This window comes from Nelusetta ayraudi, unplaced genomic scaffold, assembly GCF_046127955.1.
Source record: "Nelusetta ayraudi isolate G7.1 ecotype Tasmania unplaced genomic scaffold, CSIRO-AGI_Nayr_v1 ptg000060l, whole genome shotgun sequence".
Lineage (NCBI taxonomy): Eukaryota > Metazoa > Chordata > Actinopteri > Tetraodontiformes > Monacanthidae > Nelusetta > Nelusetta ayraudi.
In genome coordinates, this window is record NW_027466110.1 from 7,480,262 (window position 1) to 7,768,619 (window position 288,358).

General features: G+C 46.2%; 1 protein-coding gene across 1 annotated transcript; it reads right to left on the reverse strand.

Moving 5' to 3' along the window:
- Nucleotides 1-20,801: 20,801 nt before the first annotated feature.
- lrp1bb (low density lipoprotein receptor-related protein 1Bb) lies at nucleotides 20,802-183,683 on the reverse strand. The gene is made up of 92 exons (XM_076040321.1): nucleotides 183,617-183,683; nucleotides 182,589-182,714; nucleotides 171,731-171,868; nucleotides 156,358-156,477; nucleotides 155,619-155,747; nucleotides 152,743-153,000; nucleotides 151,630-151,792; nucleotides 142,002-142,224; nucleotides 140,884-141,076; nucleotides 140,600-140,743; nucleotides 138,631-138,867; nucleotides 138,350-138,530; nucleotides 134,953-135,172; nucleotides 134,185-134,374; nucleotides 131,913-132,035; nucleotides 131,372-131,515; nucleotides 130,578-130,703; nucleotides 129,913-130,026; nucleotides 126,156-126,236; nucleotides 125,898-126,068; nucleotides 124,475-124,657; nucleotides 121,426-121,626; nucleotides 118,854-119,099; nucleotides 116,169-116,366; nucleotides 115,341-115,545; nucleotides 111,041-111,205; nucleotides 110,437-110,681; nucleotides 105,931-106,062; nucleotides 105,122-105,349; nucleotides 104,783-104,957; nucleotides 104,385-104,479; nucleotides 100,377-100,526; nucleotides 95,269-95,409; nucleotides 94,961-95,086; nucleotides 94,400-94,531; nucleotides 91,032-91,166; nucleotides 90,213-90,342; nucleotides 89,937-90,063; nucleotides 89,617-89,768; nucleotides 88,724-88,848; nucleotides 87,972-88,343; nucleotides 84,970-85,159; nucleotides 82,828-83,032; nucleotides 80,631-80,823; nucleotides 79,836-79,961; nucleotides 79,015-79,143; nucleotides 78,328-78,447; nucleotides 76,339-76,452; nucleotides 75,987-76,136; nucleotides 75,734-75,856; nucleotides 73,055-73,174; nucleotides 72,059-72,187; nucleotides 71,592-71,714; nucleotides 69,667-69,807; nucleotides 69,220-69,407; nucleotides 67,115-67,298; nucleotides 66,940-67,025; nucleotides 63,239-63,361; nucleotides 58,996-59,177; nucleotides 58,653-58,852; nucleotides 57,268-57,456; nucleotides 57,022-57,170; nucleotides 56,296-56,389; nucleotides 55,775-55,891; nucleotides 53,781-53,900; nucleotides 52,414-52,533; nucleotides 49,424-49,540; nucleotides 47,768-47,874; nucleotides 46,657-46,789; nucleotides 45,066-45,172; nucleotides 44,782-44,914; nucleotides 44,560-44,682; nucleotides 44,183-44,305; nucleotides 41,980-42,120; nucleotides 41,596-41,730; nucleotides 40,500-40,619; nucleotides 40,138-40,379; nucleotides 39,209-39,432; nucleotides 38,501-38,607; nucleotides 37,046-37,162; nucleotides 36,649-36,822; nucleotides 34,664-34,789; nucleotides 34,249-34,413; nucleotides 31,877-32,038; nucleotides 31,068-31,242; nucleotides 30,375-30,479; nucleotides 27,972-28,085; nucleotides 25,629-25,705; nucleotides 24,298-24,388; nucleotides 23,817-23,967; nucleotides 23,048-23,122; nucleotides 20,802-21,280 (listed from the first exon to the last, which is right to left on the reverse strand). The coding sequence occupies exons 1-92, from the start codon at nucleotides 183,681-183,683 to the stop codon at nucleotides 21,140-21,142; spliced, it is 13,911 nt and encodes a 4,636-aa protein (XP_075896436.1). The 3' UTR covers nucleotides 20,802-21,139.
- Between the last annotated feature and the right edge of the window lie 104,675 nt (nucleotides 183,684-288,358).

Sequence of the window (288,358 nt, forward strand, 5' to 3'; positions counted from 1 at the left end):
GGTCTCGTGAGCCACTCAGCAGGTGGCACGCGCAAGCTTCACTTGAGGCATCAACACTCTACTTGTAAACACAGCGACCACGGCCAAGGCTAGAGGCTAGGATGGGACAGCAGCAGGCTCAGATGAAGTGAGAAATAGAGGATAAATTGCACCCGAGGTACAAAAAGTGAGGACAATACGACAGCGGAGGCTGCTACGGCAGGCTAAAGGAGTAGTTCACCTCAATGATGCCAATTTGTTACCGTCTGGTGATATCAGAAGAACTTACTGATGGGAGGATTTCCACACATAGGGCACCTATGGTAGCCATGTGTGCCTGCGCTATCAAAGACAACTCTTTGAAAAGCTTCAAAAGTGGTAAACAAAATTGTTGGCGGTTGTTTGTCTCTCTTCTGAACTGGTGACTCGTCCAGGGTGAACTCCGCCTTCAGCACCAAGATAGCTGCGATAGGCTCCAGCAACCCCTGAGACCAAGAGTGCAGGATAAGCTGTGGAGGGATGGATGGATGACTATGTGTTAAATAGAAACCTAATGGCCTGGTACAAGCCACTCTAGGGGCAGGCAGCGGGGCAAGCCAGAAAATGTTGCACTGAAGGAACTGTAGCACCTGCGTCATGAAGAGCAGCCATTGCTGGTGTTGACCCCTCCAAAGACCAGGACAGGCTCCTGAGACAACATGATGTGGGACAGAAAGTACTCTAAGCTCCACTGTGATACCTCCAACACTCTGGGTTGGAGGTACCCAACCTCTGATTTGTGGTGTTTGCATATGGGCTCAAAAAAAATGAGAATGCGGAGACTATGGATTCATGCGCTAGTGCTGACAGATGACACTGGCATTCTTTGAACATTCAGAGAAAGGCTGGTGAAGAATTTCAAATAGAGAAAAAGACAGAGATGAAGAATCCCCAACACTTGATGAAGATAAAAAGTTGATGTTGGGGGTTATTTTAACATGTTGAATGATGACGGTGAAGCCAGTTTTCTACACTGGATGGATGGAAATTCCCAAACCTCATATAACCGACATGTTACTAAGACAATGCACTCTCAGAAAATGAAGATTTTTTTTTTCAACTGAATTAATTAATTAATTCTACTTTGAATTGACCAAATTGCATCATTTTGCGTTGGGCTGAGGTCCAAGAGGTGAACCATCAACCTTTTAGGCTGGTTCTGTTTTACACCAACCATGACTGACTGAATCATCCTACTAACCATAACTGACAACTGCATTTCAACTAAGCTGTAATGCCACTGGATTTCCTGGATTTTCCTTTAACACAGAGTAAATTGTAAGCTTCTTTGGTCAAAACCATAAGACGAAAGACAAGTTGTCAAACAAAACACGGTGAATGAAATCACAACATATATCTGCAAGTCATGTTCTTCACAGCCCATGTGCTGAAACGGGAGGGCTTGTGAAATCTGCCCTGTGTGATACTATATGAATGTGACACAGTGTTGTGTGAAAATACATCGCTGGTGGCAGCAGCACAAATGCAAAGCTAATGATGTGTGGTTTACAGCTTGTTATGATGTGACCACATGGAGTAAATAAAACAAAACAAAAAACACCTGTTCAAGCAAAATAAAAAGGAACATTTTCCTTGGTATTTGCCATATTAAATGTATTATTCGATGCGAGAATCTCTTCAGCAAATATCACTGCATCTTATTCCAGGGAGTAAAATCAAATAACCTAACCTGATCTACAGTGTGAGGAGTGTGATTCAAAGGTTGCATTTGCAGAATCTGACTGGAAGCTCATTCAGAGACAAGGATGTCATTTGATACATTCTATATTGTCTGCTGACCTTATTCGACTTTATACCAATTTGACTGTAATTTACATACCGCCAAAATAAGCAGATCTCCTGCAGTATAATGAACTGCTCTGCCATCGCTGAGAGCGTAAACATATTTCCTCGCTGAGCACCGAAGCAAAATGCATTTGCTGGGTTTCTATCGCAGATCGTTATTAATTACCTATCGAGACCCAAAACATCTTGCAATTACCGATCGATTTTTTTCTCCCCTACTCTTCCAATGACTTTCTAAACATTCCTGCCTGTGAGCGTCACAGAGGCAGCACCACAAATGACTCTGAATTTAGATTTTATAGTATTTGTTCACAGATTGATCTGAGCGAAGAGCGTTCACAAATCCTCACGGCGACCAAAATCCTGCAGCCTTTCTGCCTACAGGGCAGAAAAATGTCACTTTCCGCGTGACACAGGCTTCACAACACACATCACAAAGGATTCGCATTTGAATTTTTCAAGGGGTGACAGGGTCATTTGCATATATTTAATGAGCATTCCACCAGGAAGCAAAAAAGAAGAAAAAATGGACACCTGCTGAAGCAGGCTGACATTGTTCAAAAGCCTTTTTCCCACCTTATTATGACAACATTGGCCCCTGCTTGCAGACAAAGCACTGTTACATAGATAATCAGGAGGTCTGACATCTTCGGCACTCCAGGGATGTTTTCTTTGGCGCAAAAAGGTGCACAGGAGATGGAATTTCATCCCCGGCTAAGTGGGTGACATAAATAGTTAGAAAAAGGTGCAACAAGGGTTTGTTTTTCTAGACGGGCTTGACAACTGCTGGTTACCAAGGCCAGTGTTTAATTGCCAGCACCTCAATCTGCGGTATTTTTGATTAAAGCAGTTGGACTGTCGGCACCCTAATGGGCAGCCTAATTACCGGTGCAGTCGGATTTCCTATTTCAAGCCCTGCTCTGCAGTTTTCCCGCGAGCGTTTGGTAGGACTGTGAAAGGGAGAAAAAGCAACACGTGCCGCACAGGTACACCAGGGACCGTGTAAATGAATTGGGATTGAGTGAATGGAAATGAAATAAAAGTGCTCCTCTTGTCGGGGATAGCTCTATGAATTCCAATGATGGGAACGTGGCCTCAGTGGTATCGACAGAAAGGATTTACATCCTCCCTGTCGCTCGGTCCTCTAATGTGGATCTATTGCGGGTGCCACACATGGCAGCGCACATCTTTTGTCTTCATGCAGGTGGATATGAGGGGAAAGTCTACGCAGGCACTTTGGAGATGACATTTGCAGAAATTGCGGTAACACTCTGTCATGGTCATTTCCATTTTCGGTAGCCTCCTCTGATTTGCACGGCTACCGTCAGCAGCATACTGCTCTCCCCCTCCCTCCTGAGTCATTTGTTAAATGGTGATGAAACAATGCTGACACATAAGCCGTCCTTTGTCAGGCTACAGCTAAATTAATTAACTAGCAATGCACGCCTCAGTGCCAGGAGGTTGTTGATTGTATCGTTCTAAGCCGCCATCCTGTGTAAATTGACTGAGATTGAGATCTAACAAGGCTTTGACCTGGATCCCTGTCTGAAAACTTGACGTGTGAAACATTGATGAGGGGATTTAGTTTAAGAGGACGGTGGTGGAGGACATTATCTTCAGCCCAGCCATCCAATCCATTCACGTAAAGGAATGAATGCACCAATGAAGAGCTCCTTGCGTAAAAGGAAAAAGTTCACGCAAAGGGTGTTCTGGTGCGGTTTTCTGATCCACAAGAATGTTCTGCATCCACTCATGCCAACACAATGGAATTCATGTGCTCTTAATGAAAAAACACCAACATAATCCCAGTATTATATCCACATGTATCAGTCAAAACAATCACTCAAGCTAATTTGCCAGATTTTCTTCACGTAACCATGGCAGCTGGTTGGGAGGCTGGAGTGGAGATATGCAGCTATATTATTGTGCTTTCACACCTCGTCCCCAAACCCGATTAATCCCACTAATTCAGTCAATTAATGCACAGTAATGACATTCGTCCTTTTGTCCCTAGTTGCCTTCCATCCTTTGAACAAACCGTTCTGGATTTGTTCCATATCAAAGGCTTTTTAAAACTGAGCAACACTATTCAGACAATGTCTTTTGACCTGGTTATTCATTCAATAAAAAGACAACCACATTAATGAGCCGGGGCAAATCCTACAATACCCTCAGCAGAGAGCGGTGACATTTGTGGTCACACCAAAGTGCTTTTGTGAATGCATTGCCATCTCCATGACCCGACTATCGCTGCGAGGCACTGTGACTGTCGAGTGAGTGGGGCCCCGTGAGAGCCAGGGGGAAGGTTAGAGTCTGTTCACTCTCATTTCACTTGCTCCTGGATGGAATAACAAACACGGAAGCTTTCACACGCCAGCGCAATAGTCACATGAGAGATGGTGTTTAAAACATACTGTGTTTTGACATTCATTTGTTTTGTCTGATGTTGAGAAATATTGAGTTACACACCTTTAGACTCTACTGCACACAACTTTCCCAATAGCCACAGTGCTGTTCACAACTGGACATTGTCCACAACCAGTAGTTTATCTTGTTTTGTTTTTTTTCTGTATATTCATAGGCAATACCCAAAACTGGCACAGCATTTGGGTTGCCAAGATTCCAACGCTCAGTGGGTTCTGCGCCACATGTTGGACACATCCAAACTTGGCATGAATAAAGTAACGCGTGTGTGAATTTATTTTCAATATTCCTTTTGTAAAGACCGGGCAAGGTCCTTGGACTAAGGCTGTTCAGGTATGGCAGCATAATGCAGCGATACCAACAGTTTGAGAGCCAAAAAGGGCAAATTCAAAATGGTTTTGTTTTAGGATTTGCACTGAAGATGAGAGTCTCAAAAAGAAACTCAGTAATGTTAGTCTTGTCAATTGTTAGCACTATTATTCTCTTGCCTGTTATTATTCAAAGGCTTTTCCACCCTTATTGAATTTCTCTGCATCAAATTATTGTGGTCATTAATTGATTGGTCCTTCAATGACTTCCAAAAGAGGGACTTCAAACAAAAACACCTCAAATTAATTGGCTTTGTTTAAACTTCACCACGCCATCTCTACATGTTAACCTTTCTAAAGGCTCGAGTCCACCCCTTTGCTCAGTGGTAATTGTTCACACCAGGGAAAAATTAGCTTATCAGGCCAGTAACTCAAGGCACTGCTGATTACCATGCTTCAAGGAAAACTAGGCAATTATGTAAAGCCCCGCCTTACTCCAACTGTAAACTACAGGGCAAAAATCCTTTGGGGCTTTATGAATGTGTTGTCTGCAATGATTTCATTAATTTGTATCAAAATCTAAGAGGATAATTTTGATTTTGTTAGGTTTTTTTTTGCACGGACATTACATCCGACAGATGTGAACTTGAAGGCAAGAGTGCAAATCTCTTGCTTAGTTCAGAAGCTTTGATCCAATCAACATGATAATCTCCTTGTAATCACTTCACTTTGCAAAGCTTTTTCAAACCTACTGCTTGGCTAAAACAACTAAGCCCATTAATAATATTATATAAACAAAGAAGACAACAACTATATATTTTTTGGCATCTGTATATCCTATGTGAACCACTGTTAAGAATTTTGTTTCTCTCAAATCAAGCATTCAATTCATGACACATACGTTCAGAGACTAAACTGGTGATACATTAGGTAGGTGTCTGCCGCAGTGCTGACCCCAGGCTGAAAGATTTAAAAAAAACAAAAAAAACTCTGGCTGGAATCATTTGAACCTGCTGCCCTCTGAGAGTCCATCCCAAGGCAGCCGTTACGCTATTTTCAAGTGTTCCAGAGGCGCGTTGAAGTAAATGAAAGATTAAGTGACAGATTATTAACCGACTAATATCCCCTTGTTTCTACCATTAATGGTGGAAAACTAACACTGCCATTTAACTCACAGCCACAATGATGACAAATATCAAAGTGATGGGGTTCCAGGTCTATTGCCATTTTTATTAATATTCAGGTTTACAAAGAATGGCGACTGGAACGGCAGAGGTCAGGGGTTAGAATGAATAGTTTTGGCAATGACAGAAGGGCAACATTAACCCAAATCTCCACTGGTCCCAACCAAGGTCTGCAGAATCTCTTCACATCTTCACATCTACATCTACAACTGTATTACAGAATTTGATCTTACAGGCACTACAGATCTTACATAAGCAACATAAACCAACTAATTATTAATTTGCAATGCCTGATTTTATGTGAAAAGCAGTAAATGACATGAACAAGAACCCTCAGGAGAGTAAGTGAGAGGCACGGGCTGATGAATTATTCATAGAATGAAATGTTCATTTGCTGGAAGTTTATTGAAGTTTTACTAGGAAATAATGAACTCAATAGATTTAATTGAGACAGATAACATCAGCTCCTCCTACATTCACTTGCTCAGTCTCCCTTTTTCTGTAATTACAAACACAACAATAAGGTTAATCTGCAAAGTGACAAAGACACTATCAACGCCACAAGCCGTGCTACAACAGCGCTGATTTATTTTTTATCATAAAAATGACTTTGTCTAGTTCTATTCTTGCGCCCATCACATTGGTCGGGAGGGCAAAAAAGGAAACAAGTCAGAAATTTAATTAAATCAACTTGTTGAAAAGAAATGAGATTAGTTGGTATTGTCATAGAGTTTATCCCACACACACTGGAGCAAAAATGGTCAATCAATTGCAACAGCATCAACACAATTTCACATTGTTGCACGGCTCAAAACGATGCAAGTTAGTAACTGAGGCAAATGCATTGCAAGGAGATACAGCTGTGGCACTGTCTTAATTAAAGGATTTACAATATGCAGAATTCACTTTACCTGTTAACCTGTAAACTATAGTGACATCCTCTCCCAGGAGTTCATCCCAATGAGACAAGGTGGAGGCATTAAAAAGAGGACTAAATGAATGTTGGTTTGGAGATGTATAGTTTTAGTTTGTTTTACAATCAATCATTCAAGGCTGCAACACTAAACTAAAATAAAAAAATAAAAACATGGCGATTGGTCGAATATAAAATCTTTCTAGTAGATCAGACCATACAACATACAGGTCTCTGCCAATAGTATCCCTGCAAAACAGGCATTTTTGAGTTTCCATTTCTTTTAGCTGGCAACACGTTGCCGCCTCTCAACTACATCTCTGGCTTCAGGTTACTTATGATGTGCACTCTTTCATTGTGTTCCAGTTCTGAAGAACAACTCGGTGTATTTTACCTATAGCAAGTTCAAAGCCAACATTTCCAAACATGTTGCTGCAGTATAAAAGCCTTCAGATAACCTGCCCAGTCCGACAGATGAAGACATTTAGCAAATCATCCCGTGTGTGAGAAGCTGGGAGGGAGACAGGCTGAGACAACATGAGAGCAGAGGGCCTTACTGTGTAGAAGTTCTGAGGAAATGATGCGGGTTTTGAAGCTAATCAGCGTGGCTCACTGAGACGCAATTCTTTAATGCTGCAGGTAAGGGGATCACAGTTTGATGTCGGCTGAACAGGTGCGGACTTGATATTTTGCTGCTCAGATCTGACGACTGAACAAACAAATAAGACTGGCATTTAGGCAAGCCACAGAAGCCAAACTGAGCTGTTAATCCAGCAAATCAGCTGATGCTTACCCAGCCCACATTGCCTGATGCCTGACTCGGTTGTTTCCCCGAGACTATCATTTGCCTTTTAAGAAAGTTGGGAGACAAGCGCAGCAGGGCTAACTACTTCTGTTTTAAATCAAACTAGATGTCCAAACACCTTAGGCTGACTTCATTGAACATGGGGGGAGTGTGGCTTTTTAATGATGCAGTTATTTCTTTAAGGAATTAGATATCAGCATGGCTTTCAAACTATTTGAGAGTTAATGCAGTGTTTTTATTTGTTTTTGGTGTAACTCAAGACCTTACATTTCCTACAGATTTCCCCTCTATCACTCAGCATAACTAAAACATTTTTCCCTAATGGACATCAGTTTTCTTATCATTCATTGACAGTTGTTGATTCATGGCAGCAAAAGCAGAGAGGACATATTGACTTTCAGTCAAAGTTTGTTTCACTGTAGATTCTTGAACTTCCTCTGGTCCATACTCTGAAAGACTTCTGACTGGGTCAATAACACAACCTCAAACAGACTGCTGTTGTTCCAAGTGACACAGTGCCGTATGAAGGCTAATGACAGAGCAGAATTTCTACTTTAAAACCTCTGTCCTCCCTCAACAAGCTATGTGGTGTATTTTTGATCACCTGTGGAGCTGTATATCAGGTGGCAGTGCCAAAAATACCCTGCTGTGAAACTGATGCTGGATACCTGCAGCAATTCCAGATTAATTTCTGTCTCCACAGGTACTATACCCTGAGGCTGATATGGAAATGAGATTACACTTGTCTGTTTCCATTTGATGTTTAGAGTGTGATCTGAATCACAAGCCCATCTTCATAACCGAGCCACTACTGGGGCAGACTCACCCAAGACAGGAAGTGCAATGCTCCTTCCACTTACAACGAGCATAAATTATTCATGCAACGTATAATCTGTGCAATTAATTCTCTTGTCACTGTAATAGTTGGAGTTCACATTAAACCACTGGAAAATCGCCAAATAAGCATGTAAAAGACAATTTCCCAGTCTCAGAGATTTTCTAAATGTGTTTCTATATGTTATGTCATGAACTTCCAGAAAGAAACAAGTAGTATATTTGTCTGCTTTCTTAACTTAGAGGAAGATGAATAATTAACTGGATATCAAAAGGAGAAATGGGGAGTTAAATGCCTGTGCTTCTTTCCACTTCCAGTGACCGATGTATTTGTTGTTCTTGCATTCCTAGTTCATATATAGTCATACATTTAATGTGTATACAAAACAAATAAACAAGTAACTATTTTGGACAGTAAACAAGGGATTAGGAAAACAACACCCACAGAGGGTTCTGTGACATCATTCCAGCTAACATGACACTGAAAAATATTAACATAGAAAATGGATATGTTACACATGCTGTCATGAAAAACAGTGTCAATCCACAATGGCTTAGAGAGAATGACTCTCTCAAAGCAACTACCGACGTCAGTTCATCCGGCTGTGGTCTTACTGTCGGCAAACAGAAGCTATATTAAAGTCAAGAGCAAAACCAACAGCTGCAGTCGATTTAGTCTATTTCATGTTGAATGAAAAGGGCTGCTTGCCCACCCGCTCAACCCTCGGCCTCACTGACAAACAACAAAGTAAATCTCTAATGTGCTAATGTCTCATTCACATCCAAAATGAAAAGCAGTGTGTGAGACGCAGCCGCAGAACCCAATGTCGAGCAACTGCGGATCTTTTGTCATTTTCTCTGTGTGTGTGTGTGTGTGTGTGTGTGTGTGTGTGTGTGTGTGTGTGTGTGTGTGTGTTAGGCTAGCAAGCAATTGAATATTCCATCTAATGAAGAGGCAGACAAATAGAGAACAACATATTGAGAAATGTTAATGTGTGTGGGAGTTGGGGGGTATACTTGTATCTATTTGAAATTTGTTGGCCAAGTCTGTTTCGTATTTAAAACAAAGAAATGTGTTTATAGAAACAGGAAGTGAAAACAGCACAAAGTTAAAAAAAAAAAAAAAAAAAAAAAATACAGCAACGCAGCGCTGTCATCTTTTCTTTTGTAGCTTTCAGCTAAACTTATCTTAACCTAAAGCGAGGTAGTGGGGGATCTCGTGTGTAATAGATATATCATATATGGAAATAACACGACAAAGAATTGTCTTGGAGTGGTAAATCGACGAACTTTCACAACAGGTGTTTCTGCGGCAGTCGCCTCATTGCTATTACGACAACACGGCTACTAAAAATGCGGCACAAGTGGAGAGCCCAGCAGTTGAGGAAAGCGGTTGTACCCACCGGTGTGGACGGGACGGTGTGTGGGTCTGGAAAAGCCTCTGTCGACTCTCTCGGACTTCCGGACTGTAACTTCCGCACGGGAGGAGAACTCTGGTCCCGTTCAACACCGTACTTCTCCACCTTTTCTTCCACTCCGCAGCCTCAAGCGCCACTTCCAAGTGTGCATCTGGCGCAAAGCAACTTTTTTTTTTTTTTTTTTTTTTTAGTCTTTCCTAACTTTATTAACTAGTTCGTCATTCACAAACAGCTCCGTTTTAAATTAATTTCTTTGGCTTTGGGCAGTGGAAGAGAAATAGGTCCAGACTCTCTCTCTCTCTCTCTCTCTCTCTTTCTTCTAATCTTGATTTTAATACTGTTTTGGAATCCATGGCACGAAATCCATATCTAGCTGTGGGGTTTATATCACGACTCCGTCTTCCTATCGACTGCAGCCGATGGTGCGCACACATGCACAGTGAAACAGGCTGCCGAGCAGGGATGGACTGTATGTCTATACGTGGATGGCTGCTGGTGGTGGTGCAGCGGTACATGTGCCGGATTGGCGGAGTTCAGGGTCACGGGGAGAAGGAAGCGGCTGATCAAACGTTGCCGGTCACCTCAACCGCACCTTATTGCCGTCGACTTCCGGCCGGGTTCTCTCATCAGGGGAACGACGCAGAGAGCCTCAGGACGCCCGCGGTAACGAACGACCGCCCTCGCAGCTTCTCGTGCTCGTTAAAACAACGGAAGAAAACTGTTTGCAGTTTAATCCAGGGCTTTAAGATTGATTGTACTGTACTACTGTGCTGTGTGTCAGCAAGGAGCTGGATTTTACATCACAGAGAGGGTGTGAATGTGTGCAGAGGAGATACACATATTACCGTCTGCACAAAAAACATGTCTCTGCAACGATATCTGCACATAATGTCTGTATTAATGCTATCTACCAAATACATCTGGGTTGGTTTCGCCCAATAAGGAAACTCACATATCTCACTCCCGGAGTCCCGGAGTCCCGGGGTGCAAGACCTGTCACCGAAAGTGTGAATTCACACACCTTCAAGCCAGCAGGGGCTCAGGATCTATACCGCAGACCCAAGCTTCAGGGTGGACACCTGAAATAAGAGCTTAAAAATCAGAATCAGACTTCAAGGTTATATATGGTTTTAATCAATGTAAAATAAATAAATAAATAAATAAAATAAAATAAAATCCCTGTTCCATTACCTTAAATTGTGTTTGTCTGTGATGTAGTGCCGGTGGCTGAAATGAAGTTGCGTCACAGGCATGTCTATCTAGGTTTTAGAAGTCCTGTAAGAAATAAAGTACTTTTAAAATGGATTCAATTTTGACTTGCCACCAGAATTTATTACCATATTATGCTCATATTCTTCTTCTACCCCCTACCTGTCTCACTGCATGCTAAAATTAGCAGTGAGGGTCTGTAAGCATGTTTGTTTGTTGGTGACGAATTGCAGATGAAATAACCTGGACGCTGCAAGAATCAGTTTCCGTCTCCAATGTGTGTCGGTGCAGAGGTTCAGTGTTCACAACGTTTGATAAAACGCTGCAGGTGTTCACAAGCGCAAGGTGGGGGATAAACAAAACAAAGGGGAGTCGATGTACCGCAGTCACACCGCAGTTTTCTATCATCTGCTGTGTCTCTAGCTTTTATATTCACCCATGTCAAATAGTCCCAACATTCTGAGAGCTGTACATTTTACAGGGGAACTTTGGCAACCGCATTCAATGTTTTGTTTAGTTTTTAACTTTTTACAAAAGAAAATCCCAGGCCTCAGTAACTCAGACTCAAAACAATGATCCCGGTATAAATAGCAGACATATAAATGGATACGTTTGAGCACCACATAAAGATTGTAGATTACACTTTTTCTGTGTTTGAGAGACAGATTGAGTGATCGATGTCCTTTTTTGATCCCAAATTTTAAAATTTCACTCATAATTTTTTTTTTTAGAAAAAAACTTTCTAAAAAGTGTCTTTGAGATAGTCCAGGATGAAAAAAAGATCTGAAAATGAGATCTTTGGAAAAATTATTTGCAAGGCATGACTCCTGCTATAATCCTGCATACGTTTATACACACTCGCTTGCTTATTTGTCCCTCAGAGCTGTGGTAAAATGCCAGACATTCATTTAAAAAAAGTCCTCACTTCATCTTTTCCTTGAAGGCAATTGAGGCAAATAAATTAATGAAATTCTGTAAAGGATAAAGTTGTGTCTGACAACGTTATTTGAAAAACAAATATATGTGTGTATATATATATATAGACATATATATGTTTTTTTTTTTAATTTGCTGAAGTTTTAAATTATTAAAACTTCAGCAAATTAAAAAAAAAAACATATGTATGTCTATATATATATATATATATATGCGAGTGAAGTTTATAAAAATCCCTTAAATTGATTCTCACATACTGTATTCTTACAAACGGGGGATAATCTAAACATGTGTTTACATAGGCAGATGGACACGCAGCCCGACATGCAGATGCATAATGAGCTCCTTGGTGCATCCATGGCTGTTTGGAACGCTGTCAAGTTTCAAACTGAACCGCTTCACTGCCTTGCAGATGGTGTTGTGGGTTGGGTTTCTTGTATGTTCGTTTTATGAATATTTTTTCTCATGTGTAAAACAAGTTCTGTTCTTTTAGTTGCACATCATCCAGCACATAACAGAACAACAAGCACGCTATAGTGGTTAAAGTTTGGACTCAGTATTAACAAAAGCATGGTAAATGTCTTTCATAACTTGCTGCATTCGGGAATGTATTAACAACTTCCTTCAATTAAGTAATAAGATGACTTTCATCATTGCCCCAAGCCGTATCATTTTATAATCATACCTACCAGCTCTTGTCAGAACATTTCTAAACTAAGGTCAGCTGTGACCATGTAGGAGCAAAAACATAGATGGTCCAAAGTTCTGCTGGTGACTTTCAAGTCTCTTCAGAATTTGTTTGCATCCTGAGACAGTCGGGTCTTGAAGTCCCCCAAAGTCATCTTGTAACCTCTGCTTTAATTAAATCTTTGGGCCTTGATTGCAACATTACCACCCTCATATTGACTGCCTCATCTTTGTTAATTTCATATTGTCATTTTGTCCTGAATCAGTATCACCAGTTTAAACAGCCACTTTTTGACTGTTTGTCACCCTGTGTCTTTCTTTGTTTTGTGTCAGCTGCTGCGTAATCTTGTGTAAAGACGCTCCACGGGCATCAAAACAACCAACAAGTCCAAAACATCAGAGAAAAAAACCAGCCCACAGCTCCAGAATCAGACCATACAGTGAGTCCTATGATTGGAGAAGTCGCAGGCAGGAGTCCCAATCATCTGGTGTCTTGCAGGGACACAAAATTACACCGAACGTCCTCCGACAGTCTCTCCTCATTGTCCTCACAGCGGAGAAGGTCAAGAGACTTCCACCCCTGTTATGCTGCAGGGCTCCAATAACGTTGAGCCGCCGTCCACAAAAAGAGGCCAACACATCATTTCCTACACGCTAGTAAGTTGGCAGCATCTCGCACAGACAGAAGTGATGCGAATTTAATCTTACGCCGTAATGATTCCCGCAGCCAAACACGGGTTGAACTTGCCAATTGAGCTGCTGGAACCAATCGGCTGCTAGGTGGAGCCGGGCTGAGTTTTCCCTGCGGGCAGCCGTGCACAGCTTCCGATGGGATCACGGCAAAGGCAGACGGCGAGCCAGCGATTTAGCGCCGAGGGGGACGGAACCACATTTTGAGCAACAAACGCAGTGTTCACATCTCCCGTTATGTGCTGGATATGAATATGTTTGCAGAGGAAGGGGGGACTTTTTACGTTGAGTCAGCCGCTTTTACATCCATCATGCGTAATGGCCCATGGAGCCGGTCGGCCCAGTCTGCTAATAGGTCAGACGTGTCCGATCTGTGTACAATCACCGCAGCCATGCATGTCCAGCCGTGGCACAACAAATCAGGATGGAGTGACCCCTCTGTTCCACCTCGCCTCTTTCATTTCCTGTGCAGCCGTCGACCGCGCCGGCGAGATCGTCGAGCCGAGTGCCTCCGCTGCGTCCTTCCCAACCAGCCTCCCACTCCAATTCACCGCGTGATAGAGGCAATTTGCAAGGATGAAGAAATTATGAATAAATAATATGTGGAGAGGAGGAGGATTGCCTATTTTCATCACGGCTAATGGCCTCGGTTAGCGTTCTAATGGGGTGAAAGGGGGAGGGAAAAAAGGAAACCAGGAACTTTTCACGACTCTTCTGCCCTGAACTAATTACAAACAGCGTCGAAGATGATAACATCTGCTGTTGCTATGGCCATGTCAGTGTTTTCATTTATTGATCTGACTAAGCTTGATTGCTCCTTACTTGTAGGCTCGTTACAGCCGAGCAGAAATCCCCACAGTTGCCACTTGACAAGGCTGAGGTCATGGATCGGCCTCGATCAATAACATACAGTTCTGTAGCCTGAAGCAATACGCACCTAGAATCTTCTGCAAAAACAGAAGATATAAATATTATACAAATATTTTTTACATTTCATATGTTTTTTAATCTTATATTCAGGGCACTTTGTCCATTTCCCCTTTTTCAGAAAACCATTTTGTAAGTCAGTGATATGCCGCACAATCCCTGAAGAAAATGAAACACAACATTTTATTCAACATTTTATTCTATTCTGTTCACCTTTGATGAAAGGATGAGTCGTTTAACGAGGCGAGCACTGCCAGCTGAGGAATTTATGTTCTTACGAGCCAATGAAAGGAGAGCGAACGGAATATCCTTGAAAGAAAAGTATCATTTTAGCACACTCACCCCACCCCTCCCAGGAAAAAGATAAGAAAATTATACTGGATGGTCCTTTGGCAAGATACTGAACTTTAAATTGCTTCCTTGTTTCCTCTCCAGCCGAGCAGGTGGCACCTCAGAGCTGCTGCCAGCAATGTATGTCCGTCTGGGTATATTAGTCAATGAATACGACAAGTGGTCCTCAGCAGTCTGGGGGACGACTTGAAATAAATGCCGGCATGTTTACCCACTCCTGTGGACAAACTCCGTTTTGATGTATGACTACAGTATTTTCAACACATGTTCTTTCAGAAGTTTTTTCCCAGTTTTAAACTGCCTGAGGTGAATGTCCTGGGAGTTTGAAGACGGCGGCGTCACGTTGTGACAAACTGTTCATCTGTTTGTTGATTTTCCAGGGATCACACGGCTGCAGGGCCACAGTCTAATTCCGTCGCCGAAAGGAGAAGCGCAATTTTTTTTCGTAATAACTTTTATAACTAAGGATCAATATGTATATAACCTGTTTCGTCCAAACAGCATATCATAAAGTCCTTTTGTTTCACAGGTCTTGTCCCAGTGCAGGAAAATGCAGCGGAAGACAACAAAGCAGGTCTGCTTTTATGCAAATATTATACTTTCCTGGTGCTCTGACATTTGCGATTTAAACCCAGTTATTGAAGTGAATATCTCATGAATGTAAATGAAGCTGGTGAGTAAGAGACACTTCTTACCTCACTCAGTGTTTTTTTTTCTCACGGGACAATCATCTAGTGCTGTTTGTTTACTGCTGCTTTGTCTTTTATTCCCATTAGCTGCCTTTAATTTAGTATTATGCTCTTTCTTTTGTAGAAAAGTATCAAATCTCCACTATCGCTGTCAAAGGGATTTGAGGTTGTGATCAAAATATGCAATTTGCGATAAATTTTAAAAATACAGACAAAAACAAAACCGAACCGCACTGAGCCAAAGAAACAGGGGAAACAGAGGAAACAGAGGCGTCGCAGACACACAAAAGGCAGGTGAAGAAAAGAAAAGAGTGGACCCTCCTCCCACAGATTTATTGACCAGTTTGACCAAAGGTGCAGCTCTCACCACCAGGATTACAATTCAGCCCACTTCCTCCCTCTAATCCAGTCATTAGTCGGGATGTGTGAGGACAAGGTGAATCCTCCTCTCCGAGACATTTTCTCCGCGCTGAAACACAACGAGTTTTAGATTCAAAAACTGAAGTCATCAACTCCTGGGTAGCTTTTACAGAGTAGCTAAGTGAAACTAAATGATTCAAATGTGTTGTTTTTTTTGGGGGGGCTCCGTAAATGGAAAAGGTTATTAAGTATTTTTTGGGGGAAATGAAATTCTGATTAACAACATTGAACTTTCTGCCACTTTACTTAGGATCTTATTTTTTAATGTGCTAGAACGAAATGTTCCGGAGACATCTAGCGTGTCCTTGAAAAACATTCCATTGTTTGCGCATTCTTTCTCTTAAAACACTCGTTGCTACTGAAGCTCACAGGCTGGGGCTCTAAGTCCAGAGAGATGCTAAGGACATCTCACATTATTCACTGACGCATTAAGTCTCCCACAGAATTGATTTTCTCTAAATGGATGCCAGTGAAAACCTTTAGGGCTGCTGATGTATCACGCCGCAATTTGATCAGTTCATCCATCTGCGTGTTTGCTAGAAAAAGTGCATCGCACGACTGGGACAATTAAATCACAGAGAAGTTGTGAAGAAACTAGAGAAGAGGCCCCTCGTGTGGTTTCCAGCTGACAACATGAGGGAGTCGTGGTAGCAAGTCTGCCTTTTAATCCAGGCCTTACAAATGGTCAACGTGAGTTATTTTAATTGAATTCAGGAAAGACTGATCTCAAAATCTCTTTGATGTATCGCCAATTAATTTCACAATTATTCTTTACAACACGAGTGAATTATTACTATACACCTCATGCTGGTTGAGGGCCACGGAAGCTTTGGTCAAATCAAAGGCACCCATGAAAGAACAGAAGGTGGTGCAAAAAATTTTGGACCCTACGACTAAAGATGGGTTTGGGCTCGCCTCCCATACATAGCGTATTAACAGTATCACCTGGAGCAGTTCCAGGTTCCAGGTCCAGTTCCAGGTGCAGGGTCTAATCTGCAAGCACGTTGTCCTGCGTTTTTGGATAGATGAGGAAAAGAGCCTCCAGAATGGCACAGAGTCTTTGCCTTGGACCGGCCAGAACAAACTGCATAGATTGAAAAAATTCTGAAATGCAAATAGATGTAAATAAGCTGCAGTGGCCCGTGGAGGAGACAAAACGTCTTCTTGTCCTGTGGTCCTTGGCGGAGACACAGAAGCAGCTCGAGGGAGTCGCACGCATGTTGAGGAGCGTATTGTATTCACTCGAGGAAAAAAATAAATAGAAACCAACGGCCTCTTTGTGAATCAACAATAAAAGGGGGCAAAAAGCAACAACATCAGCCTGGATTCCTGTTTTCGTCTGAGTAGTGAGAGTAAATCTGCACCAACAGCACAAATATGTGGTTAACTCACCTGGTGGCTGCGTGCCAAGTCCAAGGCTGGAGTCGGAGGAACCCGGTGGGAATTCACAGCTCCGGCCTCTCCAGCAGGGTAATTCCTGAGGGGGCAGTAGCTTTGGCGTTAGCAAAAGGTGAGCAAAGCCCTCAAAGAAAAAGCTGAGTGAAGGGGATGGAAGAGGAGAGCCTCTGGCGACGGCTAAAGAAGATGTGACAAGAGCTGCGGGGGTGTCGGCTGATTAAAGAGGCCGACGACAGTAGAGGACCGAGACATGGGGGGGGTCTCCTCTATCAGTGGGACATGTCGAACATTTCCATTTTGTGGGGAGAAATAAGTTCATCCTGAAGGTCACTCTCTTTCTCTCTCTCTCTCGCTCTCTTTCTCTCTCTCTCTCTCTCTCCTTCGTTGCTCCTCCTTGTCCAAATTCAAAGGGTTTGACTTGACTTGATTTGAAAGAGTTTTTCACTCAATTCTTTCAATGAAGGCAACTGTGTAGTTTGAACTTTGACATTCCATCGTCATCCTCCTTGCTGAACAATAGAGTTCTTTATTTATACAATATATGCATGTTTATTGAGTCACACTCAGTCTGACTACGTTGCATCAAAACCTTGACTTTTATATTCATCTCTACAGCATGAAAACGTTCAAGTCTTACAAAGTTGTTAGTGCTTACACGTCAAGTGAGGTGAGCCTTCACTTGACGTGTAAGCATAGGTTGGAATTATTTCCATCTGGCTACTGACAATTTGTATTTATCATCTTTGGTCGTGAATTAAGATTTTTTGTTCAAACTTTTGATCATTATCTTTTCAGTTTTCTGATAAATAATAACAAATTCCACACCAGTCGTTCAGCGTCCGAGAGTGAAAAATCTCAAATCTCCGATAAAGTGCCTGAGTTCATTATTCCCATCATCCCTTTCTTCTTATCTTCGTTATACTTACAGTCTGGCTCCCTCCTACCGCACGCAGCCAGATAAGCAGCTTTCCTCCGCGCAGGTTGCGTCTGGAGTATGCAGGAGCGCTTGTTTATAATGTGAATACAACTCCTGCTGTTATTGATTCTGCTCAAGAGATGAGCCCTCTGGGATTTTTTTCCCTGATGTTTATGCAGGAGAATGGTGATGCTTGCTAAGTGGAGGAGAGACAATAAATCAATACACAAGGTGAGGGGAGAGCGGTGCAAAACATCTTCAGCTAAGGACTGGGTTTCAAATTTTGTTTTTTGTTTTTGTGTGTGTGTGTGTGTGTGTGTGTGTGTCTGTGTGTGTCCCTTTAAATGTGAACTAGGGGCAGAGTGATCAGCCCAGAACTCTTTGGCTCATTTATCTCTGCAGTGCGTCTTGAGTCCTGTCGCTGTTGCACTCAAAGTGTAAAGAGTTAAAAACACTTCACTGCACCAAACGTCCTTAATTTCAGCACAGAGAAACACCTCCTACCAACTAATAACAGCATTTTAGTAAAGTTAAAGGTCATCGGATTGAACAGCTGGACACATATACATACTTTAAAATGCAATGAACAGTGGAATAACTGAAAACTGAACTGAAATGTTGATTTTTCAAAATATTTAATTTGCGTCTCCAGTTTTGAGTCTGGCAGAGGGAAAGAGTTCCAGGCTCCAGGAGAGGCACTTGAACGCAGCTCCAGGCCAGAGCGGTTATTTTGGCTGATTCAATTACAACATTGGCATTCTGAAACAGACTGGACGGCCATCCAGCCCTCACCAGACCAGCAGCATGGAGATGTGTTATGTTAATAGTCTGGTTTTCTGTTTTTATTCGGCTCTTTGGCTGCAGTGCACTTCAATTCCTAGATATTTTCCCCTTTTTTCCTCAGTGAGACTGTGAACTGTTACACGGATTAGAGAGTGTCAGCAGAGCCTCCATGGAGACGGGAGGCGACTAATGACAGGATTTCAAATGTGGCACAATTATTTCTTAATGTTGAGGCACCAGAATAGAAACAAAACATGGAAAGCGTGTCTAGCTGGTCAACCGTCGTCCTGGGTTTTGGTTTTGTCATGAAGGTCAAACGTAAACAACCTTACAAACAATTTTGTACATTTCTGCAATATCATACCATATGATAAAACATGTGTATTCCGTTTTCTTTAAGTGGGTGACAAACAACATGAGGAGGTTAAAAAAAAAATCCAAGTCCATTTATGAATCCTAAACAGTGGGAAAGAGTGTGTGTGTGTGTGTGTGTGTGTGTGCGACGGTGGCGGCAGGCAGATTAAGCTGACGGCGGAGACAAGAGGGACGGAGGGCACGAGCGCGGCCACATCCTGCGGTTGCCATGGTGAGGGAGGGAGGAAGGAGGCGAGTGAAAGGAGAGTGAATTATCATTCAGCGGGCTGCACTGACAGTGTCCCCATCACCGGCTAATCAATGCTGCTGGCCCTCCTGCACACATAAGGAGGGAAACGACACCCCCGTTAGTCGTCTTTCTGCGAGCGGCAGGTGAGAGACCCCCCTGACGTCGGCGCTGCCTTCAGAAGTCAGCGCCGCTGAATATGGAGGCGCTCGTTTGAGGAAAGGACAAAAATAAATGGAGAAGAAGGCCACACGTTGTGCCTTCTTCTTTTTTTTTTTTTTTTTTTTAAGTTAACTGGAATTGAGTATTGAATTTTAATGTGCTATTTCAACCCCTTTATATTTTTGCAGAATTGCTGCAAAGCAACAATGAATGCTTCACTTTCTTTTTGCACGTCCATCTGGGACCCTGGAATCCAGTGAACCTTCTGAAAATACACCATCTATATCCTCCCACTAATGGAGCCAGTTCATTACAGCTCCAGGCTTCTGATTGGTCCGAGGGCAAAACCTAGACCCCACCCCGCTGCCCCGCCCTCTCAGTGTCACTTGGCCCTTCCCCTCCTGTCGTGCAGGTTTGAGTTTAGTCACAGGATGATGAGAATATTCCTGCAGTAATGAGAGCGCAGCAGGGGTGAGAGTGATGGACCAGACAGAGCTCAGAAGAAGGGACACGTCATGGAAATAAGCCCCCTTTATTCAATACCGATTTACAGTTTATATAAAAATTACTTACATTTAATACATTTCTTCAAAATACAAGCAGCCAAACGACATACAAATCAAATACAAAATTATAAAATTTCTTATATTTATCATCTTCCTTTTTCCAAAGTAACAGATGTCTCTTATAACCTCTTAATAACCTCTTTTTTTTTGTAGCTGTGGTAAATCTCTTCCGCGTGTATATCTTTAATCCATCTGTTGACCTATGAGAGCTAGAAAAATATGGTATTCAGTATCTTGTCTCTTCAGTGTACAGTACAGAAACTGGGAATCTGAACAGAGGACATTCAAGGTGGGCTTCGATGCCATTTCACCAAAAGGACAGCGTGTGTGTGTGATCAGCGCACTGAGCTCGGGTCCCACAGAGATTGCGGGGGGGGGGGGGGGTTGAAGTCGCCACACCTGCCCAATCACACTGAGCATTTGAAGACGACTGCTGTCGTGCGTGCGGCCTTCGCTGGAAATACGGTCTTGCAGATCTGTCAGGTACCGTGGCAGAAAAAGCCGTAGGAAAGGAAATCAGGGTCTCCACTGACATAGAATGAAAACAACGTCAAGGAACCAAAAAAAAAAAAATACAACAAAACAAGCCTTAGAAACGACCCACTCAAGTCTTTCTCTAGCGTACTCTAGATTTGTTTTCCGAAAAATTGAGCCGACCCGCCAACGTCACCGTCTCAAAACGACGGCCGTCCGTCTGTGTTCCGCTAAGACTAGGAGAGCGTGGGCTACAAATTCAAGCGTCTGCGTCTTTTACGATTTCTTTTTCTCTTAAACTGTGCACACGTGTGGCTTGTGGTGTTAATAACATTTTTGCAAGTCAGCAGCTTTACTTTACGCGTGGTACGGTGTACAGTGTAGCGTACTGTGCAACTCAGGTCCGACAAACATCAGAAAGAGAGGGAGGGGCAAAATGAACTTCAAATTAAAAAAAACAAAAAACAAACAAACAATTTTTCGGCACACCAACAGGGGGAGGCGGGACGTTATGCTGATGCTAAAACAGTAAAACCTAAAGTAGAAAACGTCTAGTTTCCTCCGTCGTATTATACATTGTACAATGCGGTAAAAAAAGGAGTACAAAGTGTAAAGTTAGGCTATGCGGCGGTTTCGTGAATTGTCCCCTCGAGTTTCTTTGGGAGTAGCTCTCTCCGCTCGTCGATACTGATGACTGGCTTCCGGCAGTTCTGCCCGTCGATGTAGATCTTTGCATACACTGGGTTGGAGTAGTTCATTGGCTGCGGAGTCGGAGGACAGCAAACAGAAGAGGAGGGAGCGTTAGGAACTTATTACTATGCGTTTTCAGCGATAAAACCATTTTTTATTTTTCCGAGACGCGTTGCTTAACTTTGGAAATCAAAGCCTTCAAGTTTCAGGCGTACGAGCCAAGTTTGTTTTTAGTTTTTTGTTTTTAATAGACGTGTCGTACATGTTTGGCTCGGTTTGTGCCGCTGCATTTATTTTCTTGGCATGGACGGCTGTGTTTCGAGTGGCATTAATGCTCTCAAGTCTGCTGCCAATTTCAGATCGGCGATAAAGACCAAGTGCCAACTTCCTGCTTTGGAAAACCGAGACGCAAAAGGGAGATTTTACGCATTAGGAGGAGGCGGAAAAAAACCCCAAATACTTTGATATAAAGTGAGGACGTTTTCACACCTGCTTTGTTCCAGAATCAATCAATTCCGTAATTGTGCTCCCAAATTGATTTGCACGTGGGTGGGATTTGTGTCGACAGTGCACGAGCGCAAAAGCCAAAGGTCCAAAGGGGCCAAAGGTCACGACCTTACTGTTCCGTCTCATGCCTGCAGGCCGGGGTGACGTTGCCATGAGCTGAGACTCAACTCGGCGCTGGGAAGACGTGAAATGTCTCGTTGACATTTGGCCAGTTTTCACCACAGTTTGTGCACGACGCACACAAAAACGAAAAAACGGTGACGCTGACAAAATCCGAAAGATACAGATGAGGGCGCCGAGCGCCCCGTCGAACACAGGAGGTACGAGACCTTTTGTCTCTCTCTCTTTTTTTTGGACAGACAATCCTTCGGCGCCTGTTGCCAGGCAGCACATATGAGATCTGTTTTGCTCTGGTTGTGTTTTGCCGCAAACAAACTACTGCAGAGTTCGAACTCAGACAACCTTTTCGCTGCCAATCTCGACCCGGTCGCCGCGTTCCGCATCACGGCAGCGCGACTGCTGTGTCCCGAACGTCCAGACAAACTGACCCGCAGGGGAACGCCCCCCTTCCTTCAGAACAACGCCTCCAATCGATTCAGGTCTAAAAGGATCCTGAGCTGCTGATTGCTGGAAGAACAGCGAGAACTGCAGAGACTTTGTGGTTTTGTGTGTGTATTGTTTAGCTAAAAACTTCGGCAAGGTCTTTAACTGCAATTAACTGCACCTGAAATAGAGGAAGGATGGAAGTGAACTTCAGAAAGTGTCAAAGGAGTTGTAACTTTGCGATGAACTCGCGGTTAAATGTCGGGCCGGGTTGATCTGCAGGGATCTCGTTAGAAAACCAGGGCCAATGAAAATTGACGAATGCAGCTCCACCATAACTATCAAGGTCGGTCGAGTATAACTTAACAAAGTAGTACGGAGACGAGTCCAGTCGCATGCATTTCACACCAGATGATTGTTAAATAACATGCAAGACAAAACTTCATGCAGACAAGCGTCGCTCTCACACGACACACAAAAGCAAAAAGAGTTTTCTGGCTTCACATGTGTAAAACTGTCTTCACTAGCCCTGCATATTGTAAAGTATTATGAACAGGTTGATTCAAGGCAAGCAGAGGCAGCGGCTTGGGTTCTGGTGCTTCAAACTTCTGGTCGACTGCCCACGTTGCCTTGAATCAGACTGACCTGGATGACATGACCACAGTGAACCAACTGAAACTTTACACAATGATTGAAAAAACAAAAAAACAAACAAAACTGAACAAAAAACTGATCGAAACGCACTAATGAGAGTTTTGGAAACACAAAGTGAAGTGAGCAAAGTTCACCTGTCCAGGAATGACCTCCTTGGGCACAGAGTTCATGCCCAAGGTGCGAGGGTCACTGGATTGTACACACCAGCCCTGCAAGATAACCAACAACCACCTCCGGTCACACAAGCAACACGGCAACAAAACAGTTGCATGCAAATAACGACAACGCGATTGTCCTTCTGCCAAACACTGCGTGTGCAGTGAACAGAGGTCAGATTTGTGAGGCCGATCAGAACGGCCGTCACGTGTTTCCATTTTGCGTCGCGGCGGCGGCAGCGGCAGCGGCGGCGGACCAAAGGAGGCGGCGCAGCTCGCGGCGGCTCTTCATCTCTGCCGCTTCGCAAACGGCCGCTGGAAATGTCAACAGTGCATCAGCACTGGGCGTCGTCGCAAATGTAAACTTCAAAGTGCAGTAAATGAGGTAAACAGAGCCTCGGGGAAAACATTATTTTTTGTGGATTTAAAAATGCAACTTTAACGAGCGGCTCAGCTGATATTTGGTCGTAAAGACGGAAAGAAAAAGATTGAGAGGCTTCTGTTGGTGACACCAACATCCGTCACCATTAAGCTGCAGATTTGAACACAATTAATAAATAACTGCATCAGTTTCGAGTGCAGTAGAGATTTCAGAGGTTTTTGCTTTTGGAGAACGAAGGAAAAAACGATCAATACTAACTGGCATGAATAAGTGTTTCATGTTTGCAAACACATTTCACCTCTACACAACCTACCAACCGCTACACACAAACACACAACCACTCCTATCTGCTGCAGCAGCTCCAACCTTGTGAGGGTCCAGTGTGAAGTTGGGCCGCAGCAGGCTGCCTGCGTCGGCGTGGTTGTCGTGGTCCACCTCATACATGTTGTATGACGGGTTGCCAATCTCCACGTTTATCCCTCCGTTCGTCATGGGCTGCCGCTGGACGCGTTTCCCCCTGAGGTGGGCGGAGGAAAAAAAGAAAGAAAAGAAAATCACATAATTTTTCCGCTTTCCTGGCAGCCTCGCGAAAAACAAATGGCACAACGCTCAGGACGCATGAGACTTACACAACGTCGCCGTTTGTAACTGAAATTCTGAATTCTAATCACAGACTCAGCCTGGAACCCGAGTTCTTCCACCATCAAAAGCTCCAGAGTGTAACATCCATTGTCTGCCTCAGCACAAAGTCTCTCTCTCTCTCTCTCTCTCTCTCTCTCTCTCTCACTCTCTCTCTCTCACTCTCTCACTCTCTCTGCACTCGCGACTTTATCATTTATTTACTTACCGTTGCCTCCGTCTGCAGATGTAAACACCCACAACAACCGTCACAATCAAGATTACCAGCAGGACCAGAGGCACGATGATAGCGATGCTCCCTGGGAGACAGACAGAGGACAGATGGTGTGGAGAGATGAGGAACGATTGAAAGGAGGAGGAGAGTTCAGATGGAGGCACGCGGCATGTGGCTGCGCCTCGCACAGCGGCTTCAGAGGAGGCGGCTAAAATAAAGATACATACATACATACATATATATATATACATATATATATATATATATATTTTTTACTTTCCATTCTATCCCCTCGGGCTCAGCTGCCTGCACACTAGCCTCTATTTGCAGGACAGCTGCGGTGTGAGGTCGCGCGGTGAAGGTAAACACTATGAAGCCCGGCAGCCATTTAAAACGCATGCACATTTTTTTTCCGCGTTACAATTCATTCATTTACTTTAGCTTAGTTTTCTTAGCAATGATATGCGCCTCCTGTCCTGTCAGTGAACCTCCCAGAATGGAGGAACGTCCCTCGTTTGCTCCTTTCTCTCACTCTGTTGGTCAGAAAGTGTGTGCTGAGACGCTCAGCACTGGGAACCGGCCCTTTACGATGTCATAAAGGGCTCTATTACACTGTTGGTTCTGGATTCTTTGCTCACCTTGTTGTTTTATCCCCCTACAAACATGTGGAAGGTCAAATAAGGCATCATTTGTAATCGGGAAGCTAAAAAACAAGCCTTTTTTGTAGAAGGCTATAAAACAGAGGGTTAAATCTGCCGCGTTTGGGGGAATTGATTGTGTGCAGCTGCTCCTGAATGATAAAGAAGAGAAAGTGGAGGCCACCTCCAGACTGTCTGAGTCTGACTGCACTGATCAACATCAGAGTGGCATCATGGCGCAACTGCAGTAATACAATGTGGAATGCCCACTAACTGGGCTTCCATGGAAATTATTACATAATGCTATTCCTATTATTGACCAAAATATGAAAAATATATCAACACATATGAAACATTTAGTGGAAAAAAAAACTCTGGCGTGAGTAATGACCAATGCACATTGATTCCTGACTAATGAACCTCTAATGAACGTCACCGCGGCTCTTCTTCAGTCATTTCACAAATTTTTCCCCCCTGTTTTTTTTCTCTGTGCCAATCAGGATCAAGTCCAATCCATGCGACTGTAGCAGGTGCAAATGTGTTGTAAAAAAAATTGCAGGTTTAATTGGACCCAGCTGCCTGATTCATTAATCTATCTATTTTTTAAAAGCAGGAGCTCAAAGAAATATAATGTATGCTTTCGTTAATTATCCAGGAAATGTGAGTCCCGTCATTGGCAGTACTCACCTCCACTTGTATTGTCTGATCTGCTGCTTTTAGGGGCGGGGCGTTCACACTGTGTTCCCGCCCAATTGGCAGAACATCTGAAAAGTGAGAGATTAGAATCACCATGAAGAGATTTTCATTATTTCTCATTGAAAAAACATCAAACTTCGGGTGCAAAATGAAGTACAGATATGAGTGACTGTGGCTCAGCACTTTGATAGAACACAACATTAAACACCACCTGAACAGAGAGCACTATGCACACGTCACATTGTGTGTGTGTGTGTGTGTGTGTGTGTGTGTGTGTCAATATGCATGTTAAATATTCAGCGTGAGGAAGAAGGAGATAATAAAAACAGAGGATGGGAGAGGGACAACAAGCCGTCATCTCACTTGTGTTCCGATGGGATCCGATGGGTGTGGTGATGTATGACCCTTGTTAGGAGGAGGTGAGATCTAATTCCACACGACTGACGCAAATGGGTCTGTGTAAAGCATGACTGATCTGGGCGGGAGGGGCGGGTGCCGCCGGATGATGACAGACTGAAATTACCCTGAAATTACATGCATCTAAGAATCCAAACGTCGGGGGGGGAGGGGGAGGGATCGGAAAAATAAGAATGCAGCCCCCCACCCACCCTGCCTCCGGATGTAGTGAGGAGTGAATCACGCCCTTGCAGGAGGAAATGTCACGGTGACACCAATCTTTAATGGAAAATGGAGCCGAAGAGGAGTCTGGTCTCCTCTGGGAGGTGCAGACCGCGTAAAAAAGGCAAATTCTGTCGGGGAATGAGGGAAATCTCTTAACCTCTGTTGGGCGGTGGGCACCAAAGCAACAGCAATTACTGATGCAAGCCCTCCGCCGGGGAGGAGGGGACTGGGGGGCTCTGCGCATTACAAGATGCCTCGCGGATAATTATGCATTCGACTTGCCGTCATGCACGGGGGTTGCAGATGCACACACGGACGGCCACAGCACAGCGACGCTGCGGAGCTTTGAGTTTCCACCCCCCTGGGTTCCTGCGCGCTGGGTGACCGCTGCATGGGATGGCTGGATGGTTGGGTGGGTGGTTGGTTGGGTGGGTGGGTTTCAGTGAGGGGCAGCGGCGCTACTGAGCCCTGCAGCAACCCCGTCGTGTAATAAGTGCCGCCTCAGCTAATACCTGCTCGGAATAATTGTGAAATAATTAAAGCAATTCAAAATAATAGAGCTTCCTGCTGCTTGTCGTCTCACGAAAGCCAATCATGGAAATACCTGACACTTGTTTGGGTTTTTTTTTAAATTTATTTTATGTTTTTTTTTTCTCTTTGCTGTCAGCCTTTGTAAACAAAAGCTGCAGTTGGGATATTTTATGCGAGTGGTTAATTTGAGCCTGTAGAGCAACGATCAGTCAATCACTGCTGGCCCTGTCAGTGACTCAACTTCTATGTGGCATGAAGGCAACTTTTGATGCAAGTCTATTTCTTGATCAGTCAGTAACTCGTTGACACTCGATAATGAGCGCTGCGAAATAATAAAATAGAGCAAAGGTAAAATATCAACATTTGAATGATTAAAGTTTAATTAGTTTGCAACATGTTGCATCTTATGTGAAGTTTGTCTTTTGACATTTAATATTTATTAATTAGACTTAATGTATTTATATTGACTGAGAAACAAACATGATTGGAATATGGTATTTTTACAATGTCATATACATCCACTACCAGTCAAAGGTTTGGACACATACTTCTGATTTGATGTTTTTTCTTTCATTTTCATGACTTTTAAAAATTGCTGACTAAATAAAAAAAGAGAGACATAACTCAAACAAGTTTTATATTTTACAGTTGACGATCGACAATAGCCACCCTTCATATAAAATATATATAACACAAGATATTGAGCCATTGAATATTTTTTCTTTTGCAACATTAATCCACATATCTTGCTCATATATCTGATGTATTCAGTGTGTATGTAGTCAAGATCAAGAAGAAACAGGTGCGTCCAAACGTTTGACTGGCAGTGTACATATTTCCCTGCCATACTTATTAGATTTTTGTTTATCCTATTCACCAAGATAAACAGAGAGGCGGCTTTTATTCATGCTCTGTTCAAAATAATGACTCTCCTAACATTCTTTCCTTTTCCTGTCGCCGTCTCAAAAGTCACAACCTCACCGGCACTTATTACAAAAAACCAACGTTGCCACAAAGCAGGCGCCGGGACGAGCAGCCCAGCAGTGTCTGTCGGACTGAGGCTGAGATGGAGCCGGATGGATCTGGGGTGGTGGGGGGTGCAGACAGGGAGGAGGGGGGGGGGGGGGGGTGGTGGTGGGTGAGTGGGCTCTGAGAGCAGCTGGAGAGGTGAGGAGGACCTACTTGCAGCGTGGTTTGTTAAGAGCTGTTAATGTGCACATCCCCTCATTCTGACAGAAGTAATCGCAGGGGTTGGCCAGCTCATCACAACGTTGGTTCTTGAACCCTGACGTGCAGCTGCAAAACATTGTGTTGGGAGTGACAAGAGGGCCCAGAGAATGTACACCGTTCAACCGCTGGCTGCTAAACCACCACCGGAAACACCGACACACTGACCCCACTGTTCACTGTGGACTCGGTCCAGGTGGAGGAACTCAACTCTGCTGTTTAGTCAAATAAATAAATAAATAAATGAACAAATAAAATGTACACATCAATTTTATTTCTCCATAAAATACAAGGACATAATCTGCAGGTGTAATATGTTAATACAGTTTTCTGAAAATATTCTGGACAAAAGAAAAGAAAAAAAGTAGGGCTGCCCTTGACAGTTGAGAAAAAAAATACTTCACTTGTTGCAGGAAGTAGAAAAAGAAAGAGGAAAATGAGAGAGAAGGAGAAGAAAAAAAAACTCCCCCCATCCTATTTAGGGCCGTTTTCTTTAAGGTCACACAACAACAGTCTGCGAGCTGCATTTCTTATGTCCTTCCACTTCTAGCAGTGGCGTTTTGCACTTCTCGGCCCCCGAGGCAGGGGGAGGGAGAGAGGGAGAGGGAGAGGGAGAGAGAGAGAGAGACAGAGAGAGTCAGACGGGTAAGTGGGCGATGTACGCAGATTTAACAGCCACGGCGGCTGTTACACCGACGCAGTGGAGGAGCCGAGCTGTGAAGCTGGCGAGGAGCCAGCGGTCGCTCGGGTCACGTGATCTAATCTGACCTTCAGAGGGTTTCTGAGTGCAGAGGTCAGAATGACGTCTCCTCACACAAAGGCTCTGTCGCGGTCCAGCGCTTCAAGAGCTCAGTGTGCCGCCTGCACTTGAATGCCAGTCTCTCTTGGACGAATGAATTCCAATACGGCCATCTTTATCTCCTTTTACAACGCCCCTACTGGTCAAAGACTGGAACTTCCAACCAGGAGGAGGCTGATTGAATTAGAGGGGTGACGTTCCAAACAAACCGAAGCAAGTTTAAGTTGCCACTGATAAACTTCAGCGCATCAAGTGTGACCGGAAGGGCCCAGAATCCTCTTAAGACGCATCCCTCGGCCACGAGCGGATGCTTCAACTGCAGAATATCACCAGCGGAGGAATTAGCGAGAGCTTAATGCTGTTAAAACCCCCAATTTTATTCTGAAACTTCCTCCTTCGAATCAGGTAACGTGTTTAATTACGACATGGCCGGGGATTAAAAAGTGTTGATGCAGATCAGAGAGCATTGTTGGCTTTGCAGGTCTCCACCACAGAACCTTTTGTACCCGCTGCTCCTTTTTCTGAGTCTGATGCAGGACAATTAAAACCCGACGGCCCCGCGGTGAAAAGGTTTCCCCGCCGTGGGGACGACAGGATGCAATGTGCACTGACTGGGAGGATTTGGGTCAAACATTATGATTTCTTTGCCCAGACATATCTATCATCCCACATAATCTCTGCTCTTTGCAGCAAATAATAAACTGCATTATCGGGATGTGTTAACCTCATCAAATGAGATAGGATCATTTGCATAGAAATTGATTCTATCCTGGAGGAATTTGTGAGCGATGACCACAATTTTCGGTGGAGCCAATGGTGGACAATGGGCAGTTAAAAAAACCCAAAAAAAAAAACAGACACACACATACACACACTCAAATTTGGCCTTTGAAATGGATTTCCAATTTCCTCCTTGGAGATAAGACGGAGCTGCATGTGATTATAGCCGAGGTGGTGCTCATTCATTCATTCATTCATTCATTCATTCATTCATTCATTCATTCATTCATCTAACGCTCTCGCACACAAAGATCCACCTCGCAAACGCCACTCACATTTTTTTGTCTGTTTCAAGTTTTCCGCCGTCAAATCTCCTGGCATGTTTTACTCCTGGTACATATTCATTTTTTTTCCCCTGAAGGTGGGAGTGCAGGAGGGGGGCTCAAACTTCTGAAAAAGCCACTTGTGAGAAATGTCAGCGAGGCCTGACACAGCGCGAGTCGCTCACAAGGACGAGCTTTGAAGGAGGGGCTGGGAAGACGTCTCTTATCTGCCTGAACTCCTTAAGCCACGGGCGGGGGAGGAGGGGGAGACAGGAGGAGGGAGGAGGAGAGAGGTGTCACCGGGCATGAGGAGGGGAACCCCCCTGCTGTGCCGCGGCATCGGCGCAACAACATCAAACCCTCCGTTGGACGCAAAGCTCTTCCTCCTTCGTTGGCAGACACACACGCATGCACACGCACGCACACACACACACACACACACACACACACACGCACACACGCACACACACGCACACGCACCTCCCACTTCCCTTGGCCCATTAAGCGGCGACTTACTGGCAGAAAGGCAGACTGGTGTCGGGGTCCAGGTGACAGGTGCCGCCGTTGTAGCAGTATCCGTCACACAGCTGGCAGCTCGGCGCGATCCGGCCGTTGGTGCAGCTGGAGGGTGAAGAGAAATAATGGCGGGTGAGCTGAACCAGCGGAAATCTTTACTTTTACAAGAAGAAGAAGAAGAAAAGACAAGGGGAGGTGGTGGTGGGGGGCAGCTTTCAGCAGATTGGTGAGGTCGTTCATGCAGAGGCGGCGACTCCACCAGGCTTCTAATCCTCAACTGTGAGGATTAGAGAGCCATCATTTAGGGTTCAGTGTTATGGGTCCTCCAAGCCACTAGAGGGCAGCCATGAGAAATTTAAAATGAAAGTTGAGGGTTACTACAAGTGTTGATTAAGTTGACAAAGACTCTGAGGGAGGGAAACAAACAGCTTTTGCACTCTAATTGACATTTTGTAATAAGTTATGTTAATGCAAAATTAAATAAAGTTGATTGTGATTTTTTTTTATTTGAGTTTACGCCTTAACAATACGTCCATCAGCCAGTGGGAGCTCAACAAAGCACTTTGTCACAGCAGCAGCAGCCTTCAGCGCAGCCTGAGCTGAACTAGCCAGAGATATTTTTACATTTAATTACATGACTTCATGCGTTAAAAAAAAAGAAAGAAAAGAGAGGAGAACATTGCGAGGACTCACTTGCAGACCACGTCTCCCGTCTCCTCGTTAATAAGGCAGGGCGCTCCGTGACAGCGGAGACACTTGTCCACCTCGCACTTGTTTCCCTCGAACCGGGCCGGGCACACGCACTCCACGCTGCCGCTGCTGGACAGCGTGCACGCCCTGGAGTTCACGCAGTAGTGGTGGCAGATGTCTGTTTAGAGAAATAAAGAGACGCAGAGGGAGAAAGAGATGAGTGCGCTGGAAATGTAGCTTAAGCTGCTCTGATTGGAATTGTATGAGGCTTTAATGGAACTTAATTATCCCCATCAAATGACGTCTTAGCCACAGATGAGGAACGCGCTGAACCCCCCCCACCCCCACAACACCCCCGGCAGCGTGCAAGAGTAAAAGAAAATACTAATGATGATGATGATGACGATGATGATGATGCACACACAGTCATTTTCCCTCCTGACAAACAATAATGACCGAAGAATGCCAGACGGAAACGTATTATCGCGTCGGCCCAGAAACGCCCACAGGTTGTTTGATTGTGTTAGCCGCCTTGTGTTTATCAGCAAAACAGAGAGCGTGGGAGACGGAGGGGAGGAAAATACCAGAGGGGGTCGTTTTGTCTCTTGCTCGCTGAGAGCCAACTCTGAAATTTATTTTTTCTTTCTTTTTTTTTTTTAAATGTTTCACGCGGCCTAACTGAGTCTGGATCAGCGCTGATTGTTTCTGCCGAGGAGTCGGGGAGGCCAATATCAATCACACTGAGGCCACAGCCATTGCTTCTTGTTTTTGTTGTTGTTGTTGTTGTTGTTTTTTCCTCTGCTGCGACTCACGGTGGAGACAGCGCTCCCCGGTGTACTCGGCCATGCAGCGGCACACCGGCTGGTTCCCCTGAGTCACGTCGCACGTGCCGCCGTTCATGCAGTAGTTGTCGCAGATCCTGCGTTCGCAGAAGGGCCCAGAGAAACCGACCGGGCAGCGGCAGGTGGGTTTACCTGGGCAGAGGAAGAAAGCAGAAAAAGACAAGGTCATTGGCAATTGACGTAAAAGTGAAAAAAGTGTTTCCATGACCTACCTTAATATGGATACATCTTAAAAAAAAAACAAACAAAAAAAAAACACCTCATGAGAGGTGTCAAAACCTTCTGGCCATCTTTGAGAGGGTTTTCCAAGTTTAGGTGTTTGCATGGCCAGTTTTTTATTGCGATATTTAGGTTTTGCACAATTCTAGGGGTGATGGAAAGGCAGCTCGTGTGACACTTACCTTCTCTTTGCCACTACATGCAAACTGCTCATAAAGTAGATTAAAGAACATCTCTGACTGCTTTCTACATGAGTCGCCCTCGCAGGGTTTCTTGTCATGTGGCTTCCTGCCAGAGGGGACTGGGGGGTGCGGTGGGGGCAGAGGGGTGAGGGAAGGGGAGGGGCTTTTCTTCCCTCTGTCAGGGAACATGTATCATGAAAAGTCACAAAGCCCAACCTGGCAGACTGCGCGGCGCCTTGGCTGAGCGAGCCGCGTGAAGGGCTAACACCCAGGAGAGCCGGATTTATGTCCCGCGGCACGTCGCCCTAACGTTTCGGAATGGCGAGCCGCCACCACGGAACCTCGGCTGCCAGGGCCGAGGCCGGGAGAGTCACTTTTTTCAAACGGCGGGAGTCAACTGCCAGAGAAGATTTCTGTCAGGCGGCGGTGGAGGAGTGAACGGCTGCTGGTTTTGAAGTTACTTAATTCCCTGACTATTAAACGGTTCTGGAGGGTCCGGAGGGAGAGAGCAGGGCGGGTCAGCGGGCAGCCTGTGGACTGCAGGGGGGAGTCGGAGGAGCTGGAGGGAAGCCAAACAGAAAGGCCATGGGAATCGAACCCCCAACCTCCTTGCAGTCAGGCCACGTTGATGACTGCTGCGCCACCAGAGTGACTGCATCTATTTATACAAGTTTGACTTCAACACTCTGAGGAGACGTTTGATGTGATTACGGTCTCCCTGTATAAGAACCCCAATGTACCTGTTTTAACCTGTTTTTAACTTGTACAAATGGCAATAAATCTCTAATCGAATCGAATCAAATCTCATCGAATCCAAAACAAATTCAAATCAAGCTTTTTTTTCACCCCGGATGCTCATTTTGCCAAAGTGCACGCGCGTTTGCACGTACAGACGCGGGCTGAAGAAGGATGCGTGCGCGGCCAGGCAGCCAGAGGATTCAGCTGGAGGCTCACATTCATCACAGCCACTCTGACACAACGTGCTGCTCCGGGCCGACTTTTCTCTCTTGCATCTTGTGAGGTGAGATGAGATGCACTGCGAGTACAGACGAGGAGAAAAAAAAAAAAAAAAGCACGACCCACAGCGTGTGCCACAGGCGAGGGATGAGTGTGTCCCATTTAGTTACTGCAGCATTGGTGAGTCACTGACTTGCTGCTTCCCTGCCAGCTCTGAGCTCAGGGCACCAACGCAAAGATATGATTGTATTCCGACGCTGTGTCCTTAACACACTAGTCCCGTACAACAACAAGGCCTCAACGTATTCCTGTGCAGAACACAAGAGCTTATGGGCAGTTTACCAAAGGTGGCGGCAGAGGAAGCGCAGCAGGCGGTTTCTGTTGTTTTCTTTTATACTGTTTTTCTTTCTTTGTGAAGAGATGAGAAAACTGCTGCTGCCAAGTGACGCCGGCTGCACTGAGCGTTTGAACTCCCAGGCTCAAGATATTTAAAATTTAGTGCAGCAAAATTTCGATAAAATGTATGTAGTGAGTAATTTTTTCTGCACAAACAAACAAACAAAATGTTGCGCTGAGATATAAATTCCTGAAATCTGCTCTGAGAAAATGTCCATGAAAATTCCAAAAGAATTTCTTCACCGTTCAAAACCAACATATCAGACTATTCATAAAAATATACAATGTATAAAAAAACAACCCTACATAATAGCGGAAAAAAAAAAAAAAAAAAAAAAAGGTTTTGGGACACATAAAAGCAAAAATAAACATATAAAATAGCTTAAAAGCAAAAAAAGAGAGACTCTAATTTGGTTTAATTGCAGTGGGAGCAGCCAGGAGGAGTGGGCTGGCGGGAGGCAGCAGGGAGGCTCTTTGGAATTGAGACAAGAGTCTGTCTGTGGCACTTTTCCCAGCAGGTCTGCTCCTTCTGGGCCAGCGGGAAAACACACTTTATTTACACGTACGGTGCTTATTTTGAGGACTCACCCAGGGGCGAGCCCATGCAGGTGCCTCCGTTTAAGCAGTAGTCGGTGCAGTGGTTGACCTCGCAGCGTTCCCCGGAAAAGTCCGGCCAGCAGTAGCACCTCCAGTCCCCTTTCTCGTTGGACAAGCAGCGGCCGCCGTTCTCGCAGGGAGGACGACACAGTTCACCTTGGCAAAAAAAAAAAGAAAAAATACAACACAAAATAAACTAACAACACTTTCAACGCCGACTGAGACAATCTTTCTGCGGTCGCCGACGTGTAAATGAGGAAAACAGTGTTTCCATGACACTCTTGCGATATCCGTCTAAATGGATCCGTCTTTTTTATTGTGATATTGAGGTTTTAAGAAATTCCAGGGCTCAGGGAAATGCAGCAGTACATATACAATACACACACACATCTTGACTCTGGCCTACCTGAGATGACGGAGTCAGCGCAGGTGCCGTTGACCAGCACTTTCCCCTCTGGACAGGTGCACCTGGCGCCGGTGGGGTTGAGCAGACACATGAAGTCGCAGGTCATCCTGAGACACGGGTTGGGTGCTGCGGAGAGAGCGAGAGCCACTGTCAGGCGGCCTCGGCTGAGAGAGGAACAACAACGACAACGACAACGACAACAACAACAACAACAATAACGACAAAGTTATGTTCTGAAGTGGTTTGGCTCCCTCAGAGAAAATCTGTTTATTTTCTCACTTTTCTTTTTACTCCTTTTGTTGTGAGGTCACGTTAAAGAGGAACAGAGTGAAGGCAAATTAACAATTAATCACAACTACACAATTCTTATTTTGAATTTCCCTCCCGTCTTATTCAAACTGGAGAGGTTTATAAGCCGGAGTGCTTGGACTGAATGGCGAAGGGTCAGACTCACTCTTGTTTACCCGGTAAATAAAAGCCCTTGAGCCTCAAACACAATATCAAGCAATCAGCTTTTATGCAGCAGGCAAAGACATCTCAAAACGCTTTACACAATCACAGAGAAAACCAAGTGACTTCTATCATCTATCTACCCATCTATCTGTCCATCTGTCCATCTATCTATCTAATAAAAACCTCAATTCATCAAGGGAGTTTCTCTGAAGTATAACCGCAGATCACGTTAATACACATGCAGCCACTCCTCACTTGCAGGAGCCCTTCCATAACATAGATAGAGTTTTTGTTGTTATTTTTCAGCTGTTTTCAACGACGCTGAGTTGCTCCGAGCAGAGCGGTGAAGGTGACGCCTGCCGTCTGACCTGCCGCTGATGGAACAATGTGCTTCTCTCAGGTCTCGTCCGAGGCTGTCAGAGAGCAAAGTGACTTTATTTCCTTTTAATTACACACCCCGGACACCAGGGGGGTTTAATTGAAAAGCTGACCTAGGTGCGACTTTGTAGAAGAGGTCTGGATGTTGATAAACGCTCAGTCTGCACCTCCGATTGGCCTCGTTTAACACCAAAGATCCTGCTGGACCTCGTTTTTATCACAAAATTGCTACACAAACTAATGTGAGATTACTGTGTGGTTTAGCCGGTCGAGCCGCCGCTGGAAGTTATTACACTCAGTGTTGAAATAAAAGAACTTCTTCTGGGTCCAACTTTGACCATTTGAAAATAAGACTATGGTTGCTGTGACTAATGAGGCTCAGGAGAATGACACAGCTGCTCTTTAAGTGCCAACCACCCCCCCCCCCACAAAAAAAAAAAACAAAACAGCTGAGCAAGACTGAGGCGTCTGATGCTCTCTAGCCATTACGAGCTGAGACGTAATAAATGGCCGCTAGTGGCTCGGCTGCACGAGGACGCTCTCGCATCGATCCACCGTCTGAGTCTGGCTGAGATTCCTGCGTGCGCAACTTTTTATTTTTCTTATCAGGTGACGCGATAAAAATCTTCAGACACACGCTTGAATGGCAAATGCGTCTTTGCGAACATGTTATCACCTGAAACGAAGAAAGGAAAAAAAAAAAAAAAGAAAAAAAAAAAGGTTCAGGGCTCAGACTGGGCTGCCCCGACTTGTTCTTGTTCAGCTCACAGTTTGAGAAGCCACTGAGCTGCAGGAGCTGAAAGTAAACAGGTATCCACACAGTTTCAGTTTTATCCTGCAGGTCGTGCAGCTGCAAGCCCGTCTCAACCTTCAGGGTAGGCGCTGTATTATTGTGGATTTATTATTTCAAGGATTTGACAAGTGTTCGATTCTCTGTTGCTGAAGTGTTTCTGTCCCTGATGTCGCACTTGTTGAACGTGTTGTCGGCGCCCGTGCACCTCATCTACATTCTGAGTCGCCAGACTCTCAGCCTTTCTGACACGCAAGCACTTCACTCCCAGTTTATCCTCTCATCTCTCCCAACTCCCTTTTCAATCATTTGACTGGCTGATATGTTTTACGAGAGCTCACACACCGCCACCGCCGCCGCTTACCGTCCTGCTGTTTGTGGCGATGGGAGATCAGGACGTTGGTGGGCTTCTCCAACCCCAGGCTGAGGAACTCCACCTGCTGTTTGCCGTACTTGTGGATTTTAAAAACCTCGTGTGTGAGTCCAGTTCCGTAGATGTAGTCTTCAAAGATATCGATCCTGTACGGCTGGGAAATTCCTTACGAACAAAACAAAAAAAGCAACAATTAAACTGATGGCCAGTCACGTGAAAGAGACAACTTTGTCTTCAGTTTCAGGCTTTAGAGAGAAAAGACGTTTGTTTCCAGAAGCAGATAGAAGAGGGAGAATTATTTGAATGATACGCATTGGTTTAATTTGCAGGTTTCATTTGAGACTTTAACTCGTAAGAAGAGTGAATGAGTGTCAAAGTGCGTGTTTACCGTGTCGATTACTGATGGTGACCAGCGGGTCCGAGCCATCCAGCCTCATGCTTCCAATGTGCGAGAGCTCAGGATCTGCCCAGTACAGCCGCTGGTTGAAATAATCGATGGCCAGTCCTGCGAGAGGAAGAGGAGGAGAGATCCACTTAGCCGGGAAATTGCACCGCAGTCATGGAAGAATCCAACAGTGAAGCGGGTGAAGATATCTCTGTATGTCGCTGGCCCACAGACCTGCAGAGACACACTAGCTCTTTATTTCCACCCCCCCACCCCCTTGCCTCGTTTTTGTTTGCGTCCCACATTCATTTTGATTACAGTGCCATCCCTTCTGTCCCGGTGAGCCCGCAGCAAAGTGGCGCCGTGCTTACGTTACATTTTTTAAACTGGTAAATCACCTCAACTTTCCCCCCACGAACGTCTGACTGCATAATAATAGAGCACCTGGGCAGGGCGGTTTAAAATGGGCTCGCCTTTTTCTGCGGATGATGAATTCCTCCGGCTGTAACCTCGACAGGGCGCGGCGCCGCTGAATTAAAAGAGGCCACGGCGGCGCCGCACAACTAGATCAGCGCCGAGCGACAGACCAACACATCCACGGGAGCTGCGAGGTTTTCCTTCCTCACTGGTGAAACTCCCTCGTTAGAGCGCCGGCCCTTAAACTTAATCACACCGCGGCTGCACTTTAATATACCGCCCGTGTGCGTCGTGCATACGGGGATATTTATGTACATACATCACATAAAGGTCACGACCCCATGGCAAGCGCACTCATTAAGCAGGTTACAGATTGCACAGGCTTCTCTGCAACCTGCAACAACTGAGGAATGAAACACAAGCACCGCTATAACCACCAGCCTCTGAGCTCTCATTATACAAAGGGATATACTGTATATATCATTTTATTTACACAATTTTTTTTTTACCTTGTGCTTTTAATTTTCAACAGTTAAGACGACAGTTAAGTCTCCTAATAACGGGTGTATTGGAAATGTCTCATTATTTCCTTTCACAGTCCAAACAAACATTGAACAAAAGCACTCAGTTGTGGAAATCATCCCTTTGTGATGTCACGAATGGCACTGTTCCCTTAACAACACCTGCCCCAGGGTCAAAGTCTGCGTCTTTATCTTTGTTTCCTTTTAAATAAGGGGACGAATCAGTTTCATCTGATGGTTAAGAATGTTTTTGCAAGGAGACTTTAAACACAGGGCTAAATATGCTGGTTTCTGGATCTTTGGATTTTATTTTTTATGTCCTTTGCATAATCCCACTTTTCTCTGCATCTTAAAACGTGTTCATCCTCAGAAAATGTAAATTCATAAACCACACAAATTTGGTCAAGACAATTTAATTTAATTTCAAATCCAATAGTATCTGTTTTTAGTATTTTTTTTCCCCCCACACCTCCACCACGTTGAAATAAATCAGAGTCAGTTTGCGAGCAGACATACTGACCAGTGGGCCTCCGGAGGTTCTTCTCCAGGATGACTCTGCGTAAGGAGCCGTCCATGGCCGACTCCTCCAGGTGGGAGTGATCGCCTATCACGCTCCAGTACATCATCCTGCAGCCAAGACCAAAAAACTTTTTTTTTTGTTTCAAGACGTGTTATCTCCACAACGTGATCATTTTGTGCGTTGTGTAGTGAGCATTGTTCATGTGTACAATCGCTCATGCCGTGCAGCCTGTGAAAGCCTTTTTGTCAACGCGGTGCCTATTGATCACAAGTCCACTGAAGCAGATTTCTGTGGCTGAAAAAAGTGTGTCCTTGCAATCATATATAATGCCGCACAATTATTTCTCTTTTTAGAACATTTCGGCTTTTAGCACCTACTTGAAGATAACGAGCATGTTTTGTATAATAACCTTGTGCTGCGAAAAAATAAAGAGTGATGAGATGCAATAATGACCATCGAGTCAGTTTCTTCTGCAAGTTCAAATTTCTCCAGTGACATTGGCAAGATAAAAGCCTGTTGGATTCTTAAAAGCCAACCTGTTGAACTCTGTGGGCAACATTTGGTACCTTTTAAGAGAAAAACAAAAAAACAAACTTTTTCTTCTGTGGCAACAACCTCCATTTCATTCGGCAACTTGGACATTAAGGCCAATACGCTTCTTTTTATGGTCGTGCTTGGATATTTATTTTGCCGTTCTGTGCAGCTCACCCTCTGGCCGGGTTGACGGCGATGGCGTACGGTTCTCCTGCTATGTCGGTGATGAGACGGGTGCAGTTGGGCCCCTTCAGTTGTCCCACGTTGATGGAGTAGCGCAGCTTGGTCCAGTGGGCCGTGTAGTAGCTGAACCAGTGCATCCGCGAGTGGTCCGTCCAGTAGATGTTGCCCGTGACCCAGTCGGCCGAGATGTCCCTGGGACGCCGGAAGTCGGAGCACTGATGTCGGAAACAGGAGAACAAAAATCAGCCGGACCACCGCGTTGTGGATGTTAATATTTTCAACACTGCTCAGTGTTCTGTGCCTAACTGCTTAACATATTGGGTAAATTGTCATTATGGAAGGCAGATGGATGGATGCACTGACGAGTGCATTGATGGACGGATGGATGGACGAGTGGATAGATGGTTAAACGGGTGGAAGGATTGTGGTTAGAGGGATGATGGAAGTATGGTAGAGAATGGATGAATGGATGGATGGATTGATGGATGGACAGACAGATGGATGGATGGATGGATGGATGGATGGACGGACGGATGGATGGAGGGACAGATGGATGGATTGATGGATGGACGGACGGATGGATGGACAGACGGATGGATGGATGGACAGACAGATGGATGGACAGACGGATGGATGGATGGATGGATGGATGGATGGACGGACGGATGGATGGATGGATGGATGGATGGACAGATGGACTGATGGATGGATGGATGGATGGATGGACAGATGGATGGACAGATGGATGGATGGATTGATGGATGGACGGACACATGGATGGATGGATGGACAGATGGACGGATGGATGGATGGATGGATGGATGGATGGATGGACAGATGGACGGATGGATGGATGGATGGACAGATGGACGGATGGATGGATGGATGGATGTAACCCTTGTACACGGCGACATGCTCACAATGTTTTTGCTGTGCGCTTTGGCCTGGCCTTTGTCCAGCGTGTCCTTGTAGAAAATCCCTCCGGGGTTGAACTGCGTGGCCCAGATGAACTTCTGGTGGTGGAGCAGGGTGTCCATGCCGATGATGCGGGCGTTGTCCTCGATGTGGGCGAGCAGCTTGTGGCCGCTGCTCTGGTTGAAGGGATGCACGAAGCTCCGGATCTCCGTGTCGTTGGCCAGGTAGAGCACTCGCTCCTCCGGCCCTTACAAACAACACGGTAGATGACAAGCAAACGTCACACGATGCCTTCAGGGACTTTGGCCATTGTTGCTGGGCTGGACGGCACTGAGGGCGGAGTGAAGGGAAAACTCTGGGCTCCCACCTTTGGCGACGCAGTTCCCGCTGATCTCCTTGTAATTGCGGTCGCAGGTGCACTTAAAAGATCCTTTGGTGTTGGTGCAGTAATGAGGACAGGTGTCAAACTCAAGACATTCATTAATCTCTGGAAAAAGAAAGAATACAAAGTTTTACTGAGACGCAGGTTCTCTGCTGAAATTAAAAGGCTCTGTCGTTGCTGAGTTACTTTGCACTCGATGAGTCGTGAAGAATAAAAGCACATCTTGCAGCGTAACAGTCAAGTTAAGGCCAGGAGTGTGTAAACGAGAGAGTGAGAGTCGCATGGCTGGCAATAAAATGCACTGCGAGCCTCCCTCCGCTTCTCCGTAGTTAAAGTGGTGCGGCTGACTTGACGGCAATTAAGAAAAAAAAAAATAAAACGTGCGATAGGAAAACGACAGGAAGGCAATCGTTTCCGGTTTTGAGGACCTGCTACTCAGAGTGAAAAGCGGCCAAATATCAGAGTCGGGGGAGACACTTCAGACAGGAGGAGGTGACGCCAACTGCAACTTGTAGACAGCAAACGTGTTCATGTTTTCGGGCGTGCACTGAGAGCGTTATGACTAGTTTACTTCACGACTCCAGTGGCATCATTAGCGCTAGCGCCGCAGCCGCGCAGCTAATTATATATTTCATATATGAGCGCAACAGCAGCAGGAGCTGCCGTTCAAATGTCCTGTCAGACGGCTTCTGGTGTAATGAGAAGGGCTGCAGTCTGGAACCACAGAGCTCAGCGCGACGTGTTTTGACGTGGCCTGACACAACTGAGGTAAACACGTTTCTTTTGAGTCCATATGGATGATTTTTTATTTTAAATGTATTTTCGTTGGCCCACATTTGTATTCAACATCTCGGTGTTACTTAATGAGCGTCTCATTATAATTAAACCCTCTGGATTTTCCTTTTCATGTGACACCTGACAGTATTAGCGACTAAAGCCTCATTGATCCGGTGAACAGAAACGGCTAATTACCTCGGCCAGTGACAGAATGTGGAAATGTTATTACTATGGACGGGCAGAACAAGGGAGCAGATGAAAAAAAAAGAAGAAAAAAAAAAAGTAATAATGAGACATAATTCACCTTCACACTGGCCCGTCTTTTGGTTCCTCTTGAATCCAGACTTGCACTGGCAGACGGCGTTGACATTGGTCTGGTTGCAAACGGCGTCCTCGCCGCACGGGTTGCTTTTCTTGCCGCACACATCACCGCTGGAAACTAACAAAAAGGCAGGCAGGAAGGAGAGTGAGGAGACGGTCGCCCAGACACCTGCCGTGATTTTTTTCTTTTTGATGTGCGAAAAAGCCAGGAGGGCGTCGTCTCGTCGTCTCTTTCATTCAGGACAACAACATGCAACGCACCTATTACCATAAATATCAAAACACCAAACGAGGAGAGGCCCCGCCCGTCTCCTTCGAGTCGCTCTTTTGATGTCCCCCTCCCACACACACACTCACACACACTCACAGGCTTTGCAGTCCTGCTCGTCTGAGCCGCCGTCGCCGCAGTCGCTGAAGAGGTCGCACTGCAGCTGCACCGGGACGCAGCGCTGGTTGCTGCAGGTGAACTCCGTCTTCCCGCAGGGCCGAGGTCTCCCAGCCACCACCTCTGCGGGTCAGGGGTCAGGGTTCAGGGGTCAGGGTTAGGCATCGGCTAGAGGGTCAATGACGGTGCTAAAGCAATCTGAATGTATTAACAATCAGGGAAAGTCTATATTAATAATAACACGCTTGAATCTAGCGAGTGGCTAATGCTTGTCCTTTACTTTGTAAATGTGTTATTATTTTCATACCCCTCAACCCTGAGTGCAGGACAGAGCGGATATAGAAGATGGATTGGTAGATTATCTCCATATTCCGGAAGTGGAATAGAAAAATGTTTCACGCTGAACTAAATTGCACTTTCCCTCTATGACCGTCTGCAGAGGACAGGATGCTCAGGTATCACTGAGGGTCGACAGCGCGCTAATTACCTGGGAATAAAAAAGCAACTTGTATATTTCTGCTCAATTTATTTAGCACGCAGACGGGCAGACAGATGGACGGAGGGAAGGACGGTAAACGGAACCGAGGAAGGTCGAGATCAGAAGTGGGTAAGTGGCGGATGCGGCTCGACGTAGGTGGGTTGGTGGGGGGGGGGGGCGGGTGTGGGGGGGGGGGGGTGGATTGAAGGGAAGGGCCGAGGGAAGAACAGTGGGAGGAGGGTGGGGGGGTAATGGAGTGAGCTGGGAGATGGATGGACACAGCGGCGGAATTGGAGGGAAAAGATAAATGCGGGACAAAAGGGATGAGAGAGTGAAAGATGAGGACGAGCGCTGATTTGCTCCGTCCGCTCCAGCAGATTTATTCAGACGCCGCTGCCTTTGGGCTTGTCAGAGAAAATAAAAGGGCCGTTTAGTGGCAAACATTTAACTCACCGCACGATCTTACAATTGGATTAAACCCGGGCGGCAATTTCACTCATTTATTTATTTGTGCCGAACTGAACTGAACACCGACTGAATTTCTGGGGCCATGGGACGCAGTGGAGGATGGAAGTGGAATCAAACGCGATTTAAAGGAACAATACAAAGATTTTCTACCTTTAAACAAGACACTGACACGGCGCACCCTGCTGGTCAGGTACAGCTGTTCATGGTGGCTGACACATTAGCAATCTCAGCTAGATACCACATATCAAATCTGCATATAAATTCTCCAGTGTCTTTTTTATTTATTTATTTTTTAAATAAATAAATAAAAAGACAACTGACTGTATTGTGTTTGGCATTATTTTGCGACGCAACAGGCTTTGATGATGAAGTGATCTGACCGGAGGAGCTGCAGCTCCAGCCCTCGACCGTCACGCGGCCTGAGTCAGTTCCCGTGCTGGCTCGTCATTTCACTAATGGCCGGGATGCTGACCACACACACATTTGAATGAAAGCCCCCTTTATTTATTTAATGAGTGTGGATCATGAGGGAAGGGGGGGGGGGGGGTAATCTATACAGTGCGAAGGAGAAATAACAGGGGACTAAATAACTAATAGGCTCATTAATAAATGGGAGGCATGCAAATGAGAGAAGACAGCAAATGTGATGAATACATTTTCGGAGGGATTATCGCCCTCATTTGTTTGGATTGCGCTGTTTTGGCATTCAGGCTCATTTACGGCATCGTTGCGATGATTATGTCTATATTTGCGTCTACAAGCCGCACCAGAGCAAAAATCCAGAGCTGCAGCAAAGCGCACAGTGGCTCCGGTCCTGTAAATAAATGAGACTCCCCGTCTGCTGCACAACTGCATGAAAAGTGAGAATTCCAGCGCAGCGGCCTTACTTTGTGATGACAGAGCTGCTGTATAATGCACTGACCCTGGAGAGCGCACACATTCTTTTTTAAGCTAGTGGGAAAGAAAGTGCACGTTGCACATTAATTAAGATGCATAAAAACTTTGCAACCCTCTGTTGGTTGGAAAATATTTTCTTTTCTTATCTTTTTTCTTTAAAAAAAAAAAGAAAAAAGAAAAAAAAAGCTCTCAATTCAACATTTGTTTTCTCTGTCTTGCAAGGTGGTGTAACTTCTTAGAGAAACAAAAAAAACCTCCAGAAAGATGCAGAGAACACTGTGAAACTTTATTTTGGCACTTTTTGACGGCTGTATAGGTAATAACGGTGCACGCCGCGCTCACCGCACTCCTCCTCGTCCGACTTGTCACCGCAGTCATCCACTTTATTGCAGACTTGGTCTGAGCGAAGACAAACGTGATCATTTCTGCAGCGGAATGGCCTTGTAGGAGGACAGGGATGTTTTGCTGCACACAAAAAAGGACAACAACAAAAAAAAAGTATATGATGGATATGTCTTTCAGAGAACAAACAAAAACAATAGAAGGAGAAAAAGAACAAAACTTTGTAAGAAATTCTAAGAAAGAAAAAGAACATAAAATATTCCCGCTCAGTGTAAAGTGTGAGTGTGTGCGTGCGTGGGTTATAAAATATCCATCAGCCGCCTTCAGAAGACGAAAAACAAACAAAAAAAAGGCGGTGAGTGACAGCGTCAACCCACCGCACATGTCGGCGTCTTCGTCCGAGTTGTCCCCGCAGTCGTCCTTGCCGTCGCAGACCCACGTGTGCAGCTTGCACAGCGTGTTGTTGCAGATGAACTCGTCGGCTCGGCAGAAGAAGGCGCCTGAAAGGTGACGGCAGAAGAGAAATGAGTTTGCAAAACAAAAAACACTTCAAACTGCACTCTGGTGGTTTTTTGGGGCTTGGACAGGAGGCCCCGGACCTTGGCCGCAGTTCTCCTCGTCGCTGTGGTCCATGCAGTCCAGGACGTCGTCGCAGCGCCAGCGCCGCGGGATGCAGTGCGCTCGGTTCAGACACAGGAACTCGTCCTCCCGGCACTCCTTCACGCAGCCGATCTGTCAGGGATGTCGACAACCACAAGCCCCGCCCCCTCAGAATTTTTGAAGAAGTTTCTTCAAATCCCGCCTGAGCTCTGAGGCCGCAGCTGCGGGTGCAGCAACTGCAGCAACAGCAGCAGCAGCAGCAGCAGCAGCAGCAGCAACTGACCTCGTCGGAGCCATCCAGGCAGTTGTCGTGTCCGTCGCACCTCAGGCTGGCTGACACACACCCTCCGCTGGCACACACATACTCGTTGACGGAACACGTCGGCATGACTGCAGGGGAGGTAAAGAACGAGTGAGTCAACGGTCCTCGGATGGAGGTCGCACAGCAGCGCAGCACTCACTGCAGTTTTTTTGTTCTACAAGCGAGTGAAAATGTCCAGGAAGATAAAACTGAGCAAGTCATCTTATCTTATCGTTCCACAATGAACCCCAATTATTAATAAATTCAACTAAACATTATAAATAAATATATAATTTAATTTATATTGAAGACAGGGGATCACTTGTTGTCCCCATCAACTACTGGAATATTAGTAAGGTTCATTTTCAACACGTCCATGAGTTTCTTCCTCTGAAAACACAGATTCAGTTCTGTGCTGTAACTGGCAGCCAGTGAATGAAGGAAACGTCGCATGAAAAACTGTCAAAGCAGATGAGTTGAAAAATACTCATAAAATAGTTCATTTGTTATAGCTGTAAGCCCTGAGGTCAGTGCGGCGATGACCTTTGACCTCTCAGACAGCCCTATCTCACCTGGCTCACAACAAGGGGCGACCACACGAGCCGAGCTGCATCTTAATCAAGCAACGTCTTCGTCTACCGGATGTTCAGTCATTTGTGCATTTATTTACTTTTCCTCCCTTCACAGAAGTGAGAGAGGGATAATCAAGCTGCAGGTGTGCGCTCCGACCGTCTGAAGGCAGGACGTGCAGGTGTGAGCAGCGCTCGCAGCTGGCTGGGTAGCGGCTGGATTCTCAATGGGTAATTAAACTTAAGCTGACTGTATGTGTGTGTGTATGTGTGTGTGTGTGTGTGTGTGTGTGTGTGTGTGTGTGTTGTGTGCATTTGGGAATGCAGCTGCCAGCCAATGAGAAAGCAGCTCTCGCCCACACCACTGTCTCATAACTGTACCAAAGTTAACTCGAAACAGGTGATTTTATTGGCTGGGACGTTGCTGGCCTGTTGCCGGGCAGAATAGCGGACGGGCTTCTTCTCCTACTGGTAGATGTCAATGTGTTACTGCTGACGCCGAGGCCTGAAGGCTGTCTCACTGGGCGTATCACTGATACCATATCAGTGCCCTTTCTGACATCACCAAGGGCTGTTTGCCAGAGCGGTGCGTATTATGAACACACATTCACTTCTGTGGAGTTGACTGACGGGTTAAAGGCGAAGATAATTACTGTTGGTAAAGTGAATTTTTGCATATTTTACTAGCGCGTGCAGTAAGCGGCGGCAGCCAGGGAGTCACGAGGCTTCATTATCTCGTCTCCGCCGGCTTTTTGTTCCCCTCTCAGTGATGTGCAGAATCAAAAGGGCCCTGCAAACGGCTGCACGCCGCCGCCTATTGACATTTTCTTTTCCCCTCGAGGCTGTTGATCATGAAATCATCCTTCAGTGGACGAGAATCTCAAAAGGCGGCAATCTATTATCCTCCAGTGAGCGGGCAGGACGAGCCAATCGGAGGCATGTCCCATTATGAGGGTTCCAAAAATGAAAAAAACCCAAAAGCTGTGGATTTGTGTTGTGGGCACCTGTCTCCTGGCAGTTCCTCTCATCTTCGCCCATCTTGCAGTCCTCCTGGCCGTCGCACAGCCACTTGAGCGAGATGCACAGGTTGTTGTGGCACTGGAACTGGTCGTCGGCGCAGCGCTCCTCACAGCCTCTCTGCAAACCAGCGCAGCGAGAAAGCAAAAATGAGTGCATAAGACAGAAAAATCTCAGCTAAGGAAAAAAAAAACAAATAAAAAAAACATGAGAAGCCCCTCCGGGATCACGTCTCCGCTGCTTCTGTCTTCACTGTAATCTGTTGGTATCAGGAGTTGATTGCACTGTTTGCTACATAACACAAGGGTTGATGAAAGTTGCACCACTTTGAAGAAACTATTTATATACGGAGGAAAATACTGTATGAAAAGTAAGGAAGTAATATTGAGCTTTCACCCTGCAGTTTAACAGTCTCTTTATTATGAGTGGGCTGCTTTTTTTTTTCTTGACAAATTTTGCAAAAAAAAAAAAGGCATACGGCAGCGGATAACGACACAGCTAATTTACTACATATCAAATTCCATTAGTAATTCAAAGCTTAACATATTAAGAGATTCAAACATATTCTAAACTAAAAATGCTTTTTTTTTTTGCGTAATGGCTTTGAGGGGGATTAGCGCTTCCACGAGAAAATAAGCGTGAATGAATTTCATGCGCTAATGTACATCTACTGTACTCATCACAGGGAGATTTTCTGCCCAGCAGATTTCGACTTTTTAAAATATTTTCATTTTATTTTTGCGATGCACTTTAATTTCTCTTTTCCAACTCAGAGTGCACGTACAATGTGCCCAGCTGATGAACACATACGGAATTACTTTCACCGCTGAAGAACATGCTGTACACACTGTAATTTGGATTCATTTATCACATCCATGTCTGCTGTTTTCACAAGGATGATAATGCACTGATTTGCATGATTTATAACTGAAATCATCAATATGCAAAAATGTCCTCGACTTTGGCTCTGGCTCACATGGAATTAAAACACACGTGTACGCACGCATGCACACACACACACACACACACACACACACACACACACACACACACACACACACACACACACGCACACGCACACACACAACTCATACTAGCCTCATCTGAATTGTCCAGGCAGTCGTAATCTCCGTCACAGCGGAACCGAGAGGAGATGCAGTCTCCGTTGGCGCAGGCAAAGTCCTTGTGGTTGCAGGTGACCGGCTCTGAGGTCGATGAAACACGAAACAAGAAGATTCTGAAGCAGCGTTCAAGACAAACGTACACGCCTGGAATTAGACACACCACACGGAGCGTTTTCCCCATTAGGTTCACGTTGCACCTCGGCCTTGTTGGCTGGAGCACTCCCGCGTTCAGTTCTGCATGTTGACAGAAAACTGTTGTTCTTTGTTCGCAATTATTTTCACAGGAAAATATTGTCGGGTTGTCAGGCTGTCTGTGCTTTACAAGCCTTCACTGGCCTCCCGATGTGTGCCACACAACTAAACCCTGGCAGCAGTTATCAGCTCTTTCTCTTGAAATGACGCTGATTGGTCCCGCAGTGGCTAGAGAGTGTGGGGTGGGGGGTGGGAGGGATTCATATTGAAGCTTTTTTCCCCACAGCGATCTGCCAGAGTTCAGACTCAAAAATCCCATCGCCCCAGCCGCCTTTGCAAACATTAAGCTTTTGGTGAATCGAAAAACACATGCGAATGCCTTGGTGGAGCCGTGGCGTCGGCTAATTGAAAGTCGTCTCGCTGTAAAATAAAATAAATAAATAAAAATGCAAGAAACCGGCGAAGCTGATCAAGATGTAAATACATTCACTGCGGCGTTCCCAATAAGGGGCCGTGTGCAAAGAGAAAAAAATCTTCTCTCTGCCACTTAGTGAGAGTGTGTCCCCGAGGATAATATTAGGGCGCAGCTAAACAGCTCCATTAGATCCAGTGTCTGGGCCCTCCTCTTGTTACCACAGACTGTTAGACTGAGTTGTGCTGCTACGGAGGCTCCCAGCAGGCATTGCAGCAAAATCTGATTTGCAGTGTCACCGCTGTTTGCTGGTTCCCCCCCCCCAAACCCCCTCACACACACACACACACACCCTGCTTAATTCTTCCCTCTTCAACACCCGACTGGCTTTTATTTGCATTTTAAGTGACATTAATGGGGGTGGAGAATAAGAACCTAATAATGCACATAAATGATGCATGCTCAGCAAAATAATAATAAAAAAAAAGCCAGGCAAGGCGTGCACACATTCATATATTCCAACCAGCAAACAATTCGGTGTGCACACGTGTAGATTTCCTTTGAATGAAGAGCAAACAACGCAGACAAAATGCATTTTTAAAGACTCTTATCCTTACCGTAACCACAGGAATATATGAAAATAATCTCACACTGGCATTTTAGAAGTGTGTTAAATAGGCTTCAGGGGCATCTAGTAAAAAAAGAGCATAATAGCTTTCTTTGATGTGAAAAATGCAATTTGTTTTTTTATCATAAAAGAGAAATGAACGCTGGCCTCTTATTGAAAGGCGGCCATGCAGACAGGAAGAGAGCATTCCGTCAAGAGAGTGGAGAGGTTGCGAACACTGAGCCAAGAGGAGTGCATGTGTGTGCCCGTGAGAAACAGAAAATAAAGAGGCGGCAGAGAGGTGGGGAGACACTCAGGTGTCCAATTTCTGCTCTGTCTAAGTCTGCGTGTGCAACATCAGCGGCGGATATGAAGGAAGAAACGGAGCTGACAAGAGGGAGAGACTTCGCCGTACTCACTGCAGTTCTTCTCGTCAGAGTTGTCTCCGCAGTCGTTCTGGCTGTCGCACCTCCAGTGGTCCGGAATGCAGTTGTTATTCTCGCAGCGGAATTCATGAGGTCCGCAGGTCTTTTCATCTTTTTTCATCAGGAGCAAACAAGCAAACAGCAAGATGAAAATGGCTTCAAAGGGCATGAATATTAATAGGGAAGGTAGAGCTATCAGACTTTTCCACGCGTAATCAGCGTTTCCTCGGGGTTTCCCCCGAGCAACTCTGACTCCGAGTTCAAAACGCCGCGCGCACTCTGGAGGCCAACGCACCATCAGATGAAATACCTGGCTGCGCTAGCAATCTTCCTTCCTAAGTTTTGTGGCGAGGTTGAACTTTTCCGTGAAAAAAAAAAACAGCGCCGAGAAAAAAGACAAGAAAATTCTATACTGTGACGAGAACCAAAGTTTAGCGGCAGTTCTCGACTTCTCATCGACGCCGTTTAAAGTTGTAATTAGTCTTAATACTAACTGATTGACAACACTGACAATGATATAATTATCATCATCACTATAGCTATTTTATCATTAATTCAAAACCATTAATAAATACTATGAAAGTGGTTCAAACAACACCTACAGAGGAAAATTAAACACTAATAATTATAATAATAATGAGGAATTTATATTTAGAATTATACAAAGAGTAGGACCACTGTGGAGGCGACTATATTGAGATTTTCCACCTAGGTAAAAAAAAGAAAAAAAAGAAGAAGAGGCAAGACCCAGCGGGACAATGAGTGATCAACATTAACATGACTTGCAAAGTCACATAATTGACTTAACTGACTGCAACAACTTCAGTTGTTGGCTTATTACGATGAGGTCAGTTTAAAAATCTAATAAAATGAAATAAAAAATAAAACAACGATACGATCCATATACACCTGGTAGTAAAGACGGCAAGCAGGAAGTGGAAACTCAACATTTTACCATCAACAACAACAACAGGAAAGAATCTGTAGAAATATGTGGATTATTATAACAACAGAAACGACCTTAAACCGTGCCGGGTCAGTGCGACACGCTGCTGCATCCTGCAACCTCATCTCTCACACACACACACACACACACACACACACACACAGACACAGTGCTGCAGTAAAAAGAAGCGACTTTGTCTAAGATGCCGGGTCAAGACACCCTCCTTAAAATGTCAAGGCTGATAATTACAGTAAGACTGAAGAATTCCAAAGGTTTGTATTTCGGCCGGCAAATGTCAGGCAGACACACAGTAATGAATTCCGCTGAAGACTCCCATTCCACTTCTGATATTTGCTGCTTCTGTCTGAAGAGTGAGTGAGTGGTGCAGGTCGGAAGTTTTTTCTTTCGTGCTGTTTTCTTTTTCTTTTAGTAGAATCTAAAAGGGTGGGTTTCTTAAAGGAGAGCAAACTCGGCTAAGAGCCGCAGCCAGTGTTTACCCTCCCAATGGCTTTTCAAAGGCAGACCGAGAGGCTCCTTCAAGGAAAAGTTTCCCTTTAGCGGCGGCATCGACGAGGGAATAATGGCCGAGGCAGGAGCGCTACTGGTGGCGGCGGCATTGGCGGGGAAGTGGCGGGGGGGTCTGGATCTCTTTCCCACATGACAGCGGGGAGGAGGGAGAGACGGGGAGCCGAGCTGGGCGAGCAAGCGCAGCGGCGGAACAGGCGAGGCAGCAATTCATTAGGAAGCAGCTCAGTCGCTTACACCAGACAAAAGAAGCCACGCAGAAAGAGAGAGGGACAGGGCGCGGTGGCGGGTGGCGGTATATATAGAGATATATATATATTATAAAAGGCAACATTTCCTTGACAAGTCGGAGCTCATTACGCCACGAGCAAGCTAAAGTTCCTGTTCTCTGTGAGATCATTCAAAGTGAAGGTAAAATAGCTGCGAGATAGCGGCGACTAACCCTAACATCGCGCTCAAAAAGAGGAAAAATGACAAAGAAAATTGATGAACATTGTGTGTAATAAGGTTTGATGGGCCGAGTTTCTGGAAAACCTGATCGACTTCTCCTCCTGCTTCTCACCAGGACGTCATTGGGGCTCCTGGAGTGTTTGTGCTGAACTTGAGGGAAGCACAAGTTGGAAAATGTCGACATCGCAGCTGCGATACGGGTGCAAGTTGCTCCGATATTTTGCTTTTTTGCAAGTTGCACACCGAGGTCATTGGAAAACGACCCAGCAGCACCTTCCTTCACCTTGACCTTCACCTCAGATAAATTATCTGCACGGCTGCAGCGGGTGGTGACCGGCAGCGGCGGCACATACTAAGTTGAGTTTGGGAACCGAAAATACAGCAACGCCTCACTAATGGCCTCTGATTGGCAGGTTATAGTAAACACACTACATGGACGAGTCGATGATATACATCATCACTTCACGGCTCCACTCCACTTCACGGCAGGTGGCCAAAAAGGTCTTCTCGGATGAATACGGGTTGCATTTAGATTCCTTTTGAATTTTCTTTCTTTTGCTAAACATTTGTTTTGCATGAAGCTTTATTATCTGCCGGCACCGGCTTGATGAAAGGCTACCACTGCTTCTTTACAAGTTGGTTTCAATCATAATAATCCTTGCCAGTGCTGCTCAAAAGCTTTGGCTCCAGAGGAAAAAAAAAAAAAAAAAATAGAAGGAAGTTTGGGGAAGCAGGCGTAAAATTCATTCCTCCCTGTTTCTTTTATTCTTTCCGGCAGCTGACTAATATCGCCGGGCATAAAAAAAAAGTGATCATAACGCTGAGCTCTTATTGACGGAGGGAACAGCTGTCCTTCACAGCTGCCCCTCCCCCGAGACGTAGGCAGGCAGCCGTTGAGAACGAGGAGGAGGAGGAGGAGGAGGAGGAGGAGGACTGAGTCATAGCGCAGTGAAGTCATGTGTAAAATGAATTCAGATTAAATCAGATTCTTCCCCGCATTCCACTGAGGAATAGGTGGAGGAGACGCGAGTTATGCTTAAGTGGGTTTTTCCCCGCAACTCACCGCAATTAGCCTCGTCTGAGCCGTCGGCACAGTCGGGGTCCTCGTCGCAGACCCACAGCTTGGAGATGCAGTGCATGGAGGCCTTGCACTGGAACTGGTCTGGCGAGCAGGTGCTCTCGGCTGTGATGCACAGATGGACAAAGAAAGTGTGAATGCAGTCGCTGATAATATAACCATATTTTATGTATTTTGCAAAATTTTGTGAGAAATCTGGGGGCCACACGGTGGTGCAGTGCTTCGCGTTGCTGCCTCGCACCAAGAAGGTCTTTCTAGGTTCCATTCCAGACCTGGGACCTTCCTGTGTGGAGTTTGCATGTTCTCCCTGTGACTGCATGGCTTCTCTGCGGGTTCTCCAACTTCCTCCCACACTCCAAAAACAGGCTTGTGAGGTGTTTGTCTCTATGTGGCTCTGTGATGAACTGGCCACTTGTTCAGGGTGTCACGCTGCCTTCACCCTATGACAGCTGGGAGAGGCTCCAGCAGACCCCATGAGCCTGAGCTCAGGAAGAAGCGGGTATGGAATGTGGATGGATGGGCAAAAATGTGCTTTTTTTTTTTTTTTTAAACTTGTGCTTTCTGACAATATGCGTCTTTAGTTGCCTGTCAGAGATCATAGCGGAAATGAGAAATCCTGCAGGGAGGGGAGGCGGTCGCGTCAGCTGCGCGCTGCGAGTGCACAGCTGTACGTTTTGCACAGACAATGCTCGCTGCTCTCAGAAAAAAAAAAAGCTCCACATCTCTTCAAGCTGTGTTTTAATTCCTGTGATGCGGCGCTGGTTACAAAAGCACATTCAAAACGGCATCGCAATCACTGTGAAGTGCGAGGAGGAGGAGAAGGAGTAATTAGCTTCTCTTAAATTTACCCTGCTTTTTTTTATCCTTCCCTTTTTTCCTTTAACTCTCCGTCTCAACTCCTCTCTCGCAATCACACGCAAGACAAATGAGGCGGCGTGAAAGAAGCGGGCTGGGGTTGTGATATTCTGATGGGTTACATCACGGCAGAGGGGGGGAAAGTCTTTGCTCTCATCCTCCGGGTCCGAGTCGATATCTAATCCCTGCTCGCAGAGAGGAAAAAATAAAACGGGCGGTGAAAAACGGTTTGTCTCTCGGAATCTCTGTCGAGCGGCGTGCAGCGCAGAGCGGCCGGGTCGAGCGCAGGGCGAGAGGGGCGACTTCTGGCTCGGCTTCTCAAACTTTTATGGACGAGACGACTCTGATCGCGCCTCTTGCCTTTTAAAGTCGAGACGTTCCCGCCTGGGAAAACACTGAGTTTGTCTCAGAGCTTCGGTCAAGACGGTCCTGAGAGAGAGGGAGAACTGGAGGGTGTGTGAGTGGGGTGGGCGGAATTCTGGGTGGGCGGGGCTTACGGCAGTCGGTCTCGTCCTCTCCGTCTCCGCAGTCGTCCTGGCCGTTGCAGCGCAGGTTGAGCGGGATGCACTTCTGCTTCCTCGTGCACTTGAACTGTCCAGACAGGCAGATGTACGTCTCTGGAAGAAAGAAAGAAACCAGGAAGTTTCGCTTTGTTGTTGTTGTTGTTGTTTTCAGTACAATAATGGCAGCGATTAAAATGGTCCTAACGCTGAAAATAAACTTTTGTTTCTAATGGATCTCCAAGATCTAAATAAGACAAGTGGGAAAAAGAGAGAAAAAATAATAATTAGAATCACGGCTAAATACGGAATGAAAGCGTCAGGCTTCATTGAATGATAATAAGCATTTGGCCGTAACTATAAAAAGGCCCTTGAAAGCCGCCAGCGAGAGCTTGACGGCGCAAACAAACATCCAAGGCCTGCTAGATTAAAAATAATAGCCTCTCGCCATCGAGGCACGTTTTAAGCTCCCCCCACTCTTATCAACAGTCGGCGCCTCAGATGCGGGAGCTTTAAACGGAGGGCCGCCGCGTATTAAAACGCCCGTGTTGTACATTCCCAGCGACGGGGACGAGCTCATCGAGGGAGACTTGAGTGCGAGGCGGCACTAACATCAGATCTGTCGAGGCTCTGAGGAGAGCGCCCCACTTTGCACCCTGGCAGCTAATGTCCCTTTTTAACGCAATTTAACGTCAACAGTTAACCACTTGATGGACAGGAGGGTAAATATGCAGGTTGACGTTAAGCAGCTCGTCCTCCTCCTTCCATGTTGTTTAGGTGAGACTGGCGCCATGTTTGCTGCAAACGCAGCTTTGGGACCCCAGAATCCAATATGCACAGCCGTGTCATTCCCACGATGCATCTGTAACGATGCATCAGGACGCATCGTCCAATCAGCACGAGCCGAGACACATCACCTGACTTGATGTAATGTGACCTCACGCTGGGACTAAAGTTTTTTCTGAAAATTCTCCGAGCCTCACAATTTTTATTAAACAGATTAAAAGTCCATGACGTACAAATATACGTCAATAGGTTTTTGGCTGCAGTACCTCAAGTGGCCACTACAAAAGACACGCCATACTGGAAGTCTGATTATCCAGCTGTGAGTAATGGATCCCTGGCGCAGCCTCGCTCCAAAAACAAGTCAAAAACGCTTCACTGTGCTGAGGTGGGTGGAGCCAACTGGCAGTAAAACCTTCGTACTGCTATTCCTTGTTGGGCCACACGAGCGTAACTTTGTTTCTCGACGCACATACATCACACCGATGCCGTCGCACAACTTAGCGCAAGCGGTTGCGAATCTCAAGAACGCGAAGCGACGGCGGCACACAGTGTGGTGCACACGTCTGTGACATTTCGCACAATGTTTTCATCGACTGGCAGCAGATGTGCTGCTGCTGCAGCGCCGGGTGCATTTGCATGCACAGTTTGGCTTGCATTCTGTTTACCAGATGAGCAGAAATTGGGCAAAAAAACAGCAACAAATCTGCAACATTCAAAAGTCTTTGCTTCATTTAATATTCACATGACAGTATAGGGTGTTTTTTTTCCCAGGATTAATTGTTTATATTTACTTTTCTTTCCCCCCAACGTTGCAAACATGTTTGCCTGATGGACATGTTTTCAGGAGGACAGTTTTTGTTTTTGTTTTTCTCCCAAACACACAAAACCAAAAGATTTATTTTTAATTAAATTCATAAACTTGATTCACAAAGGCATATGGCTCTTCTCTTCTTTTTCCACAGTGTAACATACAACAAGCAATTAATAATTTAAAGCCTTTGAGTAATCTTCAGTCGATCGACTAATTAGTTTACTGACCATTTGTTTGTGTGCCACCGACATACAAAACAAACAAAACAAACGAGGAAACTGGACAAAGCTGGACTGATTATGCAAATCTGTTGGGGAGGGAAAAAAAGACAAACTGACAAATGAAAAATAAAGAGCCGTGGATTATCAACACGGCAACATTTATCTGTCCTCACCACAATTGGCCTCGTCCGAGTTGTCGCCACAGTCGTTTTCTCCGTCGCAGATGAAAGGCGGCAGCGCACAAAGGCCGGTGCCGCACTGAAAGCGTCCAGGCTGACATTTGAATTCGGCTGTTTTGAGAGGGAATCAGCAGCACATCTCAGACTGTGTGATTTGAAAGTTCAAATACAGAGAGTGTGCGCCTGTCTGTGCGGAATGGTGTGCGAATTGAGGTGGAAACATGTTTCATTAGAAGCAAAACAGCAAAACAGCAAAACAGCATAACACACACACACACACACACACACACACACACAGACACACGCACACACACGCACACACACACACACACACACACACACACACACACCCACAGCAGATGGCAAACATCAGAACCAAGATTCCCCACAGCTCCAGTTCAATCAAAACAGCCATGAAAAGCTCAGCTTTCAAAAACATATAATAATGATAAGAAAAAAATGTAGAGGACTTTCTTGAGTGTTTTGAATTTTAAGAGGAGCGACGCTGCACTCACGGCAGTCGGCGGGCTCATCGGATCCATCGCCGCAGTCATCCACGGTGTCGCACTTCCACCAGAAGGGGATACACTCATCGGTGCCGCAGCGGAACTGTTGGGGCAGGAGAATACAAAAAAACCCCAAAAAAACAACTGATGATTTGACTTCAGCATGAGCAATTTCACCTCTCAGACTCTAAAGCCAAGCGAGAGTTTCATTTAATGACGGCCATTTAGCATCACTGATGGTTGATCCTGCATCCCATCCTGGGTCCCCGCCCTCTTAAGAGGCAAGTGGGAACATGGAAAAATGGTCAGTTTATCGCAGGGCTGCAGAGTTTTAAAGATCCAGTGTGTACATTTTTTAAGGAAGCCCCATATTTAAGGTAGCCCAACTGACAGCGCGTTTCATATTTAGGGCACTGTCAGGCAGTAATGTATTTTTGGGAATAATGTATGTTAAGCTTTTACAGATACAAAAATCATAAATCGAGCCACACCGGACCTTTGAAATAACTTGATGTGCATGTACTTTTTCAAAGTACCAGGAGAAAAACTTTAAAATAACAAGACCAGATTGGGAACCAGAACCTACGACCTTGTCGCTGTCATGCGAGAAAGCAAAGAACGGCATCACAGAGAGGAAAAACAGCAGAGAGCAAAGCTGTTAGCCTTCAGGGAAAAAAAAAAAAAACAAGGTCATAGTGAAGTGAGAAGGACTGAGGTTAAGAAGTGAAGGCTGACCTGACTGGAGGTGCAGTTGGAGAGACACGTCTTGTTGTCGGCTGCCAGGTAGAAATTGGTAGGACAGGCACACTTGTGCCCTCCGCCGGGCGACAGCAGACACAGGTGGCTGCAGCCTCCGTTTGCAATCTGACACTGGTGTTTGGAAACTGCACAGAGAGGCCAGAGGGACGCAGCGTCAACCATCGCGGTCCCCCTGCGGAGCTCGACAAGGATCAGGACGGAAGGGGCAGATGGGCGGCGTACCTTCGGGTTGGCGCAGGGAGTGGTAGACCTTGATGGACTTGATGGCCTGCCAGGAGTTGAGCAGCTCCACCCCCTGGGCGCCGGTGGTCTTGTGGGCACGCCGCAGCGACTTGGACTTGCCGTCGGTCCAGTAGACAAAGTCCTCGAACAAAGTCAGGGCCATTACCCCGTGAATGTGATCGTAGGACACTAGGGGGAGGGACAAACGGCCGTGGACAGCTTTTAATGTCATTATCTTTTATTTAATCTAGCGCGCCGGCCCGGCGCCGCTAATTGCTTGGCACGGGCTGCGCAAAGTTTCCTGACAAATTGTCGGAACAAGCGCCGCAACATAAACAGGTCAGACAGCGAGGCGGCCTTGTTCTACCCTGTCGGCTGACTGACGGCGGGAATGGGAGTCTTTCCCCACAGTGAATTTGTCAGCAAGAGCTCAGAGTTCCAACTCCCAGCAACTATTCACCAGGAACAGAACCTCTCTACATTCTCTAGGATTGAATTTTCCAAAGCAACTCAACAGACTCCAGAGTCACTTTATCAATCACATTCGATTACGTTGACACCTTGAGGCGGCTGTGGCTGAGTTGGTATAGCGGGTCATCCAAGGGTCGGCAGTTCAGATCCATGTCGAGGAGACCTTGGGCAAGACTCTGAACCCTAATTCGCTCCAAATGGGTGCTGGCAGCGCCTTGATGGCAGCCCATTGGTGTGGAAGTGCGTGGGTGAATGAGAGGCTTTGTACAGCGCTTTGGGGCGCCATGAAGGCGCTGAAAAGCGCTATATAAGTGCAGTCCATTTACCATTTAGCAGGCAATAATGTGCTATTGTGGCAAAGACAGTTAAGGGCTCCAGGATATGTGACCACGACTCTTTTATAGCGCAGAACAAATGATATGTGTGAAGTCATTTCACCTGCATAATTGGGACACATCATGTCACCGCTGCACCTGGTCTGAAGTAATTACTGATGCATTTAAATAGGATCAAACAGAGGACTGGGTCTGAAAACAATTATTATTAACAGTGTAGTTGACTTGGGAAATTTGCACTTTATCCAGAAATAATACAAGATAATACAAGACATGATTGATAATCAGACTGTAAGGAGCAACATAGGAAAATGTATTCAGTGGAAGGTATCTGTGCTTCCCAAATGGTAAACTTGCGTCATCTGTGACCAACACTGATCGTAAAGCTTTCATGCACAGCTACCCATGAAGCAGTCACACATAAAGCACCCGTCGTGCTAAATAAATCTCGGACGACAAAGAAAAGAAAAAGCAATTTGTCTGAGAGAGTTTTAGATCGAAACCAAAACCTTTCTATTTTCAGCATTCGGTCGTCAGTCAATGCATTCAGGACGACCCCAAACAACACCCCGGACTCACCTTTGCGCCTCTGGGTTCCGTCCATGCTGGCGAGCAGGATGTGGTTGTCGTCGGCCCAGTAGATCCTCTTGTTGGTGTAATCGATGGTGAGAGCGGTGGGGCTATAGATCTCTGTGTCGACGATGACCGTTTGCCCGCGGCCGTCCATGCCGATGCGGCCGATGTGTGGAGGCTCGCAGCAGTCCACCCAGAACACGTAGCTGAGTCGGGAGTCACAGGTTATGAAAATGCCTCCTCCTTCCTTCTTCTCCTTCACTAGGGCTCTTATTTAAGCTTTGAAGGCAATCCTCCAGAAAGAGGAGCTAAAGCGTCACGGTGGATCCTCAGTAATAACGGTGCTTACCCTGCCTGGGGGTCCAGAGCCAGATCCGTGGGACTCTTCAGGCCGGAACTAATCAGGATGGTGGGATAGAGGCCGTTGGCTTTGGACACTTCCAGCGTTTTCCTTTCTGCGTCGCACCAGTAGAGATTTTTTCCAATCCAGTCCACTGCTAAGGCGCTGGGCACGGCTGTTCGGTGGACGATCTGGAGGCGCACAGAGAGGTACGGAGGGTTGAAGTCGACGGTTGACAGCTTGTTGTATTATTAGTCTTTGAATTGCTTCATGGTTCACAATAAAGTTTCTTCGCAAAAAAAAGAGAAGAAGACAACATTCAATCCATCAGCCAGTGAAGAAAGACTTTTTGGAACAGTGAACATTAAACAGCTCAAGACTCAAACTCAGTGTCGACCATTAAAACGATATACTCTAACAATAAAAACTCTTTGCTGTTAGGTCGATTAAGGATTTCAGGAGGATAAGACAGCAAGAAGACAAACCAAACTTCTTCTCCGGGAAGAGATACCAGACAGAATCCCTCTGACTGGGTCTGTTGCCAGGCATTGACAGTCAGGTCATGTGACAGAGTGTCGGAAAGACTGAATCCTGATGCTTCTCTGACATTTCAATTGCAGGAAAAAAAAAACACAGATTTCTGATTGTTCCAAGGTCAAACCGACGACCAAGTCGCTGTTCGTCAAGACTTTATGAACCAGTTTACCAGTTCGCACTTACAGTCTCCGCATTTATTTTTTTGTCCCTCCCGGATTGAGGAGCTGTGTCTAAAGACTAATTAATTAAGGTGCAAACATAGCCTGACCCTTGCATAATTATGCGCGGCACATTTTTCAAATTAGAGACTACAGATGGAGTTCACAAATCATTCCTGCTGCCGTGTGACGGCTGCGCCAGCGGATGGCATTCCCGGAAATATGATTAAATTAACTGGGTACAGACTTGCGGTGACTTTTAATCACATTCAAATTGTGTTTTGATGTGTTGGCTGCTGATTCGATTTGGAGGGGAAAAAAAGTGAGAAAGTTCATATATACATGTATAAATATATGCACATATATATTTTTTGTGGCCAACAACAGAGAGCACGCTCTTTGTTGCACACACCTGCATTTGTGTCCATCTTCTTAATGGGTTTAATTTCTTTCTTTGTTTTTTGCCAAAAGGTTTTTGGCTCCCACAGTCTGAAGACAAGCACATTAGGCTAATTGGCAAGTCTGAGCTGTACGTAGGTGAGAATGTGAGTGAGGATGGTTGTTTGTCTCTGGAGCCTGTGATAAACTGGCCACTTGTCCAAGGTGTAACCCCGCCCACCTTCACCCAAAGACAGCTGGGATAGGATCCAGCACTCGGAAAGCCCGGAGTGGTTTTGGAAAAAGTATGTATGTATGTATGTATGTATGTATGTATGTATGTATGTATGTATAGCCAATCCACAGCTTAGCCCTGACCCTAGTTTACCTCTACCCAACCTCACACTCACATCTTACCCTTAAAATCCAACATTGAATGTTGCAATGAAGTTGTTTCTTTGGTGAAACACTGAGACAGTCCTCACAATGCCATTCTTTTTTTTGCATGGACACAAACACACACACACACACACACACACACACACACACACACACACACACACACACACACACACACACACACACACACACGCACACACGCACACACACACACACACGCATGCTCCCAGAACTGGTTTAGTTTAGTAATCCCAGAAAGTATTTTGCACTTTAAAAGGTCCTATTGATTCTGATGTTTGTTGTTGGTGGAGTGTTTCAATAAAAGCAGATCAGGAATTGTGTACAGGGCAGCTAAATACCAACAAAGCAAAAATATAAAATAAAAATAACACTCCTGATGACTGTTATCCATTTCATTGTGCCAATCACAATAAGAGAGAAAGTTATCAGCGAAGGTCTTTCACTTATCTCTGAAACATCTATTACTTGTCTGGGGACTTCAATATCCCCCCAAGACACGCTCGCAATTTGTGGTTTTTAGTTTGCACAAAGCAGTTGTTCGTAATGAGCGTTCTTGCGCCAGCTGTCAGATAAAGCAAACTCGTTTCAAAAAAATTAAATAATAAATTCCTGGTCACACGCAGTCTTTGTTGAATACGTTGCACTTCTGAGGCTGCTTTTTTCCCCTCCCGCCACCTCAGGAAGAATATACGAGCTTGGCAAAAGATCAGGCTGAAAGGCGATGCACTGATTTCTACCCAGCCGAGCTGCAAATGGACACTGAAATGCTGCTCATTGCACCGAGAACCTTTTCATCCAAACTTTCTGCCTACACGGAGGGCTTCAGTCCGTCGCGTCGCTTTATACGTGGCGCCTCACCGCAGTCGATTGAACAGACGGCTTTGTGCGAAAGCCAGGGTCGACTTCTGAGCAGCGCCGACATCTGAACTTCTCTCATTGAATCCTGGATGAATCCGTGCGCCGCTTGATTAAAGTCGCATCTCAAAGTTGTGTCACCTTGGGCCGGCTCGCACCTTTTTATATATGCAGCTGTTTTGTAAAAAAAGATCTCCGGGCAAGATTCTCCAGAGGTGATGGCAGAGTTCTTCATTGTTCCGTGATGAACACCAGCAAGGGGCCGCTCCTGTCAAAGCTGTTTTGTTGCTGTGGCAACAATCACTCAACAGCCTCACCTTTGGACAGACGTGAAATTCAAACCCAAAAGGCAGAAAAAACTAATAACGCTCTCTTTGAAAACCACTTATTCAAACTGGAATAAACCACACATTCTGTCTCAGAGTGTCAAAGACTTTCATGGCCGACACCCCCGCCCACAAAAAAACAAACAAAAAAACAAACAAAAAGAAAACGAAAAAGCCGCTGATTGCTTTCATTAATTTCATTAGACTTGATTGCTGCTGTGCACTTCGTTAGCTCGGCACTTGCCAGTTTTCCCTTTGCTGTTTTTCAACTGGCTCGTCGACTCCTTCAACAAACACAGCCAGACTGGAGCATTAGCCCATCCTTCACACACTTCGCCGGGCCGTTTCCGAATTGATTTAATGCTCTTAATGCTTCGCCGCGTCTTCTTCATCAGACGCTTTAGTTCCTCATGAGCAGATCGCGGCCTTCGAGGTCATCCAGGCAAGTTCTGAGTGAAGTCCAAAGGTCAGGGGTGCAATGGGGTGTCGGCTGAGTAATATCAATGCACCTTGAGTGACTGACTGATTGATAAATAAAGGTCCAGTGGCCAATACTTTTTTTTAATTACACACATTCATTTATATCTGTGCCTCAACAATTTACTGCTTTTACGTCTCTGCATGCGAGGAGCGTTTGTAATATAATACAAACAAATGTGACATAGACTCATTGATTATAATTCGCCGCAGCGTTTGAGAATATTTTGAGTCTTTCTTGCAGAAACTGCTGCATCTATCTGTGAGTTTCCGTTGCTCTTCAGAAGTCACTGTCAAGTTCTTAATTGGCATGAGTTGAGTGTTTTTGGAGGCCGTATGGAAAATAAAAAACAGTGAGTCCTGATCTTTGTCACGTGGAACATTAATTCTGCACAGGTAGGTCTTGACTACAACATTAGCAGTAGCCTTTTAACATGGTCCTCGCAAGTTGATTTGCAGGTTTGTCTGTCTGTGTGGTGGAAAGCAAATCAACAACCAAAAATATATATATATATATATATATATTTTTTTTTAAGCGGATCAAGTCCAATGAAAGAAGAAAGGTTTACTTTTCAAAATAAGGCAGGAATTGATTCCCTTCCTCCCCAGGCACATCCGTGGCAATATCAGCAGCTGCTCTCTTAATGAACCAACGTGAGATTCTGTGCTGCCGACAGTTTGCCCTCTCGCTAAGCCGTGGTGGCCGCGGCTCAAACAGGGACTGCGCGGGTAATTGAGCTGAATGGGCCTCGTGCCTCCGCACACCAATACTAATGAGCGGGAGAGGACCAGGGGCCCAGCAGGTGCTCCCACCCACCTCCCAGTGTCACCAGTATCTATGGCTCCAATCCCACGACCCCGGCGGTCCTCGGTGATAACACCGCCGACATCCTTTGTATCAAGAGGCTTGTTAAGATCATCTGAGAGCTCTGGGTTTCATTCCCTGCTAAGTAAACAGGCAGTTGACCCCCGACAGAGGGGAAAATCTATTACGTGGGCTGAAAAAAAAGGAATAAAAGGCAGCCATCAGCTGAGTGGCAGAAAATGAGCCCATTTACAGCAGGCGTGGCACGCAGCAGCATTTCCCGGAAGATTCCATACCTTCAGGTCACTGCCATTGAGACGCATTCTGTTGATCTTCCGACCGTTTGGCCTGCTCGAGTCCACCCAGTAGATGAATTCCTTCTTGTAGTCAAAGTCAATGTGGATGATGTTGTTGAGGCCCTGCGAATAAACAGCAAATGCAAAATGATGTCACTTCTCGATAAAAAAAGACAAAAAGAAAATGAGGAAATTCAGTTTCCTGAGAGGGAGAATTTGTGGCATTTTTTTTTTTTCCCGCACGGTGTAATCCTTGAAGTTGTGTCGCTATGCAAAGCTAAGAAATAAGAGGGCTCTCAAATCCCTTGTTAATCCTTTGTTCAGAGCGACACACCTGAAAGTGGGGAGAAAAAGGGTGGGTGGGGGGGATAAAGGAAGGCTTGAACTGAAGCAGAATCATTTTGGAGGAAAATCTTTTTACCGCTAAAAAAAACCTACAACATAAACGCTGATAAAAATAAACAGCTGTGGAGTAACACAACAACAACTCCTTTTCTCCTCTAACAGCGAAGCCCCTGCTTGAAACAGCACAAGCGATGTCACCCAACGAGCCACGAGTCAGGTTTGCATGTTTTGTTTCCACAAACATGAACCAAAGCAGCAGTGACGGCACGCGCTCCAGGATGCCAGCAAAACAAAGGTGACCCGTGCTCAGCCGGGGGGCCCTGAAGGCACCCTGGGCTGACACTGACAGAGCAGCGCTGACCCGTCACGCTACAAGAGATTAAACCAATCCAGCTCAGGTCCCGCTCAATTATCGTAAAACGCCTTGGGGTGAAAAAAACGCCCAGCGGGATGGGAAATACAGAAATGTGGCCGAGTGTCTGCGTGTGATGTGATATTTACTCTTCAAGCTGTATTGATTGAGCCCCCCCCAACCCCTCCACCACCTCCAACCCACAACCCCCCCCACCACAAAGAGTCCCCGTGCCTCTCAGCCGGATGGCGCATTTGAAGAAGAAAGAGTGGCAGGAGCGCTGTCAAGTCAGCGTCCTATCAAAGAGGAAGAGTGAGGAACTCGGCTGCTCTGTCATGCTCACAGGAGCCTGCTGTCAGTCACTTAGAGCTACTCACCACCACCACCACCACCAGTCAGATCATCTGACAGGCCAAATGAGATGACTTCATCAGATCTTCAACACCCACACGGGTGGGCGCCCCACGTGTCCTGGGGGAACGCGCTCTCTCCCACGGCAAACGTAAGCCCCTCCCTCCACCTCTTCTCCCCCACCCCCCTCCCTCCCCCTCGCCTCCCTCCATCAGTGCCTTCACCCTCCAGTGTCTACCGCACTCGTTCCCTCTGCGGACGCAGCAGTGAGTCGTCAATAACCTAAAGAGCGCTCGGCAGTAACTCCTGACAGCAGGTGAGTGTGTGTAAAGGTGATTTACTATTATTTGATAGCGTGTGAAGCGAGCAGTAGGAGCAAGCAAACGCTGAGGAAACGTATCTGCCGACATATTAAAGGATTCACAATTTGCAGAAATCACCGTGCTTCTGTTCTGCAGTACTGGCCAGAAAGACAAACAAAGGAGCGGTTCTAGCAGGAGGATGCAGTGGGTGGATCCATCCAGATATCGCTAATATCAATTGCAACATTGGTAGAGGTATCAGGCCGTTTTTTTTATATATCACTATCTGACACAAAAATTTACTCTTCTTTTATTTTTTTCAGTATAACACACACAGTGCAGGAGGTTAAATCCAAACGCTTTTAGTCAGAGGCTGTAAACAGAGGGCTAAATATGGCGTTTTCTGGACTGCAGGTTTTTATTGCATAATTGATCATGAAAAGCTGCTCCACTAGAGTCCTGGGTGAAAAATAGATGTGTGAAAATGTCTTGAATATGGGGCCTTTGAATGTCACGTTGCCTTTTTTTTTTTTTGTCTGATACCAGATGGAAGACGCCGCACACTTTCATGGGACCTTGCAGAACGACAGCGGAGCATAAAAATCTGTGAACGGTACTTGATTTCATGTGAATGTTCACAGGAAACAAGCTGACGTGCCGAAGGATATAAGGAATAATTGAGGAATATTCATAACCGTTATTGGAGTTACAGACAAAAAGGAACCTTGAACGTGTTTGTGCAGCATCGAGGAGGAAAAAAAAGATCAAACGAGCGACACTGGCACGTTTGACGAGCTCATGTAGCATTGCGTTGCTTTGTTACGCGACTTCCTCAGCTCTCTCCCATGAAAGCAGCCCAGCAGTGACTGTTTGGCGCACTACTACAAAAACCAAGGCGACGCTTCAAAGTCACAAGGAGCGGCGCGCAGGACAGGTCTTTAGCTGCACGCCGCAGTTACACAAGCGGCGGCCGTGAGTCACTCTGCGCTCCTCGTGGGAAGATATCATCTCCCGCGCCGCAGTTTGCATAATATCGTGACTAAAAATCTGAAAATGGTCGGTGAAGCGATCCAGGGTCAGTCGAGTGTCGGCCGCCACTTAGCGAGGCCACGTGCATATTTATCCTCCCTGGGTTCCATTAAAGTGAACGCGCGCCGGTGATTAGAGTGAGTTGTGGCTGATGAGAAGGCAGATAGTGATGCTGGAGTGCATCCAGTCAGGAGGTTAATACGAGCGCCAGGGGCCGGACTGTAGGTCGCGTTACAGTAAATCACACGCCGGCCGCTTGCGATAATCAGCGGCGACGCCCCCTCCCCGCTTTGGAGAGAACTGTGACAACGTCGCTCTGAAGTGGGGGGAAAAAAAAAAATCACTCGGAAAATGGGTTTCAGGTTGAAACAATTTGCGGGGGCAGCTTGAGAATTTCATACATGCCACAGGAGTCCCGGCAGGCAGCAGAGAGGGTGAAGTAAAGGTGGAAAAAAAGCAGAGCAACACGCCAAACCGTCACACAGCAAAATGTGGAGCAATTATCACCGCTGAATGGTTTTAATCTGAGGGAAACCAAACTGTAACGGATGCAGGCTTGATTACTTTTCCATGCTGGATTCCTGCAGAACAGTTTGCAGACGCTATTGATTATTCTAGTCTGTTTCACAAATTAAACACTGATAGCATCTATGATATTATGTCATTTATTACCGTCGAAGCTGCTGAAAGGACGTCTGGATCGTTTCCAACAATCCATCGACGTGTTTACCAGGTGAAAACAATCATGCAGTTTTAACTGGTGTTCAAATACAAGCGTTTGTTTAAGGCTGCACATCTGCAATCTTTATCTCTGACACTGTGTGCAAGACGCGGCTGCCGATTTCAGGGCTCCGCCAAAGACAACAACTGCTACTACTGCATTCCTTTGATAGAAATACAAACATCTCCATCTGGAGATCAGCAGCTCAGCAGACCTTTTTTTTTCTCCCTCTCTGGTTGGAAGCAACAACGTCTCTTCAAGTTTTGTAGCTCTCTCTATTTCAAACTACATCGTGCCATGTCAGTGATTTCTCTGTGAGGACTTCAAGGGGACCCAGACGTCTTCTGGCACTCGACTGCACTGCTCACATATCCTGGGTAAGATGCCAGGCCACATCGGACCGAACCAGACCAAACTAGAGACGTGAGGCTTCTAATGCTAATCAAGGCTGAGACTTTTTGGCAGCAAAGGAAGTTGAAGGTTGTAAAATGAGTGCTCGGCTGAACTCTGGTGGTGCTTTGTTAGAGCGAATGAAGTTGAACAGAGACCATCACCCCTATTAAGAAGTCGCTGCAGCTACAATGTGTCAAACTTTACTCACCTGCTTCAAGATGGTGTAATTGGATCCGTCCACGCTCAGCTTCCGGATCTCGTGGTGGTCGGCCATGATCAGAAAAGGCTCCTCGGCTGAAATAAACGAGCGACATGTGTTGAGTGAGTGTCTGCTGGTTTGGAGCTGCTGGGATGTTCTGGACTCCAGCGGCAGGCGGGCTCACCAGACAGGGCTTTGCAGGTGTTGGGGTTCCGCTCCAGGGCCTCGTAGCCGTCCACGCACAGGCACTTGTAGGAGCCGTAGGTGTTGACGCAGCGCTGGCTGCACGGGAGGATGGTGGAGCACTCGTCCACGTCCACGCACGTCTTCCCGTCGTCCTTCAGGAAGAAGCCTGGCCAGCATTTGCACTGCGGGAGCAGCAGAGGGCGACGTCAGCAGATAATTCAAGTTGAGAGCGCCAGATTAGTGAAATTAAACGTCAAATTTAATTTGCACACGGTTAAATAAAGTGCTGTCACTAACCTGGTATTGGTACCCTTTGTGATATCACAAGAGGCGCACATTCAGAAAATGGAAGCCAAACAAAAGAAGGAAAGGATGGACACTGATGAAGTGAATTCATTCAGCTAAACCAGACCGGCAATGGAAGCCTAAACTACGATTACACTGAAAAATGGACCTGAGTGTACAGTAGCTCAGAATTTGCACACCACCCTCAGCGACCAGGGACACCTGAAGCAAGTCAAAGTGCTTGTATCAGCTGCTGTGGGCCGGCAGTAAATCCCTCCCTTATCCCGCTAATAACCTCGGGAGCCTTTCTGCTGATCTCCCTGTTCGGCCAGCAAATGGACGAGCTTAGGGGGCGTCTGCACTGCAGCGCTCTCTGTCCAAGTCTCCAAACTTTCCCGAGCTGTGAGAAAACTTTTGGAGCGGCCAAAAGTTCCTCTGTGTGAAAGAGGAGCTGAGAGCTGAGTGGAAGCCGGGAGTCGGCAGCAGCAGCAGCGGCAGCAGCAGCGACAGCAGCAGCAGCAGCAGCAGCGCTGGCCTCCTGAACGCTGCCGGACGTGGCCTTGACCCCGATGTGACCCTCGCCAACGGCAGCGTCTGGCAGTCAGAGGGCGCCGCAGCTACCGCGCAGCGCAGCCAGGGGGCGCACCCGGACACTGCTGGCATCTCATTAGGCTTCCACTCGCAGCGTTTTCAAGGTTATTTCAAAAAGTGAGCGAGAACGACGTATGTGCGCTCCCGCCCATCTTTATCTGTTTAATGATGTGCAAAGTAAGGCTGGATTCATTATCCCTCGTTAATCATTCATGCCGCCGCCAACATGGGCCGCCACGCTTTTACGTGCCGCCGACCGCAGGTTAGTAAAGCCTTAAATTAAAATGTTAGCCCGTCCTAATAAAGTGTGCGTGTGATATACAGCCGGGATGAGCGTGAAAAGTGTAAATGTCTGGAAGAAAGACATATTACAGCAGTGATTCAGACCTGACGGTCATTGTGCTCAACTTAGCAAAGCGTAAAGGTCCAATGTTACAACCGTCATTATATTATTTTTAATCCCTGACTCCATTACACCGCCCTCCTGTGATTTACTGTCCGTTACCTCCATAGAGCTCCAGCATATTTAACCCTGTGTTTAAAGCCCTCAATACTTTATTGGTTCTTTTGTATTTTTGGAAAGGGGATGAAAAAAAAAAAAACAATAAAGCAGTTGTGACAGAAGGTGGAGTCCATAATCTGCCTGGGGATATGGTGGTCGCTGACCTTGGAGAGGTGGTGGTGACCTTTGTGACATCACAAAAGGCTGCTTTACAGTACACTACAGCACACATTTCTGTTAAACTAAAGCAAGCAGAAGATGATGGAGGGAGGAGCTCAAATTCTGCAGGACTGCACTGACGAGCTGAAGAAGAATTGATTTTAAAAATGAGTCATGCTGACTATTTATAAGAGAAAGAAATCAATGGAAATCCAAGCCAATGGCTGTATTTCCCCACTTTAGCTTCAAGGGATGACATTCATCTCAGCTCAGCTCTGACATCCTCATCGAAGAGATATGCAGTGTGAGAGCTGACACGGCGGTCGAGTCGAGAAGTTTTTTCCAGAGGTCATCTGCCAAATCTGACGTCTTCTCTGAGCTGTCAGGGTCCATTTTCCCAACAGCTACAATTAAAAGCTAACTTGTGAGTGAAGCATACAGCTGGAGGCAGCCAGTGACTGGATATAAATGCCATCCTTGGCATTTATTGCAGGATCATAGGATTGGCCTGCTGTAAAACCCTGCAGAACGAGGCCTCGAAACACGATCCCGCTGCCGCCGCTCACCTTGTAGCCCACAGGAAGATCCTGGCAGTCCTGCGTGCACCCGCTGACTCGGCGGTTCAGGCACTCGTTGACGTTGCAGTTCCTCTCGTCCGAGCGGTCGCCGCAGTCGTCCCGGCCGTCGCAGAGGCTCCTCTCGGAGATGCAGCGGCCGTTGGAGCACATGAAGAAGGAGCCGTTGCACAGGCTTCCTGGAGGGACGAGAGCGAGCGAGCGAGCCAGTGAGTCTGACACAACTCCCTGCAATCCCAACTACAAAGTCGAGGGGGGACCACTTTTGACCCGACAATGGATGTTGACAGATTAATTCCTTTCCGAGGACGCTCTCCTGGTTTGCGGCTTCCTTTTGTTTCCGCCATGTGTCCCCGACGGTTTTTCTTGCAGGGCGAGCGGCGCCCGGCGCCGACACTGATGAAGAGATTCCAGCTGTGAGCCACACAGCAGTCTTACCTGCAGCCAGACATTTGAGGTTCAGAGGCAGTTCGTCAGAGTGGTCGGGACAGTCGGCAAAGCCATCACATTCCCACTGAGAGCTGAGGAGACAGCGGCCGTCCCTGCAGCGAAATTCCTCTGATCCACAGGAGCGATAGACTGCAAGAGGAGGAGGAGGAGGAGGAGGAGGAGGAGGAGAAGAGAGACAGAGGCTTTTTCATCAACTTGCACTCTGGCTTAGCAGCGGTACACAGCTCCAGTCTGGGGTGTTAACATCGGCGGCGCGGTGGAAAGGCTTACTGCCGCCATTATTCATGTTGCAATAAAGGCCCCCTGACAGTGTTTCAGAAATAATTTCAGATAAGCCAATGGCTCAACGCGGCTGGAGGCATAATGGAATTCACAGCTGAGGCGTCCGACGTTCCAGGGCGGAATTCAGCGGGATTTCGCCATTGGTGATTAAACATAAAAGCTGCATCGCCTTTGGTCAACAACCAAAACCAACCGACGGACAGTTGCGAGAGCTGGAACAATAGCAAATGAATGAAATTAAATAATAGCAATTATGAAATCAAAACGTTCAGATTTTTTTTTCAGAGATTCCTATTAGCAAATGCAACTCTAACAGAAACAGCAAAAACATCTTTAATTGTTTAGCAGAAACCGAATGAGCAGCATGAAACCATTGATGAGCCTTTATGTTTTGCATAGGAGGAGTTCAGTAACCTCCTCCTCTGATCGTATTTTGCACTAATGCATTGTGTGAAAGTTTAATGCGCAATGTTTACAGCCAGCAGTGGGGAGCCATTAGGTCCCACACTGAGACTTTGCATTTTAACCCGACTTCAATGTTACTCGGCTTGGCGAACTTTTCTTTGAGCCCTTCAACTTTTAATTATAGCTCAACTGAGTATCCGTCATGGGTATCCAGCAGCGCAATTACAGAGCGCAATCAAAAAATAAATCGCTCTCCCACATGGAGGAGGTATATATATGTTTCTACGTTCTAAGCTTGACGGCAGTCTCTGACTGGACCGACGGTGACCACCGGGGGACCAGGAAGCTAAATACTGAGACTGGAGTCTCACTACAAGCTTTGAACAGGAAGGTTTGGGCGAGGATAAAAGCTGATGTATGTAGAGGGACGGGACACGGCATTGTCACTGCCAATGAGATGATGTTGCAATTTAAAGGACCTGTACGCACAATTATTAGCCTTCAGGACAAGAGCTAATGCTGTCAATGAATAGCTAAAACAGTATTGTGTACTGTCCCTTTAATGATGCGTTACTGCTTTCAGCCGCGTTAATGCGGTGCATCCTCGGTGACACAAGCTAATTGGCTAATGCCTTTCACACCAAAACACAAATAATACTCTGTCAATCCCTCACAATGTTCAACAAATAGCGACAATACAGCTCTAATAATGATTCTTTAAACCTTTTCATCCATTGCAAAATATCGTTCCCCACCTAATTTGGTGTCGGTTTACAATATTGCATTTAAATAAAAAAAAAGAAAAAAAGAGAGAGAGAGAGAGAAAAAAATCAGTAATAGCCAAAACTGGGAATTGGGCATCAAGACCTGCAGAATAAACCCAGTCTTTGTTTTAGCTCATTACACAATCATGTGAACGCAGTTATCTATATTTTGATCAATGTTTCCCTCCACTAATCCTACTAAATCTTATACAATGACAACAAAGCAAAACATTGTGTGCGGCTACAGAGAACCCAGCTCAGAGAAAAAAGATTAAGATTTACAGTAAAACTATCCGTTTATGAGCATACATCAGAAGGCAAGGACGCCAGACCGTTCATCTCTCTGAGTGGGTTTCATGGTAAAACTGTATGGTCTCCATCAGAGCTCACTGAGGCCAAATTCATTTACCGCCGGTGAAAAAAGAAGAGGGAAAAGAAAGGCATCAAGATGAATCCACTTGCCACATTCCACTGACTCATCAGACCCGTCGCCGCAGTCGTCATCGTGGTCGCAGACGAAGCGCTGAGGGATGCAGCCCTTGTTGTTGCAGCGAAATGAGCTGTCATCGCACGTGTTGTTGGGTGCTAATGCATGAAAGGGAAACAGGACGGAGGCATGAATAATTGATTGGAGCTTTTTTGTTTGTACACCGCAGTCTTTACAAAACACGGGTAAGCTTTAAAACGCTTCCCTTCTATCCGTGTTCTCGGTTTAGCCTGGTATCGTGTCAACGGCAACCCAGATTACAGGGCGCCGAGTCGGAAATTATCAAACCACGCCGTGCCTAGCGTCTTTCTTTGGATTTTTGTGGAGTGTTTAAAACTGTACACGCAAAATAATGTAAAAAACTAAAAAAATAAATAAAAAAGGCCCAATACACTGATTTTGCGATTAAATCTAAAAAAAACTTCAATGCGACGCGTCTCACCACAGCCAGCGGCCGACAGCTCGTCGCTCCCATCGGGGCAGTCCCTCTCGCCGTCACAAAGCCAGCGTTTTGGAACGCAGGCATAAGAGCCGGGGCAGCTGAACAGTCCTGGAGCACAAGTCACCGAGCCTGAAAAAATAAAGACGGAAGCAGACACAAAGAAGATCAGTCAGAAAAAAAACAAAACAAGAACCACTGAGACGAACCGCCGCAAGAAACTACACACACACACACTTGGTTATTGCTGAGGCGCCCCCCCCCCCCCCGACCACCACCACCATCACCATCCTCCAACTCCCGTCACAGGCCTAGCTAACGTCTCATCCACCCCTTATGCACACAATCAAGTAGGCGAGACACACGAGTGGGCTACTGTTCTCTCAGAAGCAATTGTTTACTTGAACTTGGCGTCGTCCTTTATCCCGCAGCTCCTCGGAGGGAGCAGCTGATCAATAGGGAAGCAGGTCACGCCGGGATTCTGAGGTAAATACGGAGGTTCAACGAGGCGTCTGCAGCTGAGGCGCCGCACCTTCGCTCCTGCTGACGAGCCCGCCAGAACCTCTGGGCCGTTCCATTAATATTTCCCCGACACCCCATTAGAATCCAATTATACCGGCAATGTTCACAGCAATTGTTGCGTCTTTATTGTGGCTTGCGCCCCCTGTTATTTATTTATTTTTTTAATCTTTATTTTAGAACTCATTACACACACATCTCATTTTCAATCCCGGTGAAATAGTTTTTTTTTTTTTTTGCGCCTCTCAGGCACTGGTGATGAAAAATCTATTTGCCTCAGTGCCCGTTCAAATCATCAGGAAAAAAAAAAAAAAAAAAAACGCCCGCAGACTCATTTGTTGTCTCATTAAGACTCTTCCGTTTCCCCTCCATTTATTTCCAGGCCCTTCTATCAGGGAGAGGGCGGCAACCGTTGGCGGGCAGACCACCCCCCCCCACCCCCACCCCCACCCAGCCAACCCCTGAAGAGAGGCCACTCACCGCAGATCTGGGCGCTCTCGTCCAGGCCGTCCTCGCAGTCATTCTCGCCGTCGCACAGCCACTGCTTGGCGATGCACTTGTTCTTGGAGCAGGCGAACTGGTTCCACAGGCACGAAGAGTCTGCAAGTGGGTGGAGGACGTTTGGTGGTGAGAAATTTCTACGCCATAAATCAAACAAAGTGAGCGGGGCGAGGAGGGAGGGGGGCAACAAGGAGTGCAGCGCACCCTATAGAGGAGGCCGAGCGTTTTTAATCAAAACCCAACTGGCGCCGTGGCTTCCATTTGCCCCTTGGCTCGCTTGTTTTCCTCTCTACTTCTGTTCTGTTTAGCAGAACCCATGAGTGCAGCTGCCAAGGACTTTATAAATTTATATAATCTTTCTTTGTTGCTGGGTTGTTCCCCCTCTCACCCTCCTCACCCGCCCCTTCCCTCTCATGGTGGAGGACATTTTGATGTATGCTCCCAACTCTCCTCGGCGGGAAAACAAAAGCATCCACGGTAGGAAAAAAAAACAAAACAACACACACACAAAAAAAAAAACCCCGGCTGAAACGTGTCAATATCAAAACCGCCAAAATATGAATAATTAAGACTGTATTTTATTATTCATCCTAAAGCGATTAGGATCATGTGAAGCGAGTCTACGCCACTGCAAATCGGGCATTAAGTGTCGAAAAAAACGGAGCTTATTGGAGAACCGTGTGTGCGTCAGCGAGTGCAGCTGCTCTCGCTGGGGAGCCGCTCAGTCAGTCCGCCGCGTCGTCGTCTCCCCCTCAGAAGTCTGCAGCAGCTTTGATGAGACGCTGAGAGGGGGAGAGGACGCTGAGTGACTCCAGGTCGGACCACCGCGGCAAAGAGGGAATTACGCTTCCCGCCGAGAGATTGTGGGAGTCGGGGGAGGGGCGGGGGCGGTCCCTTCACGCTGCTGCTGCTGCTGCTGCCGCTGCTGCTGCTGCTGCTGCCGCTGCTGCTGCTGCTGCCGCCGCGCGCCGCCGCGCTCTCTCTGTCTCCCCGTCGCTCTCAGGTGTCGCAGCTGCTTTTTTTCCTGCATCTTGAGGAGACTCGGGCGGAATAAACAGCGACTGGCTAAACGCGGAAGCTGTTATTACGTTATTATTCCGACGCCTTGCACACGGCGCTAAATTTGCACTTCAACCGCTTCAGGTGTTTAACAAAAAATAAATAAATAAAACGAACGGCAGGGCCTCGCCGCCGCATGTCGCTGCTATCAAAGAGAAACTTTGCCTGCGTCGCGTTTCCAACGGCGTCTCGTGTACGATACGCGCGCTGCACGGCGACAAATGACTATTTCACCTCATCAAATGTGGAGTTTTGAAATTCCTGAAATGTAATGACGGTTCCCCCCCCCAAAACCATTTTGACTCCGCAGCTGATAATCTGACGGTGGAAGCCTTTTATATGATAATTAAGTAGGCGGCGGGAATATTGTCTGTTTGCATGGTGGCATATTTTTTATATCTGCTTCCATTTGAAGCCGGGGATGTTATCGCCCCGCGCCGCCACAAATGACGCTGGCAGATAAAGGGGGTTTGGTTGCGGATCTGTTCATGTGTTATGCATCTTCCCAGCAACATTCATGGCCAATTTATGGAAATAAATCAGATAACTCGCGGCGCATTAAATATGAAACTGAATCGCAGCGAGCCGCCTTCCTCAATCAGCCTCAGCTCAAGTGTGAACAAAGGTGCCGCTTAATTATACAAGAAGAGCAAACCTGACAAGCAGCCGCTCGGAATCGTCTTAGTCAAATCCTCGGCGGTGCAGCGGCGCCGCAACTGCGTGGTCAGGATTCGTTTTGAGAAATTCTCCTCCTTCTAAAAGAACATCCGCCGATGATGTCATCGTCATAGCTTCTGGACCGTTTCACGGCAGGATGAGTCACCGGTGACTGAGAGTTTTCATCCTCTCCAGCGGCTCCGTGAGTCGACACTTTAGTCAGGATGACGAGGAATTCATATTTTAATGAGGACCAATCATTTTAGCACAGGATGTTGTAGCCACGCTCTGCAACTGCACCAAAACAAACCCGTGCAGGAGCAACAGTCTCCCCAACTCCCACCTTTCTTTCTATTCCCTCTGCGCGTCCACAGCAAGCATTAAAACCTCCACTGAAGAAACGCGATTGAGTTTTGGGGAAAAATGCCAAAGGATATTATAGACGACAGGATTTCCCTCTTGCCGATCTTTCTGGACTTTTCAGGCCCGCATTTTTGCAGCAATAATAAAAATCCAGCAAATATCAGCATCCACGGTTGCAATTAGACATCCTGAACAGCAGCAGCATCCGCTTTCTGAATCTCAAACGTGCCGAGAGTGGGAACCAAAACAAAAAGAACAAATAAATAAATAAATAAATAAATAAACACGTGAGGAGAAACCGCCGCTAGCACGATAAACAATTATCTGCCTCTGTCTCTCTGCATCCTCCTTGTGTACCGAGTGCAATATCTGATGTCGACCTAAATCATCACAGCAAATAGCGCCTTGTTAAAGGAGAATAAATATCCTAGTTCACCAGCAGTGCTGCAAACAAAAATACATCTCATCTCTTCAGCTCGTTATTGAAATATATATTTATATTACAAACAAACAAATAACAAAACAAATCATTTTATCGTGCCACAGCTCCCCCATGCAAGACAAGAATTGCTTGTTTACCGCACTGGAACTCGTCCGCCCCGTCTTCGCAGTCCTTCTGACCGTCGCACAGCCACACGCTGGAGATGCAGTTGCCACTCGGGCAGGCAAAGTGTCCCTCCTCGCACTTCTGGCCGTGGGTAACTAGCAGGGGAAGCAACACAGCCAGCAGCCAGGTGTTCATCAGCGGCCGTCGCAAACCTTTTCCCGAAAATAAGACCGGCCTCGGGTCCAGCAGAGTTTGTGCGATTTGCACATTTGTGCGGCCGCTCACCCTGGCAGTTGGTCTCGTCGGCGTAGTCGCCGCAGTCGTTGGAGCCGTCGCAGATCCACGCCGGGTGGACGCACAGCGAGGTGGAGTTGCAGCTGATGAAATCCTTCTCCTTGACCCCCAGCATGAAGAAGTGAGAGCAGTCGCTGTGGTCTGCGAACAAACAAACAAACAACAACACACAACCACAACTGTCAAAAAATGGAAGTTCAGCCTGGGTGACGAGCAGCAGACTGAGGCGTCTGATTGGTCGCTGGCAGGGCAGGGCAGGGCCGCGAGTGTGTTTACATTTTGATTTAATATTTTTCCCTCCACGGTAACTGGAATGCAAAATCGCCGCTGGGGGAGGACTTACTGCAGCCTTTCTCATCCGAGGCGTCGGCGCAGTCGATGACCTGGTTGCACCAGGCTGAGGCGGCGACGCAGCTCCCATCCTTGCAGGACGACTCCGACGGGCCGCACGTGACATCTGGAGGCGAGGGAGGAATTAGCATTTCAAAAAGATAACGGGGGGGGGGCGGTGTGTGTGTGAGCGGCACTCGGCCGGAGAGAGTCGCAGGTAACGGGCTCACAACAATTGGGTTAAAATTAGCAGCGGGTTGCTGGCTGGGAGACGGAAGGAGAGCTAGAAGGGCCCTTTGACGAGCTGCAGCTGCCGGTGCGCCGAAATAACCGCAGTGCCGCGACCTTCTCAGTCACGTATAACAGCAAATTGGGCCTAATTTGCAAGAGGGGCCAAATTCAGTTGCCACCCACCCTTCTTTTTTTGGTTTTCTCGTCTCTCTGATCGTTTTACATCTTTGCATGACATCGCTGCCGTTAGACTTCTGCTGCTGATTAATTTAAAGTTGTTCATAAGAAAGTTGAGCTAGTCTCCCTGTGAGAAAGAAAAAAAAAAAAAAATCCAAACTGGATATTATTACAACGGTGCAGAGAGAAGCTCTAAACCGAGGTGCAAATTCCACTGGAAGCATTCATGAGGCGAGCCGCCAAACCCCCGCTGCAAGGCTGCTCCCGAAAGGCGGCGAGCAGCTGGAGCCTGCGAGCGATCACAGGAGAACCGCAGGCTCACACGGGAGCTGCTTGTTATGCCACAACAAGCGCGGATGAAGTGATATCCTGACGCAGGAACGGCTTCATTTGAGGCTGTTCGCTTCAGTATAACTCCCCTACGTTCTTATACCTCGGCAACGAGTTACTGCAGCAGCCACCAAAATGGCTGTTTGGTTTTTTTTCCCCCTTCAGGATTTAGTTTACTGTTTTCATGCATTTGTCTTTTGAAGGTCCAGTGTCTAAAGGTTGGCTTGGATTATGAAATTTATATTGGTAAAAGTTTAATTTACAGGCCATAAATACATGAATAAAAGTGTATACAATAAAAGTAGCTTGGTTCTCCTACCCTTAGAACAGTTCTCATATATACAAGAATATACATACAGCAATAAATATCTGTCCATAAGATGTAAATACATTGTTTTTTCTTTGCCTTTATACCCTAAAATTTATTTTTTATTGCCTTATTGCACACTGTGGGATTATTAAAGGCCTTCTATTGCATTCTATTCTATTCTATGTGTCTTGCTGCCACCTTGCATTGCGATTTTTTAAGGACACCCGCCTGACAGGGGCCTAAATACAAAACGTTAACTACTGGGCTTCCTTAAAACATTTTTACACACTGGACTTTGAACATAACTAGTCTCTGGTCCCATGACTGCATGTTTGAAAACAATCCAAAGCCAATGCACTGTGGTGCATTGGGGAAATTTACAGCGGTATGACCTCCCTAGATTGAAGCACAAACTGGGAACAACAGCAATTGAAAATACACTCCAGTGTGCATCTGGTGGCAATTGCAGCGATCGAGCAGAGTGGAAGGTATTTCCTCCGACGTGCACGCCGCGGCACTTTGTGGCCCTTCTGTGGTGCGACTGCTCCCAGTGAAATTTTGGGCTGACTCAATTAGCGCAATGTGGTATATAGGCGGAGTCGACACAGTCCCCGAGTGCAGGAAAGAAATGAACCAAAATCTCACTTGATTACTGCAACATGAAGGTTGAAACCCCCTGACGATCACGGCCACACCGACTCACCGTCAGAAACACATTCTAAGGCCCGGCAGCTTCTTGGAAATTTTTGAACTTCCTTTCTTCATAATGTGGGTGCTCATTAGACGGTGAAGGCTTAGCGCCGCATGTGGTCCGGCGCGCCACATTAACATTGAGCATCGCTGCGGCTGAGTCCCACCCTCAGGGGTGAGGGAGGTGATGGAGGTGATGGAGGTGAGGGAGGTGAGGGGTAGCGGGGGGGGTGGGCGGGGCATCAAACGGCTGCTGTGACTCACTGCTGCAGTAGGCCTCGTCCGAGTTGTCCCCGCAGTCATCGATCCCGTCGCAGAAGCGGCTGTTGGCCACGCAGCGCTGGTTGTAGCAGGGCCGGAAGCCCTTCCGACAGCTCCGGTTGACTGAACACAGCCGGGGGGCGGAGACACGGAGGTACGTGAAATAGGCAATGCAGGGGGTGTCATGAATACGTACGAGGGATGCACTGATACCATGATTTTACAGAACGAGTAGAGGGAGTACGAGTCCTTGCATTTCAGTACCCACCGGTAGCGAGTACTTAATCTGTTATTTGAGCAACATTCCTCAGCATGTTTTTCTAGAACATGGGGTGAATGTCACACGCTTCACTGCAGTACAAACACACATTTAGCAACAAAAATTGTCACATACATATACAACTGGTATCGGCGTTGTGGTATCGGCACACGAGTACAGCGCTCAACTCTGGTATCGGTACCGATACATGATACAGATCACGTTGCCGATACCCAATACCGTTGCTGGTATCGGTGCCAATACCTGGTACTGGTATCGGTACCCATGCATCCATAATAAATACATAAATAAACGGTCAAAGAGCAGACTGTGACTGGTGGGAGTTTCCTCCCTTTCAACCAATCACGACTCGATCGTTTGACCGTTTACTCAGATAAGTCCTTGTGCAGACGCATTGGAGAGTGGCTCACCACAGTACTGCATCTTCTCGTCGGACTTGTCCTTGCAGTGGGCCAGGCCGTCGCAGGTCAGCTGGTAGTTGATGCACTCGCCGTTACCGCACTCGAACTCGGTGTGGATGTTGCAGGAGGAGTTTTCGGCTGCGCCCGGACAGAAAAAGGAACAATGTAGCGCGGCCTCCAACTCTTCCTTATTGAGTTGAACCCATTATTCTGTCACTTCTGGGTCAGTGTTTGCCCTCGTACTTCAGCCAGGGATAAAGTAAATCATAAATGGCTGAGAGATGCAGAGCATATGCTTCTTTTTTTGATCTGCCAAATACTCTGCTGCGAGTCGATTTCAGTCAAATCAGGCAAATTTTGACAAATGACTCTTGAGACCTTTGGCCATCCTTCCTAACGGCTCCCCCGTAAATGAGCTAGAAAGTCTCTTGTCTTCTCAGCTCTTTGTTTTATTTGCTAGTCTGGCAAAACCTCTCCTGTTTGAACAGCCTCCCCCAGAACTTACGGTCTGTCCACATACTTTGCTCGGAGGAGTGATGACATCAAAATGTGTCTTCAAAAGGCAGATTTTTTTTTTTTTTTCTTTTTTTTCCCATTGCACCATTAGGAATCACAGAAACCTCAATCAATCAGCCGCCGGACACAAATGCTAATGCTCTTCGCTTTATGTACATCAAAGGTTTTGTGTGGTTAACCTGTGTGTGCAGGTGGTGGCCGCCGACACATTATGCACAGACACGCAGGCAAGTGTGATCACAATCGATGTCGGTCGGACCGCTAGCGCTTCCCAAAGTCGACGTCCGTCCGCGGACACGCTGACGAGGACTTACACACACATCGGTTGTCGTCCAGCAGCACTCGCTCGCCCCGGCACGTGCAGTTGACCCTCCCGTCCGGCGTGAGCAGGCAGAGGTCGCCGCAGCCTCCGTTCATGCGGCGGCAGGGAGACAGCTCACCTTTTGATGACAGTCAGGCACAAGTCATTAGAGGGTCTGACACCGTTTAGAGTGCAGTTCATTGCAACTCAAGTCACGACATGAGTGGAGAAAAAGGCCAAAGGCCAAAAAGTGGCTGTAAAAAGCTCACAGCAGCATCGAGCACAATCCACGCTGACAGTCAGCACGTGTACGACCGCGCTGTATAGCGTGCCTTTTATGTCGCCTGGAGTGCTATTTGAGAATGATAATTTAAAAAAGTCTGCATGCATCTCTGTGGGAAACATGTGAGGCACCAAACTGAATGAGAGAACTACAGTATGTAACCTGGGAGAGAAAAAGGTCGAGCAAAAGAGGGAAAGAGCTTCATTGCAACCGCAGATGCAGGAGTCTGCAGTTCGCCCGAGACTCTGCTGGACTGAAACTGTCCCTCCAGCTGGGCACCTCGCTCCAGAGAGGGAGAGAAATGAATCATCCCGTAGCCTGCAGCTTCAGGTGAATCAGTTTGGGGCGCGTGTTTATTTTTGAGTCGAGGTATTCACACAGTGTAAAAAAAAATAATGAAAATACCACATTCAAAGAAAGGTCTGGTGCATGCAACGGCTTGAGCGTGAAGGAGACGTGCAGTGGATCCAGCGCAGCTGGCAGAAAGACCGCTTGGGCCGCCTCAAGTTATTAACTTGGACTCACAGTTGTTTGTGTCTCTGGCCACGGCGATGATCCCCATCGGCTGGTGCGGGATGTCGGCCCGCAGCACCTTGGTGTCGCTGCCTGTGTACTTGTTAGCTCGTAGCACGGCCCGACGCGCCCAGTCTGACCAGTAGATGAAATCCGCGTAGATGGCGAGTCCATAAAAGTTCCCGGGTCCAGACTTGATAATGACCTAGAGATTGAAAAACAAAAAAAGAATAAAAGAAAGGTGTTGTTTCTGTTGCTTTTAAATCGTGTTGTTCCATGTCAGGCAGCCAAAACTGGCAACCCAACATTTGCACTTTTTCAGATCTACAAGCATCGACTTGTTTTTGAGGTCTGACTGGAGAAACTGGAGCCTGGATTTCTATTATCTGGGTGCAACTCTTGCCGAGGATAACTGTGGATGTATTAATCAACACATCAGGCTCCGCCGCCCACGTGGCTGCTTAACCCAGATGTTGGGGGAGTAAATGACAGTGTGTCATTGGCAGGAAGGCAGAAATCCATCAGATGCCTCCTTGTGGGACTTCAGATTTCAGGCGTGTGCGTGCGTGTGTGTGTGTGTGTGTGTGTGTGAGGGTTTAGGGGGTTGTGCCAGGGCCTCCAGCGGCTCTGCAGTCTCAGCCATTAGCCAGGACAGGCTTTTAAGCAGCACCACATTAGCCCTGTGCCACGGCAGGACTAATAGGACAGGTGTTGATTAAAGGAGCCCAGTGTGTGGATGCAGCCGCTGGCCATCAGGCGAGTGACAGACAGATAGACAGACAGACAGAGACCGAAAGCAGGGGGGGTTGGAAAAGAGGGAAAGAGCCAATGCCAGATGGGCCGAGGACGGAACATATTGATGGGAAAATTAGATTTGGGAAACATTAGCTCAGCAGTCTGCCACAGTCGTGTTCTGGGTAAATGTGAACATATTTCAGGTGGCTTTAATTTTTTTTTTGTATATATCACTCCAAACAAGTCAACAATGTTAAGAATAATTGACTTTAAATCCAGATTGGTTGTAACAAACACGCAACATCACACGAAAGCCTGGTGAAAACCGAAAACCGACAAATCAGCCGATGATGAACCCATCGCTGTCCACTGTGATTGGGCGGTGAAAGTCTGCCATTAAGGACCTTCTGCCTCCGCCTCCAAGGCACCAACAATTACAGGTGCACTCCCTGCCAATCCATGGCTGTGTTTGCCGTAGAAATAGTGGAATCTTCAGCGATCCGAGGGCCTCATAATCCCTTTTTCCATTCAAATTGTTGATTTGGAGCATAATGACAAAGGGGTGAAGGATTAGGACAAAGATGCGGGCAGACAATCAGAGGACCCGCTATCAACATGCATAATACATGGGGAAGAAGATGAATATGATAAGAAAAACAACAACAAATAAGACTCAAAAGGAGGCTTCGTGCCTCCTGCATTCCTAATTCACTCCTCTCTTCCTCATAAACGCACGAGTTGCTCAAAGATTTTCACATCCCGTGATGGGTGAGCGCTAAGGATGACAATCAGCCACCTCTGTTTAATTTACACATTTTAATTGGAAAGGAGGGAGAGAAGATTTTTTTTTTTGCACCCAGAGCGCTCTCACAGCAAAGCCTTCATTAGCAGGATTAGATGGCAGCGCGGGCTGCCGAAGACCCAAAGGTGAGGACTTTGTGAGCACCGCGACCCAGCTCGGCAAACATACGTGCAGCTAATTGAGATGGGCCGAGGCGGGCTGAGCTGCGGGTGCCGTGCTGAAAGTTCTGTGGCACAAATGTCATTTTTAAAAATACAGGTGTGAGGAGCGAACGTCCTTCATATCCCATCACCATTCACCACTTTATTTTTTTTTATCCTTCTTTAATCGAGTGTTCCGGGGACAAGACAGAATCTTCCATCAATTAGACCATCAGAGCAGGAAATGACACCTGTGATTGACGACGCCATCTGTCATCTCGGAAGGTGAATTTATCAGAAAGAGCATCGGGAGGTATCAGTGAGGATTGCAGTTAAACGGAAGGCCACATAAAAGTTGTTTCCTTTTGAGGATGAAAGGGCAGATCAATGCCGAGGCTCCGTCCCTGAACATGTGTCTCGCTTTTTAGAAGTTCTGTAATTAAAAAGCTTTCTCCACTCAGAGATCGAGCACAGATACAAAGTGGTGAGTCATCCAGAGACTGCGGCGCATGTATAAGGACTGCCTACTCACGTATCTGCCAGAACCGTCATAGTCACATCTCTCAATTTTTCCAAGGCTCCCATCTGAGAAGTAGAGCTTCTCCGCTTTGTGGTCGACCGTCAGCCCATTGGGCGTCAGGATGTCAGAGCCCACGATGATCCTCATGTTCTTCCCAGCCAGAGTGGACCTCATGATGCTGGGCTTCTGCTCATTCCAGTTGGTCCAGAACATCAGGCTGAAACAGAAACGGGTGAGGGGGGGGCATCAGTCTCCAACAGCGAGAGAAGAAAAAACAAAAGAGAGCCAGCCAGAGGCTTTGTGTCAGGATGAAGATGTGATCAGATGCCCACTGCGATACACTCGCTAATGAACAGAAAAGTTCATAAAGCTGTACTTGTGCAGTGGTGTCAGCCATCAGCATCAAGCCACAGCTGCAAACAAGCAGCAGCCGGTCATCGGCTTCCTGGAGTTTCCCGGAAACGGCTCATCAATTAAGTGTAGCTCCGTTACGACTAGATGAATAAATATCAACTAATGACCTCAACAAGAGAACATGAGCTCCCATTTTCTATTTTCGTGCTTGCTTGTCGAAAACTAGATACCAACGACTGTGCAGATGAACTCAGAGAGCCCCCCCCCGCCCATTAATTGAACACAACATTTCATTAGGCCCTGGACTCACTTCATTATGAATTCATGGAAGTTCACTCGCATGAAGAGAAAAAAAAAATTAAGGATTTCAGTTCGAAGTCTCAACCAGGAGCTGCAAATTAGCCGCTCAAGTCTGAATTCTAATTATCACGAGAGTTCGTGGAGTTGTACGGATGCAGCGGCAATTTACAGACCGTGGATACAGTTCGGGGTTATGAAAATAAATCAACATACTGCTCGACTGCTCAGCATGACATTCATTAGACTTACAGACACTTAGCAATTACATTTGTAGTCAGGGAGACAGGGAGAAAAGTTTAGTTGCAAAATACAAACGCAAGTTTTAGATTTTTGGGGGTCATTGTGCAAAGATTCACTTTGAGTGCCAGATCAAAATCACAAACATTCAACATGCATTTAATCATTCACTCCCAACACTCTGTTTTATCTTTAACACTTCAGAGACACTAATGAACTGAGTAAAGATAATGTGTGGAAGAAAAGAGTTGGAGCTGAAAATGTCTTTTCCCTGAGCTTTTCTGGGTAGCGGCTCGTTCATAAAAGCCTGGGAAATAATAATAAAAAAAGATCCAGTGGGAGACAAGTCCATTTGTCTGCATTTTCCTTTTGGAGAGCAGCAGACAATCAGTGGATTTCAGAGATCTACCTGGGGCATTACTTGGCAGAATAGCAACAAAACGGGTAAAGAATGAATAAATGGTAAAAGAGGAAAAGGACAATAATCTCACAAAAACATGACGAAGCATCACTTAGTGGGTCTTTTCTGTGGAGAATTGGAAAGCAGGGACTGCGGTACTTGAAAGAATGTCCCGAAGACCACGGAAAGAGTGATTATGCAATAAATGAACCTCTCAACCTGGAAGGAAGACATGATGACACATTTTACAGGCTGAACTTGGAACGGGATTGGACGAACCTTCTGTCTGACTCAGGGGGGGGCATTTTTTTCCTTGACCGGGGTGGGGGGTGTGCTGATTGGAAACATCCCGGCATATTTTTCGTTGACGTGGGGGGTGGGGGGGCGGGGGGGGGGGAGACGCTATCGCTATCGCGCTACGCTAATTCGGCAAAGTTATGTTCCGACAAAGTTTCGTTTGGGGGGGGGGGGGGGGGGGGGGTTATGACTGGCTTCACGCGAGGGTCAGTGTTAGCAACACGCTGGCCATGATGTACTATCTGAGTTGTGTCTCTGAACGCTTGCTCAAGATACTGAAAGCAGTTAAAAAAAAAAAAAAGTGAAAATACGAGGTGGTTCTGAAAGAGCGCCGCTACTCTTCCATTCACACTTGTCTTATTAGCAGCAGCCCGTGTCAAAAGTTGTTTACTTCCCTTTTCATCTTTTTTCATCTCCCCGACTAACAGGAAGCCGACCGGTCAGGGGGTGAATACCAAATTAACACTGAAGACTGAAAAACACCGTCTCAACACTGGACACCCTCAGAGTTTAAAGCCTGAGCCTTCCCAGTTTCCGTACAGGTGTCTCTGAGTGGACGTACTGACTTTTGACACTCGTCGAGGGCCAACGCGTGAGGATGGTCTTCCTCCGACAGCGTGACCACGGCCTGCCGGTTGAAGGCGCCCGCTCGGCTCTGATCCAGCGTCTGTCGGCTGATGGTGGAGGTGGTGGAGCTGGTCCAGTAAAGGGTGTCCCAGGGCCGGTGGTAGGCCAACCCCTCCACTGATCCCACATCTGAAAAAAAAAAAAAAAAGACAGATAGAGTCCCCAGATCTATTCACCCAACTGTAGCAATGTGAATAGTGTCCAATTAAAAATAAATAAATAAATAGATAAAAAATAATCAGTTTTGCTTCTGCCATCTGGGGCAGCTGAAGAGCAAAAACTGGCTGCTGTAGATTTAAGGGGAATACTGACTGACTCTATAACAGATGGCAGGGTGTGTGTTTTCTTTCTCTTCTTAAACTCGTGCTTGGATTGGGATTTCATTTCACGGTGATTGACAGGTAAGAAACTTTATGCTTCACTAAGCTGGACAGACAGCCATTTGTTGATGCAACGTTTACTCAGAGGCTGCGCATATATATTTTTTTATTTATATTTCTATTTTCAGCACAAGCCAATTTTACATGAAAGTGCCTCCGCTGCCTCCCCCCAGGTCAGCGCACGGAAGTGATTGACAGGCAGGAGGAGGCGGGGCATCCAGAGGGAGACGGTCATCGGAGACGGAGAAATAAAAACAGAGAACATTCTAGAGCCTCCTTCCTGCACTGGACTCGTATATGACCAGCATGGACCAATTTGAGGATGTCTGACCGACGGCCACAGTGCTGTCATGTCTTCAGTTGCTTCATTGTGCGTTCAGCTCGCCAAGGACTGATGGAGGACAAGAGATTGCTTTTCACGGCGGTTTTGGAAAAGTCAAGGGATGAAAAGCAAACAGATGAACACAATGTAGCAGCAGAAAAGCAAAGAAAAGGATAAATCAGACAGCAGTGTGAACACATAGAATATAAATTGTGAAGATTTTTCTTCTAATGCCAATCAAAGCTTCACTAAAGAAAAAATAATTCAATTGAAAAATCCCCAAAATCCCCCAAAATGAGCAAATCTTTGTTTTCTCTGCCTTACACAGCACATTTGGTGGAATTCAATAAACCGCACGCCTCAAAGGCGCCGGACCCAGCTGTCGGATTTCAGGCTTTCTACCAGAGAGAAAATTGAATTTGTTAAGGCTTGAGAAAAATCACCTTCATGAACTAAGTTTTGTCTCTGCGGTAGGTTTTGTTTATATCTGGGCCCCGTTTTCGAGTGCATGTAGCAGACGGGATTTCACTTCATAAACACTCAGATCGAGGCCTCACTCAAGTGCCTTTTCCCACTCGCGCAAACACGGATTAGCATTAGGAACACAGAGCCAATTAAAAACACCTAAATCTAGCATGGTACTGCTGAAACACCTGCACCAAAAAATGTGATAAAAACCTTATTCTCATGAAATCTTATATGAGTATCCTCGGATTATTTAATAACTCATACGCCACACCTCAAACCATTAAAACAGACCTTTATCCTGTTTAAGCAAAACTAATTATCTGTGGATATTGCAGCCAGTATCTACAGATGAAGGCCGTCACACAGACTGGAGGCTGGTGCAGGTCATTGGAGGGCGGAGGAAGAAATGAACACTTCACAAGAGTTTTAAGGAAGGAAATACATCTTATTAAGATCTTTGCCTTTTCCACAACACTGGGATGCAGAGCAGAAACAATGAGGTCGATGGACGGCATCAAAATAAGCCTGGTGGGTGACGCTGTGCTGCGGCATGAAATGTCATCCCAAATACATCAAAATAATTTGCAAATCAGGAAAGCAATCATGTATTTATCAATTCATTATTTAAATAGAAAGAGAGAGGGATGAAAAAACAAAAAAAAACAACCCTGCCAGTTATTTGCGGCGCATCGCTTGCGTCTAGCGGGTGCCAAAGTGTGAAGGACACTTCCCAACGCAGGCAGATGGTTCCTGATGACGCCGCTTCATTTCTCTCCTCGGATAAATAAATAAGCCGAAATCATTCCCTCAGCGGGCGGCGAGAGTCGAGGCGGGTGGGTGCGAGTGGATCAGTAACACTCCGCCGGCCTCCCCGGTGCGGTGAAGGGGCCGTGGGTGAAGGGGAGGGTGGTTGGGGGAGTCGTAAGGGGAAGAGGGAGGGGGGGGGACAAGCTGTGATCCCAGTAGGAACTTCACAGAAGAGGCGGAGGACGCTAGCGGAGCAGAACAGAGGCTGCGGCTCGTTCATCCGACGCTTGCCGCGCTCCTACACACAGGACTGACGGAGGTTTAGTGGGAGGAAACAAACGTGTGTGTGTGTGTGTGTGTGTGTGTGTGTGTGTGTGTGTGTGTGTGTGCGGGTCTCATTGCTCAATGGGCTGACAGTCGCGAGGCGCGGGGAGGATTTCAAAGGCAAGGCGTTATACCCGACTGATTCATTATTAAATGAACCTTTGCGGATGAAGAGGGAGGGAGGAAGCAGGAAATAAACGTGTCAAGATGAATTCTGGGTAAACACGGGCCCGGCGGAAATGTTGAGTCGCTAACAGGGTGACGCTGTATGATTAAAACCCGAGTAGGAAAAAGCAAACAAACAAACAGGAAGACAAACAGAAGAGGAACACAAAACAATATGACCTCATCTACCTCATCTATCAGCAGCAGCGGTGGTGGCTTTAGTCAGTGTTTGCACTGGATGAGCTAAATAATAGTGGTGTGGGAAGCTATAGGAGAGGCACATTGTATTTTGTTTTTCACCTCAGTTCAATCCAAACAAAACACGGCAAGAGGGTAAGTAAAAACTCTGTTTGAGATTTGATGCTACCTATTGAAAAAAACTGGCTCAAGAAAATAAATATTTGACAAACAATTTAAATTGTGTGACAGACAGTTGTTGTTTTTTCTGCAAAAGACCTGCTGAAGTGCACCTTTTTGTATCAACTCAATCAAAAAAAAAAGGAAGTCAAGAGCGTGAAGGAGTGATGCGCCTTACTCTCTGCGACCACGACCCTCCCCGTCCAGTCGTCGTTGATCATCTGGATGTTGCCGTAGTGCACGTCGCTGAAGAAGATGCGGTTGGTGCCGGCCGCCGTCTGGCCGTAGTCGAAGGCCAGCGCCACCACGTTCTTGAAGAGCGCCGGGTTCTCCAGCGGCTGCACGGGCGAGTTGAGGTCGCTCTCGTCCGAGAGGTGGATGCTCTTCAGGATGGTCCTCTCCGAGTAGAGCAGGTAGCCGTCGTAGCGCTCGCAGGCGAAGCCGTCGGCAGCCAGGCGCCCGTGGGCGCAGGAGCAGGTCCGGCGGCCGCTGCCCAGGTGGAAGCACAGCTGCTGGCAGCCGCCGTTGCTCCGGGCACACGGGTTGGTGCCTGCAGAGGGTGGAAGGAAGAAAAAAATCAGACACGTTTTGCAGTTATGGCTGTGCTGCGGCGTTTCCCGGATCGGCGTGGTGATGGTGGATCAAATTGCACGTGACCGTCCACCGTAGATGGAAATCAGCGATGCAGTGAAGTGCGACGGGACAGGATCGACATGCAGGTTGTTCGACCGTGAGGGCAGCAGCAGCAGCAGCTACATCAGCAAGAGCAACTGCAGCAGCAGCAGCAGCAGCAGCAGCAGCAGCAGCAGCAGCAGCATCTACAGCTACAGCTACAGCTACGGCAGCTACAATTACGGCAGCTAAAGTAGCAGCACCAGCAACTACAGCAGCAGCAGCAGCTGCAGCAGCAGCAGCAGCTGAGAATCGTACCTTTCTCTCTGCCTCGGTTGAAGACAGTCACGTCCTTCAGGTTGACGCCGAGGCCGCTCCTCATGGTCATGGTGTCGCCAGCGTCGGCCTTCAGACCGCGGCGGATGGAACCGTTGGAGTGAGCCCTGAGGTAGGAGACGGAGACGACACAAAGGTGCTTTCTACTCATTGTTGTCATTACTGATGTTTTTTTTGTTTTTTTTTCTTGTTGCAACAAAAGCTAAACTGACATTTAGATAAAATTTAAATGAAGTTTGAAATTTTCACCAAAGTGCATTGTTATTGTTTAGCCCACTGGGTGCTGAGCAAGTCTGCCGAATAACTGCACAACCTTTTTTCAGCATTAAAACTTAAAGAAGAGGTGCATCTTCACATCACTCCTTACGAGGGGCCGTCTCAATTCATAAAATCAATATAGGCCTCCTCATTCTGGGCCAATTGATGCACCTTCCTGAAGCCAGTCGGCATTTCTGAATGGAGGCTTTTTTCATCCACAGGCTCTTTTCACTTCCTGCATTCCTTTCAAAGCAGGGGCAAGTTCTCTTTCTCCTCAGCAGCACAAGGTTTCTCCCGACCGAGCCAGTCCTTGAGCACGGAGCTGCCATCCACTCCTTTCCTTTGCTTAACCACGGGCGATGGATTAAAAAATAAGTAGACCTAAGTGTGATCCATATTTCTTTTCCTTTTTTCTCAGAAGAAATCACTTGCCCTTGGTACCGAAACTAAATTATGCCCCGAATGTTTACGGACAAAAGACGGTGACCCTCGGCAGGGGGGAGGAACTGCTTTCCTTAATATTCTCTCATGAGGCCCTGTGAAGGTGAGGGTTATTGTCAGGTTAGCATTTGCGGGGGCCATTTCATGCCGGCGCATTTAGGAGAGTAATAAATTACCTGTCAGACCAGTAGATGTAAGGCCCAAACACTGCCACGGCGAAGAGGTCCACGTTGGCTGCTGACAGCACAATCTCCCGACTCTCACCTGTCTCAAGGTTTATCTTCTCGATCCTATCTGTGCGGGCGTCGCACCAATATAATGTGTTTTCCTGCAAAAAAAAAAAAAAGTAATTTTGAAAATCCATATCGCAAACAGAAAACCCCTCTTAGGCAAAGGAGTCATATAACAGGCCAGGAGGAGGGGAGAGTGAGGCGTGTGTGTGGGAGCGCGGCGGAGAGGTGAGCCGGGCTGTTTGTGCACGAATGTCGCGTTCTACCTCGTAGTCTAAAGAAATTCCATTAGGCCACATGATGCCCGAGTTCACCAAGGTAACCTGGTCTGAACCGTCCAGGCGCGAGCGGCCGATGCAGGGGTTCTGGCCCCATTCAGTCCAGAAGAGATATCTGGGCAGCACAGAAAAACACACCGTTAGTTTTATGTGTTTTTCTTTTCTTTTTTTTTTGTTGCACGCTTCGCCCACAGGAGGCAAAATAAATACAACTGCAACAACAACAAAAAAATCTGAAATGCGGACAAAAGAGCCACGGCCTACCCTTTCTGCGGATGGACGGCGATGGCCCGAGGCTGATCCAGTCCTTCAGATATGACCACTGAGCGGTACGCACCATTCAGACGGGAAATTTCGATGAGATTGAAACCGTGGTCTGTCCAATACAGGTTTCCTGGTGGACGGACGGGGGAAAAAAAGCAATAACTGTATGGGCAAACACAAGTTTTATTGATCCTCATGAGCACCAGACCTATGAAGGTTACGCTCGCACTCATATAGTAAAACTAATCCGCCGCTTCTCTCAGACTAACCCCAGAAAAACGATCCGGTTGATGATGCACAAGTCTTTCTTTCAGGTTCTCACTGGCTTAAAACAACAGAAACAAAACAAAACAACATGCACTCTGTCAGACTAAATTAATCAATTTACAAGAAAGAAAATAATAACAGCATGTTATGGAATTGCCCTGAAACAAGAAAACGCCATAATTCACTTGTTAAGCTTTGCCCCACTGATGCTTTAGCAGGCAACTTCTGGAAATCCGCCCTTTATGACATCAGCTGTTGGTTCCCTGGCTTTTCCCAACACCACAAATAGTGTCACCATGCGTTTGTCTCCCTTTTAATTAGATAGATGTGCTTAACTGATCCAAAATTGGGGAACTATGTTGTTGCAGCACTAACAATTATTAGCAGTGGAGAGAAGCTGAGCGTAACAGAGTCAGGAGACAGCAGACATTGGGTTCTAACACCGTGGAGATGTGTAGAGTCCCGGATGAAAAGCCAAGACCGTGGGCGGGTAGAATCAAAGCAGGAATCAATAACGGACAACGAAAAGCAAGCATTTTTTTTTTTCTTTACCAGCGATCCAGTCAACGGCGATGCCCTCCACCCGGCTGATGCCGGTGGTGATGATGTCCTCCCGCCACGTCTGGTCCCGCTTGGCCCTGGAGATCCGGTTCAGGCCCATGTCAGTCCAGTAGACGGTGTCGTTGGCTGCGGAGACGCATGACCGAGGTTAACGGCACGAGCGCAGATGGACGCGGCCGCCAGACGAGTGACTCAAACAAACAAGCTCGTGAAAGGCACGTTTTTACTGCAACATGGCCCATTTCCCCCAATGTGATTCCGGGGAACCGTAAAAGGCAACGGGTGTTCAAAAAAAAAAAAAGATAAAACCCTGCGCGGTTGCACTCGTGACTCCATGTGGACGTACAGTAACGATGGCGTCAGCCGATTTTTACAGCGCAGTATATTGCTGCATGCAAAACACGGTGTTGGTAAAACAAAAAATGGGAGGGAAAAAAGCAAAAAAAAAAGAAATAAATAAAAATAAAAGAAATGTTATAGACCCTTTCTGATTTTTACAGCCCAATTATGCAAGCACATAAAGTGATGTGTAAGTTATTTACAGCGCAGCCTCGGAGTGCATCTTCAGCGCGGCTGTCAGGAGTTCAGTGGCAGGAAGTTCGGGCAGCGTTATATGTTTATTCGCCCTTATTTGTTCCCGCTGCCTTCACACTCTGTTAACACGCAGTGCAAAATATGACAGGATACAGCTGCGGGGGGCTTTCATCTGTTCTGCTCCGACAGCCCGCCTCCTGTAATGACATGTAAATGATGTGCACCAACTATCAGCTGCTACTCTTGGATGGATTTTGGGAATGCATTATCTTGTTTACCTGCAGCGGGTAATAAAGGGAGGGACAATCTGCTATCTTGTTCCACGCTGTCTGATTTTGGCTCGGACTCTGTTTATTTCCTTTTCTTTTCTCTCTCAAGCCCCCCCCCCCCCCCCGCCCCTTCCTTTCAAAAGCCGCGTGGCCGCACAACCAGATCGCTATCGACCTCTGCAGTTCACTCGCACTCAGAATCAGATTTCAGCCCCTTTTGACAGTTATTGGACAGCAGTGACTCATGAAATTACTTGTCCAATGAGTGAGCCAACATCCTCGACAGAGTGCAGGACTTCTATTTGATTAAATACGTAATTACAGTGGAAATGTACACCCCTCAGGGTTGATTTATAGACACTGCTGCAAATTTACCTCATTAACCGGCATTAATTATTTAAGAGGCCGCCCTCGCGGTTCAGATCGTCCTGGTGCCTGCAACCAGATCCCTCTGTTCGTGTGAAAGATTAGCTGGTCGAGACCACGAGAGGAATTCTGAACTCCCAATCACGTCCTTTCATTCGCGCTTTTGCGTAGGTTTGGAGGAAGCGAGGCTACTCCAGCTGCAGGATAGCTGCAACTTAACGGCACCGAGGTCTAATTACTGATGCGTCTCAGTTGGAGTAAATGATGGATGGCGGAATACTGCTGGTAGGTTGAGTTTGAACTATTGATTTTAATTAATTTGAGGATTTTTCCATTGGGATGGCTGTCAAATCAAGTGCGCTCAACCCCTGCTGGGTAGAGTATAGATATATACTGTGTGTATATAAAGACAGAAGTGTCAATCTTTGAACATACGCTAAATAAAAATAACAAATGACCCTAACAAATGTAAAATTACCCTGAAACTTTGCATTCATTTGCTGTTTGGAAGGTGTGTGAGGCATCGCTGGTGTCAGCATTCTAGCCACCATTATGACGCCAGGCCGACATAATGTCCAACATAATGTTTATGCTCAACCTCAATTTGGGCACATCTGTGTGCCACAACTGGCCAATTAGCAATGGCAGTTATATCATTTTTGGGTAACGATGGCGCCTGAGCGCCTGGGGACATTCGAGGCCTTTAACCCTCTCGCTGTCGATGAAGTGGACGGATCTGGACTGAACTCCGCTGTGATCCTTCTAGTTGCCAAGACATTTACTCCTCGGCAGTAATAGACAAAGACCTGAAGTGAAATGTGGTAGCCGGGGTGGCGCTGGCGGGGAACAGTGGGATCAACGAGTTAATGAGGTTCATCCTGGGAGGAACTTCTCAGCAACTCCTATTTTTTTTTATATCCCCTCGTTACACATCTGCTCCAATTAACTAAGAACTGCTTTATTGTTGATGTTAACTGCACAGTCTATAGTGCTGTAAACATTTTGCTAGAAATCTAGGAACACTCCACGTCTGCTTACATCACTGAGAAACAGAACTCTATAGAAGTGTATCCAAGAAAACCTCATATACATTTTCATATTTTCATATTTTTCCTTTTATTTTTTTCAGGCTATTTATGATCTGCGCGGCTGGTCTATCGTTTTGCTTTGTTGTTGTTGTTTGTTGTTTGTTTTTTTTTCCCGACCCCAAAGAATGACTTCAAATCTATTGTACATCAAAAAGACTTTGCAATTTTGTGTCCATTCACAGCTGTGTGTGTACGCAATTTCCTTTACCACAGCTTTTGTTATCATGCTTGGCTGGCAGCCTATTACATATACGGAACACTACAAGCCTGTACAGTAGATTCACAGCATTTGTTGGTGTAATAAATGGATCATTTTTATCATAAATATTAGGCTGGATGGAAGCAGGGATATAACAAACGGCAGCCCGAGCTGCAAGGCCTTCATATTTTGTGCGGCACGCTGCACTCCCTTCATTTGATATAGTATCTTGGGAATTGCTTTGCATTTTGATGCTTTTTAGAGGACTGTCAGGAAATAGTTTGATGTTATTCCTGCTGAGGTGCCCGTGTAATGTGAACTTATTACTCTTTCATCTACGCCGCGTGCCACAAGCCCAGGGAGCCATTATTCAAAAGGTTAGGGTGTAAAAACAGACCGTTCCCACCGCGCTGTTTTCCCATCGTGTTAGTTTTGCGGAAAATAGGGGGGGGGGGGGGGGGGGGGGGGGGAATAATGTTTGTGATGTATATTGCAGGGCAGTAGAATATATTTATCATCAATGTAAATAAAAAATAGCTTGCAGCTAACTGATATAACAGAAAGATTTTAATACAATTGCCGGTTTATATTTACAACAGCATACATTTAACAAAGATGCATCTAATTTAGAAAGAATAATGCATTTTATATGTAAGCCACTGGGTAATAGCGGTTTTAAAGCATGCAGCTGCACTGCAGCGAAGGCTTTGCCGAGCCCCAGAGACGAAAAGCGCAGCAAACTTTCAAGCGTATCCAAGAATTATAAAGAAAAAAAGAAGAGAGAAAAAAAAAAAAACACTTCAAACTTTGGGGGATCTGCAGCATATCTGCTGTCTCAAGCCCGACATCAGACGATGTCTGTGTGACGGTGAAAACCCGTCACGCCGTTTCTCTGCACCGTACCTGCATGAAAGTCGACCCCCACGGCGAACAGCGTCCCTGTGATGGGCATGAGCGCCTCGCTGTTGTCGTTGGGGTCAAGAGCGACGCCGCGGATTCCCTCGTGGACCGAGTACATCAGGAAGGAGTCCACACCTGCACCGCAATGACAAACCGGCCGTTACGCCTCAGACAAGAAAAAGCATGAGAGACGTATGGAGGTATAAATTCATGGCTGCGCCAAAATGGTTTAAAGGGACAGTTGGCTAAAAACTGAGGATTTCACCCATCGGCTGCTCAATCCCTGCCAGCTATGGTGACATTTTCTAATCCACGTAACCATTCTGGAGTTTCACAGATAGAGCCAGTCCGAAACAAACTGCTACTGATCTACTGGGACTTTTCAGAACAACCAATATGTCCAGTGGGCAGAGGTGAAGTCAGGGGTCAGAGGTCAGAATGGACAGACAGACCGTAGATTGCGCGACCGAAAAAAGAGGCTGGTGTATGCATTTCCTGAAAATAAATACACAAAGATAACAAATGCATGCTGGGTAAAGACCGACATGCAGTTACATTGCGTACCTTCGCAGGACATGCGGTCGCTGCGCAGGTTGTAGCCGACGGTGCAGGAGCAGCTGCGGCTGTTCTCCGAGGTGGGGAAGCAGAGCTGAGAACATCCTCCGTTGTTGACCTGGCACGGGTTCCTCCCTGAGCGGGAAGCAGAAGCAGAGCCAGCAGCAGCAGGCGAGTGATGAGGCGTCCTGTGGGTGCCACTGGGTTGCCAGTGAATCACCAGTGGGTGATTAGCTGGCAACATCTTTTTTTTTTGTTTTACGTGTGCGTGTGAGTGTGCGTGTGTGGGTTGACGGGCACGAGCCCGACGAGCACACCTTTCTGACCCTCCCTGTCGTACACCTTCATGTGAACCACGCCGCTGGTCTTGTTCCTCAGCACCAGCGGGTTGCGTCCGTCTCTCTTGGTGACGGTCCCCAGCTGCGCCGACTCCTCGTCCGCCCACCACAGTTTGCCACCTGCAACCGTCAATGTCATTTGCTCAGAAAACACTTCAAGAAAAAAAGAGGTGCATAAAAAGAAGCATCTTCCACCTCTCGTGGCAGGTTTCCATTTACTTCTTTATTTATCCCCCCCCCCCTCCCCCGCCGCTTCTTAAATCCAAGTGAACTGCGCTGCGATTCCGACGAGCCTCCCTCCAACAACATACAGCACAATCACATTCATTACCCGTTCCGAGAGCAAATGGCATATTCCGGCTCTCCACTCTAATCCAGCGAGGCTGCCACTCTCATTCCGTAAAGCTCCTTAATAATTGAAGCATTCTCTGAGCTACTTTGAGATTAAAGTGTGGCATACCCTGTTTTCTGCTCTGCCCACTTGCTGATGTTAATACAGGCATCCAGAAGCCCTCCAACACTACTTTGATATCGGAGGTAATTTTTTGTTAACCATATTTTTTTTTACACAGACAAAAGCTTTCCAGGCACGTAATGCGTCCCCCTCCCTCTCAGTGACTTTCCCTCTATTCCATTTATTTATTTTGTTTCATCATTTTATTTATTCCAGATACAACAGTCAGTGAGATTCAATTGAACCCATTAGCTTGCATTTAAAAGAACAAGGCAGCATCTTCTATCAGGTTTAGTTGTGGCAAATGTGAGAAGCTGCTGCAGGCTTGTAAACGGTTGCGTCTGGTGAACAGATCAGCACGGCCGCTGCAGTGTTTGCAGTTTTATCAGGGCTGGACAACGTTTGGCCAACTGAAGAAGAGCAAAGAATGTGAGATTCAGTTTTTCTCAAAAGAGATAAAGTCGGGTTTCCGTGTAATGCCTCTAAAAATGTGTGTGCCGTGCCGTGCCGTGCCGTGCCGTGAGGCTCAATGTATTCAGTGAAGTCACAGGACGACGCTACGTGGCAACGAAAAACGCAGAATCTCCAGGTTTTGAACAGTTCTGCCACGGGCAGAAATACTGCAGCGGGTTCCCAGAAATATCAAAACGCCGGTTCAACCCAACATCCTCCCACAGCGCTGCAGTGACGATCGGCTGTCCTCCGACACGACTGTCTGCCCCTCTGCTCAAGTCACTGATGCGCGGTCTGCGCTTTATGTCGAGGACGTGACGGGAACTCTCAATTTTTTAGTCCGACTGAAGTGCAGAGTGGGGCAGAATGGAAAAAGCGAGTCGGGCAGCTTCTCTCACACCATCCGCTGATAGCAATTCATCATTTTAAACTGAAAGTGGAATGGAAATTTTATGTTCAGAAAGAAAATAAAAACAGACCCGCAATCAGACCAGCGGAGGAGGAAACGCTGAGGTAGGAGAGCATTTTCTTATTACTGTCGTGGAAAAAAACAACTTTGAATTTGACTCATCCCCAGTTGTTGTCATTAAAAATTTGCCAGAGAACATACGGCTACATTATGGTTTATTGTTAAAAAGACCAAATAAAGCTGAATTCTTGTAGTTCTTGTACTCCTGCATTCTGAACGTCTTTCAAACATCCAGTTCAGAGCTGGGCAGAGCGGTGCACGTGCAGCATATGGGTCAATGTTGATGGCTACACAAAAAATAAAACATAAAATAAAAAATAACTCCATTTTTCTGATTCTCAGCGCATCACGCACATACAAGCTCTCCAATTTTTTTTTTCCCCACCACTGTTTTGCTAGTGTTATAAAACAAGGAGAAAAAGAACTACTACCACTAGCAACAACAACAACAACAACAACAACAACAACATTTTTCTCTTTCAATAGCTTCAGGCCAGATTCCCTGCAGAGGAAAGCAAAGCTCATTTCCACAAGTCAGAGCAGCTGCCGTGGAGTGAGGACGACATTCTACATGCAGTTTACAGAACACCTGACCCCGGAGGGCGTGCTAGCCTAGATTAGCTTTGCTCCCAGTGTTAATTTGGGCTGCAGGGGCCGCCGACTGGGTGTGATTGCTCGCTTGTGGCACATCATATTCAATTTCCAGAACCCGGCTGCTACTCTGATTCCGGCCTGATGGATCACCCGCACCTTTTTAAATAGGAGCCCTTACATTTCCCTCAAGCCAATCCAATTACTGCAGGGCCCCCCGGAAACCTGAGTGGATCGACCTCGTGTCGCCAAAACGGGGCCTGTCCTTGCATCTCCATAAAGACTTGAGAGCTCGAGAAAAATCCCACCGCCGAGGCATGTAGGAAGCACACGCATGTGAGAAACGCAGGCAATCAGGTATCTGCAGTGTATTTTAATGAAACGCCACAGGCCGTTACAGAGCGGGGACAGATTTATTTTGCAAGTCAACGTCTCTTTTTAAACTCTGGTTTTCACTGGTTGAGTCCTCAGACTCAGACATCAGATGTCACACAGGAAAAAGGTAACGGATTTTTTTTTTTGTTTTTTTGCACGCCAATTAGGTTTCCCAGACTTTTGCCCAGTGACCAATCGCCTCGTGTGGAAAGGAGGTAAGTCACAACCCTACACATCAGCAGTGGACTGAACACCTGCCACTCTCGTCGCAAAGCCAACACACCCAAGGCCAATATGTGTTTTTTTTTTTCTTTCCAGCTCTCCATGCAAGAATTTGGTTTCTGTCAACAAGCTCAAGACTTTTTGCCGTAACGCAAAAAGCTTTTTTTACTTGGCAGTGATAAACATTCCTCTTGGCTGCTGTCTTAAACTGCGTCCCACAGATAAGAGCAGAAGAAAAAGTCTCAACCTCTGAGTAAAGTGCTGATATTTTTTCTTGTTAAACACAACCCCCTAACCCCCCGCCCGCCCCCCCAACCCCCCCCACACACACACACCCCTCCACACACACACACACCAAAGAAGACAAGTCAAAGCAATTGAAGCTGGAGAACCAATTTCTGATTCACGTTTATTCAACTTGACATCTTGACGAACAACTTGGACTCAAAAAGCCCAAAGAAGTTACTTTCTTGTAGGGTTTTTTCCCTCTTGAGAAGCAGGCTGCACGCTCACACGTCCACATATCCAAGTCCACGCTATTCCAAGTCATCACGGCTAAGTAATGGACCGCAGGTAAGCAGAAGAAGTAGTCACGCGCCACAAGACCAGCGGACAAGAAGAGTGGATGGTCAGCAAATGCACCAAATCACATCTTTTGCCATGGAAACAAAGCAGCGACTCTGCAGAGCAGTTTTCTATCTAATGGACATCACGCATTGTCTCCGTGCTCGGCCCGAAGAGTAATAATGTCGGGACGGCACAATGGCATGTGTGCACGTCCCGCTGTCCACCTCCATCTTCAATCTGAGCTCGCCTTATTGCTCTCACAGTATGTGGCCAACGCTTTACAGCCACAGGGAAGATTTCTGGGTTCCCGCGGGGGGGAAATTGCATATCTGATCAAACAACGTCAGAGGAGGTGCCAAGTGCTATGAGGGGAATTCAGAACTGTAACATTAGCATGTTAATATTGATAATCTGAGGCGAAAATCAAACGAGTAGGTCCATTATTTGTCTATCATAAAGTACGACCGAAACAAACTAGTTTGAATGTATATTTATAAAAACCCTCTGAGCATATATTGAACAATTTCTGTTTTCTATTTATAGCAATTCATCATAGTGCCACAACTGTACTGTAAAAAAGAAGAAAATAATGTTCTTCATTCAACCGTAAGTCCGTAAGTAAGAAGACGATGCAGCGGCTCGTTCTACCACTGAAATAATTTTCCCCGGCGTAACAAAATATCATTAATTGTGATTGATGGAGACCCGCAGACGTAATTCCACTGTTTTGCTGTACCTGCTACGGTGCAGGAACACAGCCATTAGTCTATGTCAGCTTGAGTCCTATCTCCCATTTGTGAAACGCAATAATGAAGTCTCTATTATCCACATAAGAGAACTCTTCCATTCCGCTGCAGGAACGGCTTCTTTAAAGAGGAGAAGGGGGATAAAAAAAATGGGGAAAAGAGAAGGTTTGACTTGCTATAAGCTTCGAAAAACCTAACAAAACAGTGGGATATCGTTCTACCTCCGCTGCGTAATTAATGCTGCGTGCACACGCCAGACAGATAGCAAGTTCACGGGAAAATAAAGCCTGCCATGATTAATAACACGCCTCAAGGACACCCTGACGACTGTCTCGTCTTGTTTTCTTGTATTTTTCATTTAAAAAAAAAATGATGATAATAATAATAATAATAATAAGAAAAAAAAAAACGTGATTACGCGTTGGTCCACACAAACATTACCAGCAACTCTGCTCGGTGTGTTTACTCTCGTCTCATTACCACTCCTGGCAAGAGAAAAACACCCTCATGGCTGGCGGGGAAGCATCCTAATTGACAAGATTGCAGCAGCGCAGAAGCAAAGCAAAAAAAAAAATAAAATCTTGTGCATCAGTTCCAACGTGGTGAGGCAAAAAAAAGGAAAGGAAGAGTAAAAAGTTTAATTTGTTTGCTTTTAGAAATGAACATAACCGAAACCATATGTTTGGTTATTTCACCACCGTCATTGAGTGGATGGCCTGTGGCTGGTATTTTCTCCACTTGCTATGATATGTATGATCTATGTATATTTTTTTTAAAAACAGAGGGCAGAGGAAAGAGAAAGCGGCTGCCGCTGGGAACTGGAGGAACAATTCTTAGTCGACTCGGGTCTCAGGCCCTTCCTGAACGAGGCCCCGGCAGTTGATGGATGATGTGACTCATTGGATTCAGCAGCGACACCAAGAATCAACACGTAATGAACATCCTCCTACCTTTTCATTACCAAAAGGCTTGAGAAAAATCAATCATCAATCACCGCCACGCTGCGTTTTAATTATCTAATGCTGCCCCCCCCCCCCCCCCCCCCCCCAACCCTCCACCCTGCCGGTAGCGCAGCGCGGAGTGAAGCACCACTAGCTAAGTAGCTCCATTCCGCTGCAGCCACTTAACTAGTTAAACACGTAATCCCGCCACGCTCCCAGCGGCTAATCCTCGGTGGCAATCTGATGCACTCGCGACAAGCTCCACTCACCCATCACCGCCAGAGCCGTGCCTCGCGCTAACTCCCTCTTTAGAGTCTCCAGCACTTCCAGGCTGCCGCCGTCCAGATTGCACCTGTTGATAGTGCCGTTGGCTGAGCTGATCCAGTAGAGCTTGTTGGCGGCGAAGTCAATGGAGAGGCCTGAGAGGGAGGGGGAGGACATGGGGTTTAAAACCACAAAGTAAAGCAAAGTATCTCCTTCGCAACCAAGCGACCTGCAATCAGGCAGCCATCACTTTGTTATTCTCTAGAAATGCTTCATGATTCGCAGCCGTGAGCACTACAGGGACACTTACTTACTTCCTTTAATGCACTTTACTTGCATGTGGCAGCGTGAGACACTGTTTCTTATGTTTACCGGCGTTTGCTGACAGCCCCCAGCTGACACAAACAACCGGCGGAGGAGAGAAAGAGTGACTGCTTACTGCTAACATTAGGCTTTTTTGAAAATAAATAAATAAATAAAATAAAACAGCCTGTGTTAATAGTGTGGAGTGAAAACAGCGGAGGAGCACGCAGACCCACCGTCTCCCCCATCACACTGGATTGATGTCTGGCAGATTCACAGTTACAATGTGTCATTAATTTTCTGCTTGTCCCCTCGTCCAACCCCATAATCATAAACGAAGCAAGTGAAATATGGGGCGCCCCGCTATCTGCTGCCCGCTGACAGGCTGACGGGCGAAATGGAGAAATACACCGAGGACAATGGAGCCGTTTGTGTGGCAAGGCAGGAATCTGACCTTGAGCTGCCAGACAAGCAGCAGCAGCAGCAGCAGCAGCAGAAACAAGTGACGGTTGCTCACTTAGTTTATAACATTTTTCATCAAATAACCTTGAATCCATGCTTTTCTTTTTTTTATGTTGAAACGTATACGCTGAACCACACAGATCAGAGGAGTAGAAAATCCACTGTGATGTCACAAAGGGTGCTGAGACCTCACTGATATCGTTCACAAGGCGACAAGGCCCCCAAGGCAGGTTTTCTCTAGGCCAGTTATGAAAAGGTACAGAAAATGTGGAAAAATGCAACAACACTCAAACAAAACATCAGTTTTTCCTTTGCTGAAGGCTGTAAACAGAGGGCTAATAAGATTGCAGGATAATTGTTTGTGCGAGACTCCTCCATCAGGGTCATCAAGAAAAAAATAACTACCTCATAAATTGCGCTGCTTGGTAAAATCACTTTAAATGGATGGGGAAAAGGGCAGGCTGCAAACACGGGGCTAAAAATTGTGCTTTCTCGCAGTATTTTGGATAATTAGCAATGGCACTCATTACTCACCCCGAAAGCTTTTGGAAATTTAGCGTCAAATCAGCAAAGACAAATCTTTAATTAATCGCTCCTCTTGCTGTCGCAGCGTCGGCACGGTGCCTGACACCAGACGACAGACAAACACCAGATTCTGATGATTAGTCTTAATGGACGCTGCAGGGAATGTGTGAAGAAGTTGTGGTTGTTTTTCGCAGCGTGGATTTAATTTACATAGTTTTTCACATAGTTTATTTGCACTGAAACACAAGCATGTTTATAAACCGTAATTAATAACAACCAACTCTAATCCAGTTTCCAGCTGTAACCACAGTGTGTATGATTTGGATGATATATGAATTCACTTACTCCCCACTAGGGCGCCAAACTATTTCTAATAAAACAAAGACGAGCGATTTGAACAGAACACATTCAATTAGATTAAATTACATTAGATTAGATTAGATTAAAGTTTTACAGACCCTGCTCTGCACTCTGTTTTCTGCTGCCGCAGTATTTTAACCTAAACATAATGCCTCAAATACTCTCAACAGCAGATGTAACCACTCAAGAATGCTGTTTGCCGAACGATGACTCTGCGTTTTCCCAGAGAAAAGTGAGGGAGACGATGAAGACCAAAGAGGAATTCAGAGAGCTCCATCAGCAGAAGACTCTGGGGAAGAGTAGAAGAAGAAGACGCAGAAGAAGAAGAAGAAAAAAGGATAATCACACGAGCCTGGAGTCATGTCCCTATTTCACCCAGCTTGATACCTGCTGTTCACTCTGCACCACCTCGCCGACTGAGTCTAGACTGCAGACAATGGGGACGTGGCGTCATCACATGGCTGAGCTCAGCACAGAAGCTGAGAGAAGCCAGCAGGACTTACAGGGTGGCTTCACGTGTGGCTGCTGCTGCTGCTGCTGCTACTGCTGCTGCTGCCGCTGCTACTGCTGCTGCTGCTGCTGCTGCTGCTGCTGCTGCTACTGCTGCTGCTCATGTACATGACAGGTCAGAAGTCAGCGGGAGCAGCACCGACTTTTCTAAAGCGCTAATCCGGTGTTTTGGCATCTCTGTTATCAAACACATTGAAGCGAACGTCTCAGTAAGCAGCTTCCATCTGAACAAAGGAGACAAGAGTCGGAACAAAACACTCACAACTTTGAGAATCAAATTACCACAAATAGTTCCATGGCGGTTTCAAGAGTTTAATCTTATGATAAAATAAGAAATAATTGAACTACGTCAAACCACCATTGATCTTTCTAAATGCTCCGTGCACAAACTCTTTGGGTAACAGAGGAGCCTCTGTAACACATACAATGACGTGACCAACACTGTCACCAACACTGTCACCCGCCCTGTCACCCGCCGTGTTCTGTCAAATCTGTGAAGAGGACACAACGGTCGGAGCAGAAGCAGGAGCAGGAGATTAATCTTAGCAAAGCCTGGACTCCATCGTCAGCCGGCGGCAGTGGCGGCAGGAGGAGCTGCTCCTCTTCCTCCTCCTGCCTGCTCCAAGGCGAAGCTGTTAAAATGACGAGGCAGCAGCAGCCGCTAGCTGACGAATCCTTTCGCAAGAAGGGATTACAGCAGGTCCGCTCCGCGCACTCACAGAGACCTCCTCCCGTTAGGGACGACAGCCAGCGACCACCAGCAGCTGGTTCACTCTATAGAGCCGTCACCAGCGTTTTCAGATCTGACAGAAGAGCCGTGCACGAGCTCAAACAACCCAGCATATCTCAGCACAGCAGCCTCTTTAGCCCGCTGTTAACAGCCTCCTGCAAAAACACACTCGTCGTTCGGATGCTATTGTTGTACTTTGCGCATGTTTGCACTGGAACCAGAACAAGGTCATCTTAGTGGGTGGAGCCAATAGAGCATAAATTATCTATCTATCTATCTATCTATCTATCTATCTATCTATCTATCCACCTATCTTTCAGAAACATATGTAGTTGTGTTGTTTGTGTTTTTTTCAGTCTAATTCCTTGCTGCACTTGTCTCTGTCTGAGAAACTTGCAGCTTTCTGCTCAGTTGGACACTTTGACACCATCACCCAGACCCAGAGACTCCGCCCTTCACGCTGCCTCTGGAGATAACATCACTGCCAAGCAGCGATGGGCGTCCTCTGTAATCCCGGCTGACACTGTCCAAACACATAAGATTCCAACAGGTGTGGCCTCCGCTGAATCACTTTTTTTTTTTTTTTTTTTTTTTAGCAAAGTCACTCTGTGCTCCTGTTGTTGTTTTTTTTCCTTAAACCAAATCAAGGCAAAGTAAAATTATTCTAACTTCTCTGGGAAACAGCCGTCAAACTGACTTTGTCAAATTTGTGAGGGGGGTTAGAGTGTCGACACAACGCGGCACAGGTGGCAGCTGCACAGCTGTCGTCGCCGGTAAAATTTGTTTGTTTGAAATGATCATAAATTGACGGCGTAAGCAAACAGTACTGACAAATTCCATCAATTTTCCATCTTGTTTGGCGGCTCTCGGGAGTTTGGGACACGCTCTTACAAACAGTAGCCTGAGAGTCGGGGGTGGAGGGGGGAGGCAGAGCCAATCAAGTGCACTCGGATTATTATTCAGAGTTTGCAAATCAGGTGATTACTCGATCTGCTGGAGTAGACTGCCTGCTGGGAATAACGCTGAGGGTAAAACTGTTGTTTGGTTGAGACACATGAAACTCTTTCACATCACGACGTGAGTGTGTCAGTTAGTTAGTATGCCGAGCCAAAGCTCCACTGACCTACAGGATCCCTCTGATTCTGGTGGAGGACCTTGCTGTTGCTGCCGTCCATGTTGGCCATGTTAATGGTGTTGCCATCTGTCCAATAGATTTTCCTGCAGGGGGAGACGTGTGAGGTGAATCGCTAGTGGCTACGAGCCGCGCAACAGCGGTCAATACGTGTTTTACGCCGTTATTAAAATGAAAACCGAACGCGAGCCGATGGATTTTCTCGCACCTTTGCGAGAGACAGCCAAACACTTTAAGTTTCTAACGTGCATCTTTTCGCTTTGTCTTGACCGCACGGCTTTGGAGAGTGGTTTCACAGTGGCGGAGGTCAATGCAAGGTCCGCTAATACAATGCATCCGGCGGCGAGGCCGGCGCTGATGAAGTGTACAGACGGCTCTAATCTACTTACCCCTTGGCGGGATGCACTACAAGGCACCTTGGCTTATCAATGCCGTGGATGATTGAGGTCTTGAGGGAGCCATCAAAGCGAGCCACATTGATTTGCGACTCGTCGTTCTCCGAGCTGAGCCAGTATAAGTTCCTGGAGAGCCAGTCTAAAGCCAGGCCGCGGCAGTTCACTATGTCTGTGTCAGAGAAGAGCACAGCGCAGAACCACAACCGTCACGGCCAAACAAGATCGGGACGGCGGCGAGGACGGACGACGTCTTGCCGTGCACAAAGGTGTGCAATCGGATTATCAAAGACAGTTTTTTTGGGGCGATTCTGCTGCATTTCTGTTGGGGCCTACCTGCGGAGATGATGGTCTCCAGTTGGGTGCCGTTGATGAAGGCCCGCTTGATGGTCTGCGTCTTGACGTCGGCCCAGTAGATCCTCTCCTCCAGGGCGTCGTAGTCCACCACGGTCACGTCGTCGATGTCGGGAACCGTCAGCGCCGTCATCACGTTCATGTATGGGTTGTCGATGTCCACGCCACGGATCTCCGAGCGCCGCACGTACAGGAGGAAGCGTTTCAGCCCTGGCCAGAGCGAGAAGGTAGAAGTTCAGGTGCAAACTAGCGGTGGACATATCGAATATCCAAATATCAATGAGATCAATACCAATGTTGGTATCGGTATTGATCGAAATTAGTGAAAGGAGATATTTTACATTTGTATCTAGATATTGTAATTATATATATTGATTGTTCTGTTTAAAGTACTACAGGATTTCCAAATAAATTGTTTTACATGTTGTTGTTGTTTTTTTTAACCTGTATCATGAAATGGTTGTCATTCCAAGCAGAAAAAATATTGAAAGGAGGGTAAACAAGCAGAAGACTTTCGGTCTAAAATGATGTGGGGAAGTATTTTCTGTTCCTGGTTTTAACTAATTAATAATCCAAGGAGGGAAAAACAAAACATTCAGATTTAGCAATTTGATGAGACACTCGTATGGGTATCGCATCGGTATTGGCGATACTTGTCCTGTATTTATTTGCTGTCATAGCAGCACACTGCTAGTCATCACCACTGGCACTGCGTCACTTTGTATCGTTTACACACAAGTTTCACCTTAACACTGAGCAGAAGCGAGCGGGAAGAGCTGGCTCCGACTCACCAAAGCAAGACTGTTTGTTGGGCGAGAGCTTCATCAGGTGTGGACAGGTGCAGGACGCGGTGCGGTTGTAATTGATGAGACACAGATGCGAACAGGGACCGCGTCCATCATTCTTTTCGCACGGGTTGGAGGCTGACGGGGAGGGTGGGCGGGGGGGGTTTGGAGGAGAGAACAGAAGGGAACATTCAGAGAAAGCGCAGCCTGAACAAACAAGCAGAGAATGTAACAGGGAACTGGACTGAAAACCTTTGCAGCGTGACATTGGAGACATCGCCGCCACTTTTGTAGTTCTTTGCCATTATGAGAAGTATGTAGTTCCACAAAGAAGGACATAAAAAAACAACACAACGCTGTTATGAAGCATTACAGCGGTGTGGCAGCAACGAAGAAAGGTCACAAAGGGGCTGCTTTTAGCGGTAAGACAATTTCAGCTAAGAAAAAAAAAAAGACAGACTTCAGTCTCTGTCACCACTTGGCAGTTTTAGGTTGTTGCCTTGGGTTTAGATGAAGAGCCACGAGGATGCTGGCAAACTGCTGCCAACAGCTTCAGACTCAAGGCGAGAGACACGGCAGAGGAGAAACTCACAATTTCTCTTAGAATTTCCTCTTCGGAATAAGTTACCACGGTTCACTAATAGAACTACATTTCATGCATGACACATCCATCCTGCCAGCTATTCTGAGCCATTGGTGTCAAGCAGACTCATTGCAAAGTACATTTTACAGAAGGCTTCCGCAGCACATTGCAGGGACCCAGCGCCAAAAGAAAAGAGACGAAGAAAGGAAAGGAAAAACACTTCACCCAGCTGACTCAGTATGCTAATGGAGAGACATTTGAAAAGTGCTGCAGCTGCTTGAAAAATGGTCTTGAAGGATGATAGACAGCGAGAACACAGCCCAGGTATTTGGCTGCTTGAAGCTGTCTGGGCGTATGTGGGACAAATATCCATTAAAACACTAGAAGACTTGTTGTAGTACTGGCTGTCTAAAAATAAAGATCATGTTTTTCAAGTAAAACTTTGTTTTCAGCAGAAGACCTACTTCCAGTATTTTACAAAGGCCTTTGATTTTCTGTATTTTCAACAAAATTTACTACATATTTAATGGTTACTTACTAGTAACCTTTAAATGTGTTTTATATAATTATATCGGCCAGTTGCCAGTGGATAAGAACTTACAAGTGCCTTCCTTGGATCTATTGTTGTCTGCATGTCCACAGCTACTGTATGCTGATGATGCACTGCTGGCCCAAACACCCCCTCCTGCACGGCGCAAAATATGTGTAGTGTGAAGTTTCTTTTACATGATCTCACCTCGTAAGAAAGTAATCTCGCTGCCTTTTATGGCCTTGAAGTTTCCTGCCTGCTCTGATTCTTGGCCAAACTCTCATCGTTTGCACCTTATAGCAGAAGGTGAGACTCAGCCAGCAAGAGGCTAAAAATAAAATGAATGAAATAAAGCTCTGTTGTCCAGCTGTCCAGACGATTGCAGTGCTGTCCGTACCAGTCTACCAAAGACAACATTCATCCATGTTTAAAAATAACAAAAACAGAAAAAACACAGGATGGTCCTGTCTCGACTCCAGTTTTATACCACACACACACACACACACACACACACACACACACACACACACACACACACACACACACACACACACACACACACACACACACACACAGACTTGTTCAGAGTTTATTTTAAAATCCTCCTTGTAGTGTTTAAAGGCTTAAATGGCCCAGTCCTCTTTTTTATATTACAATCTCCCACTCAGGTTTATGGCCCTTCACAAACCTTAAAATCTTCCACAGCTGCTCGTTTAACTGCTCCCAAGGCTGCCACTAAAACCTATGGAGATGCTGCCTTTCAGCCATTACGGCCCAAAGTTATGGCCAAAATATCAGGTTTGCTGACTCAGCCGTCAGTGGAAAAACTCCAAACACATCGTCTCCGCTCAGCCTATAATTAGCGCATAGTCGTTCAACCTTCAATCCCTTTAAATCTTTAAAAGCACTGAGCACTCCAAAGCCGCGTCTTGTACATAAAAAGGTCCCACAGAAATAAAGCTCATTCATCCATTTAATGTATAAAGGACAACGTTAGGAGTTTCTCGTTCAAAACCATGTCTTGCAATAGGACTCGAGCCACTCAAGTGACGAGTACGACTGTTCCGGTGCCGTCACTTCACGTCCTTCCGACAAAAGCAAACCTCCACAGCAGAGACGAGCTGGCATGGTCTTCTCTTCGCATTGTGGAGCCCACTTGAGGACCCTTTTAAAGTTATCCGAAAGCCAGAGGAGCCGTTAATGGCCGCGGGACTGAGGGATTGTATGGTTGTGAGCTAGCGTGTTCCCACAATGCATCGGTGCAAATAACGCAATACATTTTTTTCCTTCAATCTCAGCTTCTGGGTTCTCCTGCTGCTCATTTTAATTTTACACTGCCTCATCTTTCAAGCGGCGCTTAATTTATAACCTCCCCCAGCACAAATCTATGGCCCCTCCCCCCTCAGTGGCGCCCCACGGTGGCACCTGGAGCTCTTGAGACAGTGTGTTAATTTGTGCGAGGTCCATCCTCCTCCACTCACACCTCCCTCCCCCTCTTTCCTCCTCTGGTCCAGCAGCACATCCAGACTGGGTTCTGGCGAGAGCGGATAAATAGCCGGCTTCCTGTTGAGCTTTTATAAACAGGATTAGGCGCGCTTACTTTCTTCTCTGGGAGAGCGGGAGCCTTTGCTCGCACTTATCTATGGCAAACAGTCACCGGGACGGCAAATACGGCGGGGGGGGGACGACCAAATTAACTGGAGGCATTTTGGAGAGGCGGCGGAGTCGCAGGAGTAGATGCAAAGCAGATTAGCGATGTGATGACGCCTGTTTGTGGCGCCGGCTGCAGAAGGATGAATTAAGTATGACTTGGCAACGACAGAGAAAAAAAAAGAGGAAGTGATCCGTCTATCAGGTGGTAACAACAGAGACGGCACAAATGGTCCATAATCCAGGACTTCTGCTCTCCAGTAAATCAAAAATCAATTTGAAAACAAACCATTTGCTGGAAAAACAGCGGCTGAAGCCGAAGTGAAAACATATTTTATGCTATTAATTCCGTCTTGGCGATGCGTCCCGCAAGCCGATGTGCATATCAAACACAGATTGAGGGAGGTACACGGGCACTGTAATCGGCGCCAGATCTGGTGCGCTCTGAATCTTGGCGCTCTCTCTGCTCTCCTCTCTAGAAAATTGATCACCTGTTCCACTTTGACGGATAAAAACTCTGTGATTACTGTCACAGAGCCGCCAGCAATACTAATGAAGCTCGGAGCTTTTTCATGCTATTCCTTGTCACCACGATGCATTATTCACATTACTAATTGATTTAATTATTGAACGTTCCACCATTATTCATTGGCAGATGTTCTCCTTTTTTTTTGGAAACCTTTTTATGAGTTCAGCAAAAAAGAGACAAGAAAAACGTTTAATATCGTGGGGAAAGCCATTAGAATAATTTGGATAAAAAAAAAAAAACATGAAAAAAGTTGTGTCAACTCTCCCCGCCTAATTGTCTGCATGATTACCTTTTCCACTCAGACATGCGCTCATTGATTGAAAGGCAAAATGAACTCAGGATCTAAAAGCAATTATGCTTTTCTTTTCTTCTTCTTATGGCAAACTACTCAAGGAAATGTTTCCCCCCCAAAAAAAATCAAAATATTGTTGTTGTAAAACAGTGTGTGCAAGCGAAAGGAAGAATTTTTCATACCGCTAACCTGCACACAGTCCACTGAGCAAACAAATGTATTTTGATAGGAATGGAATCAATCTCTTCAGTCCAGCAGTGTGCTTACTTACAGATGGAATTATGACTACATTTACTGCTCTTGGCAAGACATGATGTAAGTCAATGAGAAGAGGATGAAGACGACGGAAGACTCGGCCATCTTTGTCGGCTAGCTGCAGTTACGCTGCTTGGGAGAAACATTGGCGCATTATGAGACGCAAAAAAAGAGATGTCTGATATTTCAAACAACCATCTGGAAAGCGGATCACCGCAGTTAAGATTAACCCTGGAAACACATATAAAATAAAGAGGATGAAAGGAGACCGTCACATATTCAATGTCCATCTGCTCATCTGCTGGTGGACCAATGAAAACTGCATGTGACAGTTGGAGACTCACAACAACACTGACTTGTGTAATTCTAGATCCATTTTAATAAAAAAAAAAATTAATAAAATAAAAACTAGCTTGTTGGAACTGTATGGCATGACGATAATGAGTGCTTGTTGGAATCAAATTCTGTCGACAGGTGAATTTAATCAAATATTTAGATGCGCAGCCACAACCGGCGATCAAAGACAGTCCTCTTGTCTTTTGAGCTATCAAAAGTATCCCCATTAAGAAAGACCTCTAAATCATATCTTTCAGCGAACTCAAAGCAATCCCTCCTCTCTCTTCTGTGTCCTCTTATCTCGGACAGAAAGAAAGAAGCCAGATAAGCTGTTTTACCTTGTGGCTGCCTGCTGGGGTGGAAGATCTGCAAGTCAAATGGCTGCGCGCTGGTCTTCTGGATGACCGTCACATTCTGCCCCGTCCACTTGTTGGCTCTCGCCAAAGTGTTGGTCCTCCAGTCGGTCCAGTAGACGCTGCCTCCAAAGAGGGAAACGGCGAAAGGGTGGGAGAGGTACTCGTGGCCCCTGAGGATCTCGATGACCCCGCTGCCGTCGTAGAGTGCCGAGAAAATGGCATCGGAGCTGTTTGAAGAAGACCAGCAGAGAGGGTTGCACATCAAAGATTCAAACTGCTCCTCGGATGCACTGAAAGCCGACTGCAGGCGGGAGCAGGCAGATCAAAGTCTGCCCGCCCATACACTCACAGAACTATTGAATTGTTCAGGACCCACTTAAATCCAAATATGGTCAGCGAACAAAGATCGCTAAATATTTAATGCCCTCAATTATTTAACGCCTGCTAGGGAAAATGGCGATTCTGGCTAGATTCCTAATCAGGCGTCGGCGACTCTTCACATCATAAGACGCCACGCGTGCACGGAGAGCAGAAGGAAGAGGGCTAATAACACCTCTGCACCGCCTGAGAAGCGCTAATGGTATACCGTGCATCTGTCCAAACAATCCTCTTTTCCAAATGATCCAGAGTCAGTCCATTAGGCCAGGCGCCGATTTCCATGTCTTTGAAGACCGTGTGCCGCCCGCCTCCGCTCATTGATGCCGCCTCGATGCGGGGAAAAGTAGCATCCCAGTCGGTCCAGAAGAGGATCCTTGAAGAAGAAATACAAAGACAACAATAATAATGATGACGATGATAATAATTACAAAGATGTTTTTCCCCCCTGTGGCACACAAAGGATGATTTAAAAAAAAACAAAAACAAATATGTAATGGACCTGCAAAGAAAGAGGCTCTCAGACCTCTTAAACGTCAACATGTAGGTTTATGCTTTTCAGTGCTATTACATGACTGGAATCACCAGCGCAGCGCCGCTGATGGCCTGTGTACGGATGCGGGACAGTGGCAGCGACGGCCGTCCGACAGCCTGGAAATGGGGCGGCCATCTGCTCCATTATGACTTTCGTTTCACAGCTCATTGATGCCCGAACATGAAAACCATTGCCGGACGCTGACGTTGACAAGGGTCCAACCTGCCAAACAGCATCTCCGTCCCGTCGCCCATCACGAAGTCGGCCGGACCGACGGGAGAAAAATGGGAGCGGGGGCTTAAATCACAGAGTGACGACGACGAGGCGGCGCTGGGAAGAGGTTTCCTTGTCCAAATCAATAGCCTTATTCACTTGATAAGGCCTTTTCTGATCGATGACCTGGCTTGAACGGATTCAAGTAATTAAATTAGAATTATTGCCCCAGACTGGAAATCCGCCCTCTGGAAGCAAAAGGCACCCATTAATCCTACTCTGTGCAGCCATGGAGTGGTCGTCCACCCCAATGCGTGAGAGCGCTGCAGGACGGAGGCCACGGGCAGATGACTCAGTTCCTGGCTGCTGCATTGATAATCACAATGTCTGGACTTGGCTTTAATCCATATGTACATGGACACTTGTTAAATGCCGTGCCAGTCGTGTTGCATTAGTGACACGCAAAATAGCAGAGGAAACCTCTCTGTCTGGACAGTTTTGGGCTCATTTGCTCCACTAAAGATGTGTGTGTGTGTGTGTGTGTGTGTGTGTGTGTGTGTGTGTGTGTGTATACATGTTTTTCTTTTTTTATCTTTTTTATGCTTTGAGATAATACATATATATCAACATACATACATACATACATACATACAGTACATACATACAGTACGTGTATCTGAAGAGAAATGCTGCATTTCCAAAAAGGAAATAAAAAAGATCTCGTTTGGTGCAAAATCACACTCTTTTTTAATCAAATTCTGGGCAACTCTCTGATGCCAGCATGGAAAGTTAATTACATCTTAAACCAATAAGTGTATAAATGAAGTGAGAACCTGGACCGGGGCATAATTGGAGCAGCTCATATAAATGAAGACAGTCTTGTGATCAGGCACACAGGCTGATCCCCTGCACCTGGGAGACAGCCGGGCCGCAGCTGTTGCCGTGTTCAGTCGTGCCGCCTCGTGATGAAGTGTTTTGTCTACTGTTTTTTTTTTTCCCTCCTCATCATGAAATTAAACACAACTGCCAGCCTTTGCCTGTGCGTCAAGGGCCGGGGGGGGGTGGAGGGCGCGATGGGTGATGCATCACAGTCAGAGATGCTTTTCTTTTAGGACCGGGACGGGAGAGAATGCTCGGCGGGCAGGTGGGCAGGGAGGCTTTTGTAGACGGTGGACGGCGACGGCGGGTGTGTTCTCAAGCAATTGCTGCACTCACAAGCAGAAACAACTCTCAACTGCGGCTCCCAGCGACGAGCGAGGCACTGTTGCAAGGCGACAAGGGCTCGTGAAAAGTCAGGTCAAGAACACATGATTGAGAAACATCTCTGTGAAACGGCGCTGTGCATCACAAACAACAGGCACTTGATGAAAGGCCGGCCAGAAAAAAACAAAACTGAACAAAGACGACGGGAAGCAGCGGCGCTCATCCGGTAATTGCTTATTTAACATTTGTGCGAAACGCACACCGTCACGTCCTTTTCAAGCCTGACTGCAGCATAATCGTGTGCAACTGAAGGTTAATGTGGCTTTCATATTGTGTTGTTTTTAATTGTGCTTTGACATAATTAAAGCACGCGCCCGCCGTTCAGCCACCTGACGAGATGCATCGACGCGGCGGCACGGCTGCTGCCATCCTTCACAAGCTGGAGCAAAGAAAATCAGGCACGATAAATACAATAAGAAAAAATGGGGGATGGTAATAGAATGTGACTGTCGAATGTGGCGCGTTTGGTTGAATGACTGTTGAATGTGGTGCTGGAACCTGAACCTGAGTCTCTGCACTGGTGATGAGGAGCTTTTTTTTTCCTTCCACAGTCAGACGTTGATGCATTTTTCAAACCAGAATATCATCTGGCAACGTCAGCTGCTGCAGAGCAACAAGGTTTGGCTGCTTGATACACAGTCATAATATTCAAAATATCATCAGAAAAAAAGAAAACGAAATGAAAAAAATATATATATCTGTCTTTATCCTCCATCCAGGCCTGCTGTAATTAGAGGAGGAGTGATTCATCTCTCTGATTTAAGGCATTTTGACAAACTGTCCTTGTGGCTTGTGCCAGCACTAATGGCGTCGATTAAAACGTGTACTTATCGATTTGTTTAGCACTTTCCAAAACAAAGTTACAAAGTGCTTAACGGAGCATTCAGGCGATATTAAATATCCAACTTTAATTGCGTAGTAGACATAACGGGGTGAACCCAGGGGATTGAATATGTAGGGAAAGGTCACCGACCGTTACCACTTTCAAGAGCCAGCTGTTCCCTCTGAGAGCGAGCATTAAGGTCGGGGTGGCAAAGAAAAAACGACGCAGGGTTCTAGTTAAGGACGAAGACAACCACACCTGCTGGCTGCATTTCCAGTGTTCCACCTCCAAGAATCTTCTATCAAACAAAATGCTCCACGTACTCAAAATCCAGGTTTTAACAAAGGTTTTTAGTATTGATATACACTCCAATGTGGTACTGAGAGTCACTTTCCATTCTACTACTACAAAGAACGGCACTGTAACCCAACACCTTCCACAGATTTACACACCGGTTGACCCACCGATGACGCCCAAAACCTCTTCCGCTCTTTCCAAACAGCGCCGCAGGTTAAAAAGGGATTTAAAGTTGCAGGCGGAATGTTTTTAGGTGGGCGCTGTGACTGACTGTTGACCTGCACAGGCGGTGGAAAGTGGCTCCAAAGTGAGCGTAGGCTTACGCTTATCTTGGGAGGACAACAGTGAAAAATGCCGGCCAATTATTAAATGTAATGCATTTCCCATGTGGCACGGCGGAAACCTTTGACCGTCCAATAAATCTCATTAACAGATGAAAGGAAGGTAGGGGGAACATTAAAACAACCCTTTAACTGATGGAGGACCTGCTGATCCGCGCACGCAAAACATGTGGTGCCCGTAAACATGAAACGCGCTTTGTGTCGCGAAGATAAAGATGGCCGGTGCAAAAGCTCGGCAAATTTACGACAGCGTGCCCTTTATTTCTATTTATTTATTTTGTTTTTTTTTTTAAATTGAAGATGGTGAAACAGCACCCGGCGTCACATGCTGCGTTACATCAGCCAAAACAAATAAAATGCCCCGGCGTGATTTCGTGTCGAATGACCCAATTTGCAAACATTTAGAAAGCTTATCAAAACACTGTCACGCCGAGACAAAGGAAGCAAATCAATGCGGCGTAATAGACGCCTGCTTGCTGTCGTTTCAGAGGCGGCGATCAATCTACAAACACTCTTCCTGTGTCTCTCAGTGGGATAAACAAGCCTGGTTTAAAAAATATATAAATAAATAAATAAATAAATTTCCCCCCACGGGAAAGGTAGGACAAATAACAAAAAAAAAAGTGTATTTTTAGGCTTTTTTTGTTTGAAGGTCTCGCTTGATATGTTTTAAAGAAAGAGCAAGGAAAAAAAAAAGAGTGACAAGGTAGTAACATGGAAAACTCTAAAGCGGCTGCAGGTTGTCATTCCAGCGTGAGACGCCGTTGTTGACGTCGTCGTCAGCAGCGGTCCCCAACCCCTGGGCCGCAGACCGGTACCGGGCCACTCAGAAAAAATAAATAACTTACATTACTTCTGTTCTATTTGCTATCTGAGTCTGACAGGTGTTTTATTTTGAAAAATGACCAGATTCTCTCTGTTACATCTGTTTATGGCTCAACTCTTGACGCGCGTCAAGGCGCTCGACTCAGTCAGTGTTTTAATTCTATAACAAACTGGGTCTGATGGCGACGTAGAGCCGGTGGCAGCCACGACTTACCCCTGGCCAGGGTCGAGAGCGATGGCCCGCGGATGCTCCATGCCTCCGGCGATCAGCGTCGTGCGCATTTCCCCGTTGAGCTTGGCCACCTCGATCTGGTCCAGGTTGCTGTCAATCCAGTACAGCTTGCCCGTGATCCAGTCCACCGCCAGGCCCTCTGGGGTGGCCAGGCCATGCTGCACCACCACCTCGATCCCCGTCACCCCTGGGGGAAAAAAAAAAAAAATCAATAAAAAACAACAGGTAGAACGAGGAAGCGGTGAAATCGAGGGGCAGTGGTTGGCACGAGGTCTTAGTGGAGCTCTTCTCCTTTTTCCTTTTTGTTTTTTTATTGGAGTGAAAGGATGTCCGCTATTAAAAAAGTATATCCAAGCTGTAGCACATTATTCTGTGATCCTTGGGCTTTTTCGCGAGTCCCACAAATGAGATGAATAGGTACGACTAAAGAGGTTGAGGCTCAACAAAGAGGGAACTCAAGGAAAGAGAACCCAAAAACTGCCGCCCACGGAAAAAAGGAGAGAGGAGAGAGAAGAGCGCTTGTCATTTTATGCAGTGGAGCAGAGCTTCTTCTTTTTTTTTTTTTTTTAACTCAAGGCAACAGGAGATACATTTTCAAGGAGAGAGGATATCGACAGACTGAATCAGAGGCGAGTAAATGTAAAGACAGCAGAGCAGAGCGCCGCCTTATCTCCCGCAGCGTCTCCCACTTCCATTACAGCTGCTCATGTGCAGGCCAGCGCGACACGCTCCTTCTTAAACAACACAGCAGTGCGGCCACCTTCACATGCATCGCAAACATTTGCACGTGCGCGTTGTACAGCCGCGTACCGCCCGACTCTGACAGCCTCCCCCGGTAGATCTTATCCTCCACCACGTCGGTCCAGTACAGGAGGCTGCGGCTGAAGTGGAAGTCCAGGGCGATGGTGTTCCTCAGGCCCGGCACCAGCAGGCTGTAATCTCGCTTGTGGAGGTCTATCCGTCTTATCTCGTGGCGGATGGAGAAAATGATGAAAGCCTCGAAGGGATCTAGGGGACAAGAGAAGAAAAAATGCATTGATTTACAACATTTATAAATCTTATTGGGATGTTTCTGCGAGCGACCCCAAGTCGTTGTTTGGCATCTCGGCTTGTGCTGGATATTCGGGGGGGGGGGAACAATATGAATGTTGAAAAGAAGCTATAGATAAAACAAAAATGGGGGGAAGAAATATGTGCCTATCGACATGTACATATGTAAACACACCGCCGATGCTCGTTTTAAATTTGCCCATCACGGCGAACGCCATTACACAGCTCCTGCTCTGTAAGCATATTGATTGAAGCCGCGCTTCAAAGTCTCAGGATCAGAGGAAACGCCCGCTGTTTGCTGTGTATAATTCAAATACATCTCGCCATGCCATGGGTAGAGCCACAAATGATCTCTTTAGTCGAGCAAGCGCTACACAACATGCATATGTACAGTATGTTGCACTGGTTTCCTCCTGTATCAAGACAAAAAATAGAATTATATCGACAATGATCCATGTTCCTCTTTCAGTACTTGTCAGCACACACGTGTCTGCATTTACGTTTACATCGCACCCACAATCATTTCCAGAATTGTGCAGAGTTCTGCAGAGGATTCTTAAAGGGCACAAGCTGCCACTCAAGCAAAAGCGCTGCTCAAACAACCCGTTTTAAACCCGTTAAGCCATGTGACATGAAAAAACAAGGAATGTGTTGTTTCACTGTGAATCGCTGTCATGTAGAAAGGCAGCTAAAACACATTCATTTAGGCCTTCTACACAGAGAACTGTTGACATGTGAATAATACATTTACAATGACTGAATATCCTTCAGGCGCTTCAGGGTTGGTTTTGTGAGAATTGCAGGGGGAAAAAAAACAAAGCCAAACAATAGACAACCCTTTGGTCCCATATGTTTCTGTCACCAGTCTCTCTCTGCAGATCAACAGCCTTTCAACTCCAACAAGGCACCACCATTTAAGAACTAATTTACATTTCAAGGTACAGTTAAAAACCAAAAAATACAACAACACTTGTTGAACCAGACGGAACAAAATCATATGGCAGAGATTCTCCTTTGTCATGTCCTCCACCAGGTATCTGCCGCACCTCCATCCTCTTCACCCATATTGCAAAACTGATTGGTTGATGGGTTCCTTTTGACTGATTAGCAACATGGAGCCCATAATGGTAATTATGACGGATTGAAAGCACATTTTATTGGATGCTGACAAGATTGATGGCAAAATTTCAAAATGTGAGTGATCAGGCTGCTGCGTGACCTAAAAAACCTCACAAACAGGCACACATCTTCTAAACAAACATCTTGTAATTCTGGTCTTTGCCGCATTGAGGCTGATTTCTAAAAGCGAATTAAAACTCCCTTGTCCTTGCTTTGCTTGCTGTCCCCAAACAAGTTAAAGCGCAAGCAGAAAGTTTTCATTACCGATAGAAGCATGCGTGAACGGGGCGCTGACGTGTGCTGTGGACTTCACAAAAGAATCCAATAACACCTCTTGTCAGGTCCAAATTTATATGTTTGTGTTTGCATGCACAAGTTGATTTATGCGGAAGCTGAAGGGAGAGAACCGCGTATCCTTCCCTGTGTTAATGTAAGATTAGCGCCGGAACTGCCATCAATCTCGGCGGGGGAAAGGAGACGCAGGCAATCAGAGCCAGATCCATAAATCTGAATGTGACAAATCAATGGCATATGCGTGCAACCGCTGCGGTGCAACAAGATACAGAGCGGCCTTGTCAAACACGCCGTCAAAGACCGACTGCGGAATTTATAACGTGACATTACATCGGCAGAGACCTCTGGCTCCGTGTTTGTCCAGGATTAGGCACGAGGAGAAACTTCAGCGTGACGGATCGGAATGGCAAAGCTCTGGTGGTTTGCTAAGAAAAAAAAAAAACGAAAATGAAAAGCGTGCGGCTTCACTCAGCATCAGCGCAGACAGAAGCAGACAGCGCCGATCAGTCACACGCCTCTTCACATCTGAGGCCGGACTTGTCAGCACGCTGGGTCGGCACCTGTCGCTCTTCTTTGGCCAACTTCACCACAACCGCTTCTGGCTTTCATCTCCTTTCTGCTCTCCTCCACTAAATGTTCCTGTTTTTTCTTAAATATTATACAATTTGATGACTCCAGTCATCAAATTGTATAATATTCAATTTATAATATTTATAATATTTAATTCAATTCAATTTATAATATTCAATTTATAAATCCAGTCGTCAACATGAACATTTTTTATCGTTGCATAATTGTCTTCTTTACATGATGCTGACTGGATTCCGGTACTGTGATTAAATTTAATAATTCATTAATACTTATATTGGAATTTATTTTCTGGGCAGTAAAAAATACCGTTGCATGGTAATTTTCCCTCGGTTGGCAGATAAAAATGTTTGATATAACATCAGCCACACACACACACACACACACACACACACACACACACCTGTAAGATCGGCCGAACTGAGAACGTCTGGGCTCCTTTACCTGAGCTGTGACAGGTGTCCCCGTCAGCGTCGAGCGTCCATCCTGGATAACAGGAGCACTTGACGGTGGTCTTGTACTGCTCACACACCTGGCCGCACTTCAGGTGACGGGTGCAGTAGTCCACCACCTGGCAGGTCTTGTTGCTGGAGTCCAGGTGGAGCCCTGGGGGACAGGAGCACACCACGCCTTTCCCGGGCGCCACCGTGCACTGGTGGCTGCAGCCGCCGCGCGCCACGTTGCACAGATCTGTGGGGAGGAAGGGAGGAAAAAAGTCACAATCTTCTCTCAAAAAGGGATAAAAGAGAAAAGAAGAATAACTATAATATCTAAAAGGCATGAAAGGACAAGAACATGTTTTGTTTTTTTTTTATGTTTCCCATGAAAATAATTTTCCGTGGTCTGTTTTCAACCAGCGGAAAAGTGGAAGGTTTTTAAATTTGCAGAACCTCAAGGGCCCAGAGAGGTTTGCTGTTAATCATGACCTCACACACTATTTTGCAAATTGTAGCTGAACCACCTAATCAAGTCTTTATCATCTACATAGAGAGTAGATTGGAGAAAATTGGCGGTCTGACATAATCCTGTATCCACGGTGATCCTGCCTTTCTCAAGGAGGCTCAAGGAGCAGCAAGGCCACCTCCTCATTGGAGGGTAGAGGGGTGGATGGGTGGGGTCTCCTCCATCCTGTCTGGTCGCCATGATCATGCGGAGATCAGAACCTCCTGCGCTAGTCTTCGAGGAGGCAGATGCTCTCTTCGTGATCACGAAACGACGGGCACTCGAAGGTCCCGTAGGGCCCCTCGGAGGCTTCTTCGGTAACACTCGAAAAAAATGAACCCCGTGTTTACACTCCTGACTTTATGAGATTAGATGGCTGAAGGTGATCACAGGAGATCCCTTTTCCTCGTCTCCCGAGGCTGCTGGACAAACACTTCCATCATTCCCATCATCAGGAAGCCCAAGTGTTAGCTCATGTTCCGTCCCTTTGGACTCTGAGACAACATAAAGCGCAGCTTCCTTGTTTGCCTTGGAGCTGATGAATATAGAGGGGGGTGTTACAAAAGGAGTCCGCTGGGAAATATCGGAAAGCATTAGTGAAAGATTTCACTGAAGGGGTCGGTACAAGTGGTGAACAGGAAACATGGGAGAGCCCATAACACTGTAATAGAATCAGCTCTCAGTTCAAGAGTATGCTGCTGTGTTTAATTTGTCACAAAAATCGCTTTTTAGGTTTTTTTTGGTTCTTTTTTCCTGACTGACACCACAGTTCATGCCTTGTTCAAACCGACAGAGAAAATCAGACGCAGTTGGTGCACTGCAGAGTCCAAGATGCCTCACACTTCCCCCTGTGGTCACTATTTTTTGACACTTTCTGTTGGTTCTATCACAAGTTATCCTCCAAAGACGGACAAAATATAGTGTAAAAATAAACATAGTATCACACAAAAGCCTAGTGTGCAGCTGCCCGTGGTGAAAAGCCACTGCAGTCAACCAGTTTCGTCTGTAACGATGGACTTCGATGCTGACAAGATTTCATGGCAGCAAGTATCGAAAAAAAATAATCCATTTAAACGTCTCAAAATCTACTTAGCAGTCTCCCGCACTCGTCGGCTGTCAGATGTAATTGAGAGCGATACGCTGAGCGTAAAGTGATGTTCGGGACAATTTGCCATATACCGCCACTTCTGGAAGCTATTGTTCCAAACCATTTTAGTGCTGTAGAAAACCTTTTTGATTGCGCCACCCACCAGGGGAACGACAGCATGATTACTGGGATATAATAGACGGCTGTATGCATGCAGAGAGGGAAGAAATGGTTAAAAAAAAATGCCGACTTTATGGACTCGATGAATGCCAAAACGGCACATCTACGGTAACTGTTGTCGCTGCACGCTAGCTAACTAACTAACCAATAGTAGAGTTGACAACCGTCCCTTAAAATACTGAATTGTCTCTATTTTTCTGAATGAAAGTTGGTGACATTAACCAATACCATGCTTTAGTTAGTCGTGAAGGTCGAAGTTGTGTATTTGCTTTAGAATTTGCTTTAAGAGCCCACACTTTTATATGTGTTGACTATATGTAAGTTTGCAGATACATGAAGCGTCAGAGGCCAAACTTCATGTGGGAGATTTCAGCACAATACAGACACACACAAGGCTGCCTTCAATTGTCATACATACACAAACCCACCTGAACACAGTATTGTGGCTACAGCGAATATTCAAGACTAAAGTTAGCAGCATTCAAGCCCCAGTTTATGAATACAACTGATGCGTGTTCAAAAACTGGGACTTATACGACATCTTGAATGTTGAGCATGACTTGTTTGTTGAGCTTTGGCATTATTTTCGCTGCGTCACCCCTGATGAATGGGGAGTTTCTCTCTATCCATCGACTGTAAATATTTCCCGGGTCACTCTCCGTCATTACATGCGTCCCCACAAGCACAGCATTGTATTGTAGTTGCCGTCAAAGAACAACGAGTGCGCTGAGCTGAACTGCACCACATTTACAACCCTCGATTCTGTTCTTGCGGACCACACGAGCGGCCCGGTCCCCCTTCCCCTACCGCAGATGGGTCCTTCATCCGAGCGGTCGCCGCAGTCCACCTTGCCGTTGCAGATCTTGTCGGGGGTGAGGCAAACCGAGGTGTCGTTGGCACAGGGGTACTTGGGGGGCTTGCAGGCAGCCGACTGGCAGGACTCTTCGTCTGACTGGTCCTCGCAGTCGATGTCGCCGTCGCACACCCAGCTCTTGGTGATGCACTTGCCTGTTGACGAGACGGTCAGCACGGACAACGTTGCTGAAGGCAACTAGTCAAAGAAAAAGAAAAAAAAAAAAGAAAAAAAGGAATCCCTGCCTCATCCTACTGTAATTTAATATTATGTATATCTAATATGTATGCTTATTTAATATTGAAGACATTTTCCAATGTAGGATCATCAATGATTCAATAGTTTGTTCCTTAATTATATCGTGTGAATAAACAGCTTGGGTGTGTGTGTGTGTGTGTGTGTGTGAGAGAGAGGTGGGGGTGTTATTACCCAAAGGGCTTCGATCAAGAGAAAGGTTTTTTCCATGATAAGAAGGATCAGTCCCGGGGGAAAGTCTACGTGAGGCCTCATGTCCCTGACTTCCTAATAGCTTTTCTATCAATTTTACTGACTGTGTGAAAAAGAAAACCCGACATTTTATACTCTCCAAGAGTACATGGTCACCACATGAGTGCAGATACTTTCCAACAGGCGCAGAGGTGATGCATTTGTATAAGTAAATGCATCAACGCTGCACTCAACCTGCCATCACATCCAGAGAGTTCGCCTGAAATAATGTTCGAAAAACGACGGGAATCGCATAAGTAGAACCTGTTGAGTTTTCTGCTCTTACAAAAGCATTGAGAAAAGGACAAGCTGGGAGGGAAACATGACTTTATTCAGGAAGTGGGAGGCACAGAAGTACCTCAGAGTGGGCTTATTAAACACAGCTGCTGCACTGCTTATTATTTATGTTCTTTCCAAATATAGAGAGGCTGCGGCATCTAAAAGTTTCATCTTTAATTCAAAAAAGGAAAGGGAAAAAAAAAAAGATGCAACATGTTCACAGATGGATTTCCTGTGGTGCTGCTACCCTTTTTATTCATGATGGTGCCCCCGAATGTGTATGGCGGAAAAGTTTTCCTTGAAAAACCACACATTCATCTTTGCTGTCTCTTCCTGATTGGATTTTTTTTTAATAACTAAATTGTTCAAGTTCATATTTCTATATCAGCAGTTACCATGAGTGGATTTTTTTTCGGAATTAATCCCAAACATGACGTGTTTTTTTTTTTTTTTTTTTTTTTACTGTGAATGGCACCAAATATTAAAGTGAATTCAAATGAGTAACACATTTAAAGGTTTTACAATACATCCAGAGGTATGACATCCATTTTCCCCTAGATTGTATTGGCAAGACCTCCTAAAAAAAAATAACATGACTCTTCCATCAGATCTCATCTTTTTGCTCTAATTCAACTTGGCCTTCCAAATGAGGCAAAACAACATCTCAACAACAAGAAAAAAAAAATCAAGGTTGACTATTTTCAAAGCAAAGTTTCTCACTGGTTTCTCTTCTGCAAGTTCTTCTCTTAAACAGTTGCAGCACGTGGGAGGAGAAGACTGCATTTCCTTTGTGTAACTGATGCATTCAATTGACGCCACAGAGTTTCTGATATTTGAATATTGGACCCCAAAGGACGAGGAGGAAACAAAAGCAAAGAATCAATATTTCTACAATTCAAATTGGGCAAAGGTCCAAAAATTGAGTTCAAGTATTGTTTTAATGTGTATGTGTGTGTGTGTGTGTGTGTGTGTGTGTGTGTGAAGTATGTTTTATTTATGCGTGTAAATGAGCCAGCTTGGCGCAGAGGAACAAAGGCATATGACACTGCTGCATTAAAAGGAATAACTGGGCCTGCGCGGTGCAGCAACGCCGCCTCTGTTCCCGGCAGAACCGTCGGGGGAAGAGCGCAGAGTTCACGGAGAGAAACAGACGGCCGAGCGCCTCTGACCCTCGGTGGGTGAACGCGGAGGAGCTCAAGCAGGCCATTCAGACGCTTTGTCCTAATTGGCTGAAACAAGTGCGCAGCAAGTGGAGCGGCGGCGAGGAGGAGGGCCGTTTACACGGCCTCATTTACACCCGATGTACGGAAACAAAATGTGCACAGAGCTTCACGGAGATTCACTGAAACCAATGAGACGCTTTCTTCGTCTCTCAAGAGTCGAGCAAAAAAAGGAACTGCAGTAAAAATGATCCGGCTGCTCAAAGATGCTATTATTATTATTATTATTATTATTATTATTATTATTATTATTATTATTATTATTATTGTTATTACCATTGTTTCATTGGGAACATTAAGCACCATTAAAGTCTGACGCCGTGCACTTCTTCTGGATGAAATCAGATGATGAAAGCTTTTCAATTAAAAGTCAAAACTTGAGGTGGGGCCTCCTGCCAAACTGGAGCTTCATCTCGACAGCCACTAATTTTACATCACGGAAGCTGAACACAAAGAGGAAAATCAACTTGCGTTTCTTGCATCTTACATAATTTCCAAATAACTTTATGTAACTGCTCAGAAAGCCGATTGGTCTCGCTCGCTCTCGCTCTCCATCTCTCGCTGATACGTTACCGTCCTTCATGCTCAAATTAGTTCAGCCGGGCTGCCGCAGCGTAAAGAAAAACTCCAACATCTGTCTCGGGCAAATGATGCAAGATTTACTCGCTGGATTTCAAATGCGAGCTGAAATTTTGGGGCCGTGCGACCCAGAATCTTGTTCTAAAGGGCGCAGAGCAAAGCGGCGGCGTCGGCAGGAGTGGGTTGAGCAATTAGGGGCGTAAAATAAACTAGACAAGAGCGTTTGTGTGGCCATGACGGGGTTTAAAGTGCTATTTCGGTGCTCTTTTTTTTTAATAAGGATCTACCTCCGGCGTGCCTAATGGGCTGTCAGAAAGCATTTACAACACTGGATGATTGCACATGTCAACACACACACACACACACACACACACACACACACACACACACACACACACACGCACTCTGTGGGCATCATGCTGCTGCACTCCCTGCCTACCTGTGTCTTTGCAGGTGAATTTGGCCTTGGGGTCGCACATCCTCTTGGTTCCCTCGCAGTCTTTCTCGTCGCTGGCGTCCTCGCAGTCCTTGTCGCCGTCGCACCGCCAGCGCTCCGGTATGCAGGTCCCGTCCGTGACGCAGTGGAATTCCTCGGCGCTGCATTCAATCACAGATGGCAGCACTGAAACAAGAAAAAGTCACACACACACAAACACAGAGACATATTTACTGTTTGACGGATCAGCAGCGTCGCAGTGGAGACACATGGCTTCCTGGCCAGAGAAAGTATGTCTCACTGTTAGTGGACAGACGCCTTTATCTTTTCAAGAAGAGCACTCTGTGGCTGTAATGTATGATGTTTTATTTCAGTTTTTCCTGCTTGTTGCTGTCTTGTGTGTTGTGTCTCTGCGTCCGGCTCCAGTGGGGGGGGGGCAAACAGAGTCTGAACTGTTGAAAGTTGTTGGTGTTGGTTTGATTCCCAGGCTCCCCAGGGCTCTGTCTGTCTGCTCTCCCCTGTTCTCTGCTAGGTGCAACCGCACCTTGGTCCCCAAGCCTCCAAACCCAGAGTGGCGGAAAAGTGACGTGACAGAATATTAATGTTAAGCGACGGATGTTGCAATTGAGCGTCAAAGAGTTGAAGAATCTGCGTGAAAAGCATGTTTGCAGAATCTCCCCATCGAAATGGTCGCGTGAAAAAAAGAAAGAAATGTGAGCGACACCAGAATCACTGTAACAATTATTCCTCAATTTTTTTTTTTTTTGTCAGCAAAAACAAAGAGCGACAGATGGCGGAGTTGGACTGCGCTAACTTCAAAACACGGCCACATCTTTTGATGACATATAACTTAAGTAAACAAAACAAATCAAAAACGCTCCTGCTCAACGGGCGAGGCGACGCCAAGACGGATGCCGCTCCCCGAGGTAACAGCAGAGTCAGACACGGGGGAGCGGACGAGCGCGGCGCTCCCATCAGGACGCCGTTTGATGAATAGCGCGCACATTCCCGGTGACAGGCAGCGAGCCGGGAGTTTCGGAGGGCTTACACGGGGAGGGGAGGTTCTGCGGTAATTAGATTAAAATGATTTAGCTCCTGATGGTAACATTTCCCCAAACACTGGGATAAGATTAGTCACATGGGGGCGCGAAAAAACAAATTCATTGGGCTCCTGCTGATTAATTGTCTCGATGTGATTACCGCACCGTCGCAGATTTAAACAATGCCTCTGAAATGCCAGCGGTATCGTGCACATCTTAAAGTTTACAGAACGGCACAAATGCTCTCAGAATTTTCCAATAAGGATGATAAATTCAAGTTATTGACTGACTCTGCAGGACTTAAAGGTGCAGTGTGTAAATTTGGATCGATTCAAGATTTTTTAGATCGGCAAAAGCTCAACAGATTCTGTAGGGACGGAACTTACGCGCCGATCCGCCCCTGCAGGTTGTGTTCTCGTCGCTGTAGTCGCCGCAGTCGTTGTCGCCGTCGCAGGCCCAGTGGTCTGGGATGCAGCGGCCGCTGCTGCACTGGAACTGCGAGTTGGAGCAGGAGCGGACGCAGCCCGCCTCGTCGCTGCCGTCTCCGCAGTCGTCGTCTAGGCAGGTGGGAACAAAAAGTAAGATATTAATGTACGGCGTAGATTTTTTTTATTTTTTTTCCCTATTGTTGCTGTTGTACTCACCTGAGTCGCAGCGCCACTGCACGTTGATGCATCTGCCGTTGGAGCAGCTGAACTGCGTGAGAGGTTCACACGTGGGGAAGGCTGGAAGAGGTTTGTTGACAGTTGTCAGTGAAAAAGCCACTGGACCTGTTTTGCATTGCATCTAAACATATGTCTCCAAACCTCATTTTAGTTAACTTTATATCAACGGAAAGGCAAGTTGATATAAAGTAAAGAGTGTGATGAAAATGAATGATGAGAGTCAGATTTTTAATACTGTTCCAAGGTTGCCTCTCTTCAGGGTCAGTGATGAAGTCATATTTTGTAAAACACTATGCAAATTGCTGACACAACCGGATTAATTTGTTAATGCATACTCACCTTTTTATATCTGATGCGTGAAAAATTGCCAAACACCATGTCAACAAGTCATGTCAGCAATTCTGTTTGTGGATAAAATATACCAAAAATGTTTAAAGTACTATGTCAAAAAAAACATTTTACAGTTTGTGAAAGTGCTAAATAATGTTTAGAAGTTGGCAATGAATTGTGGGTGGTTGGGGGTTGGGGGGTTACTATGCTAGGAATATAGAAAATTCCTGTTTCAATAGGTAAGTTGGACCTTGAAAGGTCAAACTGTGAAGGTGAAATCAATTGAATTGCGGTGACTTTTGTGCAAAACTTTATTTTACTGAAACTTTTACGAAGAAACTGGCAAAGCGGTTAAATGCAAATTCTGGGTGGAAACACGGTGTTTCTTTGCAAGATTGAGACTTTCCAGAGATCAGAATGAAAGTTCTTTGCTTGAATCGATCTGTCTGAATGTGCCTGGAAGACCTTTGCCGAGCCGACAGCCGACAAGCATCTTTTCTGTCTCCTGCAAACGTGTCAGGTCTCACCGACACAAATGCCGGCGCAAGGCTGGTTGGAATTTAACGCTCATTAAAAATCAAGCGCAAACATCCATTAATAATGAAAGTTTCCAGCAGACACTCGGCTTGGCAGGGAGGAAAGAAAAAAAAAAAAAAAATAGAACGCCGACATCCATAAGTAATGACGGCTCCGACCGAAACGGAGGGCCCCGCTCGCCAGGAGAGGGTTTGTGACAGCAGCTAAACCACTGACAAACAAAATCCAAATTAGCATCAATCTTTCAGGCGGCCACCACTGAGCTTCAGGTGTTCGAAAAACCCACAGTGGCTCCGCTGAGGAGTAACGCCTGAGGAGGCTCAGACAACAGTATGGGAGAGAGAATATGTTTTTGTGGCACAGCTTGATTATGATTGAACGAAGCCATGCGTGAACTTTAATTACCGCTTACACCCCGGCTGTTTGTGGCGGTGAGGCGAGGCGAAGCAGCTCGGGACGCACAAAGGGTTGGTTGAGGCGCCGCTGCGTTTGGCAAACATCAATCACTCTTAAAAGGCTGATTTGCCTCCGACGGTGATTGAAGGTGAATTTTATTTTATTTTTTGAACCAAAATTTTTATTCAGGTGATTTGTCAAGAATAAACGTCTCTAACAATTCTCATCTTGCATAAAAGAAGGTTAAATTCAATCCCACGGTACTCCGACTACCTCGGGCCATGGTGTTCTATATATTTTTTCTTTCTTTTTTTCCCCCTCATTTATGTTTTCAAAGATTAATCCAGAACATAGAGTGCAACTTTTAGTAAGTGAAGCAGACAGATGGTGCAATGCCGCTGGGGCACAACTTAAGAGCAAAGGGCTATGGAACAAAAGTATGCTGTTTACTCAGCAGCACCTCTCTGTGCCGGTGCCATCGGTCAGGGCGTGTCTAGTTCCTGGCCCAGGGGTCTGGGGGGGGCTGTTAGTCATGCAAAGCCAACATCTCTCTTCTTCTGAATAAAGTGCAACTTGCAAAACTTAAGCAATAAAATCAAAATCAGTTTCACCGCCTCAGCAATTTACAAGTTCTGGCCCGTTAACCTAATTGATATGTTGGATATTAGGGATTATTACGTTCAGCGCCACTTTTATCTTTTTTCCTCTTCTGCTTTTTAGCAATAATGTTGAGACCTCTACAAACTCATTGCGTTGATGTTGATGTCAGCTCTGCCTGACAGGTGGGACATGCAGGCTGGTCTTGAACCTAAAGTTACTCAAGTCGGAGGCGTTTAAGTCCTTCAAGTTGTTGCCAGACCAGCCGTTAAGCGGGTCACTACCGGTCGGCTAAGTCTGGTTTGAATAGGTGTCAAGTTGTCCAGAGGAAGAATTTAGCACTCAGTGTTAAGTGGCCCGTAAATGGTATCTTAATTCATCTCCTCAGCTCAAGGATGGTCACACTGATGGTTGTGTTGATGGAAGCCATTCACTCACTTTACGACCAAAGCCATGGCCACACTTTTAGTGCGACGTTAAAGTTTGCTCATAGGGAGTCAAACACCAACAATGGTGCAACTTGTCAACTGTGTATGCAGGCCGTATCGTTGTACGTGAGTTTGATTTGGCGGTGGAGATGACGGACGGGTCCAGGTGTTGGAAACCTCAGTGGTGACGGTGATGGCGACTCAAACCTTAACTCCGATGGACCATTCAAATGATCACTTTTACAACACTCGCAGTTGGTGGAGTGGCGCTATGCTTGCGGCTCGTCGCTACATGTAGCAGTGTTTCACAAAACTCTGGCCAGAAAGCCTCAGAAATGAAGCAAAAGTTCAGTTCTCTTTATCATTGTCCTTATCATGTAAATGTGCCCTCCAGTTCAGGCCGTAGCAGTTAGACAGTGTGATGGCAGCCATTTTTCACCAGCCGTATTAATTTCCTGCTTCTGGGTCGTCTTCTGTGGGGTTTTTTAAAGCTGTTTTTTGTTTGTTTGTTTGTTTGTTTTCCAGAGCAGGTTGAAGCAATCACTTACTGCTTTTGCCAACATTTAATCTCGCTCGTACCTCCCGCCTTTTTATAAGCAGAGGAAGCTGATTGGAAGGAATTAAATGCGCTTTTTCTAGGCCGATTGAAAACACTTTGCACTGGAGGTCAAGGCAAGACGGATGAGGACGACTTCAAAGTTGAAATTCCGAGCGATCCGGTCGCTCCCCGATTTATGGATGCCTGCCCAGCGGCAGGCCAGGAACTCAGCTGTGAGGGCTTAAGTAATTCAAGCTTAAGAGGGGAGAGGGGTTCGGAACGGCCTTCTCATCCTGCTGCTAAAGGGATCCAATCCAGGATAAGCGAGGAGATAATAGATGGATTTTGGGTGCGTGGCATGCAGATTAAGTGGGAAAGAGTCGTGCGCACTCCGGTGACCTCTAATTATCTGGCGGAGGTGCCGCGCGGCGCTAACTGCGCCGCGTGTGTCTATCCATCATGGAACCTGGGGCTTCCTTCATTAGTGGAAGCGGCAGCGATGTTGACAAGTCTCTGGCACAGTCTGCTGCCATGTAAGTGATAAAGTCACACGGCTGAGGGTTCAAAGAGCCAGAAGGGAAGTCGCTCGAGCCTTCGCCTTGGAGTCACCGGCGCCGACTGGCAGCCTGTCACACGAAGACGTGCACGTCTCCCAGGACAATCAGGGAGATTTTGTTCATGGTCGCAAATAAATGTATGCAACCTCTAATTAGGCATAACATTATCAACTGCAAGGAATCAACAACTGCACAATTTCCCTAAATCCCCTTATTAGTATTCGATCCATTCACTGAGCTGGCCTATTTTACATCATGACCACAAAAAAAAAAAAAAAAGCGAGCATCACAAATTGTGGCAGCCTGCGGCGGCGTTGAATGGATGTGAGGAAAAACGGCCGCCTGTGACTCACTGCATGATATTTCATCAGACGCGTCGCCGCAGTCGTCCTCCCGGTCGCAGGTCCAGGCGCGAGGTACACATCGGCCGTTCTTGCAGGCGAACTGGTCGGCCTGGCAGGGCTGGGCTGAGGAGGTGGAGAGGAGGCACATTATTTAGAAAAACACGCACGCAAAGACAGCTTGGAGAAACATCTCTAATGACCGCCGCATCAGCAGAGCACAGCCGCCGCCGCCGCCGCAAGACTCTCTGCTGCTGCTGCTGCTGCTGCTGCTGCTGCTCGACCCCGCCGTCCACCGGAGGGGGTCACGGCGAGGACACACAGACGGGCCGCACAAGTGTTGTGGGATATTTGCGTCAAACTAACGATGAGGAAACATTTATCAGACTCTTGGCAGGAAAGTTTCTCAGAGGCAGAGCGCAGGGCGCCGCTGGGTTCACTGACACCGGGTTTTTTCACTCTCACCAGCAGAGCGAGGACTCGCTTGGAGAGCTCGGCGTGCCGGCAAGAATCACACAAGTCAGTGAACTTTCATGTATTTAAGATCACTCAGCGGAGATAATATCTTAACTGCACTGCGCGTGTGTTAGTGGAGAAGTTAAACACAAAGAATGCGATGAATGTGAGAAGTAAAGAAATGCAAAGATTTCGCCATCGAATCAGGTGCTTCTCCTTACCGGAGCAGGTGGTGTTGGACTCGTCCTCGTTGTTGCCGCAGTCGTTGGTTCCGTCGCACAGCCAGCGTTTGGGGATGCAGCGGTTGTTGCTGCATTTGAACTGATCAGCAGGGCAGCTGTGATTGTCTATGAAACGTAGCATAAAAACAGAAGTCAATTTCCTAGAATACAGTGCTCTCCGACCTGCAGCACAGGAAGCAACGGCACGAAAACTAAACAGAAGCTCTAACTTGTGCAAATGCAAAACAAAAAATAAATAAATAAACAAATGTCAAGCTTGTACTTTGTAATTACATTCATTGTAATTAAAGGTCTAAATCCTCAGTCTGCTCTTTTATCCGACAGCCCACCGACTCGGGTTGTGATAAACTAACGAGCCGCGACGGGATTCATAAAAACGGGGGACGGACATATTTTACAAGTCTCCCAATTCTCTTTACCGGCTCGCCCTCTGTGCAAGTAAAAGAGTCTCCATAATATTTTTTTATTCTCACATCATCGACGGATATTAACCTGGTGGCGTTTTTTTTTTTTTTTTCATAAAGCATCAGCACAGCGACAATCACTTGTGTTGATGGATTTCTTTTTCTTTTTTTCTCTTCACCTTGAGCCAAACATTTGTCACTGTGACATCCGCTCATCCGCTAACAACGCAGATCTGCTCAGCAAACACAAAAGGTTCCAATGCTTTTTTAGTTTTTCCCTCCCTCTGAATATGAACTTCTGCTCGTATAACATGTCGTATTCAAATGATCTTATTTTGGCGTGACTGGGGCTGATCTGAGCTTCCTCACAGCAGCTGTGGCTCTCCTCGTCACTGCCGTCCAGACAGTCGTCGTCTCCGTCGCACTTCCACAAGGCCCGTATGCAGCGCTGATTGTGACACTGGAACTCATCGCTTTTACACCGCTGCGGCTCCAAGGCGCCGCCGGAGGCTTCTGGCGACGGGGTGGTTTGGAGGGAGGGGTTTAGTGGGAAGGAGGGGGAGGAAAGGCAAAATTAGCAGGAGACTTCCTGTGAAACATTTGTCTGGAAAAAGTTATTGGCACAGCTTTAATGGCGCTAAAGCAGGTTAATAGCGTCTCGTGCCCTCCGTGCAGCGGCTGGGATTTAGCTCGTATTTCTGCAGCGTTGCCGGGGGTGTATCCCCACTTGCATTTATTTGTTTCATGATTGCTATTTTTTTTTGTAGCATAGCAGAAATTTGCATTTGAATAGATAAGGTTCTTATGTGATCTCCGTCCCACAGGAAGGAGGCCGTGGACGGCTGGGTGTACTGGGACGGAATGATCTTCGGCCCCCGGCGCATTCGTCTGATTCATTATTTCCTCCTACCTGCGCAGGTGACATTGTTCTTCTCCAGGAGCTGGTTGTCAGCGCAGCCACACACTCTCCCTCCTGGGATGGCGAGGCAGAGGGTACCGCAGCCCCCATAATTCACGCTGCACGCGTTGTCACCTGGAGAAATAGATGCCAAATATGGTGTCTCGCTCATTTAGAGATAGACCTTCCAAATCCCTGCTTAAGGGATTTCTCTTGTTTGTCCTGTTTGTTTATTTTCCGATATGCCGCGTATAGAGCAGTGGCAGCGGGGGGCGGGGGGGATCAGGGGTCAGTTTAAATCTGGCAAAAAGGAAAAACAAAATCAGCTCAGACATACAAAAACTTGTCTGCTGTCTTGGTGCGACGTGCCTGGCGTGTGCAATGTGACCCCCCCCCCAAAAAAAAAAACAAAAAAAAACAATGTATCAACAAGTGAGTTATTGGCCGAAGCAAAGGTGAGAGACGTTTGACATTTTTATCCTTCCCGCAGGAGTAATTTGTCTTCGCAGGACAAAGAGGACGTTCTCCCAAGGAAAAACGGAAAATGTCAAATTCAAAGTTGAGGCATGAGACACCTTTGTCACTTTCATTTAACACAAAGCCAAAGGCAGCGCCTGAACCAATGAGATAAAGCCTTTTGGTTTTGTAAGAGCCAATCACTGATACACAGCAGACAGGAGAGCCAATTACTCCTTTCACCAGCGGGGACAATGGTGGGATGTCCGGCAAAAAGGAAAAATTGTGTCGCAGCGCACAAAGTTGCCGCATCCCCTGCTTGACACGAAACCTTTACAGTCCGAGTACAGAGGCTTTGGCCCGACCATGGAGTCTTTGTCTCGGGAACAACAACGGCTTCAGTCGATCGTCTAAAATCAAGCGATGCCTTCAATCGTCAATCCCCCCCCACCCCCCCCCCCCAATCAAAATCACAGCAGCCAGCTCCTTTTTTATGCTTAACTGCTTTCATGAAGAATCTCCTCACCAAGGAAGTGGGTGTTGGGATGTGGTGTGCACACAGGTTTGATGAAGAGCAGCTCTAAGTGAGAGTGTAGGTGGAAAGATATGCGCAGTGTTGGGCGAATCAAAAGACATCAAATGAGAGGCAGAAGAGAAGCTTTGTTTCGGTATATCTAAACATCCTCCCCTTTCTTTCCCAACTGCTGTTATTAAGAGCAAACCATTTTTTTTTTGAGTTAAGCTTTTGTGATCATGTCTTTCAACTGAAAAGAAAAAAAATCATTTCTTAAGACAGTTATATTCTTTTCATTTTTGTTTTTAGACAAACTTAGAGTCACACAGTTCTGGAAATCAGTAAGTTGTGATGTCATCAAGGGTAAGTGCAGCACACTGACACCTGTCCCAGGATACTAGCCTCCGAACCCGCCTTGTTTCGGTCCCCAGCCAATCATATAAAATGTACAAAGGTTTTAACGGGAGGCAAAAGCATTGTTTTTTTTTTTGGGGGGGGGTTATGTTTTTTTTTGTTTGCAGGAGGATGGAAACAGAGGGGTACATCTTAATTTTAATTTTATTTGTTTTCATGCGATTTACAAAGTTTTGAGATAAACAGCTGCTGCTTCACTGGAGTTCAGGAAATAAAGACCTGGAAACGGGATGAAGCCACGAGCCATAACTTAGTATTTTCTTTCCATGCTCCTGCACTTTTTAAATGTTCAAACTCACTGCTGCATTTTTCTCCATATGCTATGGTAGCTTTTTTTTTTCGCTGCGGCATCCAGAATGAGCCTCTCCATATGTTGCTTTTGGTGTCGGAGACCTTTTTTGTTTTTTTTGGTTTTTTTACATGCCTCTCCATGGGTAACAAAAACAAAACACCTGCCGCGAGGGCCGATGCAATTCTCAGCTGCCGGCCGTATCCGACTCCTCTCCTCCTATCTGTTCTTTTCAGCTTTCTAACAGCATGAATCCATCATCATTTGTTCCAGAATTGAGCAAAGCGCTGCGAAGCCTGGTCGCCATATTTAACTTGAGAGAGTGCAGCCTCCCCCGAGTGATTTCAAAGTCACTGTCGGTGTTGATCAACTGGCTACGTTTCGAGCAACGGAAATTGACGCGGCTGCAGCGGCACCGAACCCTCTGGTGTACGTTTTATTTTATTTCATTTTAAGCGCTCGCCATTAAATAAGTGGATTCAGGGGCTGAACTGAGACAGGCGCCACATTCAGGTTACCTTTCTAAACGCAAAACAGCCACTTTAGTCATCGTGGCAGTTCCAGGGCGCTCTGGCAAAACAAGCGGAGAGTGAAAAATAAAATCAGCCAACCTTGCTGACTCTGTGCGTCATAGACACGAAGGCCGAACAGCGGCGGCCTCTCGCTCCTCAGCGGGGTGACATCACCGGTGAACAAGTCCAGCTGGAAGACCGACGCGTTCATGTACTCCGTCCAAAATATGAAATTGCGGTAATGAGAGATTCCGAATGGATGGTTCAGCTCCTTCCCGTTGTAGACCACCTGCGACGACATCAGAATTAGAGATGGGCGAAGCAGCAACACAGAACAGCGCCGGGCCTCTCGCACTGAGGGTGCGGGGGGGCCGAGGAGCTGTTTGAACGCAGCGAACAATCAATGTAATCCAATTTCTTTGCACAAATTTATTCGCACAGTGGTGTCAGCTCATAATGATGTTTGCCCAAACCTCTGCAATAATTAAATGCAAATAATTTATTCGCTTAATATGCCAGTCCTGCTACTGACAACAGTGGCTGTCATGTTTCCACTGTTGCTCCGGACACAGAAAAAAAAAAAAGTGTTTATCTAAAATAGAAAAAAAAAGGACTCTGGATAAAATGTGACAAAGCAACAATGCAATGCAATTGCTTAAAAAATGTATATATGAATGAAAATACGGAATAAAAAGAGACTTTGGAGAAACGGGTATTGCAATGTAATAAATTAATATAATTAGTTACAAAAAAAATGTCAGTTTGGCTCTTGTGTCACACTGACCTATGGCACTCTGTTTAATTTGAATGGGCTTATGAACCTTCAAAACAAAAACATTGTGCGTTGTTAAAAGGAATCAGGCGAACCATTCGTCCGCTGCCGTTGAGGTGGATCCTCTCGATGTGGTCGTAGTAGGCGTCGCACCAGTACATGGTGTTGCTGCCGTGGTCCAGCGTCAGCCCGTTGGGCCACAGCATGTTGGAGGTGACGAAGATGCGGCGGTTGGAGCCGTCCATCCAGGCCTTCTCGATGCGACCGATGCTGTCGTTGACCTCGTCCTCCTCCCAGTCCGTCCAGTACATCCAGCTGCCAGGGGGGCAGGCACGTGCACAGCCATTAGAAAGACAATCACTTTCCATTAAAATCCCCCCCATTCCACGTCACTTTCGCAGTATGGACAGTGTGGACAGTAAGCCCAAAAAATATGAGGGTTTGAGATTTGAATGAGATTCGCGGTGTGGCCGTTGTTGCTGCCCCTGCTTTGACGGGAAGGTTGCACAGAGACACACAACCCATGAGAAGCCTTCTAGCCGTCACTTTAGTAAACCGTGTTTCAGCACAATGCTCGCTAGAGCGATCTGGGCTGAACTGTTAAAAATAAATAAAGAAATAACCAAAAACTGGAACAGACATTTCCCACATGTAAACACAAATACTCAAACATCTCCGGCAATTAAAAGCAAATGAAATGCAGCCCTGATAAAAAATTATTCCGCCGCCGCATCCCGTTAAACTGCTGCTTGACTGCACATCAAGGCAGGAAGGAGTAGGTAGGAGCGAAAAATAAAATTAATGAATTAAATAGCACATGTTATGCATGCAGGGACTGCAGTTCTCGGCGGGGCTGTGGTATTTGAAATGGGACCGGGTCAATGATTTGACGTGATCGCTTCTCTGGTAACCATGCCCAGGGGATTTGCTCTGTTTGAGGGTTGCCGGCTGAGTCGTGTGCCTCCCTGTTCCTTATCAATGATAGAGGCCTGGCTAAGAGAAGATGAAACAGCATGGGATAGAGAGGTGAATGAAGACCTCCTCTGTCTTCAAGTCATCTTTACAAGCTGATGAATTATTCAGCGGCTTCTCCGCACTCCGAACTATCACAGAGAGTCACACACACACACACACACACACACAGGCAACATGCACACAGACACACAGATGTGTAGTTTGTTGGAGGCAACACAGCTGCGGCGTAAAAACCTGAAACATCGAGCAGGAGTGACTTTATGCAGGGCAAGAATCCCGTTCACTGACAAACTCATGAAAAATGGTTGACAAAAGTCATTTTTCAGCTTCTCAATAGAGAATTTACTGCAGTTTTGACACACAACATAACATGTAATTCTCGGAACATTGTGTGCAGGTAGGGTAGCTCACTCGAAATTAAAAGTCACCCTCTTGCGACTCACTGTTATATCTCTAGAATATTTTTTTTTCTAATCAAGGGTTAGGGTTACAGAAGGAGAGAATTCCACCGACAGCAAGCCTACGATGTCCAAGGAAATCCAACATGAGGTAAAATAAAGAGGCAGCGAGACATCATTAAAACATCCACTGAGGTTTTTGGATGAACTATCCCTTTAAATGGCTTTAGCAGCACTTTTTGAAGAATATTCACATATACAAAATGAACCAAAGTGACTTAAGAGTTGCAGGTAATGAGGCCTTTTCTGCCGTTAGTGAAAAAAAAAAAAGTTTCAACCGCAATGACAAATGGGGTTTACATTTGGCCACGACTGGCTGTGCTCACCTGTGCACACCCAAACAATTAACTGTACTAATGACCCATAGTGGGGCATCATTTTCTAGCCAGTAGCGCAATGATCACTTGGGATGCGGCGCGCCACTCCGCTGACAATGAAACCAAACGACGACGTGCACGTTTACGGGCATCGGCTATTAAAAGCAGCCATTAAAGTATTTACGTGTGAGGCCACGTCAGTCAGACGAGTGTGGATCATTCTAAAAAAATAGCTTTTCTAATAACCCGAGCCATAAACAGGACGGAAAGTTAATAACTGTCATAGCTCAAGGGTTGCATTTTGCACACTCTTCACCACAGCTGAGGCAGGAATCAAAACTCAGCGCAGTTTTTATTTAACTTTTAGTTCGTTTTTTGTTTTACAATATGCTTTTTTTTTTTTTTTTTTTAAATCACTGTTGCTTCAATCGAAGGACATATGAAGTATGAAGAATGAAACACGGCAAGCTGTTAATGCATTAGAGCAGTTAACGTAAAGATGAAAACGTTATAACTGAGCGTAAATAAGTTTTTACTTTGGTAAAATAGTGAAATAGTTTTGTGTGGCAAAATGTTTTGCAACCCTCTTGAGATTTAAAAAAAAAAAAAAAAAAACACCCTAATCTTTCACTGCTATGGATTAGGTGTGTGTTAATAAGATTAAGGCCTTAAGTGTTAATCCTTAAGATCCTTAGGACACTCAATGAATTTGAGTTGAGCAGCATTGCTTCCAAACACCATCTTGGCTGCCAGGGCTTCCACATTCAAAATGCAATGGAGATGTTATATTATCAAAAAAAATATGCTTGGGGGAAAAAAAAAAACCCAAAAAACAGAACGGCAGCGTTTCGAGTGAGGAGATGAGCCACCGTTGTCATAGCGTTATTTGAGGGAAAAAAAAACAAAAAACAAAAGAGACAACATCACAACCTTGCAGTCATTAAAACAACAGATGTTGCCTGAGTTTTAGCATGCTGCTTCGCTGGGAGGTGGTCGACTCTGCCCCCTGCTTTTACACGCTTCGCTTTCAAAGGCGCATGATGTGTTCATCTGTCAAAGCAGATGTCTGCCGAGACAGATGATCCTCCGGATTTACATTTAAGGCAAAAGTGATGTCATCTAAATAATAACGCGGCGGGATATCGGGTACGCCTTTTTTGTGTGTGTGTGCGCGCGTGTGTTTTATTTTTCAGCAACAGCGGATTTCAGCGTCTCCGGGATGATTTGCTTTGAGCAAACTGGATAAAGCATAATGATAAAAAACACGAGTCGTCCCTCATCAAACATGTTCTTGAGAATTTTCAGAGACGCCGCTGTGCTTTAAAGTGTACTTAAAGCTTAGCGCGTTGCATGGCTGATGTAATCACTGTGCTGACATCAAATGCGCAGTAGAGTTTGACACTGTACTTGGTTTTCTCAGTCTGCGCTGAAAATCTCATAAAAGAAAACTGGGTCTTGTGGGAAAGGATTTTTTTTTGGGGCCCAAATTGTCATCTCATATGATGATTTGGCTTTTTCTGAAAAAAGATTCAACATCACTTACGCCATTATCGGAAAAGTACGGCAAAATACTTAATGCGTTATATAACCGGCAAAGAGCTGAGTGAGAGAAGAAGCAGGAGACCAAGCATCGTATTTTCTCCTCCTGCTCAGCCACTTATTTCGCACTTGTGACCGGCCTGCGCCCCTTTCAACTCCAAATAGCTGCAGGATGTCTCCTTGTGTGTTTCATTCCCACTGACCTGTTAAGTGGGTCGACGACAATGGCCCGAGGGTGCGACATGTTCCCCTCCAGGAGAGTCTTGCGGGTCTGAGAGGCTCTCTCCAGCCTGGCCACGCTGATCGTCTTCCTGTATCCATCATTGGTCCAGTAGAGATTTCTCCCGATCCAATCCACGGAGATTCCTTCCACGTTGTCAAGCTCTGCAACACAACAGCCCAGAGTGATCAAGAGCCATTGTGTGATTATGAGCTATAAAGTATTCCAAAGAATGCTGCCTAGCAGTCGGCGTATCAACCGCACCGTCTTTGAGAATCGTCTCCCGACCGCTTCCGTCTATTTTCTGACGTCCGATGAGGAAACTCGTGGTGTCGGCAAAGTAGACGTGTCCCGATTCGGCGTAGAAGTCGATGGCCCGCGGGTTGACCAGGTCCTCGATTGGCTCCATGTGCTCGTCGCTGGACTTGATGTTCATGTCCAGGCCTCTGATGACTCCGGGACGGCCCTTCCCGTAGAAGAGGAACAGATCGTTTTTGGGCTCTGTGATTTCAAAAGAGACAGACAGACGGAGTTGAAACAAACAAACAAACAAACAAACAAACAGAATTAATTGCTTGCGCTCGCCAAAGCGAAACCCAACATTTAATTCTCTGGCTGTCTGCATTTTCTTTTCTTTTTTTTCCCTGTGAGACAAAGTATTCTTCTCACTTTAATGGAGACAGCCATGGCTGCCAGTGACTGCACCGGCCCACTTCAGCCTCACTCCAGCTTAGAAAGTTGCCTTGCCAAGAGGAAAAGCACATTGCTTGGGCAAACCGACTCTTTCCAACTTACCTTGGAAGAGAGAACACTGTGTCTGATCTAAGCAAAAGAAAAAAAAAAAGGGGAGAGAAATTGGTGTTTGAAAAGAAAAGGCAAACAGCGAGCGGCGAAGGAAACCCAGGCAGCTCCTCTGCGGCGCAGCAGCCGCTCAGGGGGGATGTATGTTCGGAACCCTTTGGGATCCTCCATGTGATGCAAGTGGAAAAAATGAAATTGGGGGCTTCCATTGGGGGAGGCAGAACAAAAAAAAAAAACTGCAGAGCGCCCTTCCTGCTCTCAGCTCCTACCCAGGAGAGCAGGATGCTGTGGGTGAGGACCACACAAGCCTCGCTTCAATTTATCATTTTGTGAGGGAGAGCCCAACTACCCAGGAGACAATTAAGCACTGCGAGAGACCCAGATATCAAACCCCACAGTGACTGCTGCATGAAGAAGCACTACCATTTAGCTCCGAATCTCATTATGCTTAGAGACGGAGCGGAGGAAGCGGGGAGAGAGGGAAGGGGAGCGCGAGTGGGAGAGAGATAGCTGTTGTCATCAGAACATCTATGAGAGGGGAATAAATCAAAGTTGTCATAGCCGGCCTCCCGATGCTTCGTTACCCCGATCGAAAAAGTGGCGCGCCTGTGGATTGTGTCATCAATTTGATCTGCTGCCTTTTTATTGTCAGCCGCACAATGTCCAGCGATTGATCAGCGCGGCCAACAAATGCAGCGAAACTTAAAACCTCATTATGGCAATAATCAATCAGGGCCGGCGGCGGAGTCGATGGCGATCTGCTTTCAAACGGGGGGCGTGGCCGGCGGCCCCCCGTTTGAAAGCGTCACGCAGGCCTCAGTCACTCCCGCAGACGGCGGCGCTCCGGAGTGATTCATGACCTTTCACGGGGCCGCGGCAAACATCCAGAAGACGCTGACGTACAAAAAAAAAAAAAAGAATGTCCTCGTTTGACATAAATCAGGACTTACGGGCAGGAGCTCACCACGAGTGGCGGCAGCCTGGAAAAAAGCAGGCAGCAAGTGTGTAAGACTGAGCAGCACCTAAAGGTAAGATAGCATGTTGCTATCAATGGGTGAACTTCTCATGCATGATTTTTTTTTTTTATCTTTACAACTTTCTTGACTGCAGATAGACACTGAAGACATCAAATATATGAGTAATATATATGTAATTATGCAGCAAAGAAAAACACATTAAATCTAATATATTAATATAAAACATGTTTGAGTTATTTTACACTTTTATTGTTTCCTACATAATTCCATGTGTGTTCATACATAGTTTTGATGCCTTGAGTGAGAAGCTGCAATGCCAGTAGTAGTCATGAGAATGAAGGAAAAGACATTCAATCCATAGCGTGAGTGCAAACTTTGGACTGCTAGTGTCATTTGCACCAATGCACAATGTTACACACAGCGATGCAGCTTATGTACAGTGGACCGGTACTGACTCTTGCAGGACTGTCCGTCAGCGTCCAGGCTGTAGCCGGCGCGGCAGCGGCAGGTCCTGGACTTGTAGCTGCCGCTCAGCAGGCAGATGTGGAAGCATCCTCCAGGCTTCCCGTACGCAGCCGCTTCACACGCATGGCTCCGGACTGTGGCCAAATTAAAAAAAAAAATCGACACTCATCATTAAAAAGCCGGTGAAGCATCTTCTTCCCAGTCGGCTTGTGAGTCACAGGACGGCGAAGCAACTCACACGTTGTGTTAACCAATCTGGAAAAATGTCCTTTACCTCTCGGCTGAGCGAGTTTGTGGTAAACACGGAGTTGCCTTGTACTCCCCAGGCTGGCCAGGATCCTGCTCTCGGCCGAGATGTTGAACCTGTGGATCTGCAGCAGCTCCGCCGAGGAACTCCCTTTGGCAGGGTCGGAGTGGCTGGCATAGAGGAAGTCCTCGAAAACAGCAAGTGCATAAATGTAGGACACCTGGAAAAGGCAAAATCATTATCAAGATCATTATTTAAAAATAAAGAGTGCAAATAAATGACCTTTGTTTTGTTTGTTTGGTTTTTTTTTAATGAATGAATCAATAAATTCCTGTCGTGGCTTGAATGCTGGACGCTGAGTCGCGTGTGTTGGTTTCAGACTGAATCTTGCAGGCAGGACCGGGGCTGGAGTTGGTTGGGGGGAAAGGGGCTCTACGAAAACATTTGGCAGCTCACACAGGGAGCAGGAGCTGTACTCCGTGGGGACACCAGTGGCCCCAAACGCAGCAGCCTCTGAGCTTTTTATAGCAGGCTGACACCCACAGAAAACTCTGTGGCAGCGCGGCTCCGGTCTTTGAACAGGAAGTACATCTTAACGCAGCAGGGCACCCGTTCACAACAAGGGGCTCCCAAAAAAACATGCATCAGAAAAAGGAAAAACAACCCCCCACACACACACACACACACACACAAGCATATAAAGTGCAAACATGTGACCTCAGTTGCTAGGCAGGGTCCTTTAACAGGCTTAAACAGTACTTTGTACTGTGAGGCATTGAAAGTGTACAAAAGCAAGGACAAGAAAAGGCATAAAAAGCAAAAAGAAACGTAAGCCCCGTTTGCAAGACAGTTCCACCTGGCATCAATTCCTTTAATTTTAATAAACCATCCTTGTCCCATTCAAAAGACATTTTATATGGAAATGAAGAGTGAATTATGACAGGAAGCAGGAAACATAGCAACCTGTCTCGCGCTGATAACATACTGGGGGCCCTAAATGAAAAAATTAACAAAGAACTCCGTTCCTGGAACAATTTCATTGTGAGAAGAAGTACTTCTGATGTGCAGCGCAGGAGAGAAGAGAAGAAGAAGAAAAGAAAAAGAGCAAAGGAAAGCCCGTGCTTGCAGAGGAATGTGACACTCACTTGGCTGCCGTGGATAATGTTGTGCCTGTTCCTGCCGCTGTAATCCACCACATCGATGTAATCCAGGTAGGCGTCGGCCCAGTACACCAGCTTCTTGACCACGTCCAGCGCCACGGCGGTGGGCTGCTCGATTTTGTAATCCACCAGCCGCGTCCTGTTGGTGCCGTCCATGTTGCAGCGCTCCACTTTGGCCGCGCTCCCGTAGTCGGTGAAGAACAGCATCCTGTGGGGAGCAGGGTGCAGTGTGTGAGTGCTCGGATCCGTCTTTGTCGCGCTGCCGCACAAAGTCTCTTTCTTCTTAGCCTCCAGTTGTTTTCCTATGACAATTATTACGAGGCACCAGCCAGTGATGTCATCCACCAGAAACCTGCGGCACCTCAGAGACCATTAACTTGTCACGCAAGAAGCTGTAGTTTGGGAGGAAAAAAAACCACAGTTGTCTCGGTGAGTCCATAGCATTTCTCTGTGATTCGATTGTTTCTTCTTCCAAACGCGCAGCCAGCGCCGCCGGCTTAGCTTTCACAGCAGCCACATGGCTGCGCTGCGCAGGATGGCAGTTCTAATTGTCTGGAGGACTTCAGATCACAGAGTTTAGCCCATCTGACCAATCCCAACATGCACTGCTGCTGCAACACTGAGATTCAACGTGACAGATGGTCTTTGTTCTTCCAACACCGTAAAAAAAAAAAAAAAAAGGTGGAGAAACCCGACCTGACGATCAAAGGTGTGTGGACATGCCGCCGTTTGTGTGAGATACAGTTCTGAAGGTACAGAGATGCCGAATTATTGACAGCCAATGTGAAACAAACCCTCTCTGCTAGTAATCACACTTAATATTCCTTCACAAAATATGGGTCAGCTCATTTCTTTTCATCCATAATAAAGGGAACATCTCCCGGCGTGATTACTTAGCACAACAAATTGCATCACATCTGTTGTAAAGAGACAAGCGAGAGGAAATCAGTTTTCAGAATATTGCACATAACAGGGCAAATACTTGACCCTTCTCCTGGTTGCCTTGGTATTTAGATTTCTGATTTCAACGCTGTTGCCCCAACGTTATTTGCTGAAAACATAAAAAAAAAATAAAAAAACTTTAAAAGCATAAATTGAGATTCTCATGGTCACTAATGCACACAACAAAAATACCTTGAAAAACAGAACAGAACAGGTTGTTTGAGAAGCAACGAAAAAACTACCCACCATCACCTAAGAGGTGGAAAGAAAAGGAAAAAAAAACAAAAAAAACCAACCAAAACAAAGCAATTAAATGCTTCGTGAGTGAGTTGCGGGGACGCTGCCGATCTGGTGCTTCAAAGCGCCATATCCTGGAGGCACGCGCAATAAAAGCAGCGTTTCCTATTTCTGTTGTGGCAATTTGGGCGACATTTAAAAGGCACGCCACAGCGGATCTCGGGGTATGGGAGTAGACATAAAATGACAGACAACGTGTGACGCACAGAGGGGACAGACCATTTAAAAGCTCTAAAAAAGCACCGGGAGGGTTCGGATAGCAATTCTGAGAGACGCGGGGAATCGACGGCAATGTGAAGACTGGTGCAGAGAAGACAGGTGTTACAGTTAAACCTCATCCTCTCCAAAACAGAGCAACAACACCAGACAAATAACTAATTTGCCGAAAAGACCTCACGGGCTATCAGTTTTAAGCATCCGAGCCGCTCGGCTCTGCAAAGGCGGGTAATTACTGTGGAAAATAAGAAAAAAAGGAGGGGAAAAAAAGCCTGCCGTGCGGTCTGTCTGGCTGCGGCTCTGCGAGGACGGAGCCCCGGCAGCCTCGGCTGATAACGAGCTGCAGGCGCCGAGCGCCGGGAAGCCGACTTAATCTGCACAAGTCAAGTCGGGGGGTGTCTGGTGGAGAACGCTGTGCCCTTTGAACTCGGGACCACGCTGGGCCTCCAAAACTGTCGGCGTCAGCGAGGAGCCCGGCTCCCCACCGCAGGTTCCACCTCCACCTGGCATACAAATCATTCCTTTCTGGGATTTGGGATGGCGAGGCGCCGAGGAGCTTACTTGTGCATTCCGCAGCTACATCAAGATCCGTGTCGGACTCTGCAAATGAGCACCCCTGATAAAAATGAGGCTCGCCGGTGCGGTGAAAAATTGTTGGTGGTGGTCGGTGCGACGGAACAGCGAGTGCACCGCCAGAACCAACTCGGTTTTTTTGGTTTGGTTTTTTTTTTTTATTAGTCTTGTTTTTCTTCCGAAAAAGAGAGAGAACCGTCCTCATTACCCAGAAGACACCACGCTGCGCAGAACAACTGGACGCTGCCTGATGGTGCATGCAGATTTGGGTTGGTGGAGGAACGGGCACGGACTCTCACCTGCACCTCGCCGCCGCCGCTGCTAAAGAGCAGGTTTAAAATTATGCTGCGAGGGATAAAGCAGGCGGCGCACTCACTGAATCTTGATCCATATTTTATTTTAAGCGCACAGCCGAGCCAGTTTCGATCTGACTTTAACAGGCCCCTCTGTCTGGAACAATGAAACAATGCAGCAGCGGCACCGCGATAACCACCTTCCTTCCGCTCTGCCCTCCTCCGTCACAGCGGGGGGGCCACGGGCGAGGCAGTTTATCCTTGGCGCTGTCACCGAGCGGGGGAATGTTGGCTTTGCTGTAAATGAAAGAGAATGCTCTATACGCAGTCTGCATGTTGAGTGTCACGAGATGGCACGAGATGTCACGAGATGACGTGCGAGTCGCCGACTGTGGCTTGAAAAGAAATTGAATAAAAATGACTCGACTGCAGCAGCTAAATGCCGCTCGGAGGGGGTTTACAAGAATCTGGGGGAGGAAACAGCACTTCAGAGTGGAGTAAGACGATCTGCTGCCCATTCTGAGGAGCCTGGAGCTCATTGAATTTCTATAATCAATAAGTGCGTTTGCGTAAAAACCTTTCTATGCACATTAAGAAGAAATTTGCAGCAGAAGCGTTGGCAAATTTTCAAAAGCCTGCAGTAAATTTGCTCGACATTTCATGGAACAGCACTAATGCATGTAGGGGATTTGAGAGGGACTACATGTTTACTGTAGTCCACTGAAAATGTTTCTTAAAAAACAGATTACTTTGTCTGAGCTTCTATGACGCTTCTCCCCTTTTATTGGATGAGAGAAAGAAGGAAAATAAGATTCTGTTCTGGCCTGCGGGTTGTAGGCCGACGGGGCTGCTAGATAAAGACAAACTGCACCCGAGACAGTAAATCAGTCTGACTTTGTTGACTCATAACTTTCTGCCCTGCCAGTGTCTACACATGCCTGCCAACTACTACATGGGGGCAGCCTTGAAATATTGCGCAGACATGAATGTATCCCCCAGAATAAACTGCAAAAGAAAAAAGAAAAAGGTGACAGTCGCCTGGAGACGAATCTTCCTCCATCACCCAGTCTCCACTAATTATATTACGAGCATTAAAGAAAAATATGTCACAGAACATCATTTGGAGAGCGAGAGCATTTGCCAAAAACAAATTATTGTGTGGCTGCGGCTCTCAGGGGACAGTGTCGACTCAGCGGCACGGCGCTCAGAATCCTGATTCAGTGATCACGACACGCGGCTGAATCACAACATTTACATAATCTACTGTAGGCTTCGCTAATCACGCCGAGAAGTAGCGCGTGCCATCTTCAGAGGCAGAGTGCGCCGCTCTCTCTCCCTCTCGCTCTCTCCCTCTCGCTCTCTCCCTCTCCCCGAGTAGTTAAGTGCACGCTGAACGTCCCTCTCCTGCCACCGCTAAATTTGCAGCGCTGATAAGAATTTTGTTTAATGAGCAGTCGATGGAGTTGATCGAACAGCAAAGTCCATCAAAAAGCTCTCCTGCAGCGGAGCTTAACCGCCTCATCAATACTCTGGAAAGAAAAAGGGGGGAAAGATGAAGTGAATGACCGCACATGCACACACACACACACACACACACACACACACACAGACACACACACACACAGACACACACACACACACAGAGACACACACACACAAATATGGAGTGCTGTGCAACATTTCTATAAATACCGCCGCTCGCACGCACGCAGGCTGTCTGCCGCCGCCAACCCCCAGCCGATTTCATTTGTTTTCACCTCAGTGCTCGGTGGGCTGACAGACCTCTCTCAGGCTCACTCCTGCTAAAAAAGCTGGACCTGCATCTCGGCAATTAGAGGCAAGAGGCATCCGCAGTCAATCCAGCCAGCAGCCTACGAGTCAACCCACCACCACCCCTCCCCCCATGGGCCCACCATCGTCCTCCTCCACACTATTATTCCTCCATCGACACAATGGAAAGAGACCTGACGAGGTGTTTGTGTGTGTGTGTGTGTGTGTGTGAGAGAGAGAGAGAGAGAGAGAGAGAGAGAGAGTTGACCGGTCCTCATTTCGCACAGATGGACAATTTATCCAGAAACACACGCGTCCCAACGGGCTCCATGTCCAAATTACAAAGGCTTTGCTTTTGCAACCCAAAGAATTCCCACAGGTACCGGCTAGATATAGTCGGGCTCACCTCCACGCACAGCATGGGCTCTGGAACCCAGCTCCTCGAGAGGGGCTGGACTCTCCATTTTTCTGGCGTTGCCCGCGGTGAGCGGCGGCGGGCTGGGGTGGGCGTGCTTATTGCCCCACAGCTTAGCCGTCACGTGTTGGAGTTTACCCCGGTGAACGAGAGGGTTGCGTCCCTGCGCCTTCGGGTTGGGGACAGGTCTCTCACTGTCATTTCGGCCTATGGCCCGAATGGCAGTGTTGAGTACCCGGCCTTCTTGGAGTCCTTGGGAGGGGTGCTGGATGGTGCTCCGACTGGGGACTCCGTTGTTCTGCTGGGGGACTTCAACGCACATGTGGGCAGCGACAGTGTGACCTGGAGAGGCGTGATTGGGAGGAACGGCCTCCCCGATCTGAACCCGAACGGTGTTTTGTTGCTGGACTTCTGTGCTAGTCACAGTTTGTCCGTGACGAACACCATGTTCGAACACAGGGGTGTCCACCGGTGCACTTGGCATCAGGATGCCCTGGGGCGGAGGTCGATGATCGACTTTGTGGTCGTGTCGTCTGACCTCCGTCCCTGTGTTTTGGACACTCGGGTGAAGAGAGGGGCTGAGCTGTCAACTGATCACTACCTGGTGGTGAGCAGGATCCGCTGGCGGGGGAGGAGACCGGAAAGACCTGGCAGGCCCAAACGTATTGTGAGGGTCTGCTGGGAACGTCTGGTTGAGCCCTCTGTCAGGACGGTCTTCAACTCCCACCTCCGGGAGAGCTTCTCCCAGATCCCGGGGGAGGTCGGAGACATTGAGTCCGAATGGACCATGTTCTCCACCTCTATTGTTAACGCGGCTGCTCGTAGTTGTGGTCGTAAGGTCTCCGGTGCCTGTCGTGGCGGTAACCCCCGAACCCGGTGGTGGACACCGGAAGTAAGGGATGCCGTCAAGCTGAAGAAGGAGTCCTATCGAGCCATGTTGGCTCGTGGGACCCCGGAAGCAGCTGACACGTACCGGCAGGCCAAGCGTGCTGCAGCTCGGGCGGTAGTGGAGGCAAAAACTCGGGCTTGGGAGGAGTTCGGGGAGGCCATGGAGGAGGACTTTCGGTCGGCCTCGAAGAAGTTCTGGCAAACCGTTCGGCGCCTCAGGAGGGGGAAGCAGTTCGCCACCGACACTGTTTATGGTGCAGGCGGGGAGCTGTTGACTTCGACTGGGGATGTTGTCCGGCGGTGGAAGGAATACTTCGAGGATCTCCTTAATCCTGCCGTCACGTCTTCCGCGGAGGAAGCAGAGGCGGGGGACCCGGGGGAGGACTTGTCCATTACCCGAGCCGAAGTCACCGAGGCAGTCAGGAAACTCCTTGGTGGCAAAGCTCCGGGGGTGGATGAGATCCGCCCCGAGTACCTCAAGGCTCTGGATGTGCAGGGACTGTCGTGGCTGACACGTCTCTGTAACATCGCGTGGTGGTCGGGGACAGTGCCTGTGGACTGGCAGACCGGGGTGGTGGTTCCTCTTTTTAAAAAGGGGGACCGGAGGGTGTGCTCTAATTACAGAGGGATCACACTCCTCAGCCTCCCCGGTAAAGTCTATTCCAGGGTGCTGGAGAGGAGGATACGGCCGATAGTCGAACCTCGGATCCAGGAGGAACAGTGCGGGTTCCGTCCGGGTCGTGGAACACTGGATCAGCTCCATACTCTCCGCCGGGTGCTCGAGGGTTCATGGGAGTTCGCCCAACCGGTCTACATGTGCTTTGTGGATCTGGAGAAGGCGTTCGACCGTGTCCCTCGACGCATCCTGTGGGGGGTGCTCCAGGAGTATGGGGTCCGGGGCCCTCTGTTAAGGGCCGTGCGGTCCCTGTATGATCGGAGCAGGAGTCTGGTTCGCATTGCCGGCAGTAAGTCAGACTTGTTCCCAGTGCGTGTTGGGCTCCGGCAGGGCTGCCCTTTGTCACCGGTTCTGTTCATTGTTTTTATGGACAGAATTTCTAGGCGCAGCCAGGGGCCGGAGGGAGTCTGGTTCGGGAACCACATGATCGCGTCTCTGCTGTTTGCAGATGATGTGGTCATGTTGGCTTCATCGAGCCAGGACCTCCAATGTGCGCTGGGGCGGTTTGCAGCCGAGTGTGAAGCGGCTGGGATGAGAATCAGCACCTCCAAGTCCGAGGCCATGGTTCTCGACCGGAAAAAGGTGGTTTGTCCTCTCCGGGTCGGTGGGGGGATCCTGCCTCAGGTGGAGGAGTTCAAGTATCTCGGGGTCTTGTTCACGAGTGAGGGGAGGATGGAGCGTGAGATCGACAGGCGGATCGGTGCAGCAGCTGCAGTGATGCGGTCGCTGTACCGGTCCGTCGTAGTGAAGAAGGAGCTAAGCCGAAAGGCGAAGCTCTCGATTTACCGGTCGATCTACGTTCCCACCCTCACCTATGGTCACGAGCTTTGGGTAGTGACCGAAAGAACAAGATCGCGAATACAAGCGGCCGAAATGAGTTTCCTCCGCAGGGTGGCCGGGCGTACCCTGAGGGATAGGGTGAGAAGCTCGGCCACCCGGGAGGAGCTCGGAGTAGAGCCGCTGCTCCTCCGCATCGAGAGGGGCCAGCTGAGGTGGCTCGGGCATCTGTTCCGGATGCCTCCTGGACGCCTCCCTGGGCAGGTGTTCCGGGCATGTCCCACCGGGAGGAGGCCTCGGGGAAGACCCAGGACACGCTGGAGGGACTATGTCTCCCGGCTGGCCTGGGAACGCCTTGGGGTCCCACCGGACGAGCTGGAGGAGGTGACTGGGGCCAGGGAGGTCTGGGCATCTCTGCTAAGGCTGCTGCCCCCGCGACCCGACCCACGGATGAAGCGGTAGAAGAAGAAGAAGAATTCCCACAGGCTCCATGTTCTGATGCACAGTTCCTTTCTTTTGTTCCTTTCTTCTGCAAATGCCTTTTGGTACAAAAAGCACTTGCAGATTTAGGTAAATACCCACTCTGTTTGATACAGTTCAGCTCTCAACCTTTTAGGACTCTCAGTCACAATTTGATAGACACAGTAGAAAGTGCATTTTAGATTGCATGACGTCATTTTTTTTTTTTTTTTTGACTGTTTAAGGCAACTATGAGCTTTCAGGTTGAACTTCCAGAACCTTGCAGTTCTGCACTTTCCTGCAGATATTTCACAGTGAAATGAATGGTGTACGTACACTGAAACAATTTGTGTTTGTATGACCAGCGCCATGCAGGAACATTAACAATGCAATGCGAAGGCAACAATGCAATGCGAAGGCAACAATGCAATCCACTCATGAAAAAGATGGAATGGGAGAAAAACAAGTCATACAACCCTCTGTAGATTAGATACATAAAGGTCTCTGATACATCTTCATAAAAAAATAAAAAAAAATCCTATTTTTGAAAACAGGATCTTGTTGAAAAGATACATTCTATTTCACGGCCCCCTTGCAGTTGAGAAACACTGATCTAGAATGTGTCTTGCGATAGCGAGGTCAATAGTTTAGGAACACCACACCGTCTTGCTCTGACTTCATTTCCGACCACAACTCCTTTGCCACTTCCTGGGGTCAATCACTTTCAATCAATTCCTCCACCGCCGGTTGGCCGTGTTGCGGAAAAGGCCACCGGTTCCTGTTGGTACAAAGTGGAGGGGTGTGGGGGGGGGGACTCTAGATATGCGTCGCCACGCCGCAGTGAACCGCGATGCACTCGGCGGTTCGCTAAACTCTCGTCAAAGCCAGTCACCAGCCTTTGCTCTCACTTTGATGAGAAAATGTCGACTTCTCGGTACTAAGAAAAAAAAAAAAAAAAAAAAAAACCCTGTTACTACCGCTGCCGCCACCGATGTTTACAATCTTCCACTCGCCTCCTGCTCGTCCGGGCTACAACCCTCGCTTGAAAATAAATTGTCCTCTATCCCCTCAGACGCTGATGCGATGGGCACACACAAGGCTGCTGAAGTTTTCCCAGATTTCAGATTTTCGACTTAAATCTCAACCGTCTGGCTGCCTCGCTAAAAGCTAACTACTGCTGACCCACCTGAGGAGGTCCAGGCAACCCAGCTCATCGCAGGTTAAATCAGAGACATCAGCGAGCATTATAATGAGGCTAATAAAAAAGCCAAATACCCACTGGGGATTCAAGCAGCTGAGAAGGCTTGATTAGACACAGAACAGAAAGCGAGCTGCTGGAAAAGCAAGACAGCGGTGAAAAAAGGGCCCAGGTGGCATTTAATGAGAAAGCCATTCAAAAAAGGGAACTGAGGAATCTTGAAAGTTTGTTTTTTGCGAAACATGAGGCGTGCGTGGACACTTCAGTTGTGATTGATGACGGGCAGCCATCGCTGCATTTCCTACAAACAGCGGCCCCCCCAAAAAAAAAAGGTGGTCGCTCTTGCAGAAAACAACAACAACGACAACAAAAAAGTGGTGTACATTTGAAAAACGATTGGTGACAAAAGCTGGCGCCTGCTCCTTGTTCTCCCATTCTAATGCCTCTGGCCCCGAGCATGAGTGCAGGGGAGGCTTTGAGCCGCTGACAAATGGTTAACATTTTGGTTGTGCTGATAAAATCTGCTGCTTTTCTTCTCCTGGTGTGTGTGTGTGTGTGTGTGTGTGTGTGTGTGTGTGTGTGTGTGTGCTGTGCTGTGCTGAGGGAGAACTGCTTAAAAATCCCTCACACCATTTCAGTATGTGACTCACAAGCGCGTGCTGTAAATATGTCAGTTTCCACCGTGGGGCTATTTTTGACTCTTCACTTGCTCAGCCGTTTTTTTTTTTGGTAATCCCACATTTAGAATTTTAAGGGGAAAAAATGTAATGAAAATTCCGGAGGGGCATTCTGCACCGAGGGATGTGGGGTGAAATCGGTGAATACAAATGAACGTCTCGACTGTGGAAGCTGTCTGCTGCATCACTATTCACCAAATTACACAGCTCAAAGAGAAAAGAGCTGAAGGACAGGGAATCATTTAAATCCCTTCATTGTAACTCACTCACATTTTACCAGACGAGTCAATTGTTATGCATAGTGATTTTTTTTCCCCCTTCCTGTCTTCTTTCACGTTTTTTTTTTTTTTTTTTTTTTGCTTTAACAAAAGGATGCACGGTGATAAATGAGCTTCCTGATCCGGTGCATTATATGAGGCGCGGTGCACTCACCCCAGGAGCGGATCTACAGCTACTCCCTTAGGGTTCTGCAGGTCCAACTGCACGATGGTGACACACGTCTCCCCTCGCTGGTCGCATGCAAATATCTTGTCGGCAGCCCGGTCCACAAAGTACATGTTGCCCGTCAGCCAGTCGATGGCCATGTTCTCGACGTCTGCGGGGGCAAAAAGGGAGGTTAGGAGGTGAGCGATGACGCAGCAGAAACCTGGAAGATTGAACCGTGTCAGAATGGCAGCACGCTGCAAGACCTGCAACTGGGCTGATCTCTGTTAGATACTCATTGATAGTAGTCATTCTGCATCGACTTGGGCACACAAGAGCAAAATAAATAAATAAATGAATAAATGTCCATTGTAAAAGATTTAGCAGTAATTCATGACCTTTTAACACTGAAGACACATTTTATAAAGAGAGCAAGAGCACAGAAAACATCCCAGCAGCACACATGGACACATGTTCAGCTGGTAATACTTAAAAGCGTCTGAACATTAACATATTGTAACATTATGCTTTACATTTGAATCGTAAATTTGTCACCAATTTAAAAGGTGAACACCGTGTTTGTGTAAAGGGTACTAATGTGTTTTCATGTGTTCGACTAAAACCCTTAGAAATGAATATGTTGAAATAAATAAGTAAATACAGGAAAATAAAAACAACAAAAAAAACTCTATTCCAAAGTTCTGATGAGACAAACCAATAATAATGGAAAAGGAAAGCATCACGGTGATGGTGAGAGCAGTACAGCCTGCAGCTTTACTGGACTGACTGAGAGGTGAGCGGCCCAGAGCGCCGAGGCAGGTGGGATGAAGGGATAGACAGAGTTCGCAGCTGAAAGTGAGAGCACGGAAAGAAAAGAAAAAGAAATCGAAAGAATGGCAAGAATGGCAATCATGTGTGGGTGAGAAAGCCGGGTCACGTGTCGGCCCGTCAGACAAAATTATTCAGACTGGAGGAGGTGGTGGGAGCGCTCTAGATTTCCCTAAAGCAGAGAAAACGCTTCAAATGCATCGTTTTTAAAAATAAGACGGGGAGACGAGATCCTGTTAGAGGGAGGGGGTGGTGAGAGGGTTGGGGGGGGGGGTGTAAACAGCTGAGACGTACGCTGCAAACTCTGCTGCGTTCTTATTTCCCGCTCCCTGGTGAATCCGCGCAGATTCCTGGCCTCGGCGCAGCGGAGCTGCCCGGAGGAGTCGGTGGACGCCACCCAGCACACGCTCTCCTGGCTGTGGCGGTAATCCAGCGTCAGCGTTCCGTTCAGGCCCAGGGACCGCAGGGGCTGCAGGCCCGTTCCATTAAGATGGGCGATGACAATGCGATCCGAGCCACCGGCCAGAAGCATCGGACGGCTGTCACCGGGATCTGGAGGAGAGAGGTGGGGGAGGGGGAGGGGAGTAAGGAAACATATAGATTGTGTGTTGTTGTTGTGATTGTGTTTATTTTATCTCAGTGAAGATCATCGTTCCTGCCAAAGCACCGGGGGGGCAGGAGGCCCCTCGAGACACAGGCGAGGGAGTGAAGGAGAAACACGAGGCGGTGGTTGAAAACGAGAAGGGGCTTCGCCATGAGAAACAGTGCAAACACACAGTGCGCCTCCAAAAACACACAATATATTGATGGATTTTCATTCTGTCCTGATCGATGTGACGCGGGCGGGAGAGAGACACAATCCACACGTGTCAAACTGTAGATTACCTGAGTCAATACAGGCCTCGTCCACGGCGGTAAAACCCAGATCAGCTGCTTTATGAGCTTAATTGACCGCAGCCGCTCTCCGACGGCGGGTTAGCCCCCCCCCCCACCACCACCACCACTTCCAACCACGGCACTTTATTCATCCCAATCTCTCACACAGGTTCAACTTAAGGGTTAGTTCACTAATTTGGGCCATAAATCAGAATGTCTGGTGGTCGCTACCTCCCTCACGCTACTGTACCCACGCAGGGAGACCTTTTTCCATTTATACCCCCAACATCCCCCCTCCTGCCCACACACAGACACACAGACACAGACACACACACACACACACACACACACACACACACACACTGCTAGAAGACAGCCTCTAAGCAGCTCCCTACGTTGGCTTAAACTCTGAAACGCCTTATCTACAAAGTCAGGAGTTTTTTCTGTCAGTCCGTTTGCCCTTCACATATCTGGAGAAGCGTTCATCCAATCTGCAGCCGCACTTTGTGGGTTCCCACTCGCTGAACACTGCCTCGCCTTTAATTCCCAGCTATGCAGGGACTTTCTTTCTTTCTTTTGCACTTCTTTGCAGATCTCCTCCTAATGACTGACAGCTGGGCTCCCCCTCGGCCCGGAGTCAGTCAGGTCTGCGAGTGTTCTCGGCCGCTCTTCCTTCAGTCACGGGCCAGCGTTTGATACCTCAAGGTCCCGTATTGTGCAAAATTCACTACTTGGCCGGTGGGTTTTTTCTAGCAGTGGTGTGAGGCTGTAGCTGGCCAGGAAGTCATTTCTTTGCTCTGCTTCTTCTGCTTTCCAGTTAGAGCATGCAAAAAAAACAACATTTCTAATTTAGGATTCAGCCCTTTGTGATGTCATAAAGAGCAATGACATTGACTTTGAGGTGACTGACAAGTCACGCCTTGCCTGTTTTGGCCTCTCTCACAGATGTGAAACATCAAATGTCCATCCTGGCAGGAAACTGAATATATTTCTTAATGGGAGGCTGTAAACAACAGGGTAAAAATGTTTTTTTTTTTTTTTTTTTCTGGGCATCTGCAGAATGTTTTCGGTATTTAATCATTCCTACACTGCAATTTGGCCTGAAATTTTTATTTTTATTTATTTATTTATTTATTTATTTTCGGGCACAAAATGAGTGCAATATTTCAACAAAATGCCAGATGTCAGTGTTGTGAGTCCACTGGGACGGACGAGTGAGTCACAGAGCAGACGGGGGGGGGGGGCAGCAAAAACAAGAAAACAACGGCTTTTCATTCAATGACGTCAGGCAGCTAATTGCATTTTCAGACAGACAGGACAAGAAAATTTTGTTATTTCCACCGCAGCCTTGGCGTCAAACGGCGAGACATTACATTTGAATTAAACCTTGAAAAAGGAACATTTGCGCTGCTCTGTGTTTAACTTTGCTCCGGCGTTCTCAAGCCTTGATATGTTTTTCATTCCTACCGGCTGGCTCCTCGTCCGCGCGCGGTCTCCGAGAGCTCTTTCCGCAAAATATATTCATGAGATTTTACATCTAATGGTAACCCCGTCGTTATCCCCCGTACCTCTGTCGCTCCCTGCTAAATTAATATTAATGCATGTGAGCGCTGGGTTGAGTTAAGTTTATGGGTAATCATATTCAGTTTATTCCTGGTAGGACAGCAGTCGCCTTGATTAAAAGCCTGCGACGCTCTTATTCTCCACGGCTAGGTGTGTTTGGCCACCAGCCATCGCCAACCCGTACATGTCTTTTTGCGACAACAACTTTACAGCTCAGTGCACAAAACAACAATGTGACACCCAAGGTTAAGCACCGCAAACGCAATACCTCTCCCGTGTTGGTTCGCTTCTAAATGTGCCGTTTTAGTCATTGTGGCAGATGATGTTTTTTTTTTTTTTTTTTTATGTTTTGATTTTTTTAAACGGCAATTATGCATCAGCATTAAGCAGCGGCGCCACGCGGTGCATTTTTCTCCCCGCAAAAAAACGCTCTGGACTGCACCCACTTACAATCTCATGCTCATTAATTGTATCATTATCCCGGCACGACCACGTCGCCCAGTTCCACCGGCATGATAGATGTGGCCACGGTTAAACCACATTAATCCTGACCTACCCTCGCTAGCGCGCGCCCAAAACGACAGTTTGCCAGAGTATCGCAACTACTCAACCCCAAAAAATGAAATAGATAAGAAAAAAAAAACAAAAAAACTCCCAGAGTATGAGAAAAATGAAACGTTGACATTATGCTGATTGGACGGGAGGCACCCTGATTGGAGCGTGCGGCTCACCTTGTCTGGCTCTGCAGGATATCCTGTCAGGCTGCAGGACGAATCCTTCCGTGCAGCTGCACCGGTACGACCCGTAGGTGTTTGTGCAGGTTTGGCTGCATGTGCCATACATGGCGCATTCATCATGATCTGGAGGAGAGAGGAAGAGAGTCATTTGTAACAAATTAGGTGCGCTCATATGTGACCCAAATACATAAAGTACACTTAATGTGGCCTCACTTTGGCTCTTCCTGCATAATTACTTCAATAACCAGAGGTTTTCTTTTTTTTTTTTATTTTTTTTTTTTTAGCAACAATATAACCTGAAAAAAAATAAAAGGTTTTCTCAGGATCAATGCCAAGAAAACTTGACTTTGTAAAGCCCTTTCCTCTGCCATGTTGTTAATTTAGGTTACACACTGGGACCAAATTGGTACTAGCGCTCCGGCGGCACCTTAGACAGCAAAGCGTTGTCTTCCTCCTGGCTGTCGCAAACACAAGCGTTGACAAAATAAAAAAAACGACAGCAAAACAAGTCAGGAATAATTGCATTTTGACTATGCTGCCGAGTGGGTGGGTGTAATGCGCCGTACACGCCTGCAGACAGATGGTTCTCACACGGAGAGCGCCTTCTGCATGTTCGGTTTCTTTTCCTTTTTTTTAAAACTTTTGATGGAAGTCAGGCCGAGGGGCGAAGGGGGAGCCGGGGCCTGCTCTCCGTGACAGTGGGGGCCGCCTCCAGCGGCGCCGAAAGTCTTACCTCTGCAGCTCGTCCCGTCCTCGCCGACCTCAAAGCCGTCAGCGCAAAAGCAGAAGGTGCCGTTCCTTGTCATGACGCAGCCGTAGCGGCAGCGCAGCTCGTGGCAGGCTGACAGCAGCTCTGCGGGGAGGAAGAGGAAACGAGGAGAGATGAAAATTATGTGGAAGATGAGGAAGCAATGCTATGGGAAATTACTTTTTGATTTGAGAAATTCTGCCCCGCTGGAAGCCCTTTTAGTCCTACGTCAGACTGAAACTTCTGTCGTATTGCAGTGGTATTGGCTTTTCTTTTTTAAATATCAGAGTAGTTCATATAAGACAATTGCGTCTAAGACTTAATTTTGCATGAATATGACGACTACCCATGGGCAAGGGTAGAGGGTGCGTTTCCTTGTTGTGTCTATTCTATCAACTTTGGATTTTCCTTTTCATCTTCACTATTAAGAGAAGACGGCGTTCAAACCGCCTGCCTCTCTGATGCTTTACCGCTGAGCCGATAATCACGAGTGCTGCGCAGACGAGAAGACAAAGAAGCTGTCAGCATTGATTCTTCTCAGCCGCTGATACCACGGCAAACTCCCGCTGAACACGACAGTGTAGTGTACTTAATTCCATTGTTTGTTTTGTTGCCAATCAGTCCCGAGATTTTTCTCCCTGCCCTGTTGAAGCACCAGTCAGGCAGACGCAAAGGATTCCAGCCGATGGATGCCGACATGGGTCGTGATCTACAGCGGCCAAATGACACACAAGTTCTGAAGAAGTTGCCAAGCACAAACAGCTCATCCCCGACTTCCCTCTTGGCCCTCTTGTACTTTCCTTAAACTACCTGGTTTTTATAAACCTCACATTCACGTTTTGATGAAATATGTTTTTTAATGGAGTTTCATTTATTTTAGTATATGTTTTCTCCCCCCCCCCCCCCCCCCCCCCCTATTTTTCCGTGCGTCAGACGACCACGTACTTGCATTAATATTTACTTGCAACATTGAACCCTTGTGCAGCAATGATTTTGATAGTTTTGCTGTGTGTGTCGATACCCGTCGAACGTTTTAAAGACGCATCTGTGGCCAGCGTTTCAACCCGAGACAAATTTCAACTTAAAGGAAACAGGAAACGATGGCTAAAAGTGTTCAAGTCACAATTTGGACTGGCGTGTTTGTCAGTACCAAGTGTCAAATATCAGTTTTCACTGTTCTTTCCATTTTCCCAATTGTAATGATTCCACAAATTTGGAGGTGGGGAAAGGACTTTCTTCTTTCTTTGAAACAACTCGTAACGGCTGTGACTGTGGGTTTTCTCTGAGAACTGAGTCATCTCCACCGTTTGACGATGAGCGTGATGGAAACTCCTCGCCGCTGCCGTTTAATAAAAGTCAGCGGATGACACATTGATGAAGTGGTGGCGCCCCCGCTGCAAGTGCCGACCTTGTCATTTCCCGTGCGCTCACTTGTGATAGGTGATGATGTACAGTAGCGTGTCGCTCACGTCGCACAAAAGGAACAAAGACGGACCGACTGTGAGAAGAACAATGTACCGGCAGAGTAAATGACGCAATTTAAAATATAATCCTCCAAACAAAGCTCTAATTGTGCGGAGATTGATACACCGTCGCCGAACGTTAATTAGTGTCAACCGCCATCCCAGAAGATAAAGGCCGCATTGATCCCCGTCACATTTCTGTGCCAGCGCTTCTACCACGTTATGAAATACTGCAGCTGTGGACCAAATCAATTTCTTGACGGCGAGCATTAACGTAATGCCCAAGAATGACATAATAAAAAAACAAGAAGAAGAAGAACACAAAGGCTCAGTGATCGCTCGGCTCTGAGTGGAAACACGGCCCTCACTTTTTGATTTCAGTGAGTTGTGGAAGATCAGGAAAATTCTCGAACTTTCGAACTTTCTCTTCAGCTCGCGGTCACAATAAGTTAAATGGGACATTTGGAGATTTGAGAAAGCACGACATAAATCGAAGTGGGTGTTTGTTCGCAGCGGACTTGCCAGCTGATGATATTCAAAGCATGGAGTGGAGTGTGAAGAACCAGGCAGCGGCTGAGTTTGTTGCTTCTGATTAGGCCGAGGATACGAGACGTTTGTGTCGAACTGCACCTCCAATTGAAAACATTTTCTTTTTTTTAATATCTATTTTTTTATTAGTCAAACATTTGCTTCCTTGTAAATTAAAACGAAGACTAAGCAAGTTGCGGTTGAGCGCAATCAATTTTTTTTGATACTCCAATATGCAGCTGCCTTTTTTCGCTCTCGCTCTTTTTTCTTTTGGCCTTTTATAGCTTCACAGAACAGTGAACTTTAGTCTGTATTTGGTTTTCATATTGCCCTCAGAGGAGTTTCCAGCAGCATGGCTCGACTGAAGACGCTTGAATTTTCTTTCTTTTTTCTTTTATTTTTGGGACGGCGAATGGGCAAACATTGAAGTATTGAAAACGGTAAATGGCCTACAGCTTTTGTTCCTCCGTGACCTGCAGCGAAGTCTGAAGTCTGCCGCCCTGATATTTATGAATTTGCTGTCGCGCCTTTTATTGTCATGCAATAATTTCAGCGGAGCAAGAATGATGGAGCTCAATAAAGCGTCAGGAAACAAACCCCCTCGGAGAGGTAGGTGGCTTGTTGCTTTTTTGTGAGCCGCTGCCGAGGTAAATTACTTCATGGCAGTGAGTGTGACTGTCACACAGCCAGCAGGTTCATCCAGGGAAAAAAAAACAACAAAAAAAACACAGAAGTAGAGCACAAGTGACAAGTGGAATGACTGCATGTGTTTTCCTTTCAATACAATTCACACCGTGAAGAAAAAAATATATTTGTCCATCTGTTTTCTATCGCCGCTTATCCCGCAAGCAGACCTGTGGGGTGCTGGAACTTCTCCCACTGGCCAGAGCCACAACTGAGGGACACACAACCATTGTCTCCTTCACTCACACCTCCTGCCAGTCAGCCTGGAGTGGAGCGGCTGGAATCCACACAGAGAGACCAGATTGAGAATCAAACACGTGAACCTTCTCGACGTGAGGCGCCAGTGCTAACTGCTGCACCGCCGAGCTCTCCCCAGAACTATCAGGAGCCCCAGATCTTGCACCACCGTCTGGTCGGGGTCTGGTTTGAAGTGTGAGTCCACTCTGGAAGCCACAGACGGATGAGGAAGAAATGGAGGAAGCAAAGCGGAACGTAGCTGCTGCATCCAAGCCATCAGGACCTGGATGGAAGGCGAACAGGAGGATCGAGGAACAGCACCGAAGGCTTTCCCAGTTGGAAAAGACAAAACTTTACTCAGAGCATCGGCCTCGGTTCACTTCCTGGTTATCCCTCGAGGGGGAAATTAGATTTACCTCCACCGCAAATCTAATTTAAAGTAAAAAAAAGACATGAAACACCATACACTCGACAACACACTGGAGCAAGAAACAGAATGAGTAAAATGTGTCTGTTGTTTAAACTATAATGACCCTACTTTAAAAGTAGCCACAAAAAAAGTGCCAGCCCTGAATAAAAAAAAGTGCTGTAGGGGTTTTAATTGAAGATGTAGTGCAAATGAAGCACATTCATTTGATCCTATTGCTTTTAGCCTCGGGGGAACATGTATCTCCACCCAAAAAGGAAGAACAAGATCAGCCAAGATACACACACACACGCACGCACACGCACACACAGACACACACCACACTTGCCTCTGCCAAACTGGCCAGTCACAGGAAGCTGCCAGAGAGAGGTGCTAATTGCTAATAATGGCTCATGATGGGGCGGCAACACGCTGCTATTCACGGCTTAAATAGTAGTAAAATAAAAACACATCTGACGTGTCTGCTTCCCACGACTGCACTCAGCCTCAGACATCATTGTTGGAGCCTCCCTGATCTCTGGCCTTTCCATTCAATACACAGAGAAAAAGACTCTTCCTCGCACAGCCAAACCAAATCCTTGAAACTCGAGCTGGATTTTAGTCAGCGCGGCCAGAGCGGAATATCAGGGTTCGAGCGGCAGAGGTTTAAAATGCCAAATTCTTCTGCTCAAGTCTACGCAGCAGCAGCAGCAGTGGGTGGCGGCGGAGGGAGGGAAGGCAGAAGCTTTTAGTCAGGCACCGAAAAGAAACTTTCCACATAGCAACTTGGTTTTTGTTCCCACAAACACGTGCCAACTCAAGCCTGTGTTGCTGCCATGTGACAAAAGACTGACAAAAGGAGAAAGCAAGCAGAGAGAAACCAAGGTCTTCTCACGCATCGGCAACGAGCGATAGGCTGTAATTTAAAGAGCTTTTTTTTCCTTCCACGATGACGCTTGTTGCTGCGTGTCACACAGCCCCCCCCCAGTCAGCGTCAGCTAAGAGCTTCGTTAATAAACCTCGTGATCGCTAAATCACACCGGCAACATTCTCACTTAATGAGCGACAAAATGCTGCGCGGGATCCGGAGACTCGGCTCGGTGAGTGGAATCGCTCGGGTTGGACTGTCAAGCTCCTCCAGTCCCACGTTTGGAAAGTGAGGTTTTTATTCGATATTCTGGCAGCTGCTTTCTGTGCGGCTGCGTGATGGTGACTGCACATAATATTGTCGTTGTAATGCAGAATGTACGGTATGTTGCTTGCCATAGTTTCTTTGCTCCAACTTTACTAAAAGAGAGTTAAAGTGGGGGGGGGAAAGTCAGCTGGGAAGCTTCTTTCTGTACCTTCTGATTAAGCACAGGTCTTTTCCCCCACTGACGTTGAATTTGAGGTAATGAGAAGAAGATATTAGGTCCGAGTGTAAATAACGCCGACTTGATCTCGCAAGGTGCCACTAAGGGTTCAACCTGAATTCTCTTGGTGAACGCTGTTACAACTAATTATAAATATAAAACGGTGGCACGGTCTTGGGGAAAGTATTTCTTAATGAGCCAAATAAAAACGGCTCGCTGCGCCGCGCAGCTGTGTCATTTACATCCAACGTGGCATTTTTAAAATCGGATGTCTGGGATAATTAAAGGCGTGGCGTGAGAACTTTCTCTCGCACTCGAGTCGTAGAAAACGAGAAGCTCGGCGAGCTTCCCTTTTGTATTTACCAGGTGGAGTGTTACAGCTGGATGCATTTTAATTATTTGCGCCTTTCCTTTACATTGTGTACCGACAATGTGACTAATGTAGGCGAGCAGACTATGGATGCTATAATTACGCGGCAAGCACACTAATGGCAGCCCTGAACTGAGTGTACTCTGAATGCTATTCTCTACGGCAGTTGATAAAAAAACATTTTGAACCATGGAAACAGGCTGTTTTCAGGTCAGACTGTGTAAATATATACTGGAGTTAGTTGTGACTGAGCATTTTGACTGGACAAGAGATAATCGACTAGCTGCATTAGCTCCAGCTGCTGATTTTGGATGCTGTGGTAAATCATAGGGTTCATTTTTGACATATAAAAATATATTCACCGGCGCCTTTATTACAGTTATTTATTACACCTAACCCGGGGACCTCATAAACCGGCCAGTGAATCTATATTTGCATGCATATGCACTCTTCTATAATGGTTGGGGAAGTGCTACATTCAGACACGTTATCCTGCGGACCTACTGTTGCCTTTTCTATTTTCTCTAACCGCTCTTGCTCATTCTGACCTCTGACCCCTGACATCAACAAGACTTTTTTCTGTTCACCACACAGCTGCTGCTCAGTAAACCCTGGAGTCGGTTGTGTGTGAAGATCGATTCAGTCCAGTCCATCTGGCAGCATCCTGTCCAACCACGTTCAAAAGTCACTTAAAAATCCACTTTTCTCCCCGTTCTGACGTCTTCGCCACGTGCCAAAACCAAGCCAATTGCCAAGTGATTGTCTGATTATCTACATGTGTCAACAAGTAATTGGACGTTTTCCCTAATAAAGCGGCCGGTGAGAGCATGAATGGGAACTCGAGTGCAGGCTGGAAAACGCAGACAGCTAACAGCTTCGCAATCAATCGCCGTCAATCTTTCCTCGACATTCTGATAAAGATACTGTCCAGGTTGGTGCCGAAATAATTCAACAGTTAACGCTTCCGACAGATTATAAGGAAATATAGCAACTGTCACAATTAATTCTGCATTTCTAAAATATGGAGGGAAAAAAGGTATCACAAAAGGACACATCTGCAAAGCGCTTGGCTCGGAAATGATGGAGGAATCCTCATTCGTGCTCAAGCTGGTGTGTATGTGTGCGTGTGCGTGTGCGTGTGTGTGTACACCCCGTGCGATTGAGTTATTATTACTCATCGCGTGCAACAATAACTAGCGTGCCTTCCCTGTTGTGAAGCCGTATGCAAAGCGACGGCACGCTGGGCGGAAGATATTCAAAGCTAATCCTTATATCTGCTCAAAGGCACCCGATGATCAGCTTTCCCTCTCGGCACAACACAGAGGGCTGCCGGGATTGTATATCCAGCGCTGAGCCCGGCCGCCCCGCGGCTCCCACCTATCTACAGATACCGCCCAGAGTGCGAGTCAATTGTGATGAGCACGTGATCGTTTACATAATATCAAGGAATGATCTTAATGACGAAGAGAAAGTGTGGACGGCTCTCTGTGATCCAAGACAGAAAACTGCCACTGAATAAAACTTTTTGTTGTATGTTTTTTTTTTTTTTTCTGCGCGTAGAAGGGAAGCGTGGCAGCGTTGAGGAAAAAAATACTGGCAAAGAGAGAAAATATAGACAACATTCAGGCTTTTTTTTTTTTTTTTTTGTCACCTTGGCTTCAAACAAATGTGACAACTAAAGTTTGACGAATGCACCGAGACATTCAGAAGTTGTTCATAAACAAAAAAAAAACAGAGCGCGGGCAAACCGACATCCTCTCACAAAAGACTCATAATGGTGATGCGGTTAGTGTTTGTTAGTCAGAATGCAATCACGAGAGCGAGGCCGATCTAATTGGCAGTCTATACCGCAGTATAATGTGCTCTAATCATCTGCATCAACAGAATGATTCTCACAATTGGACATAATTAATTTCATCTGTTTTTCACATCGCGTGTGGTTGGAGTGAGAGAAAAACATTTTCAAAAAAAAAAAAAACAAAAGACGAGAGAGCCACGTCGAGATATGAGATAGTGCTGCGGCGTCACGGGGAATTTAGAAGAAAACAACAAAAAAAAAAGAAGATTTGATTACATTTTGTCAGTGATAAGGGAAATTGCATTGTCTCCGACAGGCCAAGCAGCCTGCTCTGCATCAACACAAATTGTGGGTTCACATATAATTCTGACAAACTGCAACAGCAAAATTGTGGCTTTTATAATTATTTGAACAGTTAACTGTGGCACGACTGAACATTGCTGCAGATGTTTACCAAGTATTAGTGCACTAGCGTGATGAAATAGTCCGTAAATAGAGCTGGACAAACAGAAAGTGGGGGTGAAAGCAAAAGCTTGAAGGCCTGCTTGGGGTCCGGTTGCATCTCCATGCAGGCAGATGGGACTCGGATCAAACACGGGTTCATGATTTTCCTGACACATCAGTACGAAATAGTAGTTGCTGTTGGATTCTATCCTGCAGATAGTTGTCATCAGTCTGGTGTTAATAAGTCGGTACATGTGATGCGTTTGAGAAACAGGAGTCGTGACTGACAGCTGAGCCCCGCTCCTCGTTTCATATTCAAGTCAAATTTATCGAAAGACTTTGGCCCAGGGTGAAATCGGCTGCTACGAAAGGCAGCACTCATATCCAGGATAAATTGTCTTTGTTATTGTACAGGGAGAGAGTGAGAAGTGTGAGCAGTATGAGGCATTAACAGTGCGGACTAAACTGCTCTGCAGAACTGTTCAAGAATCGTGGCCAATGTTCTGTTCAATTTTGAAAACTCCTAAGTCAAAGAAATGATGTCCAGTAAAAAGGTAAAAGAGGTTAATTAAACCCACACTGTCCATTGATTTCTTCATTAATAAGGGCCTGATCTAAAAATGAAGCCTATTAAGTAAGATGGGTCATATGAGCCAGTCAGAATTACTGAATGGCCTCAGTAGATTTGGCATAGATATGTCAAAACTCCAGGCTTTGTGTTTATTTTACGATGCAAAAGCAAGAGTTTCAAATGGCCTTGACGCATTAAATTAAAACAAATGTCTCCATATATTTAAATTCCTTCCATGGCCTTAAACAAACTAAACAGTGAAGGTCTTTCACAAGTGGGCCACTTCATCATGAGCTTCTGAGTCAGTCATGAATAACAAGCACAGAACACCAGTGACTCTCCAAAGCTTGTGTTTGGGACTGATGGCCATTCAATAACACAGGAACTATGACACCAACCAGCTGGTTGTTTTTAGAGGAGCGGCCACTGGATAGGAGCTAATGATAGCTGACGACCAGCAGATCAGAATCCCCTGTCGTGCACACACAGAGAAGCTCCCCCAACAGCGAACAGTGCGATTTCCGCATTTGGCCTAATTATGGCTTCCCTTTCAAGAGGACCATGACCTTTGTCTTGAATAATTAGTCTTTCCTTTAACACTCTGTTTGCAGTCAAGCCCCTCTAATTAATGTGGGACCGGATTAGGATGCAGACCAAACACAGGAGGAACACCTGTGCACACTCGCGGCCCTGCTGAAGCACCTTTAATGAGCGAATTTTGCACCTATAAATCAGATGCTTAACCCATCCTGCACCACTGTGAGGGGGTCCGCTGGGCGGCGGGAGCGACAAGGCTGATTTCCCCGACGACGATGAAATTGGGTCATAAATTTGCCGGGGTTTCTAAAACATTCAAGACTTCCCGGAAAGACTTTGTGCATTGATTGGAGTGACGCTCATCGACAAGGTTGCGGAAAGTTCTCAGAGTGCCTCGGCTTTGATGTGACACAGAAGGTCCAGAAGGTAATCATTTGAATAGGAAATTGAGCTGTACAAGCACGAATACAAGAAGTGATCAAAAAGAAAAAGGCAGCGGGGGAAAGTTGGAGGAGAGAAACGATAATCCCGCAGCTCCAACTAGAGCTCAAATGTGACAGTAAATGTTGTTAATCCCTCAAAGCACAATTCAGACGGGGATTTGGAAACTGGTGCACTGCCAGTCTTCTGACTTGCCCTTAAATATTGGAAGGCACGTTACGGGTGTGGGTGTCGAAATGTTCCGCCGCACAATCAAATTTTAATTCCCACCACTCCTGTCGGAGGGGGGGAAAAAAAATCCGCCCTAATAGGATCCGATGACGCCAGATTGTTTCCTCATATTAGGCCCGAGCAATGACATGGATCACAGTATCCCGCCAGATTGTGGAACAACAAAGTGGGATGCAATGAAATATTGATTGCTGGCGTCTGCTGCTGCTGCTGTATTTCTGGTGCCGTGCGGCAGGACCTGCGATCAATCCCCCCCCCCCCCCGTCGCCACCACGAAACCATGTCGGAACCTTCAGCTTAAAGAAGAGCAAAGTGAAAGACGCTCAGTAATTTGAAAAAATTACAGCCAGTTTTCAGGAAAATGATTTTGGAATTGAGAGCACGAGTGGGGAGTAAGACACAATTTAATTCCACTCTCCGATAGAGTGATGGCAGCGAGGTGGAATAACACACACACACACGCACACGCACACAAACACAAAAAAGCAGAGCACGCCACCGGAGAGAGGAGAGCGATTGCTTTGACGTCGTACTGTAAATGCTCTATCCATTACAGGGGCAGAAATGCAATAAATATGCTAATACCTTACAGTCTGCACGGCAAGTTGGCAGAACATTTTCAACCTGCTGAGGAGCTCTGAAATAAACACTGAGCAGCGCTGCGTCCCGGCCAGTCGTCCCCCCTTGACGAGCGCATCGCTTACCACGCTCCTCCTCGCCGGCGCCGCGGAAAGAGTGTTGTTAAAGTCGTCGCCGCAAAAAGTTAATCATGTGAGATAATTGGATGTTGTTCGGGGAGACGGAGGGCGCGCAGGTGAAGGTGCGTGTTTGCCACTGTTCATTTTCCCCGAGGCTCTGTCACCAGAGGAAAACAAGACCATGGTTTTTTTGAAAGTGGCCGAGTTGACGGAGCTGCCAGACGGCAGCTGGAAGGATTTTTTAATTCTGCAATTTTTTCCCAGTCTGTGTGCTCTTGGGTGTGATCATTTGAATCTGTAAATGGGCGTAATCGGTGCAGAGAGTCCACAGAAGGCTGTGCGTGTTGCTTCTGATGAGAGTGATCAACTGCTGAGGAATCCTGACGCGGCACAAATACACATCTGCAAAACTTGGAATCGGACACAATGTCGGTGTCGAAAGAGAAGAAGGCAGCCCGGCTTTCCTTTTGGTTTGAATTATTCGTACTTGATCTCAATCGCTCTCAAGAGCTGCTGGTACCAGAGGTTGCTCAATCATCTTTCCCCTTAAGGAACATTAATATAATAATTATACAAATCCTGGTGCAGAGAGCTGTCATTTCAATCTTCATATGAATGAGTTAACATAGAGAGGAGGTGGAGGAGGAAGAGGAGGAGGAGGAGGAGGAGGAGGAGGAATTGTGCTGGGACGCTGGGATTCTGGGACATGGTCAGACATACATCAGTGTTTCAAGGAAAACCCACTGAGCTGGAAAGATTAATGGCACAGATTGGGAAAGACAGTCAAACTTAGTTGGACAACATAAAGTTTAAAGTTGTCCAAAGAGCCAGTTTACAGCCTCTGCATTTGAACCACTTCCAAGGTTTGAGCCACTTTGAATCATAAGCAGTAAAGGTTTTCAGGTGTGGAGGATAAAAACTAAGTTGCCTTTAAATACTGACAAGGTATTTCAAGATCCGTGGAGCGTTACATTCCTCCACAACCTGAACGAGAAAAAGAGCTTCAAACAAATGATGTGCCCGAAGGTCTGAGCCATTCTGACAAACTGTTTGTGAACACTTCTCACATTTTGGGCTGCAGTGTTCTCGGCAACTGTTGTTTGACCCACAAAAACAGTTTTATGAAAGTTGAACTGACAATATTGGCAGCAAATATTTTTGAAAATATATAAACTTCTTTTTTTAAAAGGTGAATTGCATGAGCAAAGTAGTGACAGAAAACTCAGTGACTTTAAGCCTGCTGCTTTCAAAAGCTACTTTTGTTTTCCACTTTAATGAAAACACTACAAGAACAATACTGACAAGTTATTTCCATTGAACATCATGACGTATCATCTAAATGAGCTTGCCTATATCGCTGAATCAAAATGAATGGGGCAGGGGTTTCTTCTACCATGATTTCTATGTGAATCAATGACTTCAGACAATCGCTGGCCAGACAAACAGTGGGACTATGTTCGTCTTTAGATCCACAGAGTGAAAAATCAAAAAAAGAAAGAATGTGGTGACAACCGCAGCCCCGTTCAATCCATGCAAACTAAATCTAGACAATGTAGATATTAGATAATTGATGCGGAGCGCTGATCCAGACTCCCCCTGGAGAATACATTCTGAAAGCTTAGCGCCAGAGACAGAAGTGGAGGAATCTCAGAAAGCGGCAAAGCTTCCCACCGGGGTGGCAAAACCTCGGAATCAGAGCCAACGCTGGGATGAAATGGAACAGCGAGCGGCGGCGGCTGCTGCTGCTGCTGCTGCTGCTGCTGCTGCTGCTGCTGCTGCTGCGAGCGGCGAGGAGGCTCTTCAACCGCCGATGACAGACAGAGAGCGAGGGAGCGAGCACATGCATGACAGATTAAACAAAGCTGAAGAAAGACAAAAACACACACACACACACACACACACACACACACACACACACACACACACACACACACACACACACTCGGCTTGGCGAATTTGAACTGAATATTCGGAAAAAAGACGTGACAAACGTCTTCAGAGGAGGCAAAAAGAATGGACGACTGTGTCATCAGCGTCCAAAAATCAACGTTTGTCCGTTGGAGCTGAGCAGCGGCACGGCAGCGCTACCATTCCCTTTGTGACGCGTGATGTTATTTTGTTGTTTTTTTTCTATGATCCTTTTAAAAATCATTTCCATCCTATTCATCCGCAGTCATCCAGTCACTCCTCAGCATCGTCGGTGAAGCTCCAGCTGACTGCAGCAGTGTCAAAGGTCGAGAGGTTAACGGAGGATGAATTATGTTCCTTCGGCGACATTTTCATACGCAAATGGAAGCTGTTTTCTGCATGAGTGAGATTCTCCTTCTTGTCTCCCTCTCTCTCTCTCTCTGCCAACCCCCAGTTCAGCATCTACAAACGACAATGACTGATTGTGCAATAAATGTCACGTAATCACGAGGCCATTACAAAATATGGTTATTAATAATGAATGTAATGGTCGGGGTCGAGCTTAGACCGGGGACAAAAATGTCAGGGTGCTTATTAATGTGTTATCTAAATGTCAGGATACACGTGCGCCTTGTCGTTCTTGTCATTAGCAGACAAATTGTACAGCTGCTCATCTGATTGAGCGGCATGTGAGAAAATTAGACAGAAAGAAACGGCTGCAGTGTTAAGCACCAGGCACCAGGACTAAATCAGATTTCTATGCAGTTTGCATTACATTTGAACTGAGCTGGTACAAAATATCCAGCATATCCACTTTTCTTTTGACAACCCCAAATCAGAGTGCAACAGACAGACTGGGTTTCTTCAGCTGACAGCAAATTCAATACCAGCATATTTATTTTAGACAAGATTACTCTCCCTAGTCATTTCTTTTGTCGTCAACAAAGATCCTTCGAAAGAATAAAAAAAACAAAACCCTGAAAAGAGCTAAAGTAGAAGAATGGTCTTATCAATACGACATTTATTGGTGATAACAGTCTTTCAAAAATAGGGCAAAGGAATGAGAATGAGATTAGAAAGTTGAAAGAAGCAAAAAAAAAAGAAAAAAAAAAAAAGAAAAAAAAACCTTCCAGAAGGTAACTTCGAACTACGAATCTAGTAATTTTTTTTTTTCTCCTTTCCCTTCCATTTGCTCACTCTCATTTCAAGGTCTCTGGAGAAGTCCGACATGTATATTTATAAGAGGTGGGCAGCAGGAGGAGGGGGAGGATTCCAAAAAAAAAAAAAAAAAAAGAAGAAGAAAGTTTGGCAGGAGACCCAGCTGGTTGCCTAAAAAACTTCTCTTTGGTGACCTCAATTTTTCCTGCCCCCCCACCCCCCGAATGAGATTGCTCCGTCCGTGCGGGACTAAGCAAGCACAGCTCGCATCCCAGGGCGAACCTGAGCAGAAGGTTGGCGCCACACACAAACACACACACACACACACACACAGAGGGAGGGGGGGAGAGAGAGATGAATACAAAAAAAGTGCATAAACGACACTAATTTCCCTTTTTCAACCAGGCTAATTTATTCATTGTGAGAGAATGGCTCGTTCCGCTGCTTTGGGCGAGGAAGTCAGCGGTAAGAGGTGGCTGGTTGGCACCGGATCACACGGTCGCATCAGAGAGCGTTTTTTTCCTTAAAGCAATTTAAAACACACATACAGCGTTACCGATGAGGTGACACCTACTGCCAAAAGAGAGAGCTGTGTTAAGTCTTGTGAAAGGCCGCGGCAATATCAAAGTGGAAAGAGGATAAAACAGCGAAAGTTGAAAAGACGAACTCGAACTTCTCGAGAAAGGAATCAGAGGTAAAGCGGTCGATTTAGTGAAATGTACATTAACATATTCACCAGATCTATCTATCTACCTACCTACCTATCTATCTATCTATCTATCTATCTATCTATCTACCTACCTACCTATCTACCTACCTACCTACCTACCTACCCACCCACCTACCTACCTATCTATCTATCTATCTATCTATCTATCTATCTACCTACCTAGCTACCTACCTACCTACCTACCTATCTATCTATCCTGATCCAGAAGCAGGCTGAAGCGCTGGGGCCAATCAGACGCCACCTTTACTTTTTGTCGTAAGCAGCGATATGGGGTTGCAACACAACATTAAGACTTACAGTTGTTGGCCTATGTGATGCACAAATCAGTCACAGAAAAGCAACGCTAACAAACTAACTTCATCTCACACTGGGTGATGGGTGAAATCTTCATTAGCTCGACAGCTGTCAAAGTATCAGCATACGAAGACTCGTGTCTGTTTTGATTTTGAGCAGGTTTTTCTTGCCATTGCACTTTCTCGTGCCATGTTGGCAGAATTCGGAACAACCAATCTGTAGGCCACCAACAAAAAGTTGAATGACACTTTTCGTGTGCAACGTTGCAGATTTTCAAACTGCAGCCGAGGTCATTTTGGAAGAGGTGCTAAAAAAAAAAAAAAATGCAGACAACAGGTCAAGACAGAGTGAAACGCTGTGCAGGAGTTTCCTCCTCCGAGTCAACATCTAAGGGGTCTCATGGCTGTGAGAGAGGTAGCCGCATCTTTTCACCCAGCACTCACACACACTCACGACAGCACAACTTATACTCTACCGCGGGTCAACAATGTTGTGTTTCCGGCCAAACAAGTGGCAGACTGGAGGAGAAAAGGGCTGCAATCATAGTTCATTCGCTCCCTTTCAGGAGAAGCCAAGGTCTCCAACAGTTCGGCCAACATGCGGGTTCTAGAAACCACAACAACGGACAAACTGGGGGAACAACACAACACTTGACATTACCGACGGTTTCTGGACACGACTCTTGACTTTCCAGGACACTTTAATCAGATTAGCGGCGAGCGAAATTCATTAGAAAATCCTCAGCGTGGGATTCTGCTCTGCCGATTTCTGCTTTTTCACCCGCATACGGAGAGCTGAGACATGGCAACAAAAGCAAACAGGGCCAATGAGATCGTAACTACTGGATCAAGGTGAAGGTCAAGTTCTGTCTTTCAGCAATGAGAAGATGAAACATTACTGGACTTGCTAGAGATGAGCTGGTTAGCCAGACCGTCTCTTCTATTCTTACTTGAAAGAATGCGATTGGTGGATAAACCATATTTTCAACGACTAAAAACCTGCTGTGTCCATTGATAAGCAAACATCACAGGATCCTGGATGGTCCAAAACTGTGCGAACTCATCACGCAGACACTGACGTCCATGTAAAAGCTGCTGCTTTGGCTGGAGGGGCTGAGCCGTCACCGTGGCAACCAAGTTAAAATCACAAGAAGCTAAATGGATGATGGCAGTTAAAATAAAACTGGGCTGGTGTGCATTTGTAATGAATCAAAGCAAACAGAGACAATGTAGATAACGCTTAATAATTCCTGACTCTCTATTTACTCGAATAAAAGGCGAGTATAATGAACTTTATGCATATTAGAAGCAAACAAAACGAAAAGCGCTTTCCAAGGGTAAATATTTCACTCTTGAATTTAACAATCTTAATAATCCACATAAGAATGGGAATTATCATAACATAAAGAGTAGGCTATTATTTTATGCATTTCCAACCCAAGGCGACGAGAACGGGTGGTGGTGGTGGTGGTGTGTGTGTGTGTGTGTGTGTGTGTGTGTAACTCCTACCTCGACAGTGAACGCCCTCGTCGTAGCCGTCCTCGCAGTCTCGAGCGCCGTTGCACAGCTTGTTGAAATGAATGCATTTCTTGGTGCCGATGCACTGCATGTGGTTGAGGGGACACCTGATCGCCACCTGCTCTGCACCTGCAAATGAAAAAAAAAAAGGCAGAAATATCAACAAACAGTTTTCTTAATTCCCCTTCACATGAATAAGTAATGCGCCGTGTCACTTGTATATGCAAAGCAAATTCAATGTTGCTTTTTTGCATACTGACTGCAAGAATAAAGGCCATGTGTTATTTTTATTTTTTTTTGTTGCATATTTCATTGTCATTTCCACTGAGGTAAACATATTTCCCTGGTACTTTGTGAGTAAACTGCTGATACTTCAGGACCTTTTATTTTATTTTTATTTTTTTCGCAGGAGCCAGAGCAGCCTGAGCATATGCAAATCCATCGACTTTGCAGCATTGTTCTTTTGCATATAACAGATGTTTGCCGCATGTTTGTTTTTTTTCCTTCCCCTCTTTGCAGCCACGATGGCTCCTGTAAGTCCTGTAACAAGGTGCTCGACTCTCCTCGCCGCTCGGGCAAAACACAGCGACGAGAGAGGAAGCAGCTGCTTAAAGATTCACAAGGCAAACAGGCAAATAGCGGCGGCGGCGGCGGCGGCTAGCAGAGTGCATAAAACACAGCTGACCAGAGCACCGCCACTGTAAATGTGTCACATCTCCGCCCTTAACTACGCTGATATCAATTACCAGCAGTGTGCCACTGCAGCCACTTAATGGGAAGATTTATCACCGCGAGTGGAGGTATCAGTAGCACCCCCCACCCACCACTTCCCCCCAGAGGTCCCCCCGCCTCTGCAACACACACCCCAGCATATCTGAACCCTCTCGGCCCGGCCGCTCACTTATTCACCGGGTCCGTTTCTACTTTGCTAAGTACGAGGCGGCGTAATTAATGTGGGCCGTTACGATGAAGGCTGCCATTCCGCCGCTGATTTACAGGAGTGAAGATGCGAGCCGACCGGTCGGCATCTGCACCGACGCCATAAAGACCTTTTTATTAGTTCCTCTGCCAAAGCATTCCCCAGCGCTTGAAAGCGGAAGGAAGCGGCAGCGGCAGCGGCGGCTAAATAGAGTTTCTATGCTCCTCTTCAGGCCTCGGTGATTCTCTCCGTTGCTATTCGGGTGAGTCAAACACCAGTGACCTCATTCCTCCGAGTTCACCTTCCCATTCATACGGCAGGCATAGAGGGGACTTGGCCGTCTGCTCCGAGCGTTTTCCTCATCATCTTTTAGCCGTTTGGTTTGAATAAACCCAACGATTGGAATAATATGCAATGATATGCAGCGTATGTGTAAGTATATTAAGTATAATATCGTATAATATATAATATAAAATATAATATATAATATAGTAAGTATATTGTGTAACGATATTTGATCTGAATAGCATTCAGAGACATGTTTTAAAGCACAAATTGATTAAAGAAACTCAGAAAACTGTCTCAAACTACTGAAAAAGCACTGCTTTCTGTTGAACTGAACAACTCGACGTTTGCATTCATTACCTGATGCGTCCTGGTGTTTAAAGGCTCAGCTCGCTGGAAAATTCCCAGGCCTTTCCGTGTGGATTTAGGCTCTGGCGACAGTGTCTAACACATGCAACCATTCGGCGGTCTCTGCAGCATCATTAACCAAGGGGGCGGAAAAAAAACAACAACACCTTCTCACAGAATAGAATTTAACCCAGTGTGGCATCTTAGCACATGTACATTTGGCAAATGCACTATTTAACACGCAGCTGTAAAGGTCTCTGACAAGCGCAGCAGCGCTGTCGGCCTCTCCCACTGCTCTCTCGCCACATGGGTCCTAATCTAATGTGATAAGGGGAGGGATGGCGCATGAATATTCAGCGGCTCTGATCTGTCACGCAGGGATACACAGATGGTCTCTCAATGGCTGAGGTGCTTTGGATTCCTCCGTCAATTCCCAGACCACTGTATTATGTCGGATGGCTGTTCAAAAGTCGTACGTACGAGAGACGGGATACGTGACGCGACAGCGGATGCTGGAGATTCTCTCCAAAGCTCCTAATTCCAGGGGACAAAAAAACAAACAAACAAAAAAAGCCATGCAGCATCAGTGCCAACCCTCGCATCTCAACCCTCCTCGGCTGCTCCCTACAGAGTCCATTTCAGCTTGACCACAGTGAGAGTCCAGACAAGGTCTTGACCACATGTGGCTTCGGCAATTCAAAAGGAATGTGAAAATGACAAATGCACCACAAAAGCCTGAACTCATGTCAAGTTAAAGTTTATAATAATATACTGATGATGCAAAATCAAATGAATGTGAGCAATTTTTTTTTTTTACTTTAAGCTTGAAAAGTGTTTATCAGTGATTTCTTTTGGGGGGTGGTATTCACTCAATTTAATTTAAATACACAATTATATATGTGCGTATTCAGCTTTTGTTCTGGGACGCTTAAAATGAGACGCTGCGTCCGTCCTCTTGCACAAACGCAGGCTGCAGCTGCAGCTCCGGCTATAGACGGCTGCTGGCTGGATGAAAAAGATGAGCTGATGGGTCCCTGTAGTGTCAGGGCAACTCCTGACGGGTAAACCTCCAATTATTTTTCGATGAAAACCGCATGGTCCTGGTAATGGCTTGATGAATGAATAATGTTCAGGGATGAAATGTGCAAGCACACTTAAACGCCACTTTAATCATGACGCTGAGCGGAAAGCAGATGTTCCAACCTCGAAGGCTAACGAATTACAACGTCTATGTGCTTATTCGCGCAAACTGGGGAACATTTGTGTTTGGCATCGGTATTTTTATTAATGTTTTTTTGCGAGAGCCTTTTTATTTCATCAAGTGCGTAATACTGCAAGTGCATTCTGAGCATGCCGTAAGCCAGCGGCATAGGCAGAAACTGTGTTTTGGCTGAAATTGGATGGGCCATGTTTCCCGATCAAAAAGAAAAACAGAGGAAGCCAACGCCTGCCACATTTAGCATCACAAAAACAATTTAAACAACACATTTAGTCAGCAGAGCTCAGTAAAGGTGAGAGGCCCGCTAGCTAAGCTAACTGCAGAGCCTCTCCAGCATGGTTACAATTGCTAAAGCAGCAGTAGGACAGCGACTATTTAAGGGTGTTTCAAAAATTTGAAATTAATTTGATGAGCTGGAATATTCTGGTGCTGCAAACTAAGAACAGAAGAGAAAGGGAGCAGAACCCAAGAGGGTTCCACACATTGCCATTGTAATGAATATGCCCTGTTAAGCAAATTAAAAAAAAAAAAAAATCTTAATTTAAAACAGTTTTAAGCAATATTGTTTTCGTGCAAAGGTTGTCAGGGTTACAGCTTCAAAGATTCATGCCGACTTTTAATGTTTTAAACTGATTTATTTTGTCAGAAGAGCATTCTTTTTTTCTTTTTTTTTTTTCCAAAGTCATAACCTTGACTGCAAATTGCTCAAATTCCTTTCGCGGAAGGCAAAGAAAAAAACAAAACAAATTCACAACCCATCTTCATTTTAATTTCCTTTGAACACACCTTGAGACGGTTGTGAACGCGGGGCAAAAAAAAAGAGCTTCCCAGCGCTCGAGAACTAATCACGTGTAGCCGCTGAGCGTCCGCCAACGGCACAGTGTGAACTGAACGAGTCCCTGTTGGGAGAATGTATGCATATGTGAGGAGGCGCGGCCAGTGTTGGACGGGACTCAGCCAAGCCGGTGCTACCGCCACCTTCTGTTCTCGCGTGTTTTAACAGCTTTGCACCCTCTGTCTTTTTCTATGTTAACAAAATACACACTGAGTTGGAATGTCTCTCGACTGACGCAGCCAAACAAGGACGTCCGCCATGTTTGGCTCTGTATTATCACCTCTGTGTTTCTGCGTTGGACTGTGTGTTCACTTGCAGACACGGCATTTAACACAGAACGGACAATATTGATAATCATCCTCCGAGTCTTAGTTTGACTAAAGACTAAACGGAGCAGTCACGTTAAACAGGTGTATAGATCTGCTACAAACCCCTGGGGTTAGTAGCTAACCTAGCTAAATGGAAGAGCATTGGGAGTGCACAAAGAAAAAGTAGTATCAACTTACCCGACCAGGTTATCAGCGTTCTGATATGTATTGTAATATTATTATCATTGAACTCAAAAAGGCAAACACAGGAAGAATTTGACAAGCAACGAAGCCGTTTTCTGCTGCGCTGCTGGAAAGGTGGACGGTGACGGAACATCAAATTAGCAGTGTGGTCGGTACTCCTGCCACATTGTATATTGTCGAGAGGGAAAACGCCTCCAGTGTACAGTGAAATGAAGCCAAGTGTTGGCATTTGTGACATTTAGGCTGTGCGGCGCAATAAAGAATCGATGCGCACGTCAAGAAAGAGGAATACATCGCTTCGGGAAAACGTAAAGCCGCCCGTCCCCAAACACAGGGAAGCCCTCTTCTTTATTAGCATTTGGAGAACAACGACGCAACGAGTCGATGGAGATACTTTTGTGACCAGCCATTATGCAAATGCTCGCAAATAATTGTTCTGGGGCCAGCATCCAATGAATAATGCATACAGCATATTGTTAGAAAGACTCAAATAAGAATTAAGTCATTAGACAACGAAGTGCACTGCAGTGATGCAAAAAAAAAAAAAAAAAGCAGAGGGAAATATTTCACATCGTCAACAGGATGCAAAACGCACGTAGCAGATTTGGTGGTCGTCTTTTCCAAAGACACAAGACCTCTTTTCTATGACTAAAGAAGTGAATGCTGCCCCACCATCACAAGCCACAACTGTCATTCAGGCTCTTTGGAAATAAAATTCTGCTCTGCCAAGAACCGAAGCAAATAATCAAAATAAATGAACACAAAAATAATGAAATTCTAAGCGTAGCCGTTTTTTTTTATTTGCGTGCACTCACGAGAAACTTTTCAGGTCGACAGAAAGATCTCAGCCTTTATTCACAGCTACCTCAAACGCTTAACTATTAGAATGAAACCTAATAATAATAAGAATAATTTGGAAAAAGCAACATCAACATTTACTCCTCCTACTGAGTGTCTTGTTCCAATAGCACTCAGGCACAGACGGAGCAGATTCTCATCTGGCTGCAATCTGTAACATGTTAAATTGAGCCGTCACATTCAAACGTATTCTAAAAATGCTCCCCCATTGAATCCTAAAAGGCTGCGTGATAAAAAAAAAAAAAAAAAAAAAAAAAAGGGGGAAAAACAAACTTGACCTTTTTCACTTTATGTGTATCTCCCTCTATGTAGTGAGTGTAATTACTTTCCGGGCCCAAATTGGACCGCTGCACTACAGCGTAAAATCAATTGATTTCATAGCAGTGCAAGAGTCTCTCTTTACCTTATTTAATGTGATTTGCCAGAAGGCACAAGGTTGATGCATTATAGGAGAAGAATGCGCACAGTGAGTGGGTGAACGTGTTGTTCCTCTGGCAGCAGCCCAGATCCCTTCGAGTGGCCGTCGACCATGTTTGCAGAGTGTCTGGCTGCACGAGGCTCCATGAGCTCCTCCCTATCGCCCTCTGCTATGCTTGCTTTTGGTCCTAGTTGCTAAATAAACAGAGGTCAATGTCACTGAGCTAATCAGTAGTCAAGCCTGGCCTGGCTGCTTGAGCGCCGGACCAGCAAAGGCCACTGAAGGCAACTTTTCACAGATTTTAGCGCTGCGCTGCGCCCTCCGCTGCAGGCGTGAGATAATTGGAGGCTTACGATTTTTAAAATGTCACGCTGGGTTCGTAAACCGCCAGCGTGCCGCCGTTCTACAGGTAACTCCCGGACAAAATTCACCGAAAACAGCGTTTAGCGCCGCCAACGGCCGAAAGAGGAGGAGCTGCCGGAGCAAAGACGGAGCTGCTCGCTGCGCGTCACCACTGACATGACTGAGAGATGAGCAATCTGCCAGATTGTCACCAGGGCAACTAAGTTTACTCCCCCGCTGACGCTTTGGCCTGAGACAAGGAAATGTCTTCAACTGCAGAGACAAGGAGGATGATGGGGGGGTGGGGGCGTGGGGGCAGGACGGGCCTGAGCGCGGCAAATTATATGTAAAGGGACAGAAAAGCGCAAGTTTTATCCGGCGCTGACATTTTGAGTCATAACCACAGCCGACTTGAGACTGGAAGGAGCGTCTCAGCGCAAAGAGCAGACGCAAAAATATTTACTGTGTCTGCATCCCTGCCTGCCCAGACGCTGGGCGAAACAGATGGCGCGCGCCCGAGGAAGTGTACATAAGTCGTGGCGCTAATAGTCGAGAAGGAAAATGTCTCATTTTAAAGCCCCGAGAACGTAGCTGCCAGGTCGGAGGGGCCCGGAACGGAGGAGAGCGACGAAGACTGGGAGAGTGAACAGCTAGGCTAACGGCGGACCGCTGGCGAGGACTCGCGCACCTGGCAAAACTCAAGCAGCCAGTTTTCACTGAGCATCTCGGCAGCAAGCGCTGGGATCAGAGCCGGGGGAGCGCTGCTTTCATCTAAAAAAAATGTTCCCGCCGTAAAAGTCGTGTTTCGGGTTGTTGCGATGAGTCAAGAGCGTCACGCCTCAGCGCTTCCAGGAGGGAGGTGATGGCGGCGGCGGCGGGAAAATAAACATTACATAATGCAAAAGCCACCGTCCTTCAGCTCAATAACAAGGTTCTACGCTACATTAGCCGCTAAACCCTCCATCCGGCTGGGGCCAATTCTCATGGGAGAGGGTAGGTGGGTATGCGGGAGGGGGGGGGGGGGAGTGCACATATTTGCGATCCATTTATTACAATATGTGACTTGGCAGTTAAAACACCCTGCAGGATGTCGATAGGAGGTCTGAGACGCGCTGATTACCGTCACTGAAGCTCCATCACAGCGCCGACAGATCAAACATCCTCAGCACTTCTGAGCGTTGCTTTTTCGAAGAAGGTGGGGCGCGGGGGGGGTGGGGGGGGCTTTGTCAGCTACTTCCACTTGTTTTGAAAAAACAAAAACAAACGTGTTTTAAGAGCATTTAAGATGCGCTCTCGACAAACACAGTTGTGTGTGCAGTCGATGGCAGCTCTGGGCTGGGGATTGTGGGAAAATGTGACAGTGGCTAAACAATGAGCATGGACTAACATACCCACCAGCACACAATAAGCAGCAGTGGGGATAAACACGGCCTGTCACCAAGGAAAGAGTTCTGCATACCACCAAAATGATCATTTTAATAATTCATACCACAATAAAGGAAATCCTTTCTATTTCCCTCCGGGGATCAATAAAGGCCGAGGGCTTATAAGCACAAATAACAACAGTGAGGACGGCCGAGGATGGAGAAGGGCAGGTTAATGTCAAGCTGAGACGGAGGTTTGGTGGAGATTAGACTTTAATGCTAAGGCTACACACATCCCACAGCGCTATCTGATGGCGTGCATGACCAGCCGCTATCTGACCTCAGCGTCTGCCTGCCTCGTATATAGAGGATACTGGACAGCGTGTATAGAAATGCACATAAAAAAGCAAGGGCTGCTGAATGTCGAGGAGCAGAGTGTGTCATCACAACCTCAGCAATGACATATTTTGAAGTGATGCATTTTTTGTGTGTGTTTTCAATTTAGGGTACATAGAAGAATAGCAAAAATGGCTCATCATTCAAAGGCCTTGACACAATGGATGCATAGCGAAATGTACTACTCACCTTTAAGCTATTTTGACAGTTATGTTCTCTAACAATATTGAATATATTTTTATATAAAAAATAGGAGAAAAAAAGAAAAAAAACTGTATTACTATAATGTTATTTCAGATTGTTTTTGTTGCTCTTGCCATTTCTCACCTTGCTTTGAATGTTGCTTTTTGTGTTTGCACCGTCTCTCGTAAGCAGTGCCACTTTGGTCATTTCAAAAGTGGCCTTCTTGAATTTTGAATCTTTAAAAACTAAATGAAATCAAATTACGGGGCAAATTATATAATGATGCTGGTCGGAGGTGGAAAAAAAAAGACAAATTCATCCACTTCTGAAACAAATCTCTTAGTTAATTTATAGTCCAGTATCATTACCTACAATTACATTAGTGGTCAAAGAATTAGATAAAGGTGATGAAGCTCTGAGCGCAGCTCCTGCCAGTTTTACTGCTCTCTGTGGGAAACTGATGAGGAGGACTTTAAAGGGAGGCATGTGGAGAGATGCCCTCCCCTGTCGCTGAAGGGGAATAAATGGAAGGGACCCCGGAGAGGAGCCGACTTTGAACAGCTCCTCTCCCCCGTGTCCCACGGACACTGGGATCAGCATCAGCGTTGATTGGGTCAAGCCGAGCCGGAGCGGCGAGACGCTGCCTCCGTGACCATGTTTTTGAAGTCGGCTGCTGACCCCTTTTATTGTCTCTTCCTCTGGGAGTGACAATTCAATCAGAGGATTCACTGGTCTCCTCGTCCACCGGATCCACAAAGCTCCTCGTGGCAGCACTACTGAGATGAGCCAAAAGTCCATGAAATCCCTTCCTGAAGGATTCCTGGAGGATTTTCACTCCTGAGACAGACAGTGTTTGCCGGCGTGAGGCGTCAGCTCGGGTGGAAAACGCCGTGCGGCCGACATCCATTACAAGCGGCAATTTATATAGAATCGCTCCAGCAAGGATATTTACAGAAACTGAATTATGGCCGGCCCACTTTTTATCTGCGCTGCACAGGGAGCGGGGCCCGTGCCCACGTCCCCAGACAGCCGTGACATTTAGACGTCCTTGTAAGTATAATGCGCCAACTAAGTATGTGATTATCCCAGAGGTTTTCACTTTTTGTTGCGCGGGGAGCGCGTCTGCTCGAGAGTGGACGCGACTGGGGGGGCGGCCATCTTGCCACAGGGTCGCTTTAGACCTTCCTGAAGGCGGCAGTGCCTCCCTTTCTCCCAGACGCCCCGAGTCGCTTGTCTGCTGTCCCATCACGAGGGCCTGCGACTCGGCTGATAAACCCCAGAGTCTCCGGGTGGTGCACTCTGAGGCGCTCTGGCCTTCGGTTCGTCTCGCGCAGTGACTGCACGTCCCTGGCGGAGCCGAACTTGAGGAGAACAAGGCCGTCGTTGTTCCGACTGTGTGTTTCTGTGACTCTCAGAATCATTTATTATCCGGCCCCTTTCCAGAGAAGATACAATTCTCTCTTAATTTCATTGACGTGCTCAAGAAAAATCAAGGTTTGTTGGCTTTATACTCTGTGCGATTTGTCCGTCGAGGCTTCGCTCAGGGCTCGTCACTGTCGATAAAGTAAGGCTGTCTTTTGTTGTTTGTTTGCTATTGCTTTAAAGAGAGCCACAGACATTCATATCCTGTCCTATGTTTGCCGGGCACAGCTGATATAATTCCCCTTTATATAAATACATAATATCATTATAATGAGTTATGCTGCATGAATATGTTATGGCTTCATCCTGCAGGCACTGTAAATATAATGGAGCCAATATCAATCAAAGTTATAATTAATTGCATCCTGCCGATCTTATGACTTGGCTTGCAGCAACCAACTAACAGTTATAATATATATATATATATATATATATATATATATATATATATATATATATATATATATATATATATATATATATATATATATGCCTTCGCCCTAAGACAGCTGGGATAGGCACATAGGCATATATACACATATATATATACATATATGTACTGTATATCTTACTAGTCAATTATGTTTTTTCTTTTGGTTTTTTTTGCCTTTTAAAAGATAAATTAAGAAGTACGGCTCCAATCAGGAAAGTCATCTACTTATTACCTGCTGGTCATTGGTTGCCAAACTGCTACCACTTAAATATAGCAAAGTTAGATACTATAAAAAAAAAAAAAACATCATTTCAAAAAAAACAAAAAAAAACAATTGAAATGACTTGCCGCTGCTTTAAAGGTCCAGTGTGTAAGATTTAGTAGGGCCTACTGTTACAAAAGGGTATTGCAGGTAATGTTAATCACAGTTGATGCAACTTCATCTCATGTTTGTTCTGTTGACCATAGAGTGCGATTGTGTTACGGTCACGTGCCAATTGTAGTTTAAAATCTGAGCTGTAGTTGCATTGTGGCATTCATATTGGAAATATATTTGGAAACGTCTTGAGGAAAAATACAACAGAGCCATGAAATCCCCGGCTGGACTGGAGCGTCCAAACTCAAACCCATCTGTTGAGTTGGCACAATGCAAACACTCCACATATTGAATGTTGAGACTGCGTCCGCACTGAAAGTGGAGCTGCCACAAGAACAGTGTTTGTCATTCAGCGGTTGAGACTCTTCTGAAAGCAGAACTTCTCCAGTCACGCCGCAGCTGCCAGTCAAGACTTGAAAACACACAAATATTTCCAAACGTGATCAATCACAGTCGTTTTGTTAATTATGCACCGCCGCCCCCTCGTTCCCCCTCCCCCGGCTCCCGCTGCACAATCGCTGACAGCTGGAATTGCCGCAGTTGTTTTCGACCTCATAATAAACTGAAAAAAAAATAGGAACTTTTATTTTCCAAATTTCACTCTTCTACCCGTCGGTCGCCCCCTCCTGCCCTGGAAGAAGGGAAGTAAGCGTCAAAGAGTTTTACTCGGGTACATAAAAGACATCGTAGGCTTCTTCCGAGGCAGCAGGGAACATATAAAACACGGAGACCGTAGCGGCCGTAACAGCTGCCGCGGTCTCTAACAGAGGGAAGCCGCCTTCTCTTAAACCTTCAAACGTTCGGCTGTAAAAGTGGCGGGCGGCGCCGTTAAAAAAAAAAAAAGAAAGGGGACACCCGCAAGCCTGCTGACAAATGAGGTGCTGCGATGGTGCCGCTAATGACTGATTAGTGAGCGATGGATGTGGATGAGCGACTTACAGACGGCGTCGGCCTCGTCCGAGTCGTCGGGGCAGTCGGGCTCGCCGTCGCAGAGCCAGGCCTCGGGGATGCAGGTGTCCTTGTTGCCGAGGCAGTGAAACTCGCCGACGTCGCACAAGATGGCCTCTGAGGTGGCGGCGGCATGAGGGGAAGGGTAAATAAAACAGAAGACAAAAGGAGGAGAAAGAGAGAGAGAAGAGATGCAGCATGAGGACGATGGTCATGACCAGGGTGGATTGGCGTGCGCTTGTTTTCAATGCAGGACGTCAGTCATGGGTGGAGACGGAGAGAGGGGAGCGGATGGATCAGGTGACCAGAGGGGAAAATGTTGCTGTGTGTAAGCAGATTTGATTTGATTTATTTTTGCTTACCGCCTCCCTTTCCTAAAAGAGGAGAGCCAACCCCCCTGCCCCTCCCTACCCAACTACGCAACACAAACACACACACACACACACACACACACAAAAGATTAAGCCAAACCTGAGACGATAAAAAAAAAATAATAATAAAAAAAAACCCTGCCACGGCATTGTGATTTCTGACAGCTCATCTCCTCAAAGACAGGATGTCCTTTTTGCGCTTTTGGAAAAAAGAAGGAAACCATCACAAAAGCAGTTTTCTGCAAAGTTTGTTCTTATCTCCTCCTCCTCCTCCTGCTCGTCCTCCTCCTCCTCCTCCTCCTCGTCCTTCTCTGTTGCCGTGCTTTCAATTGACGGCAGGACCGGAGGAGTTCAGTCAAAGCTCAGCCAACTAAAAAGTCATCATCGCTGCTCAATATAACAAGCATCTGTCAAAGCCTTGACATGTTTCCTTCGGGTAGCTGTCAGAGTCCCGGCTCCATCATTTTTGCAGAGTGACACAAGCCTTTTTTTTTCTCTCTTTCTTTTTGTCTCCCGTTTTGTGCTCCTAAAGATTTGACACAACAATGTGACCCGCCTCTGTTTCTCCTCGGCGCCGCCGAGATGAAAACGGTAATTTTCATTCTTGGCTACAGCCGCGGACAAAGTCAGAGCAACTCCAACCACCACCTCCCACTCCGTCTTTCACTCCCTCCACCTTTTCCCCCTCGTCCAGGCGCACTTCTTCCTCGCCCATTAGCGGCAGGAGTGGAGCAAGTGGGAGATCGGGTCGGCGGCGGCGTTTGGAACAGCGAGAGTGATAATTCAACGCGCCGCTGCTCTCTGCACCGACAGCCTCCAGCAAATTCACTACCCAGGGACAAATCTGAAAAGGTCAAACATCTCATCCATCCTGCCTCTCCTATTCCCACTGATGCAATATATCTGAAATCTTAGAATTTAAATCAAGGTCCCTTTTGAAATAATTGAAAGACCCCCTCCTCCCCCCTTTCAGGTTTTAAAAAGGAGTGTGCACGTGAAATTGCTCACCAAAGTCATGAAACGTCAGTCCGGTGATATTCAAGCAGCAGCTTCAAAAAATAATTGGGGCAGAAAAACCGGAGGTGACTGTAAAACCACTCAGTCTTTGTCATTTTCTGTTTCTCTTTTTATGAGGTCAACTGATGTAAGCACGGCACACTCTGTGACATTCAGTCCATCTCTTGTTGTGCTTAGATGGGTTAAAGATGAGACGATAGTTACTCAAGCACAGCACAGATTTTTTTTGTTGAGTTGGCCCTTAAATGGCAAAGATAGCAAAGCTGTGTTGCACCCTGGAATTATTGGGTTGACTCAGCCACGTCAGTTCACAGCTCCGTGGGGTAAAGAATTATTTTCTGTTTAACACAATCAACTCGCTGCTTCATGAATCGTTCCAACCGTTCCCGAAGCGTGCGTGACTATGAAATTGAGTCTCAACGTGGAATCAGTTGATTGAATTACGACTGAACACGTGAAGCTGACCTATGCTGTCATATAACAGCACTGATAAAGATCACTCAATTCAATTCACTCCACAACACGTCCGGACACACGTCAGCTGTAATAGCCGTAGCAACCAGACATCGCGTCTACAGCTGGATATGCAAATGAGAGCCTCAAAATTACAAATTTACCCCACGTGTCTGGATACTCGCAGCAAAAAAGAAAAAAAAAATACATTTGCTGTGCGAAAGCTCACTCTCTTCACTTCGCTGAAACCTAGTTTGCCCTGTGCCACGCAACACAACAGGTGCGAGCATGCAGGCACAAGTGATGTTCAGCATGAGTTCTCCCCAAATAAATAAAATACTGAGAAAAATGCACTTAAAAAAAAACAATGAAAAACACTTAACGCGGAATTACCATCTAAAATGTCACAATAACTGTGGTGAACCATGGGAAGAGTGGGAAATCACCTGTGGTTGGATGCTGTACATGATTTCATGCATGGAAAATCTCTGGCACCACAATTCGCTCTTCTCACTCTGTTTACTCGCTGGACCTGCTGCCATGAAAACACGCAAGGGAAAAAAATTGTATGAGGTTCCCTCGGTATATAATTACAGCAAACTGCGTTGGGCAATAATCTGAAAAGCAAATGTAAAGTGAAAAGACCTGAAGTGCTGCACTTCGATACACGTAATGGCTGCACTTTCCTTTCCGCTATATTCTCCTTTATCAAAAACCTAAAAATGGACACCGAGTCTGAGTCATCGGTAAAGATTTCCAATATACCTTTAGAGGCGAATTGATTTCCTCTGAAAAGTCGGGAAGAGGTGACAAAAACCGACCGTGTCCTCAGCTGGAGATGGAAGCCATGAAAGAAATCGCCCGTGGACCCGAGACCAGACCGGCTGCCCATTGAAGTTTCACCTCCTTTCATGCCACTTCACCTTGAAAGCTAAGAGGTCCGAATATGAGGCAACTACGCGACCCTCTTATAGCAAATTATCTTTCCCTCCTGCTTCTCTAAACAGACTCTCCTTGAGTCCTCGCGCACCAGCGCCGGCTGCACTGCATGTGCTGGAGGATAAAAAAGAGGCCAAACGCTGAGAGGGAGAGTACGAGCTGGGGCTTTTTCCCCCCCACCCCCTGCCTTTTTCCATGTCACTCCATTTCACATGCATCATCAACGCCCGGCGTTACACAGCATCATAAGCAGTATTTCTCTAGATTATTCTGTGCAAACATCGAGTAAGCGGCGACGGCAGGAGCAGCAAATACAAAAAGGAAAGAAGGCAGAGACCGCCGCCTGCAATAAGCAGGAGGTGAAGAGAAGAAGAGAAAAGCTGAGACGTACCATTTCCATAACAGTGGGGAAGATGGCAACAGTAGTGGCACTCAGCCGGCCGCATTATCATGAGCTTTATTCACGACACCCAACAGCTACCACTGGCATAGAAATCGAGGCTCATTAACGCCATTGAGCCTTTGAAAGTCGTCAGATTTTCTGAAGAAGACAGAACTTGGTGTGTGTGTGTGTGTGTGTGTGTGTGTGTGTGTGTGTTTGCGTGGTGAATAGTTTTGCAAACCTCCTAAAGGGCAAAAGATGAACGCTGTACACAACATTTTCTTTTTTACATATATAAATGTGTTTTAATGAGATAAGAGTTCTCAGGAGTTTTGACCCACTTGCTAAACCTCTTTCAGTGTCGCCACGACAACATGAACCCACACAACAAAATCTCCTCATCCTGCATTATGCAAAAGAGCCGGCAATCTCTATTTTTTTTTTTTTTTTTTGTGCGGCTCGGCCCCCCTTAAACTCAGAATTACATGAGAGCTTAGGTCTTCATTTATCATTCTAAACAATATCATATTCTGGCGAGGTAAGCCACAAAACCACTGAGGCATTGCAATCCCCCCTCCAACTGCCTCAGACGCACAGTTCACAGTGTGCTTCAGTGGATAAGTCCTAAGCCTATTCAAATATAACCTGTGTTGTTAAGGCAGTGGCGCACGGCCCGCCTTGCCGAATTAAACATGGGCTGCGCGTGTGTGCGGCCTCCGAGAATGCCGATGTGAGGAGGCTCCTCAGATTATCGCAGCAGCAGCAGCAGCAGCAGCAGCAGCAGCAGCAGGTCTGGAGAAGCTGAAACACCAAACACCAGCAAGGATGAGAGCGGTGAAATGGTGAAAAATTTCTAAAAACGTGGAGGACATTAAAGGAAGAGATGAAACTAAATGTCTTTTAATTAGATTATAGTTCTTTTACATTGCAAAACAAGGAACTGTGTGAAATAAAAGCTGCACCTGATTCACTGATTGACTTTAAACTATGCGTATATACATACATGGTAGCAGATGGTAGCAGTTAACTGAGCGGGAAAGAAAGAAAGAACAAATTCTGCATCCGGCTCACTGAATAAACAGTGATTAATAGAAGTCAAGACAACCAGATGCATTTAAATCAAGACAAAAGTTTCCACCTAAATTTGACATAAGCTTGTTAATGATTTTTTTCTTTTTCTTTTTAGCAGAGCAAAATAAAAATGTTTTGAATTTAAGAAAAAAAAAAAAAAAAAACACATTCACATCTGTCCTCTCAACCCGACGGGATATTTAGGATCGCTGCAGCGAGACAAGCAGTGGGTGGTGCCAATCTGGAAGTAGCATATGGTTTTAGCGTAGCAGAGCAAGAGGATACAGCAAAACGATTCCATTAACTATGCACAAGTGAAACCTCGAATGGGAATAAACTGACAGAGAAAACAAGGCAGACGGTGCACGCACGCACACACACACACACACACACACACACACACAGTTTCTCTGACTGCAGCCGTCTAATAAATCATCGTAATCCAGCATTTGGTCAGCAGACGTCTGTTGTTTTCTCGAGTATTTTGGTGAAATTAGCAAAAACTCTGTCTGAAGTGGATGCGAACGGCATACAAAGAGTGGGGGGGGGGGGGGGGGGTGGAGAAACGGCCGCCGACCCAGCAGGAACACATCTCCACCGTCCCCAGTGAAGTTGGGATGGAAAGCTTCTCTGTATATTAAGCGGTTCCTGGCGAGCGGCCTGCTGAGGAGGGACGGAGCTCCGGCCTGTTAGCGGAGCTGCGGCCTGCGAGGGCTCTGCGCAGCCCCGCCTCCACTCACAACGCGCACATATATTAGTAATGTTAAGCCCCCTCACTCTGTCAGAGCAGACTCAGCGTCGGCGGCCGGCTGCGGGTCACATGCATTATGCATGAGCGGAGGTGTTGGGGGTTGGGGGTGGGGGGGGCTGAGCGCCAACCTAAGCAAGTTATTAAGTATCACAACAGTATAATGCAGCATCTCCCTTCATCTTCATATCTTTAATCTGCCAAAAGACACGCCGGGCGCTGCAGCGAGTGTGTGTGTGTGTGTGTGTGTGTGTCTGTTTGTGTGTGTGTGTGTGTGTGTGTGTGTGTGTGTGTGTGTGTGTGTGTGTGTGTGTGTGTGTGTGGCAGCCCGGGCGACGCCTCACACCTGCATAATGAATCTTTATTACAAGCGTATCTCCGGAAGTGACATATGCCATGTGGTATTTAGACTTAAATGCCACCCACGTCAGGTCTGATCAGAAGACGGAGACTAGAGAGGCGAGCGTGACTCGTGCTCGGCCATGAACGATTTCAGAATGTCACAGCACTTCAGGACACGGCCAGGCCACTCCTCCTCACGTTTGCATGTTGCCTCCGCCGCACTCCAGCTCTCTTTAGCCTGGATTGTGTTATTTTTTTTTATGTCTCTGGAAAAATGAGAGGCCTTCTTAATAATTGCAAAGCCAACTGAAGGACGGCAAAAAAAAAAAACAAAAAGGAAAGGCGAGGGAGGAGGACGTGCGGTGAGAGATGGAGGGAAGGATGGAGGGATACCTGGAAATGCCAGCCGCTACCTGAGGCCCTTCCTCCCTCAGCAATATCGAACAACTCTGCCTTCTTACCATGGGATGGACGGGAGGGGGGGGGGGGGAATCAATGTGATAAGACGCCTTCATTGGATTGCCGTGTGACCTCACCATGGAGCGAGGTCACTTATATTTGCACTACAACAGGAGGGGCGTGCGAGGAAATGATGAAAAAAAGGACGACGGGTTTGAGAAGACGCTGTGCAATGGCCCTTTGCTCCTCGGCAGAATTCCCCCGGCGCAATCAACAATGAATAATTAATAAAACTCATCACAAGCGCAGCGATTTATCCGGCTTTGGGCTCCGTGTGGAAGAATCTCAAAAGTCTCCGGCTCGGATCTCCAACCAGGCTTGTTCACATTTCCATGATTAAGGTGATATGATTAAGGGGTTTCTGCTGAATGGCTCTCTTAATTGGATCGGATGAACAAGTCTACAGGCCGGGCCCACTGAGGAAATTCAAGGAATTATCAGATGGAGTGTTACATTATTAAACTAGCAGCCCCCAGAGGTCAGTGTGAGGTAGTCTGACATCAGACAGTACTCCAATATCCCCAAGTATTCTTGCAACTGACATTATTTGGACTTCAGTGACATGTTTGTACAATGTTGAACAAAAATGCCCGGCATTTCAATCCCTTTGACTCAAGTCCTCTCTTCAGGAACAGCGTGGAGCTGCGGCTGAGTGACATTACGTCTCTGCCTGAACTCGTCAGTCGGCGAACTCTGAGTGCAGTTCCCTGTAGCGCCGACCTATAAATAGCAGTTGTTTTCAGGTTGTTGTTTTTTGTTTTTTTTTTGATATTCAGTATGTCAGTCAAGATGAAGCATTATGAATTCCGCCCTAGACTACATTCTACAAACGCAGCTAGTTTGACAACAACTTGTGTTTAGGAGCCTGCGACTTGCACCCGAAGCTGCAGTTCTGACATGAAGAGAATTTTCACTGACAGCAAATTCTTAATTTCAAAGTATTGTTCTTCTATATAGGCGACACAGTGGTGCGAGGGTTGGCACCTCGCAGCAGGGACTCCTGCCTCCTGCCTCAGTCCAAAGACGTGCACAGGAGGCTGATTGGCAACTCGAAATTGTCCGTAGGTGTGAATCTAAGTGTGGATTGTTGTTGCGTCGCTCTGTGCCATGAACCAGCATGACCCCAGCTTTGCCTCAAGACAGGCGGGGTAGGCTGCAGTGCCCCCGCGGCCCGACTGCAGGATAAGCTGTGGTAGAAAATGGAAGCATGTGTTTTTTTATATTCAAAAATTATTTTGAAAATATTATGTTGAGACAAAGACGCCGAGGGGCCAAAATACATCCATTCTGGTTCAGGGGCATTGATGAATAAAGATGGGTTAAAATCCCACATTAACTGTGAATGAATATTGGAAAAAAATAGATAAATAACTAAAAATCAACTCCCAACTCCAGACTCTAGCATGCGGTAGTTTGAACGAGTGGGCAGTACTACACTGCGGGACATGAGGTGCCGACTAACGATCCTGAACCCTTTTTCAAGGAGCACCAATCGAACCATTCAGGAAGTTTCCCTTTAGCATAGAAACCTTGGAGGCCAGACACACACACACACACACACACACACACACACACAAAGACAAACCCTCAATATTTTTCTAACACTGCAATTAAATCTGGTCAAATTGGTCGAGCCGAGCCGAGGACGCCTGTTTATGTGCGTTGCGTTTTCCGGCCGTTCAGGCGACGGCGCCGCCGCCGATGCAAAAACACATTCCAGAGCTCCGGGACGGCAAGTGGCTTGAACCGAGTGTGTGTGTGAGTGTGTGTGTGTGTGTGTGAAGCCATTTGCATGAGAATGTGTCATTACACTGCCAATAATAGAAAAGTAGCCCGCCCCCTCTTCCTCCCCCCCCCCCCTCCTCCTCCTCCCCCCACCACCGCTGCCACCTCACCACCCCTGAGCTTCCTGTCGCCTCGATCCCCCCCACCCACTCCGCACCCCACCCCCCCACGCTCCATTCAAGGTCACCTAATCACCGTGTTCCCTCAAAGACCTCTATCTTTACCAGCGGCGCTGGCGGGGATTTATGCCCCACTCCATGTCATGATTACCAATCAGGTGGAGTAATAGCTGCTTAAGCAGACAGGGGTTTTTGTCATCGGCGAGGTGAAGTGTCAGTCAAGGTTTTTCACTGAGTTTGTAAAATGTGGCCTGATACACTGCGGGGGCCATGTCGGCGGGCGCCTTGGGTGCAGCCTCCAGGTTAAACTGTATCATTGGACTGCGAGTGAGAGCCGAGAGGGGGGGGGGGTTGTATTCCAAGGGAAATCACCACTAATAGGGAAAGTGAAGTCCAAAGATCCATAAGTGTGTTCTACATGAGACGAGGTGTCGAATGAGCAAATTGGAGAAGAAAAGCCAATGTTGAAATGACGTGAAGTGAACTGAGCAGAGGCGTCGTTTCAAGGTTGGCGTTACTTCCTCATCGCTCGCTGCAGATTCTAAGCGAGCGATACGGAGTGCGCTGGCGGGCAACTTGTTCACTGGTCGCCTCAAAGCTGCTCATAATGGATGAGCTAAAAAACAAAAACAAAAAACACGAGTGATGAATAAATGAGATAAATGAGAGTGGCGGAAGGATTTCACGTTAATTTGCTCGTCGAGCCGTTTTGGATTTTTGCAGCCCAGCCCACAGGGGGCGTCAAAGAAATCCTTGAGTTTTAATTAAAAAGTGAGGGGAGAACAAAAAAGAAGCACAACAGAGATTCTTGGCAAAGCCAATGACGACAAACCATATTTGATAGAGATTAACCAGCCCACTGCGAGACGGAGGCCCCAAATCTGACACTGGCATCTGGTTTAACTGTCGGTGCAATAATCCACTTTGCATTGCTAATGTGACATTTCTGTCTCACTGCGTGCCACCCGACCATTAAAAAAAGAAAAAAAGGGAGAGGAAAAGAGCATGTGATCAAGATGGACTCGTCCTTTCGGCTTTTACACTTTGCTCTCCAGTGAATTCTGCAAAGTTGCACCGCTGGGAGTCGGCGTGGACAGATCTGATTAGCTTCGTACCATTAGAAGTGTGGAGGCACGTCGGCCCGCGTGAGCCCGCCGACGCCGTGCAGCCTTATTAGTCACGATGGCGCTGTTTGTTCAAACTCACAGGAACAATATGCCGGAGGAAGAAAAGGAAACGCCTGCCTGCCTGCCTGCCAGCGGCGCGGCGCGGCGCTTCTCTTAATGTGTGAGAAGCAGAAATAACTGAGAGAAAGTGAACGTTTGCTTTATTTTTGATTCTGATTTTTGATTTCTGCTGTACGAGGCTGGGAAAGGCAGAGGAACATTATTTTGCAGCCATGATAGACTTGTGTTCAAACCTACACCTTTTTTTTTTTTCTTCTTGCCCCATCAATGACTTTGTAAGATGCGATTCAAGTAAGTCAGGAGGTATTCAGGGTCACCGGCCCTTTAATGTGGCCGTTTCACACTGAAGAATCTTTTCTGAGCCGTTCCCATTGAAACTGATTGACAAAGCGGCTCCATCACACCTTGGCTTCTTTCTGCTTTCAAACTGTTCAGTTCAGGTTACCATCAGCACTGAGATGCCTCACTATGGTAACAATAGACGTGGTTATTGTAACAATAATAAATAACTTTAGCTTGTCCACTACCTCCACCGTCTGCTCAAGGGTGACACGTCCATTGCTCCATAGGTTGCTTGAGTCAATGTGGCCTTTCTGTAGACTCCAACCATTTTGACCTCTGACCCCACTGACAACAGTATAAACCCCCCCATTGGCGAGCATTCTCAGTGAAGCCTTGGGACAGTTTTGCATAAGAACGCCAGTTTCACCGTCTGACACCAACAACAACCGTCTTCACCAACTCACTTAAATCTATTTTTGTTCCGTCCCCCAACCTGATGCTTCATTCTTAGTGTTGGTTTATTCAGACACACTGTTAACCAGCTGTCTCGCATGTTGTTGTTCAGAATCTTGGTTTTTAATTAAAAAAAAAAAAAGAAAAACACTTTCTTCTCATCGAGCAGAAAAAAAGCAAAAGGCAAAAGGCCATTGATGGCCATTGTCATCAAACAACCTTGTTTGTCATGTAATTTCAGTTTGCAGTGTAGTTTCCGGCACTCAGTTTCAATCCATGGTTGCTTGTTGTTTTTTGTAAAGCTTCTCTGACAAACTGCAGTCACAAACAGGCGCCAAAGGGCAACAAGTGTGAGTCAGACGCTTTAATTACACAAATCGGCAAGACGAATAAAGACAGGTTAAAAAAACAAAACTGGTTGACCTCAGTAAACTCGGTTGCGCAAGCTGAAGGTGCTCACACCTACATTTATGAATTTTCAAACATTGATGAGTTTAGTTTCCAGCCTTTTTAGAAAGAGCATCAGGCTCAGTAAAAATCTGAAGCATTGAATATTAAATGTGTAATAAAACCCGCCAACATGCTTTTGAAGCATGCTGTAAATTAACACGATTCAAAATCATTTTTCCCATTCAATGAAATATAGGAACGGCACTTGCCACCGTTGACACAGCGCACCCTGCTGGCTACCCTGGACAAGCGGGATGGTACATCACCACTGAACATTTGCGCTTTAATGCTTAAGAAAATGACGAAAACCATCAGAGTGAGGGACATGCTGGAAATTCAAACAAACGCAACATTATATGTTAACACAGTGCATACATTACATGGCTGCACTGTGTGTTTAGTATTCAGCGCAAGTCCCAAAGCTAATGACAGTGAGGAAATGATAAGCAACACATATTACTTGTTAAACAAAGCAGAGAACCGGGGTGCGTTTCCAATTTCAGCCTGGAGCAAAGACTAATCTGGCTCCTTTAATACTCACTAAGAGAGAAAATAATCTAAATTCCACTTTCAAAGCTGTAGGACAGGAAGAACAGCCTTTTTTTTTTAGCCCTACAGATACATAATGTGATTTGTATTATAGGCTTATATGCAAACCATTACAGAAGCCCGAATGAAAAGCGGAAATATGACGGCAAATCCAAGCATTTGTTGCTTGGATCATGACTTATGACCACTTATTAGCTTCTGCTTCCTCCACAATCCTTGCACGGTTATCCCGAGTTTGAATTTATTCAAATGCATTCATGTAAACCTACTGCTGCTGCAAGTGGCCATGGGCTGCGTCACCACCACCCACCATGTTCCTGTACATATAGATTGCGTTAAGTCTCCGTCTCTGACGGCAAATTTGCAGCGTTCAAGTCAAATTTCAAGCCACTTTCTGCATTTCCTGCGACTCCCCCATGCCGAGGCGCTCAGAGCCATTATGTAGGAGCGACGCATAAAAATAAAAAAAATTATAAGTGGGTTGGTTATACTTCTTTTCAAACTTAAATGAACTTTAGCCCTCCTTGTGTGCTACATTATTTTTTTGTATTGTTTTATAACCAAAAAAAGGGGGAGTTCACGGGGGACTGATTCTCGGAAATGCAAATTAAAAGTCCAAAAAAAATCAAACAAATCCACTCGGCTTGTTAGCGCGAAGATTAAAAATTCTCATTTCCGGCTATGATGACGTTGAAGCTGTAGTTTCCTCTGAAGTAGAGATTAAGTTTACATCTCCCTCCTCAAGTCCCCGTGGGGCATTAACAGCTGTCGGTAATTAAACACTTTGAAATAAATGGCCCCGGATTTTACTTCTACACCTTCCCGTTGGCTGCTTTGTTTCGTGGAATCCTCCAAAAGTGAAGTGCACCATCCACGTCCTCCCCATCCCGTCGACGCAGGCCTTTTGGACGGGAACTAAGACTTTAACACGGAGCGTCTGGCTTACAAAAGAGTCACAAGCAAACACAGGGACACTGTGGCTCCCCTCCGGAGGCAGGTGGGTATCGAGCAGCACCGGCCGCGGGCGGTTATGAGTAAAATCCATCACAAAAAGTCAATCGGCGCCGCTTCCGTGGGGCATGAAAGTGAGTCAACAGAGGGAGGATGGGATCTACTTTACTGCCTGATTAAAATCAATTTGGTGTGTCCGATGGCGAGGCTCCGAGGATGAAATGAGCAGCAGGAGGTTGTTAACCCTCCCCGCCCCCAACCCTCCACTCTCTTGCTCTTTTTCGCGTGTCTTCTCTCCATCGAGCGGATCGAGTGCAGAGGGGTGAAAGCCGACGGCGACGGCTCTGCCACTTTGTCGTCGGAGACGCGTGAGGAAAGGAAGTGAGAAGAAGTGAAAAGGTCGGCAGAAGAGGTCATCGGGCGACTCTTTCGCCCTGCAGTGACCTCATGGAAACAGACGCCGCTCTGTGTTTATGCTTCCACGCAAGATCGTATTTCCTCCATCCAATTTCACGTCTTTTTCTGAATCCCGAGAGCGCTGGGAAGCTGTAACCCATTAAAAAAACAAACAACAAAAAAAACAAACAACAAGAAAATAGGAGTTGTTGTTTTGCTCGTGTGGTGAATTCTTCTGGTGGCTTTGTGTGATGTAGATGTTGAAGGAGTCTTCACTGACACAGACTTAGTTGTATATAAAAACTGGTTTATTTGCAAAGAAGTCAGAAGTCAGTAAGGCACCTAGAAAGCCTGGGGATGTCTCTGGGCCAGATGTGAGCAACTCCGATGATCCTTTGTTCACATCACCTCTTGTACCCCCAGCAACCAGGGAGGAAGATGCTGGGAGTGGAGGAGAATGTATGCATTCCATAGTTGCACCCCCAATGGCCATCTGGTTTCAATTTGGTGGCAGTGGCAATAACAAGACCATAACAAGACCATATATGGAACTGAGACACCCTTAGGGAAGAAGTGCAGCAGGTTCACTGCTGAGTTCACATCAGGCCATATACATAAGATCAAATGATGTCATATGCATAGATTCAGATACTACACTAGTATATATTATTTTCTTTTACTCAAAAAGCAAAAAAGCCTCAGGAGGGGCGTTCATCACGAGCACTTTGACATTTGTTAGTTTTTAAGCCCCTGTTGGACGACAAAGATGTTTTTTTGTGAGAGTGAATTCTGCCTGCACGTATTTTAAAAAAGGAGGAAGAAGAAAATCATTACTTTGTGTTGAAAAAATATCTTGTCGTATTGGCTGCTGTCTATCCATCTATTTTTCCTATGATAATCTCCAGCTTCTCTTTATAATCTCCTACTTTTCCGCCTTGCAAAGGCTGGTTTCGCGCATATACTCGTGCCAAGACGAGCTGCTAGAGTTTCATGGCCCCTGCTGCGGTGCGCTAGGAATGTTACATTAACTACACAGCGTACGTGCAGCTTGATTCGCGAATGATCAATGGAGATGAGCGATAACAGAAACGGCAGGGCTGATGAAAATATTTACATTAGTGCTGATCAATACTCGAGTATGGACATGTCTGATACCAGACGTGTCAGTTTTGGGACCAGTTCTCATCATGAAGTGTCGATATTGCGCCTCAGATGTAGGCGGCGTCAGCAAAAAAAAGCTATTTTATCTCAATGGAGTTGATTTATAAAGTTTATTCTTCTTCAATCAAGCTGACTGTGTTGATTGAGACACACGAGTCCGTCACACGGTTCGCCTGGTTCGGGACTCATGTTCAGACCGTAATTACAAAAACCTCTCATTGTGCTACACACAGTAATGCAGCTAATTATGTTGTTGACAAGCTGCTGAAGTGCAGATGCAGTGTGTGTTCTCTCTAAAGAGTGTCGTGGAAATATGATTAGCAGTGCCGTTAAACAAGTCTTTTGACCTTTAAGGAGCCTTGGGAAACATCGCCGTCAGCGCAAACAGCCACCGTAGCAACACTTTTTCTTTTAGTGGCACCGGGAAATTACTTTTTTTTTTTCCCTCCCCTCAATTACTATTCAAGGAAAGCAAAAAAAAAAAAATGGTAACATCGGTGGAATTTCCCAGGGTTAAACAACAAGATCACAACAAAGAAGAGCAGATTTGAAGAAAATTCCAACGTTCATCCCGACAACAGAAAGAAATTTAATGAAAAAAAGAATCATAGCCAATGTGTTGTGCAGTTGGGTGATTTCACTTTCAGCCATCACAAACAAACATTTCTTCCAGGCTGGAATTATTTTTACCCCCCACCCCCCACCGCGCCCTGCCCCCACCCACATTTTCTAACGTTGCCTCAGGACGAGCCACCGTTCATTCATTTATTTATCTTTTTTTTTTTTTTTTTTTTTTTTTTTCCCAACAGCCTCTCTCACGTTCACTTTCTCTCTTTATTTCCTCGCAGCCGTAATAAGTTGTCATGGCAACATAGAGCAGAGATTTGTGGGAGCAGCAGTCTGTAAAATGTGACGTGCTGCGACCAAAGCAGAGGGATAATCTATCAAGTTAAGATATAGCCGCGAACACGCGGCGGAACGTGAGCGGAAAACCTCCTGGCGGCAGCGGATCGATAGGACGGAAAAAGAAATAGTCATCACACACGCGCGCTCACGCACGCGCGCGCACACACACACACACAAACGAGCGCGCACGCCCACACTCGTGTCCTTCAATTAGGCAAACTGATGCGACGATAAGGGTCCAATAATGGAGCAGGAGATCACAGTGCAGATTAGCGGTGACGCTCCGTCCCGTCAAAAACACAATGACATCAGATTTGACCGAACCAGCGATCATGAGCTCGGCTCTTTCATTGCAATTACAGTCAAAAAAAGAAAAAAAAAGAAAAAGTGACATGGATTCATCTTTTGCCGTGTCTGGAACCTCCTCCCCTGCCGTCTCTCCTGGGACGTGCAGACGAACCTCGGCTGTTTTTTTTTTTATTAAGACTCCACTTAAGGTCGGCTAATTTAAGAAATCTAATGAGATGCATCCGTCAGCCCGACAAAACAAATGACTGCGGTTAACCCACAGCGGGTGGGGGGGCCTTCAATGCTTCCAATGAGAGTGCGAGTACGATGTCACACACATTCGTCTTCATGTCAGGTCTGAGGTTAAGAACTGACTTAGATTTAAAGTCGAAACCCCCCACCCCCCCCGCCCCCCAAAGACAAAACAAACCCAAACATAATTAACGCCGTTTTGCATGTTTTCCTTAATGCCAGACTTTGCCAGTCAGCTGGTGGCTGCTGCGACGCGCTAGTTAACACTGTCAGTAGCACGTTTTGGCGGCAACATGGCAGGATGTCAGAGCGGCGCGAACACACGCTGCAAATGAAAGCTTCACCAGTTTGCTAGAAAACAAACTGCTGCACTTAAAAAAAAAAAAAAAGAAAAGAAAGAAAAGGCACGGCCGCGGCTGACTGCACCGTTTAACCTTTTCTATTTACTCAAACTGAAATTAAACTAAGGAAACAACAAACAGGATAAGGTTCAAGGATGTTTACTGGTGTGTTTCTACAACTAAAACTACAACTTTGTTGGCACCAATCAAAAAAAAACATTGGCAAAAAAAAAAAAAAAAAAAAAAAAAAACTATAGAAGGGTTAAAAACAAAACAAGCACAAAAACAATATGATGCACTTTAAGATATTTCAACCTGGTTGCGACTCCAGAAAACAGTTTAATTTTGCCTTGCAATAATTCCTTGTCGTCCCCCAGTCGTATCCTGAGAGTGCTTGATGAAGGAAAACTGGAGACACGTCCTTAATTATGTTTAGCCTCCTTTTTAGCCCATCTATTCAGAGAAAGTAGATTTGCTGTGCCAATGAACACTGATGAATGTGGGAAAAACAAATAATAAAGAAAGAAAGAAAGAAAAAGAAGATGGTTAAGTGGGTAAATAATTCCAACCGCAGTCCAAATTGTAGCGTGGACGCATCCACAAGCCCAGGGTTTTCGACAAGCCGTCAGAAGAATTGTGAGCTTTGTTTAGCTCAGCGAATTATAGCAATTTCTGGACGCAGACACGAGCGTAAAAGCTTTCAGATTGCAAGACAAATGGCAGCATTTCTGGCCGCTGAAAAGACGAGAACGGCTTTCAAGCTTTCAAACGTGACAGGTAAAGAGTGCCTTTAAAAAAAACAAGCCAAACGTTTAATGTGTTTTGAATAGCTGCAGTTAAAAAAGGCACCAAAATAAAAAGGACTTATAAACAATCGTGCTGAGGTTCACAAGAAGTGTGTTCATATACGCACGGCTGCTTCTTCGATGAAGAAAAGCCTCATTGATTGGGCTGAAAGTAACTTGAGCGTCAGTTTTTTTTCGCCGTGCTATGGTTGCCGTAGCGCCTCTTTTTTTTTTTTTTTTTTTCAGCCTTGGACAGAAATTCCCAGATGAGAAGGAGACACACAACAATTCCTATAGCGGGTGAGGCCTTTTTTGAAGTAGCGCCATAGGAGCCACCAAAGGAACAGTCGGGTTAAGGATGGGAGATTAAAAAAAAAATGGCTTGACTGAAGTGCCAATGCGGCGTTCATAAAGTAAACCAAGGTCCCACTTCTTGTTAACACACATTAACACCTTCAAGTGTTCATCTCTCAGCTTTGGATGGACAAAAAACAACCCTCACAAGGTAACGCCATGAGAGTTGTGAGATTCAGGCCACAACTACAGGAGCAAATTTGAGTGAGTGCCCTGTCAGCACCCTGAAAATAGATTCTTTACAAAGGAAATCCTCGAGGGCTGCACTTACAAATGCACTACACAGGGCCTGATAAACAGACGTTGTGATCACAACTTACTGCTGCAATTCAGATATAATTTATGAAAACATCCTGTCCTGTTGAGAAATGGAAAGGAGAAGAAAAAGAAGATTTTTTTTTTTTTTTTTTTTACAACCACACTTTATTAACAAAATGAATTGGAAATTATGCACATTTTCACAAACACATGAATCTACGGGAAAAAAAATTAAATAATGAACAAAACCAATTGAACATAAACCCCTAAAGAAACATGCTACAAAAAAGAACTCTCAATAACTTTATGACTAACTTATACTTATTAACTTTAAAACAGCACACACAATGTTTTTGTGGCACCAGATTTCCGAGAAGCTCTCAAGGTCTTTTGTTAATTAAAAAAAAAAAAAAAAAAAAAAAAAAAAGTCCAACAGGATTCTGCAACGAAGGTTGAAGAAGAAGCAGGGGGATATACGAGTTCATTGTGGTGCAAAAAAAATAAATAAAAAAAGGGAACTTAAATGAGTGTTTGTGAGCAGAGAACTTGTCAGCACTGACAGTGACGGCCAACTCGACCTGCCAACCGCCAGCAACGGGCTGACAGCCCCGATTTATAAATAAACTGCTTCTTTACTCCGGGTTCAGGGAACGTTCTGTCCTCCTCGGACCTGGTGCTGTTGGAACCACTCGTCTCCCCAGGCTGTCCGTCTGTCCGTCCAACACCCGCACTTAACCGACCCCAACAACTCAACACAACTGTCAGGGAAATATTAGAGTGTGTTTCTCGGGCCATTTGCTTATTTTTTTAGTTATTTTATTTATTTTTTCTTAATTGTGTGCTCGATTTGCTCAGACGCTAGCTGATTATCTTGCTGTGGGTGGTGGGGATTCTAAAGAGGGGGCTTGATGGACCGGCCAGTCAGCGCCGATCGCCGCGCGCCATCACTCACCTCCGCTAGCCGTCACAGGAAACCTAGTTTATTCAGATTTTATTGGATTAGGCTCCTCTTATTTCCTACATAGATTATCGTGTAATGTGTGGCGATAACAAGGTTTCCATAACTCAGGGTGGTGGTGAGGGGGGGGGGGGGGGGGGGTGCATGCTTAAACAAACAAAACAGGGAGAAACATTGACGTTGAATACATTCAAATGAATACAGTACAGTACACATAATACATTATTTATACGTGTATATGTATCCTACAGTCAACTGCTAAATCTGTCAGATTAATGTTGCTTTATTTTACCCAAAGAAATGAACTGCAACCGGTATTTGAGAAGCCCATTTCAAACGAAGTTTCCAGTCTGAAGAACGGTTTGCTAAATTTGTAAGTTTACATAATTACCGTAAATGTCAGAATACAGACATCCATACCAACATCTATCTCAGATAGATAGATAGATAGATAGATAGATAGATAGATAGACGAGTTAGGAAGTTAAGACGGAACAGAAGAGAAGGGCAAAGCACCAAGTTTGCCACTTTGATCTGAGCGCTAAATCTGCTGGTGTAAATGTAAACAGCGGCAGTGGGGCTGCTGGGATGTGTGCCGCTTGTCGGCTTGCCAGCGTCTGAGTCAGCGGCCGATGTTTGAATGATTATGGAGGCGCTTTAAGGTCCGTCAAGAACACACCTGCTCGCCAGCCAAGTCCATTACATTAGTAATGTTTGTTTTCCAGAACGGCCTTACTCCGTGCTTTCCAGCATTTGGTAAACAGGACACATTACGTCAGTCCTTTCTTTTTTTTTTTTTTTTTTTGCCCCTTCCTACTGCCACCTCAGAGACCTCTTTAAAACATTTTTTTTAGGTTGGATTGCATGTTTCCAGTTGATAGTACTGGAGAACAAAATGAATGAAGGTCATTGTACTGCGGGCCTCCGTCTGAGGTTCTTCAAGCGAAGCCTTGGCAACGTCAAGATGTAGCTCCTCCACTGGATGTTGTACAGCCGTTTTTTTTTTTTTTTTTTCAACAGCTGGTGGCGGTTTTTCTGCGAGACGTGAATAGCGGCTTATGGCATTTTCCGCTCGTTCTGTGTTCCTGCTGACATGCCGTTGACACTGTTGCCATGCCAGCGACACACAGGCGCAGCGTGGCGCCGCAGCAACTCCTGAAGCGGCCATTGAGAAACAGATTGTCTTCAGAGTCAATCAGGTAGAGGAGAGGAGAGGAAAGGGAGGGATTCCAGGGCTGGGGCAGAAATTGCGTTGGCAGGTTTTGCAAAACACAAAGAGGCTGTGATGTGATGGGCTTCAATAGAGAAGAACATTAATGGCCCCCAAAAACACAAGTCCGAGACCCGGCCGTATTTGAGCTCTTGGAGAGGGTTGTTTGTGAGTATCGCTTCGGTCTAGACTTACAAGATGAAAAAAAAAAACATACAAGAGATTTTGGGGGCTGGCATGCGATTACTCTGGCACAGAGAGCTGTCTCACTTAAAAGCCTGCAGGGGAAAAAAAAAAGCCCTTCAGGTACAGTTAGGGCCAGTGTCTAGAGGGGCGGTGACTCACTCCCAACCGCAGATCCATTTATGTGTCTGCACAGGAAACAGGTGTGGTCTGGTCGGGGCTCAAGCACATGACTTCATTCCATGAACACTGAACTTCCAAACCCATTGGAAACACGTAGCATTGCAGATGGACGGGAGGCTGTGAAAATATCCTTCCGAGGATTGTGAGCCTGGTGTTTGGGGTCAAGCAGCGTCGTCTTGGACGGCAGAATCTCCAGCAATTAATTTGAGAAACTCAGGTTTTCCGAGCAATGGAAGCGTTTACCTGCAGTTGTCACCCTGTCGGTGCAACAATCAGCCTCCTGGCGCATCACCGCCACACTCCACACGTACAACCAGCAGCTGCTGTCAGTCACTCGCTAATTGGCCGATTCCCCAGCAACTCAAAAGACCAGAGTAAACAGTTTTCAAACAAAGCGAAAATCTGGCAAATTCTCCATGAGGCCTCATACGACAAGTCTGCTACGCCGGTTGTCTCACCAAACACAACCCTTAGATATGGAGTGCCTAACACACACTGCCCGGTGTGATAGAGAGAGAGAGGGAGAGGAAAAAAAACCTTCACTCAGAAGAAGATGCTTTCACCATCCCGACCGACGGCCATCTCTCCTGGTCCATGAAGTGAGACCGTGCCGTGTGATGCAGATGATGAAGTCAAGTGGCCTCTGTGAATGTGAAATATATAAAGTAACATAAAGTCCTCTTTGAGGTTGGTGCCTTTGACGATACCATGATGCAACGCCACATTAGCTGCTCTTTAGAAAGCAGTAGGTGGTGCAAGGACTCCCAGTTTGAGGCAACACGTAAACCTTGTTGATGCTTGGGGACTTTTCTCTGAAGGCCTCCGCTGTAGAGCAGAACTCTGAACACCAGAGCAACTCTTGCTGAGCGACGACCGCACCTGCTGGAAGCCGCACTCCTCTTTCTTTTCATTTCCAGAAAGGAGGTTAAGGAGTGCGACTTGGTAAAGTCTTTCCTGCTGGTTTTGCTGTACGATTAAACTTTTTTTTTGTTTTGCCCCCTTAAGCTGGGGACAAGGAACACAGTCCTCACGGATGTTGCCAATTTTGAAATGACTCAGAGAGCATCTCCGGCAGATGCATTTGATTGAGATTGAAAGGCCGGATATGACAAATTTAACAGGAGTTAACTCTGGTTTTGCTTATCCTGACGGCTGTGCTGGGGTCTCTGCTATCGACTGCAACCAACATCATCCAGACACTGTGTTGCTTCCATTAGGGTTAACCTCGTCTAACTTCCTCTACTGTTGTTTTCTGATATTTCCAGTCATTTTTGTCTCTAGACTCTACTTCCTGTGTCCCTTCTCATGTTTTCCCCATTTTCATTGCCAACATGTGTTTTGTTTTTTAGTTGGCGAGGTTGCCAGCACACACACACACACACACACACACACACACACACACACACACACACACACACACACACACACACACACACACACACACACACACACACACGACACAAATAAGTCCGACATTGGCTCACAAAATAGCGTAAATTTTTACAGTCATTGGTTTAACTGTTTATGTGTAATTTCAAAAAAATCTTTTAATCGACTCGAATCCAAGAAAATAAGTGATTACAAAAGTAATCGAGAGCTGCAGCTCTACTTTCAGGTATTCAAGTCATTTTATATCCATGCAGTCACCAACCTTTACTGACATCATGCACATGAGCACTGTTCAGTCCAGCTCAGAACTGGATGTCATAGCAAGAATGACACAAATGTTGTTTTCTTATTTTGTCTTATTAACAATAAACAGCCAAATAATTTCCATTTGTTTGGGCACCTCTGATCACAGTAATTGGAAGAGTCACCCCCCCCCCCCACACTACTGTAAAGCCTTGAGTGGCCCTGGGCCGCCGTGAGTCACCGTCCTCAGCAGCAACACTGTTACTCCGAGCAAGGTGACCCTCGTCTGGACGTAAATGTTTTTCCACCTGTCACTGTGAACCAGACCAGCCGCCTTTGCCACTCCTGAGGGCCGCAGGCCGGACGTTGGGACTCCGACACCATGATTTATTTGTTTGCTTTTGTTGTTCTTGGCCAGCGATAAATGTTTAATTTCTAGTCAGCGTCAAACACCTGTGGCGATGTTGCTTTTTGGGGGAAGATATTACAAACCAAACCTCAGTCCACATTTCAAAGGCCAAACTTAAAGGCGAAAAAATAAATCATAGATTGCATCAAACATAAGATTTAGACATTCCTTGATTGATAAACTAGAAATGATAAGTACGATAACTACTGAGAAGCACAAGGGGTCAAATCACAGAGGTCATTTTGCACCTTAAAAAGAAAAAATCACAAACACCTTCTGACTGACACTTCTGCTGCTCATATATCTGACTCACATGCTGATGCCTCACTCTTGCAAAATGTAAATGTGCACTCTGCACAAGGCAAGTACACCCACACACACCCTAAAGCACCTTTTCCCTCTCACAGCCGAGCCAATACTTCCAACAACTCTTTATCCTCTTTCTTCAGAAAGTGTTCAGCCTTGATAAAAGTTCTGCGCCGTAGACCAAACACAGGTGAAAAGAAATGGATAGATTCGATAATTGCGTTTTTCTTTGCCATTTTAAAGGCTGCGTGTTTTACAGAAGAATCCTAACAGCCTGATGTCATTTACTGAGGCACGATCAGAACGAGCGCGAACATGAACACTGGTGGGAATAACCAGGCAGTTTGCTCTGGAAGATTCTCTCTGAATGGGGTGGAGCCAATCAAAAATTCCATTTTGACGTGAAACACTTTCACTCTGATCAGGCTTTTATTCAAACTATGCATTTGTGTCAGCACAACCAACTGTCACTGTGCCCAAACATGACAAAACATCATCAATTTTCTGTGATTACAAAGCTGCAATTCTGTGTATGCATTCGAAGCATCATCTAAAAGTGTAGTGCAGGCGGTGCTGAGATGAAAGAAAAGCCCTCCGGTCCTAACAAGGAAAGATGTTGCTTCAAGGGCAAATTAGCTATAAGCAGCGACGGATAAAAATGGAGTGATAGAGGGCTGGAATTAATACATGCAGCGTGATTTAGGGAATCTCAACCGGCGCCAGTCCCGGGAGAACGCTCCCGCTGCTGAAACTCAAGTGACAATGTGAGCGTAATTGTTTTGCTGCACATCAGTAAATTAGTCTGAATGCTTTTTCAGGGGGTGAAGACACAAATTTAGTGCTAAATAATTCATTCCGGCTGCTTTTGCACAGCGGGGAAAAAATTGCTTTGGCGGAGGAGGCTCTCCTCCAGTGTGAAGCTGAAATGAAGGAGCCGAGGAAGCAAAAGCACCCAGTTCGGCGCCCAGTTTAGTCAAGGGCACACTTGAACTGACGGATGGATCTAATTGAGCGACGTCACCCTTTAAAACACAATGCCGACGGATAACAGCTCCAAATTAGGTTTTGTTCTTCTCCAACCTTGTTAACCTTGACAGTCAGTTGAGGAGGTTTGAAATACTCATTTAATCAAAGCGGCAACAAACTGCACCAACCAATAAAGACACAGACTATCTGGTTCCGTAGGAGAGTCATGACAGAGATTGCACATCACCTGTTTTCAACAGCAAATGTCTGAAAAATTAAGGCTTTTGGCTCTGGCTTAAAAAAAAAAATAGCTTTCCAAAATTTCAATTTTTGGACAAAGACAACTTTTCAAACTATTCAATTGTTGTTGATGGCAACTCTACAGAGAACCTGCAACAATTTATCAGTAAATAAACATCATCTGCAGCCAACCCTCACCCAAGCACTCACATCATTGCACAGTTTGGCAACAGAAATATGTTCTCAAACACATTTCAGGCTCGAAATCACAACTGTGGTCTACACACACACACACACACACACACACACACACACACACACACACACACACACACACACACACACACACACACACACAAATCTAAATCCTGTGGACAGGTCCGAAGAGAAAATTTGTCGTGCACAGATGATTTTCTGACTCACCCCATGATGTTTTGGGGGTTGCGGTCGGTTTAATGGAGAGGTCAGCGAGGTTATCATGAACCGGCCCGCTAACTGGGGAGCCTGATCAGACAGGCATGGCCGGCGAGGCAAGGGATTCATCAGCCGGGGCTCTGACCTTTGGAGAGCGGAAATTTGCTGGCAGGGTTAGACGGTTTCCATTATGACAGGACACTCGTGATGCAAATGTCCTCTGCATCATCTCGTGCAACTATAGTAGCACAGAGCTCAGCGCAGTGAAGACCGACATTCAAGGGTGGAGGGAACTTCCATTTTCTTCCATTTGGATCGTAAAGTTTGGCTTCACCTCGCATTCCCCGTATTCGTTTGTCATCTGTCTTTTTTTTCAAGGATACGATTAGTAAGATTTCCAACACTGGTCACCAGTCACTGTCAGTGTCAGTAGAGCTACCTGGATCGATACTGATCAATAGATCAATAGGTCATTTATTCCTGGGGGAACGCGCGTCTTTCAACTGAATCCAACAGATAAGGTTTGAAAAATAATTCACTTTCCTGACGTCGTCATCTTCTGATGCTATTTTCTGTGTCCCACCTACTTTTTCCTCATTGGCTGTTTGCGACATGTGTTTGCAATTGGGTCGGTCATCAGTACAAACTACCTGATTGCCTGTTGTTGTTTGAAATCCCCATCCTCAACGAGTGCAGACTCCCGGCCTGATGATAAATCCTGGATAGAATTGAGCAAAAAAAAAGGAAAAAGAAAAAAAGGAAAGGAAGAAAAAAATCACAGAGAGCGTCCCGAGCTTTTCACAATCCAAAACACGGACCGGTGGCCGCTTTGTCAAAATGATTTCTCAAAGATCAGTCAAAGTGAAACATAAAGCAGAAGTGAAAGACAAACATAATTCATGTGTGCTGTCTGCCTCGGGCGATGAGCCGAACCTCACATCAAGAACTGCAGCCTGGCAGCCAGAAATAAACGCACACGTTCCTCTACCATTGGAGTGATGTGCCTCCGACTTTTTTTTTTTTTGAAAATTTGGAATTTTTTTTTGGAACAACGCTGCCTTGGGTCCTAGTTGACGTGTTCAGAGAAAGCAGCCTACGTCAAAAGACATTTGCACATTCTGGAGGGTCGACGGCAATGAAAACAAGCGGCAATCAGCCCCCGGGGTTCCGTTTGAGTCGACGACAAAGAGTCCCTGCACATCATAGGGTGCTCTGATGTGCAGGATCAACAGAATAAATATGCCCTTATAGCCACATGTGTGGATTAATAATAATTCTGAGATGAAAAACAGGCAGTGGAAAAATGTTTGTATCCCGGGATTTAGCCTCTGCTTTAATCAAAGTTTTACAGTTTCAAAAAATGTGACTTTGTATGGGAGACGACATCACTCCAGCGGCTCCAGAAGTCACTTTACTGCAACGAGCATGAGCTCATTATAATGGCACGACAGCGCACTATGCATATATTTTTGCATACGGTGAAATTAATGTGCATCATTAACACCATGGAAGCACACACACACGCAACATATCCCAACGCGCTATGTATCCCCCCCATTACTGGATTTGATCACTTCCCTGTTTGAAAGACCTGCAGCGGCACTAAGAGTTGTGCTGCTGCTGCTGCTGCTGCTGCTGCTGCTGCTGCAGCGACTCCGAGCTTCTGCTCGCCGCTCTTCTCCGCGAGTCCCGCAGGTACGTTGAAAGCAGTGCGCTGCTTCCTCGGGGGGTGTTTGGGGGCCTCGTTGGGCATGAATGTTTCATTGGAGTCTTCCTCTGTGCATCAGCATGATATCACTTTAGCCCTCGGAACTGCTGTTAAGCATCACCGTCTCTCCCTCCTCCCCTCCTCTCGCCTGTGGCATGCTTTTAATTCAGAGGATCATCCGATCCGGCCAGACACATCGGTTAAAGGACGGGGAGATTCTGATTTAAAGGGACGGCGTGAGTTCACGGGCAGCTACGCGGAGATCCCGTCGCGTCGCCTTTTCAACTGCGGCGAACGCAGAACTGATGTATTTCTGAAGGTGTTAGGCGATGAATTAACACGCAACGATGCAACGGAACGCGATCAGTAGTTATCAAAAATCTATGTGACAATCAAAGTGGCAGAAGATTGAGAAAGAAAAGGAAAGAAATTTCAGTCACACATCGTGAATCATCTCCGCACTTGTAATGCCGTCGCTGACGAGAAGTTGGCAAGAGATGTTTATCCTCTGCGCAACAAGTGTGTCAGATTTAGGAGTGTTAAGAATTTGCTCCGCCGCTGAGCGTCGGTAGTTTGGTGCAGCCGGCATAAAATAACAAGACCCGGGGTGATGACTCAACGTGCAAAAGCATAGACCAATAAAAAAAGAGAAAAACAGCCTCCCCAAGTGGCTAACCTTGAATAATTCAATTATCAGCCACTAAAATAAAAGGGCGATTTGTTTGTGTGCGGCCTGCAGGCCTTGACTGAGGTTTTATCACGCTGGTGTCCTTGGAAAGTCTGGACGTCCAACTACACGTTTCTCTGCGACAGCTGCTACAACTACTGACTTCTTCAAGCATGTTTTTGTTTTCTAGTCTTCCCAGAAGCAGAGGAGATCAGGAACAGATTTCTGTTGTGGAAAGCAGGGAGAAGCTGTTTGGGTTCCAAGTTTATTAATCCACAATAAAAGAGTCCATTGTTATCTTCGGAACGAGGACGCATTTAACCAAACTACAAATGTTAGTTATCTACGACAGGTAATTGTTAAAGCCTGTCTTTAATCGACGCCTCTTTATTGGAGACTGTGTGTTGATGAATCACATTATCAGTTTTAATTAAAGGTGTTTTTTTTTTCCGAAACTAAATTACTTTAGCCTTATCTGAAGCGGTAAACCCCTTAGCTTCCGAACAATTTTATTAGCTCTATTCCTGCAGAACAAAATACATCTGAATAGCTCTATGACTGTTTTTATTGCACCTCAAAGCAAAAAAAAAAATATGATGTTTTCAAAAAGCTTTTTTGAAAAGTGCAAGGTATAATTGGCTCGTAAATCAGCTTAACTATTCATATTATTATTTTCCTTTAATTCCTTGTATTTTGAGTCTGCATCTGTTTGAAAATGTCCTGTGAAAAAAAGGAAGCGCACAGAAAATACAAAGGGGCCCTTTTTTCGTCACAAGTACAGAGAGATTGATTCTGCACATGAGATCAGAAGCAAGTTGGTATGAAGTTTTATCAAGCAAAAGAAGAAGAAACATATTGAGGTCAAAGTCACGGCCCCTCTGGAACACGGTGACTTGATAGAGGGCATCTGTTTCACGGCGGTTCATACGGAAGAAAACGGACTCAGAGCGAAACAGCGATACGGACGTGTGAGGAATGTGCCGCTCGCTGACCCTGAGGGCGACGCTCGCCGCCTCAGGAGAGCGGCGAGCGCAGGTTGAGGAGGTTGGAGGGGAGAGTGGCAGGGACAGCAGGTGGTCGACGCCTCCCGCTGGTCACCCCACGTGACCTCTGGACGCCATCCAGGCGCCGTCTCCTTCGGCGTTCACCTCAGAAGAAACCACACGACTGCCGTCCAATTAAAAAGTTCTGCATAATTTAGCGCCGTCATTTGTGCAGCAGCGGAAAATCGACTCCCGACGTGATTTGCGGTTGAAATCTCTGGATTTTTTTTTTTCCTTTTGTTGCACCTGGCGCTTCCCTTTCATTCCACCTAAATAAATAAATTTTAAAAAAAAGTGAAGAATCCCTCCAGGGAATCGCAGGCGCTGGCAATTTTTAAGTAATGGCCCTTTAATGACAGGGCTGAAGTGGCGCACGTCGCCGTAGTGCAAGGCCAGCACAAAGTGAGGAGCTTGGCGTCGGAGAAATGAAACGAGTTGGCCGGGAGAACCATTAAAACCGTGGTCTCAGGCTGCTGGAATCGCACTCGCCAGCTAGTTGGAGATTCTTATTCCAGTTCCCACCTACTGTCAGTGGGCGATGAGGGTGGGTGGAGTGGTGGTGGGGGGGGGGCGGGGTGGTCAGGTAGAGACACACCTCCCGTCCGGAGCCACGCAGCCACCCGCCCGCTGCTTCAATTAAAAGATAGCCGTAAAATACAGCTGAGCCGCCGCGCTGTGATTGGCCAGGGCGAGCCTGAAGGGCACCGGCGGACGGAGACGGGGGGAGGGGTGGGGGCGGTGGGGTTCATGGAGGGGGCCTGTGGTGGGGGGCATTAGCGGACATCTCATGATCCAGATCCTCTCTTTCTGCTGAGAGCCGGCGGTTGTAATTGTCACTCGCCCCGCTCATCATTCCCACTGCACACTTCCTCTCTCTCACTGCCGCTGCACACCTGAACAGGGCTGACAAAAAAAATGGCGTGTGTGTGTGTGTGTGTGTGTATCTTAACAGTGGGTGGCGACCAGCGGTGACGCATGTAACCTGCAAAACGTAGCGTAAAAAAAAACCGATGCAAACCTCGTCCTGAATGGAACCGCAAAACGCATTTGCTTGGTTTGCACTACATACTGTAAATCAGGACGTATCCACTTCTGAACTTTCGGTGAATTCACAATCAGGCAGCTGCTTCCGGCTCATATGTTGTGTTTGTCTCTGTTTTCATAAAAAAAAAAAAAAAGGCTTAAAAGGCTGAATCATCCCCTTCCACGATCAGCTTCTGCGTTTCTCCACGTGTGTGGAGCTCTTTCCTCTGCTGCGGTGGAACCAGAACCTCCTCGACTGGCCTTCTCGAGGCTTCACCACTGGAATTCAATCACAACTTAAGTTTGTCTACTTACGGTTTATCATTGAAATCATCAATTGCCGTGTGTACATTAGATCTGGACTGAAAGCCTGTCGTTCACTTCAGAGCCACACAGAGGGCCACTGGGGTCATTGAAGGCCAGGCAGCATCTCTTGGATCTCATCACACCATCTTGTCAAACTGGATTGATTTCAGCTAAAAATACATCGCCGCGTGAATTTTTTCTCTCCTGTTTCAGTTCTTCAGGTTCTTCCATTTTTCCCTGGCGGTGAATTTTAATCATTCTACTATCAACTCCACAGCTGATGTGGCTTTTTATTTTTAGCCACATCAGTGGGTACACTGCTGTCAGCTCTCAATATTGTGGTTTTCCACGCTGATGACAGTCTCCTTTTTGTGTCGCCACCGATTACCGGGGCCGCTGGAGTGGAGGAAGAGGGTTGGGTTAGAGAGAGAGAGAGAGAGAGAGAGAGAGAGAGAGAGAGAGAGAGAGTGAGACAGAGACACAGAGAGAGATGGCAGCTGACTCACAATACCTGACACACTCAGGGCACCATTATCAAACCCTGAACACATCACTCTGTTCAGAGTGAAGGAGGAGTGACAGACGTTGTCATGCAGAAAAATGCATCAGGACCTTGACTCTGCCCACGAAGAGAAGACGCAATCACTGAATCCTTCTCTTCAAATCACGCACTTAGTTTTTTTTAGTAAGTTGCAACTTTTTTACTCCAATAAGAAAGTTTGTGACCTTCTGCTTATCAAGGCTGTTAGTTAGTAGACGAGAGTGCCTGTCATCCGTTGGGCCGGGGTCGTGTTTGCAACAGCTCATATTCAAACTTTTGCTGACACTGTTTCGCTCAGCCGCGTCTCGTTTTCATTTCGCCGAGAGTAAAACAGATGAACGCAAAACACCTGAGCGGAAGAGAGAGTGACATACGTAATTGTCCCTGCATTGGTTGTTGTGTTTCCCTCCTCACGTCTTTCGCCTTGCGATGAAACGAGAGCAAGCACATTTAAAAGAGGGGGAAAAAAGCTGTGATATATGCGGCGGATTATGCAAAGCAGCCCAGATTTTGCTGTAGTTGTATCCCTTCACTTATAGAAGAAGAAGGAGGAAAAAACAAACAGAAATGAGACGGTGGAAAGGGAGGAAACGTTAAGTGTGTGTTTATGCCGAGCGTTCCTGAGCAGCGCGCTAGCAGGCAGACGGAAAATTGGCAAGGGATGTTAATGTCAGGCCTACCTGATTTTCTTTCCCCATTAGAGCCACAATCAATCACACCACCGACCTCGCTAATGATGTCTGACAGATTGACAAGGGCCTTTCTTGGGAGAATTCTCATAAAAAGAAAAAAAGAAACAGGCAGCGGGTATTGATCAACGCCGCTCCAAATAGTGCGCGGGGCCGATGCATATTTTAGCAGTCGGCACAGTGGGGGTGGGGGGGAACAAAACGGGCGCGCTGCAATCTCATTCCAGTACTTACACTGGGCAGAAATTGAAAAAGCCTCCTCTGTGGCGGGAGTGCAGCAAAGTGAGGCCTTTTCCTTTGGAGGCTTTTCTGCTCTGAAAGTGGCGGTGCAAACACAAAGAGTCAGTCGCTCCTGGACACGGATTTAATTGTCCTGGAAACGGCCTCACGTCCGCTCATTAGGAGCTCAAACCACGAGTCAACAGCGACAAAGCACATTTTTTTCTGATCCGGTAACGAGGCCCCAACAACGGAGGGTTTCCCCTCCCGACGCAGGAGCGAAAGTCACTTCAAGGTGATAGCAGGGAGAATGGGATCCAGAGGCCTATTGACTTTGGTCATTACTAATTCAGCTTCGAGCTTACGGCGGTGGCGGCAGCGGCGGCCGCATCATTTCAGAGGCAGAGGTGAGAAATTAGAACAGCTGGAGGTGTAATACTGTGACTTCTCTCTCCGGCCCATCTGTCAATAGCCACACCGACCGAGAGCAGATGGAGGTTGCAGCCCACACGCAGGGTCGAGACACGGCGCCACCACAACCTTTCTCATTTCTGTGTTCCGTGACGAGAAAGACAGAAAGAAAAGAAGGGGGGGGGGGGGGGCATTTCCCAGGCTCGGCGATCGGAGTAAACACGGCTGGAGATTGAATTGAAATGGCTACGAGATTTATAGCAGAACCACTTTTTAATGAAAGATGCAAAACGGCCAAACAAAGATGTGGTCCAAGCGTCGGTTCTGGAGAGAGACGCTAACCTTTAAACCACGATGCGCCTGACAGGCGATGGGTACACAGCCCGCCGCACCTCAAACTACTGAGGAACCACAAAATCAATGGCCACAATCAACTGGTAAACCGTTTAATTGCTCCAATCATCATACTGCAAACATGTCAGATACATGAGATAAATAATGTCTCGCGGTGCTGATTGTCCTCCCGCAGTATTAAAAACAAAATTCCATTCAGTCCATCTGGCCTTCGCTTTTCACTCTCATGAACGAGGCCAAGCGTCCTCCAAGGACAAGAAGACTGAACATTGTTCTTCAGTCTGAAGGCCTTCACAGTCAAGCAAAGTATTTTTTGTACAAATAATTCATTTGTCAACATGTTTGTTTCCTTTTCTTATTCCTCCTTTCTCACATCCTTTCCACTGTGAATGTAACACAGAGAAAAGGCCACGGAACACTCAGGTTCTGGGAAAGTAGGATTTTCTAACTTTCCATTCGACCAGTCGTGTTGCTCGAAAAGGAGAAACAATCACAACCCGACCACAACGCAACACAACACAGCAGTAAGGTTCTCTATCTCATGCACGATCGCTGTTATTGTCAATCAATTCCTTAGTCACCTTGCTGACATGTTTAACTCATAATTGATATAAGAGTTGTTTCTATCTTTGGCCGAGCAAACATTTTTACATTTTCCAGTCTTTCATTTGTCTCGTCTTCCGCCCTGTGACAGCTTTGAGTTGCAAAACTCCAACTCAAATGAATAGAAACTGAGGGAAGAAGGAACGAGCCAAACCTCGATATTTTTCCCTTCTGTGAAAAGTGTTAGCCAATTACCTGCCGTCTAGTCATTTCCTGTCGGTCTTCCTCACTTATAAACACCCGGCATCTGTCCATATCTTGCCATCAGCTTTGTGCATCTCTGCTAGTTGGATTTTGTGCCCAACACAGTGGGGGGATAAAAATAAGATGATGATTGTTTACGAATGAACGTGTTAATCAGATGTGTTGGATCCGACAGATGGTATTTGATTATCATTTGATAATACTGAAGCTGCAGCGGCGGAGAAAAAAACAAGAAGATAAAGAGTTTGAACTCGGGTCAATACGGATGCTACAAAGATGTGATGCAATCATCCGATTTCTCTGTAAAGATTACAAGTACGAGGACAAACTGGAAAAACATGACAAGGAATACTGATTAAAGACGTGCTTGTAGAAGCCGCAGCTCGGATTCTTTGGTGGATTTATTTGAGCATTTTACAGTCTTTTTTTTTTTTTTTGAACGATGCAACTTGGCAGAAGAAAGTATGCAAAAGCTGCACAAATGTATCTTTAGCTATTCGAGCTTGTCATTCTCTCATTATCACTTCTGCACATTGTAATTCAAAATGTTTGATATGGAGGCCTTTCGTCATGGGACTTCATTTCCCATGATGCTACACTGAGACTTGTTCCTTCCCAATGAAGGTTTATGACCGAAAACTGAAATAATAAAAGATACGTTTGCACGGATTGGAGTGTTCTTTTTTTTCTATTGTTTTCTTCCAAGATCCAGCACCCCTGCTACCACATGAGGACAAATTATCATACAAAATGTGCAAGCAGTGTTAAAAAGGACAATTTGATGGCACTCTGACCTCCAAGTTTCAGAAATTCAGACACACTGAAGAGCGTCTCTGCATTTCCATTTTTTTTTGCCTGGAATTCATGGCTGCCTTGTCTTTATTGGCTCACAGTGAAGGCAGCACAGAGCCAGGTCGTCATCCCATCCCTCAATGGCAGCAACAAGGAGTTATAATAACCATCCAAGTCAAAGTACTTCCCATATTTCACGCACGGGGTCATACGGCTAGAAAAGGTGGCCGGAGGGGATTTAAAAAAAACAAACACATCTGTATGATGAAAATGTCTCCATATGAAAAGCTGCTTTCAAGGATATACCGACGTTCCACACAGTGCGAGGAGGCTATAAAACACACGGGTTCAGCAAAGTCAACAGTCATCACTGACTGAGGATGAAGGTAAAACAGAGATCAGCTATCTTAGAGCCTTTCGGAAATATGGGGAAACAAGCAGGAAAGTTCAAATGTTTTTGTACATTTTTTCAAAATCAAAGTGGCAACTCCCTTTTTTTTCTGTAGAGATGATAAAGTTTTGTCAAACCTGCAGTATTGGTGTAGAGCAGCAAACTACATCATGTTTCCATAAAAACATGAAGTGAATTATGGAGCTCGCTTATTAACGTCAGATGCTTGGAAAAGACAAAAGAATAATAATGACAGTGCAGTGGTTCCATTCTGTGAGCTGATCCAACTGAATGAGGCCAAATGAAGTCGAGTGATGTCACAGGACGGTGCTACAAGGCCACAGGAAGGAGCATCAGCATGGAGGGAGGATTATCTCGAAACTATAATTTAGAAACCTACCAATTAATTACAATTAAAGAGATTTTTCTCTCTCTTAATTTCCATAAATTCTCTAATGCAGTAAACTTCAACATGTGCATGAAAAGCCTTTATGGAAACTCAAGAACTCTCCTAATAGAAACTTACCAATAAATAATTGCAAAGCGAGTGCCATACAAACACTTGTTTATAACACAGCACTGTGGTCATTGTTGGAGAAAAAAGAGAAAAAAAAAAAGAAAACGGGGGCACAGCTGTCAGGATAATTATCCAGCGCTCAGTTAAGACGTTGTGTCGCGCTGGCATTCAGAATCCGCCGGTGATGGGAAGATTACACTCTTCTTACCAGGACGACGTCTCTGACAGTCGTGAAGTGACGCCTCTGTCTCATAAATATTCAAACCAGAATGGTTAATCTCCTTAGAAAACCACTCAGCCGAGACGTGCAAAGTCTATTAACAGCAGGGCAACGCGCCAAAAAGTATAGATAAAAAATAAAAATGACTTCTATGAACTTTGGTATGCACGTGAAACATGAATGGACGTAAACAACAACACGCCAAAGCAATCTTTTTAGTTGATGTAATGAGTTCCGATCAATTTCATTTGGATGAAAATTGTTTGAAACTGACTAGGAAGTTTTTACATTTAAAAATATACTTAATAATTAATTAAAGAAAGCAAGTCCGGGCCAATGGATCTGAGAAATCTGGTAAATGAATATGAGTCCAGCTGGACTTCAGACCCACAAGTTGTGCTGCCTTTGTTTCCACCTTCAGATAATGAGTCAGGATAATAATTAGAGTGGCCAGAGGCGGGAATTTTATTTCAGATTTTGCCAACAGCCAGTTGGGCAGCGTGGACGTTTGGCTTCGGGGTGCTGATTTAGTGAACCCTGAACAGGGAGACTAATGATGAGGTTGGGTTGCAGCAAGGTTAGCACATGATAATTACTCTTCTCTCACACTCGGTGGTCAGCACCGTGAAACGCACTTTGAAATTTTTATCTGCGAAAACTCCAGCGTGCTAGATTGAAAAAAAGGACGAAAAATGTTCAAACATCATTAACAAACAGAAGAATTTTTTTTTAAATTATTTTTATCCTCTTAATTTTCATTTTCTTGCCCTGATGTTGGAAACGGCAACGAGGCCGGCGTTAAAAGATTTGCATGTTGCGAATTGAATCGAACCCCAAAGTCCGTGGGCAGGCCGGTGCTCTCGCGACCCCTCGCGCCATCCAGAAAATGATGTGACACACAGGCACAATGTAACCCCGGAGAGGTACTCCATCACTGTGCGTCTGCAGATTAATGGCTGAAAATGTCACTGGGAATAAGGTCACGCACCGAGGGACCCGGCTGTGAAGAGACATCTGAGCACTTCCAAGTCTGAGCTGCACTTCCATGGTCCACTGAGGAGCCAAATGTGCTGCTGTCAAAGCCCGGCCCCTTGCAAACACACGCAACACTCACACACACACACGCACACGCACACACTCGCACGCACTTAACACCGGCATGGTGCGGCGGCCGCGGTGATGAGGGAGGACAGAGACAGGCTCGACTTCTACACGCAACATTAGACCTGATTAGAGGCCGTTCACTGGGAGAGCGCTGCGGCTTCCGTGATGCAGCATCGCCGACGAGTCGCCGCTGATGGCCGGCCTGAAGCTGTGATTTACTTTGCGGCACAATCACCCTTTTTTGGTGACACATTTTGAGACAAAGTCAAACTCTTCCATCCCGGCCGTCCTTGCTTCTCTGTCATTAAACCGTAGTGGGTTGTAATGCGATGATGCAGTAATGCGTTCCCGCATTCTCCCACTCAAGGTGATGCCTTATTTCTAAACCTCGGAAAAAGTGAGTTTGAAACGGCTATTTGAAGTTTGAGTTCCCTTTTACCTCTCGCAACCGTGTCCACATTAGCAGTGAGGTTGCACTGATTACTGTACAGAAGCCATCAAAGTGGATGGGTGGGTTTGGTTGGTTGTCCAGAATATCTTCCAAATGCACGACTGCATCAAACAAATGCATTTTCCCCCTGCGTTAAACGGTATTTTAAGCTATTTATTATTATTTAATTGTCAATCCAAATTACGAAACCCTTTATAAAAAACACCAACAACCTGCCAGTAGGATGCCAGTGTCTTGTAGCCAACATTAAACTTAGCCAATGTGAGCATAAGCTGAGTTTGGCACAGAATTTATTTATTTTATTACCTTGTTGTCCATAATTGTGGGCGTGTCCTGCTTCACAGGGGTCACAGGGGTCCATTCACAATGTCAAAGCCCAAAGAGTGGAGGGGGGGTCGGTGGCATAAAATAAGAGGTGGGATCTGGGAATAAAAGAGGTTGCAATGGCTCAGCCTCATTCCTGCTTTCCATTTACACGTCCCTGTGACTCCACAAACTCATTGCAGAGCGAGCGCAACGCTCGGCGCCAGACTGATGGCGTGTGGCCTGCTTGCAGCCGCTCCTTTGAATTGTATTAGCCTGTAAACGAGGGCCAGGAAACCAAGGTGACGCCTGATTCCAGCCCACAGTTGCAGCATGAAAGTCAAACCAAAGTGCCCCCGCGCTACTTATTATGCATTTTCTTGGAGCCAATGTCAAAGCCGCCACGCCACCTGCTTCAGCCCTTATGTCAGGCCACCTGGAACAAGTCAGAACATGTCAGCCGCCGCCACGGCTCTCCTCCGCGGAGGCACAAGGCGTTCGGACGATTAGCAGGGAGGGCGAGTTGCTGTTTGCTTTCTCTGGAAAACTTGAGATTTAAACACTTCCTTTCGTAACAAGCACACCCAGACACATTGGTTCACAGCTTTGGCATCCATAATGTATCTTAAAATGATATATGTATATATACATATATATGTATATATGAATCATCCACATTCTAGTGTTAAACCCCAGTCTATTTGGTTTTTTCAGGAGTAGGAATGTTCAGCACAACTCATCAATCCTTCATCTGAGGTCTACAACAGCCAAACAGCACTCAGCGGACGACCTTCCACTGATGAGCCAAAGAAAAACGTCTGACTTTGTCTTTTTCTCTCAGTCCTGCTCCAATCACAAGTCGGTTTTCTTTGTTGGGGAGAGGATGAGCGTTAACTTATATTCTACAAACGTTCAATTCCAATCACCGATTCTCCCGAAGAGAAGTAACAGCGACGGGCCGCTCGGTGCGACACCATTCCTGTCTGGAAGAAAAATACACAGACGCCGGCGTATTTGATTCGCACTAATTACACCGATGTTCCACCTTCACCGGGCGTCCATTTGTGGAAACATCTTGAATCGCAGTTAAGCACAATTTTCTCCCCCGCCAGAGCGATGGCTTTATCAATAGTTCCTCTTTGATTGAATTCCAGCTCGCACAACCTGCAACAAATCAGCATTTCAGACTCCCACCAAGGAACGCCATAATCATGTTTGGGCCGAGAAAATCAAATTCCCAGTCAATTATCTCGGCCTCAATGGAACTGATAATGGCTGCTCTTAAGCAGCAAATTGGCACCATTTAAATGTAAACACAATGTTTCACACTGAATGTGTTTGGCTCCCGGTATTGGGTCTCTCTGTTCTGGTCCGGGGCTACTTTTCATGGCCGGGCATTAGCTGGGAGAAGGGAGGGAGGGATGGATGCAGGATGCGGGATGCAGCGGGGTTGGGAGAATTGGCGAGGAGGGGAAGGCGGGTGCCTGGACTACAATAACATTATCAGCAAATCCAATCACAGTGGCGGCGCACTAAACCCAAACACGGTGGCGAGCCTCCAGTTTGGCTCTCGGCGGGACGAGAGCGGCGCCAGGAATAAGGCGATGCGATCGCGGAAGGGGCGCGGCTCGGCACGCCGTCCCTCCAGTCAGGCGGGATAACAATGGCACGTCGCGCAACACCTACACACAGCACAGTGCCGTGTTGTCAAGTGTGAAAGGGGGGGGGGGACAACAAAAAAACACAAAGAAAACAATCACTCTCTGTCACAGTTTTTTTTCTTTCCTCCCCGATGAAGGAAACAAAGCGTCGCTGCACATCATATATAAGCTGGTGAGTCACTCCCAGCGGCGGAGCGGTCCGATCTGAAGGCAGCACCTCTTAAATCATATTGCCGCTTGTTATCATTTTCTTATTTTGGAAGCGATTGCAAACAATACCTTATTTCTGGCGGGAAGTCAGGATTAGTTTTTCTTTGCCTTAAAAAAAATAAAGTATGAATATTATTATTATTATTATTATTATTATTATTATTATTCATAATAATAATAATAATAATAATAATAATAATAATAATAATAATAATAATAATAGCAATACCATCTATAACAAAAGTTCTTATGAGAATTCCAGCGCTGGCTTTGTGACCACAGCCTTTTGAAGGCGGCTGGTTTGATGAGAATCTAGATGTAATCTGAAATCCTGAGAGGAATGGTGTTTGGCAACCACAGGGTGGACGCCTGGTCACCAGTGCAGTGCAGGGGTGAGGGGCAGATTTAAAGGCCTGAGATTGGACGTGTGAGATGGATTTGGAAAAAAAAATGATCTGGATTGGAAAAACAGTTGGTGAATGAATATAGAAATATGAAGTAAGGCCACAAATTATCGTGAAGTTTAAAAAAAAAAAAGACAAAAAATGCTGCTATACTGTATACTATACTGGCATGAGGCATGAGGGGGAAAAATTGCAGTTCAGATTGAACCAGCAAATAGCCTGAAGCCACAGGGAGAAAAAAAAAAAATCCCTCTCTGACAAATCCTGTCAAACATAACAGGAAATAATGAGACTCACGTCCAGCGAGCAGAAAAGACGACCGCTGGACATCCGTCCGTTCGGAGCGAAGCAAAAGGAGCCTTCAGGTGCTTTTTATCCAAGTCCAATCCTCTGCAATGCTTCAAGCTCATTGATCCCCTTCACTGACCCTCAGATTCAATAAAGGACCTGAGCGACCCCCCCCTTCCTCCTCCCTACTCCAAGACCCTCCACCTCCCGCCAACAAGAAGCCACTTCCATGTCCATGTGTTGAGCGTGTCAGCAAAATCGCTGCCTTTTTACCACCTTTTTGTGAAATGTACCTAAAAATCGCTGGAGCGCAAACCCTCATCCTCAGGCAGACAACTAGGAGAAGTTCGAACTGTTCACACCAGAGGTGGGTTGCAGTCTCTGCTCCCCCCCCCCCCCTTATTATCGCTGAAACACATTGCAGCAGGCTGCGACCATGTTGAGAGCAGATTTTTTTTCCACCACCCGCCGTCCCCTGCTGATTGAACTCGTTCGCACTGTTTTAATATGCTTTCTTCCACGAGACTCTATTTTCCCGTTTTGCTGCATGATTCTATTTGTTCTAACGACTCTCGGAGTCCGCGCTCCAGATTAACGGCGGTGCGCACTTCCTGCTGGAAATTAGGTGTGGACAATTCACTTTGAATGCACTCATGCTAAACCCTGCAGCAGTCGTTGATGCAAGCACAACTACGATTCCCTTAAAAATGTGTTGTTGTTGGCTAAAGCTTTAGCAGGCGCGTAAACGCAGACTGAAATGAGTCGACGACAGTTAAAGAAACTGAAAATGAAGCCTTCACAAAAACCTCAGAGTTCACCAAAAACTCCCAGGCAGCCACTGTGTGCTGTTCCTGCAGCACCAAAAAAAAAAAAAGCCTCTGCAGAAAGTAAATGCGCAAAACACCTAATTGACATTGTCATCGTAGCCAAACAGAGGAGCAAGATTACAACTTAGTTTGGTGAGCTGGTTGACTTCTGTCGTAGAAAACATAAAAAAAACATGAACAATGCTTTCACTGATTGGGACCAATCAAAACACTGCTTCCAGCTGAAGGTGGCTGGGCAAGTAATAACCACTAGGAGCACAATCATTTATTTTTTTACATATATATATATATACACACACACACACACACATATATAGTTGAGGACAGGTGCTGAGCTGGAAATAAGAAAAAGTCAATGTGATGCTGACTGCATCAGGTTTCACCAGTTCCCGCAAAGACCAGCGTGATCTCAATTTACATCACATCTTTAAAAAAAAAATAGAAAAGTGGGCACATGGTGAGATGAAAGAGGAAAGTTGCTGAATCTTTTTAAAATATAAAGTCATTCATCGAAACACCTCGCCAAAATGCTGGTGAGGAGGCGATAATGGACTCCGGATAAAGCGGCTCCGCTCTTCACTTCACACGCTGCGACTGGACGACGTCTGGAAGTCAACTCCTCTGTGTACCGCTGGGCAGAAGGTAAAGGGGCAGAATCTCATTTTCCAGACACTAAAACATGTCAAGGATGGCGCAGACATAAAACACCTGCACTTGGCCCGAGGCGAGGCACGCTCCGACAATGTGCGGGACGACATTAAATATTGAAAAGGAAAGCTTTAATATCGTTTTATCCTCGCTCATGAATTCATGCAGAGTCATTGTAATGCAGCCATAGAACAGGAGGGGAGGAAGATGGGGAAGAAAAAATAAAAACACACTTCGTCAGCGTGCATGGACACATGCAGACGTGGATGTATAGGATTCCTGCACTGCCGGGATAATAAGCCAGGTGGCGTCCAGTGGTCCAAACCGCTCCTGCAGCGCTTACTGCATTTTCTGCTTCTTCTGATCCTTTTGTGTCTGAGACTGCCGCACTGGCCTCTGATTTACAGCAATAGCGATGCATCTGTAAAGTTTGTATGTGCTGGCTGATGACACACGATGTAATTCACAAAAAAAGTGAGCGGATACAAGCAGCAACTGGCCCAGCTTTTAATGGCAAGGATTTTACTTTTCATGTTGTTGTTGGGTTTTGTTTTGTCCCTCTTTGTATTGACAACAAAGAAATTTGAGAGCACTATTGTCCTATGTTGCAGATCTAATGAGGTATGGAGCAGGAACGTGTGCTGGAGGAGGCACATGACATTTTTGCATCATCAAAACTACACTGTAAAAACTATTACATTGATAACTCAATAAAAAATGAGTGCAACATTTTCCAAGCATTTTTTTGGTAGTTCAGTGAACTAGTTGGGAATTTAGTTTGTATAACCTAATAATATTCGCTTCACGTTATGATTTAATATTGATTTGATTCAAAGACAAATAGTGAAGAAATTGAGTTCAACCATGTTAAAAAAAAAATGTAATATGTTTAACTTATTTAAAATAAGTAACACTGTTTTGAATTTATTTGATTGATTTACTATTTATTTCAATCATTTCTGGTAATTTATTTTTCAACTTAAAATTCTAATAATGCCTTTAATGAGTTAACATCACCATAAATGTGAAAAATGAAAGCCTTAATTTGTTGCAAAACCATATTTCACACTGGTGAAAGAGTGAAAAAGTTCAAAATAACTGTGTATGACACCATCGTGACACAAAATGCACCAACCTTGATCGTAACAGCTATTCAAAATGCTCAGCAGACAAATGTAAAACAATCACGGCAGTACAAAACAACGGTCAAGAAATGTTGACCAGACAAGAAGCTTGTTTTTGAGACTGGTGCTTATGCAGATTGCAAACTTCCTGTTTATGGGAGGGAACAATGTCCCTGATTGAATTGTTGGCTTTGATGAGACATGCGTTTGAGTCTTTTCTTCGTCTTCTTCTTCTTATCTTTAATCTTACCCATCCTCTCCCTTCTCCACTCTGCCTTCTTAGACACTGAACATTGTTTTTTTTTAATGATGGGGAAGAAAGCTCGTCTCCTTGGCAGCAGCTTGCAGTTGGTTCTTCTTACTTCCTCTGTGGTTTCAGGGGCTGGTGTGGTTCCGGAGAGACACTTGATGACACCCGATGTCACAAGTTCACTTGAACCACTCGCCAAGACAATTGGACATTAGTGTGAGCAGTTTGAGTCGCACACTCAGTCGCCCAGATTGTGCTGAAATCCACTCCGCCCACCTTCCCTGGTGCTCCGCCAGCGACTCGTTCACTTCTTGGATTTACTTTTTTTATTTCCACAGAAATTCTCAGATTTTCTCCAAAACCCACACAGGTGAGTGAAGCCCGTCCCTCCAGCGACTCCGACACCGCTGTGCCTGACGTCGCACTTCTTCCTCAAATTAAGGGACGAGACACAGAATAAGAGAAGATGAGACGGGGACAGTGTGTGTGTGTGTGTGTGTGTGTGTGTGTGTGTGTGTGTGTGTGTGTGGCTGCAACAGGCTGCGATAACGTGCCGCTCAACTACGCGTTCCCCCGACGCTGTCACTGTGTTTCCTCCGTCACATGGAAAAAACAAATATCACGCATTATGGAACATTGTGGGGGGGGGAAAGCATCGTTTAAGGCTTAGTTAGCATTACTAGCAGCTCCTTTCTACGGTTCCATCTGATTGGTCAAGGTTTGCATAAGGATTGTACCGCTGTTGCAGTGTCACATACATTATGGATCCATGAACCAATCAGCCAGGTTGTCCTCAATTTTTAAGTGGAGTTGAAGAAAATAACAAGACGCTTCGGTGCACAGTGCAGGAGGGTGGGATCATCCAGTCTTGCGTCACCTAAGATGGGGATTCTTGTTCACGTGTGCAGTGAAAACAACCTATATCTGAGAGGGATTTTGTTCAGAGATACTGTGCGCAGCTCCAATTGTGTCTTGTGTGTTACGGCTTTTCTTTGAAAAGATCAAGAGTTCGACTGTGCCGTCTTTTTTGTTACCACTCTTTTTTTTTTTTTTTTCATAATAAGATACCCATACCTCTATTTTTACGAGACCTTGTTTGGTTTATTTTTCGCACCCACCCGCCATACTTCAGTTTTGTCTATTTGTGCTTCGAGTTTCAATGAAAAAAAAAAAAAAAAAAAAAAAACCTAGAATGCGAACAAGAACATCAAGTGTTGTTCCATGTTTTGTGTTGTTTTTTTCCGACTGCCTGCGACAAAATCCCACCGTCATTACCATATCATGGCAAAGCAATCAAGCTCTTCCTACGTTCTCAATGAATTACCATTAAACACAGCCGCAATATTTTAGCTTGACATGAACTTTGTTTCTTCCGTCATGAGCGTGGGAGTGGGGTGAGTCGTAGAAAACTTCTGCCCCCTCTGTTACATTTGCATCAGCGTTGCTTTCGGAAAAAAAAAACACTATACAGTAAAATGCAGTGCAAATATCAAGAGTATGGAACGCAAAATATAGGAGAAGCAAGCCGATGTCATCAAGGCGTATTCAAAAGTGCAATGGGCGGCCAGAATAAAGCTCCTGTACCAAAAAAGAATTTAATCTACGGTAAGATTTTCACAAGCTTGCCGTCTCTGGGTTTATTGTTGTCTGTCATAACACTTGCCACAGCAAAGTGAGAAGACTGAAAGAAGGAGCTCGGCGACAAAGGAGGCAGAGGGAAAAACAGAATTATCACTCAAGTAATTTTTGTGCCCAACTTGGACCATAAATTCACTTGTCTGTTAAATGGTACAAACCCTCAAAGCAGCGAAGCCATTTTATCATGAAATCACCTTTTTTAAGTTTGCACATCACAAATGATACCATTCACACAAAATGCACATTAAAGAAAAACTGCCAGAAACTACAAACAGGGGGCATCAAAAAGATTGGTTGCTTTGCTTTGGTGTTGCTCCAGATGCTACACAATAATGTCTTTTTTTCCCCCAGACTAATGATGAAATTACTATCATTTCCTTCGACCCTATTTTGGCATCCTGATTATCAAAAAAATCAAAACAGTTCAACTACAGCAGAAGCACTGCAGCTGTGCTCGAATATCGAATTCTCACCGAGAATAACTGTTAAAATCCACTGACTGGCAGCAGGGGAACTGGAACCGTGCTGCTGGTGCACTGCACTCTTGATGACCTCTGGCCAGCCACCTGCAGTTTCTCATTGCTAACTCACGTGTTTTGTGTGCTCTGTATTTTTTCACAGTGCATGCAGTGGCAATAAAGACTATTTCTATTCTCAAGCACAGCTAGCTAGCGGACCAGTGTCTGTCCAGTCTTAATGACCAGAGAAGAGTCAAGCAGGGGAACAGACCGGCGAGCTCCTGTCAGTGATTGCCGCGGTTCTGAAGGCCTCTGACAGCAGGGTGCGCCGTGTCAGTGACAGTGGAGCTATTCGTCACGTTACGACGTCGTTGGAATTTCAAAACTCTGATTTTGGGAAACCACTTCATGCTGCTCTTAAGGAAAAGTCCGAGATGCAGAGGAATGACGGTCACAGCGTTAACTGACAAAACCTCTGTGACGATGACACTCAGCTGGGGACCCGACGACGCCTCAGAGAGCTTGACTCCGAAAAATTGATTTACATGAAAGAATAAACGAGGCGACGGGGTGCCGACGCAATAAGCGGCGGTCAGAAGAATTTGCTGCCCCCCTCGGTGTTAACCGCTCAGCCTTCTGTTTACATTAGCTCGTCGCTGTGTGCGAGGAAGCCCATCAATATTTAACGCGGCGAAAGGGCAATCCCCCCCGCCTTTATCATCCCACCGATTGGTGGGAAAAAAACAAACAAACAAACAAACAAAAAAAAACATACAATCCTTCAGCTGCAAGCAAAGAGAAGCAAAGAAGCAGCGGAACAGGGACGAGCTTTAAGCTAAGGCTCGGCTCCACGGAAAGTCATCAGGTCAGAGGGATGTGGAGGACCATCGGCAAGGCACCTTTAATAATGAAGAGTTTGTGATCCAGAAGGAAAAGCTGCCTGGAGCCCAGGATGGAAATGAAAGATTCCGAGGTGTCGAAAGGTCCCACCGTGCATTTAAAAGAAAGGAAGAAAGAAAAAAAAAAGGCGGAGGGCTTCACACTGCTGTGAGAGGGACAGCTGATGGATCTGGTTGATGGCACGTCAATCTACCACAGCATCACCTCTTCGGCATCAAATTACACTTAACCTTCGGCCAATGGATGATTTTAAATTCCATGAATGAAAAAATGTGAGGTGTTGTTAGGCAGGGTTTAAGCGAAGCATCCTGTGTGTGCAGGAACAACACAATGGGCAAGAAAACACATTACTCAAAGGCACATCAGAGATTTAGTTTGGAGTTTGGCAATTTGGAGGAAGGGGGACACACAGACAGTCAGGAGAGCGACGGCTGCTGCTGCTGCTGCTGCTGCTGCTCTCCAGGCACAATTCAGCGGCCGGCCATTCTTCTTCAGTCTGTGCAACAGGGCCCGGATATCAGATCTCACACTCATAAACTCTTATCACCAAGCGGCTCACTCCCCTTTTTCTCCCCTCCCCTCACGCACCCTCCTTCCAATTTCTTTCAGCGCCACATTCATGATAATACGATCAGTGATTAATTCAAGCAGACAGACGTGCGACCACATTATCATTTTCATCATCCAGGATGAGCCGCTTCCAATTCTTCCCAATATCGTTTCTTTCTTCTTCTTCTTCTTCTTCTTCTTTTCTCACTCCCCACACCTAAACCTTTTACATCTGTATGCTGTACATTCTGAAAGCAATCGAGGCTGTTTCTTTCTTGAAGAGAGGTGAGAAGAACCTACGGCTGCGTTTCGCTTCAGACCGTTTGCACACGCATAAAAAAAAGAAACACACAGAAGAAACAGCACTTAAAGGAAGAGCTCCTGTGGGAAATAAGCCGAGAGGAAGATCGGGAGATTGGCCCCACTTTTCTATCACCCTCTGCTAAATATTAAGCTGCAGTAGGTTGCAGAATCTTCCCAGGATGTAAAAATAATAATAACAATAATAATAATAATAACTGCTTGTCTGGCTCTCTGCAATAACATAGTGGATGTAATGAACAAAAGTTAATTGATGATGGTGTTGCCGTTGGTCTGAGGCAGCACGCTATTTTTGCACAGTGGCCAAACTGGGGAATTACCATATGAAACATCTCATGCCAAAAGAGTAAGGTTGAAAAAAAGACATTTTGGTCCATTTTGGTCCATTTGGTTAGCAAACATTTCTTGAATCGAAAAAAATCATAGTCTTTGTCAACAAGTCGGACTGAGGAAGTGGCTTATCTATTTCCTTCACGCTCCAACACTGTAAATGTAAATGGTCTAGCATGCTTCCACTCTACTGGCTCCTGAAATGGCTCTGAAACACTTCCTGTTCCCGCACATTCACACCAGATGCCACCCTTTTGCCGGCCACGCTAGCCATTCGAAGGTAGCCATTTCCGATATACGTTCCTGCACACAGCTGTGTCTTCGGGAGGCGACGTGGGACGGTCTATCTTGCTCAAGGACATTAAGACATATCGGCTGGAAGGGAGCAACTGGCATCAAACTGCAAATCCTACAATCAGCCAGATAAGGAAGCCTCCTATCCCGCTGAACGAGGTCCTGCCTCTGACCCAATATCTACCTGCCGCCCCTCTACGTAAATTAACCCGGCACGGGGCACCACGTAAACTGCCGTGTTTCGTTTGAATGCAATTGTTCCCGCGACAAAAGCCTTCCCTAAAAGCTTAAGAGGGGGGTCGCTGCTCTCAATAGACACAAGATAACTTTTAACCCTCCCGCTTTAGAGCCGAGCTGCCAGCAAAGCGACTCAAAGCGCTATCTTCTGGCTGCAGCCTCACGCAGGTATGAAGGCACCGGCATTAGGAAATACACCGCTGACTTTGATGTTGAGTATAATGTGGATTAATTACTTGCTACTTACACTGTCTTTTTTTTTTTTTTTTCTCAGAAAATGGTGTATTATTTACGAGAAGGAACATGTTGGGCTTTTACTGAGGGTGCAGTGAGGGTCAATTTCAGTCTGGACACAGACGTCACCTGGCAGCTTTCTGAGGGAGACTGTAACCACAGAGATAAGCGTCCGGTCCTGCCAGGAGTGACCGGGGTCTCGGTCAACTGTATCACGGCGCCTGGCACCACGACAGAGGAACGGGGGATGGGGGGGAAGGCCAGTAAACACAAACTGAAAACCAAAAGCAGTGGTGAGAAAATCTGAGGGTTTTCCTTTTTTCTATATCTGGAAGAAAAAAAATAAATACATTTTCCAGTATCGGGGGAGTGGGAATGTTGTGTCTCGACCGACTGTTATGAATGACAATTCGGGGCGGCGAGATGAATTGAACTCGAAACGTTTGGTGAGCTCAACAAGAGAGGGGTCAGGAAGGAAGTAGCTAAAAATGAGAGCTGTCACATCACGCTCGCCACGAGCCGGTGACGGCGGCGCTCCAACGTGCTCTTTTTTTCGCAGGGTGGCTTATTTTTAGAAAGCGATTATTCTCCTTTTTTCATGCGTGTGTGTCAGCGTGTCTGTGCGTGCGCGCTCACTTTCCCAGACTTGACACAGCCGACAGGAAGACGTACTTGTCAACATGTTTAATAGGCGGCTCTGGCGAGACGCATCTCCGGAGAGGTCGCTCACTTACACAAACGGCTTGTCAGGTAATTTCTACCGCCGCGGTGGAGATTAGGTGAAGAGTCGCGCAGCCAATTACTGTCATTACAAAACGTCGCACAACATAAACGCGGTCGGGAAGACAGATCCGTCTTGATTGTTGTCAGAGGTTAATAACTCGGGGCGAGACGTAATTGCTTTACGTTTGATTGAGCCAAAACTCACGAGGCCTCGAGACGGCTTCACCGACGACAATCAGCGTTAAATCAACACTCCGTCACATTTAGCCGCCACCACCGTCGTCATTAAGAAGCCGCTTTTGGATTTATTTATTGCGGAAAACAAAAGTCAAAATGGAACGGCTGGGGAAAAAAGGGTAATTGATTGTGTTTGTTTGTTTTGTGGCTGTTGCGCCCGACGGGACACTGATTAGCAATTAAAATTAAAAGATGTCGGCTTCCGAAAATTGTTTGAAACAGTCGACCGTGTTTATAATTAATTGATCAACATGAAACTTATCTGTGAGGGTTTTTGGAAATTAGCTTTTGAAACGAACTTTTGAAAATGGGCCACGTTTCTTTTTTTTGGGGGGAATGGCATATTTGCTATTTTAGATTTTTTTTAATTATATTGCTGTATTTAGTAGGCTTTACACGATCAGGATTTTTGTGCCGATCACCAATCAGTGAGTTTAAATAAACCGATCACCGATCCAATCACGTGAGGAGCAGTATTTAAATTACTTGTTCATGTACTTATATGCTTATGTGCTGTTTCCTGAGTATCAATCTTGCCATGCCCAAATCTGACTGAGTTGTTTGCTTTAGCATCCGTTTCGGAGTTTGCTTTTCTTTTTCCTTCTCCGCGCTGCATATCTTGAACTGGACATGCTCCTCCGTGTGTGTCATTTCCAAGTGCCTGATCAAATTTGTCGTGTTGAAATTTTTTGCCGATGTTCCCCAGCGAGGTACTGTAGCGTTGCATATATCGCAGATAGCTTGTGCTATGTCTGATTCTCTCACTTTGAAAAACTTCCACACCTATGACATATTTGTGTTGTTCATTGATGTTGGTGTCGTGAAGATTCAAAGAAACTTTATTGTCCGTCACATAGCGACAGTACTCAAAACGGGAAGAGGCACGAAGACGAAAATGAAGTTTTTTGAATCATGAATCATTAGCTCTCGGATACAAACAAAGAAACATGTCCATGCTGTGAAACTACTTTGGAGGAAATGAGACAGATTAAAAAAGTTTCAACACGACCATGACGTCATTGATCGGATCGGTGATTTATGACCTGACGCCCGATCACGAACAAAAAATGCCAAATATCGGCCAATCCGATATAGCCGATATGATCGGTGTAAAGCCTAGTATTCAGTATTACAAATCAATCAGTATCTGACTGTTGACAACACACATTGCAGACATTACTTTTCTTTTGGACTGAAAGTGCAAAAGCAGAAGAAAGACAGTTTAACTAATTAACTAATTAACGCTGTTAACGCTAGTGTGGAAACTAAGCTGTTCTGCTTAGCACAAGTCTATGATTTATATTTTCCTCATTTGTTTCCATCCGTCTCTGAGCACTGAGCTGACACTTTTCCGTGCCAAATTAGGCAAAGCCAATTTGGAATGTAACATTTAAATTTCTGTGACAAAATGTAATGTTGACATTTTTTATTTTTATTTTTTTTCCATCCAGCCTTTTTTTCTCATCACATTCTTCTGCAACTTGCTTCTGATTGGGCACTACTCTTACCTAACTTCTAACCCAATTAAAAGTACAAACGTGATAATGTCACAGCGCCCCCTATGTGTGCTGTTCCCCCGTCGTCCTGGCTGTGGACACACTGGAGGCTGCTGAGGACCTCCAGGAATCCGGCTTGTCGCGGTGCACGAGTGGTGCGACGCCACAACTGTTGAACTTTTGTCGCGCAAACAACACACAAGACACAAAACCACACGAGCAGGCAGAAGGAGACAGTCGGCGTTTCGTCATTGTTCGCCGTCTAATTGCTTTTCACTTCTGGTAAACAGCGCCAAGGTTTCTCACTGATTAAAATGGAGTGAGCCACTCTCCGACGTTGTGAGCAGATGTGGCGTCTCAGCTGGGACGTTGTGCGACGCAGCCTCCAACTTTGGGGCGTTCCGACAATCAGAGTTGACAGTGATGCATCACACATCAAACTTTTTTTCAAAGGGGAAACTCTGAACTAAGTGCTGTTTGTACATCAAACCAGCCTGCTTCCCACCGCTGGAACAAACACTAGCTAGTGCAGCGAGCGACACCCGCGACAACAATAGCAGCAGCACCTCTGCCACCAGGGGGTCCTGTTGCAATCTGTTGCTTTGAAAAAGCGTGCACACAGAAGAGGGCACCGTATTAGAAGTCCCAAAAGAAAGTTGTGTTGTTTTTGTCTTCCTCACAAGAAAAAAAAAAAAAAACTTTGACAACAACCACTTTGCTCCCTTCTGTTTGTGACAAGCACCTTAAACTGTGTAATTTTCACCCCTAGAAATCTCGAAATCACCCCGCTGACATTTATATGTCTGGTAAAATCAGAGGTGATGAAATCACGTACGGGAAAAGAGGAAAATAGACAGAAGGAGAAAGCTCGTTGGAAGAACAGGACAATAACAGCTTGTAAAGTTCACAGCTTAGCCTGTTTTAGCCTGGACAACTGGACAACTGCTGCGCCGACTTAGATTAAATTCCTGAGCAAAAACTGTGGCGGCTGAGTCCAAAGAAACGGTAGGATATATAGAGAGAAATTGTGTGGAAGAAAAGTGCACTTTCTGTCTGGATGTTTTCATGATGACCAGACAGTCTGCATGCTGCCTCTGTAATTTTCACAGCACCGACAGATGATAGAATCACAAAGAAGCAAAGTCTCTCTCCGTTGTTGCCGCTCTGTATCACAAATCAAACCCAACTCATTTTTGGAGTAATATTGAAGAAAATTGTGTCTTGTACCTCTTCAGCCTCATTTTGAATGTTGCGTGCCATTATGGGTGAAGCCGTTAGCAGAAGAAAGAAAATTGAAATTGTGGAACGTGTCCTCGTTATTTCTTCCGAGCCAGTTTATAATGAAAAATTTGTGATTACAAAACAATTTATTTGAATTCATGGAAGCAGAATGGCAGGAATCAAATTCTTGTTCTATGAAAGTCATCAACAACAACGACAGCAATAATAATGATGATCACAAGAAACAAGGTTTTTTTCTTCCTTTTTTCAATCAGACAAACTATCCATCCATCCATCCATCCATTTTCTATACCCTCTTCCTCCTGCCTGGGGTCTGCTGGAGCCTCTCCCCGCTGTCATGGGTGGAAGGCAGGGTTACACCGTGGACAAGTGGCCAGTTCATCACAGGGCTACATGTGAAGACAAACAAACATACACCCATTCTCACTCACACACACACACCTATGGGCAATTTAGAGTCAGACAAACTACTGTCAATATAAAAACCTGGAGCTGTTCTTTACATCATCCTTGCTACAGAAATGCAACACTTACCAAATGATACCGTCCACACACAATACGAAAAGGGAAACCAACAAAACTTCCCAAGTCACGGCAAATAAAACTGGCAACATCACCATCTGGGGCATCAAATCTCAGTTTGGATTATGAACACCGACACACAAACAAACAAACAAACAAAAAAAAACAGACCCCGCTGTGTAATTCACAACCTTGCCAATGTTTGACAAAGGACAACTTAATGCACACTTACATATTTGCGGTCCATTTCTTTTGACCTGCGTGTCAATATACACCCACAGGCGGATGAATGCGTAAGCGTAGGGGTCAAAGTTCAAGGCATAATGTTGTACTCAAGCAGCAACATTGTAATTGCACACAGGCTGCACACGCAACACAGTGCGGTCGGCGAGAGCAGCCGCAGAGCAACGTATATAAAAGAAGATGTCAAAGATTTCTCCCATGTTGCACTCCTTCGATTGAAACCGTTAAATCACAGACCGCCACAAACCGCTGAATGTGTTTGCAATGGTGTCTTCAAACATCCTCTTCTAAAGGTTCCCTCTTTCCAAAACAAAAAATCTGGCCGACAACTGAAGGTTGGCGTGGCTTTGCAACACTTTTGACTTTAACTGGGAGCACAGGATTCTTTTTTATTCATCTATTTTTTTTTTTCCTTAGTGAGCGACTAAAGAACACTCTTTCTTTTCAGCGTCTTGGCAAAAGAGTTCACACAACGCCACGTCGAGCCCACTGCTGCCAGAAAAAAGAAAAAAACAATCTTGCCGTTTCAAAGCGGCACTGAGTTTTTAGGCCGGATTTGGTGGCAAGAATCCCGCATTGGCTCGTCGTCAGCGAGGTGGCGGTGGCAGAGGGGAGGGGCATCAGAGTTCGCTTAAATATGGGTGACAGGTTACAGCAGCTCGGGGTACAGCAGTCTCAAGGGTGTCTGTGTAATTACGCTCACGAGCAGCACAGATAGACATAAATTCCGCGCCGTGGGTTTGAAATGACGTTATATCCAGGTGAAGGTGTCAGGCTGATCGGTCGGTGGGAATCAAACCTCCCACGTACATGTAAAACCCTTTAGAAGAGAAGCGGTGTCAGGCTGGGGGAAAAGGGAGACAGAGGGTACAAGTTGGCACTTCAGGCTGACATCAGGCAAGGAAAAAAAAAAAAAGTAGAAGAAGAAGACGTGGGGGGAGAAAAAAATATCACTTCTCACTAATTACTGTGAACCTTCCAACTGCTGTCAGACTTTTGAGCCGAGCAGCAAGTTTGAGCGGAGAAAACTCCACGCCGCCCGCACTCTTGGCTTTTTGTGTCAGCGGAGGGAAGTGAAAAGTGAAAAAGAAGCAGCGTCGGGCAAATCAGGTGACAGATTAGCACAGCATGCACGACATGCGTACGTCTGCTTCTGTTTCAGTCTGGACGACTACTGCGGGCGTTAACTACAGAGTCTCGGTCATCATCAGCGTAATTATCGACCATCGGGACGACGGTTGGTAACCAAACAATATCCTGCCGTGACCTTTGCTTGGCTAATGGTCCAACATTGATTGTCCACCTCCTCAGTCATGAAGTGCAATTTACACCTAATTAGTGCCACACGGCTCCCCTAAAACCGAAAGGCTGCATAAATTAACCCTCTGATGACTCTGCTGCAATCGGAACTCTGTGCGCGACACAAAGAGGGCTGAGTTATCGCCACGATTCCGACCGAAATTAATCCGGGGTGCTGTCCCCCCCTTCCTCCCCGGGGGGCGCTGTCGATCTGCCCTCTGCTGGAATTTTAAGAGATATTTTGGAAGGAGTAGACCAGACTATCTTGCGCTACCCACGACAACCAATCCTCTATCGCCCTGGGCCGGGCCGTCTCTTCCAGGTGAATGGGAGAAAACACTAGTCGCAAGATCACAGCTTAACGTTGTACTCAGGTTGTAATTGTGCACAGGCTGCACGCATCAAATGTTGGAGCAGCTGCACGGTATTAAATGAAACGTAAAGGAGGTGGCAAAGATACATTCACCCGTGTGTCGCTTATCAAATATTGTCTCTTTGGCTCTGGGTTGTTAAAACAGTGTGATGATGCTGATCCAGATCCGCTCAGCCTCAGCAGCAGCGGTACCAGGGAGGATCTCCGCTCGGAGGCTTTAAATCACCAACTGCAGACTGGGGCTCTAATTGTATTAAAATGGCTTGAAAACAAGCAGCTGTTCCTTCACCTGACACATCCTGAATTATCGCTGTGTTTTACACCCATCAACACAACTCCACTCGGTTCCACTTGTTCGAGGCTGAAAGAAGATTTACACCGCTGCCCTCTCCTGGATTTAGGGGGTATTTTAGTTGGAACGGGAAAAAACAGAACTACTTTCTAGAAACACCCACGATCTACCCCCTTATCAGCTCGGGGGTAATAACAGCCCGGCAGTGTTCTTTTCCTGTAGTGGGAGGGAAAAGAAAGAAGTACCTCCCGCCCCTGTCAGTGACCCCACCCAGTGGCTCAGGTCAGAGCCAGCAGCCCGGCCGCTTTGAATGACGTCGCCTGCAGAGAGGGACGCTCCAGAGGCAGGCAGGGGTCCGACATCAAGGCCTGCAGCGACGGCGCAAAGGCTTCAGCCGGCTCTGAAGGCGCACGTTAGCATCCAGGTCCCCCTGCTGGACAGGCCTCGCTATGACTGAGGAAAACCCGACGCAGGGGGAGGAATGGGTAACATGAAAGCGCCCCCTTAATATCTGACTTTTTTTTTAATTTCAGGTTTTTCCAACCACTCATTGGATTTGTGTCAATTAGCCAGTCAATGTTATCCAGTGATACGGTGAGCGGCGAAGATTTCGCAAACATGTTTTCCCAACACGGAGCCGTGAAGAGCGTTTTGTTGAACATTATTTGTTTGTTCTATTGTCTGCGAGCCAAAGAAACGAGTGGTGGACAAGTGGAACCAATCAGGCAATGCATAAATCTGCATTTACAGTGGAGAAAAACCAAACACAATTTTTAAGTGCAAAGACCAAACACTCTCTGAGACAATTGTTCTACATCTACAGAGCTTCATATCTTTAATCCATGAAGCGACGCCGAGCAGCCAGAGATACCTATGGAAGCCGGTGTAGCGAAGAGCCCAGAACTCAGCGGGGAGCCTCGTCACATCAAAGAAAAGAAAAAAATGAAGACGACCGCTTTTCATTTCACCTCAGCCCAAGACAATAAATGGAAGCAGAGAGAACGGGGGAAGCGTGAGCACTGGAGCACTTCTTTAACTGTATGAAAGGCTTTCACAAACAAACACGGCTGAAGTGTGATTGATGGCAGGAGAGTTAATAGGAGCCCCGATCCGGCGCCGTGTTGGCGAGGGGAGGGTGGCACGGACCGCAGATCAATAGCGGCTCGGAAGCATGTTGGAGAATCATACTGAATCAGATTGCTGACAGCTGGTGGTGATGCATCTGGCAATCTAAATTTAACACAAAGACACTCAGCAGCAGCGGCGGCGCTGCCACGAGGATGAACTCCATCCGCGCCGCCGTTACTACTGCCACTGCTGCTGCTGCTGCTGCTGCTGCTGCTGCTGCTGCTGCTGCTGCCGCTGCGGCCGCTGCTGAGAGCGATTTTAACTGCCGCTGCCTGCAGGTGTGAGAGGGCGGCCGGCGGTGCTGCGTTACTTCTATGCGTTGGAATCCATGCACTACGCCCGGCAAAAGTGCACTGAAATATTAATGGCCGGCATCTCACAAATATTTAAGACTGAAAAAAACACCTCTCTGAGCAGCAGTCAGGCTTGCTGCACTCCTTTAAAATGATACCAGTGGAAAGGAGAGAGAGAGAGAGAGAGAGAGAGAGAGAGAGAGAGAGAGAGAGAGAGAGAGAGAGAGAGAGAGCGAGAGAGCGAGGGAGGGGAGTATTTTTAGAGCGCGGCTGAAAGTTCCTGACAATTGACCATAAAGCAACTGCGCCAGGAGCGGCTGATGCAACCACACCGCTCCGCTCCACCGTCTGCATACGGACGGCGAGAGCCGTGCCAGTGGTCGAGGCCAGAGGAGGGTCTGCCAGGGAAGAGAGTCACTGCCAGGCAGCCAGGCAGCCAGACGGACGTACAGACGGACTGACGGTGCACAAACCTTCATTTCATAAACAGATTATTGCGTGCATGTTGTTCCAGCACCATCGTGCTGCTAGTTAGGCTTTTTTCCCCCCCAAGTCAACACACTGCAAGGCAAAAAAGACAGTTTCAGGTTAACGGTTGAGATATTCTGCAGCTCTCTTTCCTGGAAATGATGAAAAAAAAAAAGAACATTTTTCGCACTTCCATTCTTCAGCGAGCCGTAATGGCGCAGCAGTTTCGAATCCAGAACGGGAAAATTTCAGAGTAATTACGCAGGTGGAAAAGACAGAGGGGCTGGAATATTTCACATTACGGCCTCGCTGCACCCGTTTTCTCCGCTCGGCTCGCTGAATGGAGCTTGTTGGGGGGATGGATGAATCCCTCCCCTGTTCTGCCTTTCTGGGCCAAGTCTGCATGACGGGGCCGTGAGCCCTCGGCCGGTGCCAGGTGGCAGCTGGGAGAGCGAGTCCCCAGCCAGGCTTCGGCAGCCCCTCGCTCCAGCCCTCTGGCCGCCGCCATAGTCACTCGGGGCTCGACACCAGCACTCGTGACCTGTCGATTGGTCGGTGTCCACCTGCAGCGGCCAGTTTGACGTTTGTCGCAGCTAAAGAGTCAATAATCCCCCCCCCCCCTCCTCCACCCCCATCGAGCTATCTAGCCCCTGTGCTAGAAGTGTGTGTGTGTGTGTGTTTATTCTCTCTCCTCTCAAAACTTACCTTAGCTGATCTATTAATTTCCCTCCAGCCAAAGAAAGTTTCTCCTGCACGGTGATTGGCACGCAATATCAAAGAATATGCAAGAAAAAAAAAACACAAAACTGTAGGTAAACAGAAGCGTCTGACACGCGGCAGGAATGATGATAATCAGAAAATTAAATGTGTGCTGAAAAATATTGCGAGACCTTGAATGGCAGCGGATTGATCAGCTGCAGTAAAAAATTGTTTCAAATCACACTGAAACATCAATTACTGCACGCAATTATTCACTCATACGACTGTGTTTGTTGAACCATTAAAACACAACCACGCAACGCTTCAAAACATAATTGAACTGAAAATATTAGAATGATTAATTTTATGGCGGCTTAGGGCAAAGTTGTAATAGGCGTGACGTCTATTTGCGTATTCGATTAGAAACTGTGTGTGTTTTCTGATGGCGGAGGCACAAAAAGGAAAGAAATCCAGAGCAGATCAGCTCAGTTCACCTCTAGGCGGGAACAACGAGCTCTCGCCGGCTTTGCAGCTCCAGTATCTGCACTCGGTAATAATATTGCGCGTCAGATTCTCCGCTCTGTGCCGCAGCTCAGCGACTGTCAGCTGGAGATGCACAGCGCGACACTCTGGAACGCTGGCTGGCTGACTGATGTACCTGTACGCAACCATAATTGTTTTACCTAATCACATTTCTTAGCAATGGCGCAAGACAAAAGAGCGACCGGCGTCGGAATCGGATTCATTGAGGCTCTCTGGAGTCACGGGAAGGTGAGGGAACCAAATCTAAGGAAGAAACATTATTAGCTCCTGGGTTTCCTAGCCAGGTCCGACCGTCTCACAAGGAAAACCTTGGGGCAAAGGTGCAGTGAACTGCAGACCGAAGGAGAACCAACAGGCCTCTGCCTCAGCTGCAAGCGCAGCTCACCTTTCCGACCTTTGACAGTAACCTTTCGAACACTTTTAAATTTCTCTAATAGCGGCGCAAATGTGGGCTAATGTGACCTCTGCGTCGGGTCAGTCCTCCCCTCAGCACCGTCCACACAACACTGGAACGTCAGCGAGATGCTTCACTGTTAAACTGGATTTCTTCAGGCTAGTTTGTTTGTTTTTTTTTATCCAAAATCATGAAATTCATGTTCGGATGTTTTGTTTTGTTTTCTTCTCATCTTGAGATTCACACACTGAAGTCAAAATCTAGGTTATAAAAATATGACCATGGAAATTCATGGTTTCTTCAAATCATCCACAGAACTCGTTGACGGCAGTTCCACACGGGAACTATTTTCTTTTCACGCCTTTAAGCAAATGGAAAATTCGTTCACAGATAAGAGACGACGTTACCGAGCGAACGAACAACAGGCAGCTCGGCCGAGATTCACATTATTGCTAGCGGCCTCCTGCACACTCCTGCCGTTTGTCTGGAGAGGATGAGCAACGACGCAGCCTAGTTCCACTGAAAAACAGTTTGTACACACAGAGTCGACATAGATGAATACAAAAATACAAAAGACAAAAGATGTTAAGACAACATGACAGAACATTCCCACGAATATCATTCACAAATAAGATATGACTAAAGTTTCAAGATGCACACTTTCCTTTAAAGAAGCCAGTCGATTATCATTATTATTATTATCATTATCATTATCATTATCATTATCATTATCATTATTATTATTATTATCATTATTATTAATAATAAGATCACCAACCAAAGCTGATTTAAAAAGGCAGGAACTTTGTATCTCTGCCGTTTTTGCTTCATGGCCACGAAAAGCTTCTCTGCCCACACCGATGACTCAAATCTTTAAGTGTTTATCAGCCTCTGTTGCTGGAGCTGAGCCAAAGACTTAATACCTACATAAAACGGCAACGAGGGGATTTCAACATTGCTGATGCAATAAAAGGATTCAACGCACAAACTCTCCACGTCGGCAGAGACAGGCTTTGGCTTCGCCGCCTCTCTTTTTGTTTCCCACCATTCCTTTCTAATCTCGGAGCACGTTTCAGCATTCTGACGACTCATAAAAGACTTTGCTTCTGGTCGTTTCGTTACGTCGGTGATTTGTGACCGGGGGGGGGAGACAGAAACAAAACCGTCCGACTGTGCGCCAAGCCACGAGCTAATCAGCACAAAGAGCTCCGTCCTTTTAGCAAGGAGCAGACGAGACAACGGCAATAAAAAAAGGCTATTCAGCAAGTTGAACTATAAAAAAGTCAATTTGATGCTTCAACTCTCCCTCTCTATTTATATATGTCACTGCTACACACCAGGGGTTCTCAACCTCCTGTGACTTACGGCCACTTCTGATTTAGTAAATAATTCAAAGACCACCTCCGATGCTGAAGAGGAGCTCATTTAAAGGTGCACGCACTCACACACACACACACGCACATGCACACACACACACACACACACACACACACACACGCACACACAGAAATGACCAAAGTGCGACAGGGTTTCACCTGAAAAGCCACTCGGTGCTTTCAGCGCAGCATCACTTCCACCATGAAGAGCCAAAATTTAATAGCATCATATTTCCTCTCAACGCTCTTCAGGGCTTTTACTAGTGCAGGGTTGTTTTTCCCCCCTGTGCCATTTTTTGGTTTTCGAAAATGGACCCATTTGGTGTCAAAGTGTCGAAAAGTACGGGGCTGGAAGTGAAGAAAAAAAAAAGGGGGCAGCATTGTCTCTACGTGATTGTCGGGGTGAAATCAAGCCAGCTATTCATGCAACTGTGGGCAAAATGCTCGGCGTTCCCATTCGGCAGGCCTGCAGGAAACCAACATGGGAGGAGAGAAGCGATCTGCTATCAGAATACACGGCGGCCAACGTCAACATGCCGATCACGGCGCGGTGCTCCGCAGGGGGTCCGCCTCCTTCGGCGTGCAGAGGGGAAATCCAGCCAGGAGTTCACCTTTAGAAACGAGGCCCCGCACACTGTTTTTCCCCGTGACATTTGATGAGCTTCCGACAGAGTCCTTACTCAACCTCAACCTGCAAGATGGTGCTGGGCTAACTAAAACCTCGCGCTAGCAGCCAGACAGTCACGCTCGCAACAATCACATCAGTGTGGGACGCCGGTCAGGTCGCACAGTGGTTAAAGGTGGGCGAGGCCGTCCGGTGATCCTGTACTCACCACGGTAAGAACCGTGTTGGTGGTGAGCCTGTACTGACGGATTTTCTGTTGGGTAACCAATTCATTTTACTATGTACTTTAAAATATTTTATAGACTTGATTAAAATTTTGCTCCCAGTTTATTCCCAATCTGTTCCAAATGCAGTATTTGGACTTGCTTATACCACTTTGATAAACCCCTGACGGTATAGTAGCATGTTTCCAGATGGTCTTGTAGCTTTTCATGCATTTCTAGGATCTGATTTTCATTGGTCAAAAACCATTTGTTATTTTTTTTCGTCGCCTAGCCAAAGTGTAGGGGATAATCACGACAATCTGCTGGACGGCTCGGCCTGTTTTAATGCCTCCGCCGATGGTTTTTCCATCTCAGCAGGCACATCACAACGGAGGTTTCATCTCACAGCACCGCCAGCAACTTATTCATCACCCGACCAATGACCTCGTACTCAACTCAACTGGTGAAAGGAGCTGTTTATCTCACCGCTGGTCGTATGAAACCAATTCTCATTACCATATCGGGCATTGAAAGAGTTCAGCTTTTTTTTTTTCTGAATTAATAATTCATCCATGGACTCCTCTGTCCAGTTTTCGGAGAAAATGGGAGCCTCTCTGATTTTTTTTTTTTTTTTCCTCCCCTGAGACAATGACCCATTTGGGGAAAATCAAATGTTAACCCACAATGCCGGGCGGCACAATTAAGTCAGCGCACGACATCAACACCAACACATGATCTCCTTCCATTGGTAATCAATTGCACAAGTCAATTTACAGAAAATGGCTTTGGCGGCCCGAGCAAATCCATTACTGATTCAATTGTGGCCCATTAAGACTGCGAGAGGTGATACGCGAGGTGACGCCATGAAAATCCAACGGCCCCATTCAATATCTTTGCTCGATGGCTCGACGTCACCTTCTGCCGGTGGAGGCCACACTTGACCTCTGACCCGAGATGGATGTAAGAGCTCGGGTGGGGGGGGCGACAGCAACACTTAGCTGAGACCCGTCAGATACGCCTGTCAGCTGTTTCAGGGTCTTTGCGTCGCTCGCGGGAGAGCGGAATCTATTTGTCCCGCTGGAAACGCTAACCAAGCACTTAGCCATGGAGAAAAAAAAAAAAACCCTCAGGAAACCAGCCGTGACTGCAAGACGTTTGAAGCGGCTTTTTACGTGGAAGGGTGAGGAGGGAAAAAAAAAAAAACGCTGAAGTTTGATAGAACTGCTTAATCCGCTGGTAGAAACAAACTGACGCTGACCTTCTCGCCACGCCGCCGCCTGACAGGCTGCTCTGACAACCCGTCCGCTCGCGCAGCCAACGCAAACTTATGAGGCAACAGTCAATAAAAAGGCCCAGAAATACAGAAGGCAGGAAATGAGCGGCGGTAAAAACACCAGACGTCAGCCGGCTGCAGGTTTTCCTCACATCGCCAACCTCCTCCCTCTCCTCCTCCTCCTCAGTCTCCTCCTCTGCCTTCTTAAACCTGCCTCACTCACCTGTGGTTTCTGCAGCCACCGAGGGCCAAGACTCAGACTGAGTCACCGGCCACTTTCCCTCCTAAGGATCTCTTCTAGCTGAGCTCCACACTTTTTCCCAGCCTCGTCAGAACAGGATGCTGACGGAATATTGAGCTACAAAGGAGGCCTCACAGCCGGCGGCCTCATTTCTATTTTGTTACTGTTTCCCAGAAAAGACGTCCAACAGCTACGAAAACAGAATTGAGTCCAGCCTCCAAGGTCAGTGGCTGGCGGCAGCTCAACACCCCCTCGGTCTATCACCGCAGGAAAATCATCATTTTTTTTTTATTTTTCAGTTTTTGCCCTTACCGAGTCGTTTGCATAATCTCCACTCAGCAGCAACATATCATGTCCAGCTGCATTTGAGTGACCAATATCCTGCTCGCAGGCTCTCCCTTAAGTGGGTAAAGATACAGCGGTGACATTAAGCACAGTGAACGTTTATTTAACTGGGCAGCGTTCTGGGTTCGGTGTTATGCTTGGTCATTGTGCACACGTCAAAGGGCATTAAAGCCTCTAGCTGTGCAGCCTAACAGCTTCGCTTTGATTCAATTAAGAGTTAACTGCATCGTGGGGCAATTTTAACACCCCCCCCCCCCCCCCAAACAAAAGAAAAATAATAATAGAATAAATAAATAAATAAATAAATAAATAAAGGCCAAATCTGTTGGATGCAGCAGTGGCCAGTGGTAAAGCATTTAGCTAACAATTATAGCCGTAGCTTCCGACTATCGATATAATCCATGTGACATCCCTAATGATTTTATTTGATTCAATTCAATTAAACGATTACTTGAATGGGCAAGATTAAATTGTAAAAAAAAAAAAAAAAGATGAAAAAGATGAGCAACTTTTCCTTTATTAGAGAACCAACTGAAACAACAACCACACAGAGTAAACGTAAATAGTAAAACTAAATATATAGATCTAAAGATATTATTCATCATCACGTGCCTCACAATAAGACGGCACAACCACACAACAGCAGAGCAAATGTTTAGCAAAATAAAGGAAACAAAGCTTTGTTTCAATAAAACTGCAATCAAGTCGATTAATCGATTAATCTTTTCACCTCTACAAACAATGGTATTGTTTACCTCTGTTTTCTAAAGTAACCACTTGCTTTCACATCAGTGTGGAACCCTTCTGAGCAGATTCCGGGGGAGAAAACACTGTTGCAGAGCAGCCGCTTCCTCGGAGCCGGACCTGCTTTGTATGGAGACGCTGTGAAAGCTGATGAATAGTGAGTGAAAACCCGACAGATTAATCATTTTCGTATTTTCTGTTCCATTTCATACCAACAGAGCCGTTTCAGTCTAACACAATGGGACTTCAAATTAATATTAGGATTATTTGTGAGGATTTTCTTGAATGGCTTCAACACATTAGGATGCTGTAATTAGGCGCGCTAGTATCTCCATCTTTTTCAAGCCTTATTTACGAGCTATTTTCAAGCACCAAATGTACTCGTCCATAAAAACAGCGGTTATAACCTGTGCTCACTTTCACATAACATGGATTTGTTTCCAACGTTATGTTTTTTGCTTTGTTTTTTTTTGTTTTAAATTGGACATCCCACACCGGAGCAAAGACAATAAATGCTACTTTTCCTCGGGCCTTCTTTCTTCCTGTGCCGAGTAACTGGCTGAATGCAAGTGCTGCTCCAGCGGTGTTGCACTTTCATAAAGTCGGAGGAGTCACTAGAGACGCATTTACAAAAAAATAAAACAAAAAGAAGGAAAGAAAGAAATGATGGTCAATACAGCAGCAACACAGACCGGGATGTCTTGTTCTGAGGGGGCTGGATCGTTTAGTAGCCATCCTGAGGCTTGTACCTTATTTTTTTGTTTTGTTTTAAGGCTCAGAAGTAGCAAAAGAAAATCCATCATGAGGGTCTCTTCAAACTGCAAAAGCAACCTTACAATACTGCTGCAAGAGGCTGAGCTGCACCCCTTCCAGTGAGACACTCCGTGTCTTTCACGGCTTTATCCTTCTTTCCCAGGTAGAAGCGGTAAAACGGGGACATGCTGAAAGCCACTCACCGAGACCGCCGATCCCTTTTTCACGACACAAATCGAAGCACGTCTCGAGCTTATTTCTATAATGTATGATATGTTGACTGCGAGAATTTAAAGGAAAGGCCAGTTAAGAAGTTTAATATCAGCAAATGCCACAAACTGCCATTAGGATAATCTGTGCTGTTCTGTTAACTGCACACAGGCGGCGAAATGACATCTCTATCATCTGCTGCTGGCTTTTACCCCACATTTACACACAAGCCATCCACTCGCACGCGCACACACACACACACACACACACACACACACACACACACACACACACACACACACACACACACACACACACACACACACTCCTCGGTGATACTATCTCTCTTAATTAGCTCCTAATGGCAGCCTTCAGCCGCATTAGTGACTGGACCTATCTGTGTCTTCCATGGGACTATCATCTATTAAATGGAATATATATATATATATATATAAATACATATATTTATATATATATATTTCAAACAACCTTGAGGAGTTCATGCCCAGCAACGCTTTATCTGGGGCTGAGGTCACCCATCCGTCAGTGGTGTGGTTGACTGGTTGGTTGGTTCGGGAAGGAAAAAGAAAAGGAAAAAAATAAAAGCAAAGTGGGATAAACAGGAAACTTCTGGCACCTTCTGCCATTTTGTCAGCTCAGCAGAATGCTTCCATGTCAGCCTGGTCAATGTTAGATGGACACGCTGATAGGTGACAAGGGAGCCAAACGCGCCGGAACAAGCCGACGCCAAAAAGCTCTAGGGGGAGGGGAAAAAAAACCACGGGCTGACTACTCGCCATTCAAACGTAACGACGATGCTGCCACAAAGCAAATTAATTTCAGACTAATTAGGCTAACAAGCGGCTCTGGCGTCAGAAGAAGTACGATATGGCATTATCGTCGCCGTCCATTTAGAGCACAGTTCCGGGAATGTTCATTTATTCTGGACGTGGCTGAGCGCGACGGAGAGGCATCGCTGTGCTGGGATCAGAGTGCAGCCTCGACATCCAGCTCAGCCCCCAAACAAGTCACATTTTGTTGGACTCCCGTTGATGTGCTGCTCGGAGCTGCAGCACATTGCAAAGCACCAGATCACCTGGGGACTAAAAACTCCATCAACTATTTAGAAATACGGATGGATGTGTTCTTATTTCAGAGGACCCCCCCCACCCCCCTCTCCATCTCTTTGTCTCTCTCTTGTTCTTTCAGTTGCAGGGGCATCCTGGGGGAGTTCAAGAGCCAAATTCATCTTTTTCATTTCGTGCACACAGAGAGGTAAACACTATTTTCCTCGCTTGCTGCAACTGCCGTTTTTTTTGTTTTGTTTTTTTGCATGCGGCGCCGGTGACAGTCTCGCAAGTCAAGCATCTGCTTTGGTGGGAATCCAAGAGAAAATCGAAGAACTGCCACCCCGAGGGTCCTTAATTAACAGACACATTTTAAGAACTCTTTGTTTTATTTGTGTTTAAAATATCAAGCTAGAGAAATATCAAGTCGACTCAAGACCTTCAGTGCCCGATGATTCATCGAGTCTCCGATGTGAATGCCCCAACAGAACAGAAGAACCAGGACTAAAAGTTAGTGTTTCACCAAAAAATCATCCTCCCATCATTGGTGGATGAGAAGCCTGCTGCCTCACGAATTCTTCGAAGACCTGGCTGCTTTTCAAACCTGTGCCTGTGACACTTGCAACAAGCATTTGATGCATGGAGCACAAAAGGTGCCTCCTCCTCTACCTCCACCACCACCACCACCCAAAAGCCTCTGAGCATCCCTGACAGTGTTAGTGAGTGTCAGGGACGCAGAGCCATGCATGGACCCAGACAGGCTGTAATTGGCAATCATCTTTCAGACACAGCCACAGTCAATATGCCGCACAAGGAACGAGTTCCCCGACAGCAGCGCGAGACGCGAGCGCCACATCCAGAGTTGCACACAACGATGCTCGCTGTCAATTGAAGTCTCCACGCGGGGCTGATGATCCCGCAGCAGACCGGACTGCAGCTCCGCTCGGTTCACCTGCTGCCACTGCATTCACACAAGCACCGTCACGACTGGACCCCCCAATATTATTCCACAATGTGCTGCCTGGTCAGCCGGGACGCACACTGTGACGCCCCGAGTGGCGCAGACTTCGTTCAGACCCACAAATGGTGGTGGGGGGGAAATAAACGGCAATTTCAACACTTTTCCAGGGTTCGGCGGAGTGTGCAGCTGCAGGGCGGCCGAGCAGCTGCAGCCGCGCCGGGGACGCTCGCTCTGGCCGCGGTCGGTGCCCCAAGTTCAATGGGATGCTCCTCTTACCTTTCTCCTCCTCCTCCTTCTTCTCCTCCTCCGACGCTGTCGAGGGCTCGGCGCGCGGAAATAATCCGGAGAGCAGCGCTAGGGACACGAGCAGCAAGAAGAGCTCGCGCATGATTCCGGAGGGCGAGCCGCGAGGAGCCGCGGCGCTTCTCCTGGTGCTGCTGCTGCTGCTGCTCCTCCCGCAGCCTGGTGCTCCGGCTCCACGCTCCCACCTTCACCGCCCAGCCGCGGCCGCTTGACGGTGCTCCGTTGTTGCAGGCTGAGCCGGATGCGCAGAACAGTGCAGCGCTGCTGCTGCTGCCGCCGCCGCCGCCGCTGCTGCTCCTGCTGCCGCTGGTGCTGCTGCCGCACCGCACATGCACACAGCGCCTCACTGCACCGCACCGCACGCAGAAGCAGACCACAGGAGAGACGCGTCTCGCGGGGCACCGAGCTCGTGGCGGTGTGAGGAAGAAGAGGACGTGGGAGAGAGAGAGAGAGAGAGAGAGAAGAGGAGAGGGAGGCAGGGTGGGGGGGAGAGCAGGAGGATAAAGGATGAGTGCGTCCCCCTGATTTCTTCTTCCTCTTCTTCTTCGCTCTTCCTCAGTGATTAAATGCCGTCAAGGTGGCGCGGCGGCTCGCCCGAAATTCATCATAGCGCTCGGCTGCATGTCAGCGGAGTGCGAGCCAGAGGGGGGTCTTCAGGAGGGAGAGGAGTAAGGTAGGAGGGCGGGAGGGAAGGAGCGAGGGAGGAGGGGGAGGAAAAAAAGTCAGATGGATGCAGCGCGAGGCATGCGTAATTTGGGGCGCTCGCTCTCCTCCCAACACAGTAGAGTTCAGCGGCGCGTGGCGGCTACACCTGCGTGATCCCGCAGAATTAGCGCGCGGCTCGCCCATAAAGCTGCTCATAAAGCGGCGAGGTGAAATTAGACGCTGATGAGCCGCGAGACATACGCACTTTTTTTTACGTCAAGGACGCCCACCAGCGTCACCCGTCCGCACCCCCATCCTGAACAAAGTGTGTCACCCATTGGTGAAACGCACACACGCACACACACACACACACACACACACACACACACACACACACACACACACACACACACACACACTGCGGGTCTTGTTCAGTTTTATTCAGCGTAGCTATGACGGTCATCACCGTGGAGCTGCAGCTGCAACTGATCTTTTTCTCTTTTCTTTTCTTTTTTTCTTAATTATCCGTTTGGTGCGTATTTTGAGGGGAAAATATCTAAATATGTTGATTGCAGCAGCGTGAAGCCACTTAAAGACCCCTTGTGTGGGCTACCCGGAGCAACAGTCAAACAGAATAAGTGTTCAGCCGCCACATGCGTTCCTTTCAATTGACCATCAAGAGGTAAATAAACATAACTGAAGCACAGCTGGGAAAAAATAAATGAAAAGCACTCAGCGGAAGTGCGCTTACTGTGATAAGTCACTGTAGGACCCTTTGTGCGGCTCTTCCCTTTGCCCTCTTGTGTTTTTTCCCCTCAGACATGATAAATGAGAGCGCAAGAAATGAAAAATGCTGGAAACGCACCTTATTAATAGTGGAGTGGGTCAAAGGTCTTAAAATACACAGCCATGGTAAACATGAGGCTGAATCTGTTCAGAGTTCCTGGAGTTGATAGTTTTTATGCTGAGTTGTTTTGCAGATTCTATTCATTATAACCAAGCCTTAGTTTGATGGTCTGTCCATGGCATTTTAACAATTCTATCATTTTAGATTCCAAATATTTAAAGTGCTCCATAGAGTATGAGTTTGTCAAAAATGATCCTTTTGAAGAACATACTTGACTTAAAGGTTCAAGGCAGTGTTCTTAGTCCCTGCAGCCATCCATTATATCAGCGTGTGCAAGTCATTCCTGCATGACTCCACTTTCAAAGTCTTTAGAAATGCAATTTGTGCTCATTTTCTGTAGGTGGAGGCCATAGAAAACAAAAAAAAAAGGTTTGTGCTGTAATTCTACTCTGTGTTGAGGGGGAAAAGCCCTTTAACTGTGAATTGCTCGCCGTGCCAACGCAAAGGAGGAAACCATTCTGTAAGAGTTGAACTATCGGAGATGCACTGAGGCTTAGTGATAATTCACTCTTTACTGTAGCCATAACAACCAAGGTGATGCAAAAAAGATATAACATTTAATTGGCTTCACACGTGGTTTTAAATAATAACAACAAGGGAAAAGGAAACCAGTGGAGACCGTCTCCTCCTCCCTTGTTTTGTACCACAAAGTTCTGCAATGTTTGCATATGTCCAAAGGAACCGTGCCAAGGCGGGAACACCCTGCCGTCTCGGAACTATGTCTCAGGTGTGAAGACCCCCCACCCCAAAAATGAGCACGGGGAAACAACGAATGTTGAAGCCAAGCAGTCGGTAATGCTTTATTATTGAGTTGTCAAAGGGAATAAGGAAGTCCAACTCTTCAAGGACAAAGTATATTATACTGGGCCCGCGCTATTCCTCACTGCCAGGAATGCATTGTTTTCTGCTTTTGAAGCCCGCTGGAAAAAGAGAGCAGTGGGAAAAAGAAAAAAAAACTGAAATGAATAATTTCATGAGGCTTTTCCAGCGGCTGAGGCTGCGAGCCTTTTCTCCCCTCTCGCAATCACACGTCGGCTACGCCTTGATTGAACAGCCTCAACTTGTCGAGGAGTTCCAATAGTCGTGCAAGCGCTCGTCGGCAAGAAAAAGTGTCGCAATTGAAAGTTGTTGTTTTTTTTTTTTTAAAGTTTTCCACCTAATTACCGAGTCATCAGCGTCATCAGTCGGAGCTGATGCTGGATTCGAGCGCGACGACGAACCGATCTAGCATGTCAAAGAGAACCGAGAGCCGGCGGTGCTGCAGCGCGGTGGGGGGGGGGCGCCCTCACAGCCACTCGTGCATTGCGTGTCGTGCACTTTGCGGTTGCCAGGTCGGAACACGAGGGAACGCATTGTTGCTTTCGCCGTCTGTCGCGAGAACACGCTGACACGTGACAAACGCACACTTCACGCGACGTCAGGACGGCCCGACATCTGTCTGATGGACGCTCGGTCCGTCGCCCGCCGACTTGTTTTTCTCACGCGGCGCCCCCTGGGGGCTCCTCTTCTGGCTGACTGACACGGGCGGTGTCGCCAGCCCTCACACCACGTCCGACGGCGGTCGCCTTGTGCGGCTCTTGCTTTTTGGCCCGACGACGGCGTCAACCTAAATTAGCAGCAGCTTTTGACCCTGCTTGACCCCTGTCAGAGTTGCAGGCTCATTATCTGGCTAATAACTCCGCCGTTCAGGGTTTTTTTTTTTTCTGCTTTTTTTCTGCCTCGGCTTAATGTCCTCACAAGAAACCACAACATCCTCCCTCAGAAGTCAAAGGCGATTTTATTAAATGAGGACAGAGTTGAGATCTGACTGCAAATGCGGTCTGACGTTCGGGGGTTTCTTGACCTCTTTATTTTTCTTTAATAGGAGAAATGTTGGATGTTGCTGATGTTATTTTGTCAGGTTCGAGAGCAAGCGCAGCCACTCGATCTCGACCGGAGAGCGATGAGCATCAACGGGGTCCCCTCTGCCCCTACCCCCGCCCCCGGGGGGGTCTTGCTGCTTGTTAATCAAGCTGCGGGCTGACAAGCCATTTGCTGCTCTGTCATCACACTGAAAATGATTTTCTCTCTCAGAAAAGGCGAATTTAAAAATGGGTTATTGTTGTATGCCTGTCAGGGTAATGCGAGCCGCTCCGGGTGTGTGTGTGTGTGTGTGTGTGTGTGTGTGTGTGTGTGTGTGTGTGTGTGTGTGTGTATGTGTGTGTGTGTGTGTTCCAGCAGAATATGCTGCCATCAAAATGATTTAAGAATCCTCGCTTCACATCAGCGGGGCCATAACTGGAACAATGGTCCCAGATATTTATTTATTTTTCAGCCTCACAGGGAGGTCATCTACAGCTACAGTGTCACTCTCAAGACACATACAGCAGGCTATTGTATTCAAATTTCTCGAGCCGGTCATCAGAGACGGCAGCGCAGAGTCACCTCGGTGGCGTTTGCCTGCGCTGCCGTCTGGCCGCTCGAGGGGCGAGTCTCACCAAGAAGCAATTCCAAGTTAATTAGTTGCATGTGAAAACTAAAACAAAGCTCACGCAGTCTCTCACACTCACCCCGGTTACCCCAGTCATGTTGCACGGCAACAAAGTAGTACCGGAACAAAAAAAAAGTGCTTATTGCTCATTACTTGCATTTCAAGATTATACTCCAACACCTCATTAACCTCAAGGGAAAGCAAACAAGCAGGTACGTGCTCACGCAGAGCAACCACAGACACACTCTTCCCACCAGGATGTGCTGACTCACTACTGCCATCTAGAGATGCACAGCTCTTCTGTTTAATTGCTGCCCACAGGCGATGCACATTGCGTGTATATATTAGAATAAAACTACAAGCAAAGTCGGACGCAGTACAAGAAAGCTCAGTGTGAGTGTGTTTTGTTTTTTTTTTCATTGAAAACATTTGCATTGCATATGGAAGAAACACTTTTGGGAACACATGCAAAAAAAAAAAGAAAAAAAAAAGCAATAAACCCAAATACTGGCTGCCAATATGCATGTGTGACAGTTTGGGTGCGACACAATATTTGGAGCTCAGTCCCCCCATGGACGAGCGAGTTGGACGAGTCGCAACAGACGGGCAGAGCAACAGCAGCAGCAGGCGTTGTCTCACTCCCTCCACAGCTGGAAGACACTCCTGCTGAATAATGAACTCAATCTCGGCTCCGCCTCAGGGGGGCGACTCCGGGGAGCCGCCCTCAGCTCGGCACCAGGCTTCGTCGCCCATATTGTGCGAGCCGGCCGGCCGGAGACCTGCACACACAAACCATTTTTCCCCTGCCACAGGTAGTTACATGCAAAACGCTGCGCTGATTGGCAGACAGAGCGTCAGAGGGAAGCGGGGAAGGAAAACGGAGGCGAACAAAGCCGGAAGACATCGGAGGGATCGAGGCAGCTGGGAGCAGCGGAAGGTACGTAGGCAGCCGTCTGCTGGAGGGGGCGGGTTCAAGAGCTTCCTCGAGCCGTCCGACCCCTTCCTGCACCTACGGGGGAGGAGGGTGGGTGGCGGTCCGCCTGGAGAGAAGGGCTCCGGCGGAGGAGACGGTAGAGGCTGACGGTGGGAGAGCAGCGCTCGGCGGTGGGCACGCGAGCGTGGAGATGAAAGAGAGACGGCCGCCGGGTAGCCAGCTAATGAACGGCAGAGGCGTCCTGCGCCTGATTGAGATTTAAGAGGTGTGGGGGGGTGGGCAGAGCTGGAGGGTGGGAGGTGGAGGAGGGTGGAGGAGGGCGGCGGGTGATGAGTCAGCTGACCTTTCAGAAAGCCCTTCACCTCGGCAGCCTCCATGCCGAGCCCATTAACTGCAGAAATATGACAGCTTTCGATTAGATCTGCAGTAATTACCCCAGACATTAATGAAATTTGTGGGCCGCTGTGTGTGTGTGTGTGTGTTGACACTCGGAGGGGGAGAGGATAGGGATGGGGGGCTGTTTACAGCAACCGTAACATTGAGAGGGAAACCCACGATGTCAAAGTCTGAAGTACGCCGTGTTTATTGTCCTTTGCCTCGTTTTCCCAGTTTTTTGTCTCTCTTTTTTTCCTTCATTCTTGGTGAGCAGCCATTCTGTGTCCCTTAACTCATAGCGACAGATCCACTTCATGGTGCTTCTTTTCACAAGCTGTGGCAGCGGGCCAACACACTGAGACGCGCTCGCGCACGCACACACACATCTCCTCAGCAACATCTAAATAGGTAATTATCTGACTTGTAGGAGGGAAAAGGTGGCAGCCAGCGAGCTCCTCGCCATCAGCCGAAAACTAAAGCCTCTGCTCAGCAAAGGAATATTAATTGCCTTTTCCGGGCCGACAGGCGGTAAGGGAAAGCTGGAGGGAGGGAGGGAGTTGGGGGGCAAGAGGAAGGGGCGGGGAGGCAGAGACAGAGTTTCCTGTCAAAAAAAAAAAAGCAGAGGCTCCCAACTTCCCCCACAAGGTTCGTGAATGGCTTCATTGTTCGTCGTCTCCTTGTTGGAGGGAACAGCATGCCGATAAATGTCAAAGGTTACGCCTGCTTCAGTATTGGTTTTGTGTCTGTGTTGCCTGTAAATACACGCGGCTATTGGTCCTGGGCTGCAATGGATGACGGAGACAAAGAGCACCAAGGAAAGACAGAGAGGATGAAGGCTAAAGATATGTTCATGAAGGTAGAGGGGGATATTTGGGCTGTGACTGGCAACCGCTGGTCGCCTAGTGAACGGTGCTGCCGAGGAGCATTTTGTTGCATCCCCTCTAGAAAGGACTGATTCCTCACACCGTCGCACAATGTGGATACTCGCACTCTTTCCCTTCATTGATATGCGCCATGGTTGCGCAGTGGTAATTGCCTACTGAGCACTGGATCAATTTGCCATTAAAACCACATGATGTCATGCGTGTGGTTTTTAAGGGACTTAAGTTAATAAATAGGGCCAAGGCAGCTGGTTAGAAACACACACACACACACACACACACACACAGGTTCTCACATCTCACAGTGTATGTTTGCAGGTTACTTAAAATCAATTTCAGTCGCATGGTTAAAATTTGAATGTCACATTTGCTGATGAAATTCAGCTGGAAAGAGGTGAATAGATGGTGATTCATTATCACAATAAACCCAAGTGATTAATAAAACTCTGGCTCAAGGTTTCTCTTTAGTCTGAAAATTAAAGGTAAAAAAAATTTATTGTGAACATCTGAAAAAGTGTATGACTGCATGAAATGAAAAATTACTCTTTTATTAAATAAAATCCCAGCAAATAGACAGAATTGATTGCAAGCTATATGTTGTCGAGACACTCATTAATCTAATTTCACTTTAAAATCATTTCACTTTAAAAATTCAATCTTCTTAAAAAAAAAATAGTGTAGAGATGTTTAAAAAAGTCTTTACGGAAAGTCAGTGACTGATACTTGTGGTTAAACAGGTCTGTGCAAAGGCATGTGGTACCAGTATATAGGAAAATACCCTTCAAACTGCATCTAATGCCAACTCCATTCACATTGGATTTATTCCCAAAAGTACAATAAAATAAAAATAACACTAACCGCTCCAAACTATATACACCTGACCAAATGTGTCCTTTGGGTGTTTTCAATTTATTTGATTTTACTTACTTTGACTCATTGACTCAAGCGCAACTCGTTGACTCATACGAGAGCCATTTTCTTTTATTCATTGCTAAGGAGTGAGCAGTCCACAGGGGGCGTTAAGATGTGCCGCGCACATTGTGCCAGTTTGGTCTCCAGCTTCTAACTGAGACCAGAAGAAAACACAGCGAGAAGTAACACAACTATCACAGCTCCGCCCACTGCTTCATTGGCTTCTCTTTGCTTTGCTTTTTCAGCAGCCACAATACAAAAAAATGCATTAGTGATACAATCAAAAATGGATGCATTTGAATGCATGGAATAAAAAATAAATACAAGGTTATATGCACTGCCGCACGTATCTATGTATCTATCGAAGTACGAATGTATGTATGTATGTACTGTATATAAGCGTTGCTGGTGGAAGAGTCTGAGTGTGAAGGACATGCGGCTGAGTGTTTCTTCCTGCCTCTGAGAGTGGATCACTGCCAAAGCCCCTCCAACAGTGTTGGGGATGTGGTGGGGGGTGGGGGGCTTTTCTGGCTGCTACTGGACGGAGGAGCTGCACCTCCTCCACTTGAACCTCGTTCACTCATAATCATGTGAGCGACGCAGCTGCATAATTATTATTTTCTGTTCCGTTTCATTCTCATGTTGGTTGTCAGCTAAGGTCATTTTCCTTCCTCGCCATACAATGCAAACCTCACAAACGCATTCACAAGAATCAGATAATTGTGTTCTCGTGTTTCTTTTTTTTTTTAAAGTTGCATTTCATTTCTATTTATCAAGCAGCCAAATAAATATGTGTGACGAGGATGTGCATGCACGTGTACCAGAAATGCACGACCCATTGAGACGTGTTCACACTGGGGGGTCTGGACGCACTTGACCTCCAACTGCAGACCATTCGTGCTCTGCACTGCTCTGGAAGGTGGTCTTGGGCACCGTTCAAAAATACCGAGGCGCAGCGTTCTGCAGGAGGTCTGGAGGCCCAGGCACTCATGAACCGCGGCCAAAGAAGGAAGCGGGCGGGCAGGCAGCGGTAATTCAGCCTCAGTGCTTACTATGTAGAAGTAGGAAGTAGAAGAGAAAACAAAATGTGGTTTGAGGGAGAAAAAAACACACACACACACACACTGCACTGCCAATAAAGTGGACCCAACTGTGCATGGATGTGCTCACGGTGCCGAAACTTGATGAAGTGCAGCGAACGTGGACACACGTCACATAACAGGCGGTCGGAAGCATTTTTTTTTTCTTTCTCTGTGTTTACTGGCAATTTGCTCTAAACTACTCACTGTATCGCTAAACAACTCAGACAGCAGACATGTCTGGACTCGCTCTAGGCAAATTGTGTCTACCGTGAAAACGGTCCTAATATGATAAGAACAATAACAACAACAACAAAAACTTTGTGGATTTACTGATTGTGTCCTCAGACCAAAACTTAGACACAGACATGATTCTCAAGTTTAGAGAGTTTCTCCCAATGCCCGGCCACTCGTCAGGAAGTGAGTCCTTTCTTTTGATAATTCCACATTTCAAAACCAATGGGGTTTGTATTGGTAACGTGCATCCAACATTTCATTCAAATGTAACATTCTGTTAATTTATTTGTGTTTTCTCTCCCTTTCGCACCGGACGAGCCATTAGTCGGAGAGACTGGAGGCTTGGCAGGGAACGGTGGGTCTGTGTACAAAGGAGCAGCAGTTGGTCGGGTCCCAACACACTCAGCGGCTTGTGGCCGCACCAAAAAAAAAAACTTGGGCAAGGACTTTACAGAAGGTCATCGTTTCTTGGTGTGATCCTCAGGTGCCAGCCTGTGTCCATCTGTTCCACCCCGCAGGAACTATAAACAGAAAACCACCGGCCATGCACAAAGGTGTTCAAAAAGAAAAAAAAAAAAATGGCCTCAAGACGTCTGATCAGACAAGAACCCTCACCGGCCGAGGACGTGAAGCAGAACGAGAGGTGTGGGAGCGAGGGAGGGAAGAGGGAGGCAGAACGCAAGACATAAAAAGCAGCTGAAAGCAATTTTATCTCTTACATAAATGTGACAAGCAGAGAGGATGAACTATAATGGACGGCTCCATCTTTGCATCTACACGGCGACCGATGCAGCAGCATGTTGACAGCGGGGCAAGTTTTCAGCTGCACATTAAGGCTTCGGTCCTTTGGCCTGCTACGGTTGAGTATATGATGATGACGATGATGGTGTTGACACCACGGTAACAAGTCCACAGCACAGCGACGTTTGAGTATTACAACAAGTGCAGTAAAGTTTGATTTGTCCATCTGTGTCTCCCGACACATGAATATGACAGGTTTTCCTTCACCACTTGTGCTACTTTCACTCTTTCGACTAAAAGAGTGAAAGTAGCACTCTTTCACTTTGACTCATTCTACTAGAAAGAGTGAAAGCAGAGAGTCTCAAAGACCAACCTCTTGAGATCTCTTTTGTCAGCCCAGGGCAGCGGTGGAGGATTAACAGGACGATATCATTGCAGGCCTATTACTGGACGGATACCATCCCATAATATCTCCTACCAACATTGTAACGAGTGACATTTTTACAGCCCATTGGATTAGACCAGAATACCGGCCATCAATTTGAGTCCATTTGAATGCATGGACTCGTTAAAGAAGTCCTTAATCACCATAAGATAACCTTTGAAATGAGGCAGTTGTGTTTTTGATTAAATAAAATCAACTGTTCAAAAAATTCCCAATGTTCGCCCTCTCCTATTGAGGACTTGTATCAACGACGGTGGCCAGTGTCCGCTACTTCCCCAGTGGAACAGCTGCCAAACACCCGGCGCTTCAACCTTTTCCACACAATGGATTTTCTCTATCTTTTCTTTTTGAACCCAGCTTTGTAATAACAGGTTATTAGATTTTGAAGTGTTTCTCACATGCCCAGTCCGTGGCCACTGTTCTCAGTTGTTCTGCAGCTTTAGTTGTGCGGATGGTTTCTCTGGTGCTGCCTGAAAGGAACTGGGGGAACCTTTCCAAAACGTTCTGGCACTCAGCGGGCAGACTGAAGGATGGAGGTTGGAGCGCAATGGTGATTTTTGATCATAAACCCAGTTTTGTCAAACTTAATTAAGGCCTCAAGGCTGCTTGCATACATTAGATTACCTGGCGTCGGATCGGGATGATGGAGATGCCCAGCAATGAGCTTGGCAGTCACCATGTTTCGCCACCACCTCATCAAAACCTTGACAATGGCTGATGAGCTCGACCTGCATCCAACTTAAGTGGAATTGAACCCATAGGTGCGTGGAAACGTCCCAGTTAGCTCATATTTCACCACCACACTGGGCTTCTACTTACTGCAGCAGCCAACTGGTGCCACGTTTGTTAAACTGGTGCCGTTTAAACAAACCTGGTTGTCACTTTGCAATTCATGCATTCACAAGCAGGTTTCTAAATCAGTTTGAGCACCAAACATCACAAAGACAAACACAAATCATTCATCTAGCAAACCTTATGCAAATGAGAGCAAAAAATAAATGAGCGCAAAGATGAAATATGACCTTCAAGCCTCCACTGGCGCTCGCACCTTCGTTGAGGGAAATGAGAAAGCAGAGCGAGGGCCCGTGTGGGGAGTGGAGCTTATCTGCTGCCTTTCGTAGCTCTGATGAAGATGCTCCTTTTGTAGCTCTGATGAAGATGCTCCTTTTGAGAGCAATTCTCATCATCATAATCACTCATAAAGTGCATGTTTCCTAAGATGTGCAGATGTTTAGTTCACAAACAAAACCCCCCAATCGGTCTTAAAAAGCTTGTCAATGCAAAGAAAGACCGAACCCCCCCGCCCCCCACCGTTAAAAAAAAAAAAAGAGACTCTTCTGTCTAATATTACGGTGGAAGTGCAGAATTCACACAAGACACACTGAAGTCCAGAGGTATAAACATCTGCCAGACCGCTTCCCTGGGGGAAGGACTCCACGGAGAGGCAGAGAAACTTGAAAGGGGAGCCGAGGAGAATGGTGATATGTCCGTGGGAAGGAAGAGGGGAGCGGTGTGACCAACACAGCTGGACGCTGACATCCCGAACAGGCCGGTTTGCCTCTTTTAAATAATTGAAAACTGCCAAGAGCAAAAACAACTGAGCTGCCATCAAAGGGGGAAAAAGTACCAGGAACTAATTCATAATAAAAATATAATTTATAAAATGAGGATGACTCGGTGCCTCAGTGTATTAGCCTTGTTTGACCTTCAGTCAAATGAGTTGAACTGGAAAACCTCTAAAGCAGCTGTTGGTGACATTTTCTGAACCCCTGCTCAGTTTGAAACAACCATGTGGACACCACCAGCACTACCATCTTTACCACCATTAACCACCATCATCTCCTTCATCATCATCATCATCATCATCATCATCATCATCATCATCATCAGACGGTAGCCGGCGATGCTTCCTGGTAAGAAGCATGAAGAGGAATTTGCTAAAGTTCGACTCGCTTGTTATTTTTGCGTTGCCTTGAGCTCAGACGATTTCCCTGCGAGCGACTCCGCAGTCTTGCCTGCACGACTGCTGCACCTGATACATGGACGTCGCTGTAGGTGTGCAGGTTTCGGCTCTAGAGCAGCTCCACACATCAGAAGAAACCATTGAGGCCATAGAGGGTCATGACCAGTTGCTGTCAATTTCAATATTGTGTGTTTGTCTTTTCAAAGTCTCCTTGTGACATCTGCTTTCTTCTCCCTGTCTTGTTGCCCACAGTGTGTTTCATCCAAAACATAACCCTTATTCAAATCTAAAATTGAAGTATTTTATCCTTGTCCTCATGTTGAAACCTTTCGTAGTGTGTAGCTTAGTTTCAAGTGTTCAGCTGAACCTTGCAAGTCAGTCATTCAGTTTCCCTGCAGATGTCTCTGAATGAAACTAAAAATCTCAGTTATGTTTAAGTGAATTAGTGCTATTTGCAATTACACCACATGCCACGAGGGGCCTGCGGACCCCCCGGGGTTGAGAAACACTAATGGAAAGAGTCACAGCCAATAATAAAGTTCGCGCATAAACGCAGCTCTTTCTGACAGACGTTGGGCGAATACTTTTAATTCCTGCCAGCACACAAAGAACAAAGTGCTAAAAAGTTGTTTGGTCTCTATAATTTGTCATTCAGCCTCCCACTCAGTGACACAGCCGGGGAGTGCATAACTTAAAACCAGTGCTTCAGGGACGGAAACAGTGAAACCTTGACCCACCGCCCAGTAGGAGGTGGAAGGACCGAACATTTCTGACCGCCGGCTGAATCAAGTGCGTATTGTTTTATTGAAACTAAAAAACGCCCTGCAGACATGCCACCAAGCCAATACATAAAGGGCTAGATATATTTTTTTATTATCATGTTGTGAATGTGATGTAGAAAAGAAAGTGCTTAGCGGCAGCAATGAGAGGTTTAACACGTGGCTCTGAGGGACGCCGCTGATTCCTATACATTTTTCATCAGCTATCCGCCACCCTCCCCTTTCATTGCGATAAAAAATGACGCCTCTGCCGTGGGGATAACACAGCCACCCAACTGCAAAAATAAGTTTTGAACTCCTCCGCCCGCCACCTGCCCATTTTCGCGGTGCCGCTCCTCCTCAATTGTATCATGATTTTCCATCTCGCTGCCGATCTCCTACAGTGCCGCCGCCGTGATGAGTAGAAACAGAGTGTCTGGAATGGTCACATCATGAGTGGACTATCTCAATATGGGAGTTTTTTTTCTCCTGTCCCACACGGGAAGGCCGGCGTGTCTGTGAGTGCAGCCAGGGGGCCTGGTGAATGTTTAAGAATTGAGCGATGTCATCGTTTGCATGCACGGAGAGCCGTTCAAAGTGTTCACAGGCCTCGGTTCGGGGGGAAAAAAAAAAAAAAAAGGATTTTGCGCTCCTACTGTCCTACTGTACGTCTGTGCTGCGCCCACTGCTTTTGTTTTCTCACCTGGCACGGTGCATTAAACACATGCATTATCCAAATAAGAGGAAGACATTAAGGGGCCGAGATGTTGGGCCCATTTTCAGACTCCAGTGGAGCAGCTTTGCAGGATTTAATATGCAGAAAAACCCTCATAGACCTCCAGAAAACAGTAACTTTAGCCCTTTGTTTACAGCCGTCTCAACTCCCTGCCAAATTGCTTCGTTTTTAGCGTCTCTCTCCCACGGGTCCCTCCCCCACTCTCTATTCCCATGGTTGCTTTTCCTTAAGCCCTCCAAGCGACCCGCCTCCGAGGGACTCCACCCCCCAGAAAAAGAACCAGTCGACTCGCTGATGTTCATTGGACTTAAAAAAAAAAAAAAGTTTCAAGCATCTTGCCAGAAATTGATTTGGACGTAACCAAATGTTCTTTATTTATAACCCAGATGATTCTCAAGCAAGCTTGCAAAGCTAATTCCATCGTGACATGACACAAACAGAATAGCCAAAAATTGCTGCACCAACTTTCACGTCCTAATCTATCGAAAGCAGCCGTGGGACTTTATGGTGCACAAATGACTGATGTGTCTTCACACTCGGACTATGACAGGCTGTGTTTTGTCAAGTCGAATTCAAGGTGGAAAGTCTTTTGTTTTGTCTCCCCATTCTTGTTGATGAAATGAGAGTAATTCACCAGAACCCTTCAAAACACGGAGCATCTGCTTCTCAGATGCTCTGACGGATCATCTTCTGGAGGTTCTCTCCACTCTCGCCCCGTTAACGACTTGTTTTGATCATGCATGAACCCGCTTCATCATCGTGTGTATGTGTGTGTGTGTGTGTGTGTGTGTGTGTGTGTGTGTGTGTGTGGGTGCGCGCGCGCACTTCGGCTAGAGTAGGACTGCGTTTGGTAGATCAGGTCAGAGTACACGCCGCCACTCCTCTCACTCAGAGGAGGAGTTACACACATGTACAGTATGTGGATGGCATCATGCACTCTTAATGAGAATGCGGCTATCAGATGCTACGCTACATGCATTGATGCACCGAGGCAGAGGCAACACACACACACACACACACACACACACACACACACACACAAACACACGTCTCTCCATTAACATTTAAGTGCTGTATCCTTCAAGTCGTCCTGCCTTAATAGCCCAGCACGTGAGCTGGAGTGTGTTTTGTTCACCAGCTTTATCAATCCACGTTAACATTAATGTAGGTGATGTACTGCAATGCTGTAATGGCAGAGAATGTGAATCAGAGTCGCTTGTTTGCCTGTTTCGTGCACCTACACTATAATGTATTGTAATGCTGTAACAGCATTAGGAATGTGACTCTGAGTGCATTTCATTTTATGTTTAGTTGGAACATCCTATTTAATACGGGTGGGGGCTGGGGTGGGTGTGCTAACAGCGCCACTGGACACAGTGGCGGTATCTTCTTGGTAAACTATACTGATGAAATGGAATTGATTTGACCTCAACACTGCCCCTCCCCCCCCTTTGTCTGAGTTTAAAAAGTGCCGGTGTGAACTGAGCTCCGTGCCGCTCCATCCTCAGAGCCCCAACCCCGCCCCCCCCACCACCCCACACCGTCCTCCCTTACAGCTGGTGTGTGAGAGGAAGAAGAAAGGTTTAAACATTTCCTGCTCTCAGATGAATCACCTGCACGTTGTTTCATAATTAATCAGCTCATAAAGAGGCAGAACAAAAGAAAAAGGGAAGCGGCAGCGTCTCGCGAATACACCAAGGTAATTAACATGCCTCCCTCAACCTGTAACTCTCTCCAAATAATTGCCTCTCACACCCATCGGGCCGCCATGGTCCTGTGTTTGCCTGTTTATACACGGAAAAAGGTAAAAGTGAGAGGGGTTATATTTAGACAAGGGGTTTGATTTCAAAGGCTGTGCTGTTAACTAGAGAAGGAAGGTAAGAAGGTGGAATCACAGCGTGCTCAATCTTTTTCCTCGCGCACCGACCAAGAATCTAATTAAATAAAATAGGAGAGCCGCACGTCTCCATCGTATCTCAAAGCGCTTTCTGAGGAAGGAGAGAACAAGGGGAGCTTCTTGTCTAAAAACATTCACGTGTGCAGCCGTCCAACCTCGGAAACGTGTATTTGTCAGGAGCCCTGTGAGAGTCTTCAGAAAAGGAATGGTTTAATGCAAAATAGATTCATCCCCGTTGAGTTGTTTTAAATAGCAGCGACTACGAGCGCCGTGCAGCCCGAGCGGGCGAGGATCGAGGGAGTTTGCATGTTATCGTCCGCGCAGCGCTTTTCTCTTTTCATTTGGGTGCTCGAGAGGCACTGGAACATGACAGAGTCAAGCCAGTCTGAAATAATGTGCTTCAGCAGCAAAATTCTATGTGTACAAATTAAACTTGGATGTGCCAAAAGCAAAAGGAAACACTGTGATTTCTTTTTTCTTTCTTTTTTTAAATTTTGATGTGCGCCTGGCAAGTCGGCTTGTGTTTTGTTTTTTGAAGGCTGCTTCAGAGTAAAGGTCCCAGTTAGGAAGTCTGGCACATCAATTTGACCGTGTTACCATATTAGTCTCTTTAGTTAATCATTTTGAAAAATCCGATAGTGAGCGATTGTGAGTTTGAGGTTAAAAAAAAAAAAAGTCCTTTTTTTAGTACAGCGTGTGTTATTGGCTATTACTGAGGTGCTCCAAACAGCAGAGGTTGCAATAAGTAGCTGCTGTAGTCCATCATTTTGATGGACAACGTCGTAAAAACTTGTATCACAATACATTGTTACCCGTCAATTGTGTTTATCTCTTGATGTTAATGAGACATTTGCGTTTAAAATTCATAAACAAATTTGTCACATTACTACAACAATTAATTTGCGTGCAGGCGAACAGATGACAATTAGGGGGAGAGTCGATGAGTAGATCCATCAGCCGTTCAGTCTTAATGTACACGGAAGACAAATTGCTCTTAAGACAACGATGGGGTAAGAAGAAAAAACATCCCTGTAGCTCGGCTGGCTTAACAGGAGCAAAAATAAATGCCGCAGAAATGAGCAATTAAAACACGAACAAAACCAATTTTGACTGTGCCGAGCCGTGTGCGGAACCTGCGACGAGTTCAGAAAGGTTCAAACCATTTACTTAAAAAAGAGAAGAAGAAAAGGTCGCTGCATGGGCGTGCAGTTAGACAGGCAGGACTATTCCATATCAGCAGGCTTTAAAAAGGGAGAAAACGGGCTAATTAACTAGCTGGGATCACAGGAACATGGCTAGCATAGTGATATAATAGGCGAGAAGATAAAAGAGACGGCAAGCAGCACTTATATCCACTTTAATTTGAATTTGCACGCAACAGTTTCAACCCAGGATTTTAAAAGGTCCCCCTTCTACACACTGTCGCACAATCCTGTGGAGAGGCCTTGCGTGATTAGGAAAAAACAAGACAAAACAGAGGGGGGGTAAAGGGGATAAAGAGAGGGAGATGTCAGAAGAATCAGCTTCCTGCTAAAACTGCAGATGCACAAAGTCGTGTCAGAGACCAGAAGCAGCCCGGCAGACCCAGCATCACATCTGACTGTAGCAGACCTGCTGGTCCAGCCTGTAATTACCAACCTCTTCCATGTCTATTCATGTCCCTAACACCAACCCTAAGCTACATGCTAATTAGGTGATGATGTACTTTGAGGCTAATGTCACCCGATGTACCGCTCGCTAGCTTTTTTTTTTCTTTGTTCACGTACACAGGATGATACGCTTCCATTTGTTTCCAAACGAGTATTCCGCTTTGGTCACAAAATAACAAGCAATTTCCGGAAATGTCAAACCATCCCACGAGGAGAAGGTTTCGCTCTGACAATTAGCGAGCCGCACAATCAAGTGCCATTTATTTTTTTTTGCCTGGCAGCGTCGTTTCTGCCTCCGCAGCGGCGAGCGCTGGCGGCGACCAGAGCTCTGAACGTCAAAAAAAAAACCCGCCTCTCGCCGAGGTCCCGTGCCACCCACCCCGTGCCATGCCTGAGCGGGTGTGAACAGTCAAGGTCAGCGGCTGATAGCACTCTTAAACTCAGCGCGACCTCGCAGCGCCTTGCTTCACTTGAGGGACCTCGCCGTGGTGGAGGCAATTTGTCATGTTCGCAATGTAACCGGCAATTACCCCGCATCCTTATAGGCATCATGTATCATTGACTCTCAGAAACTATCAGCGGACCTCACAAATCCCAGCTGATCCATACAGGCCAAACATAGCCCACGCATTAGGGTTTGACCTGAAATACAGAGTTTTCTTTCCCTCCCTTCCCTTCTCTTTTTTGCGACTGAAAAAAAAAATAAAATTAAAAAGCGCCTTCAGGAGCACAAACCATTTATTCCTGGAGATACTCCCCCTCCCCCCCTCCATAGGGTTCAGTGTTTGGCCCTGTAATTTATAGCTTCTTGTCAGTGACATTTTCAATACTTTACCGCTGTCATTAAACCACATGAGTCGCGCTGCTGATGTGTTTATAAGGCCAGGAAAGGAGGAAACCGTCACGTTTATTGAGCGGCAGCCTGATGAGGAAAGTGAGCGGCGTCTGCACTAACATGCTAATTATTCACTGGCAGTAAACGAGGAAGTGTGTAAATCTTTGCGGCTCCTTCGTAGCCTCGTTGGTCGATGCCGTCGTCCCTCCCATATATCACCTTCACGTCGTGGATTTAAAGTGGGTCAGCTCGCGCTGCCGCCGCTCCGTCGACTGGAGAATCTACGCTCGTCGCCGTGGCGGCGGTGTTTTTGTTTCCCCGATACTATTGTCCCCACTGAACAATGGCACAGAGAATTCTTTCCTTCTTTTTGCCTTTTGGAGCATGGGCAGATTACAGGATTTATAAATGAGTGGCTGAGAGTGAACTACTTCCAACTTTTGTTTGGAAGTCCACTGGCAACTTTCTCCACGGCTGGCAGTTCAGGCTTCTTAATTTAATCCTGTTGGGGTTCACTTAGCCATGAAGGCGTTTCACACGACAAACAAAAACACATTTCCGCAGCACAAATTTACGCATTATGATTTACACATTTAGATTTTAAGGTTGGTCTTTGGGAGTCAAATCCATCATCCATCACTGTGGCTTATTGATTTATCTGATGACTGACTGGAGTATTCTGTTTCACTCAAGGCTTTTCCACTATGGATTATGAGCAAGACCAGCATTAACGGAGCCTCTCAAGACTCGTTCAGGAAAGGAAAGATACGACCCAGTGAAAAACGGCCTGAGGGGACGACTTGCACACAGGTCGGCGTATTGAGAAGGATCATTATTATTCCATGTATTGCAAATTGGCATATCTGAAAAAATAAATTACTGAATAAAATTCAGTGGAATCAGTTAATGCCTTTTGTATGAGCAAGCCGTTCGACGTCATTCATTGTAACTTCTGAAAATAATAAAAGTAATAAATGTTGCCATTAAACAAGGAAGATGAGGCATGATGTAATGAGACAAACACAATCAGGCAACCGACCAATCGGTACTGGACCAAGGAAAATAAATTGGTAAGTTGATTGTCCCATTGAATAGTTTAATAATATGACCTTTACTAAGTTTAGTTAAAATCGCTTTGCGGCATATTCATAAAAGTGCTGCTGAAAAAAACAGAGAAGCACCAACTGCAGAAAGTTTGACAATCAAAACTTTGTAGCCTTTTTTTAAAGTGCTCCATTTATTAAGTGCTTCACAAAGCAAAGTGGGAATGAAAAACATGAATTCCTTCATTGAATCATTCATTACGATAATGTAACAGCTTGTAATTGTACAAACTACAGTCAACAGCTTATCGCGTCACACCGCGTAATTCACCACAAAGTCGGCCATGTTTGAGACGAACCTTCAAACGTTATTAGAGATTTAAATCCTGACCCCCGAACTCGACTGGGCCCCTTCTCAGGGGTCACTTCCTCTTCCTCCAGCTCTGAGCGGAGAACCAGCCCGTGTGTGTGTGTGTGTGTGTGTGTGTGTGTGTGTGTGTGTGTGTGTGTGTGTGCAACGGGCAGAAGGAATTGGTTACCTCCTGGGTTTCATCACGGTGGAGCCGGCGGGCAGCCTCGGCGAGCAGCTCCGGGGAGGCGGCTGAGGTTCTGTTCCAGGCTGTCGTCATGCCTGGCTGTGGGGGAACATCCCCCTGCAGCCACACATCCAATCTGAACCAACCACTGGGGGGAGGGGGGGGGGGGGGGGGGGGGGGCGGCGGGTTGTCGCCCCGAGGCTGCAGCGCCACCGCACAGGCCGGAGGCTCTCTACCGGAAACGAATGAAACGCGTATGCCTGAGTGTGGGCCGCGGAGAAGCCCCGCCCCTCAACTCCTCGCCTTTACCTGTGACCTATGAGAGGGTCCTGGATTAAAACTAAGGATCCAGGAACAGATCGTGAGCCTTCTGGGAACCAACACAACAGCGACTCGGATCCTCGATCGCCGTCTTCAGGAGAAATTACAGCGGTCTCATATCAAAGTCAATTATACCTGTTAGAAAGCGTCGCTCAGGTTGATCTGTTTTGATCATTTCGACCCTTTTCAGCGACTTCAGACTCTTAAAGACTCGTTGCCCAACATCCTCTTTTCCAATTTCCAAATAAAAGTAGGCAAACATACACTATTGATTTTTTTTTATTTGTTTTTTTTTTTTTTTTTGGAGAGAGAGCGTTTTTGTCTTTTATCCTTTTCTTTTCTTTTTTTTTTTTTCCAAGAGTTGCAGGTTGGCTGCGTTTCAGTGAAGCGCAACATCACACGCCGGACGCCAGCCTCACTCCGGGGACCCACTGGAAGACGAGACGAGGCATCTCGAGGGGTTTGTACTCAGATAATGCATTTCTCAATTTGACACAACACACACACACACACACGCACATACACACACACACACACACACACTGGCTGGGCGTTCGCGGCAAAAGCAATATTCACACCGACCACAAATCGGACTGAAAACCCTGCTGCTTCACAGCAAAGAGCAATAAAATCACACACACACACACACACACACACACACACACACACACACACACTGCCTGCCTCAGACTGTCTGCACTATTTAGTCTCTCAAACTACACATACCCACACACGCGGTAAACGGCCCAGCAGAGGGAAACTAGTGTTGGATTTAAAAACGAGGCGCCACTGGGGACCTGTTGGGAGAGATCCTCGTCTGCTGTGAGAGTTGACAGAACTTTTCTCTTTTTTTCTTCTTTTAAACGCAAAACAAAGTGTCCTCAAATGCCACAGACCTCGTCCTTTTGTTTTGTCGCGACTTCGTAGCAGCATTTTTATGAAAGGATGAACAAGATGTCAACCTCTTCACAGTGCCGCCCCAAACTGCGAAAACGTTTCTCTCCAACGAAACAGCATTTTGATGGAGGAACAACAAAAGTAGCATTTAGCTTCTTTTTTTTTTCTTACAGTGCTTTGTCCAATCTGTCACAACTGCATGAGTCAGGTAGGAACCACTAAATAAGGTCTTCAGAAAGTTTGAAGAGCTTTTGCAAACACGACTTGTCATTAAAAGCATTACAGCAAGGAATAGATTATTATAATTAATATTATTACTATCAGGAAGACTCACGTTTGTTTCCTCCGTGCAATGCTGGATGACAATTAACTGCAAGGACTTTGTGTTCCCACCTTCCCGTTCTTCAACAACAACCCCCTGGTGGTCGAAGCCACAAATAGCAGCAGACTACAAATGTACCTGTGACCTCCTGTACTTGTGAAGGAGTATTGGGAAAAAAAATAACCGCTGTCAGAGCCAAGCGTCTTTCATAATTTACACAGACAACATTGAAAACTGCATAAGATAAAAACTGAAAAACAAGTGAACAACCGATTGAACAACCTATTTAAAAGCAGAACCAATAGAAATTGCACGAAACCATCAGTTACGGCCGGTTACTCATTGAGAAAACATAAAGTGAAGGATTTCCACGCAGCCTACTTAGAATTTTTCAACTGTTTCCAGAAAGTTGCATCAGACGTTGAGTGACACACCAAGCTTCTGAAGTGTGTGTGTGTGTGTGTGTGTGTGTGTGCATGTGCGTGTGTGTGTGTTGAGCGTGTGCGTTGCGTTCTCGAAGCAAACAATGCATCTCCAGACAAGCAATTTGGGAGTGAACTCTCAAACGAAAAAAAAAAAAATCCAGGTGAAAGTTTGAAAGAAGGGGCAGAGTCAGGAAAGAAAAGTGTCCTTGAAGCAAAGAAAAGGAAAAAAGAGAAGAAAAAAGAAAAAGAAAAACCTCGTGATGGAGTCAGACTTTGTTGTGAATAGTTCCAGTCGGTAAACAACCGAACACCTCGACAGAAATGTATTCAAACAGTCTCATTCAGTGCACATCAATTTGATGCAACACTGCAGCAATCAGGCCTCGCTGACATTCAGACAATTTCCATTTCTAACATCATTGGCTCTGACGGATGACATCATGTGACTTAACTGCCAACTCGGGACTCCTGCGCGCCGCTCAGCTAATACGCTGAAACGCCTCTCACACCCCCACTATTGCCTTATTTCTGGCCATTTACTGTAACGCGCCCGCGAGCGAAACTATGCCCACTAATGGGGTTTTATGGCTTGTCAGTCGAAGCACAAAAGTCTCATGGGAAGAAAAAAATAAAGTGCTAATCTGAATGATTTAGGTCATGATCGTTGCGGCAGGCAGAAATGTCTGGAAGCATAATTACAGGGCTATTGACAGATTGGAAGCCAGCTATGAGCGTCAAATACACCTTTAAAAGCGGCGGACGAGAGAATACTTGGCATTTACGAGCCCTCGCAGTCATTAACGGTCTCCCTGAAACCAAATCCATTTTTTTTTTTTTTTTTTTATGACAAATAAAGTGATTTAATTTGAAAGGATCCACGGCGCTGGAGGCATTTGTTCGTGTGTTTCAGGACAAGACATTGGTTCAAACCCAGTCATGCCCACTCAAACCTGCGGAGAGGTTTTTTTTGTGAGGCAACGCTGCAAAAATCACTCCTGCGGCACCGCAGTGAGTAAACAACAAAATCCAGTTTCACTCCGTCGACTGCGAGGAGCCCCAAAATGTTGCTTCAACCCATTGTGTATTAAACTTCTCCAGAGATAAGAGAGCAAAGAGAGGAGGCCTGTGAATCCCTGTTTATATTGGAGTAAAGTAATGTATTTTCAGATTACAATTTTTTTTTTAGGGACAGCTGCATTGCATATATATATCCAGTATATACACACACACACACACACACACACACACACACACACACACACACACACACACACTATATCTATATATATGTCCTGGTTAGAGTCGCCCAAGTTGTGTGTAATTAAAAAGGTCAAGCTGTTCAAGCTGTTCCAGCGGTGGCCAATTTACACTGCGAAAGCAAAGAAGGGAGAGGAGAGGGGGAAAAAAAATCAATATGCTTTCCAAACCAGCCGAGGCGTTTTATAGGTCTCCCAACTCTGAGCCGCTGGCGGTGGGCGTGGCCACGCCGTCCCGGTCCGTCTGGCCGCTGATTGCCGTCTGATTGCGGGCGACGGCCCTCTGTCATCATCTCCCGCCGCCGCCGTTCACCTGCTGCCTGGTTGCCAGACTTGTGAATATCCCTCCTTCAAGCAACTTTTGCAGTTTTCTCTCTTTTCACATTTTCATATTTCAAAAAGTCTTTGCCAAGGACCTCTTATCACATCTCCGTTTCTTTCAGCGCCCCGGGATCGCTCACCTGCCTGCCCACACTCTTACATCTTCAAACCATCCACTCGCAGCTCAGCCCACACAATAAAACACACACCGTTCCGTTTTTCTCTTTTCTCACTGCGACTATTGAAAACAGCCCTGCTGTTCGGCTACAGCGCTCTTCAAAATAAATACTTTGAGCCGCGGCCGCATCCCCGCGTGCACGTCTGTCAGAACTATACATAAAAAATAAAAAAAAACAGACGGACATCTGCATTTTGACAGCGCGCCACTCAACAAGTCGTCGCTGTGGATACGACACACCGGATGTGGTTTGTGAGCTGATGAACGCTGAGGCTGATATGATGTCCAAAGGGAAAAACACAAAGCGGAGGAAATATGAGCATATTTTGCTGTATGGAACACCGCATGTTTTTTGAAGCGCGATTCAAAGCGCAGGCATGTGCTAATGGAGATCCCAGGCAGCGGCAGCAGCAGGAGGAGGTGGAGGAAGAGGAGGAGGAGGAGGAAGAGGAGGGAAGAGTTGGTGGAGAAGCCGAGAGATCTGACAGCACCAGCGACTTTAATCTTTATTCTCGTACCCCCTCAGGCCAACTCTGCGGGTTATCAGAATAACCTGCGGGTTTCTTTTTTTCCTCCATACTGGCATTGTGCACAGTGCCCACGGAACAGAAGATATCCAGGACCCCTGGTTACCTCCCACATGCAAACAAAAGGTCTGGAGACGGCGAGCGGGTGAAGGGATGTGGACAGAATGTCAGAGCAGACGGAGCCTCTGTGTTTCTGTCTTGAAGGAAGGAAGCTCAGTGTGGGTTTTTTTTTTTCTGTCTTCAAATCATTAAACCTTTGTGTGTCTTTCTTTTTTTTGCTGTTGTTGCTAAATAATCCCAGCGGTGAAAGCTGCAGGCTACGTCCCGCTCTGCTTCACTCTCCACAGGTTGGGGGGCCGAGGCAGCTGGCAACAAACTGAGATCCTGGAACTGGCAACCCGAAAGACTGGTCTCAGCAGTGCAACAGCAATCATAAACCGTCTGATCGTGTGATGAACCAACAAGGTGCTCGTTGTTGTTTTAAATCTGGAGGATCTTGTGAAGATGAATTTCCTGCCAACGTCCTGCTGGGATGTGTAAAGATTTGCCAGTGGTGGGGATTGATTTTTTTTTTTTTCTCTCTAAAAATTCCATATTTGACTTCTTCCTTCAGCGGGCTGCTTCCGCCTGGAGCGGGGAAGAGTTTCAGGTTACTTTATTTGATCCGCCATTTCCTGTGGACGGCTGGCGCATCACCACAGAGGTGCTGAATCCACACAAAAAAAATCTCTTGATGGTGCGCTTCATGGTGAGACCTCAGTCTGCACTTGTTGGAGCCCTCCTCCTCCTCCTCCTCTTCCTCCTCTTCCTCCTCCTCAGTCACTGTCGTTCTTATAATTATATTATTATCATATCCTCTTATGTTGTCATCTACATATATGATATCAAATCAAAACATCTCAGCATGAAACAGAGTGATTCTATTATCACTATTATATTGTCATATTATTGTATCCTCATGTTCAAATCATCATCATCTTATCTCATCATCACATCATCTCACACACATCAGCCTCATCATCATATCATCGTGTCATTGTTGTGTCTTCATTGGTATCTTCATACCTCAGTTTTTGTGTGCTGTTCATTCAAGTATAGTAACTGAAACTCCTGTGGTAATCTGGTCTTGTTCTACTCCTTCGAGTCATTGTGCTCGTTGCAAGAATCAAAACCTGTGCTGATAGATGTTTATGTAAACACAATAGTAATTTGCTTATGAAATCAGCTCTGCTGCTACTCCAACTGCTATTGATCACCAACAACCTTAACAATTTTTAAAAACACACGTGCCTTTAAAAGAAGGACATTTCGACTGGCTGAAAGAAAACCAGCACGACACAGCTGGACTTTGCCGTTTCCTCTGCCTCTCTCTCCCTCTCTCTCACTCTCTCACTCTCTCTCTGCACCGGAGACCACTCTGAGGCGGTCGGCCATTCAAATCCGCTCTGCTTTTTTCCCTGCCGAAGACCAGATTGCCCATCAGCGTCTCATCTAACCTCGGCACTCAGCGGTGCCCGCCTCTCGTACGGAGGGAGAAAACCCACGGACGTGGCTAAACGCTCTTTGGAAGGGCGGTTAAAAAATGGAGTCACAACAGTGTCTGGGCAGAGCAATCTCGCCCGCTCCAAATCCCTGCAGCACAATTCAATTCCGTATCACTGCAGGCCAGGGCCGGCGTGCACGTAATCTGACAGCCGCGAGAGGCTGGCGGGACAGCGGGCGACAACTTCTCCGTCAGAGCCTGTGAAATGGAAGCCACCTTCCGCACGGATACCGACAGCCAGCCGTCTAATGACACTGAATAATTCATCTACCAGCCTTCTATTGTGCTGATGTTTTTTGTCTTTTTGAAATTCAGAAGCACGGTTTGGTTTTCCTGTATTTTGAAATTCCATTTTGTATTTTCAGACAAACTCCCGCTGGGACGACTCAGAGTCACCAGTTCAAAGTGGCCTCGGGCGTATCGATCCGAATATCAATAGTATCGATACCAATGTTGCTACTGATTGATATTTAATGCATTGAATGGTGTGGATAAAAAACAAAATGATATTTTTTAATTGGTAAGTAAGTAATCAAGGAAAAATCAGTAAGATTCAATTCAGATAGCAATATGATCATACACTCGATACTTGCACAGCACTGCTCAGTGTGATAAACGTGAACCTATACTCACCTCCAGAATATAAAACATATACCTTGAGATGAACTCCTTGAAAATGTTTTAGCAGCGACACACCGGTCCTCCTACCAGCCCGAGGACGCGGCCACGCTGTGTGATGTCCCATCCTCGACACGCATCACACAAAGCCGCTCGGGGTCAGCAGAACTGGAGCGAGCCAGTGATGCAGCAGCAGGATCCAGGAATAGACGCCACTTCAAAAGAGCTTCGTAAATTGTGAAACGTTGGAGGTCTCTGGCTGGGGGGGTGGGGGGTCTGCAACCGACACGCTCTCCTGGGGACACGGACATTAAGTGGCACCTATTGATTTCCTGACCAGATGTGGCGGATATGAAATACTTTCCCTCCACCTCCACCTCCACCTTCACCTCAGGAACCAAGACTCAGGTGCTCGTGCCAGTAAACTGCGGTACCACATTTATTTACGACCATTCGAATTAGAGATGTCATCACCATCCTGGCCGTAGATTTAGTTATGACTGGCAGGGAAGCACAAACAGTTTGTCAACGCTCCCTCTGTCTGGGCTACTTCATCAATCATTCAATCTTGTTTTCTCATTATTATTATTTGAAAATACCTTCATCAATATATGACACATAGCTAAGATGGATGCTGCCTTGGATCAAGCCAAACACACCCCACCCACCCTGAACATCACCTTGGCTTTAATTCAAAACTAATTCATATCTAAAACTAATTCATACAGTTTTTTGACCAGGCTGCTCCACTTGATAAAAATAAGGGTGTGTGAAAATAAGAGGACCTTTAACAGAGGGACGGCGGGGCTGCCTGTCGACTGCTAAATGCCGAGCGTGTGTGTGTGGAATACTCAAGAAGCACTTTGGCTCTTGGTTTGTGTCACCAGCCCACAGGGGGGAAAGTCTTCAACTTTTTAGGGACTGTAGAGTCATGCAATAAACACAGAGCTCATGTTTTCCCTCCTATTTCATGAATACACAAAGAACCAGAACACAACAACCCACCACACTGTCAGCCAGGATCGGCTTCAGCCTCTAGCGACTCCACAGCGGCGATTCAACACATCACAAACAAAATGTGGTTAATTGTTTGCTCTTTTTTTCTAATTTTTGCAGCACAGAAATTCATGGAATTCATCGCATCAATCCCATTATCATTCCAAAGGCCCACGCATGCTCTCACGAGCCAACCCTTCACGGGCGTTAGCGTCAGTGTAATCGCAGAAATAACAAATGGTCGAGGATAACAAATGTGTCAAGCGCGCCGCCTTTTCTGCAGTCTGCAGGCCACGGCTGCATCTGCCCTCCGCAATCGGTTCAAAATTATTAGTGCGCTTCGGAGAGGGGAAAAAAAAATCAGGAATATCTCAAGCATTAATGCGTCTCCTCCCCGGCGCTGTGGGCAACCGGAGGGTCCCTCGGAGAGAGCGTAATAAGAGAAGAGGGAGCACGGCCGAGATTAAATGATAAATATTTAACATCCAAAAAGTGCCCTCATACTTAAAATTCCCGTCTGCCCCCACATTTCTGATGTCATGACGCCGACCTGACAGGAGAAACTCTGCGCAACTGAGACGGAGAGGAAGAGGAAGATTTGGATGGTGGACTGAGCTGGAGAAGGATTCTGGTTTTCCTTTCTCTTATTAACGAAGTTATTAGGAAGCGGCGTGAAACTGGGAGTCTTCCTGTCTCATCCATCCGACTGGAAGACTGCTGATCCCACGATCCCGGATCTCAAACTGACAATTTCCAACCCCTCACCCCACCAGCAGTGGAAAGCCGATGATTCCCACTTCTCAGCTCAGCACATTCTGCTTCCTCCTCTCCCCTCATCCCCCTCCCCCCATCTCGCCGTGTCCTCCCCTTCTGTCACTCTGCCGTCTGTCTGTCTGACTGCCGGCGCTCCGAGTCGCTCATCCCCGTCGTAACGACCTCCTCGGGGACCCGGAGGCGCCGTCTGCGACGGCCCGGCTGTTCGGTGAAGGACTTTTGCCACTTTTGCGCAAAACAATAAAGGCGCGGTGACAGAGCACGGCGCTGGTGGCCAACCCTCCTCCTCCCCCCGCCACCACCCTCCCAATCCCCTCCCCTCCCCTCCCCTCTCCATCTCTCTCGTCCAAGGGCTCTGATCATAAAAAGGGAAAGAAATAAAATAACGCTCGGCGAGATGAAAAGGACAGCAACTTTTCAGGGATGGAGCCTCCTCTGCGTCTTTTGGTGCGATAATGGGGCGGCTGTGTTGGGAGCAGAGAGACTCTTTTGATTGCGACTCTCCTTGACAGCCGCTCGTGTCGGACGGCGAAAACGCCTCACGTCTGGAAGGAGATATAAGGCAAAAGCGTCGGGGAATGAGGGTCGAGCCAGTGTGTGTGTGTGTGTGTGTGTGTGTGTGTGTGTGTGTGTGTGTGTGTGTGTGTGTGTGCTGCGGCAGCATCGCTGGTTGGTCCGCAGGGGATCCAAATGACAGCCTGCACTTGTATTTCAGAAAAGAAAATTGAATTAAAGAAAGGAATGACAGGCACACGGAGGGAAGAAAGGTGCTTTTAATGATGCGCAGTGGCCGGGTTGGAATAACAGACGTCACATTTAATAACTACAGTCGTGTTAGTACAGATGAGAGATGATATGAAGGCGGAGTCAAGCAGACTGGGTGGGGGGTGGGTGGTGTTTTACGTGGGAAACCACATTTTCTGCCTCTGACGCCACTTCCTTCCTTCAGCAGCAGCCGCCGCCGTTCGCGGGGGAGCGACGCTAAACCACGGCAAGACTTTTATGCGAGATCGGCACGTCGGAGGCTCCTCGCTGTGCGGCGGTGGCGGTGGCGGCGGCGGCGGCGCGCTTGCAAAAAAAAAAAAAAAATTGCTTTGGATGTGCAAATATTTCCACAAGTCTGCACCTCCGTCCCAGAGCGGCAGAGCTGAGATTTTTCTCGGGAAAATTGGCAAGTCATGCACATCAACACACACACCCGCGTGGGCCTGCACACTGCACTTGTGATTAAAATCCAAACGGAATCATTGAAAACAATTAGAATCACATCCAAGCTGTCGCCGGCCTGACACGGGGCCAGTCCCCTCTGGCTCCACGCCTCTATTTTGGGAGGAGGTTGCGACAGTAGCGGCTCATGAGGAACCTGCCACCAGTCTGCTGGTGTGGCATTAATTGGCCGGGAAAACAACGGCAGGTGTTTTATAATGAGTGCCCCAGTGGAGGTTCTTATTTCCCGGCTTGCGCTTGACATATATCACGTTTTGTTTTGGTTTTTTTTCCCCGCTTGAAAAGAAACCAAAGCTTAAGGAGTAATGAACACATCAAAGCCTCAGTTTCCAACGTAAAAATAATGAGTCAGTGTCTACAGAGTTGCAATTTGTGTCGGACAGGAACCTGCTGCAGCCGCAGCGGTTGGCTCTCCTCCTGAGAGGTGGCCAACGTGTCTCGGCAGGAGAATCCGCGACTCCTGAGTGATTCGCTAAATCAATTTGGCTCAATGAGCGACTTGATTGACTCAGTTTAGTGGTGCCGTGGAGAGGGATCAGCGAGAGAGGAGTCCACTCACTCTGCACCCGGCTGAGATACAAACACAGAAACACAGGCCGTCGTATCCCGCAGTCAGAGCGGACGGTAGTAGGAGTAGGAGCAAATGAGGCAGCGAGTCAACTCCGACGGTGCCAGGCGATGTTTACTGCATCGCTACAAGTCCTTTGAAACTGCGCTAAAAGTGTTGCTAAAGTGCCAAAGCAGAAGTTACAGGACCATGTAGCGGCTATCGAGACTTCCCGTGCCAGACTTCCTGTTGGTGGAGGGGCTGGTTGGGTGTCGATCATAATGCTAGTTGATGTTGTCGTTGTTGTGGTTTAACAAAACTCCAGCAACGGTGGAACCAGTGCAGCTCTCTTACGCTGGAAATGTTTGTTTTTTTCAGCATTGAGTAGTTACTGGTGCAGCTGCCATTGCTCAGGAGACACAAGCTTTGTCTCCTGAAGGGGGCGCCAAGAGGTACTATGCAGGATCATCAAGGAAAGTAACTCAAAATGTACATGAATTTATCTGGTATTTCATTAAACTTTACCTGAGATGAAAATAAAGCAGAGGTTACTTCCTATGTTAATCTATATATATGTATACCCCCCCTCCCCCTTTAAATGCAAATTACCACTTGGTTGCCGTCTGCAGCACGTCATAAAAAAAAGATGGCAACATTCTTTTGTTCCCAAAAGAAAAGTTGAGATGAAATAGAGGCAGAGCTTTATGCATTGCAGGCACCTCGTTGTTACACACCAACTTGTGAGATGTGGTCAGAATGTTCTTTTTGATCCTTTTGCTGTGTGTGTGTGTGTGTGTGTGTGTGTGTGTGTGTGTGTGCGTGATGAATGATGAATATGCAGAAATGGGAGATGTGCAGCCCCTCCGGGCTTCATAAAAAGCAGCGTTAAGCTTCCTTAATTAAACCGAACTCTCCCTTTTCAACCCGTTCGCTCGACTTCGGGGGAGAATCGGATCGGCTCCGGCTCCTCGGCCTCCCGCAGCAGCCCCTCCGTCGGAAGGGGGAAGAGAAACGAGGAAAAGCGGGCTCATTGCGAATGCGGCGGCTGCGGAATGAAGTCACACATTTCGGCTGGTAAATCTGATCTGTAATCCCCATAATGACTGGAATAAAAAGAGCGCGCGCTGATCCAATAACACAAAGAACATCCCAGAGAATGGAATAGGGGCCATTATTCAACTCCGGCCATGTGGTGCGTTATTGTTTACTGCGCTTCGCTGAATATAAATGATCATCCATCCACACCGCAGACGGCCGCGCTGTCGCGAGGTAGTAATCAACCCAAATGGAGAAAAAAAAACAAACAAAAAAAAAAAAACAACCACGACGACAAAACACAAAACTCGGCACAACAAGGCTGTGCTTTTCCGCTGTGTGGTCTCGCCCGGGGTTGATGCTTTTTACTTTTCCTGACAGCTGTGTGAAGGCCTTTTTTTCTCCCTCTCCTCCCATCTAAATTCAGACATAGTGGGGGGGACTGGGGCGCCTGAGCAGTGGAGCAAGCAGAGCAGCTGCTCCCCCCATTGTCAGACTTGGGGGTTTCTCCTGCAGACCCACGTTTACATCAAGACTTTGCTACTTTCTCTTAAGCCGGAGAGTAACGGCGCTGCCGAGGCTGCGTGAGTGATCGTCTCTACCAACCTATACGTCTGGCAGACGGAGAGAGAGAGAGCCGCGTTGGATGCACTCGGGATTATTGCATTACTGGACGTCCGTCTGGTTGTTTTCATTTAGCGCGGCGATTAAGACTGATGACAGGCACTTTGAGGCTGTTGTGGCGGGCGGATGGGCGAAAAAAAGAAAAGAAAAGAAAAGAAATGCACAAAAGCTGTTTTTCAACAAGAAGAACACAGAGTGGAAGCAGAAGCTGCAGTTTGGTTGAATATGTTCTGTGAAGATGTTGTTGTTGTTGACGGACAAAAGAGACTTTAACAAAGGCGTCGTCGTTCCTCTTTGTGTTGAAGTTTCAACAAAATGAAGGTAACTGTTAGACTTTTTAAATATGAAGAGTGTGAGTGTGTGTTTCAACAGTCTGCATCATTGAATCCACCTTAAAGACACCGCAGCAGCTCCCCGCTGCTGGTTGGCCGAGAGGCTGTGGCAAGTTGTGTTTCTGTCATCTGTGAATTCACTGAGGTTCCTTCCTTCCCTAAAAACGCTCCCTAATAGGGAAATAGAAAGTGTATCGCTTATTTAATTTGCTTTATTTATCAAAAGCAGTGATGTTCTTGGAAAGAAGGGCATGCTTATTTTCAAGGATTGAAACATCGAATCAAAGCAAGAAAAAGGACAGAGGGACTTGAAATACTTTGAATCTTTGCGAAGGAAAGAAAAGACAAACATTTTTTTGGACTTTTTGTACGACCTCGGACGTTTCATATTTTCACCTTTTGAATTTAACTTAGCCTCATAAAAAAAAAAAAAAAAAACAGTTACCCTTTCTATGGGAAAACTAAAAAAAAAACTTAAAGTTCTCTCACGAAGAACTGGCTATGCGTGTACGTGTGTGTGTGTGTGTGTGTGCTGGGGGAGGTGAACTGTGCTCTCCACAACGAGCGCCAAGAAAAAACACGACCGAGCCTTCACTACCTTCAGTAACTCAGGATTGGGCCCCGCCCTCTTTTCCCGTCCGCCGTCGACGTGCGGCTCTCATGCTGCGCCATAAATAAAGTGAGCAGCTCTGACTGATGCTTACAGACGACGATGACGACGCGGCGCTCCAGAGTGTCGGCCTGCACGCCGCCGGTGATTCACCCATCGACTCCGACGTTGAAGGATTTTTTTTTTTCCCTTCAGTCTTTTTTTTTTTTTTCAACCCTTCTTCTTTATCGCACATAAAGTTTGCGGGTGCGTATCATGAGCTCACCGTTGATTGGATCAGTTGTTTTAAAGGGGGAATGTTAATTTTAACGGGCAGGATTGAGTGCCACACAGAAAAGCCCACACAGGCAGCTGAAGGGGGGCATTTTTTTTTTTGAAAGCACCATAAAACAAAAAATGGACAGGAGCAATTTACGCCTGCTCAAGCGATGATGGAACGAGCGGTCTGAGCGGCCAGACCTCCTGCTGAGCAGGAGAGGTTACAGCCGCTTGCTGCGCTTTTTGAAAGCTCCACTCCGGAAGATGATGGATCTTATCTTTCACTCTGGATCGCATCACTTCCTTTCTTATCTCGTGTTACGCCATGCGACTAGGAACACGGAAAAAAAGAAAAAGATTTCCCATATTTAATTTAGGAGGAAAAGACTGTGACAAACAAAGACAAAGAGAGACAATCACATTAAACGTGCACGGTGCCATGAGCTCATCCTTCTTTCGGTCATGTTTCCTCCCCCTCCCCAACCCCACTCCCGCCCGCCCGGCAGCGCCCACCCGTCTGCTCTGACGGATCGTGTTGCCAAAACAGCTCCCAGCAGATGCTCAGAATGCACAGAAGTCCTTTTTCGCTCAAATTCAAAGAAACATTGGAGCGCAGAGAGAGAAAAATACACTCTTTAATGACGATTTAATGTCCAGTCGTCTCCGACCTTTGACCCCCCAACATAGACTCTGACAGGTTAATGCAACCAGTGTTATTTATAACAGCGCCTGTGGACGTTCGGCTCAGTCTGCAGCCTCACAGACTTGTTTTTCTTTTTAAACAAAAATAATAAATATTTGACCTTAATTTGGACTAAGGTCAAATATCTGGTCTCATTTTATTTTTTACTCCATTTTCCTCTAGAGAAAGACAAGTCGAGCACAATCAGTTTATTAATAAAGTTTTACTCGTTACTTTATTTTCCCATCAAGAAAAAAGAAAGCCTTTGTTATACTTGTTACATGCTCCGAGGGAGTTGAAAACAACACGGAACACAAAGCAGGCAGGCGGAACGGCAGCGTTTCAGAGACGCACCAGCTCGATGTTGCCTTTGTAACAAGAGTTTATTTTATCATACAATTATTCCACTTGCTGGCTTATATTTTCATGATATACTATTTAATTTTCAGATGTATGCTTTGTTATTTGTCACCTGGCATGTCTTGTCATGTGACATGCTGTGTCCAATGTGTCCAGCACTCAGCTGGAACACAGCGAACACATAGTGGGATCCCGGGTTGAGAAGGCAGGTCCCCAGACCTGGTGTCACCGCCCTTTGTGACATCACACAAAGATAGTTTTTCTCATCTTTCAGCTCACACAAATAATGATAATACTAATAAAAGCGTGAGAAACTTTTTCCATACTTTAGCTTGCAGAGATTTGCATAAATAAAATAAAAAAACAAGCCCAGTGTCTGAGAGCAAAAAAAAAAAAGGAAGCGTTGCCCTGAAAGTCAAAGTCAAGGATCAAGTTCAGCCTCACAGAAAACCCTGCGGGTGTCTGAGGCCGCTGCCCTTTTATTCTTAGAGCTGCCAAGATCACGTCACAGCGAAAATAGAAATTATGAAACTATTCTCTTTTCTAATGAGATCACTGGATGTTTATCTGAAATAATTAAAATTCTGTTGGAAAAGGGATGCATACCGTCAAGTTATTTATTCTCACCTAGAACTGTTCTGTTATGTGTGTGTGTGTGTGTGTGTGTGTGTGTGTGTGTGTGTGTGTGTGTGTAGGTTTCTGGCTAATTAGGGCAGAGATAATTACTTTCTAAAGTGAGGGATCATCAACGTTTGATCTGTCTGCTGCGCTCAGGCTTCATTAAGATCAGAACAGGCAACGATCGCTCGCTGCACGTTTTTACCGTAACCGAAAACAAAGGAAGTCTGTCAACACCACCTTGACTTCCTGAAAGAGGCAGAAAGTCAACGTGAAGTGTAAAGTCTCTCCGATGGCGTTTGATTGTACTGTCAACACCGCCAACAGCGACTTTTTGCCCTTGAGAATCCCGCGGCAGGCGTGGCTTTGCGCTGTCAAAGTTTCAGTTTTACACCAAAAAAAAGCCCAAAAACAAACTAAGTTTAGAGCAGCCTGTGCCGACACACACTCAAACCTGCATCTATCATTATGATGTGATGCATGACTGTTTGTGATTGGGGAAAAGCTCCCAACTTTAGAGATTAATTGAAGATTCAGAAGTCAGTAGATTAACAACATGCCAACCAGAACTGAAAAACAGGAAGAGCTAAAGCACTGCGCCCACATAATGATTCTTTTTTTAGTAATGTTCCAGTGGGTCAAAAAAAAAAAAAATACTTTCATTCTACGAAAGAAAATTTACTCCTCTGTATCAATTTCCAGTTTTAATTTTTAAAGTTGAACGAGGATTTCTGAAAAGGATGAGACTACTGCTTTTTTTTTTAATCACTAGGAATTAAGAAAGTAGTCACTTGCTTAAAAAAAATGAAATTGTGGAAAAGCACAGAAAGTTCAAAAGTTCATCAAATTTTTCTTTTCTAGAATAATTTGATTTTGTGGTTAAGTTAAGCAGGACTGAACGTGCAAAACTTTCTGCCTCTTCATTCTTTCCACGGAGGTAAAATATTTCATATGACGCGTGATAACTCATAAATAATAAAAGAAAATTAGATTTCACATCATTCTACTTCTACTTAAGATAAACCTGTGATATCTTACGCTCTTTCAGCAGTTTGATGTCCAAATGCTCTTTACAGCAAAATGCCAACCTGAGTGATATACTTAAAATGGCAACACTGCCCCCCCCCCCCCCCCCCCCCCCCCCCCACTCCCACTCCCACCCCCACCCCAGAGATGTTTGGCATGGTAATTTTGAAGCATTGCCACAAGAGAACCATGTTGAAATGTTAAGAGTGGATCTTTATCTCAATCGTCACAATCAAAAGCAACAGCGATGATGGAACAGTTAATATTGTATCAAAAGTCAAATAAACGTAATGAATTTGAAAGAAAAAGACTGAAAACTGGCAGATTAGATGATCAACAACCAACTGTTCTTCGGGGGTGCAGCGCATCCACACAACCATCAACTTGAACTTATAGTGCTGACGAGTGCAAAAAAAATAAAGTAGGTTAGAACATGACTTTGCTGATTTTTAATGCTCCCCTATGGAAATATACAGCAGGCCATAAAGTATTCAATGGATTGTCTCCTCGACACGTCTGCGGCTCTGTCGCCCTCGCAGGTCTCTCAGGTCGTCGGCCGGAAGTCGTTTGTCCGTCACAGAAATAAGATCAGAGTTGCTCTTTGGAACAAATTGCCTGCTCATTAACGGAGGAGGCCACAGACACAGTCGTGTCTGCTTACCCAAATACCACCGGCAAGTGGGAAAAGATGGGGCCGGATGAGAGGAAGGTGACTCACAGGAAAAAAAAAGACGAGCGCTGTCTCGAGACAGGTGGTCCACAACGCGGCGCTCGTCCCAGACACCAGCTTCTCATCGCAATCAACCAGATTCTCTCAGCTTCGCACTGAAAATAATAATATTATGTCTGGGACGGAGATATTTGATGGTTAACCACTGCTTCTTAGATTCTCTCATAGCTTTTTAATCAATCCTTCTCACTTTAAACTTTTACTCCTCGAATAGTTGATTACTGATTTTGTTTTGTTTTTTTTGTTTGCTTTGCAGTTTCATTTTTAACCTTTACTGGAATCCGCAGTCGTTTTTCTCCTCCCACGTCCCGCTGGTCTTTCACGTTTTGGGTTTCTTTCACCAGGATGTCTGACTTTTATGTAATGAAATGAGTTTCCTGCAACAATAGGGCCATTACCATTCCGCCTCCCTCCATCCCTCCGTTCACTGATGATACACCGGCTGCGAGTTGTTTTGGGCGGAGGCAACTTATGAATACATATGAAAAAAAGGTCAACACACGGGGAAGATGAAGGGAAGCTTATTTTGCAAAAGGACCATTACGGATCCTGCAATGAGGTCAGGGGGATCTAAATCAAGCATTTCTCCTGGACCAAGTGAGTGATGAGTGGCTGGCCGACAGCCGGCATGATGAACATCTCAGCTGCAGGTGATCAAATTGGTTTTGCAAGGTTTCCACCACAGATGGATTCCAGCACTTTGAAATTCAAAATCCTGATAACTAGGTTTTCGGAAAGACTCTTTGGCGGCTAAAATTGGTGTTAGTCACGCTTTGGAAATCGTTCACCCCAGCTCCTTATTATCAATGACACACCAACTTCTGCTCTAACTACAAAAGTTAGATATATTTTTAGTTGGGTTTTCATCACTGGAATATTTCTCATTTCCTTTAAGACTGGGGGTAAAGGACCTTTGAGTGTTCTTTCAATGCTATTGGATTTAAATTGTGAAAAATGTCTGAAGAAACACGTCCTCATTGTTCTGTATGAGATGAAGTGAAAGCAGAAGCCCCACTTTATGGAACACTTACCCGTAAAATGTGCAAAAACGTGACATGAATGCAGCCGCCACGATATGCAGCTCTCTGCGCAGAGCAATTGGCGGAGTAATGATGCACTAAATATAACCTTTAAACCAAGGGTGCGTTCGCTCACCAGCACTCAATCATTATCAGTATCGGCCAACACTTTCCTCAGCTAACCACAACTTCTGGTATATTGTGGAAGTGATTCTTTTTTTTTTGCGGGAAAACGTCACATTTTAAGGGAGTCTCCATGGAGACCTTTCACTTTGGTTGTCCGGTTGGTTTATTCACCATGTTTCCACCATCGCCACATCACGGAGCAGGGGCCCTTTAGTCTCTCGGGGGCGCTGATTTTTTTTTTTTTTCCATCTGTTTTGTGCCACCTTATCTCGCTCATCCTTCATCCAGGTCCTTCTAAGGAGGAAATCGATCGCAGCAGGCCGCCCTGACGGATGTCTCAGTTCCTACGACACGGCTCGGGCAGCAAGGTTAGAAGCCAGTCGCGGCTAAAGAGCAAAAGGCGCACAGATGTTTCCTTTTACAAAGGCGACTTTCAACGGGAGCATCTCTGGGTGTTGCACAGCAGGAATATAAAAAACACTGTGGGAGGGGTGGGGGAGAGGGGTGGGGGTGGTGCAGGACTCTCCATAAAGTTTGTTAGTTTAGTGAGTCCAACACGTCTCTCATATTCACAGCTCACCTCTAAAGCACTGGTCTTGCTTTATTCTTCTTCTCACTTCACCAACGTAAGAAGCATATATCTCTTTATGCAGCCACTATAGAGTATGTCTGAGGTCTGGGTGATATGATCTTGGTGCTTTTATCACCACATCAAAGATAATGGACACGGCGCGGCAGTTCAGAAACTCAAAGAAAAAAAAATCTCATTTACTTTAACAGCGGCTCCATTGATTTTTCCTCCCATGGATACAGTTCTCACTTCTGACCTGTGCTTGATGCTTGGCAAAGAATATTTTCTTTTTTTAAAATTTCTTTTTCTTCTTTAATAGAATATTTGATTTTTCCTTTTTAAAGGAGCGAACTTGTGGGTTTTTTTTTAGTCTTTGTCTTTGAACCGCTCTAAACTGGGCTCCAGGCCTCTAGATGTTCCTTCACAGGCAGCAGGTGACGTGCACCTGTCTGTAGGTGCGAATGAATGACGTAAATGAATAGTTATTCACAAAGACACTCAACAGCTCAATGTCGGTCCAGGTTTGAAAAGATGAAAACAACAGTTCCACCCAGGAGGTCACTGAAGCTCCGCATTGACAGCGTAGACGAGGAGAGGAGGAATCCATTGGCGTCGCAACTGAACATAACGATTAATACTTTCAGTTCCCGCCGAGGACACCGCGCAGGTGGTCGAGGAAGGCCGCCGAAACCTCGGCTGGTGCAAACAGATGCAACAACAACAAGAAGGACGCGCTCTTTTTACCGGGCCGTGGAGACGGTCTTGAGACTCCTGATGGGTTAAGGAGGGGAGGTTGCAAGGGCAGTCGGCGCTGCAGTTATTGTCTGTCCGTCCTTCAGCAGAAGCGCTGCGGAAAAAAATACAAATGTTTTTTGAACCCTCCCTATCATTATCAAGCCACTGCATAACACTTCAATGTCTCCTGGTTCTTGCATCTGTGGCTGAGATGAGAGTCGACCGTTGGCCTCGAAGGATTCCGCACTCACTGAGTGACCTTCTCGTCCTCTGGTAACACAGCTTCCTGTGTGGCTGTTCCAAAAACAAACTGCGTTTTGAGATTGAGCTTTTTTTGGGTAGTGGGGAGTGAGTCTGTCAGCACTGTGGCTCCAGTTGCAAGGGCATTCAATTGAGAAAAAGTGACAAAAGGGGACTTTGGTTCCTTACAATCGCCAGAAAACCAGAGCATCTCAGAGTTTGACGGGAAAAAAAAATACTTATTACTAAATTAAGGAGGACTCGCACACGCACAAAGGAGAGAGACAAAAAGTCTAGCGTGCAAAAACGCTTCATTAGAGAGGTCTGAACAGAAAGAAAGAGATTTATTATTAATTATGGTTATAGTATTGTTATTTTTATTTCTATTGGAAATTTGTTGTCTATTGTTCAATTGGAATTCTATCTATTATTATGTTATTTTCTCTACAGCCTTTGTATATTCAATGGCTGCCAACAGCCTGAATAACCAACAAAACAAAAGTCCCAACAGTCATTGTCGTATCCAGTCGCACTGCGCTCTTCTGGCAGAGTTGAAGAGGCGGCTGAAGAATGCCCCCTTCAGCTTGATGACGATGAGAAATGGTTTGATTTTGGCCTCTGTTCTGTCAACAAGCACCATCCTGACCTACTGATGGCAGCCCCTGAGGAAGGCGACTTCTGTCCCAGTATGAAACACGCCCACACCGGCAGCAACTGGAGCTTCGACTGGAGCTCAGCTGGAGGCCTGGACACTCTGCACCTGTTGCTCTACATGAACACTGCCTGCTTCTGCTACCCCTGAAGGCGGGTTCAAGTGCGGCCAGATTGATTTTTTTCAGCTCGTGAGAGAGAGGAATTGATTTAAGCAACTTTGGAGAAACCAGCCTTCCACTTAAGCTCCATGAGGCCTTTTTCCAGTTTGAATAGTTTGAGCTGGTTGATAATTCTCACCACCAGAGACACATTTTTCCCCATTTGAAGAGTTCAGTTGAGAGAGCTTTTGGAAGTTATCCCCAATCAATCTTGCACGCATGTTGAACTTTCTTTTGTGGTTGTTACCTCTACTTCCTTGCTCAAATAATGGTTCTGTGCTGGGTGGGAAACACATTATCTATTTACATGATTTAAAAAAAATCTATTAAAAAAAATCTCCTCCTTTTAGGCCCTGTCTACACAAACATGGGTAGTTTTGAAACCAAACTTTTTTTGGCCTTCGGTTACAAAAAAATCCCTGTCCACGCCGATGGGGTGATACAAACTATCTCCGTCCACAAGAAACCGAAACACATTACTACAAAGTGAATCAAAATGTGTGTGCAAAGAGACATGCACATTCGGCTAATTGGCATCTGGCTGTGTGTAGCTGTGGATGGTCGCCTGCCTCCACGTGTGGCCCTGCAGGGAACTAGTGACTGATGCAGGGCGCGACCCCGTCTTCACCCTGAGACCGCTGGAGTGGTGGCAGAGAACAGATGGATGGATGGGTGGATGGATGGAGGTTGAGGCCATTTTCTGGTATACCATGGTTACACTGCTGTCTATTAGGGGTCCTTGCACATGAAATAATGGTGGTTGTGTTTTAGTATTTTTAGGCTCTAGGCTTTAGACTTTATAGGAGATTCTAAACCTTGATAGCTAACCACTACTGCCACATTTAGCACGTCTGTCATCGTGTTTATGTGGGCTGACCAAGTAGAGAACCTGAGGCTTGCGGTCAAATTATGACAGCAAGCCTGCAAGCCTTTGGTGCAACTCCCCTGCACATGTGCACTCCGAACCGCTTCAACGAAAGGTTTACAGAAGGTCTTTACAATGTGTCTCACTCTTTGTGGAGGTGTGTGTGTGTGTGTGTGTGTGTGTGTGTGTGTGTGTGTGTGTGTGTGTGTGTGTGTGCATATGTGCGCGTGCGTGAGCGATAACCCGCTTCCTGCTGATGGTGTTTCAAGGCTGCCTGGCACATTGACTGATCACAGCCTCATCAAACAGCTGCAGCATATTGAGCGTGGCTTTCCATTCGGCGCTCACCTCTGTGTTTAGTCACCTTCACTGCTAGTGCGCGCTATCTCGGGCGCTCTAAGCCCTTTGATGCTCGCCCGCATTGTGTTGATTCCAACTCTCTGGTGCTCCCGCTCCGAGCCTCGCAAATCCTCGGCCTGCCTCCTACCTGCCTGCTCTCTCGTTGCAGACACCTTTGTCTCCTCCTTGCGTGCCATTCAGCCTCCTAATCATCTTCATTACCCCCCTGCCCAACCCGCCCGCCATTAAACCCTTTCAATCTTTTGTCTATGCAAGACTTTTTTCGGGGCCTGAATATTGAAACAGCTGCCTGCTTGTTTAGCGGCAGCGGGAGAGAAGAAGTGGCAGGAGAGAGGAAGGGGAGAAAGAGAGAAAGGATGACAGGCAACAGCACGAGCTGGAATTGAACCGGGGCCACGGTTGTAATGACTCAGCCTGGTCTCATTCCCAGGTCTTCAGATGCTGACGCTTTGTCACAGCCCCTCCAGTCCCATCCACATCAACAAGCTCCCCTTTGGTGCGGCTGAATGGGGAACGGGGCTTCATTGTGTCTCCAGCGTAAACCCTTTTGCATCAGTATCAGATCATTGGAACAAGTGCACAAGGTGACCTCCAGCCGTCCGGGGACAATAGGGAGTCTCAGGAGGGGTTGAAACCTCAGGCTTTCACCGACTGTGACATACTACTCTCAGTCGTCAGGCTGTTGTTTATTTGTTTTAACCAATTTTGAAGCCATTCTTACAGAACTTTTTTTTAATTTAGGTGGTAAAACCTCTATTTCTAAATGCAGAATCCCACTGTTGCTCACCCAGACCTCCCCAAAATTCACAAACTCATCATAAAAAAAATTCTTTATGGTCTAGCTATGAACCTTACCAATCAATTTGCAGCTGCATGTATTTTTAAAGAACTTCTCCCCAGCAGGGGCTCTGGGATTCTCCACCTTGTAACGCAAAGCTTTTGCAGAAACACGTGAGCCTGTCTGGTCAGAGAGCAACACAGTGTTGTGAGGAATAAACAGATTTTCAAAAGAAGTCCTCCCAGTCTACCCGCCAAATCCGAGAGAGTGAAACAGCCAAATCAACTCAGGGTATATAAGCAATATTAAGTCAGTGGAATCTCAGACCTCACAGCATCAATAATGCCAGAACGCTCGACTGCTGACAGCCGGTTTACCACCACTGAGTGTTTGGATCCTGGAGATTGGCAGTGCTATCGCGAAAAAGCCTCCTCTTCCTTCCTGACTTTAGTTTCTGTCCAAATGCCACCGCCTGCAACACCTTCCGAGGACTGGAATCCTTTCATTCCAATATCAGGGAGACGTCACAGCGCAGGGTGGGAGCAAATGCTAAAGAGGCAGAGAGGTACAGTGACGGCGTTCCAGGTGGCTCGTCCCGTCCTGCTGCGCTTTGCATTCACATTCTTTCACCAGGGGGTTCTTGGAACAGGGAGTAGGGCGAGGTTAAGGTCAGGTCTTGGTCTTGCTCAAACACACTCGACTACCGAAGAGGTCGGCACCCCTCAACACCTGAGTGCTTGCGAGTCGGCACATCTGCTGCCGCAGAACAACACGTCTCAGGAGGGACAATAGAATCTTCTTCTGGCACATCTTCCAGCCACGACGGCAAATCACAGGAGGTAAAGCGTGAAAATGTCAACCCACCCAGAAGACTACAAATACCGACTCTTTATTATTAATCTGACATCAGAAACTAAGGAGTCCTGAACCCAGTGAGACTCCCAGCGAGGCTCTGTGTGTTTGCAACCAAAAAAAAAACGATGACACTGCACCATATGGACAAACTTTTCTGACGTCCGCTGTCAACACTCAAACCAGCGGGAACCCGAGAAGTTTGTTGTGGCGACAGGAAAACTTCCAAATGACCTTTTTTTTTTTTTTTTGCTGAGAACTCCACAAGGCGGTGGCTGTCAGGGAAACCTTCGGCGGGATGCAAACGCCACATCCTGGACCGAATTAACGTCTTAAGCTGTTTTACTGCCGCCGTTTGCTTGGCTGTGACCTTGCTGGAAACATTTCCTCCTCGTCTCACTTTGCTGACAGACTGCCTCGGTTTCTTTTTCGCTTCGCGAGGATTCCGCGCTCGCTCGCTCGCTCGCCCGCCCGCCCGCCCGCCCGCTCGCTCGCTGCCACCCTCGTACGTTACAGCAGGTGGCAATTTGACAATAGCCGGCGCTCGTCGCCAACGTCCCCTTTCTTTTCCACTCTCCTGCATCTCAGTTGTTTCACTCCACGTTTTGTTTTTTCCCTCCCAAACGTTCGACTGCAACTTCAACCGCTGTTGGAAGTCGAGCCCGAACGGAGGGACGCAGCGGAATGGAATGTGAGCGTCGTCGCCTGAATATGCGGCAGCGGCAGTTTTTGCATAAATTACGATGGCTTTTTGTGCCAGCATATGCCACCTATTTTAAAATTAAATGAGCAAGTGATCCAGATGACTTACAAAGTAAAACGGGAACAGAGGGATTGTCAGAGGCTGGTATGCATAGCATTCCACATGCAGCGCCGCTCGCTCGCCTCCTGTGCCATCTGGAATTGTTTGCAGGGAGACGCTGCGAGACACATATTCTAAGTAGCGAAGTGAAGTTTGGTTTGGGTTCGTCTTGAGAACTTTTGAACCCGTGTGACAACAGCACTCGCAAAGTCGAGTCTTAACCGGTGCAGCGATGCTCTCACGTGGTTTTCGACTTGCTTACTGTGGTCACGTTTCAAAGAAAATTGTTCATGTCGTTTAAACAGTAGAGGTGAGTTCAAGGTTGCACATACGGAAACGTGAGGTCAGATGTACAGTATGTACATTGTTTCAGATGAATAACATTTTTTTGAGTTTTACATGCATTGCATTTAGAAGAAAAAAAACACACAATTTTACACAAATTGTAAAGATAGCAAGATACAGTTGTATGGATAAAAAAAAATGAAATACAGGAACTACGTCACCGCATTTCTGTCATGGATCAAACTGATAAAATAGATTTAAGTCAATGCAAACA

Bases quoted from the DNA above. Each gene is read 5' to 3' on its own strand.
- lrp1bb (XM_076040321.1), bottom strand. From the start codon at position 183,683: ATGGGCGAGGAAGAAGTGCGCCTGGACGAGGGGGAAAAGGTGGAGGGA. The intron at 75,857-75,986 runs GTGAGCGGCCGC...TTCCCCTGCTAG, and splicing joins CGACGAGACCAACTGCCAGG to TTACCCACGGCCAGAAGTGC. The intron at 21,281-23,047 runs GTGAACTTTGCT...CCGACTCCGCAG, and splicing joins AGGAGGTCATTCCTGGACAG to CCAATGAACTACTCCAACCC.